Consider the following 288,358-nt stretch of genomic DNA (forward strand, 5'->3'; position numbering starts at 1 on the left):
CTACTGGAGGCCGTTCTTATTTAAACCAATACATTTAGCACCTGACCAGGCTACTTCATTGCCCTCAGTAAACACTCATACACATGCAGAAGCAGTGTCTGAACTGAGAAAACAAGTTACTGACTACACGCTTGTCACTAAACTAGTTACCATGCATTCTACAAATACGGACCAGGCCTCCAGACATGGTGGTTACATCTGTAACCCTGCAGGTGGGAAACTAAGACAGAAGAATCGCCACAGCTCATGACCATCCTATGCTAGAGAGTGCGTTCCAGGCCAGCTTGAGTTACAGTGGGAGACCCTCCTGTCTTTGAAAAAAACAGAAAAATGAACTCTTATAAAGCCCTACCATCATTACTATACCTAACATCTAACACTGATTCAGTTATCTTCTCTGTTGTTTGCAGCCCACTAAATTTCAGGCCCCTCTTACATATCCTGGCCTGAAGCTCACATTAGAGAAGCTGGGTTACTAAAGGCCAGCTCTCCTCCCCTGAAGATACTTAAAAGCTAGAGGGACGCCCATTCCTGAAGCCGGAGAGCACACAGGAAACTACGGAGTCCAATGCACATTTACAGGAGACTAACCAACACACCCTGCTCTCTTTTCCTCCAGTCCTCCCCACCACACAGAGCCCCCACCCCCACCCCTGGGTGGCACTGGGAACATACAAGCCAGCTTGCCCCACCCTTCAAGGATCCTAGCAGTTCCAGGCGCCAGAGAGCCCCTCTCTGTGTGTGCCCTGGCCTGTCTGTGAGGAGCTGGTGGGGCCCACAGACAGATCTGGGTGCACTGTGGCCTGACCACATCACAAGCCCAGGCCTGGGTGCAGGCTGTGGCAGGCTGCCCACCCTTCCCTGTTTTCCTTTCCTTACCTACACTGGCCCCAGCAAAGCAGTTACAAGTCGGTCCAGAAGCTGCCAACAGACTGGGGCCGAGAGACATGAAAGTCTATGAGTCAGCGGCTGCTTTGATTCCCCTGGCCTTATAAACCTGGCCTTTGAATCTTAGCAGCAGGATCCAAAGAACAGAGAAAGCTGGAACCAGAGCTACCAAAAATGAACAGGGAAGCTGGCCAACCCCACCTCACACCAGTGCCCTAGAAAGGGCAGTGAGGAGCAGGGTGGAGTGTGTGTGTGTGTGTGTGTGTGTGTGCCCGCGTGCCTTGTCTATATTGCTTGTTGTGCCCTTACTTTGGAGGACAACACCAACTACAGGTGAGGGGTGCTCACAGTCTGATCCAGGAGCAAAGAAACACAATGTCCTGGTCTGCTCAAACTGCATAACAAAGCAGCTTATACTGGGGTGGAGCCACTGTTGAGGTTTGCTCTGTTGCTATGGATTGTAATGAGAAATACTGGCCCCCAAGGTCTGGATGCCCCAGGGAGGAGGAAATGCCACAAGTACTCCAAGTACCTTAAACTTCAAGTTATCCTGCTTGGTCAATAAAGATGCCTACACCCTGCAGCTGGGCAGAAGAGAGGTAGGCGGGGCTTTGGTTCAAGGGCTTGGGGTCTGAGGCAGAACAGGAGGGGAGGGGAGGGGAGGGGAGGGGAGGGGAGGGGAGGGGAGGGAACACCATGTGGTAGGTGAATTATGAAAACTTGCCAGTTGGAGTAAGAGCAGCCCAGGCAGAACATAGCAAGTTCTATCACAGGGTTATTGACAGGGAAGTAGACAAAATAGCATAGAGGGTAGCCATCTGCCCAGCTCTACTGCTTTAAGGCTTATTATAAATATAAAGGTCTTGTGTCTTTTATCTGGGAACTGAATGATCCAAAGTGGGGTAGAAAACCCCAGCTAATAATTACCACAAGTGACAGTCCACAGCACATGACTTTTCCTCAGCTACAGACAGTCTGCTTCAATTCTCCTGACTTTACAGAAGGAAAGTCCAAGCTCATAACTCTAGTTTAATCTTAAGTGGCTCCCAGAGCCTCATGTGGCAAAGGATAGTGTTCCCAGGGTTCTCTTAAGAGAGGGAGACTTTGGGAAGCAGGGCCTAGTGGGAGAGTTGAGGTCACTGGAGGTGGGCCCTGGAAGGGGACTGTGGGACTCCGGTCCCTTCCCTTTGGCATCTCAGGTATTCTAAGAGTGGTTTTACAACTCCAGGGTTCCCAACATGATGTGCTGCTGCCTAGGCAACAACCTTCAAGCTACAGGACCAGACAGGGTTAAACTAGACTGGGACTGGCGAAGCAAAGCTCTTTCCAGGCTGGTTATCTGGGGACTTGTCTCTGAAGCGGGAAGTTGGCAATTCCAAGTGTCAAAAGCATCCCGTTAGGATATAATATGCCGGGGCTCACAATCAGAACACCCAACTCCCGTTTCTTCCCTACCTAAAGCTGTCTTCTATCACTTCTTTCCCTTGGGTCCCACCAAGGTTCAAAGGTCAGCTCTAGGCATGGTGGTTTTGCTTGCATTGGCTTTAATTCAACAAAGTCAACAGAAACGTTCTCAGTCTTTCTTAGGATTCCTCTCTATCCCTGGTCCCAATTTGTTTGCTGTGATGGGGTTTTGCTATGTAGCCCAGGGAGGTTTTATTTAAACTCTGATCCTCCTGCCTTAGCTTCCTGAGATCTAAAAATGTAGTTGTGCACCACCCCCCACGCCCCACAGCTGCGCCTCCCCTCACAGCTACACCTCCCCTCACAGCTGCACCTCCCCTCACAGCTGCACCTCCCCTCACAGCTGCACCTCCCCTCACAGCTGCACCTCCCCTCACAGCTGCACCTCCCCTCACAGCTGCACCTCCCCTCACAGCTGCACCTCCCCTCATAGCTGCACCTCCCCTCATAGCTGCACCTCCCTTTCACCTTTTTGACCCTTTAAAAAAAAAAAAGTCAGAGTCTCTCTGTGTAGCCCTGAATGTCTTGGAACTTGCTCTGTAGACCAGGCTGCCCTCACAGAGATCCATCTGCCTCTGCCTCTGCCTCCCAAGTGCCTATGCTAAAGGCATGTTCCACCACACCTGGCTGTTGTTGTTGTTGTTGTTGTTGTTGTTGTTGTTGTTGTTTTGCTTTTGGGGGTTTTCTTTGTTTTGTTTTATCTTTTTATTTTCTTTCTTTTTATTTTTTAAGAATGTAGTATGATCATATTATTTATCCTCATTTTCTTTCCTCCTCTAACCCTCTCATACACTCCTCCTTGCTCTCTTTCAAATTCATGACCTCTTTTTTCATTAACTGTTGGTGCGTGTATGTAAATCTGTTTCGTCTGTATAATGTTACTTGTATTTTCATTTTCAGGGCTGACTGTTCGGTGCTGGATAACCAGCTAGTGTGCTCTTCCTTGGGGAAGACTGTTCCTCCACTCTCAGGATTCCTTCGTCACCTTGCCCCTTTCTTTTAAAAGCACCTCAAATTGAGCTCCAGCCTGTTCGGAGTAGATTCACAGGTGTTTTCAGCATCCTTCCTCACCCACAGGGATGAGCCTTAAGCACCTAGGAATGCTGCAGGTACTTTTCCAGAAGCAATAGTATATTGCTACTCACCCTTTACACGTAGACTGTCAAGCTGGCTGCTTAAAGAGGGCCACAAGGAGCTTGGCCAGCTCTCTCCAAACTGATACCAGACAGACATTGCTTCTAGAGGGACTGCCTAGATTTGTTCAAAAAAAAAAAAAACATAAGATAAGAGGAAGGAACACGCGTCCCAGAGAGAGCCACAGACTCCACAGTGCTCCCTGAGAGAGAGCCAGAGACCCCCAAGTACTTCACAAGAGAGCTTCAGACCCCACAATGATCCAAGAGAGCTGCAGGGCTCAGAGTGCTTCACAAGAAGGCAGAGCCCAGGGTGCCCCAGGTACTCAGTTGATGTGTGAGAGTGGAGTCATTTGGAGTGCTTGAGAACAGACACCTTGCCAGTCTTATCTCCAGGGCTCCCTCTCAGCTATGGCTCCTCGGTTTGGCCTCACTCCCTCTCCAGTATGTATACAAGTGCTGATGTATCACCAAGACCCCAAGTCTCCAACAACACAGGAAGCTGGACAGACTTCCTCCTCCCAAAGTTACTAAACATCAGGTAAGCAAGCATGGGCACAAGCTAATGCATGTACACATACACACATTTCGTTCCCTCACCCACATACCTGCAGCCAACCCCAGCAGCTCCCCAAACTCAGCTTAGAAAGGTGGTAGCTGTAATGATATTTCCAAACAGGGGCTCTCTGAGGGTTTAGAGACACCCCCCACAAAGTAAATCTTGCCCTGCTCTAGCACACCCCATTCTAGATATGATGGAAAAGGGCACCCTGTGCTATGTCTATCTAGATGATAGATATAGATGGTACACAGACAGACAGACAGACAGACAGACAGACAGACAGGCAATAGCTGTAATCTCAGCCCTCAGGAGTCTGAGGCAGGATGATCATGAGTTCAAGACCAGTCTCAGTTATATAACAAGACCTTATCTTAAGAAGAAAGAGGAGGAGAAGGAAGAGAAAGAAAGAGAGGAAGAGAGACGTGATTAGGGCTAGTATCTTAAAATTCAGTGTGACCTGATAAGCATGTTCAGAGTTCAGAGTAGCTCAGGACCTGGAACTCTGATTAGGTTCATCAGGGGAATGAAGAAACAACAGGTACGCATACAGAAAAGCTGGAGTCAGGTGGGCTGTGCTTGCTCTGACAGCCAAACGAGCCATGCAGCAACTGAGAACCCAAGCAGCTTCTGATGGTCGGCACTGTAGGAAGCATTAGCCGGTCTTGGTGGGAGGTGTCTGTGGGTGAGCAGCCAGGCTCAGGCTGTAAACAGCCATGTGGAGGATGCTTTTGTGCATATGGGTCGGTTGTCCTTGCACACTGTCAGCCTTCACACTCAGACCAGAGGAGGCTCTGCCATCCTTCTGGACCTCACCCTGATGAAGGCTTTGCCAAATTCCCATGGGTCTAAGCTCTGAGCTCCTTGATGTGGCTGTGCCCACATTAACAATCGCATTCTCTCTGTACTACAGCCACTCTTTATACATCCTCTCAGGGCCTCCTTGGCTGCCCCACGGCATGTGTGGAGTGGGTTTGCCCATCCAATGCTTCACTTATTAACATAGAAACAAGCAGAGACAGAGCATGTGGCTTGCACCTGTAATCCCCAGCATTTCAGATGCTAAGGCAGGAGGATTGCTGTGAGTTCCAAGTCAATCTGGGCTACAAAGTCAGCAAGCAATAAACCAAAGCAGGTCAGTCATTGGCCCAGGGAACTCCTGACAGACCAAGATAGGTCCACACAGCAGGTTTTCATCTACCAAGTGGTCCCAGAGGCTCAAGGAGAGGCCTGGGGGTTGGTTGGTTTCTTTCTCTTGAAACATATCCAAGCCTGAGGCCAACCCCAGAATGCATGTGTAAGGTTACAGAGAGAGAGAGAGAGAGAGAGAGAGAGAGAGAGAGAGAGAGAGGAGTTGGTGCCTGAACCTGAACCCTGTGATGTCACGATCAGGTCGCACACTCTAACCTGCAGCTACTTTATTTGCTATGAGCCACCCACATCACAAAGACCCGAAGTGCCCAAAGCTCTATGATCAGCATTTCCCTGGGAGATCCAGGTGTGAAGCCAAATGGCAGCAGCTGGTGGCTTGGTGGCCAGGCCATAGGGGCAGAGGTGAGCCCTTCAGTCTGCGGACCTCAGTCTAAGAAGCACATGGGACAGGCATAGTAATGGAGACTGCCAGGCTTTCGCCTCCAGACTCAAGACCCAAGACCTTTCAAAGGTAAGAGGACTTACTGGAAGAGAGCTAAGTGAAGCACCTCTACCCTGTGCAATGCAGAGTAACGACGGTAGCACCCTTCTTTACGGATAACTGGTGCTGGCTTCCCAATGTATCCGTCCATTGTCCTGTTGCAGTCCAGGGAATCAGGAGCCAGGTGGCCCCTTGTCTCTTTTCCTTCTAACAGCTTGTTACCCTGTTCCCATCCATCTCATCCCTGAGGCAGTTTCCCTCTGTAACCCAGGCTGGCTTTGAACTCATGATCCTCCCTCACCTCCTTTCTGAGATAGGGTCTCATAGATCTCAGGCTGGCCTCAAACCTCATAGCCATGGGAGGATGATGTTGGATGTCTGACCCTCCTGCTTCTATCACCCCAGTACTGGATCACAGGCACGCACCTCCAGCTCATGATTGCTTTGTGCATGTTAGACAAGCATTCTTCCAGCCCAAGCCTAGGCTTTACCCCAGTTTTTTAATCTGCCATCCAAGGCTACACTATTGCCATCATGGAAAAGACACTTTCTTCACAAGGTGCCTGTCTGTGGATCGCAGAGAGCACACCTACCCAGACACAAGACTTAGGTTATTTATGGGCTATGGTGTGGGACAAGTGAGCAGAGGCGGCCAGCGGCTTTGGTGAGAGGAGTCTAGAGTATTTCCTTATGCCCTCCTCGAGTGCTTAGCTGTAGAAAATATTTCATTTCAATCTGGGGCTTCTACCTCACTTTTGATCATTTGGTTTCCAGATAAATGACACACACAACTTTATTATTTACAATAAGCCTTACTCAGCACTAGAGCTGGGCAGATATTACCTTCTATGCTATTAGAACCCACTTTCCTGTGATAACTCCAAGCTATTACTTACTACGTCTTATCTGGGCTGCTCTTACCTCCAATTGGCCAGTCCTTGGGGCCATGCTTTGTTGACCTAATCATGGCCTCTTTCTCCTCTCTCTCCTCCTGGTCTCCTCTGACCTCAAGGCCGGGAACTCCAGCCCTGCCTATCTCAATTCTGCCCAACTATAGGGTATAAGCATCTTTATTCACCAATCAGAAATAACTTGGGGACAAGGTCACATAGTGTCATTTGGGTCTACATGTGGACAACCAGCTCTTGGGGGCCCAATTAAAATTCAGAGCAACAGTTCTTAGGTCTGTGCCCAGTCTAAGACGTCTATAATAAGGCCCAAATCTGTCCTTGCCATAGGGTAAAGGTGGAGAAGTTCAGAATGTGTAGTGCCCCCTTCAAAGGTATGTTTTGGAGGACACACACACCATATCTACCATCCTGTTGGCCAGAAGCTATTTCTAGCCACAAGGCAGGTTGGCCTTATAGGAGATTTAGCGGGGTGGCATTGTGCTTCGGTAAAAAATCTATTTCTACATAAAAACAGAAGAGGCCAGACTTGATGGTACACTCCTGTAATCTCCAGCTACTTGAGAGGTTGAGGCAGTGGGATCATAAGTTTAAGATCTCTGTGGTCTATAGAACAAATTTACTGTCTCCCTAGGCCATTTCACTCCCAAAATACAAAAGTCACAAAGGGGAAATAGATACTCTCTCTGCACAAGTACTCTGCTTTCCCTATTTCCAGTATTGCTCAGTAACAAGACTGACTACAAACGTATTGACTTATTGCAGTCAAGATGCCAGTGAATTCAGTGAGCCCATACCAGCTACTGGGCAGGAAGTGGTGTGGTGGTGGGGAGCCGAGCTGAGAGGATCCCAGGTTCAGCATTAGCCTAGGTAACTTTAATGAGGCCCTGTCCCAAAACAGGGACAAAGTTTCAATGAGAAGCACTCACCCTGCAAGTTCAGGACCCTGGGTTCAAGCCTCAGTACCAGAACCAAAACACAAAGCAAGCCCAACGCTGTCACACAATCCCATTCTGAAGTTGAGTATGAGAATAATTCTCCAATCAATGCATGGGTTGGGGGTCCAGAGCAGTTTTGATTGAGCAGCTGTTCTATAAAGAAAGAGAGTAGGTTGGAAAGGAGATTGGGGTCTGTCTTAGTTAGGGTTTCCATTGCTGTGACGAGACACCATGACCAGGGCAACTCTTATAAGGACAACATTTAAATGGAGCTGGCTTACAGTTTCAGAGATTCAGTCCATTATCATCATGGTGGGAAGCATGGCATGCAGGCAGGCATGGCCCTGGAGGAGCTGAGAGTTCTACATCTTGATCTGAAGGCAGCTAGGAGGAGTTTGTCTTCCACAGTTAGCCAGGCTCTCATTCCACACTGGGCAGAGCATGAGCATAGGAGATCTCAAAGCTTGCCTCACAGTAACATACTTCCTTCAGCAAGGCCACACCTACATCAATAAGGCCACACTTCCTAATACTACCACTCGCTATGGCCAAACCTATTCAAACTACCACAGGGTCCCACTGGGGGAGCCCCAGATCCACAAAGAAAAGGACATTCTGTCTTTATGCTAGATTCCATATTTATTACACCTCCTGGTTTCTAGAAATTTCTGTGTATAGAAAAGACATTACCATAGGGAGGAGGTGAGTCAGGAGGAGGATCGCATCAGAAAGGCAGGGGATGAGGAACAAGAGAGCATAACGGAGGTAAATACGATCACAGCACATTATATAAACCAGCCATGTTTGTGCACATGTAAAATCCCAGCACTCAGGAAGCAGAGGCAGGGGGATCTCTGTGAGTTCAAGGCCAGCTGTACTGGCTGGTTTTATATGTCAACTTGACACAAGCTGGAGTTATCACAGGGAAAGGAGCTTCAGTTGAGGAAATGCCTCCATGAGATACAACTGTAAGGCATTTTCTCAATTAGTGATCAAGGCGGAAAAGCCCCTTGTGGGTGGGACTATCTCTGGGCTGGTAATCTTGGGTTCTATAAGAGAGCAGGCTGAGCAAGCCAGTAAAGAACATCCCTCCATGGCCTCTGCATCAGCTCCTGCTTCCTGACCTGCTTGAGTTCCAGTCCTGACTTCCTTGGTGATGAACAGCAGTCTGGAAAGTGTAAGCTGAATAAACCCTTTCCTCCCCAACTAGCTTCCTGGTCATGATGTTTTGTCCAGGAATAGAAACCCTGACTAAGACTCCAGCCTAGTCTACAAGCCAGCCAGGGACATGTAATAGGGAGACAAAACAAAACAAAACACATTATATACATATGTGAAAACATTAAAAAAAAAAAAAAAAAAACTTCTGGCAGGACGGTGGTGGTACAGAGCTTTAATCCTAGAAGTCAGGAGGCAGAGGCAGGTGGGTGTCTGCGTTGGGGCCAGCTAGGTCTGCAGAGCAAGCTCCAGGAGAGCCAGGGCTACCCAGAGAAACCCTGTCTCAAACCCCCTCCCTCCCCCCCCAAAAAAAAACCTTTATTGGGTATAAGTATTGTGCTAATAAAAACACTCAAAGAAGAGAAGAAAGTGTTGGGTTTCTCTGGACATAACTAGAGTTTCACAGATTGGCCTGTTGTTGTTGTTGTTGTTGTTGTTGTTGTTGTTGTTGTTGTTGCTGCCCTTTAGAGTCTTCTATGTTTCCTATGTTGTTTGAAACTCCTTATGTATTCAAGGATGATCCTCTTCCTCTTCTTCCTCCTCCTCCTCCTCCTCCTCCTCCTACCAGCGCCTCCCCAGTGCTGGGGTTTCCCAGTTAGGGTGATGTTGGCATTGAACCCAGGGCCTCACACATGCTAAGGGCACTGAGCCACATTCCCCACTCCCAGAACAAAACCTGCTAGGCAACATTTGTCTGCCCTGGGGTGGGTTCCAGGTGTCTGCCCTGTAACATTGCCCCGCTACCATCAGCTTCCCCACTCTCCCAGCATCCATGAAGCTCCCTGTACTGGATTCCCATCCCCCAAAGGAAAATCTCAGCTCTTCAAAACTAAATGAAATTAAAATAAGATATAATTACACCCAGTTGCAACAATAACCACAGGGTTGGTCGCTATAAATGTCGCAACACTTTATTGGTCCGCTTCTGATCTTCCACATGAAACATTTTTTTTCTTTTTTCAAGCCCTTTTCCTCAGTCCCACCAAAGACATAAGCGTTTCAACCACCATTTCTGATAGACAACAAAGGCCACTTTGCAGCAAGCAAATGCAAAGGGAGATTAGGTACTGTATTGTTATCTTTGGGGCATGGGAGAAACTACCTTTTGTTTATCTGAATGTTCATTTTAATTCATTTTCCTTGCCTAGAATAATTTAGCAATTAGCTAAGCTTTCTGTGCTTCATATGTGAACATGTCAGATTCCAAAACACAGAAAACAGAGCTTGCTGCAGGATTTCCTCAGTCTGGACAAATGGAATTCTCAAACTGTATTTCCTTGCCCCGATTGCACGCGTTTTCGTGAGTCCCTTCTCACTGCAGACTCTCCCAGTAAATATGTTTTACCAAAGCACAGTGGAAACTACCTCCAGCGGGAGAGACACAGAGACAGGAACAGAGAAAGAGAGAAAATGAGTGTGTTCCTCGACAAAAACCCAAACCGAAAGCCTGTGTTGGTGCAAGGGTCACCTCCTTCTAGAAACTTCTGAGAATGTTGTCTCCTCTTGCAGACTTAGCTATGCAGCTCCTATTTTGAGACTCCTTCCAGAGAAAGGAATATCACTTTCCTCAGTGATGTGGCCACTGGTAAGTTGCCCGTCACTGGCTCGCCACCCATGCTCATTGCAAGCAACCCTAGTTAAACTCAGTCCGAGGCAGAGGTGGGATGGCTCATCCGGCAGAGGTGCTTGCTGCCATGCCGGAAAAGCTGACTTCAAGACTTAGGACTTGAAAGACACAGAGAGCTGAGTCCTCTAAGTTGTCCTCTGACCTCTACATAAAGCGGTGGCCCATGTGGCCCCCACACACATGCTTGCACACAAAATAAACAAAAATTATTAAAAAGAAAAAGTCTCGGGGCTGGTGAGATGGCTCAGTGGGTAAGAGCACCCGACTGCTCTTCCAAAGGTCCGAAGTTCAAATCCCAGCAACCACATGGTGGCTCACAACCACCCGTAATGAGATCTGATGCCCTCTTCTGGTGCGTCTAAAGACAGCTACAGTGTACTTACATATAATAAATAAATAAATAAATAAATAAATAAGTAAATAAATAAATAAAAGAAAAAGTCTCAGGGGGTCACACACAGTCACCCAAAGATGAAAATAGGAGAGGGGTTTGTTGGAAGGAAGGAGGAGGTTCAGCGGGAGAAGGAGGGGTAAGAGAAGGGGGTAGATAGGAATGGATATGATCAAAACCCATTATATATGTGTGCCTGAAGCTCTCAAAGAGAACTATTTTAAAAAGAAAAGAGCCTTCCTGGTGGGCAGCTAGCTAGGGTGGGGCTCAGTGGTAGAGTGCTTCTGATAGTGAGGCCATGAGCCTGATACCCTACAACTACTAGGGGAGGGGAAGAAGGGGAGAGGAGAGAGGGGAGGAAGGGTAGGGGGAAGTGGGAGAGGGGAAGGAAGGGAGATGAGAAAATACGCATTCATGAAGAAACGTATGTGCCTGGACCTGGCCAATAGAAGAGATCCTTTCTGGGTTAGTCAGATCGTGTTGGACAACTGTGGTCTGAAAAGACCCTGGAATCTTGGGACTCTTCTGTCCCCAAGGAAGACCTAATCCAAGACAGGGATTCTTGCTCTTTGCCCTGTCAAAAGGCACACAGAAACCTTGGAGAGTATGGGGGTGGGTACAAAGAGCTCAAAAATCCATTTTTCTCTTCTCCTCAGACTTTTTTGAGTTACAAAGAAAACAAATAACTCTTCCTGCATTTTTTTAAAGCCTTAGACCTTTTCACGAGGACATATGAGGCTTTGAAGAGATATCCCTGCACACCCCTAGTCATAGCACTTAGAGGGCTAATTCAGGGGCTTCACAAGTTCAAGGCCAACTTGTGCTACATAGTGAGACTGTCTCAAAAAAAAATATATATATATATATAAATCACTTGTCTCTTTTGGTCTTTTTTTTTTCTCCATATTTTACATTTCCAGCTTCTCAAAACATTCAGATATGTAACATCACCTGCTCACGCAAAAAAAAAAAATTCATTTAATAAAATGCGATTTAATTCTTTCCATGTGCCAGTTACCATGCTAGAGCCTAGGGACAAGAGCCAATAGGTGTGGCCCTTCCCTCATGACCCGGATCCAAGGACCCTACCTGTTTCCAGTAGTGGTAAAAGCTTGTAATCTTACCAGTTAGGAGGTTGAGGCAGGGGAATCAACGTAAGTTGAGATCACTTTGGATTGCACGGTAGTTTCCAGGACAGCCTAAATATCAAGATCTTATCTCAAAAATAACCCATCCATCAGTCAATCTTAGAGTCAAGCAAAAGAGGATTTTTTTTGAGCAATAATATATTCAAAGAATTCTTTTTAAAAAAAAAAGATTTTATTTATTTTATGTATGTGAGCACACTGTAGCTATCTTCAGACACACCAGAAGAGGGCATCAGATCCCACCACAGATGTTTGTGAGCCACCATGTGGTTGCTAAGAATTGAACCTTTGGGAGAGCAGTCAGTGCTCTTAACCACTGAGCCATCTCTCCAGCTCCACCTTCAGTCAAGAACCCCAACCAAGAATGGCTGCCCACAGTTAAGGTGTCTTGCCCCGACAGCAGCCTCAGGCACTACCCTGCTCCCAGCTCCACAGGGTGGGCACCACTCAGCTTGCCTTGCACTTGCCCCACCATCGGTGCCCTTTGCTAAGTGCACCTTCCTGTGCCATGTGGAGTGATCAAAGCAGCTGTACCTCACATCCTGCTGCCTGCAGAGCAGACAAGCTGCCTTCTGTACCCTGAAGATGCCACTGGCCACGGTGGCTGGCCAGCTGCGGGGCAGAGCCACCCAGCGCAGAGGATGGCTTCAGGTACACAAGCAAGCTCCCTGGAATTGCAAGGTGAAGCACACAAGGAAGGCCGTCCGTCCCAGAGTGGGACTGTGGGTGCAGGTCCCACAGGGACCTCCTTGACGGAAGAAGTGCCATGTGCATGATGCTGATGCCTGACCATGGAGAAAGTCTCACCCTTGACACTTGTACTCCTTAGTCCTGGACTGTTGCTTAAAGTAAACAATACCCACCTTTTGAAGCACTGGAAAAAAAAAAAGTGTCTTACCAAACCCCCCACCCTAGATAATCCCTGATGGCCACACCCACATGTCTCCTAGGTGACTCTAGATCTTGTCAAGCTGACAATATTTACCATCACAAACAGCATCTGCAGTGATGCCTTGGCAGAATAGATTCCCAAATAAGGAACTAAAATTGCCTGTAGAGAGGCCAAGTCACTCTATAAATACAACTAGTTATCTATTCTGCTGAGGCAAGCTCAGACCCATCCCCAGACCCATAGACTGGTGGCTGCAAGACCCGGATCAGGCATGTCTTAGCTTGGCATCGCAGTGAAAAGCTCAAATGTAATCTGTTTCCAAAGCACCAGGAGTGAGACTTAGTCCGAAGCTGTATGCTGGAACTATTGGAAGAGACGTCCTTTCTGTCCTGGACTTGGAACTGATAATGACATGCACCCAGTATTGTTGGGAGGGCCACATGAAGAGAATGAAGCTGAGACTAGAAGGACCACCACCCTGACGGTTGGAACACCTGGACTGAGCAAGGCCTAAAGCAAGGCCTATTCTGGGAGTGATCAGCTAGTTAGAGCTATGAATAAGTTCCGCTTCTGACATCAGCTAGCTTTTCTGTCACTGAAAAATCCACAGATCATTGACTCTGGAATCCTAAAATCTGAGTTTACATTTAGGCTCCGTTACTGGCTACAGAATCCTGGCCCGTTACTTGCAGTGTTGGGACTTCAGTCTCCTCCCCTACAAAGCAGGATATAAGGTGGTGTAGGCCTACAGTTCCAGCCCTGAGGAGCAGAGGTAGAAGTTCAAGGTCATCCATAGCTACAAAGTGCATTCAAGGTCATCCATGGCTACAAAGTGCATTCAAGGTCATCCATGGCTAAAAAGTGCATTCAAGGTCATCCATGGCTACAAAGTGCATTCAAGGTCATTCATGGCTACAAAGTGCATTCAAGGTCAGCCTAGGCTACTCAAGACTATCTCAAACAAAACAAAACCCCACATATACAAACCCCAACCTTTGAAAAAGGGAATAATTAGCAAACCCTCCAGCCTCGGCAAAAGACCAATTCTTTAGCCTAAATTAACCCTTCTAAGACATATTTGCAAAATGTCTGGTGTGGGTCTATCAGAACCAGGAACTGGAGCCACCGGAACCATAAGCCACCAATCCAAAGATCACAATCATTTGTAAAACCCAGGACTGTACCTAAGTGATCATGGTTTTTTTTTTTTTCCCTTAAATTGTGGATTCACTCAAAAAGATTCCTCCAGAAGCACCAGCACAACTGGAAGTGAGCCAGAATTTTCTAAATGACAGAATTAAAGCATTAACACATTTCCTGGATCATGCCAATTTCTGTTTGTAACTCTTCTGGAAAAAAAAATCTTTAAATGGCATCTGTATTTTCATTGAGAATTGTATAAATAAAAATTTCAGAAAATAAAGTATTTCCATCAATTGTTAACTCTCGAATTCTGACAAACATGCTAATTATCTGCTAAATATCTATTCACCTATGTTTGTGTGTGTGCACATATGAGCATGTGAATGTATGTGTCCATGTGTGTGCGCATGTATATGTTATGAGGAGGCCAAAGGTCAACCTCAGGTGTCTTCTCAAGAGTAGACTCCTTCCTTGTTTTTCAAGACAGAGTCTGTTACTGGGATCTGGGGATCAGCCATTAGACTTAGACGAGGTTGGCTGACCACTGGAGCCGAAGGATTCACCTATCTCAAACCCCCTACACTGGGATTACAACCATGCATTACCACACACAGATTTTTACTTGGCTTCTGGGGACCAAACTCAGGTCCTCAGGCCTGTGCCCCATACACTCTACTGGCTGAGCCATCTTCCAGCCCCTTGATCCTATTTCTTCACCAGACCCAGACTTATCTAAGGAGAGGCTGTGTGTAACCTCTCTCTCCTCTGAGACAAGTGTCTGTATATGTGTCTTGTGCTCCAGACTAGAAGAGGGAAGTGGTAATCTGACAGAGTTTTCAGGCCACAGAGCCGTTCTTACATTCTCTCTGGCTGGGAGTCAGTGTGCGTCTGAGCTCCTGCACACAGATGCCTGTCAGGAGGAAGCCATGCAGGACAGAACCAAATGAGAGCGCTGTCAGCATCCCAAAGGCCTGTCCAGCTTCAAACTGCTTTCATAGGATAGGTAAATAACCCCTTATCACATGTGTCTTAATTAGGGTTTCCATTGCTATGAAGAGACACCATGACCAAGGCAACTTTTATAAGGACAACATTTAATTGAGGCTAGCTTACAGTTTCAGAGGTTCAGTCCATTATCATCATGGCAGGAAGCAGGCAGACAGGCATGGTGCTAGAGAAGGAGCTGAGAGTTCTACATCTTGATCTAAAGGCAGCCAGAAGGAGACTATCATCCCTGCTGGGTGGAGCATGAGCATAGGAGGAAAGCCCAAAGCTCACCCTCACCGGGGCACACTTACTTCAACAAAGCCACACCTCCTAATAGTGCTGCTCCCCATGGGCCAAGCATTCAAACACACGAATCTATGGGGGCCAAAACTTTTCAAACCACCACGTGTAATCATTATTTTGGGAATTTCAGACATATGTAAACAAATGTTTGCATCAATGAGAAAGAAAGCACAGGCTAGCAATAAAGCTGTGTTCTTGGGGGAGTCCCTTCTCTTCTCTGCCTCGGTTTCTGCTTGGGAAATGTCATAGGTGTGGTCAGTTCCAGCTCTCTTGCTGTAGGATCCTATTGGTTTCCAGAAAACAAACAAACAAACAAAAAAGACTATGCATCGAGACTGGTTCCATTTCTGACTTCTGGGACCAGTGATAGATATACCTACAGGTCTAGAGTAGAGCAGGAAAATTCAGAGGAAGGCAGAGTGTGGGCTACCTAGTGAGTTCCAGACCAGCGTGAGATACAGTGTAAGTCCCTATTTCATAGAGGAAAGGTGTTAACCTAGATATTGGGCTCCCAAGGGTGAATAAAAGTTCTGACAATGTATGGCCTCCTTCCTGCATAGCCACAGACCAAATGGGGCTGTCAGGAGAGAGTAGAAGGCCAGACCCACACCTTCCAGTTACCACCCACCAGTGTTCACTCACTCCATGTCCATTCCTCAGACCCCAGCATTCTTGTGGGCCATTGAGCTGTCAACCCTCTTCCTAATGTGTAGCTTCATGGAAGCTCTAATGTCAGGGTCCCAGTGTTTTCTTAGTTCCACTTTACTAACTCGCCTTAAATGTGCAGGAGATCCCAGAGTCAGCCATAAGAAGGCAACACAACATGGTGAAGGGCATCCTAAAGGCTCACACAGGCAGTGAGGGCTCCCTGTGGGAATCCTGACTAAGACAGGATGTCATAGCTCAGCTGGTAAAGTGCCAAGCCTGATGACATGAATTTGATTTCTAGCACAAACATGGTAGAACGAGAGATCCGACTCTTGCAAGTTGTACTTTGACCATCTCACAAAGTGCCATGACATGTATACACACACACACACACACACACACACACACACACACACACACACACACAGAGGACACAGGTTCCATTCCTAGTACCGTAAGGCAGAGCTTACAACCATCTGTAACTCCAGTCTCTGGAGACCTGACACCTCTCTAGTTTCTATAGTCATCAAGCACAGATGTGTATTGACACACATGCAGGCAAAACACTCACACACATAAAATAAAGTCAGCTCTAAAGAACTAAGTGTATGCATACACAGTCCCAGTACACTGTAGACTTGGTTATTTGAGACCCTGTTTCAAAAACAAACAAATAAACAAACAAAAGACAGAAAGAAGTCAATCTGGCTATGGTGGCACACATCTGGAAACTCAGATGTCTGGAGGCAATGGCAGGGGCAGAAGGCACAGGAGGTCAGGCTTGGCTATGTGAAACCATACTTCAGAATGGCTAGAAAACAGAGGAAAGAATAAGGCAAGGAAGAAAAGAAGGAAAAAATGGAAATCAAAAAATCCTGTGAGCCCCAGCTTACCTCACGCCTGCAATCCCTGTACTAAAGTAAAGAGCATCAGGAAAGACAGGCAGCGGTGGCACACACCCGTAATCCCTGCCCTTGGGCAGCCTAGCCTGGTTTACAGAGCAAGTTCCAGGACATCCAGAGCTACACAGAGAAACTCTATCTCAAAAACAAAAGAAAAAATGAAAGAGAGAGAGAGAGAGAAGAAAGAAAGGGGGAAAGGAAGGGAGAGAGGGAAAAAAGAAAAGGGAAGAGAGAGGGAGAGGGAGGGAGGAAGGAGAGAGAGAGAGATTACCAGGCAAAGTGGAGGCCCTGCAGCCTCAGTCTAGCAGGAGGCATCTAAGGCTAGCTTGGTAAAGAGGGGAGGGAGGGAAATTAACCAAGCATGGTTTGTTTATGGGGAAACCCAGGGGTGTCTGGAGTCCCCAACAGTTCCCCATCTTAACTGGGGGGCAAAATGTTGATGGTGCTCTGGCCCCAGGTTCCAGAATTAAACAGCCTATCCCCTCTCTGGCCTCCAGCTTAGAGTAGCAAGATGACTTCCTTAGGATCTTCTGAATTAAAAAGATCTGTGACTGTGGTTTAAGTTAATTTGTCAAGAAAGTGTGAATTACATGTCAGTCCTACAAACATGTTTATTTTCAGCCTTCCCTAAAAACTGTGAGGAGGAGAGAAGCTAAGTGAAGCAGCCTGCAGGACAAGCACAGAGCTCTGAGCCTCTCTCCACCTGCAGGTCCTCTGCCCCCGCCCCTCTCTTCCCCAGAATGAGCCTCCAGCCTGCAGAAATAAGAAATACCAGAGAAGGCAGGTGACAAGGGACCAATGGAGTGTGTGGAACGAGGCCCCTGCCAGTCCTCCTGGAGACCAGAGCTGGAAACACTGCTGATTGCAGGGAAACCCCACCCCATGCCCCTCAGATCCTAAGACCTATCCAAGGGGCCTCTGGCCTTGCTGTAAGGAGGCAGGACCCCTGCCTGCCACCACTCACAGAGCTCATGGCCATTTCCCCTTTTTCTGCTGATCCAGACCACAGCCCCCAGCTAACCTCAGTCTCTTTGTGTCTACCAAGAGCCTCCTCGAAGTCTGCTGTGAGGATGACTTTCTACAAATGCAAATAAATGTGCCCAAGCCATTCACTCTTCAGATTCTGTTTTCAGTCATAAACCTGGAGGAAGCGGGAGAATCTCAAGATTGAGGAGGCATTAGCTAGACCCTGTCTCAAACAAAACAAAACAAACAAAACAAAAACAAAAACAAAAACAAAAACAAAAACAAAACACGAAGGAAGAAAAAGAAAGATACTGCCTTGTGCTTCCATGGCTGTTGAAATAAACAGAGCCTTCAGAAGTCCCCTGGATAATCCCAGCCTGCCTCTTTTCTTCAGCTTTCCAGTCTCCTCTGATACCAAGCAGCAGGTCTCCTCAGGCTGTGAAGGACCGTAGGCATTAAGTCCTCCTGTCTGAACAAGCAGGGAACAGAACAAGGCTGGTGGGGAAGGAGGAGCCTTCCAGGCTTGTCCATCTGAGTCACCAATCAGAGCAATCTGGGCCACCCATGAGGTTAATGGACACTAGGGGTAAGGGAGCCATCAGAATGCAGATGGGGTCTCTGGCTCCTGGAAAGTGGCACTATTAGGAAGTGCAGCCTTGTTGGAATGGGTGTGGCCTTGTTGGAGGAAGTGTGTCACTGTGTGGGTGGGCTTTGAGGGCTCCTAGTGCTCAAGCTCTGCCCAGTGAGGAAGAGAATCTCCTTCTGACTGTCTTTGGATCAAGACGAGGAACTCTCAGCTCCTTCAGCACCACGTCTACCTCATGCTGCTCTGCTTCCTCACATGCTGACTCTGAAACTGTAAGCCAGACACAATTAAATGTTTCCCTTTATAAGACTTGTTTGGGTCATGGTATCCCTTTACAGTAGTAAAACCCTAACTAAGACAGGGTGGATCTAAGTTTGCTTTCCATTGTCATGATAGAACTATTTGGGGTAGAAAAGGTGTCCTGGTTGGTTTGTTGTCAATATGACACAACTTGGAGTCATTTGAGAACAGGGACTTTCAATTGAAAAAGTGCCCCCATCAGACTGGCCTGTGGGCAACTCTGTGGGACATTTTCTTGATTGATGCAGGAAAGCCAAGCTCACTGTGGAAGGTACCACCTCTGGGCAGTTGGACTCTTGAATCTCAGGCTGGCATGAGTTCATTGTGTAACTGAGGATGACCCAGCTCTTCTATTTCTCCCATCTCCACCTCAGTGCTGGATTACAGACACATGGCACCACATCTATGGCACCACATCTAGTTTATGTGGTTCTAGCTGTCAAATCTAGTGCTTTTCCATGCTAGGGAGCCCTGTACCAACTGAGCCACATCCCCAGTCCATACCTGACTTTTTATATTGCCCGAGGATAAGCAATAAACATTATTTCACACAATAATATTATTTATATAATATTAGATTCCTTTTGGAAAGCTGTTGGGCTTTGTTTGTATGCATTGCTCACACACAGTAGGCACTCAGTCACTATTTCTTTCTTCTTAATGATTTTATTAATTTTTATTTTATGTTTATATGAGTATTTTTACAATATACAGTGCCTACAGAGGGCAGAAGAGGGCATCAGATGCCCTGGAACTGGAGTTACAGGTGGTTGTGAGTTGCAATATGGGTGCTGGGAACTGAGCCCAGGTCCTCTGGAAGGACAGCATGTGCTGTTAACCTGAGCCATTTCTCCTGCCCTTCAATCACCATTTCTTAAAATACAAAATACTGCTCTTTGGCTGGGACCCTAATCAGAGTATGTAGTTGTGTGGTGGGAATGATATTTTGGGCTATTTTGGGCCTTATTTGTGAGTAAGCAGGAGACACAAGGCAGCTATGGTGCTGGCCATAGGCCGTCAACTCTGCAAGGCCATGGTGAAAGGTAGCGTGCAGGCCACCATATAAGGATACAGTGTTAGGCGGTGCCATGCCAAGTTCACTACCGCTGGGTCAGATGGAAATGCCGGAACCCGTTGCTGTTGAACAGTGGAAGAAGAGTTAAGGTACCATAATAGTGGTTGAGATCGTCTCTGGTCACCTTGCAGATTCTGGAATCTTCGCATCTAAATTTTGAAAATTGAGTATTTTATATTAAATAAAATATGTTTGGTGTGTAAAACAAAACAAAAAACAAAATACTTATATAGCATGTTAAGACAAGTTCTTAAAATATGTTGTGTTTGTTGTTTGTGAAAGGGGGTCTCACTCTGTAGCCCAATATTATATAGTTACCTTGAAACATTCTCTCCTGGAAGGAGGTGGGAATCTCCTAAGATCAGGAAATAAGCAAAACATACAAGACCAAGAAGTAAATGAAACTCAAAAGGCTCAGGAAACTCCTGAAAATTACAAGATTCACAAGACCCTTCCCAGGGTTATATAAGCAATAACAATTGCTGGGGAGAGGAGTCTCTGGCAGGCTGAGCTGCTTGCAAGTCTTTCAGTGAGCTGCCAGGAGACAGCGTTCAAGAATCATCTTCTGAGCGACTCCTGTGGTGGGTAGGCAGGTAACACAGCGCTCTCTGAGTCATCTACCCACCTAGAAGTACTCCTCATCACACTCCTGTAAGTCACAAACAACTCACGATTCACTAAGCTAGACTTGGATGAAATTGTTTCCGTAGTCTGTCGTCAGAGCCTTGCCTGGGACGAACAGACATTTGTTCTTAGCTCCCCAGCAAAAGCCATAGAACACCCAAGCTAGCCTAGAACTCGATAGGCTTGCCTCAGGCTCAAGACAGCCTCACTGTATCAGCCTCTCAGATGCTGGGATTATAGGCATGAGGCACCTTACTTGCAAAATACAATACTTGCAAAATACAATACTGCAAAGTAGTATTCTTACCCTCTTCATGACCTCTGTGTGTGTGTGTGTGTGTTTTTTTTTTTTTTTAATGTAGCACTGTTGCTCAAAAAATGCAAAATATCCATTAGTTCAAGGTCAACTCAGCCTACATGGAAGACTCTTGACTCAAAAAAAAAAAAAAAACCAAGCAAGCTCAGTGAAATGACTCACTCAGTGGGTAAAAGTGCCTGCCATCCATCCTGATGACTTGCAGTCCATCCCTGGGACCCACATTATGGAAGGAGAAAGCTGCTCTCTCCCTTACAGATACCACACACACACACACACACACACACACACACACACACACACACGGCATACCTGTGTGCCTTGCCCTGAACTTCTGACATCCTTTTACAGAGAATGAAGAACAGGGAGCTTTTTACCCCAGTCATGTCAACTCACACTGTTGCTCTTCCTCCCTGCACTGGTGAGGCACTGTCCCGCGGGTCTAGCTGGAAAAACCCAATCAGGACCCTGGATTCTTGGGAATTGGCTTCACTCCTAGGAAAACCTCTTGAGTCTGGCTGAACCTGGTTAGACTGAGAGTCTCCAGGACCCAGGCCTGTCCTATCTAGAATGGGGAAAGAGATTAAGAGATTAATGAGGGTAGCTCCTTTGAGATCCACAGGATGAGTCCCTTCCTCAGTACCACTTTGTCCTCCAGAGGCAGCTGTCCTGTGCCCTGGCATCCCTGACAGTTCCGATACCCTAATCCCCCATCGTGACAGTGGCCAGGATGGATAGAGCACGCTTCACAGTGATACAGACTCTGAGACGCTCCTTCATCAACTTTCATCCAGCCAACAGGATTTGACAAAAGTCTGCAGACAAAGCATGCGACACCCAGCCCTGCTGTCAAGCCACTCTTCATGCCCTAGAGCTATTGAAAAGAAATGCTGCAACTGGAGCTTGAAAAATAGAAACCCAGGAGCCGGTGAGATGACTAAGCGGCTAGAAGGACTTGCCAATAAGCCTGATGATCTGAGCTTTATCTCTGGAAGGAGAAGACAGACTCACCAAGTTGTCCTCTGACCTCAGCTCCAGCGTCATGGCACTGCACAGCCAAACACAACTATTCAATAAATCAAACTTTTGTTTTGTTTTGCTCTCTTTTCTTTTAAAATAGAAACTCGGGGCCAGTGAGGTAGCTCCTTGGGTAACAGAGCTTGCTGTCAAGCTTAACAATCTTTCTTTGACCCCAGGACCCACACAGTGAAAGGAGAGGACTAGTTCCTAAAAGCTGTCTTCTAACATGCTGGCACATGAGCAAGACACGGTGTGCACACATGGGTATACACACATACTACTACTACTGCACTAACTATGATGATGATGGTGATGGTGGTGATGATGATGATGGTGGTGGTGATGGGCATCATATAAGAAAAGACAAAATTCACTGCCCACCAAGCCAAAGGCAAAGTGCTGGTGGGCCCTACATCCTTGAAATCTTCTAGAAAGGTATCTTTCCTTGCTTCCTCCTAGAGTCTAATGGTACATGCTGCTGCATTAACTCTCTGCCCCTGCCCTCACCTTCTCCATGTGTCTGTGCCCCTGCTTTCAAGTCTCCACTACAACTTCTTCCTCCTCCTCCTGTTCTTCCTCTTCTTCTTCCTCCTCTTCTCCTCCTCCTCCTCCAGTTGTTTATTTGGGAGATCTCATTCTGTAGCCCAGGCTGGCCTGGAGCTCACTGTAAAGCCCAGGCTAGACCTAAATTTCAGGTGAACCTCCTGTGTCAACCTTCCAAGTACTAAGACAAAATGCCACCACATCCCCCAGCTTGTGTGTTTACCGCGGGACCATTGGCTTCTGCTATTTCAAGTTTAAAGAAGTGATGAAGAAGAGCTGGAGAGATGGCTCAGTGGTTAAGATCACTGACTGCTTTTTCAGAGGGCCCAAGTTCAGTTTCCAGGAACCATGTGGTAGCTCACAACCATCTGTGACTTCAGTTCCAGGCAATCTAACACCCTCTTCTGGCCTCTGAAGGCACCAGGCACACCCATGGTGCACATACATACATGCAGGGAAAACATTCATACACATAGAATTAAAAGAATAGGGTAAAATAAAATCTTTTTAAAAGTGGGACCGATTCAGGCATCAGCACTGTCCATTTCGAAGTCTTACAGCAAGGTAGCAGGCAGGGAACTCACTGTGAAGTGGTCAGGGTGAAGTCCTTCTCCCTGGAGCTCAGGCTGCAGTCCACATGGGAAGAACTGGCCCTCAGAAAGCTCGACCTGGAACAACCAATTTCTCAAGGCAGCAGCGTCGTTTTGAGAAGCAGGTGCCCCTTCGTTGGATTCTCCCTGAAACAACCTCAAGGGAGGCTGGTTTCTTTTCTTCAAGAAACATTACACGTGGTAGAGATAACTTCTAACAAGCATCTCCTTTGTGGTGTCCCCCACAGATTCTCAGAATCTGGAGGGCTGTGACCCTGACCCCGCATTTCTTTCTGCAAGAGTCTTTGCCTCTTGGCCTAGGCCCTTGCTTTGCCTACCTGTGGACAGCAGACTGGAAGCTCATGGGAGAAGCCTTCAGAGTAGCCCTCAAGAGGAGCAGGAAACGGGGAGAAACACCCCACTTTTATCATCCTCGGGGAAGGATGAAATCATGGCAACCTCAGCACTAGTTAAATGGATGCTGATTTTATCAGAGTGTCACTCAACCTAAGCTTCCTGAAGTCACCTTGTGACTAAATTACTTGTGTGTAGATAGATCTGTGTCTTCAGGAGAGCTCCCAGAGCCACCCAAGTTAAAGCAGTCTTGCTGAAGCACGAGTTGGTAGTGAGCTGCTCCCCATGGAGAGGCAGAAGTTGCCATCCTCTGATCGCTCATCATTCCATCTTCAACAAGGGTTCTCTATTTGCCTTTCTTCATCTCAGCCACAACTATCATCACACCCCAGTTTACAAATGGGGAGGAGCCAGGTGTGGTGGCTTATACCTGTAATCCCAGCATCAAGGAGACTCAAGCAAGCTAGGCCATCTTGTGCTCCACAGAGAATTCCAGGACAGCCTAAGCTACAGAGTACAAGGAAAGGGGCTGGAAGATCAGTGAGGGAGGCGGATCAGCAGATAAAACACCCACAGCACAAGGCTAACCTCTGACTTAAGGGCCAAGAAACCTGATTAAAAGAAGTTCCAGCATACTGATGGAAAGATGGGGGACAGAGAACTGCCCAGGAGATTATAGGGCAGAGAGGCCTTGCCTCAATAAGATGGAAGGAGAAACATCACGCGCGCACACACACACACACTATGATGAGGATATATTTTAAAGGCTAGAGCTAGAGCTCAGCTGTTATGTTGCTTGCCTGTCCTAACGGGATGTGCCTGACTCCCAGAACTCAGGGGGCAGAGGCAGGAAAATCAAGAGTTCAAGGTCATCCTCAGCTACGTACTGAGATCAAGGCCAACCTGGAATACATAAGGCCCTACCTCAAGAAAGATGGGGATATGCACTGGAGTGATGGCTCAGTAAGTGTGAAGACCCACATTCCATCTTCAACACCCTTGTTAAAAAGCCAGGCGTGTGCCCTGTAATCCTAGTGCTAAGGAGTCTGAGACGGGCACTGACCAGCCAGTGTAAACAAATCGGTGAGCTGTCCAGGTGAGCTGCGGACACACACACCCCACACCACACACACACAATACACACCACACTCACACATATACACTCACACATTCACACACATACACACTTACACATGTACGGACACACACACTCATACTCACACATTCACACAACATACTCACATGCATGAGCAGACACATACACAAACAGACGAGTACACACACAGCCCTGTACGCAAACACACACCAACATTTTTTTTAAAGGAAAGGAAGCAACCCGGGAAGGAAAAAGGAAGGCAAGAAGGAGGCAGCCAGATTGTATACTGCAGTGACCTCTCTGGAGTCTACACTATTAATGATTACAGATAGCAATAATATTCAATAACTCTGGGAGTGAACATTGGTACAGGATGTCCTTACTTGGATGTGGAAGTTAGAGCCCCACACCGTCCCACCTCCACACGAGTGTCTGATTTCTATTCAGTTATGTACTAAGAAATGTGTTCTTACCTTACTATATCTAAAATGCTAGATTAGGCCCCAAGAAAATGACAAAGAAGTCTAAATCAGCTCTGGGGTGGAGGTTGGTAGGTGAGGGGGCAACAGAGGAAACAATGTAAAACAGAAGAATCCGAAAATGTAAAAGCAAAATCAGGGCCATCTTCAGTTGGCCAGATGAGCTCACAGGGAGGAGGTGGCCCAGGGAACCAGAGTGGACAGCTGCCCCAGAGCTTAGAGAATCAGGAGAGAAACCTGGCATAGTGACACATACTCCTAATCCCAACACTGGAGAGGCTGAGGCAGAGGGATCTCTACAAGGCCAAGGCCAGTTACACACAACTATCCTCACTCATAAACAAAAGCAGGAACCAGTGAGCAAAGCCACAAAGCCACCTGGCTGCCTTGTCCTTTCTCTAGTCAAAACAGATCAAGGGTGAAAGAGGCGTGTAGCAGGACTGGCTCCGAGACCTGAGGCTTACAGCTAGGATTATAGACTGGTGACTCGAGACTGTGTTCAAGCTGCGACATGCACAGGACACACAAGCCATATGCTAAGCAGTTACCTCTTCCCCCAGGTCTAGGAGAACTGATTGAGTCAGAAGACATCCGTGACCACAGTGGCTCCAAGCTCTGCAAGCCCAGCCCTGTAGACACTTGTATTGCTGCCAGTCCTCAGGGATGCGCTAGGATCATACTGCCTGGACCCAGGAGCCCTGAATGGCTGACCTGAAGGCTTGGCAGTTGAGGCCTCATCTTCGGCTCCTGTACTGGGAGAGCCTCCTTGCTCGTGTCCCCTTTTCCCTGGGAAGGGAGTGGGCAGGCCAGACTGGCACACTCAAGAATTAGAAGAACCAGGCTGGCTGAATGCTTCGTAGAGCCTAGGCCAGTATAAGCAAGACCTCTCTTGGTGGCATTGTCAGAGCTAACAAACAGCACCTTGCTCCCATCATACTCCAGGACACAGCAATGTCTGGCCTGCAAACACTGCTTCAAAAGCTTTCCCTAAAGACAAAATCTGTGAGCATCCTTTTTTTTTTTTTTTCCCCCCTGTGGGCTGGATTTGAACCCACTATGAAACATGGGCTGGGCTCAAAGTCATAGATGTCCTCCTGCCTCTACAGGTTCCCCAGTCCTGAGATTATAGCAATGCACCATTGAGCCTGGTTCAGCACTCTTAGCAGTTGCACTGACCATGGAGGTAAGCGGCCTCAGCCTCTCCAGTGCTGGGATTAGAAGTAGGTGACACACACTTTAATCCCAGCACTTGGAGGCAGAGGCAGAGGCAGAGGCAGAGGCAGAGGCAGAGGCAGAGGCAGAGGCAGAGGCAGAGGCAGAGGCAGAGGCAGAGGCAGAGGCAGAGGCAGAGGCAGAGGCAGAGGCAGAGGCAGAGGCAGAGGCAGGCTGATTTCTGAGTTCGAGGCCAGCCTGGTCTACAGAGTGAGTTCCAGGATAGCCAGGGCCACACAGAGAAACCCTGTCTCAAAAAAAAAGAAAAAGAAAAAGAAAAAAAAAAAAGAAAAGAAGTAGGTGACACTATGCCAGGCGTCACTTCAATTCGCTAAGCTCCGATTCCTCTGGGGCAGCATCCATTCTGGCTCCCTGAAGTCACCTTTTCTAAAAACATGTCTCCTCTCTATCAGTTTAACTGTCCAACTGAAGACAGCTCTGACTTTGTGCTCTAGAATAGCGACAGGAACCACATCCCAGAAAGTTCCAAACAGTTTTGCCATTTGCTCAATAAGACACCACCATACGTTGTCGAGGTGACATACTATGCCGATAGGTCTCATTCTCTAAGGGTTGCCCACTGGTCTTCCCCATACCCAGCCATGGACTGGATGTAGGTGCATTGATGCCAGGGGACAACCTTGCCGAATCAGGGCTGGAGCAAAGAGTAAATGCTATCTCACTCCCCTCTGCCAACTTTGGGCTGAGCCTGAGATGCACTTCCCAGAACTTCTCAGAATGCCCTGTGCAGTTGTCCATCCTTCCACTGCACCCAATAGAAGTCAGGATGGAGACCTCCAAAGTAAGGCACCTAGCATCTAGGAGAACAGCGGGAGTGTGGTCAGAACCATAGAAGGTTCCGACCTCCCTGGAAGCAGGTCATAGTATAAGTGTTCTTTAAGAGTGACTAAGCTAGGGTGCCCCAGTATCAGCAGTCGCCAAAGTCTCCCTGAGTGTGGTGGCTTGGGAAATGTCCCCTATAGGCTCAGCCCCCAGTTGGGGGAGCCACTCTGGGAGAATTAGGAGGTGTGGCCTGGCTGGAGGTCACGTCGTCACGGAAGGGCTTTGAGAGTTCGTAGCCTTGCTCCACTTCCGGTTGCCTTGCCTGCTTTATGCTTGTGAGTAACGATGTGCTTGTGCGACTTTCTGCTCCTGCTGCCATGCCTGACGCTTGCAGCTGTGTCTCTGTCCTCTTACAATGAGCTCGAATCCCTCTGGATAATAACCACAGGCAACGGAACTCCCAGAAGTTGCCTTTGTTGTTGTATCACAGCAATGGAAAAGGAGCCAGCCCATTGAATCGGGGGATTTCAAATCCATCTTGTGCCCAAGCAGAATAAGAAAAAGCAGGACAAAGAGTGAGCAGAGCTGACGTGCCAATTCTTTCTCACACTCTTGACGTGTTGTAAGGAATGTGAGAAAGAACTTCTGTGCACAGGGAGTCCCAGGGAAGGAGTAGTGTGCTGCTCTGGGCACTGGCCTTTTATGGGTCATGTGATGGGAAATGGGCGGCCACCCCATAACCTACTATTGAGGGTTTGGTTTGGAATACATCACTAGCTGAGCCAGTAAAGACTTCACATGCTTTCATCCTCTGACCTCCACACTATTGATATGATACGTGTACACCTGCATACATACACTAAATATATACATACCCACATATATACATACACACATACACATACCTATATATACATATGTACACACACGTGCATACATGCATAAATACATACACATACATCATATATATGTAGATACACACAAACATATTTGTGCATGTATATACAAATATATGCCCAGGTACATATATACACACATACATATGTACTTATATGCACATACATGTATACATGTGCATATATATGTGCACGTATACATGTGCCTGCATGTATACACATATGTACTTATATATACATGTGTGTGCACATATCTATATACATGCTCACACGGGTGTGCATTTATACATACATATGTATAGATACACACACACATAAGTGCATACATGCATGCATATGTACATGCATACACATACATACATAAATGCACATATACCTATACACTAATATGTACGTACACACATAATACATATTTACATGCATATATGTATACATACATAAATACAAAAATAATCAAACAGAAATGCATCACTGACTATCCAGGGCTTATGGTGAACAAAAGGAAGACATTAATTACAAAAGGCTCTAAGGGAAGTTTTTAAGCTAATGGATCCGCTCTGCAACTGGACTGTAGTGAAAGCTAAACAACTGTACACATTGTTGATATGCACAGAGTTGTATACCACTGAGAGGGTGAGTTTTACTATAAAAGACATGTGCTGTGGAGATGGCAGCCTAGAGCAGAACCACACTCCATTTTCTTAGCTACAAAGCCTTGGGTAGGTTGAAGCTTTCTGCGCCTCATCTTTCTCATCTGTAAATGGAACAGAACAGCTCCTACTTCATAGGTTTGTTACAGATCTAGTGAGAGGCACGTGTAACCCAGCACCTGGCACCCACTCTGCACTAGAGGTCTAGTTATGACCATCCAGCAATGAGTCCTTCCCAAAGTCCTAAGATCTGACTGCCCTGACCTCCACTGTCCCAGGACCCCTCCACCAACCCTGCACCAAGATTGGATTCCTGGGGAGAAAATGAAGCTGTACCTTAAGCATGCCAGGAACCAGTCTGGCCTGGACTGGAGTTGGGTGTTGCTAAAACATGGCTTAGGATTCTAACTGTCAATGGGGAGCAGGGAGGTTCCAGGAGCAGGGAGGTTCCAGGAGCAGGGAGGGTTCCATCTATTCCCTGCCGCTGGCTGTGCCCTCCAGCTGAGCCAATAAACTCATGAATGTGTCATGAGGTAAAAGAGACACTCTCCTTCATTTCTGTCTCCTTTGTTTCTCTCACGGAGCCTTCTAATTTTCTAGAACAGAATAGGCATTCAGTAGATGAAGAGGATGTCCCGCCTCAGAGCAAATAGCTTTTTGGCATATTATAGGACATGCTAAACCTTGTTTGATTGCCCAATGCTTTGCTAGTTGTAGCTCGCAGAAATAGGTCATACCTCCTAGCAACCTTCTCTTGAAAATCTTCCTGCCCACCTGAACTGTTGAAACCCTTCTAAGGAATTCATGTGAGGCAGTCCAGTAATTCTACAGAACAAGATAAAGGAGATTTTTCACTGATTAAGATGAAAGTTCAGGGGGAAAAGAAACAAAGAAAAAAGAAAGTTCAGGACTAGTGTACTGGTCCATCCCCATAATCCCAGAACTCAGAAGGCCGGAGCAGGAGGATCATGAATTGGAGAGTAGCTAACTATACAAAGTGAGACCTTGTCTCAACAAACAAATAGCTGAGGGTTGGGGGGGGGCGTGCAGATTGGAGGGCATTGACCAGCTGCATGTGGTAGACAGCTTTCATGTGTGATTGTGGGCAGAGCTAGCAGTGCAGTGAGTAATTGCAGAGAAGAGTCTGCTACTTCTTAGCCCTAAGCTTGGGTCTATACAGTCTGATCACAGAGACCCTGTCACCTGGGGGCTCCCATGTCAGGACTGATGACCTGTGATCGGGGAACTCTGCCGTAGCTTGTCAGATCTTAGTACATTTTGTAGGAACCGCTGATGGCAAGGCAGGGATGATCCATCGAAGAGGAAGAAAAGAACATGCTGTTTTGTCATTTTAAAACAAGGTTTCACACCGTCAGTGATGCTGGATTCACATTGGTGTGACCTCCTGCCTCAATTCTGGAATACAGGTGTGAGTGAGCCAACACACCCAGCTAAAGGAGTATTTTTGATGGAAACAGCGTATTTACAAATATTATGCCCACTTCCTTTGCTGCTTTGAGACTGATTATGAGGGGTTATAAAGACAAACAGCCCGTGGGAGGAGGTGAGAGAGAACAAAAGACCAAGAGTTTACCTAATATGTGTGATACTATCCTAATTAAAAATAAATAAAGCCACTGTAACAGGGCTCCAGACCTGCTTTGGTATGACCGAATCATGTAAGTTTATCGTGTAGTAGCATGATAAAACTCAGCATGTTGACAGCATCACCTGCTAAAACAAAAGGAAAGATCTAATCCCTCAAAGTCCGTATAGTTCTAGGAAAGGTTCTAAATGTACTAGCCTTTGCTTTTTGGCTTCTGTAGTTCTGCATCCGGCTAACTGTTCTTGCTAACTGAGGTGTGTCAACCCAGGATGTGGCTTTTGTGCTTAAAAAAACCCCAAGAAAGGTTTGGGATTGCACTGGAATCCCAAACACCCAATGTAGTCACTAGCCAGCTAATAAAGACTTTCTATCCGCTTAAAGCCACATCGAGCTGTTGTCTCTGGTATATACTGAAGTGGAAACTTACGGTTTCTTTGGAAAGTCAGTTCTGTCAGATGGCGTTTTGCTAAGGCAGACACATGAAGGAATGTTTCACTGAAGCAGACACAGGTCAAAGGATGTTTTGCTAAAGCAAGCACGTGAAAGGATGTGTGCTAAAGGCTTCTTCACTAATGTCAAGCATGTATTGGTCTGCCTCACAATGCGTAGCTAAGCTCCACTTATTGTGACTCCATAGAGAGAAATGCACCAAAAAAAAAAAAAAAAAACCTTCTGGTGGTGTTCTAGTGGCTTCTTGCCGCTTCCTCGGACTCTGGTCAATTGGCAGAGTGATATCAGCTGATGCAGACTCACATGGAGTTTTGCTAAGCCAGACTCACATACTGAGGTAAGACATGTGGTGAGGCAAGACCCGTGGAGGACACATGATGTTTGGAGGGAGTATAAATAGGACTCAATGGACAGTGATCATCGATGATCTTCACTTTCCTGAGAGGCACAACTGAGAACTTCTGGCATCACTGTTGGTCCTAATTGTTCCCGTTTACTTGTAGCAATTCATCAGAGGCCTGTTTGTTTCTGCTGGCTCATGCCACCCACCATTGCTGATTCACGTTTGCTATCCTGACATTACTGAACTGGACTGCTGGTATATTCGTGAAGTATTTTTGCGAGTGGATCAAGCTACCTCTGCTGATTTCTGTAAACTGAACTGTCAATTTTCTGACAAAGCAGATGGGATTTGCTCCAAAGAACAATTTCTAAACAGGTTCATTTCCCCCATATCATAATAACCTTTCTTTTCCACCACTTCTGGTGGGTGATAGGCTAGAAGAGAGGTTAAAGCATTTAGGAACTGTTTTGAAAAGTCGGTTTTGAAAAAAAAAGATAACTACTGTGTACCACACAGCACAATGGAAAGGAGGAGTGATAGGTGTGATGCCACACACTTGCATTCTCAGGGAGGCTGTGATGTTTGAATACGCTTGGCCCAGGGAGTGACACTATTAGAAGGTGTGACCTTGTTGGAATAGGTGTGTCACTGTGGGCATGGGCTTTAAGACCCTCATCTTAGCTGCTTGAAAGCCAGTCTTCTCCTATCTACCTTCAGAAGATGTAGAACTCTCAGCTCCTCCTGCACCATGCCTGCCTGGATAATGCCATGTTCCTGCCTTGATGATAATGGACTGAACCTCTGTAAGATAGCCTCAATTAAATGTTGTCCTTTATAAGAGCTGCCTTGGAACAGAAAATACCATTTATGAAATGTAAGTATAAATTTCCATTATTGTTGTCTGGTTTTATTTATCTTTAAAATACTACAAAGTTAAGAAGGCCTTTATATATGTATGCTGAAAATGATTTATGTTTGACTGTACTTTGTACTATTTTAGGTAATTTCAAATGTTTAAACAGAATTGCTGTCTGTTGATTATCTAGCTTTCAAATTAATTTTTTGGTGCATTTTGACTCATAATACAGTACTCATAAGTTCTACAAAGGTAGCTCTCTTTTAACAGTAAACAAATCAATATTATCAATTAAATTTTATGTATCATCCTTAAAAAAAAAAAAAAAAAAAAGAGCTGCCTTGGTCATGGTGTGTATTCGCTGCAGTAAAGCCCTAAGACAGAAGTTGGTACCAGGAGCTGGGGTATTGCTGTGGTAAGCCTGATCATGCTTTTGTTTGGAAGAATGTGGATTTGGGGAGTTAGGATTTGGAAAGCAGGGGGATGCTTTAAGTGGGGCTTAGTGGGCTATCCAAGTAGGAGTGTGGAAGGCTTTGTTGCTGAGGGCGATTTGAACTGTGGAAGCTGGCTCTAGAGGTTTCAGAGGAGAAGAATTTTAATATGTGGTTGAGACTATTCTTCTGATATTTTGGTGAAGAACATGATTGCTTTTTCAGACAAGGGTCTGAAGAGTCTACCTGAAGCTAAAATAAAGAGGTTAATATTAATTGCATTGACAAAGGAAGTCTCAAAAGTGTCCAGCAGAGACTTTGTTCTTTGGTTAAGACTCATGAAGAGCATTTTAAACAAGCACAGCAAGCTTAAAAAGGAAAAATATAAAATATATGGTTCAAGTATTAAAGGGGGACCAGGAAGTGAAATGGAGGTGAATTCTGTGTTCAAGGATATTAAATTGAATTAAGGAAATAGTCACCTTGGACAAGATCTCACCCAGCTAAGTTTAGGTCCAGGCTTGGTGGCACACACCTTGAATCCCAGGAGACAGAGGCAAGCAAATCTCTTGAGATCAAGACCAGCCCGGTAAAGAGCAAGTGCCAAGGAGAGAAAAGTTTAAATCCAAGCATGGTGTTACATGCCTTTAATCCCAGCATTCGGGAGACACAGCCATGGAGAACTCTGAGTCCAAGGTCAATCTACAGAGCAAGTTCCAGGACAGCCAAGCTTAGGCAGTGAAGGAGCTGGAAAACAGCAAACTGGTGATAATGTAATAGAACAAGAGGACCATGTTCCAGGCCTAGCAAGCAGCAGAACTTGGCAGCTTTGGCCATTTGGCTCTGGCTTTATAGTCAAGAGAAGGAGATTACTGGGACATTGGATGCTAGTTAGCTGGAACTAAGAAATTAGTGGTGATTAAGAAGGGACCAGCATCACTGAGGTAATATCTTCTGGGAAGTGTTTTCTGAGAGCACAAAGAAGCTGTATTCCAGAGATAGTCAAGGTTGTACCTCGTGCTACAGCTGTACTTCGCAAGACCAGGTGGTACTGGTCTTGAAGGCATGAAGGGATCATGGACAACAGCTGAGGCTTGGTACTGTGAGAGGCCATGGAAGGCCATTGGTGAAGGTGCAACCTCAGTTTCAGTTGACAGCCCAGGACTAAAGGGGTCATGTAAAGAAGTTGAAGCTTGGCACCGTGAAGAGAGCCTATGAGAGGTTGTTGGTGAAGTCTAGTTGCAGCGGAAGACCCCAGCATATTGGAGATGCCAGTACCATGAGATAATCACCAAGAACCACAACAGCAGTGGAGTCAAGCAGAGCCTAGAGTGCTACAGAGGGTAGAGCTGGAGAAGTGATGCTAGCCCTTTGAAGATCGTGTGTGGATCCCAGACATTGGCACTATGAAGCTGAAGTTGACTTGGAATTCCCAAGATGATTGAGATACCAGAGCCCTGAGATATCTGCCAAGAAAGCTGCTAACAGAGAGTAGAACCATCCCAGGAAAAAGAAGTTTGCTGCAATCAACAAAGATGAAAAAGGAGCTGGAAGCCGGGCTGGTGGCGCACACCTTTAATCCCAGCACTCTGGAGGCAGAGGCAGGCAGATTTCTGAATTCAAGGCCAGCCTGGTCTACAAAGTGAGTTCCAGGACAGCCAGGGCTACACAGAGAAACCCTGTCTCGAAAAACCAAAAAGAAAAAAAAGAAAAGGAAAAAGAAAAAGGAGCTGGAGATCTGAAGACTGCTTTGACATCAGACATGGAGATGCAGAGTTTGGAGTTTGCGCAGCTGTTTTCCTGACTTGCTTTGGGGATTACAGTTAAGTGATTGGATGAATCTCAGAAGAGACTTTGAACTTTGGACTTTTAACATTGTTGAGACTGCTATAGACTATAGGGACTTTGGAAGTTGGACTAAATGTATTTTGCATTATGCTATGGTTAGGTATGCCCCCCCCCCCGCCCCAGACTCATATGTTTGAACAAGCCTATGAGGGCCAAGGAGTGGGATGTGATGGTTTGTATATGCTCAGCCCAGGGAGTAGCACTATTAAAATGTGTGGCCCTGTTAGAGTAGGTTTGTCACTGTGGGCCTGGGGTTTAAGACCCTCGTTTTAGCTGCCTGGGAGCCAGTCTTCTCTTGTCTGCCTTCAGAAGACATAGAACTCTCAGCTCTTCATGCACCATGCCTGCCTAGATGCTGCCATGTTCCCACCTTGATGATAATAGATTGAACCTCTGAACCGGTAAGCCAGCCCCAATTAAATGTTGTTGTTATAAGAGTTGCCTTGGTCATGGTGTCTGTTCACAGCAGTAAAACCCTAACTAAGACAGAGGCTGAGGCAAGTGGATCACTGTAATGGCTAATCTTGATGGTCAGCTTGATTGGATCTCAGACATCTAAGTGATAAACCTCTAGGCAGCTCTGTGAAGATGAAGATGTAGAACTCTCAGCTTCTCCTGCACCATGCCTGCCTGGATGCTGCCATGTTCCCACCTTGATGATAATGGACTGAACCTCTGAACCTGTAAGCCAGCCCCAATTAAATATTGTCCTTTATAAGACTTGCGTTAGTCATGTTGTCTGTGCACAGCAGTAAAACCCTAACTAAGACGATGTCTATATATCTATATAAGACTTTGGAAGCTTTTTCAATACACTGTGGGATAGATGATTTTGACTGTCAACTTGGTAGCATTTAGAATCACCATGGATACAAATCGTTAGGCATGTCTGTGAGAGTATCTAGTTTCAGTGCTAATTGAGATTGGAAGACCCACTGTAAACAAACCCTGGTGGTGTTGTGTTATCCCATGGATAAGGTCACACACTAAGTTGGGGGTGGGGAATGAGTACAAGTATTCATTTTCTTCTGCTTCCTACTGTGGACTCAGTATGACAGGCTGTCTTCAGCTTCTGATGCCATGATTTCCCATGATGCACTGTGCCTTAGAACTGTGAGCCAAGATAAGCCCTAGCTCCCTTCCATTGCTTTTGTCAGGATATTTTTTGTTACAGCGACAAGACAGTAACTAATACTGCTTAATGGGTTTCTGAGGGACCCTGGCTGCCTCTATCTCTTTCTCCCTTTTCACAAGATTATTCTATGGCTCTGCAGGTGCCTTGCATGAGAGAAAGAACTCAGATGAATGTTGTTAATTGTATTGCAATTCATTTGTTTGTTTGGATTTTGTTTTTGTTTTTTTCCAAGACAGTTTCTCTGTGTAGTCTTGGCTATCCTGGAACTCACTCTGTAGCCCAGGCTGTTGTCAAGCCCAAAGAGATGCCCCTGCCCCTGCCCCTGCCCCTGCCCCTGCCCCTGCCCCTGCCCCTGCCCCTGCCCCTGCCCCTGCCTCTGCCTCCCCCACTAGGATTAAAGGCATGTGCCACCCCTGCCTTGCTTGCATTGGAATTCTTGGTTCTCAGTTGGGAAGAGGCTTCAATCAGACTCTGGGGTAAGAGAGTCCTCTCCCTTCTCTTCTCCCCATAACTTTCCTTGCCTTCTATCCCGCTCTAGATAAGAATGCTAGGCAGGGAAAGTGGGAATTCAGCTGGGCACTCACAGGAAGCTGCTTCCTGAGTACTGCTTGGGAGACACCGCGCAGTGGCACCAGTTTCCCATGAGACTGACTGTAAGCATACAGTGTCCTCAGGCCACACTAAAAATCTAGAAGCCTCCAATACATTAGCCTACATACTTATCCTGAGGACCTATGGACAGCAGAATATGTCAAAAGTTACCTAAAGAGGTAACAGTGTAGTCTGTGCCCCATCATCCTAGGTTATTTGGGGTATTTTTAAACCATGAGTGCAATTAAGAAGAAAAATCAATGTTCCCAACAACTAAAAGGCAATCAAGTTACTTAAGCTCTCTCCCAACAAATGCAGCCATGGCTTCTGGAAATCTGTCTATATCATTTGGTCACTGCTTAGACAACCAAATCACTTAGCCAGCAGACAGGAAAGCAGAGAGCTCCAGTCACCCAAGCAAGAAGCTATTAAAATATAAGTCATGCGTCCCCAGTTCTGCCACAGTACATGGAGGGCATACCGGCAGCCTTTCGTCCTTGCCAGGAGGCAGATCTGAGGAGCTGAGGGGTCTAGGCACTGTTGCTTCTCCTCTCAGCTGCAGCCTGGGGTGGCCTTAGACATGCACCAGCAGAGGCCTTTTATTTTCTTATGCGAAAGAGACTTATTTGCCCCCAAGTGGCAGGTTTGGGGGGGGGTTGTTAATCCTCATTCTTAGCCTTAATTGTGAGTACTTCCCACTTCCAGGATCTCTGTGCTTCAGGCAGTAAGCGAGCAACCAAGCTCTCAATGAACTTGTCCTTTTCACCCTCTAGACCTGAGCAGCAGAGGACAGAGAAGAGTCTGACCTAGAATCTAAGCTCACTGAAGATCTGTCTCTAGCCAGGGTACCTGGAGTAAACTGAGTGGGAGAGAAGAGGGTCTTCTCAGGAGGTGTTGGCACAGAGCCTGAAGCACTCTGGGTCCCATCCGGGCAACACTAATAGTGTTGGCTTCAATGAAATGCCCTCCGCGCCCCCCCCCCCATAGTCTCCAGCATTTGAATGTTTTGTCCTCAGTTGGTGGCTTTGTTTGGGGAGGCTTAGGAGGTATGGTCTCGTTTGAGGAGGCTTGTCACTAGTGGTGGGCCTTTTGAGATTAAAGATTGGAGCCATTTGTAGTCACTCTCCAAACTCTGTGCTTGCAGCTCAAGACATGAGCCCTCAGCTTCCTGTTCCTGCTGCCACACCTTTGTTCCACCATCATGGACTCTAACCCGCTTGAACCATAAGCCCAAATAGGCTTTTCTTTTGTATGTCTCCTTGGTCCTGGTGTTTCGCCACCGCAGTAGAGAAATAACTAATACACTATTGCTGAAGTGATCAGTAGCTCAGTACAGAGCACCCACATTCACACACTAACTGGGAACTTCTGCATAGACTCTGCCCTTTAAGCAGCAGACTGCCTCACTTGCACAGAGGAAGAACAGTTGTCAACGTTGGGGTTTAGGAATTGCCACACAAACCAGATGAACACCAACCTCAGTTAAGTGAGAATAGTTTATTGAACACATACCTTAACATTGATCAGATCAGATCAGTAGCTCCCAATTTGGGGGCTGAGCCATGGTGTACTGGCTGGTTTTGTGTCAACTTGACACAAGCTGGAGTTATCACAGGGAAAGGAGCTTCAGTTGGGGGACGTGAGTCCAGCTGTAAGGCATTTTCTCAATTAGTGATCAAGTGGGAGAGGGCCATTGTGGGTGGTGCCATCCCTGGGCTGGTAGTCTTGGGTTCTATAAGAAAGCAATCTGAGCAAGCCAGGGGAAGCAAGCCAGTAAGGAACATCCCTCCATGGCCTCTGCATCAGCTCCTGCTTCCTGACCTGCTTGAGTTCCAGTCCTGACTTCCTTTAGTGATGAACAGCAGTATGGAAGTGTAAGCTGAATAAACCCTTTCCTCCCCAACTTGCTTCTTGGTCATGATGTTTGTGCAGGAATAGAAACCCTGACTAAAACACATGGTATTGAACATCTCTCTCTTTCAGCTTATAAAGGAAAAAACACACACACACACACACACACACACGCACACACACGCACACACGCACACAATGAGCTTATGTGCAGCTGCAGGAAATGCTGCCCAGTGGCCAGCTCTGACTTATTTTATACCTAACCGTTCACATTGACATTTTATTTGATGGGTTCTACATAAAGCTTTGTGGAATTTCTTAAGATTAACAAACCTCATGAAGAACATGTAGAATGTAACAGGGGATATGGTCAACATGACCCTGCTCTGAGTCAAATTATTTTTCTTTGTCAATGACTGGCAGGCATATTACAGCAACAATATGAAATAGCTGTCAGGCATGGAACAAAATGGCTACAGCTATGCTGTGAGGCACAGACCTCAACAGGCAACAAAATCCTTCACTTGAGAAAACTGTTAAATTATTTCTCCACCAGTGAAATGAGCTCATTCAAGCCAGATTAGATTATATAAAGGCAGGTTCATTTGGGAAGCTGCTCTCCTGTGGGTTCACTGGTCCCAAGAAACAAGGCCAGGGAAGTCACCAAGGGGAGAGAGGGAAGGGGGAAAGAAATAGAGAAAGAACATGCACACGCAGAAAGAGAGGAAATGGAGAGGGGGAGAGAGAAGAGGAGAAGAGAGACCAAAATGTCTGTGTTATACAGGAAAAATCCTCTGGGGGAGGGAAAGCCCAGACCCTGGGCCGGAAAGGTCAGGGTAGAAGGTGGGATTAAGCCAGGTCCTCTTTGGTGTGTTAAGCATGCCCCTCAGCTGTTCGTCCCAGGTCTGAATCCCCACAAACATAATTCTAACATCTGTTTAGAAGGTGGGGAGAGGCAACTCTTTCTACCCTTAAACTTTTCAAGTTTATCTTTTTGCCTATCAGCTTCATTTAAACGTTTCTTTGCTACATGATTTACTTACTTATTGTAAACATGTTTATTTAAAATATATATATATGGCTTTTCAACTTTTAAGAAGAATAAAAGTTATCCAATTCAAAAGTCAGGGAAGGAGGTGGGAAGCCAGACATGGTGGCACAAACTCGTAATCCCAGTATTAGAAGAACACAGAGGTGAAATGATCAGCAGTTCAGAGGTTATCCTTGTCTACACGAAGAGTTTAAGGCATGGACCTTGTCTCAAACAAATAAAAATACCAAAATGGGGGTGATATACAAGCTCAGTTGGTAGAGTTATTTGCCTAGCATACTCAAGGCTCTGGGATGGATCACATAAAACTGAGCGTAGCAGTACGGGCCTGTAATCCCAGTCCTGATGAGGCGGAGGCAGGAGGATCAAGATTTTAAGTCATTCCCATCTATATAGTGGACTCAAGGTCGGCCTCCCAAGTGCTGGAACTACAGACCTAAGCTAAATACTTGACTTACAAACTGGAACAGTGGTACGTAGTTATAATTTCAGTGCTCAAAATAATTCAATAGCAGGAGTTCAAAGTCACTCCTGGCTACATATTGAATTTAAAGCTACATGAGATCCCATCTCAAAGAACAACAAAATGCTTGAATTACATTTTGAGCATAGGTTTGAAAGAAAAACAATAGCATTGCATTTTCTTTGTTGTTACTGTTTTTCAACATGTGTCTATGCAGTGGAGGCTGGGAATAACCTTGGCTGTCAGACTCAGGATCACAGTCCACCTCCTTTGAGACAGGCGCTCTCTCTCTCTCTCTCTCTCTCTCTCTTTCTCTCTCTCTCTCTCTCTCTCTGATCTGAACTCACCAGAAGCTAGTTTTCTTGTCTCACCTCTGTTCCTGTGATAAAACACTGACTAAAAGCAATTTAGGAGATTAAGGGTTTTAATTCAGCTCAGAGGTTGCATTCAGCATTGTAGTCCATCACTGAAGGAAGTCAGGGAAGAAAGTCAAGCGGGGCTGGAAGATAGGAGGAGCTCTGTTTGCTCTCTTGCTTGCTCACTCAAGCTCATTCATGCTCAGCTAACTTTTCATTTATTTTCTCCCCCTCTCCTCCTAGTCAGGGTTTCTCTGGGTAGCTTTGGCTGTCCTGGAAATCACTCTGTAGACCAGGCTAGCCTCAAACTCGCAGATATCCTCCTGCCTTTACCTTTCAATTGCTGGGATTAAAGGCATGGATCACCACTGCTAGGCTCAGCTAGCTTTCTAAAACAGCCCAGGAATAAGTGTCCAGGGAAAAGCACGTTGGACAGAGAGTTGGGCCCTCCTGCATGAATTAACAATGAAGGCAGTTCTTTCAATCCCTATAGGCATGCCCACAGGCCAGTCTAATCTGAGTAATCCCTTCTGTGAGGTCCTTTCTCAGGTGACACTTGGCTACTCATGTTGACAATTAAGGCTAACTAGGACTCGAGCCCCAGAGCTCTTCCTGTACCGGGGATTGGAAACACATGCTACCATGCCATCGATCTCTGTGGTCCATTTGGGGACTGAGTTGAAATCCCCATTCTTGTAAGGCAAATGCTTCGCTGACTGGGTTATCCTGCCCCAGCCCTGCTTTCAGTTTTTGAGACAGGGTTTCTCTTCTTTTCTCTCTCTCTCTCTCTCTCTCTCTCTCTCTCTCTCTCTCTCTGTCTTAAAGACTTTTTATTTTATGTATATGTACATGAGTATGCTATTTTCATGCACACCTGACGAGGACATTGGATCCCATTACAGATGAATGTGAGTCACCATGTGGTTGCTGGGAATTGAACTCAGGACCTCTAAAAAACCAGCTAGTATGGCTGAGCCATCTCTCCAGCCCAGGGTCTCTCTTTCTATGATATTGTACTACATAGTATACTATACAGCTATACTATATACTATATACTATATAATATGATATATATTATATAGGTCTGATTTGCCTGGAACTTGCTGTAGTTCTCCTGTCTCTGGCTCCTGAAATTGGAATTACAGGTTTACCACCACAACAGTTTAAGCTTGCCTTCCTTCCTGCTTCCTTCCTCTCTTTCTTTCCCGCTCCTTCCTTCCCTGCTCCTTCCTTGCTTTCTTCTCTCCCACCCTCCCTTCCTCCCTCCCTTCATTTTTGACAGGGTTTCATGGCCCTGGACTTGCTATATAGCCACAAATGACCTTGAATTCTCAATCCTCCTGTCTCCATCTCTTGAGTTTATCACAGTGTTTGATTTAGAATATTTTTCTCGGAGGCAAGATGGCTCAGTGGGTAAAGCTCTTGCCTCAAAAGCCTAACAACCCAAGTTTGAGTTCTGGAACTCAGAACTCACCGAGGGGTAGAAAGACAGAACCAACTTCTGAAAGTTTTCCTCCGACCTCCATATGCACATGATGGCATGTGAACAATCCCACATATACATCGTATATGTGTAATAATAATAAGTATGAAAGTATTATAGATTGTCTTTTTATTATTTGATAATACATGAAAACAATGCACTGTGATCATATCTACTCAAATACATCTCCCGCCCACCTTCATGCTCTCTCCCTTTTTATCTTTTTTCTTGTAGCCCACTGTGTTATATTATTGCTGCCAATTGGAATGCTGAGTGACCTTGTGCAGATCTTATGCAGGACTGTATGAGCTCAGGAGTGCAGGTCCAGAATGCAGCATCCCACAGCACTGCTTCCTATCCTTCCTGGGTCTTGGGCAAGGTGTGTGTGTGTGTGTGTGTGTGTGTGTGTGTGTGTGTGTGTGTAGGGTTACATATGGATTTGTACAGGTGAATGCAGTGCCCACAGAGGCCAGAGCCTGCATCAGATCCCTTGGAGTTGGAATTACAGGCAGTTGTGAGCCACCTGATGTGGGAGCTAAGAGCTGAACTTGAGTCCTTTGGAAGGTCAGAAAATGTAGCCTCTGGTTTTGTTTTTTACAGAGACAGCACAGGCTGGCATGGAATTTTACTATATAGCCCAGGATGGGCTCATGGCACTCCTCCGATGCTCTGAGCCATACATGCCCACACAGTGAGCATTACATGCGTTCTGTTACTATATCTAACTATTTAAACATCTTCTTATGTGGCAAGGATGATTCGTTCATCCCTCAATGACAGGATGACAGCATGGTGAGAACGTGGAGAGGGGAAGGAAATCGGTTTGCCAGGCCCCATGCTCAGCTCATCTCCCCGGAGGAGACACTGACCTGCTGAGGATCCTATGGGACTGTCTGTTTGTTTGCTTATTTGTTTGTTTGTTTGTTTGAGAGTTTTGCTATGTAGGTAGCCCAGGTTGGCCTTAAACTCACAGTTCTCCTACCTCATGCTGAGGTTACAGACTGTGCCACATGCCCAAATAGGACACTTTTTAGTGATTCAGCAGGCTACATTCTGGTGTGGCACCTACACACACACAGACACACACACACAGAGGCATGCACACACACACACACACACACACACACACACACACACACACACACAGAGGCATGCACACACACACGCACACACACTCAAATCAGACCTGCAAATATAGCTTTAAACCTTGAGTTCCATGACTTGAAGCCATCAGCCCATCAGACTTTCAGGACGTTTTGTCACCTTTGGGTCATTTTTTCCTTATTTGTTTGTTTGTTTACATTATCCACCCCCAACTCCTAACATCCCCCCTTCCACAGCTCCTCCCCATGCCCCTTCCTTTCTCTGAGAAGGGGAAGTCCCCGCTGGGTATCACCCACTCACATCTATTGGCACGTCAAGTCTCTGCAGGACTAGCCACATCCTCTCCCACTGAGGGCAGACAAGACAGCCCAGTTAGGGGAACAGGCTCCACGGACAGGCAAAAGATTCAGGGACAGCTCCTGCTCCACTTGTTGGGAGCCCCACATGAAGAGCAAGCTTTATATCTGCTGCATATGTCAGGGGGCCCAGGTAACCCTTTAAAGATGAATGCTCCTTATCCCTAATGGAAAAGATGTGTTAGGCAATCCAGGACACAGTGACTTCCTGCCTTAGCTCTGAGGCTGTTTCAAAAAAAGCTATCCAAGGAAGTCACTTAAGCACTGTTTCCTTATATGTAGGGAGGAGAAAATCATCGGATGCCCTTTGCTCCTCATCTGCTGAGAGCTTTGAGCTGTCTGTGTGACTGCTGCCAGAAGATGTAAAGAGCTGCATTCAAAGCATCCAGTACTGTGGAGACTAGCAAATGCCTGGGGGGCTTGCCTCGGCTTCACTGATGTTTCAGAACTGTGGATGACTGACTGGTGTGATAGTAGATATTAGGTCTAGCCCTGCACTTCCTGTCCTAGGGTATCTTGGGGTTTAAAAAGGAGAGAAGCACAGGAAACTAAGGAGAAGCAAGTTCAAGGCTAACGTAGGCAACACAGTGAGTTTGGATCCAGCCTGAATGATTTATGGAGAGAGAGACAGCAAATCCTGAACTTATTTTCTCCATGTGGTTGTTTCTTGGAGTTTGTTATTATTGTTCAGGTACAGAAGCCCAAACTCAGAGCCTTAAGTATGTTAGGCAAGTGAGCAAACTGATGGTGGTCTCCTGCCTCAACCCCTCAGATGCTGGTCTTGTACAAGGGAGCAAGCACAGTCTTTCTAAACAACACTTTCCTTAACTGTTACTGTCTTCTTATCCAGGTGTATCAACACCTATAATCCAATACTAGGGAGCTCGAGGCAGGGGATTTGCAAACTTGAGGCAATCTTAAATTGTAAAGTTTAGCTCTAGGCCAACCTGGGCTATAGAGTGAAACACTATCTCAAAACGCCAGCCATTAAACCATTCAAATACAGACCATTTCTGGGTGTGCATAGCTTCCAGGTATGTATGTATTCCTCTTGATGGCTACATTGAATGAATTTTATTCAATGAGTTGTTTGTTTAGATATTTGTATCTTTATGTCACATCTACTTGCTGTGTAGCTCAGGCTGACCTCAAACTTGCAGCAATTCTCTTAGTGCTGGGATTATAGGCATGTGTCCCCATGCCTCATGTCTGGAATCACCTTGGTAATTATGGGTATATTTGCAAACCTCTTAGGAACTCAAAATATCCATCTGAATGACTGTCATCTTATCTATAAATGACTTAATGGTGTCTCAGAATGAGTACAAAGTAATTATTTGTGGTGGTTCTCAACACTGGCCTGCATGTGCATGTGTGTGCAGCATGGTTGCACATGAACCTGACGCTCACTATAGAGCCCAAGGTATATTTGTACTTTTAAGAACAGTTCCTGTCTCAGTCTCCCAAGCTCTGGGATACAGGCATGATCCCTATTTCTGTTTCTGTCTGGTGGTGAACTTCTTATGAAATTTCTTGTTTTCTGCTTAGTGTGTGTTTTCCCAATCTACAGGAAAGGGCTTAACAAGAGGCATTCAACACTTAGATCAAATGCAGGAAGTGAATAGCAAAGTGGGAGATGATCCGACATTTTATGTCATGGGGTTTTCGTTGTTGTTCTTTGAGACAGGGTCTTGCTACACACCCCAGACTGGCCTGAAGCTGGGGCTTCTCCTGCCTTGGCCTCCTGGGCACTGGGATTACACATGTGTGATTACATACATGCCTGGCCATATCATAGGCTTTAGATTATTTATTTTATGTATATGAGTACACTGTAACCATCTTCAGACACACCAGAAGAGGGCATCAGATCCCATTACAGATGGTTGTGAGCCACCATGTGGTTGTATGAAATTGAACTCAGGACCTCTGGAAGAGCAGTCAGTTCTCTTAACCACTGGGCAATCTCTCCAGCATATATATGTGTGTGTGTGTGTGTGTGTGTGTGTGTGTATACATATATATGTGTATATATATATATATATATACACACACACACACACATACATACACATTACATTGCATTTATTTTATTTTATGTGTGTCTGTGCACAATGTGTATACAGTACCAACAGAAACCAGCAGCAGGCACCATATTACTGGAACTGGGGTTACAGGCAGTTGTGGGTACTGGGAATTGAACCCAGATCCTCTGGAAGAGCAGTCAGTACTCTTGGCCACAGAGCCGTCTCTCCAGCCCTGACGGAGTTTAACATCTTTAACATCTTGTCCTTCCCCTTCAGAAAGCCGCTTTGCTATCCTAGGCACCCACAAGTGTTCCAAATCTCTTACAAAGACCAAACTTGGCTCTGGGAGCCACACTTTCTCCACATGTAAAACACTGTCATGTGATGAATACTATTCCTGGTGACGAGAACTAACTTCCACTTACTCAAAACAGGGAATCACAACAGACCAAAGTACAGATACCACCAAAGTCCAAGTTGGTGAACCAATGAGTTTTATTGGGATTACTTACAGGAATATGGGTGAAGGGTTACTTACAGGATCAGAAATGACTCAAAGACAGCTGTGTTATCAAAGCCCAACACAGCATGGGTGACGCTAAAAAAAGCTGCAAAGCTGATGCACATTTACACAGCTTTCTAGCTCAATGGTTTGGAAAATGCCCTTCTCAGGCAGCTTGGCTAGTCTCTCCTTCCAGGCAGCTCAACTTGTTTACGAGTGTCTCTCAGCAATCCTTCCCCATTATATATGCTTAGGGAGGGAGAAACCTAGTGAATCTAGTCAGTTTCAGGGACTTCCTGAAGCCAGTGAGTTGTTTAATTCCTGAGACACCCAACAGAATGGAATGTTTCACATGCCTTAGACTATCCTATTCTTTTACCTCCCCCTTTAATATCCTGTGTCTTAAGGAGCTTCCTTCCAAGATGGAAGGTTTTTTTTGTGTGTGTGTGTTGTTGTTGTTGTTTTTGTTTTTGTTTTTGTTTTGTTTTTTCCAAGACAGGGTTTCTCTGTATAGTCCTGGCTATCCTGGTACTCACTTTGTAGACCAGGCTGGCCTCCAACTCAGAAGTCTACCTGCCTCTGCCTCCCAAGTGCTGGGATCAAAGGCGTGCACCACCACCGCCCAGCTTAAGATGGATGGTTTTAATCTTGGAGAAAACCACTACACAACAGAGGTAGAGATTAATTCTTACTCTGAGGAGTCCTGAAGACAGCTCTATAAAACAACATGAGCAAACCTCTGAAGAGACATAGCATGGAAGCTGGTCTATCAGTGGGATGAAGAGGAAGTGGCTGGTGAAGGCACTGTTTCTGGAGGCTCCACTAGAGAGAATCAGTTGTATGGTTTCTGGCCAGGTAGGTGGTTAACAACTCAAAGCCCCAGTCACCCTGTGCTTGTCAGCCAGACCACTTGCATTTCAGAACAGCAAGAGACGGACCCTTCACCTGAACAGCCTATTCCAGGAAGGACAGCTGATGAAGCCAGAGAAGCTCTGATAAGCATGGTGGAATTCTGAAAGCTGCGTGCTGTTGCTTCACTAGTATGGTTCATCTGGATGTCATCCTGCACACCTGTGATCTCAGTTGAGAGGTAAAGGAAGGTTCAAGGCCAGCTAGCTACATGAGACCCTTCCTCAAAGAAACTGTTTTTGCTGGTTAACGTGAATGACTTCAAGACTGTCAGTGAAACCTGCACTATTTCAAGAGTGATGTTTTCCCACTAATGCTAGCTACTTCCAGGTCACTGGTTTGCCTACAGAGGGTTGGACCCAGACCTGTCCCAACAGCTTCACTGTAAACAAATCATTGTTTAGTGTGGATTTTTTTTCTCGTATCCTTAGATTTGTGGGTCAGTGTTCGCTAAAACACTAAATTAAAACACTAACAGACTAAATGCAGAGGCGTTAGGCTGCAAACATAACATAAGATAGCAACCCCAGCCTGGGTGAGAGATGAGGCAGGATAAGGCCAAGGAGGCAGGGGTTCCCAAATTCCTGGGCATTCAGTCGTGTAGTTGGGAACAAGGAGGCCATACTGGTCAGCATTGAGCCCCAGGCTGGGGAGACTTAGTCAGCTCTGTATATCGAAGGTTCCCCCCATGGTGGTTCTTGATGAGAAAGACAGCCTTTGCTTTTCACTATTCATCATGGGAAATGGGTATATACGATACTCAGGGTGGACCAGAGATTAAATACTTTTTCCAGGAAAGAATGCTGGGAAGGGAAGCTTATTGGCTAAACCCTCAGGGCAGCCTATCTAGATACCTCACTAGCATGGAGAACTCGGTGTTCCATGTTCTGTGCTATGTGACTAGTGGTCATGATCTTTCTGTGGGATGCTTTCATCATGTGATCCAGGACAGGAACTGGGTATGAGTAGATGAAATGCTTACCGATCTCAGATATGAGAGTGTTTCTTTTCTTTTCTTTTCTTTTCTTTTCTTTTCTTTTCTTTTCTTTTCTTTTCTTTCCTTCTTTTTTTTTTTGGTGTTTGTTTGTTTGTTTGTTTGTTTTTGTTTTGTTTTTCAAGACAGGGTTTCTCTGTGTAGCCCTGGCTGTCCTGGAACTCACTTTGTAGACCAGGCTGGCCTTGAACTCAGAAATCTCCCTGCCTCTGCCTCCCGAGTGCTGGGATTAAAGGCATGCGCCACCATGCCCGGTGCCAGACATGAGAATTTACGGAGGTTTCTGGGTCCACTCAGCCTTCCCAGTTTTTGTCTGGTGACACAGTCTGGTGACACAGTTCCACTTGCCCCACAAGACTGATGTTTACCTTTTACAGTGGACTTAGGTTATCTTGAAAATACCTTATCATAACGAGATTTGATGCAAATTGAAGGCTAGAAAATGGTTAGTTACTGTTGGCTGTGAGTTACATTTCTGAGTACTCATATTGGGAGAAGTGAGACTTGTTACATAGTTACTCAAATGTTTTTTAATTATTACTTTTATGTGTATGACAGTTTTACCTGACCCCTTGTATGTGGACCACGTGTGCAGCGCCTGTGGAGGCTAGAAAGGGCATCGATCCTCGAGAACTGTAGCTACAGATGGTTCTGAGTCACATATGAGTCCTAGGAATCTGAACTTGGGGCCTCTGCAAGAATCCTCACACTCTTACCCACTGAGCCAGCTCTCCAAGCAGTTATTAAAACATTTTTTAATTATTTCTTTTATTTTTGAGATTATATTGTAAATACATCATTTTCCCCTTTTCTTAAATCCCTCCTTGCTCTCTCTGTCAAATCCATGGCCTTTTTGTTGTTTCATGCATATATGTATATGTAGATACATATATATATTCCTAAATATAAACTCCTCAGTCTGTATAATGTTACTTGTATGCTTGTTTTCAGGGCTGACCATCTGGTATTGGATAAGCAATGGATGTGTTCTTCCCTGGGAAAGACTGTCTCTCCTGTGCTCAGCATCCCTTAGTTGCCTGTAGCTCTTTGTGTAGGGTTGAGGCCTTGTGGTCTTTTCCCCACCCACTTTGGCAGGTCCGTTGTTGTCCTTGCTCAGCTCTTGTTTAGGCAGTTGTGTTGCTGAGGCTTGTGGGTGCATTTGCTAACATGGCTCGGAGACACAATCATACAGTAAAGTCCCTGATCCTCTGGCTTCCACAATGTCCCCTGAGGCTTAGTGGTTTGTAGATGTATTTGTTGGGACTCAGTTCCACAACTCTGTGTTTTGATTGATTGTTGGTTTTTTTTTTTTAAATGGTCTCCACCTGTTGCAGAGAGAAGTTTTCTTTTTTTGTTGTTTTTTTTGTTTGTTTGTTTGTTTGGTTGGTTGGTTTTTTTGTTTTTTTTGTTTTTTTGTTTTTTTTCCCGAGACATGGTTTCTCTGTGTAGCCCTGGCTGTCCTGGAACTCACTCTGTAGACCAGGCTAGCCTCGAACTCAGAAATCTGCCTGCCTCTGCCTCCCAAGTGCTGGGATTAAAGGCGTGCACCACCATGCCCAGCTTGATTTTCCTCTTGTTGAACAAGTCTTCAAATAGTCCAATTAGAGAGCTGTTGGTTACCACCAAGGTATACCTGCCACTATTATACCCTTAGGGATATCATGCCATATACTGTATCTCAGGTAATTACTGTGTTTCGTAGGTGTCATTGCTCGGTAGAACTATACAGGTTGCTTCCCTCTTTTGGAATCTTGCATGGCAGCTTCTAATACCACAAAAGCCAGTCCTCAGGGAGGGGACATTCAAGTCAGTTCCTAATCAGGGGCCTCTGTACCCTGTGGCTGAAGTGCACGATGTCCTTGGCATAGGGGCTTACCTTCTATCTTGAGGGAGGGGGAACAACCAAGAGCAATAGCAGTAGTCTATAATGTTTTGGGGTCTCTTGAACAACTTGTATTCAGATTTATAAAAGTAAAAATTAGAAGACTTAATTTAAGAAAGATAAAGTATTTTTCCTAAGAATGAAAAACATGAATAATTTGGCTAAGTCTTAATTCTTATTGTTGTTGGACGTTGTTGTAGTTTTGAGATAGGATGTCATTTAGCCCATGCTGACCTCACACTCATGATACATCTGAATGGTCTTGAATGCCCCGTTCTTATGCCCAGTTCCTAAGTGTCAGGCTGTGGGCCTGTTTCACCATTCTTAGTTTACAAATTGCTGGGAATTCAACCCAAGGCTTTGTGTACATCAGGCAAGCATTCTCCCGACTCAGCTATGCCCCTAGCCCAACTTCATACCTCTTTACACGCCTCTATTTTGGTTGTGCATAGTCATCTGTGGGTTTGTTTTGTTGATATTCCTGAGACAGTGTCCCTTGTAACTCAGGCTGGCTTCCATGTGCTCTGTAGACCAGGTTGGCCTTCCCGGTCATCCTGCTGTAACCTGCCCTGCAGGATCTCAATCTGGGAGAAGAAAAAGATGAATCCTAGTAAACGTGGTTGGGGGAGGGGGGTCTACACAGCTCTGATAACTTGTCAGACCGTCTTGCAGGGGATATTGCACCTGAGACAGTGAAGGGTCAATTGTGGGCATAGCTATACCTTATCAGAGCCGCTTAGGTCTGCAGACCTCTTGCACTCTATTTAAACTGAAATCACATGTCTGGATCCCAAAGATAGACTTTGGCAGGGAATAGGACCTGCCCTCCTGTTCCTATTTCCAATGTGATGGCACCCTTTCTCTGCTTCTTCTTATTATTTATCTCAGCCTGTTGAGGCCCAGTGGTCAAACCTATCGTGCTAGGACTTTAAGGGTTCAGGCTCTGATCCTAACCACTGGGTGACACTGCCTCCTACTCCCAAGTACTGGAGTACCAATACCATCATGGCTGCCTTAGGTATTCCTTTCATATTCATCTGTAAAATGGGCATTTTTTAAAAGATTTTTTATTTATTATTATATGTAAGTACACTGTAGTTGTCTTTAGACACACCAGAAGAGAGTGTCATATCTCACTATGGATGATTGTGAGCCACCATGTGGTTGCTGGGATTTGAACTCAGGACCTTCAGAAGAGCAGTCAGTGCTCTTACCCACTGAGCCATCTCTCCAGCCCAAAATGGGCATTTTTATTTATGAGAGAGTTTATGTCTATGAAAAGCAAATAAAGTAATATAAGATAGCACAAGTCAGGCTCTAATTCATGCCCAGTGAATGATAAGTCCATGCAGGAAATGCTTCTTCCTCAATGTCAGACTTCCCAAGTCTGGATGACCTGCTGTCAGGTGTGCAGGAAGTCACCCAAGGGTCTCATTTACATAGCACTGTTGTGATGGTTTGTATATGCTCTGCCCAGGGAGTGGCACTATTAGAAGGTGTGGCCCTGTTGAAGTAGGTATGTCACTGTGGGTATGGGCTTTGAGACCCTCATCCTAGCTGCCTGAAAACCAGTATTCTGCTAGCAGACTTCAGATAAAGATATAGAACTCTCAGCTCCTCCTGCACCATACCTGCCTGCATGCTGCCATGCTCTCGCCTTGATGATAATGGACTGAACCTCTGAACCTGTAAGCCAGCCCCAATTAAATGTTGTCCTTATAATAGTTGCCTTGATCATGGTGTCTGTTCTCAGCAGTAAAACCCTAACTAAGACAACTGTGAATGACTCAAATAGATTTTCCTATCAGCTGCTCAATGTAGATAGCATAGGTGGCTATGTGTGAGCAAACACAGAGTGAAAAAGAGAGCAGAGAGAGAGGTAGAGACACAGAGAGATCCTCGGGGCTGTGTCTAAATACCAGGAACTTACATGTTGTGAGTCTCGTTCTGAGCCTCAGAGCAAGGGTGCCTGAGTTCAGACCCTGCTTTCACCCCTACTTAACACAGAGAGAAAGTAATTTAACCTCTTTGTTTGTTTCCTTTGGTTTGATGTTCTGAAGCAGGGTCTTACTATGTAGTACTGGCTGCTTGAGACTATGTAGACCAGGATGGCTCTGAAATACCAGCAGTCATCCTGCCTCTGCTTAAACTCAACAAAGCAATCATGCAATCATTCAGGTTCTCTCTCTCTCTCTCTCTCTCTCTCTCTCTCTCTCGTGTGTTTCTCTCTGTTTCTGTTTCTGTCTGTGCATGTCTCTCTCCTTGTGCTATGACTTGAACTCAAAGTCTCCTGTGAGATAGGCACATGCTCTACCACTGAACTATATCCTAAGCCAGTAATTAACCTTTCAGTGCCTAGTTTCTCCCGTCCCTAACGGTTTTGCTATTAATAGTCTTATGTCTCATGGTGAGTGAATTACTGTGATACATGTGATGCACTTAGAACAGGGCCTGGCACATAGTAAGTGCTCAATAAACATTAGTTATGATCACGGATGATGGCATTTTGAGCATAAGGTAGAATTCTTGGGTGGCTTGCTTCCTTCCCCAAGCCTGAGCCAAATGCCCCCTCACCAGATGGCTGCCTGCTTATGGGGAGGGAAAACCATCTGCTTTGCTTCGAGTGTCAGGAGCACAACTCTACACTGAATGAGAAGACTTCAGTGTAGAGAAACTCAGGGAAAGTAGATGTGAGAAGTGCATTTTCACGAGCAGTGTTGCACCAGAGGAAAAGGAAGGGGAGTCTAGGACCTTCTTAAGCCGAGAGTCCTCAAGACTGGCAGCAAGCCATGCTCCAAAGCTCTCCCATCCCCGGGCCCACCCTGTATAGAGGGATATTCCAGGCAGCTTTACCTGTGTGTGTGTGTGTGTGTGTGTGTGTGTGTGTGTGTGTGTGTGTGTGTCTGTCTGTCTGTCTGTCTGTCTTAATCTGCCATCAACTCTCATCACCAATCCATAGACAATCTGCCCAGTGGCTGAGGAGGACCAAGTGGGGTGACAAGGGGGTAAAGGGAAACTTGTTCTGAGGTTTGTGGAGTTTGTTTGTTTGCTTTGTTTGAGATGTGGTTTCACTCAACAGCCCAGGCTGGTCTAGAACTGCTCCCAACCAAACCTAACCTCTCTTGTGTTTTTAACTGCAGTTTATGTCGTTACTCAATAACATGGGCAGCCGCTATTCATTTTATTCACTTTATACATGGACCAATAAACGTCCTCAACTCACTTACTAAATCTCCTTTCTTCATTCATTATTCCATCCTCGCCTACGTGTTTACCTGATTCACGTCACATTGCTATCTGATATCCTTCAGTGTGTGTGTGTGTGTGTGTGTGTGTGTGTGTGTGTGTGTAGCTATGTGGGGAGAGAAAAATAGGAAGTTTGTTGTGTGAGTCTGTGTCTTGCAGGGGGTTGGGGCAGTGGAGAAGGAGAGAAAGAGCAAATAAGGGAGGGAGGGAAGGAGAGGAGAGGTATTAGGAGCCAGAGAAGGATGGTGGGTACCCTCCCTTTCAGGCTTACCTTCTAGAGACAAGTTTGTCACTGAACCTGGATAGGTTGCTGGCCTGCCGCAATGCTCCTCCTGTCTCTCTCCCCCATGGAACTGGATGACAGTCACTTATAGCCATGCCCTGCTTTTCCCACGGGTGTTAGGATCCAAACTCTGCACAGCAGGCGCTCTTTCCCACTGAGCTCTCTCTCCAGCCCATCTGCCTTAGTTTTTGAGGCAGAGTCTCTTGCTGAATCTGGGGCTCACTGATTTGGGTGGGCTGGCTGGCCAGTAAGCGTCAGGGATCTGCCTGCCTCTGATCCAATAGTGCTAGGATGGCAACACATGCTGCCTGGCCCAGCTTTTATTGTGGGCATTAGAGATTTGAACTCAGGTCTTCATGCGTGCAGAGCAAGCTCTTTACCCAGAGTCATTGCCAAAACCTCCACATCCCCTTTCTCAGTTAGCTTTATTGCTCAGAAACCACTATTCTATAGGAGTCCTTTCTCCTCTTTTAGTTTCCCACGGACAGCCCCGTATGCGGAATTTAGAGGGAAATACATAGGCAAGTACGGAATTGCTTTTTAGGATGAAACAAATTTGATGGCCAGCAGTGAACGGTGTGTGATAAAGGAAAAAGTTGAAGATAGAAAAAAGAAATGAAGTGGGGTGGGGGTGGGAAAGTGGCACATGCCACTTGAGAAAGCAAGACAGGAGGACTGTGTTCAAGGCCAGTCTGGGGCTACATAGTGAGTTTGAGGACAGCCTTAAATACAAGAGGAGAGAGGAGACCCTGACACAGAGGGAGTGGTTAGAGGGGGATGGCTTGAAACATTGAAAACCTGGAATGGGATTTTCCTGGCGATAGCAGGATTAGCGTTAAGCAGGAAATGAAGGAACATGAAGCTGATGGAGTGTGGACTAGAGAGTAAGTACGGATGCAAAGGCGGCTGCAGGATCTCCTGTGAGATGGCTGCACTGCAGACATTGGTGCCACAACGTAGGTGCTTGCGCTGGAATGCCTAGAGAACACAAGAACCATAGGGGTTGTTGCAGTCTCAGGTGTTCCTCTCTTACTCTGATTTGTTATGTTTAACTTAAGGAACAACACACCACTTCCTGCTCCCACTATGGTAGAAACTAACAGAAGCTTTTGCCCAAGAAGTCAGTCAAGTCCCTTCCAGAAACATTAGGAGGCAAGAAGCAACCATTAAGAACATAAGGAAAGACCTAGGGATTAGCTAGGTCAGCAGTGTGCTTTCCTAACATGATAGAGAGCTGTGCATTCAAGCATCCGTATCCTGTAAGACTGAGCTGGTGGTACAGACTATAATCCCAGCCTCCTCCCCCAGAATGGGGGGAGGGAAGGCAGTCGAAACCGAAGGCTGAGGGCACTCTCAGCCACATAGCCAGTTTGAGTCAAGGGGCTGGAGAGATGGCTCAGAGGTTAAGAGCACTGACTGCTCTTCGAGAGGTCCTGAGTTCAATCCCCAGCAACCATCAGTAACAAGATCTGACTCCCTCTTCTGGAGTGTCTGAAGACAGCTACAGTGTACTTACATATAATAAATAAATAATTCTTAAAAAAAGAAAGAAAGAAAGAAAAGACCATGAAGAGCTATATCTTGGGGTTGGAGAGATGGCTTAGCAGTTAAGAGCATTTGTTGCTCTTGCAGAGGCCCCAGGGTTGATTCTCAGCACCTCTTTAACTCCAGTCCTAGGGGTTCCAGTGCCTTCTTCTGGACTCCTCTGGCTCTGCACACACATAGTATGCAGACATACAGGCAAGTAGAAGATAAAATTAAAATAAAGGTTAAAACTATTTGGAAAGAAATATGTCACCTCTTTCCTTTTTTTGTTTCTTTATTTTAAATATTTATTTAAAATTTGGAGACAAAAAAAAAAAGAAAAAAAAAAAAAGATAGGGTCTTCCTATGTAGCCCTGGCTTGCCTGGAATTTGTTATGTTAACCAAGCTGACCTCAAACTTGCAACAATCTTCCTAACTCTGCCCCCCATGTATTAGTATTCCAGCATATACCAATAACCCCAGCTAAAATGGAGCCTTACTATATAGTTCTAAGTAGCTTGGTACTTGATATATAGCCCAAGGTTGTCTCAAACTTGTGTAATCCTCCTGTCTCAGCCTCCAGAGTGCTTTGATTACAAGTATAGGCTACCATATGGAGCTTCCTTCTTATTCCTGGTAACTTGTGTTGCTTATAAGAAATCATGCTTATCTTTGGAATAGAGTATGAAGTGTATGTAAGTCTGCATGTTCCAAAATTCCTGGATGGATGCTGTTGGGAAGTTGGTTACCCATGATCTAACTGTTGGGAAAAGTCAGCTCAGCTTAGAAAGGCCATAATTCCTACAATCCCATCTCTTCATCTTGAGTTCAAAAATAAGCTACAAAGAATGGAACATATGCCCTGTGGAATATGCCTCTGAGCATGTCTGTTAGGGATTATCTTGATTACAGTAACTGTGGTGAGAAAATTGCCCACTGTGGGTGGCACCATTCTTTAGGAAGTAGATCCTGAATTACATAAGGGTGAAGAAAGCAAGCTGAGCATTAGCATGCATACATTCATTGTTTCCTTCCTCTGATTGCAGACCTAGTGTGACCAGTTGCTTCAGGACCCTATGCTGTGATGCCCTGATAATGACAGACTGTAATTTGGAACTGCGAGCTAAATAAATGCTTTCTCCTGTAAGCTGATTGATGACCTTCAATTTCTGATCCTCCTGCCTCAATCTCCCAAATGTTGGGATTCTAGGCTTGTGCTGTAACACTTGGCAAAGTTTACCTTTCTAACTGAAAACAGCAAGTGTTCCAAGGGCAGGGGGATGATGATTGAAAGCCAACAGGAGGGCCAGGCAGAGTGGTGCACACCTTTAATGCCAGCAGTCAGGAAGCAGAGGCAGGGGGATCTCTGTGAGTTTGAGGCCCTCCTGGTCTACAGAGTGAGTTCCAGGACAAGTCAGAGTTACATAGTGAGACTTTGTCTCAAACAAAATTTTAAAAAATAAAAAATAAAAAGCTGGCAGGAGGGGGATCTTTCAGTTTTCAACGATTGTACAATGTGCATGGAACATCTCGTTTTAAAATAAAATATAATTTAAAAAATTGACCTAAAATGCAAATGTGGTCATTCTCTCTCATGCTCAAAAACACTTCAGTGGTCCATCTGCCACCAAGTTAAACTCCAAACGAGTGCATGTAATGAAAGGCTCCACACATCTTCAGCCTCGCGGACTGATGCTATGTGCAGGCCAGAGGAGATACTGGAGAGTGAGTGCATTCTCTAGGGAAGCTGCTTCCTCAACCACGTGGGCTCATGATGCCGTGCTGTAGCATCTGTTTCTCATGCCTAGTACCCATGGCCTCGAGTGCCAAGCTTCGCCCTTCTTATCTTCCAGTGAACTCTTCCTTTTCCAAGGTCCAGCTACAATACTCTCCCAGCTGTAGTGAGAATTTTGGCTTCTTTAAAAACCCAGATATGTTATGTGATTATGTTATTGTTTTAATCCCAGGTGTGGGATATGGGGCTCCTTCAGATTGTCTACAACTGCTAACTGTGATTGTTTTGTGCTGGGAGGGAAGGTGATTTTTGACGGTTGCAGATATTTCATTCTGGGGACTCAGGAGAGGGTATAAATGTAAGCCCCTCAGAGGGCCTGTGGCAGCGGCTGCATCCCTGCTGGGCTCCAGAGGCTGGTTCTTGCTGGCTTGCTGTTGCATTTTCTGGGTTGTTGGATATTCTGACTTGCCCTAGAAACCCAACGCTCCTAATCAGCAGGAAGTAGTCTAAGGACGTCTATACCCCCTGTTCCTTCTAACCTTCTTTCTCTCCAACCTAGTGTTAGGGGGTTGTAAGGAACTGGGGTGGAATAAGGGTTGGAAGGGTGATAGGAATAAGAACCCAATAAAATAGCCAAAAATGTACTCCTTCACCCTGCTCTCCTGAGACCAGCTGGCGCCCCTGTGTCAGGCCTGCATTACAGTGATTCAGAGTCCAGAGCTCTCATGCCAGACCATGTGGGCTTAGGTCTTGGATAGATCCATTACCGATGGTACTGTCTGCTCCTCAACATCTGAGCTTCAGCTTCCTTCTTGTAAAACTGAAATTCTAGTAGTTCCTTTTTTGAGTATTTTTATTATGAAAACAGACAAGTCTGGCTTGGTGGCTCATAGCTATAGTCTCAGCAGTCAGGAGTTATAGGTAGGAGGGCCAGGAGTTCAAGGTCTTTCTTGGTACATAGTGAGTTTGAGGCCAGCATGGAGTTCATGTGTCCTTATTTCAAAAGAACAAAAACTCAAATCATTGTGGTTCACAACTTGAGAGGCTGAGGCAGGAAGATCCCTAGAAGTTCAAGGCTACATTTTCCTTTTGTGTTTCTTTTTCTGTTTTAAGTGTCTTTCTGTTGCAGGACAACAGAGTGAGTTCCAGGTCAGCCTGGGCCAGAGTAAGACCATGCCTAACAAAAACAAAAACAAAAACAAAAACAAAACAGACAGCCGGCCTTTAATCCCAGCACTTGGAAGGCAGAGGCAGGCGAATTTCTGAGTTCGAGACCAGCCTGGTCTACAAAGTGAGTTCCAAGACAGACGGGGCTATACAGAGAAACCCTGTCTCGAAAAACAACAACAACAACAAAACAACAACAAAATCAGACTATAGCTCCTAGGCCAATTTAGCCACATAATTTATAAATAAAGTTTTATGGAAATACAGCCACAAATGTATTTAAATATTTCCTGTAGTCATTTTGGTTAAGCAGTTGAGACACAGACCATATGGCATGCAGGATGGAAAGTGTTGCCATCTTCTTCTTTAAGAAAGAGTTTGTTATTCAAGAGTGGCAGTGTTCACTTGTAATCCCAACACTCAGAAGACAAAGCAGGAGAGTCACAAGTTCAAGGCCAGCTTACCCTTACATTAATACCCTTTCTTAAGAAGGTAAGGGTTGAAAATGTGGCTCTGTGGCAGAGGGCTTACCTGGCATAGATAAAGCTCTAGCTTTGTTTCCAGCACTGCAAAAAAATAAAATGAAAACTTGGGTCAAACAGAAACCCAGAATAACTTCTGCAAGTCCTCAAATGTGGGAATCAGACAGCAGTGCTAAGGAACCGATCAGGGGTAGAGAAGGTCTGCGGATTGGGCAGTCACAGTGACCTGAACAAAGAGTACCTGTGTGCCTGCCCTTCTTCTCGGCTCCCTCCAGTTTGCCTGGTGATCTATTTTGTTTCCTTTTGTGTTTCTTTTTCTGTTTTGAGTGTCTTTCTTTGCAGGTTTCTGTAGCTGGAAGATCTAGCTCCCAGTGGCTCCAGTGTAAATTCCCCTTATCCTTGGGGAAATGCACTACTTTGTTTAGGGGAGTTTGGGGGTGTTTTTGTTTTGTTTTGTTTGTTTTGTTTCTTTACTCCCCCCCCCTTTTTATTGGAGGGAATGGGAGGAAGTGGGAACAGTGTGGTGGGGGTGGCTTTTGTTTATTTTTTTAAACTCATTTCCAGGGGATGGGATTTTTTTTTTAAAATAATGTATCGTGAATAAAGTTGTTTTATGGAAAAAAAAAAAAGTACCTATGAGAAGAGAAGCCAGGTGGTCTGGGATGCTTCAGGAGGGAAAAAAACGAGAAAGAAGAGGTTTTAGAAAGAAAGAAAGAAAGAAAGAAAGAAAGAAAGAAAGAAAGACCAGAGCTATACATTTAGGAGGCCAAGGAAGGATAAATGTCTCAAGTTCTGAGCCATCCTAGGCTACATAGTGAGTTCTAATCCAGCTAGAGTGAAATTATATAGCTAACATGATAGCAAGTATCAAGATCTGGCTCCCTACCTGAAATTTTAAAACCAGTTCACCAAAAATATCAGGTGGTGGTGGCAGCACACAACTTTAGTCTCCTAGCACTCAGGAGGCAGAGGCAGGTGGATCTCTATCAGTTTGAGGCCAGCCTGGTCTACAGAGCAAATTTCAGGAGAGCCAGGGCTATACAGAGAAACCTTGTCTTAGAAAGAAAGAGAGGGAGGGAGGGAGGGAGAAAGGGGATGGAGAGAGAGGGGGAGGGAGAGAGAAAGACAGACAGAGACATAGAGACACAGAGAGAGGGGGAGAGGGAGGGAGAGAAGGGCAAGGAAGGAGAGGAAGGGAGAGGGAAGGAGATGAGGGAGAAAGAGAAAGAAAGGACTGTCCAACTGAGGTATCCAAGGAATGTCCCATTTCTCTGCAAGCTATTTGCTATTGGATAAAAGTTAAAAATTAAAATTTAAGTACAGAAGTAGAAGGGCAATCTGGAAGTAGAACCTTCAATCTCAGAACCATTGAAAGGTTTATGTTATTTATTTTGAAATAGGGTTTCTTTCATGCAGCCGGCCCAGGCTGGCCTCAAACCCTGGGGCCTCCAGTCAAATGTCTAATGGTCTATCTACTTGGTATTTCTAATAAGGGTGCAGATATGAAGCAGCCCTAAAGCCCTTTGTGTCGTTTGTAATTTGTTTTTCAAACACAGCAATTTGCCTTTATTCCATTATGTGTCAACATTTTAACATCTAGTGGTCCTGAATGAGCCAGGAGGCCAGGCCCATGGATCTACAAGTGTGGTGACACTGAGCTCCTCTGAGTCCCTGTGGAGAAAGTCTGAGGATCAGACACTGAAACCTGCTGCTGAAGGTCAGAGCCTCATGTTTCAACTGTGAGACTCTACATCACACCTGATGGGTGGCCAGAGTGACATAAGAACACTGTTTAAACCTCTTTTTTTGTTGTTGTTGTCTTTTTGGGTTTTTTGTTTGTTTGTTTTTTGTTTTTTTGTTTTTTTCGAGACAGGGTTTCTTCTGTATAGCTCTGGCTCTCCTGGAACTCTCTTTGTAGACCAGGCTGGTCTCAAACTCAGAAATCTGCCTGCCTCTGCCTCCCGAGTGCTGGGATTTTTGTTGTTGTTGTTATTGTTGTTTTGTTTGCTTGTTTGTTTTGAGTCAGGTTTTCTCTATATAGCCTTGGCTGTCCTGGAACTCACTCTGTAGACCAGGCTGGTCTCGAACTCAGAAATCCACCTGCCTCTGCCTCCCAAGTGCTGGGATTAAAGGAGTGTGCTACCATGCCCAGCTTTGTTTAAACCTTTTTAATGTGTAAAAGCAAAGCAACTATGGGAAAAGGAACCAACTACAAACAATGTGCACTTAGGACTCTCAGCACAGCCTTGTTCTGTAACCACCAAGGACCCTGAGTGCTGGGAGTAGCCCTGTGTCTACTCTGTTCACCAGCAGACCTAGCTCAAAGTGCTGATGGTGGCAGCAGGATTGAAGACCTGGCACTTCTTCCAGGCTGGTGGCAGGTGAACAAGTGTGGTCTGGAGATAAGTGAGGGAGACCAGGTTCTCTGAACCTCATCTGATGGCTTCTGGCCACAGTGAGTGTGGGTGGTGATGGGGAATAAAGGAGCTGAGGATGAGAGGGGAAGCTACTCCCCTTGATAAAGGTGTGGAGTCAGAAAACTGAATTCCTCACCTATGTCCAATTCCAGAAGGAGGGGAGGGAGGGTTACAATCTAACGTTTGGCTAAGGGTATAGGTAGAGGGGTAGGGACTATGATTTGCACTGGGCATCACTTAAAAGTTGAGAAAGCAAGGGTACAGCCAAAAGGTCCTTAAGACCAGCAGCAGTCCTACAGCCACTACCTGAAGTCTTTCTATCTACTCTAGGGGCTACCATTCAGCTGTGACAGGAATGCAGGATGGTCAAAGGCCATGTGTCAGCCGCAGGTGATTGTGTGGCATGTCTATTCCCGGTTTTGTTAGCTGTGCCCACAGATTCCAAAGGAAACAGATTTCAACACAGCTTCTTGGTCTCGGAAATTCAATTAGACAGAGAGTGGTTGTACTCAATGGAAGATATCGCACAGCAGAAACAGAAGATTTTACACAGCAAAACTTGATTCTTTCCAATGAGCAAGGAGTTAGTATCAGAACAGTGTCTCGGGGTGAAGTCTGAGTGGGCTTCCTCTCCAGGACTTTGAGGTCTATAAGACATAGCTAGACAATTCAGTACTATGGAAAATGAAGACTTGGGTTGGATGAGGGAGGGGAGGTGGAACCTTGGTGACTAATTGCTGTTAACACTGCCCTTCTGGTGGCTGTGGCAGCTTCACGTTCTATTTTGACATCATCAAGCACCACAGTTCTTGCAGGCTGGCTTTGATGTTGTGGAGAGTCCATCACTTCCAGATCTACAGTGGCTCTTGGATCCACCACTCTGTTTAAGCTCCTCAGGCTGCTCAGACTGACTTTATAAATCTTACAGACTAGGTACTTCTGGGTATTCAGGCCCACATCGTATCATAAATTCTCAGAGCCTGTGGTGGCTGGCATCTTACATCACTGTCAATGGAAGTCCAGGCCCTTCTCCCTCTGTGATTTATTTTTTTTAAGATTTATTTATTTATTTATTTATTTATTTATTTATTTATTTATTTATTATATGAGTGCACTCTCTTCAGACACACCAGAAGAGGGCATTAGATCCCATTGCAGATGATTCTGAGCCACCATGTGGTTGCTGGGAATTGAACTCAGGACCTCAGGAAGAACAGTCAGTGCTCTTAACTACTGAGCCATCACTTCAGCCTCCTCCTTTGTGATCTTAATATCAGTGTGAACCTCATCAGTTTGGTGAGAGAATTTTTTCCATAGACAACAGTATCAATTTACCTACAGGCTGTGTGTTGTCATTACAACACAAAAACAATATAAGCCCATTTCTGGTTCATTCTATAAACATTTTTTGGAATACTCCATGTACATAGAGCATTCTGTCAGATATAAATATATAGGTATAAAACTTAATTTGAGCATTTCTTTCTCCACTCCAGGAATTTGATTTAATTGGGAAAGAAAACTAGTTAAGCAAAAAGTTCACCATTTGTTAGTGATGCCAAGGTGGAAGTTTCAAAGGGGGTGCAAATGAAACTATTTTGCTTTTTAAAAAATAGTTCTAGGGCTGGAGAGATGGCTCAGTGGTTAAGAGCACTGACTGCTCATCCAGAGGTCCTGAGTTCAATTCCCAGCAACCACATGGTGGCTCACAACCATCTGTGAAGAGATCTGATGCCCTCTTCTGGTGTCTGAAGACAGCAACAGTGTACTCAAATAAATAAAATAATCTTTTTTCTTTTTGTTTTTCGAGACAGGGTTTCTCTGTATAGCTCTGGCTGTCCTGGAACTCACTTTGTAGACCAGGCTGGCCTCGAACTCAGAAATCCGCCTGCCTCTGCCTCCCAAGGGCTGGGATTAAAGGCATGCGCCACCACGCCCGGCTAAGTCTTTTTTTAAAAAACAGTTCTATGCATGTGACAAGACCAGAAAAACAAAACACCCCCTCCGCCCATATGTGGTGGTACATACCTTCAATCCCAGAACTGGGGAGGCTAAAGCAGGATTGTTCAAAGTTTGAGACCAGCCTGGGCTACACAGTAAGTTTCAGCCCATCTTGGGCTACAAAGTCTCAACAAAAAAAAGGGGGGGGGGGGGCATCAAGTCCTAGGTTAGTCCATTAGTTAGGAACGTGCATAAGACGTCTAGGAATTTGAAGAAATGTGTATTTATATTTGGCTTTTAATATGTTTAATATAATCCCATCCTATTGTGATATCCTATATACTATTAAAATGTACTTTCTAGGGGTTGGAGAGATGGCGTAACAATTACGAGAGCAGGCTACTCTTCAGAGGACTCTGGATCAATTTCCAAAACCCACATAGTGTCTCACAACAGTCTGTAACTCCAAAGCCCTCTCCTGACCTTTGAACCAGGAACACAGACCTAATGCAGGCAAAACACACGTAAATATAAAAAATTTAAATATATGCACTATCTAAATAGAGTAAGTCCATAAAGCTAAATATGTGTATTACCAGTTACATCTGATGTTATTGATATTATTTTCTTTTTTAACCTTTTTTCTCTCTTTTTTTAAAAAAAGATTTATTTATTTTATATAAATGTATACACCGTTGCTGTCTTCAGACACATCAGAAGAGGGTATTGGATTCCCATTACAGATGGTTTTGAGCCACCATGTGGTTGCTGGGAATTGAACTCAGGACCTCTGGAAGAGTGCTTTTAACCACTGAACCACTTCTCCAGCTCAACCTTTCTTCTCTTAACCTTTCTTTTAACTGTTTATCCAATAGGAAAGACTGAATTTCATTTAATCTATTTGTTTGTTTATTGGGACTAGTAGCTGTGGCAGGCCTTACTATGTAGTCAAAAATGATGTTAAACTCCTGATCCTCTGCCACTACCTCCTTAGCACCAGAACTATAGGCATGTAGTTCAACAACCACCTTTTTGTCTACCTGTGTGTTTTGCTATATAGCTCAGGCTGCCCTTGATCGCAGGCTAATGGTCCTATATCACCCTCCAGAGTATGGGATTATAGAGGTACAGCAAAATTCTCTTTGCCTACAAATGTTAGCAGATAACTCCTCTATGGGGCTGGAAATATGGCTCGGTGCTTAAGAGCACTTGCTGTTCTTCCAGAGGTCTGGAATTGAGCTCCAGCGCCCATGTAGACAGCTCACAACAGCAGCCAGTGGTAACTCCAGCTCCCAGGGCTCTGAGGTGGTTTGAGTAAGAATGGCTCCCATAGGCTCATCTCTTTGAATGCTGAGTCACCAGGGAGTGGCACCATTTGAAAGAATTTAAATGATCAGGAGGTGGAGCATTTTGGGAAGAAGTATATCACTGAAGGCGGGCTTTGGAGTTTTCAAAGGCCCATGACAGACCCAGTTTCTCTCTCTCAACCTACAGATCAGGATGTAGCTCTCACCCACTTCTCCAGCACCATGGCTGCCATGCCTGTTGTCATACTCCCCACCATGATGATAATGGACTAAACCTCAAACTAAACCAGCACCTAATTAAGTGCTTGCTTTTGTAAGAGTTGTCATGGTCATGGTGTCTCTTCACAGAGATAAAACAGTGACTAAGATAGGACCCAACATCGTCTGGCTTCCTTGGGCACCTCCACACACATGCACACATACATGAAGACACACACACACACCTATAAATAACCATAAATAAAAAAAAATCTTTTAAAAAGAGGTGTGTCTAAACAAAGAGATAGCTGCTTGCTAGATTTCTTCTGCAAGTAGCAAATGGAGCCCTTGTAGCCTTTGTAACATGCAGACTAGTTACTGCAGGGCAGGGCTGACATGTTGTGTGTACAAAGAATTAAAATGTCTCCGTCACTTAGTTTAGCTGAAAATAACAAAGCTTAGACTAGTTTACAGATGACATCAGAGCCGGTACCTGTAATCCCAGCACTTGGGAAGCTGAGACAAGATTGGTTGGGAATGTAGCTCGTTTGCCTGACTCTGCCTCTTAAGTGCTGGGATTAACGATATTGTCCACCATTTGTTTTTGTTTGTTTGTTTTTGAGACAGCGTTGTCTTATGTAGTTTGGATTGTCCTGTAACTCAGCAAACCCCTCCTAGTTCAGGCTCTGGAGTATTGGGGTTACAGGTGTGAAGTACTACACCTGCTCATAGTCGGTCTCTGCAGAGGAAAGAGGAAGCCTTTGTTTACTCTTTTATGAATGAGTTACAACTTTGATAAGCAGCTCGGCGCAGCAGGAAGCCTGGCGCACACTGCCCTAGAGCAACAAAGGCACCTTGATTAGAGAATTTGTACTTTGAGTTCCCGATTTGACAGTTCTGGATTTGTCCCTTACCATCTGTGAGTGACTTACTAAGGTGAGTCACTTAGACTTATCTGGCTTCATTCTTTACCTTAAAACAGGTGGTTCCTTAGTGTCCTTTGTTTGTTTGTTTGTTTGTTTGTTTGTTTTTCGAGACAGGGTTTCTCTGTGTAGCCCTGGCTGTCCTGGAACCACTCTGTAGACCAGGCTGGCCTCGAACTCAGAAAGCCACCTGCCTCTGCCTCCCAAGTGCTGAGATTAAAGGCACGCACCACCACTGTCTTGAAACAAACAGACAAACAAATAAATAAGCAAAATGAAATATTTTTTTTTAATATTTTGTCTACATGTTATGTCTGTGCACCAGCTATATGCAGTACCCACTGAGGCCAGAAGATGGCATCGGATACTCTGAAACTGGAATTACAGATCGCTGTGAGCCGCCATGTGGGTGCTTGGAACCAATCCTGGGTGTCCTGAAAGGGCAACAAGTGCTCTTGACCACTGAGTCATTTTACCAGCTTCAAGAGCAACTTCAAACAATTAGATTTTGTTAATGTTTTCTTAAATGTGTCTTTGTTTACAAACATGCAAGTTGCCTGGATGTCTTTGGAAACACATCTCTTTAAGAACCAGGGCTGTGGAGACAGCGCAAGGGATGAAGGTGCTTGCGGCCAAGCCTGAGTTGAGTCCCTGGGACCAATGTGGTAGAAAGAACAATCTGACTTCTGTGAGCTGTGCTCTGGCCTCCAGAAGCATTTGAACATATGCGGACTCACATAATAGATAAATGTAATTTTTAAAAGAAATATGCAAATGAGCATAGAAAGTCATTGCCTCTTTTTTCTCTAAGTATTTATTTATTTAGTTAGTTAGTTTGTAGATAAAGTCTTGAGTGTTTTCTCTCTCCCCACCCTTCACCTGATCCCTCTTGTTCCCAGCTCCACCTGCCCCCAGTCTACCCATAAAATCTGTTCTATTTCCCCCTTCCCAGGGAGATCCTTACATCCCCTCGAGAGGAGATAAAGTCTCACATAGCTCACAGGCTGCTCTGGCTCTTGTTATAGAGCCAAGAATAACCCTTTAACTTCTGACCCTCCTGCTCCTACCTCCCAAGTAATGATTATAGACGTGTAGCACCAGGCTAGCTAAAATGCTCACTCTTGCTATAAAGCAGGTTGTAAAAACTGCTTACAGACTCCTCTTGTTCTATATATCTCTTGTTTTTATATGACTTACTTTCCTTCTTCAAGGAGAATTTACCTGACTCCAACTCTGGGTCGACCACATGACCTCTTTAGTTACTGGAGTATTAACAAATGTGATTTAAGCACAGTCAAAAAAAAAAAGAAAGAAAGAAAGAAAGAAAGAAAGAAAGAAAGAAAGAAAGAAAGAAAGAAAGAAAGAAAGAAAGCAAGCATCTACAATGGGTTTGGCCTTGTTGCTGATCTGGGAACCCTGCCACCACCATGTGATCCGCCTGGGCTGGCCTACTGGAAGCTAACTGATCACTCAGAGCACAGTGGTGCTTACCCAGCCTTGGCCAATCAGCCTGCCCATCACATCTGTGATCTCATAGGCTCACTAGCAGAGCCAATAAGCAGACAGATCACAGAGCCGTGCTTTAAGTCACTGCATTTGTGGCGGCTTGTGATAGAGCAGCGGTGAACTTACACAAGACCCAGCCTTACTGTATTGTTTTCATCTCATCTTTATTTAGTGCAAAGGAGTGTAGATGATGTTTCAGTTAGGGTGTGGATGAAATGCAGTAATAAAGCAATGTTGCGCATAGAAAAGGCCAGACGTTCTGTCCCCAGCATATATGTGAAAAACATGTCAGCATGCTTGTAAGCCCAGCAAAAGGAAAGCTACACAAGAGAGTGCTCACTGTGATTGCAGGGTAGCCTGGGCTACTGGAGACTTGTCTCAAAACAAGGGCAGGGTGTGGTAGCACACCCCTTTAGTCCCAGCACTTGAAAGGAAGAGACAGGTGAATCTGTGAGTTAAAAGCCACCTTGGTCTCCATAGTGAGTTCCATTCGGGTCAGCCAGGGCTACAGAGTGAGACCTGTCCCAAACAACACACACACACACACACACACACACACACACACACACAGAGGCAGAAACATACATGGACACACAAATACCAATGACAATTCAGAAAGAGCTTGCTTTGTTAAAACCATGGGTGCCATAAACACAGACTTTTTATCTTCCTTTAGTTCTAAGATTCTGATTCTCTGTCACCATTGCTCCTTGTCTCTGCTGATGTCTTCCTGGGAGGAGGACAATGGTGAGGATGAGGGGTAGAAGTCAGACATGATGGACAGAGAGGGAGCTGTAGTGAGTGGTATTGTGGGTCCCCACACTAACAGGCTGGACACCTCATGCTGACTGAGTCACCTTGTACCCAAGTCTCTATGGATCCTTGGTACTGGTCAGATGTACCTGTGTGAAACTGCTAACCCACATCCTAACATCTCTCTTAGGAGTCTCACCTATGGTGGTGTATGTCGGTTATCCCAGCACTCAGGAGGCTCAGGTAGGTGGATCACTGTGAATTCCAAGACAGCTTGGTCTATGTAGCAAGTAATTGACCAGACAGGGCTATTTAATGAAGCTCTGTCTCAGCACCCCTCCTACCCCATCCCTACTTCTACCATACCACACTCACCCACTGCTCTTGCGCACGCCGAACTGGCCAGCAGTAACAACGCTGCAACAGGATCCTTCTGCACACGTTTATTGGGAGAGCTTGATTGCAGAGGCGAAGAGACCCCGAGCCCAGAACTGGTGCTGCTTATATAGGCCTAGGAGAGGCGTGTCTCACACCCGGATTGGTTATGCACTACGCCTCATTTGCATGTTCCTCATCTGATTGGCTACTCTCTCTCTCTCTCTGTACCTCACAGAGCCTCATTATCATACCTCATTTGCATATCTCACATCTGACTGGTTATACTCTCAAAGCCTCATTATCATGCCCGGGCCAGGCAGTGTCTTTGCAAAAAACTTTACTGCATATGTACACATTGGTTGTTTGTCCAAACTTATGCGTGGTGGCCAGCAGTAGTCAGTGCCACTCTGCAATGGCACATGTGGCTTCCCACACACCGCTGCCAAAGAAGCTTCTGTCAAGGAGACTGAGCACCTTAGGCATGCACTAGGAAGTGCTCTACAAGCAACTTTATAGTGCTTCCAAAGACCATGCCTCCATCAGATGATGTGGCCCAGGCTTACAGGTCCCAGGCAGATTTAATGGCCAGTTTGAAGTCTGTGCTTACTGTGGGGCCTTCCACAGGATGGGTGAGTCAGAGGATCCATGCTGGCTGGCAAAGCCGGCTCTTCATCTAAAAGGACTTTTGACCAGAGGAAACCTACTCTTGCATGCTACCTAACCTTCACATGTGTCATATGTTCCCACATGCACACATACATGCACACACAGGCACACACACACACACACAGAGTAGAATTCACTGTTGCCAAGTTCTTCCTTTTTTTCCCAAGAAGAGACAAAAGTCATGAGTTTTATATAAAATATCCAATTTTAGACCTGGCCATGGTGGCTCATGCCTATTAGTCAGGTGGACCTCTGAGTTTGAGGCCAGCCTGATCTACAGGCTAAGTTCCAGAATAGCCAAGACTACACAGAGAAACTCTGTTTCAAACAAACAGCTTTATTTAGAAAAAAAATAAAAGCAATCAAAATCTTCTCTTAGGGTCTTCTCTGGCCCATGAGCCAGGTGTTATTAGTTAAAAATAAATAACAAAAGATAAATAAATAGCTAGGCCTGATGACCCATACCTTTAATCCTGGCAGAGGTAGGCAGATCTCTGTGAGTTGGAGGAAGTCTGTCAGTCTGGTCTATATAGTGAGTTTCAGGTGAGCCAAAGATATGTAGTCAGATCTTTTCTCATAAATAAACAAATAAATAAATAGAAAATAAATATTAAAAGAAAAATAAAATTGTGAACGTAGAATATTTTTTACAAATAAATGGTGAGAAACCAAAATAGCATTAATAATAAATAATATTCCATGTCTTACTTTCTTTTTTTTTTTTTGGTTTTTCGAGACAGGGTTTCTCTGTATAGCCCTGGCTGTCCTGGAACTCACTTTGTAGACCAGGCTGGCCTCGAACTCAGAAATCCGCCTGCCTCTGCCTCCCGAGTGCTGGGATTAAAGGTGTGCGCCACCACCGCCCGGCTTACTTTCTTTTTTTAAAGACTTATTTATTATTATATCTAAGTACACTGTAGCTGTCTTCAGATGCACCAGAAGAGGGCGTCAGATCTCATTACAGATGGTTGTGAGCCACCATGTAGTTGCTGGGATTTGAACTCAGGACCTTCGGAAGAGCAGTCGGTGCTTTTAACCACTGAGCCATCTCTCCAGACCCATGTCTTACTTTCTTTTGCCCTTCATGATTCAAAGAATGATTTTCTGCTTTCACGGACTTCTTTGGCGATTAGTGACAAAGGTTCAACTCAACCCAGCGCAAGCCAAAGGAACGATGCATTGGTGTTGACATCCTGAAAGTCAGGCTCCCCCAGGCACAGGGCAGGACTGAGTTCATGTGCTTTATCGTACCCCATTGAACAATGCTCCACCTCTGCTTCCCTCTGTCCTGGCCTACTGTGTGTTCCAGCTTAGTAGTAGCAATTATTTATTATTATATCACTCTGCCTCAAGTGGTCCAACCCTCCCTCATCCCTAATGACTATCCTCATCTTGTTAGGAAGACCAAGAGGCACAAGTCAGACATCGGGAATTACCCTAGACCTCCTCCTTAGTCCTGTCACTCACAGGTCAGGAAGACAAGCCATGGCTAAGGTACTTGCGTCTTGGGAATTCATTATCTGTCTCCGTGGTCATTGCCACTTGGAAGAAAATGCCTAACTAGTTTTGACTTCTTTCACTTCAAACCATCTACTGTGCTATGAGTAATCAAATCTCTCAGAATTGGAAACTCTGGGATCTGTGCTCCGTGCTCTGAAAATGTTAGGTACCGAGCAGGATCCAATTGGTGACTTTTTTCAGCTGGTCACTTGAACCCCCTACGGAGTGGCAGACAGCCAGGTTATCTTAGAAACAGCCTGAACAGGGATAGGCATTAGCTGTTATTTTAGGAGCCCCACTGTTCTTTGTCACTGGGCTGTGACCAAGCCTGCCTGAATGCACCCTGCTTGGCCTGCCCACCCATAACGCAGCCTTCTGGGAAGGGGGCTGGGGATCGGTTCCTTCCTTCCATGCAAACTGCTTTACTCAGTAACACCCTGCAGCTACCTGCACTCAGGAAGGGGAGCTAGGATCTAGTCACAAAATGTTCTTTCATTCCAACGGTCACCGGCTCAGATGCCCCCTGGGGCCAGCAGACTGTGCAGCTTCTACTCAACAAGCTACCAACCGGAGCTTGGTGCACAGACTGGCCAAAGCCTTTCTTCCTATTTTTTCCCTCTCCAGGAGGAACCAATGATCTCAAGTTTTATATAGAATATTCTGGTTTTAGGCTCAGTTTTCAGTTTTACTTAGGAAAAAGAAAGAAAGAAAGAAAGAAAGAAAGAAAGAAAGAAAGAAAGAAAGAAAGGAAGAAAGGCAGTCAAAACCAACCTTGTCTGAGAGTCTTCTTATGCTGCCCAAGGGCTGTCAGTTTGTGACTTTGGTTTGATTCACTAATCCCAGAACAATGGGTGCCACTTGCCCTACATTTGCATAACTAAAATCGACCTGGCAAGGATTTGGGACTGAACAAAGATTAGTTGTGACTTGGTTAAGGAAGGTTCATGACTTCAAAATAAAAAATCAAACCTTTGGCTTGGACCTTGTGGCTGCCCTGACCAGTTCCTGTCTCTAACCCCCGTGTGCACCTCAGAACTTTTATGCTCATCTGACTCTCTCTCCCTTTACCTCTTGTTCCAGTTATCTATCCACAACCGTGGCATCACACTATCTGCCAAGATTTGACTCAAACCTCCCAGCCTCTGGGGAGCCTTTCTCTGACCTTAGCTTACTCTGGTGCTTACCCCACTCATACAAACACCAGCCATTGGCCACAAATCCTAACCTGTTTAGATGCCTGACACACACAACCCAAACCCCAGAAGGCAGGAAGTTCGTGTGCCTTGGCATCCCCGTGGCTTCATAGAATACCCTGGACCTTAAGCAGCTATGAAAAATAATTGCCTTCACCATGGCCTCCCACCCACTAAAAACCCACGTGTGAAAGAAGCTGCAGCAAGGAATGATGGGAAACAGTGGCAGCCCAGCTACTCGGGAGGTTGAGAGAGAAGGGTGGTGAGGATCGGACCAGCCAGCTCTGCAAGCCAGGCTCCTCTCCTTGGCCTTCGTCTTTCCTTTGTTTAAGTCATAATGTGTGAAGAGAAACTACAGACGTGGCTAGGTGGTAGAATGCTGGCCCAGCAGCTGGACCTCGGTTCAGTCTTCACAAATATACTGGCTCATATGAGCAAAAAGGAAATCTAGTTGAGCTCAGAAGTGGTGGTGTGTGCGCGTAATTCCAGCATTCATGAGGCAGAACCACGACAGAGAGAGGGGGTAGGGGTTGGGGGGAGAGAAAGAAATGATGTCCTAAATTTTAGGACTAATTTTTCTAGGCCTATGTGGTGGTGCACGCCTTTAAGCCCAACACTCAGAAGGCAAAAGCAGACTGACTTGAAGGCCAACTAGGGCTATAGAGACTGCTAAAACGGGGGGTGGGGGGGTGGGGGTGGGGTGGGGGGGTGCGGCGGTGGCAAAGGATTCCTTCACATGCTTGTTAAATACACACACACACACAAGCAAGATTTAAAATTCATTTAACTACGGACATGGCTCCAGCTTCAGTTGCTGCAGTTTCTGAATTAATTAGTCTTCATTCATTTGTTTTGTCTCCTCTGAGAAAACCTTAAGGACTCCCGTGTCTCTCACCGTGTAGGTGAAGATGATCTTGAGGTTACAGGCCGGATTAATGAGGGGCTGCAGAGTCGAACCTAGGGCTTCATGCGCAATAAAAGCTACAATGCACCCTACTAACTGGGCCACGTACCCAGCCTGACTCAGAAATTCTGATCCTCCGCAAGATTAGGGGAGGACCCCTCTCTGTCTCCTCTCCTCCTCTCGGTCTGACTCTCTGCCAGGATCCAATTTGCAATCCACTTGCTTCCTGTTAAAGAGTTCAGGAGTGCACCCCAAGGTCAGCCTTCTCCATCTTTCCTGGAGTGGGTGGGGGAAGGGCTAGAATTGGGTAGTAACTTGCCAGAAACAGCTCTTCCCACCGAGCTGCGGCTAGCTAGAAGGTGAGCTGCCACAGACGAAAAGACCCTTTGCATAGCCCATTCTTAAACTGGCTGAGGCTTGTACAGTTGTAAACTGAAACTTGGGGCAAACCCTGGCGGTTACATTTTTTACACAAAGAATGCTTCCTTCTTCGCTCCGTCGATTACTTCCTGCATTCTGACTCTGCTGAGCAAATGCATACCCGAGCCTTTGGTGAGCTGCTGAGCACGGTCGAGCCACCCTCCTACCTGAAGTGGCGACCGCAGTAGCAGCGGGCTTGGCGTTTCATTCATAATACTTGCACCAGCGTGGAGGGAGGCGGGGCGGGGGCCTTTCGTCTGTTTAATAAAATCCCGGCCATGCAACCGAAAGGGAAAATGATCCCGGAGTATGCTGCCCGGGGGATGAGCCCTGCACCGCCGCCCTTGGCTAATTATACCGGAGATTGTGCAATGGGCCCGAGCCATTCACCCTGCAGGGCCGCGGCGCCTCTCACTACGTCTGCACAGTCCTCGGCTCCCTTGGCACAGCGGGTACCCGCGGCTGCTCGCCCGAGCATAGTGATGCAGGCGCTGCAGCGGCCCGGGCGCGGCCGGAAGGAACTGATAAACCGGCGCGCGAGTGGCACCCCTCCCCCGCGTCGGAAGTGTCCTCGAGCGCCGGTCATTGAGAAATACTGAAGGGGCAGAGTGGGGTGAGGCGAGGACAGCCCTGAGGCCGCGGCTCCTGGCCTGTGATCCCACGCGCAGCCGGCTGTCCGGCCGCCTAAGTGCGGGTTCCGCACTGCGCCCCACAGGGCCGCCGGCTCGAAAAGCAGGAGCTGCCCCGCTGCAGAGCCTGCAGATCCGGCCGCCGAGGGGCGCTCCGGGCTTTCCCACAGCCCCTGGGAAAGGAAAGAGCTACGGGGCCTCCCCTGCCCAGCCTGTGGAGTTAAGAGGCAGGCAACTGTGCTGGGTTTCCGTGAAGTTGTGAGCAGATCGATAGTACTTTTGAAGTTTTAAGATCTTACTGAGTAAACACTTTATTTTAAAAGACTCAAGTCTCAAGTAGTTCAAATTGGCCTGGAACTCAATGACCTTGAACTTCTGACCCTTCTGCCTCCTGAGATAAAAGATTGTGCCACCGTAGTCTTGTATCAAAAAACAAAACAAAATAAAACAAACAAACAAAAATCCCAAATTCTCTGGGTTTGTTGTTGTTTTGTGACTTGTGTTTTATTTTTTAGTCAGGGTCTCACTCTAGCCCACATTAGCCTGGAACTGTGTACTCCAACGGACAGTGATTATTTTGTCTCAGTCTCTCGAGTCTACCGTGCCCCGATTGATGGTTATAATGCTTCTGAATTGAAATCTAAATCTAAGATTGGGACAAACTAATATTTTTTTTTTTTTTTTTTTGGTTTTTCGAGACAGGGTTTCTCTGTGTAGCCCTGGCTGTCCTGGAACTCACTTTGTAGACCAGGCTGGCCTCAAACTCAGAAATCCACCTGCCTCTGCCTCCCAAGTACTGGGATTAAAGGCTTGCGCCACCACGCCCTGCTTACTTATTTTCGAATGTCTACGATTTTTTTTTTTTTGAGAAAGGACATGATTTTATTATAGTTTGTGGGGGTAACAGAATAAGAAAAAATAAGACATCAGTGGGACAAATCAAAACAAATAAATCCCGAGACGTTACAACAAACTCTAGAAATAGATCGGTGTGATCCAAGTAATTCATTAGACACTTCCGTTATTGTTCTTTGGGAGTCATCCACCTTGCTTTTCAATCTGAAAGTTGTCAGACCACAGAAGTGACTAGTAAGCCCTGTGGAATTTTCCTGTCTCCATCTCTTCAACAATGGGATTATAATTGCAGGCCATCAAATGTGGGTGCTAAAGAAGGAGCATAGGCCCTCGGATGACAAGTAAGCCTCATACTAACCTATCTCCTAGCTCTGAATGGGTCTGCTTTTTGTTTGTTTTATGTTTATTTTCTTTTATGTGTATGGGTATCTTGCCTGTATGTATAACTATGTATGCATTGCTTGGGTACCTCATGCTCTTGGAGTCCAGAAGACAATGTCAGATCTTTGGAACTAGAGTTATAGAAGGTTGTGAGCAGACATATGGGTGCTGCAAATCATACCTGGGTCCTCTGAAAGAACAACCAGTGCTCTTAACCACTAAGCAACTCTACAGCTTACCCAACCCCCAGTCTTTTTTTTTTTTTTTAAACCAAGGTCTCAATATTTAGCCCTAGCTGTCCTAGAACTCTTTCTGTAGACTAATATAGCTTTGAACTCAAGAGATCTACCTGCCTCTACCTTCAGACTGCCAAGATTAATGGTGTCTACCACCACACCCAGTATGTCTCACTTTCTTCACGGCCTACAAACAAACAAACAAACAAACAACAAAAAAAAACAAAACAGAAACAAGCAAACAAATAAAAATACCCCCCAAATCAAACAAACAAAAAATGAAGAAAGATAAGGTTTGCTTTGTTTATTCCTGTAAAAGTTGAAGAATTAACAGAGACCTCACTGTCAGGACCTCAGGTCTTCTAAGAGAAAACCAAAATGCAGGTCTCGAGGTTTGGCGTCCTTACCACTACTTGTCATGAGCACTCAGAATCCAGTGTTGAACCTCAATGTGTATCCACAAAGATCATGGTTGTGGAAAGCATGAAACCACTGGTTTCTACTTGACTCAAAGGTGAAACTCTTATTTTTCAAGCCCCCGTGGAACTCTCAATACACACAGACCTCTAAGAGGGCTACTTTTGTTTTGTGTATGGGTTTTGTTTTAGTTGTTGCTGATTATCATCATCATCATCACCACGACCACTACTTTGATTCAGGGTCTTAATCATGTAGTCTGGTTGGCATGGAACTCATTATATAGGCCAGACTGGCCTCAAACTCACAGAGATCCACCCACCTTTTTGCTTCTAGAATACTAGAATTACGGACATGATCCACTATGCCCGGCTGTTTTGTTTTTGTTTTGTTTGTTTTTTGTTTGTGGTTTTGTTTGAGACTGGATTTTGCTTACTAGCTATGTCTAGCCTAGGATTCTACTTGTAGACCAGGCTGGACTTGAACTACTATCAATCCTCCTACCCCAGCCTCCGTAGAATGGGATTATCCAGTCCAGCAATTTTCTATTTTTGAAGCAAATATTTCATCCCCCAGTTTGTTTCGTAGCTATTTAAAATCTAAGTGGAATGTCTCTAATGGCATATTCAGGAGAACAGAAATGTCTATTAGTCTTGAGGACATAATCCCTGTCCCTTATTCCATGGCAAGACCTCAGGAAATACCCAGTGACTCTGTAATTGGTGTCATCCATGTCAAGTGAAAACATGGTGCCCCCTTCAAAAATTGAAATGGATTTTAATATCGCAAATTCAGATTCCAGGCAAATCCACAAGTTGAGCCCTGGGTGCAATCCTGCTCGTTGTCTAGATGGTGCATAGGTCCTCTCAGAAAACCTCAGGCAGGTCCTAGGCCATGGTAGGAAAAATAATTTAAAGAGAGGTATGAAGAGATGGCTCGCAGTTAAGATCTTCCATAAGACTGTGGTTTAATTCCTAGGACCTACACAGAGGCTAGCAACCAGTTCCAGGAGATCCAACAGCCTCTCCTCTCTGCCCACAAATGGTGCTGACATGCATGGATGCATCCTCCTTCTGCCCCCGCACATTCAAAAAGAAAGAAGGAAGGAAAGAAAGAGAGAGAGAGGGGGGGGGAGGGAGGGAGGGAGGGAGGGAGGGAGAGAGAGAGGGAGAGAGAGAGAGAGAGAGAGAGAGAGAGAGAAAGAAAGAAAGAGAGAAAAAGGAAGGGAAGGGAAGGAAAGGGAAGGGAAGGGAAGGGAAGGGAAGGGAAGGGAAGGGAAGGGAAGGGAAGGGAAGGGAAGGGAAGGGAAGGGAAGGGAAGACGGGTCGGGGGTGGAGTAATGAGTTCCTGGGTCTCTCTTTGGCCAAACCCCATCAAAGGTAGTAATCTGTGACCCAGTAAACTAAGAGTAGACTTCTAAGAGCTGGAGACAAGAAACGTTATTCACAGACTGGATAATTTACTTTGGTGTTACCTTTAAACTTCATCTCTGCCTGCAATGCCAAAGTTTTATGGCTGTTTGCCTTTTGTTTTCTGCGTACATATTTTTAAAAATATGCCCGCTCTAGGTGGGCATGGTGTTGCATGACAGTAATCCCATCGTGTGGAGGCCAGCGGAGGCCACCTGCACTGCCCCCAACCCCCACCCCGCAGTGTTTCTCCAAACCCAAACTCTCTGGCAACATCTAAACTCCTCCCCATCTCCGCCCTCCGCCACCTCCCCCCTTGATTTTTAATCCGAAGGTTTGGAAGGAGGGAGGGACAAAACGGGAGCCAGATGTGCTCTTGTCTTCGGCTCCCGCCTCCTCCCTCTTGGGCTTCCTAAAACCCGGAGCACCGGAGACAAGGATTCGGATCCTGACAAACGCAGTGCCAACCATGCTGTTCCGAGGCTCCTCCCTGACTGGAAGCTAGCGGGAGGGGGAGTAGAAGAGGGGCACGCTCAGTAGGCGGGACAAAGTGTTTTGTGAGTGTGTTTTTTTCCTCTCTCTCTCCTCTCTCTCTTTTATTTTGGTCGCAAGTAGGAAGCTTTTTGCACTCCACCACCTCTGGCCGCTGGGAAGACGTCATCGCTTCCGCCCTACTTCCTCCTCCTGTTGGCGGCGCTGAGAATCCAATATGGAGTAAATCGGTGGAGTGGCGAGATGGGGCTCGGACGGGGCGCCCTGCACCGCCTCCCAGGCGCATCTCCCCCGGCCGCCGAGCACTACCCGGAACCCTGATTGGCCCGGTCCCCGGGGGCGACCCCGGCCCGGCCCCAGCGCAGCCGACTGCCCGCCCGCCGCCCGGAGCGTGCTTGTTTTTCTGCTGCTCTCCCCCTCCGGGTCCCCTTCCCAAATCTCGCCTCTGCACCCCCTCAGAGCCCCGGGGCCGTGCCCGGCCGGCCCACGGCGTCCGCTGCCTGGTGTGCCCCTTCCCAGACCTCGCCCTGATCTCGGGGCTCTCCATTTCCCCGCCTGCCTCGGCGCCCCCTTCATCTCTAGCTCCCCCCCTCCACCACCAAATCAGGAGATGTCGGAGATGTGAAGAAGGGGGGCGAGCGCACAGGAAGATGAAGGGAGCCAGGCTGCATGCCGCGGGACAGGCGTCTAGGTGAACAAGAAAATGACCGAAGAAACACACCCGGACGAGTAAGTTAGCCGCGGGTGGGACGCGGGTGCCCGGAGGGGTGGTGTGGGGGCCGCCGCCAAGGACGCAGGAGGGGACTCGTCGGAGGAACTTGGCCTGGGGTGCAGCCGCTGGCTGAGCTGTCGGGGCTATGCGCGAGGCTCTTGACTTGGCTGGGGGAGACGGCAGAAACCGCCTGGGGTCTGCAAGTCCAGGTCGCAGCCCGGGCCAAGGGCGCGCAAATGACCTCGGGGCGGTCCTCGGGCTGCGGGAGCGGAAGCTCTGACGCCCTCCACGCGGGGCATCCCGGGGTCGATGGGTCTGTGTGCATGGTGACTTTGTGACTCCTGGCACTGCTGCCCTCCCATAGCCCTCTCCGGAGCCCTCTGGGGCCCGGGCTCCGCCATTTCGTTTTCTTGAATCGCTCTCATTTGCATACCACATTTTCATTCATAAAAACACGGAGGAGTTGGGGGAGGGCCAGTCGGGCTCGGCACAGGGTCAGTGCGCCCGGGTCCTCGCAGCGGCCAGAGCGCGGGAGCAGCCTGCCGAGTCCCGGCGCGCGTGAGTGTGTGCACGCGCGTGTGGGCCGGCACACGCGCCCCGCGGTGTCGGGGCAGCACTGGGGGCGGATCCGAAGCGTGTGCAGCGAGGGCGGGAGAGCGTGCGGGGAAGCGCGCTCCTGGCATGTATGTGAGGGAGAGCGCGTGCCCGTGCGTGTGCCCGGCCCGCAGGCCCGAGGGGAACAAAGCTCTCGGTGCTTAGTCAGAGGTGCTTGTGCTCGCCCCTCGGGGAGACCCGGGCTTGTCACCGTCTCTGGGCCAAGTGGCAGCTGCTTCCCGCCTAAGTCGCACTTAGGTTTGGATCTCCGCTCTAGTAGTGTTCGAGGCGTTTCCCTCTCGGGGAGCTGGGGGCGGGGCTGCCCGTGGGCCCCAGCGGGTACTTAGCCAGGGGTCCTAGCCGTGCCCGGCTCTGAGACTGCTGTTCAGTGGCTGTATTCGCTCACCACTTTTTTTTTTTTTTTTTTTTTTTTTTTTGTGAATAAGACGTTCTCCTTTATTGTCACATGATATCCCTCCTCCCTTGCACATTCATAAATCCTGAGCCTGCCTCGGCTCCTTTCATTCAGTGCTGCCATTAGCCAAGGTAGCAGCGGCGCCTGCTTGGACTCCAGAATGGGTCCGCAGTCTCGGGGACGCTGAGGGGAGGGGGACCTGGAGAGGTGGAGCGGGAGTGGCTGGAGACTAGCTCCCAAACCCTGGGTCTTTTGCTTTTGTGTGTCCACCCCACCCCCTTCCCCCGTGAGCATTGACACTCTAGAGTGCAGAGAGGGGAAGTGACTCAGGACTGGGCCACTGGGCGGCTTAAAGAGCTCTTGTAGCAGGTGGCAAAATCCTGTGTACCACTCTAAGAAATCTCCCTTCTTTTCCTTTGTCTTCGGTCTGGAGTTCGCACCCAGGGCCTGCCACAGCCAGACAAGCAAGAGCTCCATTACTGAGCTGCGGCCCAGCCCTCGATTGTTTTTAAATGGCCTTTTATCCTGTGGCATTCATTGTCAGACTGAGTGGAAGGAAGCTGATGTTCTGCAAAGGGAATTTCCTTCGGTGTGTCCCCAGGGAACTTTGACAGCAGTAACCCTAATCTGTCAAGACACCTGTCCCTGGAGAGGTTCCCACCTGCTGTGCAAGTCTCACAGCATGCTTTGGGCTGTTTTAGACATCTTATTTTGCCTTACTATACCTGTCATTGAAATCATAAAATAGGGGAAGAAAGTTGAGAGTTTTAATGCTGAAATATAGAGGGAAGGATTATCTGCTAGGCCCTCCCCTTTTGAAACTTGGCCAATAAACAGTTCTTTTTCTGGGTCCTTGTCTGTACTTGCACTTAGGAGTAGCCTTGGGGGCAGTGAACAGTACCTGTGCTGATGGGGGTTCTTGGAGAGCTTTGCCCAGTGTGCATTAAGGTTCCTGGCTTCTTCCACTGGGGGTGCAGTCGGCTTGTGCTGTTTTCCAGTGGCCAGTCAGCCTTGTGCCTTCCCCCATTTGCTAGCCTAGACGAAAGGATTCCAGGTGAGGACACCAGTGTTAAGGGAATACTTCCTCATTCCAGTCCTGGGGAGAGAGATCAATTTGACTGTGATCAGAAGGCTTGTAGAAGCTGAAGTTGGTGGCTCACACCTGTTATCCCAGCAGCTGGAGACTGAGGCAGGAGGGATGTCATGAGTTTGAGCTCAGGTTGGGTAAAGAATTCCTTTAACCCCAGCACTTGGGAGGCAGAGGCAGGCCGATTTCTGAGTTCAAAGCCAGCCTTGTCTACAGAGTGAGTTCCAGGACAGCCAGAGCTACACAGAGAAACCCTGTTTCGAAAAAACAAAAAAACAAACAAACAACAACAACAACAAAAACCAAACAAAAAAACGAAAGAATTCTGTTGAGACAGTAGGTCTTAAAGATGGGTTCTAGTTTCAGAGGGTTAGAGAGCCCTGGTGTCTTTACCACTGTTGAATTGGCTTTTGGGGGAGTTATATTTTTGTTCTTGTCTAGATAGGGCCTCACCATAAATCCCCTGGCTAGCTTTTTTATGTAGACCAGGCTGGACTCTAACTTAGAGGGATCCTCCTGTCTCAGGTTCCTGAGTGCTGGAATGACAAGTGTGCTTTCTTCCACTGCCTTCTGGAGTGTCTTCATGGGATGCCTGTAGCAGTGGAATATGTAGAACTCACCATGTTATCTCCCTTTTGGGGAACCTGAGGAGAGTTTAAGTAGTTTGTCCGAGACTATCCCTTTAGTCTCCAACGTGGAGAATTCACTCAACAGCCCAGGTCAGGAAGAACCCTGTGCTCCTAGCTAGTATCTAAACGGTGGTGGCCAGTCTTGTGAGCCCGGTCTCACGAAGCTAGTCGGGCACCTTTCACTATGGCTGTAGCCCTCTGTGCCTCCTGGTTGTTTCTGTAAGTCATTCCTTGAACTCTGATTGTACTAAATTGATGAGTTTCTTGTTGCCGTGGTTTTTCTTCATTGTCATGAGGTATGAGGAGCATAGCAAATTAAAGTGAAGGTAAACAAACTTGGGCATGAGGATTCTGTATTTGCCCCCCTAGATTATGGATGGAGGTTCAAAGTAATATTACTGGATGTTGGACTTATTAAGGTGAAACGAGTATGGGACACCAAACCTAATATAATACAGGCAGTGCTGAGCCATATGACATTTTGTCTTTTTAAAGGTTTAACATTTGCATGTGTGTGTGTGTGTGTGTGTGTGTGTGTGTATACATGTGTGCCATGTCACTCCTGTCAGAGGACAGCTTTGTGAGGTTGTTACTCTTTCCTCCTTTGTGTGGATTCTGGGAACCAAACTCAGGTCATCGGGTTTGCATGGTAAGTACTTTACCCGCTGAGCCATCCACTCGCCCCAACAGAGCCCTGAGTTTTGTTTTCTCGAGACAGGGTGCCATGAGCTCAGGCTAGCCTCAGACTCCCATGTGCAGCCAAGGCTGGCTTCAAACATCTCCCTGATCTTCCTGTCTCTACCTTCTAAGCGCTGGGGTTACATTTATACAATACCACACCCGACAAAAATTATGTTTTTTGTTTGTTTGTTTGTTTTCTGAGACAGGGTTTCTCTGTGTAGCCGAACTCAGAGATCCGCCTGCCTCTACCTCCCGAGTGCTGGGATTAAAGGCATGCGCCACCACGCCCGGCTTATGATTAGGTTTTTTTTTTTTATGTACAGTTAGTGTGGGTGTGCATTTGTGCATGTGAGTGTAGTGCTTGTGAAGTCTAAAAGAGAGCATCTGCTCCTCTAGACTTGGACTTACAGGCAGGGCGAGCCCTAATGTGAATGCTGGACACAGCCCCAGTCTTGGATGAGCAGCAAATGCCCTTCATCGTTGAGCCAGCTTTCATCTTTCCAGACTCAGCTTTTTTGTTGTTGTTGTTCTGTTTAGCCTTGAACTCACTCTGTAGTTCAGGCAGGTTGATTTGAACTTTAAATCCTCCTGTCTCCGCCCCCTGAGTATTGAAGATCATGTACAGATATGTACAACCAAGCCCAGCTGACTGAATTAACATGTATGTGTTTGGGAGGCAGAGGCAGGTGGATTTCTGAGTTCGAGGCCAGCCTGGTCTACAAAGTGAGTTCCAGGACAGCCAGGGCTACACAGAGAGACCCTGTCTTGGGGGAAAAAAAAAAGAATGTAATAATTATAGTTGTGGCACCTGTTCAGCACAGGCTGTAGTTAGCCACCCTCTGAGCAACTTACCTGTTCTGAGCGTGCACACAGGGCTTGGTTTTGTGAAATTAATATAGAACTGTTAGAGTGGTACTCTGGCATGGGTGACTCAGCACCATTCTGACTGTAGTGGCTGAGGTTAGAATTGGGAAGCAGAAGTTGACTGTTGTGTGATTGGTCGGATTTTATAAATGGGGGTTAGGGAGTCTCGTTGTGTTGCTGGGCTGGTCTTCAGCTCTTAAACTCCGCATTCATTCTTCCTGCCTCTACATCCCAGAGCCTGGACTGTAGCATTGTGTCACCGGATCAGCACATTTCCAGCCCAGAAGTCCATCTCTGGCATAATAAGATGGGTCTGTGTTTCTACCCCTTCGAGAAGTCTGCAGAACTCACAGTATTAATAATTTGCAGTAGCTGCAGGGTTCCGGTGGAGTCTTCTCACTTGATGCTGGAGGCAGCTGTGCTGATGAACCCAGTACTGGCAGAGATCCGACACTACTGACTGGACTGCACACAAACACACACAAACAGCAGATTCTCAGCTAATGGAGGTAGAGCAGGAAGTTTTGATACGTACGGTTGTTTGTTTTGGCTCATGGTCTCTGAAGGAAGTTAGACCTTAAAGGTAAGACCTGAGCCATGTGGGGGCTCTTTCTGATTACATTTTCCATGGATGCACATAGTGCCCTGCGTGGCTGAGTGTGTGTGTTTTTGATTTATTCTTTCACAATCTCATGCCCACACATGTAATGTGCTCTGTTCATTAGACATTCCCTCCTGGCCCCCATCATCCTCAAGCCTTCCCCCCCCTTCCCCCCTCCCCCTCTCCCACTTGCTGTTCTGTTCCTGTGGACTAACGTGGTAATATTAACTGTGGCACTTGGCTAGTTAAGGGTATTTCTAAATTGTCTCTGAGCAACCCATTGTGCTTTGAGTTTGTGATTGGCCTGCTGCATTTCACTGTGGTTTGCATGCGTGCGGGTGGGGACAAGGAGTATTTTTCACATGTTTGCCCTGGGTAGGTGTGGACTTAAATGGAAAGGAAATAGGCTAGGATTAATAAAAGACTTGAGACTGACTGACATAAGAGCCACCCACCTAAAAGGCAGCTGTTTTACTACTACTCGGTTCCCTTTCTTTTTTTGTTTTGTTTTGTTTTGTTTTGTGTTTTGTTTGTCTTTTGAGACAGGGTTTCTCTTTTTTAGCTCCGGCTGGCCTGGAACTCGCTCTGTAGACTAGGCTGGCCCCGAATTCACTAGAGATCTGATTGCCTCTCTGCTGCACAATCACAAGCACACGTCAGTTCCCTTTCTTAGATGATCTTTATTAACAACACATTCACGTAGCCTTTTGTAAACATGACTGTCACTGTGGACTGAAAACAGTTTTCTTTATTTGTGCTTAGTGAAATCAGCTTGAATTTATCTTAGCTTTTAGTACTTTTGTTTTTGTTTTATATTTTAGACAAAGTATATTTTACCCTAAGTAGCCTGGCTAGCCTGGAACATATGTAGACTAGGCTGGTCTTGATTCACAGAGATCTAACTGCCTCTGACTCCTGAGTGCTGGGGTTAAAGATATGCACTGACACACTTGGCTGTATTAAGTACTTTTGATTGAAGATATTACAACAGACACAGGCAGCTTCTGAATTGTATGGCAGTGGCTTGTTCCCTCTGTCCTTGCAATAGTAATTCTTTTCAGATCTAGTTATATTGTTTGTAGTTATATTCCCGGCAGATCCATTCATAAATGCATAGGATGTGCCAGGCTAGATGTCAGTTGTCTTTCCCTGATGCATGTAATAATAAGTTTCTTTCTTTCTTTCTTTCCTTTTTTGTCTTTGTGGTTTATTCTGTTATTTCTTTCTGCTGTTGCATAGCCCTGGATCCCTCCTCTAGTCCTGATGGCTCAGATATCCTGGCTGGGCTGACATTTGTGTCCCATAGGGACTGCAGGTGCACAGGGAAACTGCCCATGATGTCTGACGAATTTATTGGCTCTTCCATCCATGGCCTGATAGTGCCTATCAATAGGTGTTCTGTAAACATCTGATGGAAGTTAATGTTTTCTTCATTAAAAAATCATTTCACCTACATAAACATTTAATGATAATTCACTTTCTTCTTGCATACAAAAAGTTTTGTTTTGTTTTGTTTTGTTTTTTTTCTTTTTGGCACAGGTTCTCAGTTTGGCCTAGAAGTCACCATATAGCCTAGGGTGACATTGAATTGCTACACACCCAGTTCTGGCACTTAAACCCAGGCCTTGGCATGCTAGGCAAGCACTCTACCACCCAAGCTCCATCTCCAAACCCATTTATATTGTTAGTTAGTTAGTTAGATTAGTTTTGTTTTGTTTTGTTTTGAGTCAAAGTCTCAATATGTAGCCCTGGCTGGCCTAGAACTTACTATGTAGAGTAGACTGACCTTGAACTCACAGAGATCCGACTGCCTCTGCCACTCAAGTGCTGGGACTAAAGTTGTGGGTCACCCCTTCTGTTCCCCATTTGATTTTTAAGACAGTTCTTATTCTATGTAGCTCAGGCTGGCCTAGAACTCACTGTAATCCAGACAAGCCTCAAAGTTGTACCTACTCGTCTCTGCTTTTTATGCTAGAATTACAGACATAAGCTGCCACCTCTAGCTTGGGACCACCAAAACCATGAGGGAGGCCACCATGAAGGAAGTGGAGTAAATGTGGCTTTGGACAGCCCCTACCTCTGTCCCTTTTCTGACTCAGGAGCTCTGGATCACAGAAACTCATGTGTTGGACTGGTCTAGACCTGACTCTTACTAAAAAGCCTGGGTAAGCTTCCGTTAGACGTCTCACATTGGCAGTTTACTGGACCCCCTTCCCATCTGCTCTGGCTCCTTGTGTGCCAAGATGTCTCGTCTTCAGAAGCCCATGTCAAGTATCCACGGCCTTGTCCCCACTTTAAGGTAGAGTACCTTGCTCAGCGTTTCCTTGGAGCTTCTGAAAGGAGAGCTAGGTCGTAAACGTCATGGTCTGCTGTCTCTTTTGCTTCTCTGATGTCCTGGGAGAATAAAACATTCTTTTTCTTTATTTCTGAAGTGTTGGTCATGACCAGCTGTCATTACCTCAGTAGGGCTGGAGGGGCTGGGGTGAACCTCCGGGCTCCCCAGATGATGTTGGCTTGGGATGTGTTTTGTCTACTTGCATGCCATGTTGGTATTTCACTTTATATTTCCTACCAAGAAAACAAGTGAGGTGCTGGGCAAGTTTAATTTAGTAGATATTCCAACAGTTTGGTTCCTATTGCAGATCTTTTGAAGTAAACAGTCTTATTTATTTATTTATTTATTTATTTATTTAATTTTATTATATGTATATGAGTACACTGTAGCTGTCTTCAGATGCACCAGGAGAGGGCGTCAGATCTCATTATGGATGGTTGTGAGCCACCATGTGGTTGCTGGGATTTGAACTCAGGACCTTCGTTCGGAAGAGCAGTCGGTGCTCTTAACCACTGAACCATCTCTCCAGCCCTGAAGTAAACAGTCTTAATATAGTTACTCATTGCTTACCCATCGAGTCAAGTCTGCTGTTCCCCAGGCCATGTGCACCAGGTTTCAGGATACAGAGCTTCTGTTGTTCACCGGTTTTGTGGGCCTTGCTGTCTTAGATTTATTTGTTTATTTATCTATCTATTTATTTATTTTGTTCCAGGGACGCTAGGAGCGCTAGAGGACAGGTGTTGATATTGTGAGTGGTACATTTAGATTCTGTAGCACGTGCTTAGGGCCCTAATTGCAAAACCACGTATGAATTATTGTATGGCTAGAAACAAGCAGCGCAGGGTGTAGCCGGAGAACTGAGTGCTACTACCTGCCACTGAATACTGAGCGCCTGAACACCTACCCTAATCCACATACTTGTCAGAGCGTGACTCAGGCAGGCCCTGCCCTTAAGGAACTTACGTTCTAGGATGTTAGACACTTTCTCGTGCCTTACGGGTATGAGGACAGTTTCGTCTTCTCATTCACTGATTGCTATACTTGCCCCTATTCTCACCTGCTAACTTCCCGGATCCTGGAAACTTCACGCTGAGTGTTGTCAGGATCTGTATGATGTCAGTCGTCCCTGACAAGCAAGGCCCTTGAGTGGCTTGTAAGGCACGCAGAGGTTGTGTTGTACTTAAGTACACGCAAGTGGTTGCCTGTGGGTGGAGCATGGCTGACCCTCCAACACCCCTGTGCTCTAGGTGAGGAGAAGATTTTGTTAAAGTTAACATCTTGCCCAACGACTGAGGATATAGGTCACTAGCATGCACAAAGTCACTCTGGTTTTCATATCTACCACCACACACACAAAATAATAATGCTAATAATCAATTAAAAGTTTTTATCTTATTTGATCACAGCAGGATTTATGCTTGTTTTGTTTTGTTTTATTTTTTATTTTTATTTATTTATTTTTTTAAAGATTTATTTATTTATTATATGTAAGTACACTGTAGCTGTCCTCAGACACTCCAGAAGAGAGAGTCAGATCTCGTTACGGATGGTTGAGAGCCACCATGTGGTTGCTGGGATTTGAACTCCTGACCTTCGGAAGAGTAGTCAGGTGCTCTTACCCACTGAGCCATCTCACCAGCCCTTGTTTTGTTTTAAATAAGGTCTCATTCTGTGGCCTAGGCTGGCCTGACGGTCATGGGGTTCATTTAGCCTTGGTACCCCCAGTGCTAGGATTATGGGTGTGATCCATCAGGCCTAGCAGGACTTTGGTTGTATTATTATTAATCTTGAAGGTATTATTGTTGTTTTTGTTGTTGTTTGAGACAGGGTTTCTCTGTGTAGCCCTGACTGTCCTAGAACTCACTCTGTAGACCAATCTGAGCCTGGCCTTGAACTCAGACCCACCTCCTCCGCTCCCTGAGTGCTGAACTGCAATACTGCCACCCAGCTTATTTTTGTAGTTATGAAACTTTTATTCTGTGTATTTAAGTGTTTTGCCTATGTGTCCACGTGTGCACCACACGAGTCCCTGGTGCTTGAGGAAGGCAGAGGAGAGCGCCAGATCTGGAACTGGAGTTACAGATGGCTGTGAGCCACCATGTGGGTGCTGGGAACTGAACTCCGCTCCTCTGCAAGAGCAGCCAATGCTCTTAACTGCTGAACCATTTCACCAGTCTCAGGATTTGCTTCTTTAACCAGGTACTTGACTTTAGATTTTATATCTATAGAAGACCGCTGTGTCTCTCAACTTCACAGAACCATGTGTCTTTGTATAAAGCATTGTAAATACATTGACTTGCTACTATTAAGAAAATGAATTTGAGGGGCTGGTGAGATGGCTCAGTGGGTAAGAGCACCCGACTGCTCTTCCGAAGGTCCAGAGTTCAAATCCCAGCAACCACATGGTGGCTCACAACCATCTGTAACAAGATCTGACACCCTCTTCTGGAGTGTCTGAAGACAGCTACAGTGTACTTACATATAATAAATAAATAAATCTTTAAAAAAAAAAAAAGAAAAAAGAAAATGAATTTGAACTCAATCTTTTTTTTTTCTTTTTTTTTGGAGACAGGATTTCTCTGTCCTAGAACTGAGTCTAGACCCGGCTGGCGGCCGATCCTCGGATCTCATAGGTCTGCCTGAGTCTCCCTTCTGAGTGTTGGGATTAAAGGTGTGCACACACTGCCCAGCTGAACCCTGAATCTTGTAAGCATTTAATGCTAGGTGAATCTCTTTGGCAGTCCTTCATCGTGGATTGAACCTAGGACCTCATGTAGGCTGGACGAGCGCTCTGTAGTGAGCTATCCTCAGCCATTAAGTTGGCTTCCTCTGCCTGCAATATGAACAGTGTAAGTTCTTACTTGGAGAGAGAACAAGCTGCCTGCCTTATCCCAGATGGAAAGTGTGTATGAGGAAAGTAGCCAGAAGGGCACACTATACCTGGGCCAGCCGGTAAGAAACAGTAGTTTTCAAAAGGACACCAGTACTGGGCTGGTATAGAGATGGGATCCTGACTGGGTGGGGCCTGAGATGTTCCTGTTTTCAGAAGGAATTAAGATTTTTTTTTTTAATTTCATGTATATGGGTGCAGATCTAAGATAATGAAACATACCTGGTATTGTTAGTACTTCATTTGTTGTGGCTCATGGGACAAAGTGGGAGATAGTAACTGGGAGATAGTACCAAGACTATCTTTTCTTGTCCCTAACAGAATTTCCTGTTTGACTTTAGATGGGAATGGGAATGAGTTGAGGAAAACTTTGTGTTTTCTTCTGGCAGTTGAAAATAAAAGTTGAAGCCAGGCATGGCGGTATACATCCTTAATTCCAGCACTTAGGATGGACAGGCAGGAGGGTCCCTTAGTTTGAGGCCGGTCTGTTCTACAAAGTAAGTTCCAGGACAGCCAGGGCTACACAGAGAGAGCAAAAATTGTGTGTGTGTGTATGTGTGTGTGAAAACCAACCCCTCCCTTCCAAAAACAAAACAAAAACCCCAGAAAACCAAAAAGTTGGTTATGCATGCCAGGAGCCCCCAAAAATCTGTCACTTAAGTACACAAGGGCCCCCAACTGCGGAATATCTCAACAGGCTGCTGGCAGTCTGCATCTTCTAGCGAAATCAGTCGTGTACGGAAAGCCTGCTGGCCCTGGGCAGCATGCAAGCTCAGCCCTAGAAGAAATCACAGGAAATAATTAAACAGAGAAGGTCAGAGAGAGAGGAAGTTCTTGTGTTGTTTCTGATGCGGATAGCATTGTTGTTAACAGGGATCAAGATGATGGTGTTTAAATCCCCTGGCATGCCACTGCTTGGGGCTTTGATTGTATTTAAATTGCGGCTCTTATAGTTTATTCTTTTAGACAGCAATCTTGTTAGGAAATGAATTGCTTTTAGGTCTTATCAGGAATCCCCGTGTGCCTAAGCAGAAATCTTAAGTAAGAGTTGCTTATAGCCTAGCATTTAAATGGGGTGACTGTCAAGACTATTGGAGGTTAATTTTAGGTGTCTGCAGCTCTCCCTAACCCTTCTGATTAAACACTTTAACATAATAGTTTCCTTAATTGGAATAATGATGGAATATTAGCATGCATATTAAACCATTTACCTAAGTCTGAATAGGGTTAAAATGTAAATGATCTGTCACTTGTCAGTTCTTACTCTTTGAGATAATTCCTGGTGAGGAATGAGAAGAGACTGGAATATGAATTGGAGGAGGGAGGGCTGTACTTGGGCCTGGCTGCTGGAGATCTAAGAATAGACCACAAGGCTAAAATAAGTGAGAGATTCTTTGTCTCCCCCCCCTGCCCCCCACAAAGAAGCACTAAAATACTGGTAGCTCTCCTGGGAGGAAGGGGACCCAGTGCTTTATTAGTCTGTCACAGTTTTCTTCCTGAGGATCCTGAGTAGGGCCTAAGGTCCATTCCCAGGAAGTCTCTTTTTAAGACTATTTTTAAAGATTTGTATTTTTTTTAACTGTATATATGGGTATGTGCCTGGGAGTGTGGGTTCATGGGGAGGCCAGAAGAGGAGGGTGTCAGATCCCCTTGAGCTGGAGATGTGAGTAGCCTGACTTGGGTGCTGGGTAATGATCTTGGGGCCTCTGTAAGAGCAGCTCTTCCTATTAACGGCTCTCTCCAGCTCTTGCGGGTCTTGCTACTTAGTTTTGGTTGTGTGTGGGCATGTTTGACCCACAGTGTGGGTGTAGAGGTCAGTGGACAGCTTTTCGGAGTTGATCTCTTGTATGACTATGCAGGGTCCATCAATCAGTCAAACCCAGGCTGTGAGAATTTACCCAGGGAGCCGTCTGACCAGTCCCAGTCTGCAAGTCTTGAATTGACTAACTGCCCACTAGCTCACAACAAGTAGTCGGGATCCTTTATGTAATCTTAAGTGTTGTTTGTGAACTGAATTCTGCAGTATCACCCACACAGTGTGTATCTTTTTCAGTGCACACAGTAGTGCTCTTACTGTAATAAAACAGAGCCTCATTAGGTATTGCTGAAATGATAGTGGATATTTGTTTTATATTTTTTCTCAACTCAAGATTCATTAGGAGATACAAATGTAGTCCCCGGAGCACGTGCTGGGGAAGCAGGGGGGCGGGGGGGGGGCGCGGGCAGAGAGGCTCTTCAGGAGAGGAAAGGTGGAGCCCAGGTGGTCTCGATGTTGACCATGAGTCAGTACTTGGTTTTCTGATTAAGGCAGGAGGTGTGGGGTGAATCTTGCCTCTTTCAGCTCCATCCATCTCCCCATCCCCACAGCAGTTGAACAAAAACACCCCTTCTCTGCAGTGCTTTCCTCTTTATAATGGAGGAGAGGCTGCCCCAACTCCATGGATTCCAAATAGGAAAGAAGAGACGTTGCGTGTGTGTGTGTGTGTGTGTGTGTGTGTGTGTGTGTGTGTGTGTGTGTGTGTGTAGCGAGCTCTAGGATTTGAGACACATTGATTCCTACCCCTTTGCCGCTCACCTGCTGTGTGGTCTTGGTCATGCTAGTGCATGTCTTTAGACAACAACATTCTAAGACTCTTCTAGAGGCAGATGTTATAAAGAAACCTCATTGCTTTAAAAAAAAAAAAAAGCTGAAGAGATAGCTCAGCAGTTAGTGCTCACTATTTGCAGAGAATCCAGGTTCGGTTCCCAGTACCCACGTGATGCCTGATCTTCCTGTAACTATAGTTCGTGGGGGATCTTATCCCCTTTTCTGGCCTCCTTGGACTCACACAGGCATAGAGTGCATTTAACTACATGCAGGGATTTATACACAAATAGTCTTTTAAAAGTACAAACATTAAGGTTGGGAATATAGCTCTGTGATAGAGCACTTACCTCGCATGCACAAAGCACTGGGTTTGATCCCTTGCTCATAATCAGTCAACAAAACTGTGTAGAGCCAAGCCTTGTAAGTGCAGAAGGTAGAGGCAGGAGGGTCCTAAGTTTGAGCTAGCCTGACTACATAGCAAGTTCTAGGATACTCAGAGCTACATAGTAGATCCCATCTCAAAAACAAAACAAAGAACAACAACAAAACCAAACCAGAAGTAATAAACAAAAAATAAGCACCCATGCCAACACAGATACTTTGATCCTGACACTGGGGAGGCAGAGGCAGGTGGCTGTCTGTGAGTCTCAGGTCATCCTGGATTACATAGTTCTAGAGTAGCCAAAGCTACATAATAATAACCTGTTTTACAAGTTGAAAAATAAATTTAAAAACACAACAAGCTTTGATTTTCTATGGTTTTCTCTTAAAGAGAAAAAGAAATAAATTGATTCTTAAAATGTATTTATTTATTTATTTATTTATTTATTTAATTTGGTGATTATACTAGCCAAACCAAAGCTTTGTGTTTTTGCAGGCTGGCAGAAGGGTGCTAGTGTATTTGCAGGGAGAGGCAGATCAGACAAGCTGGGGAAGGGCCAGCTCTTGTTCTGAGACTTCCTCTCCAAGCAGGACACCCCCATCTAGAACTTCATGCTTGGTGAGGCTGGAGAAAACCAGTATGGTCCCCTGAGGCTAACTTTGGAGATTGCTGAGTGCTAGGCCAGGAAGTAGGTGTTGGGACTTTTGTCTGAAGACCTGAGCAAGCAGATGAAGACGCTATAAGTTGGTAACAAAACTAGTTAGAGGGTGCGGGCTAGGTTGGCGACAGGGACAGTTGGCACTGTGTCTGTCGTGTCGGATAGGACTTTTCAGTTTGTCTTTGGCGCCGAGGGTGTTGCTGGAAAAGTTGCCTTCATGAGAGGTCATTGGTCTTAAGGTGTGACGTTCCGAATGGTAAAGCACCTTGCTGTGACACTGAAGGTCAGCCATCCTCCTTAGAACCCCTGGGAGGGTCTCTAGTGTGTTAGCTTCATATCGCTGCCTCTCCTCTCACCCTTTCTCAATAGGGTAAAGCATCTGCTACTTATTCACCACGGCATTGTAGAGCTAGAGATGTTGGGAAGTAACAAGCTTAGGTCCCTTCTTCAACACGTACATTGTAGTCTGGCAAGGCAATTTAAGGTCATACAGCCATGGTGTGGTTTGAGCTATGTCAGAGGTAGCATCTGGTCTTGGTCCCATCCCGTTTTTGGGTTTTATATTAAACATTTGTGACCTTCATTAGCTCTGAGTTGTCAGAGCCTCAGGAGACAAGGAGAAGATGGAGACAACATCCGTTCAGATCCATGTGGCCCACGTAGATATTGAAGCATCAACACGAACAGATTGCTAGCCTTGGTCACATGCTGTGCAAGGGTGAGGTAGAGGAGCTTCCAAATGCTCTTCCTGTGTGTGTCGCCTGTGGCTTGGCAGGGGTACAGGAAGTTTGGGAGTGGAGGCAAGGGGCCTCCAGATGGCCATCCTGCAAGAGAGATGAGCCCTCAAATAAAGTTCCCAGGATTTTGCTTCTGGGCTACAGAAGTAGCATTTCTGGGGCTACCTATGTTTTTCTCTTGCTGTCCACGCCACACTGTCAATGCCAGTGCTTTTGAGGTTTCCTGCCAAGGCCATGTGGTCATAGACAGCAGGAAGCAGGAAGGAGTATTCGGTATGCTGCTCTCCAGGGTGAAGGGCAGTGGTTGCCAGGCTGGGATGGGTAGTAGTTTAGGCACATGGCTGTGACAGTTCATGCTAACATACACTGTTAACAGCAAAGAGAAAGAAAGGCATGTTGCTCTGTTGGTCATGGGAGAACATTTTCCCTTACTGTTTTTTTAAATAGGCTTTTATTGTGTATCCCAGGCGGACCTAAAAGTCAGTAGCATTTCTCCAGCTTAAGCTTCCTGGGTGCTAGGATTACAGGCTGTGCCACCGTACCTTACCTGGATACCCCCGTCCCCCTTCTGTAGGGTTTCCATGTGATTCTCCTGTCTGTCTTGTAGGAGCGCTGGGTTTACACAGTGAGCTGTTGGCATCCAGCTCTGTGCCCGGTTTCCAGGGAGAGAACTCAGGCTGTCAGCTTGTGTGGCAAGTGCTTTGACGGACAGTGTCAACCAATAGCTCAGAACTCCGGAAACCCTTCTTTTCCACGAAATGAAACAATCATGGTTGACTTACACCTCTAATCCCAGTGCTTGGAAAGAGATAGCCTTCTCTGAAGGAGAATCGGGAGTTCAAGGCCAGACTCAGCTACAGAACAGGCTTGAGGCCAGCCCAGCTAGAGAGAGAGAGAGAGAGAGAGAGAGAGAGAGAGAGAGAGAGAGAGAGAGAGTAGAAGATGCAATCCTGAGTTGTTCACCTGTGCTCTCCTGGGGCTAAGCTTCCATTTTTAACCCCTGTTCACAGGTTTCTAGCTCTCAGTTCATCCTTGCCTTGTTACCGGGGCCCGGAAGTTTGCCAAGCTGTAAGTTTCTATCCTACAGCATTTTGACAAGGTCATCTTGATGGGGGCTTGGGCCTCTGAGGAAGTCCTGACAGCCTTACAACAGTGGCTTTCTGCCTTTGTTTCTCTCTCTTCTCTCCCCCTTGCCCCTTTTCCCTTCTCCCTCTTCTGTTAACAACTCCTCCCTCTTCCCAAACAGGGCTTTGCTGTTTAGCCCGGACTGTTCTGGAACTCACTCTGTAGACCAGGCTGCCTGTGAACTCAGAGATCCTCCTGCTTCTGCCTCCGAGTGCTGGAATTTAAGGTGTGAGCCGCCACCACCTGGCGGCCTCTCCTGTTTTTTGAGACATGAGTTTCTATGTGTAGCCCAGGCTAACCTTATGCTTACTGTGTGGTCCAGGGTAGGCTTTAACCTCAGTCCTTTTACTTCTGCTTTGGAGTACTGGGATTGTGTGTGTGCGCGCGCTGCAGTATGCTTTAGGGGTGTGTGTGTGTGTGTGTTCTTATATAGCCCAGGCTAGCTTCAGACTTGCTGCATAGCCAAGGCTAGCCTTGAACTCCTCCTGATCTCTCAGGCTTCACCTCCCCAATATGTACACCATGCCCAGTTTTATGTGGTGCTGGATGGAGCCCCAGGCTTTATGTTTGCCGAGGAACACTACCACCTAAGCTGTGTCCTCAGCCCTGATCTGCGTTTTGGTGTGGTCCCCAGGAGGTTCCTCTGCTTGCCTGCCAGTTTGAGATCCCCCCCACAAACTGAAACTATATCTGCATGTTCGATTTCCTAAATGTCTAACCACCGAGCACTCAGCAGTCTTAAAGGCCACCTTTGTGCCATACCCCAGCCACCCAGTGCCCTTAACAGTTCTTGAGGGCGTGTTTACACAGACTGCATTTTATGAAGTCCATAAAGACATATTTACCCACCAAGTCACCAGCCGCTCCAAAGGTCAGCTTCCCCAGGTTCATATGAAAGGTACTTAACTCCAAGCCAATTAACACTAAGATGGATGCCAATTAAGACAAGGAAGTGAGCTTTCAGCCACCATTCCACCCCTCACTTTGCCCTCTGCTGCAGCTTGGCTTTCCAGGCCCTTTGGAGACAGTGCCTTCTCAGAACCTGTACACGCTGGCGCAGTAAAGCGCACAGGCAGAAGTGCCACTTGCCTTGTCATCGCGTGGAGGCACTGCTTCAGAGAAGGTTGATGGCCAGAACGGTGATGCCCTGGTGGGCTCTTTCCCTAACCTGACCTCCACTATGAGCAGCAGGAGCATCGTTAGTGGTGGGGAAGTAGGGGAGAGCCAGGCTGCCTGGCAGCTGCTTTCGAAGCGTCTCCTGAATCCTCAAAGGATTACTGTAGCATTCAATGAAAGAATGTGCTTGGTTCATGGAAAATGAACATTTAAAGAGAGAAGGCAGCAGGTAATGGCAATAACAGGAAAGCCGAAAACGCGAGAACTAACCCATGAGATTAACGGGTGGGTTGTGTATTCTACAGTGAGTCACACCAGTGGAGGCCAGACGTCCTTAGGTCTGGCTAGGGACCCTCTGCCACCCAGGTGTCAGCTGTGCATTTCACACTGAGAGCCTTACCCAGAGAGAGTGGGCTCTGTCTAGATGGGATCTGAGGTAGCCTAGGTTGGCCTCTGTCTCTGAACTTGGCCAAGGGTGACTTTCAAGTGCTGGGATGATGGCTGTGAGCCACACACGTCAGACATACTCTTGCCTGAGCCTCCAGAGTGTTGGGAGTTCAGGTGTGAGCTGCCACGCCTGGCCTGTCTGCTGAGGATTTATGACTGTACAGGGTGCCAAGAGGACTCCAGGAAAGAATGGGGCAAGAGAATTTAAGAGAATATGGATTGATAAGACATCCAAGGATAACGTTGGACGTCCTTCATCACTGTCTTATGGTGACACAGTGTCCCACTGAACGTGGAGCTTGTGGCCGGCAAGCCCCATGATCCTCTTGTTCCTTCTGAGCTGCTCCTCACAGAAGTGCTCGTGGCTTGCCTGGTGTGGGTGCTCGGTGCTCTCAGTGTAGCAGGCGCTCTCACCCTCTAAGCCATCTATCTCCCCAGCCCCTTCTGGTCATTTTAACATTCTTTTTTTTGTTGCTCCCCCACCCCCAGACCTCCGCCCCCAGTCCTCTGTTTCTCATAGTTTTCCCTATACTGCTGTTTGTCCTGAAGTACCCAGAATGTCCTATTCTCTCATGGTGGGGACTCTCCGAGAGCCCAAGGGAGCGTTGTCCTCAAAGCCGAGCTCTGGGGGAGGCTGTCTGTTTGCCTTCCTGTGTTCTTCTCACTTGAGGTAAAGCAGGGACAGGCATCGTCTCCGTGTGTTACCCATCCAGTTGATTTGTCTGTTTGAGACAAGGTCTCATTTTGTAGCCCTAGTTGGCCTGGAACCCACATAGGTCTGCTACTGTCCCTTCGGTGCTGGTTTCAAAAGTGTGCAGCGCCCCGGCCTAAGCCAATACCGTTCTTTAATTTAGGGCTACTTACAGAAGCGCGAGTGACTTCTCAGAGCTATGTCACTCAGGAAAATGCCTCTCCTTTCCCCAGCAACTGTTAATCCTCAAGAATGGGTGGCGTGGTTTTGGACAGGATCTTAGGTGCAGCTCAGGCTTGCCTTGACATTGAGGCTGTCTTCCTGCCTCAGTTTGCCAAGTTCTAAAAAGTACACTTGGTTCTGATTGGTCTTTTTTTTTTAACATTTATTTTTTATTTATATGAGTACACTTCAGCTATCTTCACACACACACACACACACACACACACACACACACACACACACACACAAACACACACACACACTAGAAGAGTGAATCAGATGGTTGTGAGCCACCATGTGGTTGCTGGGAATTGAACTCAAGACCTCTGGCAGAGCAGTCAGTGCTCTTAACCACTGAGCCATCTCTCCAGCCCCTAATTGGTCTTATGATTGAAGCAACAAGAGAGCAAACTTTAGGTTTGCAAAGCAAGTGGACGGCTGGATGTATGATGCTTGCTGTGCGGACTCAGCCAAGCCTGGGTTCAGCTTGCTCAGCCCACACAGAGAGAGATGACATGCTGTGTGGCATCAGGGTCCCCTGCATCTCTCAAATCTGGCCGTGTAGCCATGGGTTAGAGCCTGGTCCCACCACACACCTAGTAGATAAGGACAATTTCCATGGCTTTGAAATTTGTCTGGTTGCGCTTTTGTTATTTATCTTATTAAATACAGTCATCAATATTCAACACACTCCACCCTACATTCACACTCCACATCCGAACACATACACAATCGCCTCAAGTTCCCAGTGAAGAAGTTACTCTGAGCCAGGTGTGATGACACAAACTACTATACCCAGGCCAGAAGAGTTCAAGGTCAGCCTCCTGTATTACAGATTGGAGGCTAGCCTGAGCTACATGAGACTCAGCTCCAAAACAACAACGACTACAACAACATGGCAAGTTATTGAGCCAAGCGTGAAGGAGCCAAATGTCCCATTTGAGGAAGTGGTTAGATTTTTCCATTGCTTCATGTAGCATCAAACTGTGGAACCAGAAGCTAGAGTGGCCCTGACCAACTGCCAAGCTTTCAGGACTGCCTCTAAAGGTATGCCCTTCTCTCTATCAGAGCATCCAGGTAGAGCAGGTTAGCTCCCAGCAATAGGAGAAGAAAAGCTTGCTATTAGTCATGACCTGTCCCCAATGCCTGCAAAGTGATCTACCAACCAGAAGGAAAGTGACCTGGTGTTATTATCTGTCACTAGCCCTTCACCCCCCCCTCCCCAGATATAAAATGTCAGGTGAACTCAGTAGTACAGTGAGATTTTGTCCCCGCTGTTCTAAGAGCTTTTTGCAGTCTTGGAGATAAAGCATTTGTGCATCAGCACGGCATGGGACAGGTGTGTTCATATCTAGCAAAACCAGGCTGTTGGTTGCAGGGGCAAAATGATGCTTAGCTGCTTGCTTTCTTGCTTGCTGGCTTTTCTAAGATCTGTTTGGTTTTATGCGTGCACACGCTTGTTTTGCTTGCGTGTATGTTTGTATAACCTGTATATATGTGTGGCCTGGTGCCTTAGGAGCCAGAAGAGGGTGCTGGATTCCTGAAACTGGAGTTAAAAATTGTTGTGAGCTATCATGTGGGTGCTGGGAACTGAACCTGGGTTCCTTGCAAGAGCATCAAAGTTCTCTTAACCTCTGAGCCATCTGTGGAGCCCTGATTTCTTTTCCTTTCTGTGTTTTAACAGTTCACTTCATTGCTCCTGCCCACTCTGAGTTGGGCTTCAAGGGGGCCTCTGAGTTACCAAGGGCACCTCGCACAAAGGGCCAGTCATTTCACAGAAGCCCCAGTTCTCAGGCAGGAGTGCTCCTGGTGGGAGGCAGAGGGTGGATCAGCCGGAGGACTTGTGGAGGAACTCAGATGTAGCTGCTTAAATTAGTTCAAAGTGAGAAATGTAATTACTATGCTTGCTCAAACCAAATGTCTGAACATTGTTATACAATGAGGTGTAATCACAGAAAAGGAGGTTGCATACGCAGCCTCAGCACTCCCACAAAATAGCCTTTGTGTTCCCGCAGCCCCGGAGCTGATTAATCTTCTGGGGGTGTTGAATCCCATTAAGTTCAGGTGTGTGTGCTGGACTTAATTGGCGGAGTTTGGACACTCATTTACAGTTTCTTTGCATTTGTAGCAAGTATCTGAAGAAAGAAGGAAGCAGTGTTCAGCGTCTTAGCTAAGAGTAAAAGATCCCCGAGGAGAAGCAAGAGGTGACTCGCCACTGACCCCGTTGTCTGCTGTGAAAGGCGGCCTTTTTGAAGGACATTGGCTGTGATTCTCTCCATCAAGCTGGAAAATAGCGTGAGAGGGCAGTTGGGGTTCTGATTCCACCATTTGTTAGTCATGTGACCCAGGACAGTTAGGCAGGCTATGAGCCTTCTGAAAAAATGGACTGATGTGTATGTGACTGTGTGATTTATGTACCGTTGGCACACAAGGGGATATTAGCAAGCTGTCTTTTAGCATAACCACATTCACGAAGATGTGTAACAGCAGACAGACATACCAGGTGTGGAGACAAGAGGGGAGTGTGGTGGGAAGCCGGAGCCTGGAGCCATGTGAGGCTGGTCCTCGAATGGGCGGCTGTGGCCTGCAGGAGAAAGAGAGGCAGATCTGTTTATATTGGAGCAAGTGGTGCCTGACATGTCAGAGCTGCGCCATTATTGGTAAGAATTGGGCTTGTGCTTGTTATTTTGAGATAAAGCCATCCTGTGCATCCACCGCCCACAGGCCTTGAAACCTGAGATCCTCCTGTCTCCTCAGTCTCAGGCTGCATCCCTACATCTTGTGTTTGTGTTTTTCCATGGCTTCTTCCTGACCTTGTGTCCCTAACTTCAGGATCTGTGGACTCCAGCTACCAGAGACCCTGCAGAGGGCCAAGCATCTGCCTGTTCGCTGTGTTGTATGCTTGCGGCACCCATGTTAAATCAAACATGTTCCTTGAGAAAACTCAAAAGAAACTTATTACAAAGAGTTAGGAGATTTAAAAACTTCAGTTTGATCATAGATCAATAGTAAACTTGTGTATATCTGGTTACCATGCATTTCGTTTTTATTTAATTTTACTTGTGTATATGTTTGTGTGGGGTATCTGCACATGAGTGCACTGCCAGCAGAGTCCAGAAGAGGGCGTCAGTCTGGAGCTTGAGTTAGGGGACAGTTGTGAGTGGCTGAGAACCAAGCTCAGGCCCTCTGCTAAAGCAGTCAGTGCTCTTAACTGCTGAGCCATCTCTCCAGCCCTAATAACACAGTTCATATATTTAGCTTGTGAGTGTATTTGATTACAGATTTTAATGCAACACATCTGGCTTGCCATCATACTTCTTAAAACAATTAAAAGTTGTGGTTCACATGTGCTTAAACAAAAGTCCTGGTTGGATCCCCAGGTCAAAAATAAAACAAATTAAGTCAAAGGGAACATTGTTGGCATGAACATCCCACGGATATTGGCTCTCTCAGGGTGTGTGCGCATGTGCGTGTATATCCAGTCATCCAGGAAGGGTCCTGTGTTCTTCCACTAGCAGACCAACCAGAAGCAACAGCTTCAGGAGTACAGTGACATATGGTGACCCATCTATTTGGTATAGTTGTGCCCATCAGTGACAGCCGTGACCTGAGTTCTAGGCCTTCCTCAGCTATGCTTCGAAGTCACAGGGGTCTTACTGTGTGACTGCTTCCTCTTCAGCACAGCTGTGTGGCTGGCCAAGATTCTGGTCTCACCAGAGGCCTTGCTTTGGGATTCCACCCTTGAGTTTGTCTTCAGTGTTCTGAGGTTCTCTTTGTGCTCTCAGGAACGCTAGTGCACTCAGTCCTTCTGAACTCACCCGTTTCTGGAAACAGTTGTTTGCTTTGGAAGGTTGTTCCGTTTGCCTATAGTCACTAAAACCCCACCCACCATGCTTTCTTGCAGCGCCTCCTAGAGCTCAGACTCAGGGCAGCCTGGAGCCCTGTCTGTTCGGGTCTGGGAGTACTTGTTGGCTCTGGGATGGTACTGAAGTTCTCAGGCAGAGCGGGAGATGCTCAGATGTGGGAGGATTCATTTCTACTTCTCTCTCTCTCTTTTTTTTTTTTTTTTTTTTTTTTTTTTAGTTTTTCGAGACAGGGTTTCTCTGTGTAGTCCTGGCTGTCCTGGAACTCACTTTGTAGACCAGGCTGGCCTCGAACTCAGAAATCCGCCTGTCTCTGCCTCCCGAGTGCTCCTGATTGTCTAACCCAGCTCCCCTTTGGCCTCTTGATGGTGCTCCCCCTCCAAGCTGCATGCCTAGCTTTCCCTCCTGCCTGCTTTTTATTTGTATTTTGGATACTGGCTCAAGTTTCATAGCCCAGGCTAGACATAGCCCAGGCTAGACTCAGACTTGGATTCTTCCTGCTGTCTTCACCTCTAGAGTCCCCACGTGTCAGGATTTCATGTTTTGCAGATCTCACTAATTGCCTTGAACTTGTAATTCTCCTGCATTGGCTTCAAGTGTGCCGCCATGCCCAGCTAACTCCTGTGGTTACATGGTGACACTGAGATTTTGTTTTGACTTATTACAATGTCAGTTCTGTAAGGACTGGAACATTCTACCGAGGCTTAGCCTGCCCCTTTCTCCCGGCTGGCCTGGGTGCTATCCTGCCCCTGTCTTTACTGACTGTGTGCGTGTACCCTTCAGTCTGACTTCTCCAGCTTGGCCTTTGCCAGGACTCAAGGTTTCTATGGTGACTCCACATGGGTGTGTGACAAGCACTTGGAGTGTTCCACCTAACTCCCAGCCTTGCCACATGGGTGTGTGACAAGCATCTGATGCGTTCCACCTAACTACCAGCCTTGGCAGATGGCACTACCATTCTTTACTGTCACCCAGGTCCCAAATGTGTGCTATCTTTGCCATCCCACCCCCACTCCGTGTTGCCATGGACACCCTAGGCACTGTCTGCTGAGCTACATCCCCATCCCTTTGGGCGTCCATCTTCCCTGTATGGCCTTTTCATGCATAGTCATCCAGCTGAGGTATCTTGTTCCTCCACAGCACACCCCAGACTTGCTTTCCTTGCCACTGGCCCTCTTGGCCAGGCTCCCAAAGTTTCTCATGTGAGCTTTGGCCGGAGGAGCACTGGGACGCCACGTCACTCTTGTCCTTGAGTACTTTTCTGCAGACTAGCCCCCAAGAATCCTTATGGAAATCACATCGCTCACCTCTCTTGTTGTTTAAAACTGGATAGGCATTTCCTGTGGGACTCAGCAGTGGCCGGAGTCATCACTAACTCCCAGTCTTCCTGGCTTGTGTTGCACAGGCTCTCCTGTCTTCTGTGTAAGTCTGTGCCTCTCTTGCCTCAGGATTTTCACAGTTATCGTTGCTTCAGAAAGGGATACCGTTTCTCTGTTTGCCCTGTCAACTCCTCTCAGGTACCTGTGCTGACCCTAGCCACCCTCTCTTATGTCACTAGACGTAAATATGTCTGGTCTGTTGGCTTATGTGTTCATGCTTGGTCTCTCTCTATATGAACAGGAGCATCTTTTGTGTATTTGTGCTCAGAAAGTGCCTGGATGTAGTTAGTAGGTTGGGAAGCGTTGGCGAGGTGAGCAACGTAAGGAAGTTCAGAGCTGTCACCCCTGCTCACTCTCCTTTCTGACTAAAGGTCAAACTGCCTGTTGCTCCCAAAGATTTTTGCATTCTAAGAAGCCATTTCCAGAGACCATGAGGAAACGAGGCCCTGCCAGGACAAGCTGAGTAAAAGCCCCTGGTCCTTTTTTGAGATGCCAGGTTCCTGTGAAAGCCTTTCCTCTGCCCATTCAGTCACCCCAGAACAAACACTGCTGATGCGCTTAAAGTGGAAGTGACAAAACTGCTCCCCCTGAGTCCCCACTGTTAGTCTTTACTGTACTGGGGGTGGGGGGTGACACAGCACTGACCTTGTGGTTCTTTGTAAACACTGACTCTGGCTTCTAGTTAAATGTAGTAAACTGGGCAGATGTGTGTATCTCTGCTGCTACGGCCCAACTCTAGCAAAATGGCAGAAAGGTGTAAAGTATGTAGCAACCAAAACCAAAGGACCAAAGGAGAAAGAGAATTCCCCAGAATAGTATCCCATACAGGAGGGAAGAAAGAGGCCCCAACTCCACAGCCACACATGGGAGCCCTGAGAGAGGACCAGTATTCCTAGAAGTATTAGCATGAACAGCAAAGGATGCTCTTGACCCAAATCACAGAATGTTCCAGCCAGCTCTGGTCCCCATTTGTGGCTTAAACAATAAATTCATCATAGGAAGCAGCAAAAATAACCAAGGTTTTGTTGGTTTTTCTCCATACTGAGGATCTAACCCAGGACCTCCCATGGGCTAGGTAAATACTTAATTACTGAGGTAAGACTGCAGGCCACCTGGGTTTTGTTGTTGTTGTTTTCGGAGAAGGGTGCTTGGGATGGTGATATGAGGCTGTCCTTGAACTCTTGATTCTCCTGCCTGTGCCTCCCACGTCCTGGGATCACAAGGATGTTGAGGTTTGGCTTTTGCTGTATATTGTAATGCTGAGTGTGGCTCCCAAAACCTGGTTGCCCCAGAGACGAAATAGCCTGCCTGCACTTAGACCCAAATGACTATGTGACCTTGCCACCAAATTATTTCTGATTAGTAAATAAAGTGCCAACAGCCAGTAGCCGGGGAGAAGAGATGTAGGTGGGTTTTAGGGTTCCTGAGCTTGGGGGTTGGAGAATGACCAGGGAGAAAAAGGTAAAAGAAAAAATGTCATCATAGGTCAGGAGTTAAAAAACATGGCCCCAAGGGCTGGCCAATCGAAGATTTTAATAACATAGAGGGTAGCTATCTGCCCAGCTCTAGTGCTGATCTAGAATGGGTTACCTTGTTGTAAATGAATGAATAGCCTCTCCCCAATTGCTGTCCAAAACACGCCACAGGAAGTTGGTGCAGAGACAGGCTGGTTCATCTTGGTTTAGGCAGCTGAAGAAAAACTTTCCATTAGAGCAGAGAACTGACTCTCACTATAGATACTTAGTGTAGGGTTTAGTCTAAAGGAGACGTGTTCCAGGTCACAACCCGCTCAAGTTGCTATGGAGAAGTCAGCATTGATTCCCTTATGTGGGCCGGAGTCATTACTTGTTGCTGTCTTGGCCAGTTTCTGATAGGCTTGGATCATTTTCAGGGTGTTCATGGGTAAATGCTTGAGGCTAGGGGCCGTGAGTCCCAGTACTATCACGGCCTGATGTCAAACCAAGGTGTTCTCATTCAAAACAAGGAGAGAGAAGTCACGTCTTTTTTTCCTCTTTCAGTTTTCTGAGGGCTGTGACTAAAACATCCTGGCCTGAACAGTTTCTTGCATTCTTACTTAAAAGAAGACTCTGGCGCACAGCAGACCTCTTCTAGCTATCTTTAGTGGGCTGTGGGGTGTATGTGACTAGGAATTCAGCTGTGCTTACTACCACGGCTGCATAGCATACACGCTTGGGTAGGACTTTAGAATAGCCTCCTGGGGCTCGGAGATCTAATTTTTCAAGTACATGGTATGTAAGAGTCTCTCCTCAGGTCCGTGCGCCTCCAGGACTTCTTGCACCAGAGGCCTGGAACTTCTTTGTTTAAAAGCCACCACCCTCGGCCCTGGAAAGACAGCCGTGCCTTGCTTGGAGCAGACAGAAGGCTGACTTCCTTTCAGTCTTGTGTAGTTTGGCCTTAGCGTGCCTTTGGATTCTTTACTTCTCGAGTGTGGCCCTGCACAGATCCATCTCTGTCTGGAGACTCAGCTGTGTGGTAGAACTGCCTCTTCCGTGTTTAAAACTTGGAGCTGCCTTTTGCCTTTGCTCAGAAAGTTGTGTTTTTTCCTCAGCTAATGTTTTTTAGGGTTTCTGTCATTTACGGGCCCATACGGAGCTCAAAGCTGCATCCGATTCGGGAATGTCCACAGCCGGCGGCAGCCAGGTATACAGACCCGTGCGCCAAAGTTTGTCTTTTAGATAAGAATGCAAGAACTGTTCTGGCAATACAAGTTTAGTCAAAGAAAGCCCTAGGGAAAGTGAAAGAAGAAAAAGATGTGACTTTCCTCTCCCTGTTTTGAACAGAAACACTAAGATGTGAGGAGGGCCAGCGGGTCCGGGAGCTACAGTGTCTCTAGGCCTCTAGGCGTTTCTTGGCAGGGAGGAGGTTAGTTAGGTGGGTAGAATTCTGGGAACTCCTGGTGGAGAAAGGGGCGCCTCCCTCATCTTAAAGGACAGCAGGTTTGGGTGTATGGGTATAGCATACACACCCATGTGGGCCAGGGGGAGAAACAGGAGTATTCACACTGCATGTTTTGTGTGTGCCTGTCACTTGCCCGAGGACTTGATCACATCATCCCATTCAATCCTCTTAGTAACTTTTTTCCTATTGGGAGGAAAACCAAGTTAAGCTCTAAAACGTACTGAACCCAGGGCAATCTGACTTCAAGGCTCTAGGCCTGAGTGGGCTTTTCCCTCCACTAGAGCAAATGGATACTTGAAGTGGGGAGGAGTAACGTGAAGAGGTAAAGTTTAGGGGGAAATGTGGCTTGGGACAGATGGGGAAAAGGATGCATCCGAGTGCTGAGCTAACTGCTCTGGACGCTTCAGGAAGCCATTGACAGTTTTTAATGGGGGGTGACATGACCACAGCAGGTCTTCCAGCTGTACCTGTAAAAACATCTGAGTTCATCACTCCGTGCCAGACACTGTCCCCTGAGCCTGGCACCCTCATTCTAGCCTGTGAGGTAGGTGCTGTGGATATCCGCTGTACCTGTTAATGAAAGTCAGTGGAAGTTTAGAGAGGGTAGAGGACAGAAGGAAACTGAGTATTGCTATGGGAGGTGAACTTGAGGTCAAAGGCAAAAAGGTCACTGGCGAAATCCCTGAGCAATAATGAAGGCGGGAGTAGGGGGCTAGCAGGATAAGTGAGAGGCTGGGGTGTAGCTGAGGAGGCTGGGAGAGTCCGATGGCAGAGGCTTCAGATCTCCACCCTGTAAGATGCTAGTATTGATAAAAGTGGAAGAAGGGACAATTTCCTCCTTGGTACCTTCTCAACAAAATTGAAGAATCAGGCTGGAATGTTTTGCTCAAAGGTCAGACCGACAACTTTGAGTTAAGGGCAGTTGTCAGAGAGATTTACTCAGGATTCAACTTTAGACAGAAAATGTATGTGATGGCCGGGCAAAGGCGGGATACCTGGGGACTACAGAGCACTCTAATTCAAGGCTGAATAGAGTTCTAGATGTTTCGGCTGGTGATAGGGTCTGGTTTTAATTAATTAATTAATTAATTTACTTATTTATTTTTCTAGCAATGATCAAAGAATAAATGTTTGCTTATTGACACTTCTAAAGGCCGAAAGGTTCAAGATCAGGTGGCGGAGTCCGGGAAGGATCTTACTGCTGCAAGTCAGTGCAGGGTACCACATGTCAAGACAGATGGCTAGCTCAGGTCTCTCCTGCTTTTATAAATCTCTAATGCACCCTGGGGTTCCTTTCCACTCCCTACCTTCAGATACCCTCGCTTGTGACTTTGGGAATTAAATGTCTAGTAGTTGATAATCTGGAGAACACGCCGAGATGGTAGCAGAGGGACAGCTGGATAGGTGGTGGGTGACCTGAATTCTTGAAAGAGCTGAATGACGGAGAGAAATTACTGGGTCCCTGGGCATCTCTGTACACTTAAGATTGTCACTCGGGCCAACCAGCTTCGGCCTGACAGCCTTCCATTTTCCCCATTCAGGAAACAATTCAAATCACTATGGTTTTGGCTCAGGATGTGGCTTAATTTTTGCCTAGCATCCATAAAACACTGAGTTTGACTTCCAGCAGTACATAAACCAGACACATAACTGGAATTGCAGTCCTTGGGAAGTGGAGGCAGAAATATGAGTTCAAGGTAATCTCTGGTTATGTGGTGAGTGAGTTTGGAGCCTGCCAGGCTGCATACTACCCTGTCTAAAAACCAACATCAAAGCCCATCATGTAGTTGCCACGGAGTTTCCTGAGAAAGCCAGAAGTAGAGCAAGGTGAAAATACAACACGTGTTTTAAGTTTCTCCCGGTTTTAGTTGGTGCCTGGATTCATCCACTCACTGCTTCGCAGCATCTTTGTGTCTCTGCGTCTTTGTGGCTCTGCGGGGTCCCAGGGTGATAGCCAAACTTAACAGTGGGAACCGTGGCACTCAGTAGGGCCAGGGCTGGCTGCCGGCAAGGGAGGTGTTTAACTTCCCCAGGGCTTAGGTAAAGGAAGCAGGCACTGATAAGAAAGCGTGTGAGTCTCAGCTTTAGCTTTTTATGGGGGTCACTGTGAGAGGGAAGGTCCATTCACAAGCCTCCAGCCTTCACTCTGACAGTGGCTTCCTGCAGGGCCCCAGCCATCCTCTAAAAGCTGTGACCCCAGCCTGAGGAAGATGCAGGCTGCAGCTCCTACACTCTCCTCTTAAGACTTGCTCAGTTACAGAGCTGTGTGGTTGGCGCTTGTTGGTCAGTTATTTGTTTGTTATTTTTTGTTGACAGAGGCTACCTGAGAGGAAATGAGAATTTTTAGGTGAGCTCTTTTTTTTTGTTGTTTTGTTTTTTCGAGACAGGATTTTCTCTGTATAGCCCCGGCTGTCCTGGAACTCACTCTGTAGACCAGGCTGGCCTCGAACTCAGAAATCTGCCTGCCTCTGCCTCCCGAGTGCTGGGATCAAAGGCGTGTGCCACCACGCCTGGCTAGGAAATGAGAATTTTAATTTTTTTTCTGCTTTTTTTGGTATTTTGAGACCTGGCCTTACTGTGTAAGTCCAGGCTGGCCTGAAACCTGCTCTACCTCCCAAGCCCTGGGATTAACCAGCCATGGCCATCATTTGATGCACGTTAGAAAACAAAACCAAGAAATGTTTCTGTGAGGGACACATCTCATCTTTAAGTTCATAAGACACGGGGAAAGCCTTTTCCCAGATGTAGCCTTATTTACTGTTTATTTTTTAAAATTAAGAAAATTGGGGGTATTTTTAAATTTGTGTCACATGGGTGTTTGCCTGCATGTATGCTTGTGCACCATGGAGTGCCCACAGAGGACGGAAGAGAGCGTTGGACTGTCTGGAACTGCAGTTACAGATGCTTGCCGTGTGGGTGCTAGGAATGGACCCTGGGTCTTACGTAAGAGCGGCCAGTGCCCTTGACCATTGAGCCATCTCTCCAGCTCCTTACTGATTTTTTTTTTTTTTTTTTTTTTTTTTTTAAGATCAGTCTCACTTAAAACATTCGCCTGTCTATGTTAGGGATGAGAAATACAGGCTCGGAGAGTGATGCCACACCTTCCTGCTTCTTGTCTGCAGTGGGCCAGGAGTGGACAAGAGGCATGAATGGATGAAGGGAGGTTTCGGAAAGAACAGTTCTGTACTGCATACTGTGTTTCTGTTGGCATGCCCATATGCAGCAGTGATCGATAAGATTATAGTGTAATTGAAAAAAAATCTCCATTACCAAGAAATGCTACCAGTCAGACCATACTTTGGGTAATGCTGGTGTAACCAAACCAACTCTAGTGCCAGTCACATAGAACTTTTAACACAGTATGCTGCATGTTACCAGGTGACCATGAAGACATGACTCATGGCGTCCTTTTGAGAAGAAAGTCTTCTCCCGGGACGCTTAGCTCTTGTTTCTGTTTGCTGACAAATGGCTATGCTTTGTATCTTCGCTTGTCTGAGAGATTATTTGGGATATTCTTCAATATGCTTGCAAAAGGGAACCATAGACCAGGAAGCACCAGTAACGTTTCCTTATTTCTGGTAAGTCTCTTTATTTATAATAACTATTAAGGTAAAGGTTAAATGATTAGTCAACAAATAGGTATTGGGTAAAATCACGCCTTTCAGCTTGGAGTTTGTGGGAAAGCGGTCAGGTGCAGGTGGACGGGGGAGCGGGACAGGCAGTTATAGTTCCCACCTCAGTTGTCCCTTTATCTATGTTAAGAGTTCTAAACGTGCTTGAGGGCTGGTGAGGTAGCTCAGCGAGCAGCTTAATGTCCTAGTGACCTGAGGGGGACCTCAGAGAAGGCTGGAAGGAGAGAAAGATCCCTGCAAGCGGTCCCTGACCTCCACATGCACTAAACAACCATATGGTTTAAAACACTTGCAATATAAAGGTGGTTGGTTCTGAGCAGGGTGGTGTTTATAACGTGCTCCTTCGTTTCCCTTGTTTCTGTGTCTGTTGCAATGACTTTCTACAAGAAAAGCTACTAGCTGCCTGACCTTTGCCTTCTGAAAAGGAGCCGGGAAGGATCCCGTTTGAACTTGTGACATCTTGCCTACTGCAGGTAGAGCTGGTAGAATGACAAGTGACTCCTCCCTGCTCCGAGCTGACCTGTGTTCACTTTCCTCCTCCTTTCCACTCCATGCCCGGCAGTCTACTAAACAACCCTCATGAGGATGAGAACTTGAGACTGTTCCTGGCTGGCTACTGAGCAGAGCTTGGTAATGAGTGGCTTCGTTCCGGAGAGTGGATCTCACGCAGACATCCAGTTTGTATCCTGGGGTTTGACTGTGATAGTTTTCCTCATTTCACCACACCACACTGGAGCCTACACTCAGGATTTCCTGCTAATGGAGAACCTCCCCTCACATCTTCAGAGTAAACTTACTATGGGTATTTTAACTCGGCTTGGAAGGAAGCAGAATTGTCTGCACCTCCGAGTACCAGGAAAAAACTCAACAGAGGAATTACTGAGTTTCCCCTAGCTTGACTGTATACAGCATCACAGAGAAGCTTAGCAAACAAGCAATGAAAAGGTGAATTTCGGGTATGATACATGAAGAGTTAATCTAAAACTATGAATTTGGGGACTTATAGAAGAGACATTAGACAGCCAATAGCAAAACAAACAGTTCCTTTTTTTGTTTGTGTGCGTGTGCATGCGGAAGTCAGGGCAGCTCTGAGCAGTTAGTTAGCTCATGCCTTCCACCTTGTCCAGGCAAGATCTCTCCTGTGGTTTCTGGTGCTGCTCTGTACTGTGCCGAGCCCTTCAGGCTCGCTCCTAGCCCCCAACCCATGCTCCAGGCAGTTCCGACTACCTTCCATCTTGCAGTAGCAGTACTAGGGTTGCTGCTGAACACCACTGCACCAGGCTTTATAAAGTGAGTTCCAGAAATAAAAGTCAGGCTTTTATAGCTACTGTCTTACCTGCTGAGCCATCTTCCAGGCCACCACTACCACGGCCTCTTCCTCCTCCTCCCCGCTTTAAATAGCATGCTAACTGATTAAAAGAGAAAATCATAGCTAGGACAAAATAGCTAACAACTGACTGGATCCAACTTTCTGTCCAATGGAAAAATATTGTAAGATTGTGGCTTGGGTAAGAAATATTTCTCATGCACAGTTGTTGGAAGCATCCTCTTTCTGGGAAGCAGTTTAGTTGTTTGTGTTCCTTACCCTCCCCTACTATGAGAATTTCTTCTGGAAAGGTAAAGATAAAATAATTCGGTTATATGAAGGACCCACGTACTGTGTAGCCATGGAAAAGGGGGCTGTCAGGGAACTGGTGTTGTGAGCTGTGATGTTGTGTTACGTTTTGCTTTGTTGTTTGAGACAAGGTCTCACTCTGTAGCCCAGGCTTGTCTTGAACTCACAGAGATATACATGCTGCCTCCTGAGTGCTAGGATTGAAGGTGTGTGCCACCATGCCCTGCTGGGGTGTTTGTTTTGTTTTAAGGATTTTGTTTTAATTATTTGTATGTCTCTGTGTGAGTTTGTGCTGCTGAGTATTTTGTATAGAGGTCAGAGAAGGGCATTAGGTCCCCTGAACCTAGAGTTACCAGCAGTTGTAAACCACTGAAAGTAGGTTCTGAGAACCAAACTTGGGTCCTTTCCAAAAACAGTGTGTGCCCTTAAGAGCTGCGTCATCTCACCAGCTCTTCAGGGAATTGTTGGTAATACAGAAATACAATATTGGGGTCAAAGAAAAGAAGATATGGAACTCTACCTGCGTGACAGGATCCAATGTGTATCACAAAATGTGTATCACAAAAACATATCTGGAATATGGTGTTAGCACTGGCCATTGTCATCTGAGTGTTGTGTTGGAGTGTGTGTGTGTGTGTGTGTGTGTGTGTGTGTGTTTGTGTGCACCTGTGTGAGTATGATTACATGCTTGTGTGTAAATAATTTAAAATGCTATTCTGGAAAATTTATCACTGCCATATGGTATGTATGTATGTATGTATGTATGTATGATATATATACTGAAATGAGGTTTTGTCACTTAGCAAGAAGGGCCACGCTACCAGAATTAACAAGGTCTAGTTGGGATGGTATATTGTATTAACTTGTGATGATAAAATTAATGCTTTCTTTTAGAAACCATAAAGGGGACCTATGCAAAACTTTAAGTAGTGCCCGTATAAGGACCATGCTGTCTTTGATGTGATCATGCCCCTGAAACTAGGCAGCTGAGACATCTCATTTGCAGGGTCATAAAGAGACTGGGCAGTTCATTCAGGATCAAAAAACTCACAGCAGAGGGTGGATTTGAACTCAAGCAGTCTGGATCTAGTGTCCAGGCTATTAAGCCCCAGCATTTGATTCTGTTCATTGTGTGAACAGCAGTATCATTTCTGACCCGACTCAGCTTTACCTGAGCCGCTCTGCTGTGTACAGGGAAGAGCTTTGACCCTGACAACAGGGAACCGGTCTCTGGGTATATAGAGCCGTTTTAGTTTTGTAAGATAGGCTTGTGGGAGGGTCCCGGGGAAGCCTTGCTATTTCTGAAAGCCCTTGCCTTTCCTGGATTTTGCTGAGACTGGCTCTTGTTCATTCTCCCTGAAACGTTTCTGCCCAGCCCACCAGGCATTTCTGTAGGTTTGTAATCTTGCATGAGGCTTCTAGACCTAAGGCCTTAGAGGGGAATCCAAGCATGGGAAGGCAGTGACAGGAACCTGGGTACCCCCCAGCTCAACTAAGATCCCCACAATAAATATATCATTACCCCAAATGCTTGTGACTGGAAATGCTTTACTGTCTGGAAAAAATTGTATACATTGTATAATGTGATCATGGGGATGCATTGAGCCTGGTGTGGCCTTGGTGGGGACAGAGGGACATGGTTTTGTCTCTGGAACAGGGCCCAGTGTGAGTATGAGTATTACTGGCTGTTATGGGAGTAGGCTTGTTTGTATAATAATAATTTTGAGGGATGTCTTTGTTAACATTAATGACTTTATGATAATTAGAAACAGTAAGAGTCTAGGAGTTGAGGGTATGGCTATGTCTTAGCAAAATGGTAAACATTGGGATGCCTAGGACTTCCCTTAAGGCTGTAGAAAGAACTCTTAACACGACGGGCAGTGGTGGTGCACGCCTTTAATTGGGACTTCAGAGTCCAAGGCCAGCCTGGTCTACAGAGTGAGACAAGGACTAGGACTATACAGAGAAACCGTGTGTGTGTGTGTGGGGGGGGCTCTTAACACATGAGTTTGAAAATATATAATTTTTAGTTATAAAAAAATAAAGATATATAAATTATATGAGGGGCTTTATAAATCTAAAAGAACAAAAATCGTCATTCTGTGAGTCATCTTGTTAGAAAATTCTTAAGGGAGGAGATAAAGAGATTTAGGGAGTGTAGATCATAGGTGATCTTATTTAGTTAAGTATTTTATTTATGTTTATAAAGAGGTGAATTTTTAAGTTTAGGGTCAGCCTAAGACAGACTAAGGTTAGACTTAGGCGTGATGAAATGATAATTTCAGGACAGGGCCTCACTTAACTAGTTTATTGTCTGTCTTAATAAAGGTAGACGGATCTTTAAATTTTTTTATAATGTTAAAAATGTATATTTGTTGTCATGGGTCATGGGATAGTGATTTATAAGATAATAAAAAAACTAGAGTAAATGACTAGATTGGTATGTAATGCTTAAAGAATTGACACAAGCAAGCAGGACATGCAGAGAGATCTCTTAGAATAACAAACAAAATATAGACAGAAAAATCTCCGGAGGGGGGGGGGGGACAACAGAGAGAGAAGCAGACTGGAAAAGCTGTATTAAATAGAACACAGGTCTTCAGCTTATACCCATGATTCGACTTGAAATCGTTCTTTTCTCTGCTCCCAGACACCCTTCTCTCAGAAGCCCTCTCTAAGCTGGGAGGCTGGTTGGTTCTTGGCAGGGATGGCTCTCAAATCTAAACTCAAGAGTTGTTTCATACACACCTTATACCCATAGCCTAAGGCTAGCTTATGTAACATTTAAAATACTTTTCTACATTAAGCAGGGCATGATGGCTCACACCTAAGATCCTAACACTCTGGAGTTGAAAGCAGGAGGATTGGAAATCCAAGGTCACCCTTGGCTACATAGCAGTTTGAGGCTAGCCTGTACCTGTTCTCAAACAGCAACAATAATAATTTTTTTTAGAACTTCCCACTTATGGTATGCCGTCAGTACTCAGAAGGTTTCTGATTTTGAAGTGTACTGAGTTTGGAGTTTTCTTTTTTAGGAAAGTAAAGAGTTTCAACCCAGGGATTCAAGTTCTATAGTGAGAGACATTTCCAGACCCTTGAGTCTTGTCATCAGCCCACCTATGCTTACTGGTTTTGTTTGCCCACCTGATTGGTTGGTTGGTTGGTTGGGCTTTTGTTGTTGTGTTAGTTTAGTTTGTTTTTTCTTTTAATTTGATCTTAGTAGTCCTGGGTCTCTGATCCAGGCCCGTATGAATGCTAAGCAAACTCTGTATCATTGACCCACACACTGTGGCCTCTAGCTTAACACATGGTTTCTTTAATAAACTTGCTTTGTTTAACAGGATTTAAAAGTGTACTTAATACAGTTTTACTCTATCTGTAGATTTGCTAGTTTCTTCAAAATCCATGTGTGGCAAAGACCTTCCAATGATTCAAGTTAGAGCAGTTCCATTTTTGTATCAAAAAGAAACACCGTCAGTGGCTGTCTGGACATGTACCTTGCTGGGGATGGTGCCAGAGCCTGGGTAACCGCCTGGACTTCAATGAAGGGGGGTGGGGGGGCGCATTGCATTCCTCAGTGGGGAGGTGGAGGCCTAGAATCAACTTTCTAACATTTTTAAATGGATGGGGGTTGGGACAAGGCAGAGCACAGGTACATACATGCCACAGGGTGTGTGTGGGTGGCAGGGGACAGCTTGTGAGAATCTGTTCTCTCCTTTCACCATGTGGGCCCAGGAGATCAAGCCCAGGCTGACAGGCTTGGAGTCAGCACCGAGCCATCTTGCTAGCTAGCGCCTCCATCTTTTCCTTAGGTATGAGAGAACCTTAGAAATCCATATTTGACAAGATTGACTCGTAGGCACTTTCTCATGGCTGCTGTTTCATTTAAAGCAAAGCTGACGTTGGGACCTTCTGTAAATTCTTCACAGATTAAAACAAAAAAAACAAAAGCAAATGTTTGTACAAGTGCACAAGAGGTGGGGTGGATTGGATATAGGATGCTTTTAGAATTAAGTCGGGTGTTTCAGAGGGTGCGGAGGAAAGAGGTGGGAAAGAGAAGAGATAGTGTAGTGCATCTTTTTATTGCTGTGTCTCAGGAAAGAGGATGAAGCAGCTCTTGGGTTGTTCTCCGGTCTGGCCAGGTAAATTTTCTTAGTTACAGCAGAGTTAAGTCCCCCCACCCCCACCCAAAAAAAAGCGGAGAACTGGGACATCACAAGCCAGAGCCATGTGGACAGGCTGGCCAAGCCAGAAGACCTAGAGCTTCAGTGGCCACTGGGCCTTCTACTAGGCCAGTAAACTGCAGAGTGAGCCCCCTCAGCCCATCTGCTGAGCCTGCTGAATGGTAGCAGCTGCTCCACTTTGCCTGTAGATGTTGGCTAAATTGGAGGCTTGTGTTGACTGGCCAGGAGGGCAAAATTTACCTCTAAGCCAAGGAGCACTGGGAATATTGGGGTAGTCTGAGAAGCAGGACTGTCTGCTAATGAATGGATTGTATACTCAGGAGAAGTTCGTGAGTCCAATGGGAACGTGTTGACACATGTGAGTGCATATGTTAGAGAAAAATCACTCCCATCTCTGTGTTGCTGTAGTTGTTGGAGATCAAGAGACATCCCACAGATAAGAGCCCATGCTATAAGCCGTCTGTGGACAGACCTCCCCATGCCTTCACAGAAATGCATGGTAGAGGTGCTTCCTGGCTCCTTTCTGGCTTAAGAAGTCACCAGACATGGGGCTGTAAGCCTGTGGACCTGGCCATTTTACAGGGCACCAGGCTGGGTGAAGAAACCTGGCCCACAGGGTCGTGTTGCCCCAACATCGTTTGTTGGACACAGATAATGTTTTTGTCCCCGCCCCAATGGGAGACACTCAATCTCTACCTCAAGGGCTTGGATTGAGTTTCGCAAGCTTTATATTAGTAGGTGATTGAAACACTTGGCTGGATCGCAGCAGCCGTAGTGTGGTAACCTGTGTGGCACAAGCCTCCTGGGTGAGTCATAGTTAATGGTGGTTAGAGACTTACTGTCCTAGCTTTTCAGTATTGGTGAAGCATATGTCTATATAGTTGTTTTTAGCTTGACAACCTAGATCTAAATAGGAGATATGGTGGTTTGGTTTGGTTTGGTTTTTTTCAAAACAGGGTTTCTCTGTATAGCCCTGGCCGTCCTGGAACTCACTCTGTAGACCAGGCTGGCCTCGAATTTAGAAATCCGCCTGCCTCTGCCTCCCAAGTGCTGGGATTAAAGGCGTGTGCCACCACCTCCCGGCTCTGAATTTGTTTTAATCAAGTACTGTAGTGACCCCCTCCATTCAATGTGCTCGCAAATGTCTTGCACTCCGTGAGATTTTGTTAGGTTCAGAAATAACTTAGAAGCATTTATGGTATATTTTACATTTTTCGTGTAAGTTTTCTTTTATAGGCCCCATATTGAGCATGTTTGCCTGTCGCTCTCTAGTATATAAACCGGGAACTGGGTGGACTTAACCATTTCTTTGTGCAAAAGCCAGCAATTCAGTCAGGCCTTCTTGTCATTAGCCGTGGAAAATGAGATACTTCTGGCAGGAGTCCATGCTGTGGAGGGATGGCCAACCCCACCAAAGAGAAAGCAACCACAGAAGCCGTGGTCTGGAGACGAAGCCTGCCCCTTCACCTGAAGGAGTCTCATCTGTAAAATGGGGACGATACTGTTTGGATAAGGCTGATGGACATTTGACAAGTGCCAGCTTACTCACACTGCCACGTGGGTCTCCATCTCAGTCACAAGCGACCTTGTTTTTTAAAGGGAGACTCTGAAGTACGGGTGGAAATGGAGAAACAAGGGGAGCATGGATTTCACAAGTGCCTTCGGAGAAGACAGAATAAGTCACCGACCCTGATCCAGTGTCTGTCCAACATCTCAGATGTCAGCTGCTGTTACAATGATGGTATGCCTGTTGAAGTCAAAGGGTCCTTCATTCAGTACGGTGAAGACCTGATACTAGAGGCACACTGCTTGCAGATATATAATACCACCCCGTGCCATCTGATATGGGGACAGACAGTCCACACTCATTGAATTACTGGAAAAATCAACTTTGCCTACATAGTTAGGAAGCTATTTGGAACCTCCAGTGTTTTTCTTTCTCTTAAACAAATAATGAAGCAAGCTTTGTATGGGGACCACACCTGTAATGCCAGCAGTCAGCAAAAAGACCACTGCAAGTTCAAGGCCAGCCAGTGCTTCGTATTGGGTTCAAGCTACACCTGTAGACTAGTGCTACTAGTGAGCAGACATCTGCCGTTTAGGGAGGTGATGCTCTTCTGACCCCCAAGCTTCCTCCCTCGCTGTCTCTGCTCAGAACAAGCGTTTTCCCAGTAAAGCTCACCCATTGCCGAGAAGACGAGAGCTCACTGCAGGCATCTCTCCTACTTTAATGGCTGAGGCAGAGAAATCCATCATTAACTCAAGCTCTTCCCCTGGGGTCAGCATGCTATCGTGGAGGAAGGGCAGAGAGCAACGCAGACTCCTCATCCCAGTCTCTCCACCCACTGTGCTGTGCTATGCTGTGCTGTGCTGTTCTGTGCACCCGTGAAACGGCTATCAGAGTCAACAGCACAGCTAGTGTCTGGCAGCTGGCTTCGTCTAGTGGCTGATGGGAGGAGTTTCCTTTCAAGACCTCTGCTGCTCTAGAGGACAGGCCCTTTCCTCCTAAGTAAAAGGAAAATGCCAGGTAGATTCTTATTTTCCCTTTGTGGGTTTACCTGCCAAGGTCATAGGAGACTCTACAGGTGAGAGGAGTGGAGAGCAAAATTCCTCCTGACTGTTGAGTAGAAGTCACAACAAGCCTACTGTGTGCCTGGTGGTTTCTTTGGCAGGTGGAGGAGAGAGCATAGTGATGGCTAAGCAGTGGGGCCCTGGGGCACTTGGTCTAATGAGGTGAGAGGCATGAGAGGTAAATAATAAAACAGCTCTAAACCAGTGCTCCCGACAGTAGCACCCCCTCAACCCCCACTCCCACCAAGAGGGAGCCATGGGCGAGGGCCCGGGTGTAAGCTGTGCTGTCACATTCGGCCTTGCACCTGGTGTAATGCTCTTTTGTGATCTTGAAATTCTTATTTGTGTGTGTGTGTGTGTGTGTGTGTGTGTGTGTGTGTGTGTGTGTGTGTTGGGGCTGAAACTCTTGAGTGTAAAACAGGATAGGTTACCAGTCTGCTGAGGGCAGCTGAGGCCATCACGCTGCAACACTGGGAGGATACCAACCATTAGCAATTCATTGACAGCCTTGCAGAGATAGTCTGTTTCGGCTAGCTGGGGCTGGGGTGGGTGAGGTTTTGCCTGAGCTAGAGATCTTGTAGGACTACGGGGCTGCTGGAGAGGAGTCCTGAGCCAGGGGCAGTGAGGCAGATATGCAGGAGTGAGGCAAGGCCCTCTGTGGAGCCACGGAGCGCAGCCGCTCAGCTGCAGCGGACGACCTGCGGATCAAGGTTCTTGTCAGCGTCGAGAGCGAGCGTCACTAGAACAAATATTCATCCAAAAATAAACTTCCTGCTCTTCCTGTTTTTATAACTTGCCTATTTCCTCTGAGTTTGAGGCTGGTCTCCTGTTCCGTGGGTGTTAATCTTCAGAGGATCAAGACCTCTATAGAAGCATTTCCTGTACATGTTTATCCACCCAGCCTGAAATTATTTTCTCCAAATGATAAGAGAATTTTTTTCCATCCTGGTATGTCAGCCTTTGAAAGGTTTTCAGTTGGGAATCCCAGGGATGAAGGCTCCAGCCAAGTCATAGGAGACCCAGACAGGTGAGAAATGACCTTCAGTGCTTGTGGTTTGTCCTTTTACAGGGGTGTGTATGTGTGTGTGTGTGTGTGTGTGTGTGTGTGTGTGTGTGTTATAAGTATGCACATAGAAGTCAGAGGAAAAGTGAAGAGTTGGGGATGAGGGGACGGGACAAATAGCCTTAGTGTTTTTAACTCCTTGGCCCTGGAACACCTACCCCTGAGAGTCTCCCTTGCTTTTTATGCTTAGAAATCCCAAGCCAGCATTCCAGTGAGTACTTTAAAATACAAATTTCCTTGACTGAGTCTGACAGACAGAGGCTGAGGTGACCTGACTGGTGCCACAGTGGAACCTGGAGGGAGGCCAGCTGCCTTTCTTTGAGGCCTTAGGTGGGCCTGGGGCAGCCACATTTTCTAAACGCTACCGCCACGTGCCACCACCTCTCCTATCAGAGACCCAGGTGACACCATTGGGAGTGACTGCCCCCAGACCACTGACCAAGTCTGTGGCCACTAGTCATTTGGGTTCTGAGCCCTTAAAACAAGCCATCGTGGGCTGAGAGGTGGTGTGATTTCATTACCTTATTACAATACATGCTAGACACCCTACTAGTAATTATTTTGATTGCTGTGGGAACAAAACTATTTTAGATATATTGAGTTATGACAACTCTAAGGAAAAAAATTCAAATTGTGGATATGGCTTGTTCCATTTCTGTGTGGTGTGGTGCATTCACAGGTACACAGTCTCTGGGCTGTCTCCCTATTGGCCTAGCTGAGTGGTGACCTATCCCTAAACCTAGACTTTCCTAGGACAGTGGTTGGGACAGCGATTCCTGTAGGCTGACAGTTAATTCTCACACACATACACACACACACACACACACACACACGCACACGCACAGAGTTGTTTTGGTTTTCCTTTGTCAGCCTTGCTGATCAGTCTCCTTCCTGGAAACCTTTTTTCAGAGCCTACGGTCTTCCTGCGCTCCTGCCCCCGGGTCAGACTCTACGGCTGGTTACCTTTGATCCGTTCACTGCAGGCTGGTTGTCTAGAAACTCAGTGCTCAGTTGAACCCTGAAACCACTGTTGCAGAGCAAATTGTGTGTGGTGGGTCCCCAGTCCTTTTGTGTCCCATTGTATGTTATTCCTGGTCCCCATCCTACTCCACCCCACCCTCATCTGCCCATACGTGCCGGCGCGCCTTTGGAGTGAATGAGCATGCGCTGGGGAAACACAGGGTAGACGTGAGGCCTGGGAAACTCCTGCTGTGGGAAGTACAGAAGTCCCTTCGCTGGGCTCACCCTCCTCAGTCTGCCGGCATTTCTGGAACAAGGGGAAGTTCAGCTGCTGGCTGAAGCCCCAGATAATTCCCTGCTGCAAATGAAGAGCTCCATATTGACCCAGAGTCCAGGAGAACGTGTTTACAGGGCAAACCCTGTTCTGCTGACCCGTACAGTACCCCTGTACCAACTACATTTTTGCCCCCACTTTGTGGTCTGTTTTATATTTAACCTTTTTTTTTTTAAATCTCAGCTAGATGGGAGCAGGCATGTGTTGAATGATTGGGGTATACAAGCATGGCACAAAGTTAATTAACAGAACAAACGCCAAGATACCCAAGTAGCCACTGTTATTTCCCTGTTTGTAGACAAAGCACCTACCCGCAAATGAGTTTCCCCACAATGAAGCAGGATGTGGGCACACAGTGTAGGGCTAACTCGAGTCCTGTATTTGAGCAAATCAAAGGTTGTACCTTCAGGTTCACTAGGGAAGGTAGAGTGGTCAAGCAACCTTTGGGTTCTTTCCTGTGAGTGGAAAGAGGTGCCATGTTCAGACCTTCCTGAAGGTTGGGTCTAAGGATTGGGCACATGGCTTTGGCGTTTGGTTGGATCTGGTTCAACCATTGTATTGATTCAGTCATAGTAAACTAACCCAAGGTTGCCTGGGCCTCACTCCTCTCTGTGAAAGGGGGACATTCGTCCACGTTCTGTGTTGTTTTCTGTGTTGTTGTAAAAGTTTTGTCTATATTAACATAGAAAGTACCTCAACAGACACATCTCTCCAAAGCCCCGAGGACGACACTAGATGTAACCACAAGAAAGTGGGCAGAGGCTCACAGCTGTCCATCAAAATATGATACCCACAGGAGCTCACAGTCCCTTGTGTTGTGAAGCTTGTTGACCCAAGGGAATTGCTTGCTCCTCTCTACCTGAATAAGGCCAGCTCTTAGGCTGCTATAGCTATTGGATGTTTATAGCCCTTCAGCCAGTTAAAACAGGACCTTATCTGTCCAGGCCTGGGCTGATCTCCACCAGACACACTTTGACACTTAATGCGCATGTAAGCAGGAGGGGTGTGGAGCCAGTGGAATGTGGATCTAGAGTAGGCCTGACTTCTGGCTTTATTCAGTCCACCAACTCCCTAGTTTGTACTGAGCTCTAGTGTTTATCCCTCCTGGCCTCAGTAATTCAAAGGAGCTGGCCCAGATCTCAGTCCCGGGGTCCTGGCCTCAGGAAGCCAGTGTCCAGCCACCAATGTCCTTTCAACATGCCCCCACTTCTTACTGAGTCCCAACAGGTTCTCACAGCACTGATACCTAACTACCGCAGTACATCGGCATTACCCAGGAGCTTTGAAAAGGCAGGGAGCCAGGCTGTACCCCAAACTATATACCACCTAAAAAAAAAACAAAACAAAACAAAAAAAACAACAGAAGCCTGCCATGCCACCACCATGTGTAGCTGAGACTAAGAACTAGCAGCTTTGTTGGTGGGAGAAAAAAGTTTAGTTGCTGAGGAAAGTGAATATGTGGTCTTGGGAGCATATAGCCATTTTAAAGTGCAGATGTCATATGTAAATACTTCTGTGTGTATCCCTAAGACCTAGGGTAAGAGCCGCTGTACCATCAATCCAAATAACAAATCCGTTCCGTTTCCTCCAGTTGGACTAAAGATACCTTTACAATATTGGGGTTTTTTTTTCTAACTAGAACCCCAGAAATATAACTAATTTCAATCATTTGACTTTGACTCTGGGGTCAGGGCATTGTAGTGATGCACATGTAGGTGATAATGGGTGTGCATTTCTGGAAAGTGGTGTCGTCTAAGGCACCTGGCCTGACTGATGCTTACAGGATGGTTCCCTGCCTTCCTGAGTCCTTCTGGAGGCAACCTCCCTAATGCTGCCACCCTTTAATATAGTTCCTCATGTTGTGATGACCCCCCCCCCAACCATAAAATGATTTTTGTTGCTGCTTCATAATTGCCATTTTGCTACAGTTATGAATTTTAATGTAAATATCTGATATGTAGAATGCCTGCTATGTGAAGCCTGTAAAAGAGTCTTTTGACCACCAAAGGGCTAGTAACCCACAGGTTGAGAACCACAGTTCTAGAGGAAAGCCTCATCTAGGCCCCAGATGTAGCATATATGCAGTGCTTAGGCCTGAAGGCAGGCTTCTTTTGTAAATTCCAGATGCTATAAGGATGCCAGAGTTTTGAAAAGACTGGGTTTCGAATGGGGATGTATATGTAGCTCAAAGAGAGAGTGTTTGCCTAAAATACAGGGATTTCTAGGTTCCTTTGATCCACAGCATTCCACAAACCAGGCATAATGGTGTACCCCTGTAGTCCCAGCATTTGGGAGGTAGAGACGGGAGAATCAGAAAAAGCTCAAGGCCAGCCTGAACCACACACACACAAAAGACAGTGGGGTCCATTCTGTATACAGTTTCCATGTTCTTTGCTGGAAGCTGTAGCTAACTAAGAAGGGATGGTCTCCTGGGCTCTAAGGAGTTCTCCTTTGAAAGTTCCCCAGGCACTGGCTGACACTTGTGCTCCTGTGGAGGGGAAGTCCAGCCTGGCTCCCCGGCAGTGGCCCTTGTGTTGACCTCCAACTATGTCTCTGGCTTCTGGTGGATGCTATGATGGACGATGGCACCAGACCGGTTGCAGTCTTTCTTTGTAAAGTTTACTTGTTTCGTTGTTCATTGCTGTGAGTCAGGGTCTTCCTGTGTAACCTAGACTCAGGAAGCTCCACACCAGGTGCTGAGGTACTGGTCTGTTTTTTTTTTTTTTTTTAAAGATTTATTTATTTATTTATTTATTTATTTATTTATTTATTTATTTATTTATTTATTATATGTAAGTACATTGTAGCTGTCTTCAGACACTCAGAAGAGGGGGTCAGATCTTGTTACGGATGGTTGTGAGCCACCATGTGGTTGCTGGGATTTGAACTCTGGACCTTCGGAAGAGCAGTCGGGTGCTCTAACCCACTGAGCCATCTCACCAGCCCGGTACTGGTCTGTTTCCTCACCACATCCAGACAGAACTTTTTAAAGTGACAGATATCAGGATAGCTCCCGATTGGATGGAGAGGTGGGGAGGGTAGTCAGCAGGAAGAGGGTACACATGGGGATGGAGGACAGACACCCCGCAATTGAACCCTCATTCCTTCCTCAAAAGTTCTGTTGAGCATCTTTGACACACTTTATAGCCCAGCAAATCAGACTTTCCCCAAGGGCTCTGTCTTGGGTCAGGATGGGTTTGCAGCTGCTGAGGTTTTTTTTTTCTTTCTCTTTCTGTATCACAGTCAGGTGGTTAACAGCAGTAAGCACACATCTTGGTATTTAAAGACATCTCTAATGTTATTCATCGCATGACTGATCTTGCAAAAAGGTTAGGAGGACGCAAATGCTCTTTGCTAATGTGGGAATGGGGTTGTAGCTCATAGGCAGTTCATTTGACCCTGCGTAGGCTCTGGGTCTCATGTGTCTAGCTCCACAAAGACAAATAGTCGCTAAACAAAATCATGGTGTGTCCTTATCGTAGTGGGCAGATGTGAAAAAATTGGCTGGGTGGTTTGTGTTCTAGTTTAGAAAGACCAAAGGGATAAAAATCAAGGTCCAGGAGCTAGAGAGGTGGCTCAGAGCTTAAGAGCATCATCGGCTTGTTCCAGGCGACCCAGGTTCAATTGCTAGCACATGAGTGGTAGGTCACAACCATCTGTGATTTTAGTTCCAGGAGACCCAATAACTTCTTTTGACCTCCTCACATGGTGCAAAGATATGCCAATGCACATAAAACAATCAACTTCTTAAAGTCAAGGTCCGAAGACTATGAAAGGTATGCTTTCTGTGTTTGTGCGTGTGTGTGTGTGTGTGTGTGTGCGCGCGCGTGCGTGTGTGGTTCACAAGCCCTCCCCTTTCCACTTCAGTGCTGGGACCACAGGCATGTGCCACCACACCTGGGCTTGTGTCACCCTGGGGAAGATTGTTCCCATGGCTTCTTGCTTGCTGCTCAGGTGTTCTACCAACTAAGCTATATCTCAGCCTACCAAAAAACATGTAAGATGGCTCCTGTAGTCTTGATGGTGAGAGAAGGGATACGATTATAGACTGTGATAGCATACACCTTCTTAAACGTTGACTTATGAATTGGAGAGCAATCAGCTAAAACAATCCATCTGTGTTTATGTTGCCAGATAAATTGGTGGCTTTATTATGTCCCAGTTAATCTGTGTTATAAGTTCTGACTGTTGCTTGTTAAAACACCTTAGGAATCTGCCCTCCTGTGACCCCAGCAAGGCTATGATCAGGATCAGCCAATGGAATGTGACTCCTGTTCTTCCCATAATGCCCGCCCCGGCCACAGATGATAAATTTCTGTCTGAAGCCCTGGAACATTTCCCTTCCTCACCCTGAAGCACAAATGGGGCCAAGAGCATCTGGACGTTAACGCTAGGGGACAGGGAAGGCACAGAGCTGAGCCCTGCAGTGTGGCTAGCTGAGGTTTTCAGGGGGCTGTGGCCTTTGCATGGGGACTGTCTGGCTGCTTATCTGGTTGGCATTCTGTCCACCAAATTGATAGTATGTTTGTGTTTGTTTCCAGCTTCTGAGTGGCAGGAAAATGGGACCCGGCCTGGTAGTTTGGAATGTTCAAATGTTGAGACTTGTCCTTCACACTGGGTTCATTCCTAAAGGCAGGGCTCACAGGAAGCAAACAGATGAAATCTGGGGAAGCGTTCCTCCCTCCCGAGCTGAGAAAGAAGAGCAGAGAGGAGCCTGGGGCATTAGAAACAAGAACCTTGGTCAGAAGTTTTCTGGAAGACAAACTCAAGTACACACAGCCCAGGCCCAAGAGCATATCTTGTAATGTCTCCATTCATGCTCTATCTTCCTAATCCTAGCTGGAGTGGGTGGCGTCCACATTAGTTCTCCATTCTCCCTTTCTTGCTTAGTACCTGATATTTTTGTGGAAGCGGGTGAGCTGCCTCTCCACCATAACCCCTTAAATAAGTGCCGCACCAGGTTCGTTCTGATTGCACACTGACCAGTTTTCTCAGCAACATCAGCCTCTTTTGTACAGAGTTGGACATGGGGTGGAACTCACCCTTGCTGGTGGCTCTTGAAGCCTGGTGGCAACAACTGAATACAATCCAAATAGGCCACACTCTGTCACATGTATGCAGTGCTGGGACAGGCCAGTACAGATGCGCAGCACGCTGACATTTAGGAGCTGTGCTGGATGAGCTTGCACTGTGCCTTTCTGTACAAAGTCAAGGTCACGTGAGCAGGTGTGGAAGACACTGGCATTTGACTATCTTCAGTCTCTTGTTCTCTTCTGAGTGTGTTGAATTTGCAAGTTGTGTGTGAGGCCCATCTTGACTGCCACACTGAACTCCCTCGCTCCCCTTCTCTTTATTCTTGTACTGGAAATCCATAGACCCTCACAAGAGCCATCCCAGCCGTCTACCACTGAGCTTCATCTCCATCCCCAACAAGGTTCTTTGTTTCTTACTTGTTTATAGGTAGGGAGCAAGGGTGAGCACATGTGGAGGTCAGAAGACACCTTTCAGGGAATTACTTTTCTTCCATTATATGTATGGGCCAGGTGGTTGGCTTGATTGACAGCAAAGGCCTGTACCTTGTGAGCCATTGTTTTGGTTCTTAAGGGGATGGATAGGGTTTGAACTCAGAGATCTGTGTACTTGCCTCTGCCTCTTGAGTACTGGCATTAAAGGCATGAACTACCACCTTACACCAGCCTATTTGTGTTTTTAAATAAACAGGCTCTCTAGTACAGGATGGTGGGAAACTCACTCTATTATCCAGGCTGCCTTCAAATTGGAAGCATTCCTCCGCAGCCTGGGGCTTGAAGGTGTGCACCACCTAATTTAAGATTATTGACTATTGGTTTTTTGTAAAGTTGGAACACAACTCTCACATGTATTGTGTGCCACCCCCACCCCCCATTCTCCAGTTGTTGTTGTTCTCCTCCTTCTTCTTCCTCCTCTGTCTCTGTCTCTGTCTCTCTCTCTCTCTCTCTCTCTCTGTCGCTCTCTCCTGTCAGTCTGTCTTCCTTACCTATACTCATATTACACATAGCTGATGCCAAAGCCCAGCCTGACCACTGCTCATAAGATGAACTTTCAGGCCTTTTAATCCCGTGAATTGTATGTTGCTTATACAGATAAATTATTAAGGTGCATTGCTGAGAATTCCCAGAAGAGACTGGCCGAATATCTGTCTAGCCATTTGACAAAGATGGCTTCCTCATGGAAGGTTCATTCCATGAGGAGGTCACCGGAGTATTGGATAATGTTTTATGGTGACTGGTCTCAAATAGGGCAGTAGATTTTTCTCCAGAAGAGGGTTTTTTTTTTTTTTTTTTTTAAATTCATTTGTTTTGAGACAGGATGTCACCTTGTAGCCCTGGCTGGCCTGGAACTTGCTGTGTAGACCAGGCTGGCCTCAAATTCAGAGACCTGCCTGCTTCTGCCTCCCTAGTGCTGGGATTAAAGTGTACACCACCATAACTTCCCCCTCCTTTTCAAGGAGGGGACATGTGTAGGAGGAGTCAGAGGACAGCCTTGAGGAGTCATTTCTCTCCTTCCATTATGTGAATCCTGGGGATGAAACTCTGGTCACGAGACTTGGCAGCAAGCATCTTTATTCAGTGAACCATTTCACCAGCCCTGTTCCTGGACTTGCGCAACTCATGAGCAGCTTCAGGTGTCTTTATGGCTTAGAGTGAAGACACTGAGCGCCTATACCCATATTACACATAGCTAGTGACAGAGCCCAACCTGACCGCTGCTCATAAGATGAACTTTCAGGGCTGGTCTGATTAGAATGGCATTTGGTACAGCACCAGTTTGTGATCCCTGGTGCCTCTATATGCCTTTCCAGGCTCTGAGCCTGCCCCACCCCTTTAACTTGATATTTCAGCCCTAGATACAGGTTTGGTTTGTCTTGAGTCCAGATCCCAGGAGGATTCAGGCTTGGCCCTGATTGGCCCTCTGCATGCCTACTCTAGACTTGAAGAGGAAGGAAATTGGTTCTCTCAGATATCTGACCCCCAAGCTGAGCCTAGAAGCAGCACTTTGAATACAGGCTTTTTTTCTTGCTAATTTAGCCCTTGGTTCCTCCTGTGGTTTTCCAGAGTGACTTGTCAAAGCCCTTATGTATAGTGCTCTGTGCCACAGACCCTGTAGAGGGCATCAGTGCACCAAGGCAGCCCATGTCTGCTCCATGCCAACTAGGAACCAAATTTATAAACAAAATGCTATAACCCTATAGAGTGGACATGGGATAAATGTGGGTTCCCTTTGCCTTTTCCTAGGGACAGCTGGGACACAGTCCTGTCTCGCATCTGTGTCATAGGGTCTCATGAAAGGGAAACAAATACAACCGTTCAGCGCAGTTAGCTCATATGCATCTGATCAGCACAGGCCTCAGATTGTGGCAAATCCAAACTCTGCGTGAGATGAACCACAGAGAGCCAGGTAGACAGAAGTCAGTACCACAGAATACTGAATTTGCCTGAAGTTGTTCATCACAGTGCCAACATATCTGACTCTTCTCTCAGGAGGTAACCATATAAATCTATACCTCTAAGCTGCCATCCCTGCCCCTGGGCTGTCCTGGCTATTCTCTGTTGGATTCACTTTGTTGGGAAAGCAGCACATGACCACCAGGAAGACAGCTATCCTCATATACCCCAGATTTCATCTGTGTCCTAGCAGCTGGCCAAGACTTTGTTTTCAAAAGAACATAAGTGAAGGCCAGAGAATGGTTTCTTTTGTTCAGATTTCCCCTCTCAGAGACTCGTCCCAGGGGTCCCTTCACCTGCATTATCCATTAATCCTGAGGATTCATTTTCCCCCAAATAAACAAGTTTTCTTGCCAAGGAAAATTTGTATGGTAAGTGGATGCAGTGCTTTCTCGGGGCCATCTTCTGAGGCATGCTTTTCATCTCCCTGGGTTGGCACCCAGCTCTCTGTTATGGGCAACAGTGTTGTGCAGCCCAAGTTTCCTAAGGCCCTTGGCAGCTTTCACATGGCCACCCAGCCTCCTAGAAAGCAGCACCCACTCCTGTTCGCTCAGTTTCCTGAGGGCTCCTTTCCGATCATCTTTCACCTCTTGCTTCACGCTCCTGGGACACATGCAGTTTCTGTAAACTGCACAGATGTGCTGGGGGAGGGAGGCATGGCTGTGACCTTATACACTACATCTGATGGACTATAAACTCCAAAGTAGGGAGGGGACTCTCTGAGCAAGCAAGTCAGGGTGCAAGAGCAACGGGCTTTCGTTTCCACCCTGTGGGAAGACAGAGTGGGCTGTTCCCGTTGAACTCTATAGCTCATGAGTTGCACAGGACCATAGATAACATTTGAGTATCTGATTCTAGATTGGAATGTTAAGCAATAAGGGACCAATAAATGACAGACACTTTGGGGTGGGGAGTATGAGACAGTGTTTCTCTGTGTAGCCCAGGCTGTCCTGGAGCTTGCTCAGCAGACCAGGCTGTCCTACCTCTGGCTAAAGGCTTAAAGGCTTAAAGGTGTGCAACACCACTGCTTGGTATTTTTTTTTTTTTTTGTATTTGTATGTTTTGCTGACAGACACAGGCGCGCACACACACAAAGGAGTCATCAGACTGGATCTTAGTGAGGGGGTCACTTAATCTGTCACAGCTGCTCAACTCTTAAGTTTGCACCTCTGGAGCACAGAGGAGTGTGGTGGCTCAGCTGGCCCACCCCGGAGAGTGGAATTCACACACACTGTGAACATCCTCATCACTGTGTGTGTGTGAGCTGAAGAGCCAGATCCCGTGCTAAGCCCTAATGGAAGCGGGCACACTTACCCATTCAGTCCAGCACTGCATGAGGAAGTCAGGGTCAGCCGCTACTGCTTATTATGACAGGAGAAACCTGTTCTTGTTTTCTGATCCCTACTCTGAGTTTGTCCCCTAAGCACCTGGCTTGCTCCTATAACATTTTATGCAGGCAGTCTGTTAAACACTGGTTTTAATGTGCGGTAACTATTAGAATGGGCCATTGACAGCTATGCCCAAGTCCTCCCCTCCCATGTGTTTTTTTCTATGTAGTTCTTTCCTTAATAATATATACATTTGAGCAAAATTTTGTTTCATATATTTGAGAACTACAGGATAAAGTGAACATTTTATGGAGTTTGTATTTTTCATACTCAAGATGAAAATAAGGTTTGGGGCTGGAGAGATGGCTCAGCAGTTAAGAGCACTGACTGCTCTTCCAGAGGTCCTGAGTTCAAATCCCAGCACCCACATCGTGGCTCACAACCATCTGTAATGAGATCTGACGCCCTCTTCTGGTGTGTCTGAAGACAGCTACAGTGTACTTACATATAATAAATAAATCTTGAAAGAAAATAAGATTTGGTTTTCTTTAGTTTTTGATTAGTCCATTCTCCCAGCCTCCACCTCTACCCCACCTCCCAGCCCCCTTGAGGCATTCCTGTAACCAGGCTGGCCAAGGCTGAGCTTCAACTCCTGATCCTCCTGCCCCAGCCTCCAGAGTGCTGGGATTAAGCATGTGGTACTACACTCAGCGAGGAATTAAGTTTTAAATAAACATACCATTTTACCTGAGAAAGGATAGCTTTATGAGTTATCCATAATATAAACTCACTTTACAGTAAGGAGAAAGGTTTTGAGAAGACAACATAAGCCTGGGTTTTGAGCCAAGACACCTGGGTTCTGAGTGCATTTTGTTTTTACCTTAGAGTATTTATTACAGTGCCTTGTTACCCATGATAACTTTCAGATCTTGACATTGGCTTGTATTTGTTTTTAAAAAACAGAATACAATATAACGACTTAGAAGAAGAAAAAACTTGACAAATTCAAACATGGCAAGAGCCTTAAACTAAGGCTTTGTGGGGCTGGAGAGTTGACGGCAGCCAAGAACATCTCGTGAAGGACCCAGGTTAAGTCCCAGCACCAACATGGTGGCCCAGAGCCACTTGTAACTCCAGTTCCAAGGGATGTGATGACCTCCACTGGCACTGCACAGAGACAGGGCACAAACACTCAGCAGGCAGAGGCAGGAGGATCTTTGTAAGTTAAGGCCAGCTTGGTCTACAGATTGAGGTATAGGATAGCCAAAGCTACACAGAAAAACCCTGTCTCAAAACAAACAATAAACAAACAAAAAGAAGTCTATTAGGAAAATCAAAGAAACCAGGGGCCAGGGGCTGGAGAGATGGCTCAGCAGTTAAAAGCACTGGCTGCTCTTCCAGAGGATCCAGGTTCAATTCCCAACATCTCCATAGCAGTGCACAACTGTTTGTAACTCCTGTTCCAGGGGATCTGACACTCTCACTCAGATATACATGCAGTCAAAACACCAATGTGCATAGAATAAAAATAAATCTGAAAAGAAACCAGAGGCCAATTTGCTGTGTTTTTCCTGGCTGGTTTGACTTCCATGCTAGAAAATGAACATGTGAAGGTATGGGAGCCCAGAGGCCAAAAATACCTACTGATCTCTGTGGTCCCAGATCCAGTGTTCCTGCACCATAAATGGCCACTTCAGGGCCAGTTCACTTGTCAGAATGTCAGCATTGACTTGGACTTCTGCATTATTCTATATTAGTTACTTTTTGTTGCTGTGATAAAATTCTATAACCAAAAGCAACTTACAGGAGAGTTGATTATGCTCTGGTTCCAGGGGTGAGCCAACAAGGTAGGCATGGCAACAGGCATCCATCCGGGTGGAAGTTGGCTTCACATTTCTGTTCATATGATCTTCCTACACAGCACCATCAGCTAGGGACCAAATGCTCAAATAACCAAACCAGTGGAGAATATTTCCCATACAAACCTCTCCAGCTGCCAACCCATCCTCCTCCTCCTCACAGCTTTTGGTGGTGGCATGGACCACTCTAGACCGTCAGGTGAGAATGGATAATTGCTAAGTTAGAGGTGGATGGTGAGGGTGTGGGGTGGGGTTGCTGAAGGTCCAGGTTCTGTAGCCGTATACACTTAGGGGGTGCGTTTAGTGTGTGTGTGTGTGTGTGTGTGTGTGTGTGTGTGTGATTGTTACCCATGGAGATCAGAAGAGGGCATAGTATCCTATATAGCTGGAGTTACAGGGTATTGTGCACTACCTGAAGTGGTTGCTGGGAATTGAACTCATGACCTCTGGGAGAGCAGTTGGTGCTCTTAACCACTGAGCCATCTCTCCAGCCCCTATTGTGATTATTATATCCATAGTTTTGTTAGATATTTTCTTTTGTGTGTTTAATTTTATTTTGAAGTATTTCATACTTGTAGGAAAATGGCCAGAGTGATGTAAACACTCCCTCTTCCTGTGCCCAATGACTACAGTTCTGATTTACCCTGTATTCTTTCTCTCTGTGGACACACACATTTACTGCTGGGTTTGTTTATTTTTATTTTGGTTTTCCTGGGTGTGTGTGCCTGTATGTGGGCATGTAGGTACTAGTGTTTATGTATGTTGGGGCTGGAGGGCAACCTCCTGTGTGTTCCACGACTCTGTCCAGCTTATTTTTAATGATTTTGAGATGGGGCTTTTCACCTGGGGCTCACCTGTGGGCCAGGTGGCAGCCTCTGCGATGTCACAGTTCCTGAGCTTGCTTCCCTTGCCCCCTGCCCTGGGGTTACTAGCACACACTGCAGTACCTGGCTTCCCCCCCAGCCCCCAAGCCCCACACAGGGTTTCTCTGTGTATCAGAGCTGGCTGTTCTGGAACTCCCCTTGTAGACCAGGCTATCCTCAAACTCACAGAGATCCTCCTGCCTCCTCTGCCTCTGCCTCTATTTCTGTTGTTTCAATTACTGAATTCTGACTTACAAAAGCCCCACCCCACCCCCCTTCTCCACTAGTGTCTCATAGAGCCCAGGCTAGCCTCAGTATGTAACTGAAGGTGATCTTGAACTTCCTGCCTCCTTCCCCGGTGCTGAGCTTATAAGTGTGCTACATTCTATTATTATAATAGTGTTATATTCCTGGGGGTGGAATCCAGGGTTTATGTGTGCCAGGCAAACACTCTTCCAGCTAAGCTGCATTCCTAGCCCCTAATTTATAAAACTCCTTAAAGAGCTATAGGTTTGTTTCTTTAAAATGCATAATAGACTCCTTTTATTAGAGAGGTATGGGCCTCCATCTTGCATTAGAGCTACTGTATCCAAAGTCAGGTACTGTGAGGAAGGGTCTGGCCAAGCTTAAGTGTCCTTAAGTCCCACACTCCATCCTAATCATTCTGGGTTAGTGAGGTTTGGTGTGGCATGGGGCTGCCCTACCTCTGGTGGCCAGTTTGCAGTCCATTAGACAACATCCTTTGAAACCTGGAGTTGGTGATTGGCTGAGGTGGCTGTCAGTTTCAGGACTTGAGGGAGGGATCTGGGACTTAGTAGAGCATCTGTTTCCTAGAGTGACTTTGCCCACTTTCACAGTTGGTCCACATGGAGAGGATTTGAAACGAAGGTTGGTTTCCGTCTAGTTTTGTTTAGCATGCAAACAAAACCACTAGACTTTTTTTTCTCAGCTATGAGATCAAAAGCCTTCTTTTCCAGATGACTAGAGCATGAAGTAAGTTGAGCCAACACTGCCACCTTACATAGGGCTTTGTTGGTATAAGGAACTCGGGATGTGACTTACATACATTCTCAGGGAACATTGCCAAAGCCATGTAAGGAATCTGGGAATGGACGCCTCTCCCTCATAGTGTTACAGCTGAGCTCATGAACATGGCTTCAGAGCACAAGGAAGCTCTCATCATCCAGAGAGGAATACCAACCGCTCATTCCAGGGATTGATGGAGCCTTCACAGTGGCCTAAGGGCATGTGGTTCCTCCCAGCTGGAAGACTTACTGAGCCTCAGCCTCAGCTCCCACACCCACAAGGTATCAGGCTGCAGGTATCTCTCCCCACCCCCGTTTCCATGCACGGCAGCTCCATGCCCAAGTAAAAACGGACCTTGTTCTGGTTCACACGGCATCCTAGGAGGTGAAGAAAACATGCGTGTAAAGATTACAAACTTTTCAAGATACCCAGAAGACAAAAATAAAGTCTCAGATGCAGCAGTTTATCCAAGTTTTGCTGTTTCTTTACCTCCTGCCTTTATACTACTTATTGTGTGTGGGGGGGGGGGGAGCATAAAATATTTATAACAAATCTCATATCATTTCATATCACCCCTGACATACTTTAGTAATTGTAACTTTTGAGACAGGTCTGACCTGGCGCTCTCTGGGGCTGTGGTTGACCTTGAACTCCTATACTCTACCTACCTTCCTAGTGCTGAGGAATGGGCCACCACACCTGGGTTTTTGCAGTGTGGAGAACTGAACTGGGGGCTTAGGCATGCTTTGTAAGCACTCTCCCAACAGAGCGCATTCCCAGCTCCCTGTGTGGTCATTACTGATTTATTTTGGAGAAAAGGTCTCACTGTGTAACCCAGGCCTCTCGCTCTTGTCCTGTGTCAGCAGCTTCCTGAGGGCTAGAGGGCCACAGGAGTGTGTTACTATGCCCACCTCCAAAATCATTTTTATGTATAGGTTTTTATAATTCCTGTAATTGGTAATCCTACAACCCAAGAATCAAGCTGAACATGGTCACATCCACTTGTAATACCAGCATTAGGGAAGCTGAGGCAGGAGAATGGTGATTTTGAGGTCAGGCCGGATTGGACATGAAAGCAACACAGGAATCAACAAAGCCCCAACCAGACGCTTTAGAGAGACAGATCTGAACAAAGTTCCGTGGCTTGGCAGGGCAACAATCGGCTCACACTTGTGGGTCTACAGACTGGAATCGCAGCACGCTGTGTGTGTGAGCTCGCAGCTCGTTGTGTGTGAGCTCGGCTTCCTGTGCATTTCGGACGTCTGTCAATGACTGATCATTGTAACTTACAGGAATTTTTTAAACAATTTTTTAATTGAAAAATCCCAGCCTCTGTCAGCTGCCAGCCTCCCAGCTTCTACTTCTGAGGAGCAGGAAGTGGGTGGGTAATGACAACGGGCCTGTAAACTGCGGACTCTAACCCGCCGATGACTCATCCGGTACAATGCAGTATATTTGTCAAGGAGACTGAATCATATATGGGGGAAACTACTGCTCAGCAGCCAGCTGGTTCGCAGGTCAGCCTGAGAGGATCCATTTTTATCGGAAGCTTTATCGTAGCGATGATGCTAACGGGCAGCCCTTGGACTCCACAATGTAGAGGAAATGGCATCTCCGGGCAGGTACGTGCCGGCTCTTTGCTTGGGTTGTAGTTTCTCCTTGTTCTCCTCTCTGCTGAACCTGTCCAGTGTTTGCGTGTAACATTCTTTTGGGAGAAACATTATCCTCAGGACCTGTGTGGGGTGTGTGTGTGTGTGTGTGTATGTGTGTATGTGTGTGTGTTTGTGTGTTCACCCACATGCAAAGACAGGTAACCACTGATCTTCTATCGAATAGGTTTTCTTCACTCATCGCCCTCTCTGAATCTCCCTAGAGATTCACATCAAAATGGCTTTAACCCATTATTTTATATTAATAAGTTTTAAGGATGCTGCTTGGAAACAGAAGGACAACAGACCTTCTAGGGGGGTAGCTAAGGGTGTTATCTGGTGTCAACAGTCTAATATGAATATCTTTCAGTATCCGTACCGTCTACCCAGCCCCCCCCCCCTTTGTGTGGCTTAATCCAAGAAAGCTTTATTCCCCTCCTCAGCTGATATGTTTATTTTTTGCCGATCACAATTTGCTTGAATCAGAGCATCAACTTTTCCAAGGTAGAAGAAAAGGGAGTGGGGACTTGATAGCAACATTTAATTATAGCTTCCACATGACCTGAAGGATCATTCCACATAATTGGGAGGCTGTGGCTGCCTGTCTAACCTTCTCTCTTTTCTTCACTCACTAAATTTAAACAATGCCTGGCTAGTGGAGGCACATGCCTTGTTTATTTGAGTATATTAAACATTCCTATGTGTGTTGACAGACTGTTCAGCGTCTCCTCATATTTTTAAAGGACACTTTTTAAATCCTTCTTGTCCGGGACAGATGCTCTAGTTAAGTTTATATCTGTGCTATGTCTGCCTTGCTGGACGGGCTCTCCGCCTGGGGTCAGGACCTGTACTACCGCTGGCTGCCCATACATTTGCCTGAGATGAAACACTGACTACACAGTCCCCTCTGTGGTGTAAATCCTGCGGTCCCTTAGAGAGAACATCTACAGATCTGGAATTACCAAGCTAGCGAGCAAGGCGGGCTTCGTTCCTGTTTATTTATCATAGAGCCTATAGTAAAGCCTTGGTTTTCTTCAGGTGTATGAATTTTAAACTCCTGGTAAACAGATTTATTTCATTTATTGGTTTCAGCACATTTAGAAAACTTGGAAGGAGTTTGCTCAGTATGTTCTGTTTGTAGATTATAGTGTGCTTTTTTTTTCTTTTCTTTCTTTAAAAAAAAAAAAAAAAAAGAATGGCCAGCTTGTTTTTCAAGACAAACCACCTTTAAATTTCATTAATTTTACATTCTATAAATGAAAGCCACCTGTTATGCCGTAACTTGCTAATTTTGGTCAAGGATGATAATGAGGAAGAATAGTGTTTGGAGTATGTTGGGGTCTGGCTAAGAATTCCCTGCCCACATCTGTAGCGTTTATTTTTGTGTGCATATGTGCATATATGTATATATAGTACACATTCAATAACAGCACTTGCTGATATTAAAAATATTTCAGATCCAAAATGAGAGCCTTTTTCCTTCTCATTAAGATTGTGTTTCAAGGTCAGGAAAGCTTTGAGCATGTTGACTTGACTAGAATACATAGTTTTGGATATATGTATGTATATGAGCTCCCCCAGAGTTTTGGTTAAAAACACTCAGTTTGTGGTTCACTTTGTCAAAACTTCATCAAGCATAATGGCTCATGCCTGTAATTTCAGCACTCAGGAAGCCGAAGTAGGATTATTGTAAATTCTAGGCCAGCCTGGACTACAGTATAAGATCTTGTCTCTTAGAAAACATAAAAACAGGGCTGGAGAGATGGCCCAGTGGTTAAGAGCACTGGCTGCTCTTCCAGAGGCTCTGAGTTCAATTCCCAGCAACCACATAGTGGCTGACAACCATCTGCAGTGGGATCCAATGCACTCTTCTGGTGTGTCTGAAGACAGCTACAGTGTAATCATAATAAATAAATCTTAAAAAAAAAAAAAAAAGAGCCGGGCGTGGTGGTACACGCCTTTAATCCCGGCACTCAGGAGGCAGAGGCAGGCGGATTTCTGAGTTCGAGGCCAGCCTGGTCTACAAAGTGAGTTCCAGGACAGCCAGGGCTATACAGAGAAACCCTGTCTCGAAAAACCAAAACAAACAAACAAACAAACAAACAAAACAAAACCAGAAAAGACAGAGTTAGGCAGATCTCTGTGAATTCATGGTCAGCCTGGTCTACCTAGCAAGTTCCAGGCCACCAAGGCTAAATCTCTTGATTGGTTGGTATTTTCTATGAAAATATCCTGTTTTCCCGATCTTTGTCTCCTTAGGACTAGCCCAGGTGAGGACCAGTTCTTCCAGATCTCGGAGCTTTGTACATGAGCTGTGGCTGCTGCTCCCAGGGTGACCGTTGATGATGAACACCGTGAACCGTCAGCCCAGGGTGACCATAGATAGTCTTTAGAGTTCTTTCTCTTCTACCACTGCTACTAAAGGTCTTATTCTTCAGCTTAGAAGTAGTCAGTGGATATTGATTGAACTTGAGGCCTTTGATGTGCGAGGCATGGGCTAGGCACTCACATGTGTATGCACTTGGACCCAGGCCCAGCCCTCTTTTAACTTTGGTTGCTGAAAGAATGCTCTACTCCAAAATCCAGCTGATGGTGGTTTTGATAACCACGCTTTCTGAACCCAGCCAAGTGACGTAACCGTAGACAAAAGACGTGCTTTTCCGCTCTGTGTCTTGGGAGGTGTCAGTCATGGAGTTCATTCATCCTAAGAGACCATAGTGTCCATGGTATCTTAGTGGAACAGACAGCTTCCCAGTTTTTAGCTGTTTGGAAGACTCCTCTTTTTAGGATCTATTACAGCTATATGAATTCAGTAACTATTTCATAAAAACAAGCTAATTTAAAATCACTATAGACCAGCTGCCAACATTTAAAAATACTCACGTGCTTTTGAGAGTCCTGTTTCTGGAGTCTGCAGCCTGCTCCTGCTGTTCACATGTATGAGAGTGTGTGCTGAGAACATGGCTGGCTCCCACCAGAGGCTTTACCCGTGCATTGCCTGTGTCACACTTGTCCAATGTCTGGAGCACACACGAATTTTTGTCATTATTTGGAAATTGTAGGTTTTCTGTTTAGCTCAGAGAAGCCAGAGACAAGCATAGAGTAAATTTCTTAAGCCACAAGCCTCCCTCTGAAGTATAAACGGATACGTGCCCTCTCTTATCTAGCTACTGTGGACTGTTCCTTTTGCTGGGCATTAGCTTGCTGGCAGTTCAGTGCGTTAACACCTAGAGTGCCTTGGCGTTGAAAGTGGGGCAGCCAGGGGAGCCATGCACATGAGTTGAGTTGTAAGTACCATTTCCTTGTGGCTCATGAGAACCATAGAGAAAGCCAATACTTCAGAAGGAGGCTGGCACCTCAGTTCTCTTTTGAAAGCTTTTGACTTGGATTGTAAGTGGACCCTTCCTCGCTATGCCTTCTGGGAGTGGTGCTGGGATTCGGCTGTTCTTGCTGTCTTCTGAGGTCATTATGGGAGAAATCTCAGTGAGATGCTGTATTTAGATTCCAATCAAGAGGTAAATCATGCAATTGTAAAGAATGGAAACACTCTCTCTGCCCCTCTCTGTGCTTCCTACCACCCCCCTGCTCTTGTCCTCCTCTCCCTCCTCCCCTTTTCTCTCCCTCCCTTTCTTCCCCTCTTCCTCTCCTCATTTATAAACACTTGCTTCCTCGGTTGCCTGCCTGCCATTGCTCTGGCCCCCTGGGCCCTGCTGCTTGACTGGGGCTCTTGAATTCCATCCGCTGAGCACAGCAGCATGTGTCACAGGCTGCTCAGGGAGGGTGAGGAGCAAAGTTAGTGTCTGTGGGTGGGCATGTGTTCTCATCACATCGCCGGAGAGCTGCAGTGTGCAGAATCTGGCAGGAACTTGTTCCAAAGGGGGGGGGAAATCAAGCCAGTCCCTTTTTTTCCTGCCTTGAGTAATATTAAAAACATGGCTAACTCCCATGGAGAAGAAATGGAAGTGTTAGAAAACTCTTGTAATTGTTTTTAGTAATCTTCAAAACTGAGATCAGAAGAAATAAAAAGGGTCTAATCATAAAAATATCCCGGTGTGTGTGTGTGTGTGTGTGTGTGTGTGTGTGTGTGTGTGTTGCATTGTATATAGACTGTTCAGTGTTCAGAGGCTCAGTATTTAAGAGCACCACCTGCTTTTGCTGATGACCCAGGTTTGGTTCCCAGCACCCACATGGAGACTCACAACCTTCAGTAACTCCAGTGCCAGGGAATTTGTGGACACACATGTGATATGCATGCGATTTACCCATAAAGATAAGTTAGCCTTCCTTTTTTTTCTTTTTAGAATGTTGTCTCAGAGTTTGGGGGTACACTGTTCTATTTAACTCGTCTGATGTTTTGAGATGATATTATAAGAAACGCCATTTTCTGTCAGTAAAGCCAGTACTTAAGAGGTTTGAGCTGTGTGTGACCTGCCTTGCACGCAGAAGAGCAGAGTAACGGGCCTTAAGCATTGGAAGCAGCGCCTGGAGAGGGTCCTGCGCATGCGCCGACTGTTACCTTTTGTCAGTGGTGATGCTCACTCCTTCAGGCTTTGGGAGTGTTCCTGCATGCAACCCAGACTTCCTGAACCCAGTTCAAGTGGCTCCCTTACTTCTCAAGGTACCCCCTTCTCATGTGGCAGAAACCAGGATACAGGGCCAGTGAGAGGGCTCAGCAAATCAAGACGCTTGTCATTAAGCCTGAGGATGGATTCGTGGGGGTTGCCCTTTGACCTCCACATCTGCACTGTGACATAACACCCCTCCCCCATGCACACAAATCAGTGGTTTTTTTCACCCCAATATTTTTTAGCAACTGCTTAGTGTATGCTAAAGTGACACTGATTCTGTGCATTCTAGATCTCTAGAACATTTCACCTTGCAAAACCGAAACTCCAGGCACGGTGGTTGACTCTCTTCCCCGGCCCAGGACAGCCACCATACTACTCTGTTTCCATGGCTTTTAGATAATAATATAAATAGAATGGATGGTGCAATGACTTCTCCTCCTCCTCCTCCTTCTTTTTTAAGACACAGGGTTTCCCTGTGTAGCCCTGGAACTCACTGTAGACCAGGCTGGCTTCGAACTCAGAGTCTACCTGCCTCTGCCTCCCGAGTGCTGGGATTAAAGGCTTGTGCCAACACTTCCACACAGCTTGTCCCCCCCCCCTTTTTTTTTGGACTGGGTTCTTTTGCTTAGCTTTCTCAAAACTCATCCCATTGTCGACTCCACTGTTTATTAAGGCTGAGCGATGACCCATTGTGTATTGTTTAACCAGTCCTCTCTGGATGAATGAATTTAGATTATTGCCACCTTTTGGCTTATTGTGAATACTGAAGTGAAAATATGTTTGAAAGTCTTTTGAGGTGGAATTGCCTTTTAATAAAGGCTAAGGTTGATTGTATGCAAAGGCAAGGAGATGTGCCTCTGAGCATCCTGTTATGTTTAATCTAGTCTTTGCTTAGGCTTAAAGAACTCCCTTCCAGACCTGCTCACTGGAGGAAGTTGCCAGAGGCGAGGTGGTTTATTTGTGGTGCCTTGGGAATTGCAACTGTCCCAGAGAACCAGGATGAAGGCCAGAGTAGATGGCTCTTAATAAGTTAGTAACTCATGGCCTGAGTTTGTGTCTGCAGCCCAAATGGTAGAAAGGAAGAGCTAACTACCGGCAGCCCCGACCTCTGTACGTCCTCACAGTCACACCCACAGGTAGATTTGAATAGCCAAATTTAATCTTTAGAAAGGGGAAGGGTGAGAAGGAGGCAGATGTCGACACTGCCATAGAATACAGAGCTGGGTGTTGACTGGCCTTATGTTAGAGACCTTTTATTCTTTCCTTGGTACTAGTGTTGCTCACAATGATGGCTTTATTATGTTGACTTCAGGTCAATCTCTGTGAGTTCAAGGTTAGCCTGGTGTACATATGGGAGTCTCAAGCCAACCCAGAATATACAGTGAAACTGCCTTTAAAAAAAAAAAAAAAAGAAGACTGAAGAGATGATGGCTCAGCGGTTAAGAGCACTGACTTCTCTTCCAGAGACCCTGAGTTCAATTCCCAGCAACCACATGGTGGCTCACAACCATCTGTAATGGGATCTGATACCCTCTTATGGCTTGTCTGAAGATAGCTACAGTGTACTCATATACATAAAATAAAAAATAAATCTAAAAAAAAACGAGGGGAGGCTGAATAGGTGGCTCGGTGCTTCCAGAGAACCTAGTTTCAATTCCCAGTACCCATGTGACAGCTCACAACTGTATGCAACTCCAAGATCTGATACCTTCATACAAATACATGTAGGCAAAACACCAGTGCACATTAAAAACAAGAAAAAACTCCTCCTATGCTAGTTACAGCCTTTTATCAGCACATGTAGCGTATTCAGTTTATTCTAAAAACATTCCATGCTCTGCGTGTGTGTGTGTGTGTGTGTGTGTGTGTGTGTGTGTGTGTGTGTGTACTCGCATGTGCGGCGCATGCACATTCTAGGCAAACACCCTGCCACTGAGCCCATTTTCTTCCATTTTCAAAAGACTTCAATAGGACTCCCTTACCCTGGGAGTTTTATGATTGCGTAGTAACTCCATGCTGAGTGAAGGAGCTGGGCCTGTGGTGTTGTCATGGGTCTTGGTGGCTTCTGGTCTTTTTCTATTAAATGTATTCTGTTGGATTTTTACTACTACAAGTTTTCTGCTTCTGCAAGATGTTTCAGTAGCGTGTGTTTGCTAAAGCCCTTGGCAACACTAAGGGACTGTAAAGCCAATTAAAAAAAAAAATAATACAGAAGTTGTAAAGAGACCTCAAAAGCCCTTTGACTCCCCCCCCCCCTGCTGCATATGAAGAGGCTGTGGCTCAGTAGTAGATTCAAAGAGTCACACCCAGTTGTGAGAAGAGGATGTGTTACCAGGTCTAGTTAGACTAATAAATGCCAAATGGAATGACCTCTGTTGAGGAGGAACAGCCCAGATGGCCCCTCACCCCCCTCCAGCTGTTGCTCTCTCCTGGAGTTGGGCTGTTAGTAATTCCTCTTCACTTAAAATTCCTTCACAGTTGTTACCTAAGCCAGTAAATCTTAAAATCCCAACAGCACCGATCCAGGGACTTTTCCCACAACATGGAGCCCTTGTTTGTAAACTGTGGACAGCGGTGGGGAACCGCCCTTCCTCGGTCCTGGGGGGTCAGTAACCTTGAACGGTCCCTTTTCTCCCGGAATGAGGAGTCCCACTCAGTCCTGTTCTTTCTAGCGTAAAAGGAGCGTGGAACTAAGTTGCCTAATGTCCCGTCACCACATGATTGGATAACTACCAACTTGGCTGCCTCCTAGCCAGTGTCTGCTGAGGAGTGGAGATTTAGCCCCCACTGCAGAGCAGATACCTTGAAAATAGGACATTATTGCTTATCTTTCCCTCTGTAGTAAAGGAGATGACAGAACTCAGAACCAAGGTGAAAGAGCACAAAATGAAACACTAACTCTTGCCGCCTGAAAGGACACTCTACGGGTGGCTCTGACTAGAATATAAAGTGAGGCTCGTAAAAACCCTGCCTGTGGCCTGTGGGCCCTGGCTCTCCTTCCTTCCTGTGGGCTACGTTATCACCTTTTGTTTGGGAGAGATCTTAAGCTGGGCTGGCCTGTAAAAGAGTTTGTAGGTTTTGAATTTGGTAAAGTCATTTCCTGACCTTTTGACCTTGGAGGAGGGCGGGGTAGCAGGAGAAAGAAATCCATCTGTGGACTGGGCAGAAGTAGTCAGACTGTTCGGGGCATTATTGATGAAGTATAAACCTAGATTTCACACTCCCTGGCCACCGTCAGCTGGTTTCTTGCTGACACTCCACTTCCTTTGCTTTCTCCAATAATGAGGGCAAAAGCAAAAAAACAAAAAATAGTCAAGAGAAGAAGGTGGCTGTGGGTCGGAGCCCTGGGTTGGAGATTATTAACTTTAAGCAACTCCCTTTGCTGTTTGTGTTTTAAAGAACTGATTTTGTTTTATTGCTGATGCGCTTAATGGGGGTGGGAACCATTCTGGTCGGTGGCCTTGAGGTTTAAACAGGACCAGGAATATGGTTTGTGCAAGAGTGAAGGGAAAACCCGAGAGCTTGATTGATTACTTTCAGGTAAAAACAGGAGGGAGAGTTTTCTCAGGGCGGGGTCGGTTTGTCTTCAGCCGGAAATCCCTTAGATCTTGGTTAATTATGAACGCTGACCCCAGGCTCCGCCGAGCAGACCGACAATAAAGGCAGAGTCCTAAACAAACCTCCGTTCAGGTTTGACCCTTTGACCTCCCAGGGCTCTCTTGTCCCCAAAATTTTCAAAGTAGTCACCCTGACACTCACCCCTTTAGGGCACATACTTAGTCTATAAGAGTTAGATACATTCTCCCCCCCCCCCAAAAAAAAAACTAAATAAAGCTTATTTCCAAAACTACTGATGTCAAAATTGTTATGTTTTAGTGGTTTTTGGACAAAAAGTCTGAGCTACCTCCAATTGGTGTTTTGAATGTTAACAAACTATTACAATAAAATGTTTATGTGGTTTCCCAAAAGTGCCCGTGTTAGCATTTTAAAAGGTCGTGAATAATGCTGTACACTTAACAACATGGCAGACACAGCAGAGGCCTGGTGTCTTGTGGGCCTGGAGTAACTGCGGCCAGTGGCCTGGAAATCACAGTACAGAGGGGTGCTGAGGAGGAAGGAGCAGCATCCAGGGTGGAGCACTGTGCTGGCTGGGAGGAAGCCTGACATGGCCTCGTCATGCGCCCACCTAGGGTGGGGCCAAGGGTTATTTGGTGCTTGGTTCTAAAGAGAATTTTTTCTCTTTTCTTTTCCTTTTCTTTCATTTTCTTTTTTTAACCTTTTCTTTTAAAAAGGATTCTTGATTTTTTTTTTAAAATAATTCTTGAATTCCATTGAATTTTTGTTTGTTTGTTTGTTTTTTAAAAACTGTGGTTTGCATGTGCTTTTGGATCTGGATCTGTTGTTGCCAGAGCGGCTCACAAGCTTAACTTCCTGGAGCAAGTGTTTCCGACTCAGTAGTGATTACAGGTGCAGTCAGCGGCCCACAGCTGAGATAGAGGTGAGGCCGGTCCAGGCAGGATGGGGGTCCAGGCAGGATGGGGGTGGGGGCCTGGGCTATACTTATGCTCTCTGCTTTCTGGGGCCCCAGGGTGGAGGGGTGAGCTTTCCAGCTGTAAAGATTAAAGCAGAGAGTCTCTTCAGATTTTCCAGAGAAGGCCTCCCTTCCCTGATGTCTGCATGCAGCATATTCACGAATGCACTGGGCATTCCAGAAGAAAGCAGGAGAAACCGAAAGAAACCATGAAAAATCACTTGAACGGGGCTTTTACACCCTGGTTACTCACCTCCAGGGGTGCTCAGGAAAGGCACACTGACCCAGAGGGTGACCCAAGAGCATTTTATTTTAGGTCACCTGCCTTAGACAACACTTCTAACATTGCCCTTTCAGAAGTACCAAGAGGTACCTCCCCCATCCCCAGAACAGGATTTTTCTGGGTAGCCCTGGCTGGCTGTCATGGAACTCTTGTCTGTAGACAGGCTGACCACAGAGCATCCTGCCTTTGCCTCAAGTGCTGGGGTTAAAGGCTTGTGGGCCGCCGCCACCACCCAGTGTACCTTTGATGACCCTTCCCCTCCAGACCAGGCTCTTCGCTGTTGGTTTTTTATTGGCCAGGGTGTGCTGTGATCTGAGGAAGGATGGTAGAACAGGATACAGGCAGAACATACTCAGGTGTGGAAATTTCATGTTAAATGCAGTACTGACAGTAAGAACGTGGCTCGGTAAGCTGCTGCAAAGTAGCCCAGACTAGCACTATAAGGGAGGCGCAGCATGAGTTCCATGCTCCGTGCTTGTCGCACCCTGGAACTGGCACTCTGACTAAGTCTATTGGGAGCCATGAAAACTCCATAGATCTTCTAGCTCACTAGGAGCCGCGTCGGCGCTTACAGGGAGCCCAGGTTGTGTGCCACCCATCTAGGGCCCCTCACTCTGAGGCTCCCTGGGTTCACTTCCTGCTCTTTTTTGTTCCTCTGCCTTAGCTGCCTCTTAGCTGCTAGGGGCCACAGCACATAGCAGCAAAGAGAAAGGAAAGACCAGACGGGTTGGTGGCACACTATCTGGTACCCCAACCTTGGGCTAGCCCTATAAGTCTGTAGTGCCAGGGCAGTAGGCCCCACACAAGAGAATGTGCTGGCACACACAGCGCCCCAGGAACAGTGGCTTCTCTGTGCCCTGGAAGTGAAAGGTCAGATTGGAAAACACATTTACAGCAAATCTTGATGTATAATGTAAAGGATAACAGGTGAACATGTTCAGCAGCCCTGCGAGTTAAGGGGTGGGTGAGTCTAAGTCTCTCAGCAGAATTACTAGTCTGTAACAAAGTGTCTGTTTTTTTTTAACACTGGCTTTGTATTAAAACTTCAATAGGGGGCTGGATTAAGAGCACTGACTGCTCTTAAGAGGGTCCTGAGTTCAAATCCCAGCAACCACATGGTGGCTCACAACCATTGTAATGAGTTCTGATGCCCTTTTCTGGGGTGTTATTTTATTTTATTTTATTTTATGTAAGTACAATGTAGCTGTCTAAAGACACACCAGAAGAGGGCATCAGATCTCATTAAGGATGGTTGTGAGCCACCATGTGGTTGCTGGGATTTGAACTCAGACCTCTGGAAGAGCATTCACTGCTCTTAACCACTGAGCCTTCTCACCAGCCTGCTGGGGTGTCTTTTTTTTTTTTTTGTTTTTCGAGACAAGGTTTCTCTGTATAGCCCTGGCTGTCCTGGAACTTACTTTGTAGACCAGGCTGACCTCGAACTCAGAAATCCGCCTGCCTCTGCCTCCCGAGTGCTGGGATCAAAGGCGTGCGACACCACGCCCGGCTCCGCTGGGGTGTCTTAAGACAGAAACAGTGTACTTAAATAAATCTTTAAAAAAAAACAGAAAACAAACAAAAAAACAAAAATAAGAGGCTTTACTGAATATCCAGTTGTGTGTGGTTGTTGTTGTTGTTTAAAACTTCAATAGGAAAATAAAAGCCTTTACAGCCTAGTGATCTAACAAACTTTGACTTGCTAGGAGTCATTCTGAAGAATGATTCATAATTCAGTTTGATTGCCAAATAATTCTGTTTGCTCAAATCTTGAATATGCTGTCTTTGATACCAGATAGACAGGAGCCCCAGGAGTACACTAGAATATGCCGTGCAGCGGGTGTGTCTGTGCCAAGGTGAACAGGCTCTGACCTCACCTTCCAAGTATAAATTGTAAACACCACTTCTGGGTCATTGGTTCAAGGCTATAATGGAATTTCATTAAATGTATTCTGTGGTTTAGATTTAAAGATTCTTGGCCAATTCAGGGAAAAGGATGAAACTCTGCACCCCCAGAGGGGAGAGAGCCCCTACAATGTAAACAGGACCCCCAGAGGGGAGAGAGCTCCTACAATGTAAACAGGGCTCCCAGAGGGGAGAGGGCCCCTACAATATAAACAGGGCCTCTTGACCTAATAGCTGGGTGAAAGTTGGAGTTCTTGGTATTTTAGATACCATTTTCTATTTGGGGGCTCCAGTTTTGAAAACTTAACCCTGTACAATTAAATAAAAAGATACAGAAGATAAAAGCGGTCAGCTCTGTGTTAGGACCCCTTGGGTGGTAAGTCAGAAGCTCTGCGTGGCACAGTTACCAGCAGGGGTTTAGAGACGTAGGGATGGGCATGGTGAAGTAGGCACGGAGCCTGCTGTTTCTCAGAATGGCTCTGTGCCTGGGCACCGAGTTCCAGCTGACGGATTGGGCCTGTTCAAATACACAGACCTTTTACTCCCAGATACTGGGGACGGGCAATTTCATAGGTGGCTCCTGGGTTCCTTTTTGTGATTGGCCTCACTGGTCAGAAATATCTCCAGGCCAGCGTTTTTCTGAAGTGATTTTAGCCCACTTTTCAGCTTCCCTTACCGACATTAGGGACATAGTTTCTCTTATGACGCAAAGGATTAATGTTGACAAAGGGACCCAAATGTTTCACATCAGTGCCTGAGAGGAGAGTTGACTGCCCTCCCAGACAGGCCCCATGCCAGAAATGGCGTCTTTGCAACTAAATCTTCTATCCAACAGGAGGTTTTTCTTAAAACTGTTTTCCATAATGAGCTACTAACCAGACATGTAGTAACCACTTAAGTAATGGAGCTAGAGGCCTTATTTCCTATGCATATAAGCGTGCAGAGCAAATGTTTTCTCCCTTGGATGCCTTGTACAGAGCAAAATACCCTGTAACTACCATTCAGAAAACCACATGGATAACTTTTCTAGCCCATCGAGTTTGATTTATGATTATGAAAATCAAATATATGATTTATTTTTAAACCAGGGCGGTCATTTTTTTTATGACATTTTAGGTAATTGACACTTAGGAACACTTGAAAAAGCGACAGGAGTGGACTGTGACCAGCGCCTTCGGCTTCTCACCGTGTTTGACTTTGCCATAGCGTCTCGATGATTGGTTTTACAGAGCTCACTAGGTAGGCATAGAGCATAATAAACACACACATATATGGGCAATTTGGCAAAATCTACATGCCTTTATAAACCTGTAGGCACCAAGAGGCCTGGGGCATGGGGGTGTGATTGAAATAAAGTAAGTGTGCCTAGCTCCAGGTGAAGCTGGGTTTTGGCTTGGGAAGCATCTGGGATTTGGGCAGGAGGAGCTGGGACCTGACCAGTCCCTCCCTAGGTCTGCTGGAACAGTGAAGGGCCTGGAAGGAAGTGAGCCCAGAGTTTAGCATGATGGAGAGATAAGGAAGCCAAGTGATTCGATAAGGGCCGGCCTGGCTGGCTGGCTGGTGTGTGCCATGGGGTGGGGTGTGCTGTGGGCTGTGCTGGGAAGGATTTATGGTATGAAATTGGCTCTACCCCTGAAGGAGACAGGAGCGGGGTTGCGGGGAGGCGGGGGGGGGGGGAGCAGAAGATCACAGATGGCAGACAGAACCCTCTTCTCTGCAGGTGTGCCCGCCGTAACATCCATCCTGGGTTTTAGGACCCTGTCCGCTGCTGAGGCTGGGCTCATATGCTGTTCCCTCAGGTGCCTGGCAGCTGGCATAGCTTTCACTCTGCAGACTAATTCTTCAGTGGGCAGGAGTGCTGTGGATTAGAGACACACCTTTGTGATTAAAGATTAAAGCCACCATGACTCTGACAAGTGACCTTCATCTCTGCCTGACTGCAGGGTAGACTCTGCCTTCCTTTTGTAAAGAAAATGAAAACCACAAAGACGTGTCATCAGCCGCCAAGGCGGCGGGCCAGTGCTGAGCAGCTCCGTCAGGAGCACACATCCTCCACAGGACAAGACTGTGGAGCTCATCATGATTTCCTGCAGCTCCTCTGTTTACTTCTGTAATGTGGCCTGCTTTGAGTCCAAATAGAAGTGTCACAGCAGTTTCGAAATTGCTTTCTGTGCAATTACATCTTCATGTGTAACCTGTGACCCTTCCCTCTGGTTACCTATTAATGGAAGGAAAGCCCGCATTCTGATCTTGCCATAGGACCTTGCCTTCCTCCTCTTCATTTAGAGTGGTTGTGGGACAAATTAGTCAGCATGTCGGAACCAGAAAGGGCTTGTCCTTAACGAAAGCACATTTAAATGGAAAGGTCCCCAGTCTAGCCTGTTTGGCTCAAGTGGTCATCACCTAATGTCATTGGTAATAACATTGGCTGTTCCATTTCTAGCCTCCGTTCTGACCTGACCTGGGCTTCATTCAGTTGATGTTGGGGCCACACCCAAAGTTTGCCAGTTTGGGAGGTTGGTTTTTTGTTTGTTTGTTTTTGTTTTGACAGTAGTAGCATGATTTGAAATGTTTTAAGATATACCAGTATAGTGTGTGAGTGCGTGTGTGTGTGTGTGTGTGTGTGTGTGTGTGTGTGTGTGTGTGTGTTTGTGTGTGTGTAATTTTTAAGTGGACCTGTCCTTTGCCTTCCTGCTGTACAGCCCTGAATAAACCCCCCATGTCTGTTGAATTCATTTTACAAAGCAGGGAAGGAGAAAGGCAGGGAGTTTTCCCTCTATACTGTTTGATTTCAAGCAGGTATTTGACTGTAGAGTCCTGCTCAGGCAGTGTGTGGAGTAGCTGAGGAACTTTGGTGGGCCACAGATAGGAAGTGGTTGTCTCCTGGTATTACAACTGAATATCTAGACATCAGACATGCCCACGTCTGGTTGTAAGCTCCTCCCTCCCTCCTCTCCTGTGAAGGAAGGCCCTTGTTAGGAGTAATCTGCTTGGAAGGCCAGAGGCCTGTACTGAGGTACAGTCAGCCCTTGTACCCTGGGAGCAAAGGGCTGGGTTAATCTCTAATAAATTTATACTTATGTGGCACACTTGATGTAGGTCTCTACCCTTTTCATGCCTACTTCATCCCCTCAGATGAAGGAGGCACAGCTGAAACTTCAGAAAGTAAAAAGCATGCTTTTAGCCATGGTGTGGAGAGCCTCAGTTCCTATGTCAGCCATTGCCTGTGGCGTTGGTGCCCTTGTGGAATGTTTGACGAAGTATAGTGTATACCAATAATTACTAATCTTAGGGATTCTTATTGTGGAATTGGTGTCATATAGGGAGAAAATGTGGGGTTCTCCAGAATTGCTTACATATATATAATCTAAACACATGGCACCCAGTAGGTTTTATTATTGTTGATGTTGTACATGGCACCCAGTAGGTTTACTGTTGTTATCACTACTACTGCTATATTTGGGGGCATGTGTCATGGCACATGTGTGGAGACCAGGAGGACATCTTAAGGGAATCGGCTGTCTCCTTTATCACATAGATCCCAGAGATGATTGGTTGGTGACATGTGCCTCTGCTTGCCGCGTCATCTCTTATCCAGTGTTCTCAGTCCTCTCTAGGTTCTGAAGAACAGGCTCATTAAATCTTGAGGTGAGCGTAGAGCAGAGGTACGGGTGTGATCTGTGCCATCTGCATGAATATCTTCGTGTATAGCCTGTGACACTCCATTTGGGCACCCTATTAATGGAAAGGCAGTCCCAGCCTGTTAGAACTAGAAACTCATGCCTGTGATCCCAGCCAGCGGTGAGGGGCCTAGATGTTGTTACCCTGTGCAGCTGGATTTCCCTGGGAAGGCTTGAGTTTCTCTGTGATGTGACACTTGATCGCCTTTAGGCTGGAGGGTCACAGGTTTGAGACCAGCCTCTGCAACCTTGTAAGACCCTGTCTTAAAACAAAAACAATACAAAGGAATGGCTGGGTCATGGAGGTGGTAAAACCTGACTGAGTTTGATCCCCAGGACCCACGTGGTGGAAGGAGAGAACCAATTCCCACAAATTGTCCTCTGACTTTTACACGTGCAGTGTGGCACACACATAAATAAATGTAATTAAACACAAAATTTACATAGAATTTTAAAAAGTGGACTCCAGTTCAGTAGCCAAGCAGTTGCCTGGCTTGCACAAGAGCATTCAATTCCCAACACCACCCCCTACAAAAACCTATTATCATGTCTCCGTTACGCTATTGTGGTTTGTAAGCAAGTGATTATTGATACAGAGACTTTGCTAGCTTCAATTTTTAAAAGCCTATTCATATTACAGTTTCAGTCCATTGATCCTACAACCTATCGGTGGGCTAGATACCATCGTAGGTTCTGTCGTGGTGAACAGAAGTGGCCAGCTGATGGGCCTGATGGACAAATAGGTTCCAGGGCCAACAGTGTGAGGCTGGGGGCAGGGTGCCACTTACAGAAGATGTCACGAAAGAACTCTCTAATGGAGTACGTTGTGTAGAGACCAAAGTGAGGCAGAGTGTGCCTCATTGCTGTGTGCTGAGAAAGGTGAGAAATGAGAGGAGAAGAAATGGCGAGGGTGAGGTCCTGGAGCAGGAGTGTGGAGGGCCATCCTGGAAGCCATCGGAATGGGAGTGACATTTGGGAGATAAGATTTGGGCTGCTAGGACACAGGAATCAATCAGACTAACCTCTCCGATTTTGGGGAAATTAGACAGATGTGAACAGAAGATGCCAGTCATGGTACCAGTAGAGTAGCCTCAGGACAAGGTAGGGTCAGCATAGAGACCATGGGGTAATAAAAAGGGTGCCATAGAAGGGAGACCCCCCCCCCAAAGGGTGGAAAGGCCCTAGGAAGGAAGAGTTTCATCTGACATGTGCTGCTAGAAATGGCTTAGACAACTAAGCAGAGAGAGACATGTCACCATCCTGTGTTGTCTGGGTCTGGGTAGGTAGGAGGCCAGCTAGAAATGTGAAGGTGGGTGTTGTTGCCTGAGTCGGAGGGATGGGGAGTGGCTAAGCCAGTGTGACCAGAAGGTGTGATGGGGAGAGGGGAGGGGGAGGCAAGATGGGTGTGATGGGCGCGGGCAGGTCTCAACCAACCAACTGTTGGTTTTCTCAATGAAACTAAAGAACACCATCACCTTAGAGACTAACTGAAGCCATCTTGGGCAGAGGGCAATGTCACAGACTACACATGGGGCTTTGAATAAGTCCTGTGGCCATGGTGCTGAATGCAGCCGCCCCTGGAGAGGTGGGGAGTTTGGAAAGCAGGTGGGAAGAGAGTGAGCAGTAGACTCCTGGTCCTAGAGGGAAGAAGCGAGCTAGAGCCTGGAGGCCAGAACCGTGGAAGCGGGAGGTGCTGGTGTGCTTACCACTGTGTTAATGACGGCTCACACCAGAACTAGGGGAGGGAGAGTATGGAGGCAAGAGAATGAGCCTCGTCTATGAAGTAAGTTTGAGACCAACCTAAGTATCATAAGACTATCTAGAAGAAGGGGAGGAAATGAGATTTGGAGGTAATGCCCATATTGGTATTAAGGTCAGGGGTTGACCTGGTGCCCTGGGGACTGATAGCTATGGTGTGTGCATTGGAAGAGTCCCAGAACTCCTTGGGCTGAGGTGTCAGCAAAATCCACAGGGGCATTGGTAATGTAAATAGCATACATGCAGAGCACTGGCTGTTTCGCCTGACTGGTAAAGTTTAGTAACACATACCTATAGTGTCATCACTCTGAGACTGAGGCAGAAGGATCTCGAGTTCAAAGCCAGGCTAGGCTGCAGGGCAAAACCTAATTCCAGAGTAAAAGAAGGAGCTGAGGAAAGCAGGTACCCTGCTCCAAGAGTCCATGTCCCCATCTCAGATGAGGGCAAGGATGTGTTTGCCTGAGAGTGGCCACAAGGGCACCGTCCACCGAGTCTAGGTGAAGAAAGTAAATAGGACTTTTGTGAGGGACAAGATGTTGCCTGGGCGTGGGAAAGCAGTGACGTCACAGTAGCGGGTCACAGAACGTCTGGGTAATGCTGCCTTTGTGATGGGTGAGGGACAGACATGCAGGGGACAGAACGTCGCTTCTCAGGTTGTGGAGCCTGACCCGAGAGCCGAGGTGGGAAACGGTAAAGGGTGCTTCCTGTTCTTGCTTTTTTCAGCTCTTGCGTATAGCGCCTGGCATACAGAAGATGGGACTGTTTTTAATTAGGGGGAAAAAGGAGAATTACGTGCAAAGGAGACCATCGGGCTGGAGAGATGGCTCAGTGGTTAGGAGCACTGACTGCTCTGCCAGAGGTCCTGAGTTCAAATCCCAGCAACCACATGGTGGCTCACAACCATCTGTAATGGGATCCGATGTCCTCTTCTGGTGTTTCTGAAGACAGCTACAGTGTACTCATATAAAATAAAATAAATAAATGTTTTTAAAAAGTGAGAATGTGATTAATTTTGTCTTAAGCCAACAAAGAATGAAAAGAAGCTAAAGTTGGTCTTTGAGGAGGGGAAAAGTTTTTTGTTTTTTGTTTTTTTGGCAGTGGCACAGGAGAGCTTAGGGCAAAAATCATACATTTAGACTGGAAAAGAGAGCCATAAACAAAGGCCACAGATGTGTAGAGTTGAATTGAAGCCTTTCCCACCCGTGTGAGTGGTACGTGGGGACTCATGCTTTAGAAGTGGATTTTGTTTGCTAAATAGGATTCTTAGCTTCATAAAACGTTAAAGCTTGGTCAATGATTGTAAACTAGGTTTGAAAGATTTAAGTTGTAACATCCTTTTAAGTAATGGGCTTGACTTTCCGACTCCAGTGTCAGATTGTAGAGATGAATTTATTCGTTCAGTTAATACCTAACACCCAGAAGCTGGAGAATGTCAAGCCTGTGTATACATTCAAAGGCTCACAAATAAAAAAATGTATCTTTTTGAAGATGGACTTGTATACTGCATTACATGTTTTTCCTAATGTCAGGGTGGGCTCCCAGTCCGGGTTATTGTCAGGTCTATTTCTGCAGACAAGTCAAAAGAAGTGTCAGCTGGTGGCTGTCTTGCCCTGGGACACACGTTCTGCAGCTGCTAGACCGTTGTCATGCCCTTTCTTGTCGTTTTAGTGACAGCTATATTGTGCGTGTCAAGGCTGTGGTTATGACCAGAGATGACTCCAGCGGGGGATGGTTCCCACAGGAAGGAGGCGGGATCAGTCGCGTCGGCGTGTGTAAGGTCATGCACCCTGAAGGCAACGGACGAAGCGGCTTTCTCATCCATGGCGAGCGACAGAAAGACAAACTGGTAATGACAAGCACACATCGTGGTGGTTAAAATAGTGACGACTGATTCTGTACATAAGCTACAGCCCGCTTCCCTTTCCAGTACAGTCGCTTGGCATGCACCTTAGAGAGTGCATGTGGACCAGGGTATTTGACCATCTTGCTTGTGTCTCTGATTAATCAAGGTTATAACAGGTATTTAAAGCAAAAGTATGTTCTTTATTATTACAAGTCATATAATGACAAACTGTAGAGTCAGGGTTTTCCTTGTGAGATTTGGATGGTAGAAGAAAACAAGTGAGAGAGCATCGTCACCTAACCTTGGTTCCTTCTAAATAAACGTTTGTCTGCAAGATGCTGGGGCTGGGAGGTGGCCCAGAGCATAAGAGTGTTCGATGTGCAAACATGAAGAACTGAGTCAGATCCCAGTACCCACATAAGAGCATGGTGGCTGTGGCCTTTTAACCCCAGCACTGTGATTGACAGGAGCGTCCCTGGGGCTTAACAACCCACCTTAGCTCCAGGTTCAGTGAGACACTCTGAGGAGAAAGGTGAAGGGGGTGATAAAGCAGGGTACTTGATGTCGCCCTCTGATCTCCACTCACAGAAGCACACATACATGGCACACACACACAGCTTTCACGTCATAAGTAGTAAGTGGAGTGTCTTTGGTAAAGGAATATAAAAAACAGTAGCAGGACACTTCCATCAGTAACTGTGTGTGCTTATAGACAAATGTATAGGAAGTGATTCTTAGCCCAAGGGTGGCTACCATAGACTGACGGAGGAACTTAGACGGCCAGTTACATAGGTTTATGATAGGGAGGAAGGCAGACCATCCAAGTCCATAAGCATGCACTTGACCCTGAACTGCACCCCTAGTGTAAGTTAGCCTATCTCCCCTTCTTGCTTACTCTCTTGCTCAGGACTGAACCCAGGGCCTTCGTGTGGTAGGCAAGCACTTTCTCTGTAGATTGCTGTGTGTTCAAAGCCCTAAGTCTCCTTGAGATTGATTATTCTCTAAACATAGTCTTTGGAAGTATATAACAGAAATCTACAGTGACTAAAAATGTGATTGATGATATAGGCTCTCCCAAAGGAAATGCAGATGTCTCCACACTACGTTGCTATTACATTTGAGAACCTGGAATGTGCAAAGTGTGTGTAGATACGTCTTTTTTTTTTTTTTTTAACCAGCCACTTCTTAGGATTGAAGATCAAGATAAACAGATAAAGACAGAGGGGTTTGTAAATAATCACAAATCGAGTAACTGAAATGCTATTTCACACTTGGTTTGTTTCTAAGAATTCTCTCAGTATAAGCAGTGTGACCATACTATAAAGAAAATGAAGTGGCCAGGTACCTTGGTGCATGCACACCTTTAAATACCAGCTGTGGGAGGCTGAGGCAGGCAGATCTCTTTTTTTTTTTTTTTAAAGATCTATTTACTATCATATGTAAGTACACTGTAGCTGTCTTCAGACACACCAGAAGAGGGAGTCAGATCTTGTTACAGATGGTTGTGAGCCACCATGTGGTTGCTGGGATTTGAACTCTGGACCTTCGGAAGAGCAGTCGGGTGCTCTTACCCACTGAGCCATCTCACCAGCCCCCATAAATTTCTTTTTTTTTTTTTTTTTTTTTTAAGATTTATTTATTTATTATATGTAAGTACACTGTTGCTGACTTCAGACACTCCAGAAGAGGGAGTCAGATCTTGTTACGGATGGTTGTGAGCCACCATGTGGTTGCTGGGATTTGAACTCTGGACCATCGGAAGAGCAGTCGGGTGCTCTAACCCACTGAGCCATCTCACCAGCCCGGCAGATCTCTTAAGTTCAAGGCCAGCCCAGTCTGATCTACACGTGCATGTTACACACACACTCAAGTGTTTGCTCTTTTCATTATGACTGAATTATCCGTCAGTGTCCTTTGCATATTTATCTACTGGTACTATACTCTTGGTATGTGTTTTAATAATTTGTCTTTCACTGGCATTCTTCTGCAGAATTTCTGTAGAAATTGTTTCTCTTGCATCCTCCTTTGTAGTCTGAGTTAGCATGTTATTGTTACATGAAGGGTTCTGTATCCTTAGAGCCATTTTTCCTGATATTCCTCTGGCTTGTTGTAGAAAAATGTCATCTTATAGTAGTGCCCATTTCTGGCTTTTTGAGATAGTCTCTCCTGTAGCCCTAACTGGCTTTATAGCCAAGGATAACTTTGAACTCCTAATCCTCCTGACTGCACCTCCCAAAGTCTGGGATTACAGATATGTGCCACAACACCCAATTTTAAAACAGCCTTGAGACTGTCTAACCCAGCCTCTTCCTTTTAAAACTACATTTATGAACTTGTGTCTTGCCGGTGACATATACATAGTAAGTGCAAATCTCCCTTTTTATCCAAGGAGCTGACATGAAAAACGTCGGTTATATTCATGCCAGGAAGGGGGGGGGGGGGGGAGAGACTCCAAGTGGCAGACAGCATGGGCCACCTTCTCTATGTCCCTATGTCCACCTCCTGTGGCACTGTGGACCAGCCTTTGTTTCCGAGGGACATCTTCTCCCACCTTTTGGCCCACCTTCAGATTTCTCCGTCTCTCCCTCCATCCCTCTTCCTGTTCCCTTTGTAAGTATGTGACTCTGCTTCCATGCCCAGTGTACTTGAGTCACACACCTGTACCCTGCTTGTGCTTCATCTTTCTAACCCCCACTTTTTGTGTTTTGCTTCAGGAAGTTCTGATTCCTGTCCCTGCTCCCACACCATCTTCAGAAACAGTGGCATCTCTTTGGTCTCCCAGCTTCTGTAAGGCAGTAAGCCTCTGTAGAAGCTCTGAAAGAGCGCAGGTGGTTGAAGGAAGCCCTTTTAAGGGGTGGGGAGAGTATGAAGTGAGGGGACTATGGTGGATTTTGGACTAAAGCTTTGGATGGAGACTAAGTTCCCCTTAGTTCACGCAGCTGGGGTGTGCGTGAAATGCTCTTTTTCATAGGAGTGTATGAGGAGGTGATCCAAGGTACTGTGTATGTTTGTTTTAGTTATGTGTTGGAGCCTGTGAGCTACTACTGATGTGGCTTCTACATATATTCTACATACATACATATATTGGCTCACAAGTTATTAGTTGTAGAATTTATGGCAGTAGAGAAAATCGGCTTGTTCGGAGAAATCTGTAAACTAAAATTCTGTAGCCCTGTCTAGCCTGGGCTAGCCAGGCTGACCTCAGACTCGTGGTTAATTGGCCTTCCTCTGCCTTCTGGGATTAAGAAGAACCTGCGTTGGGATCATGAGTCTGTGCCACCAGACCTGGCCCCTTTTCTTATAATTGTAGATATTCTTTCTGGATTGTAGGAATCAACTCAACTAGTAGCACTTTCCCTTTTTTTTAAGACAGGGACTCGGGTAGTCCAGGCTGGCCCGAACTCTTAGGTGAGGGTGACCTTGATATTTTGATCCTCCTGCTTCCATCTCCCAAGATTACAAGCTTGCACCACTGTGCCCACTTTATTTGATGCTGGAGACCCAGGGCTTGTTGGTAAGGCATCCTTCAACTAAGCTACATCCGCAGCCCACGCACTAGGCTCCTTTCCATGAAAGCCTGCTATTTAGTCCTTCACCTTGAGTGAACGTCTTCCTCATACCTGACTGTAGCATCATGAGTTGGTTGCCTGGAGAAGAGAACATGGGGTTTTCCGGGGTTAGTCCGGTCTTCCGGATGATGACACATTTTATCCTATGGTATAAAAGAAAGATATTTCTTTTAGTTTTATTTTCTTTGTGAGTAGAAAGGTACAGTGATTGAGTTGCAGCCCCAGCCCTTTCTCCTTTGACACAAGCTCTCTTTACATAGCCATTACTGTCTTCAGACACCAACCTCCACAGTGCTAGATTACAGTCATGTGCTACCATAGCTGGTCCACACCCCCAGGACACATGTGCACACGCTCGCATCCTCCCTCCTCCCCCCCACACACACATTAAATGGCATTGTGTGTATACTCTCTCACACACATGCATGATGCCTGCACACATGACACAATGCATATTTGAAAGTCAGAGGACACGTGGCTCAGCAGAGAAGACTGGGTTCAATTTCCAACACTCACGTGGCAGTTTGTAATTCTAGTCCCAGAGGATCTAACGTGTGTGGTACACAGACATACATGCAGACAAGACACCCATACATATGAAGTGAAACAATAATAAAAACAAATTCAAAAAAGCATTTAACTATTGGCAAACTGTCAAGTTCTGATTTTTGTTTTAACTTGGAAGTTCAGATCTTATTATTAAAGGTGTGAGACTGCAGTTATTTTCTTGGAGGTGGCAAAGTTATTTTCTTTGCTCAAGAAAATCTCTACAGAATAGTCAGTCATCCTCAGTCCTTTGGCTGATCTTCTAATAAGAATGGTGACTCACAGAGAACAGATTCAGCCTGCCTCTAATCACCTAAGACACGGAGGCTGGGAGTTTGAGGTCAGCCTTAGTTATTATGGAATCCAAGGCTAACCTGGGCTACATGAGGGACCCTGTCCCAAAAGGGGGAATGGGATTATTTGTGCCTATGAAGGAGTTCAGATCACAGCTAGACATCACACTAGCCAGTTGATGGTTAGCCATCCCACGTTGACAGTTATCCTGCTTCCCAGGTCAGAAGAGGGAAGACTTAGCATCCCCAGCCTGTGAGAGCTATGCATCTGTGCAGGCCAGGGTTTCTACATTGCTGCTACCAGAGCACTATGTTACAGAAGGCTGAATATACAGAAGCTGATGTCCTGCGTATTTCCCATCATGCCATGAAATAGAGGATAAAGGGCATTCCTGAGTAAATAAAACCAGCATTGTGCTCCGTGGTGACCTTAAGCAGCACCGAGCCACCAGGCTGCCATGTTTATACTGCTGTGTGGTGGTTACACCCCCATCCCTCACCTGCAGAAATCTCCACACAAAAGGTGGCAAAAATGTTTGTATGATACTCTCTTGTCTGACTCCCAGAAAGGGAGGAGTCCAGGGTGCCACGGGCCAAACCTGGGGAACTATTTATGTGTAACAGTGTAGATGGTAGTGCTGTTTGTGAAAGGGGCCATTTGTATGAACCATGGTTGGATAAATTCACCTCTGAATAGAGGAACATCACACAGCCATTGAACCTCCTAATATGTCTGGGTTCTTTGTTTGGCTCTCTCTCTCTCTCTCTCTCTCTCTCTCTCTCTCTCTCTCTCTCTCTGGAAATCAAATATAGGACCTCTGGCATAGTAAATGTATGTTTTTCCACTGAGCTGCATAGGTGCACACATGCACAAAATCCCTGAGACATGATTTTTTAAAAATATTTCCCGTTTATGAGTGTTTTGCCATTTGCATGTGTGCCTGGTACCCATGGAGGTTAGAAGGGGGTGTCCGGTCCCCTGGGATGGGAGTTGTGAGCCACCACGAAGATGCTGGGAAACATCTCTCCAGCGCCACTCCCCCCTAGCCCCCAAGACATACATTTAAGAGAAACAGAGGACAAGTTGCAGAAGCACTTTATAGGGATGGCTGAACTGAAATTCAAACTTCTGTGTATATGTAAAGCAGGCACAAGAGGCTGGGGCTCTGCTCACGGTGACAAGTTTGAGGAGACACTGGGTAAGGAGTGAGAGAAGCAAAAGCCTGGGCTCTCTGGCATTTATCTTCATTAGCCAGCTCTAAGGCTGGGGCTGGGACGGTGTTCTCCTAGCATATGCAAAGCTATGGGTTCCATTCCTAGCCTGGCATGAGCCAGCACGGTGACACAAGCTGAAATCCCAGCATGCAGGAAGTTGTGGAAAGTCGTATTCAACTACATGGAGAGTTCAAAGCTAGTCTGGACAACCTGGGGTGGGGGTGCGGGGGGAGAAAGAAATAATAGGTTAGACAGTGATAAAGACTTTTATTTCTTTTGGTTTTTTTTTATTGGCTTTTTTTTAAAGGTTTATTTATTTATTATATGTAAGTACACTGTAGCTGTCTTCAGACACTCCAGAAGAGGGCATCAGATTTCATTACAGATGGTTGTGAGCCACCACGTGGTTGCTGGGATTTGAACTCAGGACCTTCGGAAGAGTAGTCAGCACTCTTAACCACTGAGCCGTCTTGCCAGCCCCTCTTTTGGTTTTTTTGAGACAGGGTAAGACTTTTTTTTTCCCCCGTTCAGAAAACGGGAAAATGGGAAAACTGAGTCTGTGTTGGAAAAAAAAAAAAAGTGAGGTAAAATAGTAATGATAATAACTTGAGACTTTGAATTGATTGAACCTTGTATTTAGTTTCTAAACTGGATGGCATTTGTTAATTAAAGCCTGGATTATTTGGACTTGCTCAGTTTGGAATGAGCCTGGGCTGGCATTTAGTGCTTGTGCTATTCTTAGGGAAAATGACCACAATACGCAGTTTAATCATAAATAGAACTGTGAGGGGCTGTCCCCTTTCAATACTGTGTTATAAATTTAAATTTAGTGCTGCTGTTGATAAGCCAATTGAATATTGTTATTCAAAGAATATTTAGTAGGCAGTATCATTTCTTTTTGCTTTGATTTATTCTTGAAATTTACACTGTTCTTTAATCTAGACTTACCCAAGTTTATATAAACCTTTATCCTTGCCCAGCAAAATCCCTTTGGTGTTTGTAACAGAGCTATGGGAGTAAATATGTTTGAGATTGTTACTAATGAGAACATTAAGCTGATATTTGCCTAATTGCAAAGCTTCTCTCTTCTATGATATGATATAAACTTTGGTGTCTGTCAACAAGAGTTCTGAATTAGATGGACAATTCTGTTACAATCTATGTTGCCATCTAATTATAGGATCAAGAGTAATACTCAAGAAACTATTAGAGAATATTAAAACAAGTCCTGAGTTATTGTGAGTATGGGAGAACTGTGTAGATGGCCTTGAGACGTTCTGGGGAGTGAATGTGAGCTGTTGACTTTCTTACTTAGTGGTCTTCTCGCTGTTGTTCCCGTCCTAGGTAAACAGCACTAGGTTTAATAGAAAGATCGAGTCATTCCTCAGACTCAGTTGTTAGGAACATGGAGTTGTGCTGACAATCCTAATGTTCAGTTAGTAATAATACCACCAGAGGAGAGCTGCAGGGACTAAACACTTTGCAAGACACAGGGAATGGGCTTGGTGACTAATGGTGCAGGGGACAGAGAAGCAGGAGGCGAATATAACCACAGGAGTTCTGAGCCAGGGAGAATGAGCAGACAAGGGCTGGTGTTGCCAGATAGGAGAAAATCGGGAGAGATGAACTCTTCCCGGCTTGTTGTATTGATTGACGCGGGGAGACAGACACCCATGGGGACAGACCTCCCAGCACTGTGGGGGCAGGAGGAAGAGGAGTGGTGTCCCTGGGGATGAGTCCAGGTGGAGAGGTGCACACATGGAGACCAGGGTCTGTTGCCATCAGTGTTGGTTCCCCATTGGGTTCACAACCGGCACCATTACAGCTGTCACATGAGTAACCAGCCTGTGTTTCAATCCTTTAGGTGGTATTGGAATGCTATGTCAGAAAGGACTTGGTCTACACCAAAGCCAATCCGACGTTTCATCATTGGAAGGTTGATAACAGGAAGTTTGGACTTACTTTCCAAAGTCCTGCAGATGCACGAGCCTTTGACAGGGGCGTGAGAAAAGCCATTGAAGACCTTATAGAAGGTACTGAATTTGCTGTCACTTAGTGGGACTGTGGATTGTTCCAGATTACTTTCCATTCAACAGTCTGCCATCTTGTATCTGTGGCTTGTTTGAAGGAGGGTTTGGGGTCATTAGAAGGTCATCAGATGACAACACTTTCCAAGCGCACCAAGTGAGCAGTTGTGGGGTAGCCTCGCTGGCTGAGAGTGTACTAAGCAGCTCTGGGTCTCCACATGGATGGGCTTCACCCATTTCACCTGTGGCGTGGAACACAGGGCTATAGCTGCTTTGGGATATTTACTGTGTCATGTAAGTAGCTAGTCTGTAACATGAAGGGCTCCATTAGAAGAATGTTATCCAGAGCTGGATAAAGTACTGGGTGTTAAGGCACACATCTTTAGTTCCAGCTTTCAGTGAGCAGAGACAGGAAAATCTATCGCTTGAGTTTGAGGCCAGTCTAGTATACATAGTAAGTTCCAGGGCAGCCAGGGCTACATAGAGAAACCCTGTCTTAAAAAAAGCAAACGGGAAAGTGTGAAGTGAAACCCGGAGATGGTTCACCTGGTCAAAGCATGATGTGCAGGTCTGACGATTGAATTCCATCCCTGGAGTCTGCAGAGGAGCGTCTCCCATAACTCGTCTCCTCACCTCCACACACAGGCACTGTAGAGACATGATAATAGTAAATAAGGTAGAAGTTAAGAAAAGTAAAACAGAAAGTGCTTTTAAAATAGACTTAGAGTTCAATAGCAGCCTCCAGCCATTACTAACAATAAAGAATTATTTCATACAGGAGAAGTACTTTTTAAGAGGGAAAGCATCTTATTAGTGAATTTCTAATGGTGATTAGATGATAATGAAACAGGGCTGGAGAGAAGGCTCAGTAGGGAAAAGCACTTGCTCTTCATCCGGAGTACCCAGGTTCGAGTCCCGGCACTGATGGTTCATGACCATCTGTTACTCTAGTTTTGGGGGATTGTCTTCTGGCTTCTGGGGTCACCAAACACACAGTTAGTAGTTAGTGCACAAACATAGACATACGCAAAGCCCTTTATCCATAACCACACACAAGCTTTAAGGAAAGAAAAAAGTGAAACCCTGATATCATGAAATGGTAATTCCGTCTCTTTTCAGCTGAGACCACAGGTCACGCTGCTAAAAGGAGAAAGGGCTGTTTATGCCTGGAGCGAAGGCTCCGTGCAGGCTGTGCTCCAGGGCCCCAGGCGGGGAGGGCCTTAGGCCACAAGCATTCAGATTTTTCTGCACAAATCTGGATTCAAGGTGCAGGGACCCCGAGGCATGGGGACACCAGAGTCAGAATTGGAAGAAATGATCTCCAAAGCTGTTGCCTTTGCTTAGGAAATGAGATGTGAGCTAGGGAGATGGCTTAGTGGGTGAAGGTGCTTGCCGCCAAGCCTGACAACCTGAGGTTGACTCCTGGGATCCGTGTAGGAGAAAGAAAGGACCGACCCCACAAACTGTCCTCTAACCACAAGGTGCCATGGCCTTTTTGTTCTCATGTGCTAGTTTGTACACACACACACAATTTTATACTTTTTATAAAGACTAAGTTTCTCTTTAGGTGTAGATGTATCTATTGAACAGACCCCCACATTATCATCTCCGGCTAGTGGGAGAAGGGGATAGGTATAGCTATTAGATTGACACCCTCCCCCCCCCACATTATTGGCTCCTGTCAGTGGGAGAAGGGGGGCAGGGAAGTTGCTGTACTGATTTGCATTCTAGATAAAGAGATGATCGAGAAAGTTGAATTTGAATCAGCAGATCATTTCATGATGTGATTAGCTGGGTTTTCTAGCAGAAACCTTAATTTTGACCTGGAAAAGCAAAGCTGGGTGGCGGGAAGCACAACCCGGTTCCCACGATGTGGCCAGCGACAGAGCAGTGTCTGAATCCAGAACCAGGGTGAGCTGGTCGGTCAGGATGTCCTTATCAGTAGGAATTTCCTCATCAAGGAAACAAAGCCCTGCTTTGCCTAGGCAGTCAGGACTAAGTGAGAGGTCTTTAGCCTTTCCCCTGCTCTGCTGGGACTTGGTCTTCAGTGGAGTGGACAGGCTCTCCTCACCTACTCCGTTGTGTTTCTTCTCCAGCCTCTGTGCTGGGAACCACAGCAGGCAAAGTTAGTTTAGGGAGCATCATGGCTAGAGCCAAGAGGAACAAATCACAGCCTTACGTTCCCATGGATTATACATTGTGGCCCATAGACTGAAAAGTAAGCTGGGGACAGCTCAGTGGTAGGAAGGGAGTACATGAGGCTCTGGGGTCCATCGCTGCTACTGCCATCTTTTAAAAGGCTGTGGATGTGACTCTGATAGATGCCCTACCTAGCATGCATGGGTTGGGCTCGGTCCTCAGCACTAAAGGACAGGAAAACCTGCCTGCCACCACACTTACCGCTTTTTAAATGATCGAGGTCAAGTATCCACAGCTTGATTGATTTCATTACGTTCCTGTCTTTTCAGGTTCAACGACCTCCTCTTCCACTCTCCATAACGAAGCTGAGCTCGGAGACGATGACGTTTTCACGGTGAGTTTCCTCCGCCCTTTGGTTCTCATTAGGTGATGACTATCGGAGAAGTTTTGCGTTGTGGCATTTGCAGTTGCTGTGTGGCTGCTGTTACAGACCACTCTGTCATTCCACCTTTTCATGTTCTGGTCTTGACCCCCTCGCTCATACTTGCAGTTATGTGGTCTACCATGCTCCCGGCACTCTCGGGGCATCTCCTCGGGTTTGCCCAGGACAGCCCAGGCAGACCAGGATAGTTGGCCTCTCTCCGTGCAGTCTTCTGCAAACACACTTGCTGAAAGGAAAGCCAGGGGGGTGCGGGGGGGGGGGGGTGCGGGGGGGGCACACATGTACTAGCAGGTGAGTCCGCGTACTGACATGGAAAGCCTGATGTAGCTAACGACCAGGACAGAATAATTACTCCCCTTCCTTTTCCATGGAAGTCCTGTGCTCTGAAGATGGTTGTTTGCTCGTCCCCTGTGCTTGCAGTGGATGCTAAGCATCTCCTTGGCCCACAGTGAGATGGGCATTGTTGTGACCCAGCAGGCGGACACATCCATGGATCCAGAGGGCTCACCTACATGCTATACTTTCTGGTCTCGTCCTATTTCATTTCCTGTTTGGGTGTTTGTTTGTTTTTGGTGAAAAATCTAAAGCATGGAATAGTGCCTCCTTGCACACAGCACCTAGATTCAGCAGGCCTGTCACCCGGCACACTGGCTCCATCTGTACCTGTTAGCTCTACTCCTGTGTGTGACTCTGCCTAAGTAAAGTGTCCTAACAAAGGCAGCTCATGGACAGCGGGTCACTCTGACTCACAGGTTATGGGTGGTACAGGCCACTGTAGCAGGAAAGTCATGTGACAGGCTTGAGGCAGGGGTCACATTGCATCTGAGAGAGAAACAGAGGCAGAACCATGGATGCTGCTGCTCAGCTGACTTCAGACTGGGAAGGATGCTTCCCACGTGTAGGGTGGATCGTCCTATTCGTTAACATAGTGAATAACGCCTCACACACACAGCCAGGTACAGTCATTCTCTTAGCCTGTTAGGGTGACATTCAGTATGTTACTTTTAAATTGTATTTGTTACTGTGTTTCTATCTGTAAGGTGGGCATGGGTGCCAAAGTGTCTGTGTGGATCCTGTTTTTTCCCTCTACCTTAGGTGGGGTCTGAGGGATCAAACCTGGATCTCTAGATTTGCATGTCAAGCACTTCTCTGGCAGACTGTCATCTCACAGGCCAACAATGAGTCTTAATCACAAGAGTGCCAAACATGCATCTACACAGGGCCCATGTACACACAGAAATTTTTTACTGATCCAGTTAAATGTAAACTCTCCTATTCTCTGACTTACTTGGTTGATTTTTATGTATGTATATTTGTCTGTGTATATGTGTGTGCATGGACTCTACATGTATTTGCGTGCCCTTGAATGCCAGAAGAAGAGACCCTGCCTCCTGGAGCTATAGTTATAATGGTTGGTAGCCATCCGATGTGGATGCAGGGAACCAAACTCCCACCCTCTGGAAGAGCGTACTTACCCACTGAACCATCCCTCTAGCCTATCTTTATCTCGCATCCTTTTAAAAAATGATATTAAAGAACATCCACAGAGGTCAATGTTAGGGTGACCAGTCTATTCTGATAGTAGTCATTAGACATCTGTCTAAACCAACAGAATATATATAACAGCCATTCTGGGCCATAAGGAAAACTGAGATCAAGGGGATAACATGCTGGTGTGGTTCACTGACTTTGTAGTGGGGATTTTGTTTTTGTATTTTGGGTTGGTTGGTGGTTGGTTGGTTGGTTGGTTGGTGGTTGGTTGGTTGGTTGGTTGGTGGTTGGTTGGTTGGTGGTTGGTTGGTTGGTTGGTTGGTTGGTTGGTGGTTGGTTGGTTGGTGGTTGGTTGGTGGGTGGGTGGGTGGGTGGTTGGTTGGTTGGTGGTTGGTTGGTTGGTGGGTGGGTGGGTGGTTGGTTGGTGGGTGGGTGGTTGGTTGGTTGGTTGGTGGTTGGTTGGTTGGTTGGTTGGTTGGTTTTGAGAAAGGGTTTTACTGTGTAGCCCTGGCTGACCTGGAACTTGCTTTGTAGTCTAGGCTGGCCTTAAACTCATAGAGATCCAGCTGTCTCTCCTCTGCCTCCTAGTGCTGGGATTAATTGAGGACACCAGCACACCTGGACAGTTTACTGATGTTGAACAACACAGTCTGGTGGGCTAATAGAAGAAGCTGCATAGTTTGGGGCAGAGAATATATAGGGAATCCAAGTACCTGTAAGTCAGTTTTGTCCATAAACCTAAAAGAAAAAGTTGGATGATAGTATTTAAATGTAACAAGGCCTCATCTACACTACACAAGGACAGCACTGGTTTCCTAATGGTGTCTGTCTCCTTTATAATTACCCAATTGTTCTAAGACTCCCTTTTATAAGGTGTTCTTTGTTTTAACTTCACATTTTAAAATATTGGGAGTCGTTGGTTAAATTTGTTTCTCCACATTTATGCTTTATGGCCATCAGTGGGAGAGACATTGCTTTGGGACTATATAGATGTGTGAGGGAAGGCACCAGTGGTCACAGCCAACATCAGGGTGTACAGAATTGAGTTTGTCCTACAAGAAGCCTAAGATGGGCAGAGGGAAGACTGCAGAAAGTAGTCCAGTCTACACAGAAGGCAAGGGCTCAAAAAACTCCTCACCATGACTGGTGGCTGGACAGGACGTCAGTGACGGTTACACAGCATTCTGGTAAAGGACCTAGTCTAGGGAGCTCTGGGTCCAAAGACTGAGGCAGGAGTGTGTGCTGTGGAGCATCATGTGGAGCAGGGCTGGTGGCTGTGGCGCTACACAGCTTCCTCTAGTGCTCCAAGCAGAACCTCTCACAGTTGGCAGCTTGCTTACATCTGTTCTTTTGTCACGTTTGGGGAGACAGACAACAGCAGGCAGGTTAAAGGTGGTTTCCTGTGCTCTAGAGCAAAATTGTAATTCGCAGCTGCTTCCCAGCTACCTGCCAGAAGTGATTTATAGGCGAAGGCGAGGGTGGGAAGGGAAGGGTGACAGATGCCAGAATCGGCTCCATTTGTCCTTTAAGCTGCAGGGATTCACACACTGCTCTGGGGAAAGACTAACTCCAGAGAAGGGCACCCGTGACAGATTGCATTCCGTGTAGACCTGGTTTATGGGGTCACTTGCCTATTTGCAAACATGGGCCTATTTATAACAGGCCCATCTTTATGCCAAGGCTGTTGACTGTAGAAAGATGGGAGAGTGGTAGAGCTAACATGCTAGAGTCCCGTTTACTGCCGAGCTCACTGTAGCTACACATTCTGTCCCAAGGCAGTAATGGCATCTGAAGTGTGAGCCAGGGAAACGAGCGTCGCTTTACAGCCCTAGTAGTCGGCTGCTTGCCAAGGAGGTGTATTGTTCTGGAACACTTTTTGGAAGACAAATGGGGTTCTTATCAGAACGGGTGTAAATACTGCTAAGCATCCCCGCTCTTCTGATTGCTGAGAGTTAGGCCTTTTTTTCAGAGGTGACCATATTCATTTGGGAACCCCTCGCAGTTACAACTGGAAAGTTCAAGCATGCATGTTTTCTGTCTCTGCCACTGGGGCCAGAGGCTTCCTTGGTTCTCAGCGTTCCTTGGGACTTGGGGGACACAAGCAGCTATGGACACTGTGGGTACACATTGCTTACCTTACACACCGGAGACACCAGTTGGAGTGTGTCTCCCACCCCGCCAAGTATTCACATGTTACTGCTTACGATGGAAGTGTTGGGAGTTGGTGGAATGTTTGGGAAATACGGCCTGGTAGGAGGCTGAGGCTGCCCTCAGAAGACACTGGTGCTGTTCTTGTGAGACCATGGTTGGTCTCTACCATTATAATCTTCAAAGGTGGGGGCCTCACCAGAGCCCACCCAGCGTGATTTTGAACTATGAGTTAAAGATTGCTTTATAAAACAGCCAGCCTCAGGTACTCTGTTTTAGCAACAGAAGATAGTCAAAGACATGGAATAGACCTAGACAAAGGAGCACACACCTAGCTGCCCTTCCTGTGGAGGGGTCATGTGGCCTTGTGGGCTCACAGCGCATTGACCTGACTGCCCAAACACTTTGCCGACTGTCAGACGTATCCTTGGAACCAGCCTGTCCTTTTCACTCCTCAAAATGAGAACCATGTTGTCTTCCCACAGGAGGATAACTGCTTGTGCGTATTGTTGACGATTGCCAACGTTGTTGTCTGCTCTCCCTGCCCTCCCAGTCTCCCCTCTGTTTTAAGCCTGTATTCAAACCTGTGCCTGTCCATGGCTTTCCCGTCAGAGGCCTCACCAAAAACTCTTGACTAACTGCTGCTGCTGTCTATGGAGTTCTGTCATTTGTTCTAATTCTTGGATTTTTTTTTTTAACTTTGTGTGTGTGTATACACACATATGCGTGCATATGAATGTGCACTCGCAGATGGCGGGAATCAGAGACAACTTGTGCGACTCAGTTCTCTACCACCATATGTGTTCCAGGGATCCAACTATGGCAGCAAGCACCTTTATGTACTGAGCCATATAAAGAATTGAAAACAACAGCTCCCTGGCCGAGTACTCACTCCCTAGTTTGTGTGAGGGCCTGACTTCTTTCTCCAGCCATGCCAAACAGCAAAAAGGCTAGCTATAGCTAACATTTGGTGATAGCATTGCTAAAAGTCAACTTTTCTTTTTGTCCCTTCGGAGGGTGTATCCTTTGTCACTTCCCATCTGAGAAACTTGTATTCAGCCGGCTCTGCTGAAGTCACTTTTGTGGCATTGTGGCAACTGGCCAGTCTTGAGGAAGCCGGTCTAAGCTTGGGCTACCAACTTGAACACATTCATTGGGTTTGTCTCCAGCTGATTTCCTCCTGGACCCCTGTAGCTCAGGGCTCAGAGACAAAGGGGTTTGGAGCCATCGAAGAAGAGATGGGTGATAAGAGAAAATCTGGGAGTTTTTATAAGCTGTTGGTCATAGCGTTTACCACAGCTGAAGGACAATAGTTAATACCAAAGTCGGCACATGGGCCTGAGTGTGCAGTGTTTTGGAGGAATGTGGAAGACTTTGGGACTTTGGACTAGAGAAGTTGGTTGGTTGCTCTAGGCAAAGCTGTTGGGCCATCCCAGTAGGAGCTTGAAAGACAGCAGTGCTGAGAGCAGTGGAGGTGGTGGAACTTTGGAAGTTGAACTAAATGCATTTTACATTATGATATGGCCATGAGTTATGGGGGAGGGGGAGAGGGGTTGTGGAATGGATTGGTTTGAATGAGATGTCCCCCATAAGTCTGGGTCCCCAGTTGCTGGGAATTTTGTCTTAGGAGGTGTGGCTTTGCCAGGAAACACGTCACTGGAAGTTGGCCTCCGAGGCTTGAGAGACCCTCAGACTTGCTCTGTTTCCTGCTTTTCAGTTGAAAGATGAACTCTAAAGTGTTCTTGTTTTTTTATGTTACCTGATCTTGGTGTAGTGTCACAGCTGTAGAAAAGTAGCTAATTCAGACATTTTATACCTTGCTTCATTTTTTTTTTTATTAAAGTAACCTTGCCGCTGGGTGTGGTGGCCCTTAATCCAGGCACTCCACAGGCAGAGGCAGGCTGATTTCTGAGTTCGAGGCCAGCTGGTCTACAAAGTTACAAAGTGAGCTCCAGGACAGCCAGGGCTACACAGAGAAACCCTGTCTTGAAAAAACCAAAAAAAAAAAAAAAGTAACCTCAAAGATTTTACCCACATTTTATAGATGTGAAAACTGGAGTTAAGAGACCACCTTGACTAAGATCTTAAACCTTCTAATTTGCAGAGAGAGCATCACACCAGCCCAGTCTACCCGAGCAGAAAAGACCCTACTACCCTTTACTACCCTTAACAGAGCCCTCCACTGTGTTTCTGCTGGCCAGTGTCTCATGTTAGGCACACACTTCCTGTTGTTTTGTCTTTTGTAGGCTCTACAAGTCCTTTTTTTTGAGACAGGGTTTCTCTGTATAGCCCTGGCTGTCCTGGAACTCACTGTGTAGACCAGGCTGGCCTCGAACTCAGAAATCCGCCTGCCTCTGCCTCCCAAGTGCTGGGATTAAAGGCGTGCGCCACCACGCCCAGCTTACAAGTCTTGATTAGACATCCTTTTACTAAACGGTATTGTCATTGTGTCAGTGGCTGGCACACGGGGGTAAGATTGTTTCTGAAGTTACACGTGCAGGTCACTAGGGCTGTGTGCCTGCTCCGTTGAGGATTCTGCTATGCCTAGTCCCCAGCCAGGGGCATTAATGAATTAGCTCTAACCCTGCTGCTGTCTCTGCCGGCTGGGAAACCTGCTGCTAAAGCTGCCTCGGGTCCCAGGCTCAGAGTAATTAGAGCTTCACTTTTGGTCTTCTTAGGTACAGAGCATCTATGTTAGTTCACCCAAGAGCAAGGCAGATGAGAAACAATCTTGATTGGGGCTGGAGAGATGACTCATCGGTTAAGAGCAGTGACTGCTTTTCCAGAGGTCCTGAGTTCAGTTCCCAGCAACCACATGGTGGCTCACAACCATCTGATGCCCTCTTCTGGTGTGTCTAAAGACAGCTATGGTATACTCCCATGTAGAAAATAAATAATTCTTTTAGAAGGAAGGAAGGAAGCAAGCAAGAAAGAAAGAAACAAAGCCAGCCAGCCAGCCTTGATTCTTGATTGATGGTCAGGTCTTGAAGTTAACAGTAGCACGAGTCACTGAAATACTTTAGGGTCTTGCCCTCTTAGGTGTGTGTGAATGCTTTGTATGGTACTTTCTCTTTATTCCAGCAACCACAGGGTAATAGGTGACGCTGTTCAGAGGTATATGCCCGTCACATTGCCACTTTACAAGATCCATCTAATAGGATAGACTGGAAGTAATTTGTGCCTTCATCATCTCTCTTGCCCTGCGTCTGCTCTAGTTTCCGTCCTCCTGTTGTGGTAAACGCCATGTGTATAAACTCTGTGTGTAAACACCATGAACAGAAAGCGGCTGAGAGGATCCAGAGATCACAGCCCATCACTGAGGGAAATCGGGGGAGTGCAAGCAAGAATTTGAACCCGAAACCACAGAGAAATACATACTGTCTGCTGGCTTGCTCACAGGCTCACCTGCCCAGGGAACATGGTCACCCACAGTGGGTTGAGCCCTCCTGTGCCAGTTAACAATCCCCGAAATTCCTGGCCATTAAAGCTGACTGGAACACTCCACCCTTGTCAACCTGACACACAAACCTGTTGCTCTAAACTGTCACTTTGTCTTAAGATCTTCTTGTGTTAGTATCAAAATATAACATCTCTTAACTCAAGCCGGGGCGTGGTGGCGCACGCCTTTAATCCCAGCACTTGGGAGGCAGAGGCAGGCGGATTTCTGAGTTCGAGGCCAGCTTGGTCTACAAAGTGAGTTCCAGGACAGCCAAGGCTACAGGTTCCGAGAGACCCTGTCTCGGGGGAAAAAAAAATTTGAGTTAGGAAAAAAAAAAATCTCTTAACTCCTGTAAAACTGAAAATAAGTTTCTTACTTATTCCAGAAGGGAAGAACCAGGGCATAAAAATAATTAGTTTTAAAAATAAAAACAACCAGCAGTGTAAGTCAGAAATCCTGTAGCTTGCCTCTAGCATCAGGAACTTAGCCATTGTGTAGTCTTCTGGCTCCAGCAGACTTAGGGAGTGCTGTTTCTCCAGCTCTGCTATGGGACAAGCACAGCTTCAACCAGTACTACCTAGACAACGCTCATATACTGTTTGTCAAGTCCTGTTCCAAGTGCAGAATACAGCCTGCCTCCCGTGACCAGCTCTGGGGGCACTTGTTCTGAAGAAGTAGGGTTTGGGGTGGGGGTGGGGGTTGTTGTTTTGAGACAGGGTTTTTCTGTGCGGCCTTGGCTGTCCTGGAACTCAATCAGAAGGACCATGCTAGCCTTGAACTCACTGAGATCTGCTGGGACTAAATGCATGCACCAGCAGCACCCAGCTAACAAATAGTTTTCTCTCAGTCATCAGGCTGCCTTCTCGGCCCCAGCTTGACCGGCACCCCGGTGAGCACAGGCTCACCTCAGTAGTGTTGATCTCTTGTTAGTCAGTTGACTCTTGAGCCCTGATGATTAGCATACACACATTTTTAGCCAAAGTATTACAATAACATCCCTTACTCCAAGTCTAGAGAGTGTCTTTGGTACCCTCTGAAACCCAGAGGACCAGGCCTCCATTGTCCATGTTTCTCTCAGAATTCTTAGCTTCCAAGATCTCTCGAGAATGACCCATTAAGTTTTCAGTCCTCACCAGGAAAAAGCCAATCCCTGAGAGTAAAGGACAGCCAGGGCTGCAGAGACAAACCCTGCTGTCTCAGAAGGGAGTGGGGACGGGCTTTTAGTTCTACTTGTCATAGTGTCTGGAAGCCAAGGTCAGGAATGGATCAACTATGCCCAGTCACAGGAGAGTGGCTGGTAGGAGCCAAGTATCTATCTTCCACCATGGCCCAGTACTGTTTTTACATTTAGAAAACCAGCTTGTCTTTCCAAGGCCTTGCTGCTGGGCCTCTCCAACCATTGAGGTAACTACTTCATTCACATTGAGACATTCTGTTCATTCTCATGTCTAAGACAACTCAAGACTGGAAAGCCAGGAGTGATGGTTCATATTCTATAATCCCAGCACTTGAAATGTAAAGTCTAAAAACCAAGCCAGTGTGTGGGGGTGTGGTGGGGGCAGAGACAGAGAGATGAGATATGGCTCAAAGGTTAAAAGCACCTACTACTACTACTAGCACCCAGCTAAGATGGCTCACAACCACCCACCTATAAGCTCCAAGGGATCCAGTGCCCTCTGCTGCCTCCATGGGCACCTACACTCAAATGCACATTATTAAAAATGAAATAAACTAGGCCCATGGAGGCCAGAAAAGAGCATCAGCTCCCCCCAGACCTGGAGTTATAGGCAGTCGAAGCTGTCTGTAGGTGGTGAGAATCTGGGCATTCAAGTCTGCTCACCCCGGGGCCCCTTCCCGCCCATACCTTTAATCCTGCACTGGGGAGGCAGAGACAGGGCTGGGCGGTATAATGAGTTCCAGGCCTGCCCGGGCTGTGCAGCCAGACCCTGTCTCAAAGATAAATAGATCTTAAAAATAGCCGGGCATGGTGGCACACGCCTTTAATCCTGGCACTCGGGAGGCAGAGGCAGGTGGATTTCTGAGCTCGAGGCCAGCCTGGTCTACAAAGTGAGTTCCAGGACAGCCAGGGCTACACAGAGAAACCCTGTCTTGAAAAACCGGGAAAAAAAAATTACGGGGATTTGAAGGTCCAGAGAGATGTCACGACCAGGAAACAGATAGCATTTGCATTAGTGCATGTTAGAGCTTGCGTGTTTTGTAATTGTTTTATTTGTGTGTGTGTGTGTTTGGAGGGAAGGGTTTCGTTGCGCGTGTGCTCACGTGTGTCATGGCAGACGAGGTCAGAGGACAACTTCTGGGAATCGTTTCGCATGCTGTAGGTTCCAGGAAGTGGCATCTCACGCGTGGTCCGGGTACTTTTCACTACCGAGCAGGGCTTTTGTTGTTTTTTGTTTTTTTAATGAATGTTTATTGCTTCTCTCCAAACAGACAGCTACGGACAGTTCTTCTAATTCCTCGCAGAAGAGGGAGCCGACTACGAGGACAATCTCCTCCCCCACGTCCTGTGAGCACCGGAAGATTTATACCCTTGACCCATACCCCATGGACCATTACCACCCTGACCAGGTGAGCCGGGCACGTCATCCCTCTGGAAACATAAGCATAGCTCTGGGCTGGACTTCCCTCCCTTCCCCCCAGCCCAAGCTACTTCTGCCCACCCACTTTCCCATTCCCCTCGGTGGAAGTGCTGCTGGTGTTAGCAGCTTAGCCTCACACAACACCTTGCCTCACCCTGTGTGTGCTCTGTCTGGCTTAATCCAAATCACCCCACAAGGGCAGGGTATGAGCACCCGTAGTTTATCAATGGGAACCTGATGATGTGTGGAGTGCCCGTCCTAGGTAAGGGGAAGGGGTCCTAGGCAAGACTTCTGCTCGGCTCCCTCTGTATTCCCTCCAAGGGGCCTCCTAGCTGTGAAGGTGTAGGGCCCTAGTCAAAGCGAAAGAATGGTACACTCCAGCTTGCCCCCTGGCCTGCGGGCTCCAGGCCCAGGCTTGCTCAGGGAGATATAGCTGCAGTCTGAATTCAATAATTCAACAAATATTTGCTGAGTGGCTCTTTTGTAGAACAAGTTCCCAAATAAATCCTGGGGTATGGATCAATGCCCGTGTGGGTTACATGGCCCCTGGGCTAATTTGAAAGGAAAAGAAACAAGCACCAGGCAGGGAGATTTTGTTTTGTTTTTTTTTGTTGCTGTTTTAAGATGGTTTTACTATGTGCTTCTAGTATTTTGACATTAAAATGTCTTTTATTAGCTGGGCATGGTGGCATACGCCTGTAATCCTGATTTGGGGATGCTGAGGTAGGCCAGCCTGGGCTACATGATAAGCTCCAAGCCAGGTTGAGCTAGAAGTAGGAGACCCTGTCTTAACAAACAAAATATTCATTTTAAAACTAGGTGTGGTGGCATATGCCTGCAGTCCCAGCACTTGGAGGTTGTTGCTGTGTGATACAAATAAATACCTTAAAAAAAAAAAAAAAAAAAAAAAAAAAAAGCAAGAGGGGAAGAGAGCTGACTGTGGTGGGAAAAGCAGCAGGCTTAAGGCCCCTGGCCATGTTGTATCTACAGCCTAAAGAATAATTGTACTCAGGTCACCTTCACTCTTTTATACAGTCCCTAGCGAATTCCTGCCTAGAGAATCGAATTCCTGCCTAGGGAATTGTGCTGCCTACAGTGGGTGTGGTGCATCTTCCTACTTAATCAAGATAACCCCCTACGAGGCTATCTCTAGTAATTCTCATCAAACTGACCCTTGAGATTAACCGTCAAGGATGCTTAGAGGAGTCAAATCTGATCAGCCTCTGGAACCTGCTTATCTCTCTTGCATTTGTGCGTCTGTCCTTTCAATCAGATTACAATATCAGCCCCAGCTAGTGAACCTTGTATGCTGCTTTCTTTAAAAAGTATTTTTCTTTTGTAAAGGGCCAGTGAGGTGTCCCTTACAGCAAAGATGCTAGAGACCTGAATTTGACCCCCAGAACCCTCAAAAGGATAGAACCAACTCCATAGAATGGCTCTCTGATCTCTACACGTGTGCTGTGGAATGCATACCAACTAAATAAATAAACCGAGATAAGGTCTCACTATGTGGCCCTGGCTGTCCTAGAACTCACAGAGATCTGCCTGCCTGTACCTCCCAAGTGCTAGGATCAAACCATACCACCACATCTGCCTATAATTTTGCTTTTAGGCATCAGTGAGGGCTGGGCAGATAGAAGTCTCCGTGGTTAAGAACCTGATGTCCTTGCAAAAGATCCCGATTCACATCCTATCACCCACCACTGGTGGCTCACAACTATGTACAACTCCAGTTCTAAGATATCCAACTCCCTCTTCTGTCCTCCTTGGACATCTCCACACAGGGATACACACATACATGCAGGCACACAAACCCGTGAAACAAATTTTTCAAAAAAAAAAAAAAAAAAAAAGAAGAAGAAAGTCTTGAGGCATTCGGTTCATGCCTATAATCCCAACACTTACGAGACAGATCTCTGTGAGTTCCAAGACAGCTGCACTTCACAGCAAGACCCTGACTCTAAATAAATAAGCAACTGGCATTTGTACGGATGAGTACACACAATATAAAAGTGAGTACAGAACTGCTGTCCCCTTTTAGAGATTGGATCCGCACAGGATCTGGGAGCAGCTGACCCGAGAGAGACGGGACGTAGAAATTAAAAGTAAGACAGGACTATTTTTCCTCTTCCGGCGGAAATGTCACTCCTTTGTGAGACAGGGGTCTCCTTGTAGCCCAGGCTGGCAGAGAACTCACTGAGTATCAGATGACCCTGAATGCAGCGATTTCCCTCCACCCACATCCTGGGATTACAGGCGTGGTCTCACGCTGGGTTTATAGGCTTCTGAGGCCTGATTGACTTCAGGGCTCATTCTTGCTGGGTAAGAATTAGCAGCTGGGCTCAAAACTGCCCCCAAGGTGGGCGACCATCCTATGTACATGGTCTCTCCCACGGGAAGGGCAAATCTGCCAGGTTCCGCTCACAACTAAGGCAATCTTGTGAATCTGACAAGCTTGATTCGGTTTCCGCCTTTTCCTAAAATGCCCGGAAGAAATGTCCAGGAATCTTTCTTCACCGCGGTCTTTGGCAGCCAGCCGGCTGTCAGTGGCGCCCCGGGCTGTAACACTGTCTGGTTTTTCCCTGAACAGCGGTTGCCGCGGTCCTACCCCCAGGTCACCTTCCCAGAAGATGATGAAGAAATTGTACGCATCAACCCCCGAGAGAAGATCTGGATGACCGGTTATGAAGACTACCGGCACGCGCCGGTTCGCGGCAAATACTTAGACACCACAGAAGACGCGGACTCCTACGTGCGCTTCGCCAAGGGCGAAGTCCCCAAACACGAATATACCTATCCCTATGTTGATTCTTCGGACTTCGGCTTCGGGGAGGATCCCAAAGGTAGTGTGATCAAGACACAGCCGCCCAGGGCCAAGTCCCGTCGGCGGAAGGAGAACGGCGAACGGTCGCGGTGTGTGTACTGCAGGGATATGTTTAATCACGAAGAGAACCGAAGGGGCCACTGCCAAGACGCGCCCGACGCCGTGAGAACTTGCATTCGCCGGGTGAGCTGTATGTGGTGCGCGGACAGCATGCTGTACCACTGTATGTCCGACCCCGAGGGAGACTACACTGACCCTTGTTCGTGTGACACAAGCGATGAGAAGTTTTGCCTCCGGTGGATGGCTCTAATTGCCTTGTCTTTCCTGGCCCCTTGTATGTGCTGTTACCTGCCCCTCCGGGCCTGCCACCGCTGTGGAGTGATGTGCAGGTGCTGTGGTGGGAAGCACAAAGCCGCCGCGTGACTCGGTTCCCCTACTTTCTGCTTCTCCATCCACGGCCACGGGCAACTTGTCTCTTGCGCACTCCCCCATCCTCTCCCTGGTTCCCTTCCAACTCCAAAAGGCTAGGCCAATAAGAGGAGGCCAGGCTCTGTGGTCCCTTGGTGACATCATTCCAAACCTGGGGTAGCTGCCGCCCCCTGTGTCAGCCACATACCCCCTCTCGCAGTGTTCTGAGGAAAGGAGCCTTCGGCATAGACTCGTGTATTTTACCAGCCTATAATCGTGCTGAGTGTTGGTTTCCTGCCCCTCCTTCCCACCTTTCTGGTTCTGCAGACTTGGAGGGGTTTATTGACTCTCCCCCCCCCTCCCCCGCTCTGTGACTTTTTTTTTTTTCTTCTCCCCATTGGGTTTGCCTGTCGCTAACTAGCATAGGTCCCACAGAGATGTGACAGAATGATGAAGCCGGCACCACAGCATGTTGTTATGTGAGGAGGCAATCTGGATAGCAAGCATGTACCACAAAACAGTAGTACTTTAACCCCTAATGCCACGTCTCCCCATCAGCTGCCGGTTTTGTCTTTAACCTGCTATCATCTCTTCTCCTGCCCCTCCCTCCCCATGAATTAATTCACTAATGCAAAACAATCACTTTTTAAATGACTTTTTGAGCCTTAAATCCATATTCACTTGTGAGAATCAGGAAAGAATTCCTCGAGTTGCTTTGCATCCTCTTGGACCAGGGCTTGCAAGGCGATTTGGGTTTCTGTGAGCTTGCCCAGTTGACCCGAAAAATAGGACTTTTTAGAATTGCATTGCCACTTCTAAAATCCTAGCAATACTTAGAATAACACATCAGTGAGATAAATTTTACTCAATTATTTTACAAACCAAATTGAGTTATTCAAACACAAGCCAGTATTCTGTGAACAAGTTCCAGATGAAAAACACAGAAGTTGTGAATGAAGTTGTAGCCATTCCCTGCCCTGCACTATATTTTTCAGGGTGCATTTTAAATACTATTGATTCAAACAGTGGTGGCTTGCGTTTTTTTAGGTATATATTTTTGGTTAGTTTTTTGGGGGGGGTTGTTTTGTTTTTTTAATTTGAGGCTCAATTCTTCATTTATACTTGAAAAAAACAAGGCCATATGTAAAGAAAAAAAAAAACCCTCTTTCAATGCCTAAGTGTCTTCTTCTATCACTCCACACCCACAGTTGCCACTTGGGGTGCACAGATAAGGGTAGGTCACCAACTGATTATGCCTGTCTCTGAGCCATGCAAGAGGCTCCTAATGTGCTGGGGGGGGGAGCACATATGCATATATATATATGAGAATAGCCAACTTCTACAGAAAAAAGACAAGTGGAAGTGGTTTACCAATACCTAGCATGGTACAATCAGAGCTCCGTGGGGACTGTAGGGAGCAGGGTGTTACTACTGGCCGTTCTTCCCACAGTGATTAACGGTAGAGATCAAGCTCAGTCCCCTTTATCCCCCCCCCCCCCCAAGCTCAGTCCCCTTTAGTCCTTCTTCCCCTCCCCCCTCCCCCATTGCACACAGACATCCGTCTTTAAAGGAAAAGGCCTTTTTTCCAGTCAATCAGTCAGTCAGTCAGTCAGTCAGTCATACTGGGAGAAGCTAGCCTTGCATCCCTAGCACTGTCTCTTCCTGGCAGTGCTTTCTGCTCGCCCGACAGACAGCCTGTCGTGTCTCTTTGGACAGACGGACCATCAGTGTAGATAATCAGCATGCTTGTGCATTACGTGGAGGTTGGAGGTGTCATCTTTGTTGGGATGACTGATTGGGGCTATCTGTTGTCAACAAGCGTCGTCTCCACCATTGTGGATGGAGGGGGTCTCTGTGCTAGGAGACTCTATAGACTGCCTCCAGCCGCCCTCCAGTGCTGTGGAGAGACTGTCCCCAGCCTGAGGGACTCTCCTCGGGCCCTCGCCTCTCTACCAAGCACAACACTAATCCTGTTTCCTTAAACCTCCGTTCAAGTGCCCCTATTTATTTCAGTGAGAATGCGTGTCCGGTTGCCTCTGTCCCTGTTTGTGCGTCCTTCCTCCCAGCCGGTTCCCACCCTCCTAAGGGTTATGCCAGTGGATCTCACGCCTCTGTGCATCACCTATCTTTGGTTTGTGAAGGCAGCAGTTAAGGGCACAAAGACAGCCATGGGGACATTTATGTAAATATGTTTAATTGCCACACTGCAGCTGAACGGTGTGTAGTATTTTCCCAGTCAGCTTTGCCATACTGACGTCAATCATTTGAGAGAAATTATTCAGATTTTATTTTTATATCCATGGTAACAGAACCTAACCAAAAGGTTTCCCGTTCAGAAGTTTCCTTAGCTCTCGTCCCAAGCTATTCGCTCACATTAACAAGTCAAAGTGCCTGAAGCATAACTCATTTACCTGTATACTAAAACCCCTGTTGTACTGATTTTTTTTTATAATAAGCCTTTTTACCTCTGTAAAAATATATATATATACAAGTGTATGATGTACATTTTAGTTCTTAACTTTTTTATGGTTTCTAATATGTATGACCAATGTAGCCATTGCTTTGAAATGTAAATATAAACACGTCCTATCCGACTATTGGCTTTGGGGTATTTGTCGGGCTGGAGTCCTCACACACAGAATGGGATGGGGTTTCCTTCAAAGAAAAACATGAGACGTGGGTCTTTTTTTGTGAGGCCCTTCCCACCTGTGGTTATATTCCGGGGGGCGGGGGGGTGAATAACATATCCCCTTCCTCCACAGGGAGAACCCCATTCCTTCCTAGCCAGTCTTGCCTCAAGCCCTCCTCAGAGAGAAAGGCTGTACTTCCTTTGAGCTGTTTTCTCCTCATCCCTGCTGAAGCCCAGAGTGGGGTTGGAGGTGGGAGGCCGTTCGAAGACTGCACCAGCCCATGGTCTTGGGCAGCTCTCGGCTCACTTTCCAGCTCTTCTGGATACCAGAAAGCTACAGCATTCCCCAGGCGAAAATAAAATAGTTATTTTGAGGATTCCAGAAGAGAAGTGGTTTCTCCATAGTTCTTCCCATCTTAGTTTTCACTTTCCCCAGAAAGGAGGGTGTTTCTAAGCCACTGGCAGATATCAAATACAAGATGGGTGCTTAAAGTTAGGATAAGATTTAAGGCTCCCCCAAGAGCTGGTATGGGGGTGGGGGGCAACATCCTGAACCCTCACTTGACGTACACCCTTCCCAGTGTTCTACAGCCCTGACACCAAAGCTAAGAATGGGAATCGAGGTGATCTAAAATCAACGAGGCACAGGGCCTGTGTGGGCCGGCTAGTGACAAGCTTCCAGGTCCCTCCCCACATGAAAAGTGGGCCACTTGTTCCAACTGCTTCAGGAATGAACAGAGACTTCAATATCAGGAACCAGGCTGGCTCTGGCTGTGACTCTCATTTTTATTCCTCCAAAAAGTGAAGTGTTCGTATTCAGTTCACACTTAGGGGGGCCCGTAAAGAGGTGATGTCGCTGGATCAAGGCCCTGTGGAGAGTCTGCTGTCCGATGCCTACCTTTCTCGGTTTCCTCTTGTATAAATGTTACAGGACCCAAATCCAGCTACCTGTCCTTCCTTTCCCCCTTGCTAAGGGGGATGAAATCTTACCAGAAGCAAGAGTTGGTCTGTCAAGGAGGTTGAGCTGGAGCAATCTGGTATCACAAAACATACCACCTTAATTTTTTTTAAGTTTTATTTTTATTTATGCTTGAAGGATTTTTGGGGGGTTTTTGTTTGTTTTCGTTTTTTATTTATATGTTGGTATAAATATATGCAAGTGTCCGTGGAGGCCAGAAGAGAGTATCAGACCTCTGGAGCTGGAATTGTAAGTAGTTGTAAGCTACCCGGGATGGATGCTGGGAATTGAACCCTGGTCCTACAGACAGGCATGGACCGCCCAACCTCCACATCTGGTGAATTTATTCAGTGATACAAACCATCTACTTTTAAAGTGACTTCGAAGTATTGAGCTTTGAGACAAATGTGTTGAGGCAAAGATGACTCCAGAGCCACTCAGCAGGAAAGAGGACTTGACACACCATCAGAGGACTCACCTGCACCCACATGACAACTCATAATCTGCAGTTCCAGGCCATCTGTGGGCACCAGGTACATATTAAGTACACACACACACACACTTACACAAACACACACACACTCACACAAACACAGAGAGAGAGAGAGAGAGAGAGAGAGAGAGAGAGAGAGAGAAGCAAAACACTCCTACACAAAAAATAAAACTTTAAACAAAACAACAACAAAAAACTAACCACCTTAAGTCCAGACATACCTTTAATCCCAAGGCAGGAGGATCTTGAAACCTCCTCTACAGAGAAACCTTGTCTCAGAAATAAACAAAACAACAAAGCCCATCTAAAGCAAGATTGGTGACAAAAACCGGGGGATTGCTTTGACTTCAGTGTTGGCTTGTGCTCTATAATGAATTCCAGGAGCCCGAGCTAGCGAGCTAGCGTGTCCAAAGGCCATCTTTCCAGGAAGCCAATAGAGATTTACATAGGATTAGCACTAGCTATCAGGTGCCTTCTCACAGAGGGGGGCCTGCACAAAGAGAACACATCTCAGAGCGCATCACTTCTTTCTAGGGCCACTCCACACTGATGAGGTTCATCTGTTCTGCTCGGGGACATCACATGTGGAGAGGCTGCCCAAAGAAAACAGATCCCCCCCTCGTGGTGGAAAAGGGTCAGGTGAGGTGAGATAGGATGTGAAGGCTGGCCTGGACAAGTACAGCCCTCAGAGGTTCCGTAACGCGATCCGCAGGACCCAATCACTTCCTCGGTTCCTTGTTTGTTCTGGCCCTGAGGAAAGATGGGTTGCTGAAGAAGACAGCCTGCTCACTGCACAGTAGGCCGAAGCACATGGCAGACAGTTTGTTAATGAATCCACAATTCACTCCATACTTCTTTTTCTAACTGCACATTTCGGTTTGGTTGTGCTTTCTTCCTGACACTTATGAATATCTTAAGTCAATGATGCCTGCAGAGGCACACAGCTCGCTGGACTCTGGGCAGACAGAATGTACAACGTGGAGAAAAGCCAGTGACCTGTCAAAGCAGTTCTGTGGACAGAGCTGGTACCAGCTCAGAGGAACTTGCCCAAGATAGAGACACAGTATATTCAGGGGACTGTCTGAACTCGAGACACGTTCCCCTGGATGGTGGACATCCATCCCCAAAATTAGGCCACTCACTTCCAAGGGGAAAGCATGGGCTCTGAAGGACCTGCAGGACAGTTGCAGTTTGTCATGGAACACAGGCAGGCTTGTAAACGGACACCCGAGCTCGTGCCAGCAGCCAGAGCTACAGGTGACCTTACTGCAGGCCTCTGGGCTTTGTGGTAGTGAAATAAGACGGCTATCTACCCCACACCTGTTGGATCTGTTTTCTCTCTTAGCAGTGCTGGGAATCAAACCTAGGGCCTTGTACAAGCTGAGCCCCCACAGCTCCCACCCTAGCCGCATGGGGTCGGCCTAAGCCAGACCCTTGAAGGGCAGAGAACCCACCCTGCAACAGTGCCGGCCTCAGCCTCTCTCCCTGACCTCTCAATCTTGCATCTTTCATATCTTGCAAGCCAACACCAATGGACAATACTGCCAAACTCTGCATCCAACTTGGGATGGAACCCAACCCTGCATCTCACCCCTGCACCCCACCCCTCACCCCTGTACCCCACCCCAAACCACACAGCCTCTGTATGCTGACCCTGGAGAAATACCTTCCTAGACACCTGCTTTTGAGGACCAAGGAACCTCTTCCGCTTATTCTTTTCTTTAAATGAACTTGAATAGTCAGTGGGTATGGTTTTTGCCTTCAAGGCACATGGTCCCAGCAGAAGCCAGGCCTCTCTCCTTGCAGTGGGTGCTAATCTCTTCAATAGTTAAGCTGAGTTGCTTGTGAGTTGCTCACACCTTTCCTCCAGGAACAACAGATGCTCTGTCCCAGGCTGTGGATGGTGTGGACTGGGTGGTTTCTAAAGGGCTTTCTTCCCTTCAGCTCGTACTCAAAGTTACAGGAACTACTGAAAGGGGCGCTGAGTGCGAGCCCACTCCTGTGCTTTGGGGCTTAGCTCAGAGGTAGAACTTTGCTCGTATGCATGCGGAAGGAACTAGGTTCTTTTCTCAGCACAAAACAGACCACTGGATGATTTATAGTATCTATCTGTGCACCCACCTTTAATCCCAACACTTGGGAGTCAGAGGTTTTCTGTGGATTTGAGGTCTCACTACATAAGAGACTTGTCTCTAAAAGAAAAAAAAAAGTTTAAACATTTTTTTAAGAAAATGAGAAAAACGAGTCTAATAATTCAAGGAAGACAGCTGCCAGTGTGTGCTGCCATGGTAAACTCAGGCACTCAAACACATATCTGAGTTTTGAAAAAACGTGTTTGACCAGTTGCCCAGTAGATTTTCCTCCTCGTGAATAACGACCTGCAGTTAATGACCATGCTCCTGTCCTTGAGGCCCATGACCTCACCTTTGGTCTGAGACCTGCCGCCACTTTGCATATTACTGTAAGGCCGCCAGGGAAACTGCCAGGGCGGTGCACGGGAGTGTCGGCTGAGTGACAGGAAGAAATGAGAATCAGTTGGGCATGATGACACCTCTGCCCATACTGTATAATGCTTGCTGGAATCTCTGCATGGAGGAGGCAGAGGCTCAAGGTCAAGGTCGTTTGAGGCCAGCCTGGGCTATATGAGATCCCGTCTTTTAAAAAAAAGCGGGGGTAGAGGTATAGTTCAGTGGTAGACGAACACTTGTGTGATTTCACTCCTCAGCGCCACTTGGGTAGGGGGCAAGGTGTATGTGTCTCTATGTGTAATATATAAAATAATGGGAATGAAGTGGGCCAACTCTCAGAATAACTACTATTCATTGTACTTTTGCTTCCAGATGGTCAAAGTATGCAGCTATAAAGTTATACCTGGGCAAAAGATCCACTCAGAACAGAGATTGGATGTGACAAAATAGTACATTCTCAGATTCCACAGAGCAGCTAACCTTTAAGAAATTGCCAGTTGCGAGAGTTACCACTGAAGGCCAGGTGGATGTGGAGATCTGAGCTGCTGCCCGAAGCCACGTTGGTGACAGTGAGCTGTGCTGCCCCTGGGGTTGATGCTCATGGTCCTTGTTACCACCAAAGGCCTTGGGAATGTCCATGGTCTGTCTGCGGCCCGTGCTGTAGCCAGAAACCATGTGGACGTCCATGATCCTTGCTGCTGCTGACTGTAAAGGGCAAGCATGCTTCTTTTGCAGTGGTATTGATGATTGCAGACTCACAGTTGAGAATGAGAGACATAGAAGACCTCTGTGACTGCTTCTCTCCCCCACCCCCACTTCCCATCCTCCAATCCCCTAAAAAGAAAGTCTGGACAGAAAGTCATTGGAAAAAAAAAAAACTCTAAAAAGGGAGCTGGGAGGCGGTGGCACATGGGTGGAAGCAAAAGTACAATGAATAGGAGAGTTATTCTGGAGGGGTTGGCCCACTTCATTCCCGTTATTTTGTATATTACACACACACCTTGCCCCCTACCCAAGTGAAATCACACACTCGCAATCCCAGCACTCCGGAGGCAGACAAATCTCTGAGTTCACTGCCAGCCTGGTCTACAGAGTGAGTTCCAGGACAGCCAGGGCTATAGTGAGACCCTGTCTCAAAAATTAACAACAACAAAAAAAGTTATGATATGGAGTGGGGAGTCAGGGAAAGATCGCTCAGTGGTTAAGAGCATTGGCTGCTCTTTCAGAGAATTTGGGTTCAATTCTGGGAACCCACATGGCAGCTCACAACTGCCGATAACTCCAGTTCTAGGATATCTGGAACCCTCACACAGACATACATAAAAGGCAAAACACAGATGCACATAAAATAAATGAATCTTAAAAAAAACCAGGTTGTGATAGGGATGCTGAAGTGTAGCTCTTCCAGCTGATGGCTTCTGGCAGGAGTCGGGGACGGAAGGACACCGTTTTCTTAAAGGGGCCGACCACTGGGAGTTTGACCGTGCTGTGGTGAGAATATGGGCAACACAAATTGCACTTGGTATTTTCTTTTTCTTTTTCTTTTCTTCTTTGTTTTAGAGAAAGTCACGAGAGAGAGTGGACCGGGGAGGACTGGGAAATAAGTGGTCAGGATGCATAATGGGAATTTTCCAAATAATCAAAAAGTACATGTTTAAAAAAGAAAAGAAAGCCGGGCGTGGTGGCGCACGCCTTTAATCCCAGCACTCGGGAGGCAGAGGCAGGCGGATTTCTGAGTTCGAGGCCAGCCTGGTCTACAAAGTGAGCTCCAGGACAGCCAGGGCTATACAGAGAAACCCTGTCTCGAAAAACCGAAAAAAAAAAAAAAATAAAAAAAAATAAAAAAAAAAAATAAAAAAGAAAAGAAAAAGCTGTAGTTGTGAATTTGGCTTAGTACCAAAGAACTAGTCACAAGATTTCAAGAAGTTATTAAAATCCTCTTACCAGCCAGGTGTTTACCTTTAATCCTAGCACCCAGAAGGCAGAGGCAGGTAAATTTCTATGAGTTCAAGGGCTGCTTGATCTATATAATGAAACCCTGTCTAAAGGGGAAAAAAAAAAGAGATTAAAACAGACATGTGCACAAATCCTCTTTTCCCTCCCATAACAGACCAGTCTGAAGTCAGATTTTCTCCATATATATTTTTCATCACCAAAATAACACCGTGGAGCTGGGGAGCTGGAAGGACAGATCAACGGCTAAGAACACTTATTCCTCTCGTAGATGACCCAGGCTGGGTTCCCTGTCCCTTCTGATGGTTCACATCCACCTGTAACTGCACACACACACGCACACAGAGACACACACATGCACACACACACACACACAGACACACACACACACAGACACACACACATGCACACACACACACACACACGTGCACATAAATAAAATAAGATAAATAGATATATTTTAAAAAACATATCCACAACAGATTGAGTTCACAAGCAGTTATGAGAATCCAGCTCTATTCCATTACAAATATTTGCAAAGTAAAAGTCTTTTCATTTGGGGCTGGAGAGATGGCTCAGTGGTTAAGACCACTGACTACTCTTCCAGAGGTCCTGAGTTGGATTCCCAGCAACCACATGGTGGCTCACAACCATCCAGAGATCTGATACCCCTTTCTGCTCTATCTGAAGACAGTGACAATGTACTCAAATACATAAAATAAAAGTCTTTTCATTTATATGGAATGGAGAGATGGCTCAGGGGTTGAGAGTACCAGCTGTTCTTCCAGAAGTCCTGGGTTCAATTCCCAGCAACCACATTGCAGCTCAACTGTTTATAATTCCAGGGGATCTAACGCCTTCACATAGACATACAAGCAAAATAACAATGTGCATAAAATACAAATAAAATCATTTTAAAGTTTTTTTTAAGATTTATTTTTGTTGTTGTTGGTTTGATTTGGGGAGTTAGGGATGGTTGGATGGTTCTTTTACTCTGGAGTATCTTTTTTTTTTTTTTTTTTTTTTTGAGACAGGATCTCACTATGGAGCCTTGGTTGGCCTGGCACTTACTATGTAAACCATGCCCAGCCACATTTAATTTATGTTGTATTTATTTATTTTTGTTTACTTTTTGTGCATTGGTGTTTAGCCTGCATGTTCATCTATGTGAGAGTGTATATCTCGGAGTTACAGTGAGCTGCCACGTGCTAGAATTTGAACCTGAGTCCTCTAGAAGTGCACCTAGTGTTTTCAACCTCTGAGCCATCTCTCCAACCCTCAGTTTTAATTTCTTTTTTCTTTCTTTCTTTTTTTTTTTTTTTTTTTTTTTTTTTTTTTTTTTGGTTATTCGAGACAGGGTTTCTCTGTAGCCCTGGCTGTCCTGGAACTCACTTTGTAGCCCAGGCTGGCCTCGAACTCAGAAATCCGCCTGCTTCTGCCTCCCAAGTGCTGGGATTAAAGGCGTGCGCCACCATGCTCTGCTCAGTTTTAATTTCTAATGCAGTCATATTAATAAGCATAACCAGGGAAAGCTGGGTGTGGTGGTGAATGCCTTTAATTCTAGCCTTCCCAAGGCAGAGGCAGATAGATCATGTTGAGTCTCTCTTGGTCTTCTCTATACAGCGTTCCATAGTGAGACCTTTTCTCAAAATCAAAACAAAACAAGAACGGATTTGTAAGGATCTTTGGGGCTGGAAAGTTGGGTCACCAGTTAATCGTACTGGCTGCTCTTCCATAGGATCTAGGTTTAAACCCCGGCACTCACGGTGACTCTCAATTGGCTGTAACGCCAATTCCAGGGAATCTGGTGCCCTCTTCTGGATTGCTTTGGCACTGCATACACGTGGTGTCCATTCATACATGTAAGCAAACCACCCCACACATAAAATAATAAAATTTGAATTATAAAACATCTATGTGTACCTACACAAGAGTCTTTGGAATTCTCAATAACCTTTAGGTATATAAAAATATATTGAAAACAGAAAACGTTTGCCCTCTTCCTATTTCTGGTCAACAGAATATTTTGTGGTTATTTCCAGCCCTTTTCTCTTTTTCTTGGTGTGTGTATGGTGTGTGTGTGTGTGTGTGTGTGTGTGTGTGTGTGTGTGTGTGTGTGTGTGTGTGTTGTGTGTGTGTGTGTGTGTGTGTGTGTGTGTGTGTGTTGTGTGTGTGTGTGTGTGTGTGGTGTGTGTGTGTGTGTGTGTGTGTGTGTGGTGTGTGTGTGTGTGGTGTGTGTGTGTGTGTGTGTGTGTGTGTGTGTGTGTGCGTGTGTGTGGTGTGTGTATGGGGTGTGTGTGTGTGTGGTGTGTGTGTGTGTGCATGTGTGTGTGTGTGTGTGTGTGTGTGTGTGTGTGTGTGCTTGCTTAGAATCTGACATTGGGTGTCAGTTTCTCTCTACCACCCCCTTTTTGAGAAGTTCTTTTACTGAACCTGGAACCCACCAATGAGCTTCAGCTCCCACCTGTCCCCAATGTCCCCAGCCCCTAACCTCCTGCTCCCACCTGTCCCCAATGTTCCCAGCCCCTAACCTCCTGCTCCCACCTGTCCCCAATGTCCCCAGTCCCTAACCTCCTGCTCCCACCTGTCCCCAATGTCCCCAGCCCCTAACCTCCTGCTCCCACCTGTCCCCAATGTCCCCAGCCCCTAACCTCCTGCTCCCACCTGTCCCCAATGTCCCCAGTCCCTAACCTCCTGCTCCCACCTGTCCCCAATGTCCCCAGTCCCTAACCTCCTGCTCCCACCTGTCCCCAATGTCCCCAGCCCCTAACCTCCTGCTCCCACCTGTCCCCAATGTCCCCAGCCCCTAACCTCCTGCTCCCACCTGTCCCCAATGTCCCCAGTCCCTAACCTCCTGCTCCCACCTGTCCCCAATGTCCCCAGTCCCTAACCTCCTGCTCCCACCTGTCCCCAATGTCCCCAGCCCCTAACCTCCTGTTCCCACCTGTCCCCAATGTCCCCAGCCCCTAACCTCCTGCTCCCACCTGTCCCCAATGTCCCCAGCCCCTAACCTCCTGTTCCCACCTGTCCCCAATGTCCCCAGCCCCTAACCTCCTGTTCTCACCTGTCCCCAATGTCCCCAGCCCCTAACCTCCTGCTCCCACCTGTCCCCAATGTCCCCAGCCCCTAACCTCCTGCTCCCACCTGTCCCCAATGTCCCCAGCCCCTAACCTCCTGCTCCCACCTGTCCCCAATGTCCCCAGCCCCTAACCTCCTGCTCCCACCTGTCCCCAATGTCCCCAGCCCCTAACCTCCTGTTCCCACCTGTCCCCAATGTCCCCAGCCCCTAACCTCCTGCTCCCACCTGTCCCCAATGTCCCCAGCCCCTAACCTCCTGCTCCCACCTGTCCCCAATGTCCCCAGCCCCTAACCTCCTGCTCCCACCTGTCCCCAATGTCCCCAGCCCCAACCTCCTGCTCCCAAGGCTTCTCATGTGGGTTCTGGGGCTCTGAATTCAGGACATCCTGCTTGCATGGCAAGCACTTTACTTCCACAAAGCAATCCCCTCCACCACCACCACCACCACCTCCTCCTCCTCCTCCTCCTCCTCCTTCTTCTTCTTGTAGGAGACAGGGTCACATGTAGCCCAGATTAGCCTTGAATTCATTATGTAGCCAAAAAATAGGTTTGAGCACCTAATCCTCCTGCCTCAGTCTCCTGAGTGCTGGGATTACAGAGAGATGCTTCTGCGCCCAGCCTGTCAATCCTGCCCTTCACTCCCTTGGCCTAGAGTGGCTCTGTCTCCTCTGGCTTTGGTTACTTTGTATCCCTATTCTGCTCTTTGTATCTTATCTTAGACCTTTGGTTCTTTTGTTCTAAGTCCAGTGAGTTCCGGCCCAGCATCATGCAGCTGTCACGACCGGGTTATCTGAACCCAGCATCTAGTTCACTCAGGACAGTAACATTCAGGGAGATGTGTGACTTCCGGGGCTTGAGGACAGCTCTGCTATCTTTCTGTTGGCCCTCTGTTGGTGTTTTTCCATTGCATAGGGAGCCATATGGCTCAGCCCTGGTCATCAGACAAGGCAAATGTGAATGGGTGCCCTAAGCTCCTTTGTGTAGATTTATGCCTGCTTAGTTTTGATGTTCATGCCTGGCGACTGTTACCAGGATATTTCTGAGCCAGCCAACAGTTGGATCTGCTGCCCACCTCTTGGGATCCTTAAGGGAGAGAATTCAGTATAGCTCCTATCCTGTCTGAGCAGCTGCACTCCACACCCTAACCTCTCTTCCATGTCTTTCTAAACATCTTGAGGAGTTGACACATGCTCAAAGCTTGCTCTCTGAGGGAGGGCCAGGGGACTTGGTGTAGGGCTCAGTTGGTAGTTACTAAAGTGTTTGCTTAACGCTGGGTTTGATCCTCAGCACCACAGCCAACAAGAGAAAACACTGGGAGAAGATAGTTTCTACCCTAGTGGAAGATGGTCATCAACCAAGAGGTTGGATGAAATAAAACTGGTCCTTTCAGCCCTAGGCCTGTCTGGCTCAGAGCTGCTAACGGGAATGGCAGGAAATCTGAGAACGCTCTCCTGCTCGAATCCCGGGACGATCCACTAAGTGAATGTCCTGCCAGGACACTGGCTCCTGACCTGTCTTTGCTCGAGGGCTGATGCCAGGTTTCTGGTTCCTGTGAGCTGCCTGGCAGTCTAATAGGAATACCTTAAGCCGTATCAGGTGCATCTTGCCCTGCATCCACATTCATCTGGGAGTCCTTGGGATTGATATTTGTGGCTTGATGCGAAAATCAACCCACGTAGTTTCCCTCTTTGTCAGGCTTGGATAATAACCACCTCCAACTCACGCTTTGCCGTGCTCCTTCAGTAACTATGGTTGCCTTTTGGGTAGCTTCCAAAAAAACCCTTCTCCCTTCCAAAAGAAAGAAAATCGATCCTGTCTGCCCAACCTTAAAAGCTGACAATTACAGCATCATAAAACCGTCCTGTTCAGTGCAGTGACAGAGAGAGAACTGATAGGACGCTGGGGTCACTGGTACTTCTGAGTCTCCCCATTTGGGCGCAGGAAATGTGGTGTGGCCCCTACATGACGCCTTTTGGTGACTGTCTTTGCTTCCTTACCAGCCTAGTGGTCCTTTAAAAGTGCATCACTGCCGGGCATGGTGGCGCACGCCTTTATTCCCAGCATTCTGGAGGCAGAGGCAGGCGGATTTCTGAGTTCGAGGCCAGCCTGGGCTACAAAGTGAGTTCCAGGACAGCCAGGGCTATACAGAGAAACCCTGTCTCAAAAACAACAAACAAACAAACAAACAACAACAAACAAAAGTTCATCACTGCAGCAGCCAAAGCCCAAAGAGTCCTATAGTGGGGTCTTCCATCCTTGCAAACCTGAGGTGCACCTGTACCGCCTTGGATGCATGCATGCCCCGAAGACCCGTTCATCTGCTTCTAAGTTCCTTTTGCAGAAAGCAGGCAACCTGGAAGGAGGTCTGAGTCAGAGCCCGGGGCCTCGCTATCGGCTGCCACACCACGGCAGGCTTGCAGACAGGGAGGGAAATAGTGGGCTTTCAGCTGGTGTTTTTGTTTTGAAGGAAGGGAGAAGGTGGAGGGCGGGAGAGATCTAAGGTGCACTCAATGTGAGTACATTTGCAGTATGGGGGTGGGGTGGGGCTAGGAGATCACGTGATCTGCATGACTCATCCCTCTCCAGAAGACAGAATGCTTTGCACTCGTCCCTCATCTTCTGGTATTTTGGAAGTCTTCTTCCTCCCTCAAATGCTGGGAAGAGACAAGGCCGGTGCTTCTCACCCCCTCCTAGGAGAGCTATGTCTGAACTTTCAAGTATCTCTGCATTTGCTTCATCTCCTCTCATCTGACTAGGGTTATTTCCCACCTCTCTACAAAGAACTGGGTCAGCTGCACCGTGGGCACAAAGGCCAGGGCGGGGAAAGGGAGGCAGCCCATACTCTCTGGAGTCTGACCTGACGCTAGTAACTGGATTGGCAGTGCTCACTGAGGGTGCCTGGGGCAGCCCCAGGCAGAGTTTGCATCAGCAAAGATGGTGGTCAGGCCGGGAAGAGGAGCCTTTCTCAGATGCAGCATCTCTACACTCCCTGTGCTGAGCTGAGGTAGATGCACACTCTGGCTGGGACCACAGGGCAGCTGCCCAGAGCTGGGAGTCTCCAATAGCTGACTGACCCTTAGGCTGTAGTGTGGCCCACAGTTAGAGGACACAGCAAGTTGCACAGTCTCTCGGGGCGTCTCATTCCCTTGCTGCTCGAGCCATGAGGAGGCTGGTCTGTTACCTAGGGAACGCTCACATTTCATTTGTTCTAGGAGATGGAGGACAGCCTCATTTCCTATGCTCATGGACACACTGCGTGTTCACTGCCTCCTGTTGAAAAACAGAGCTCTGAGGCTTTGAAGATAACTCTGTGGATAAGAACAGTTGCGCGGCAAGCCTGAGGACTTGGGTTCAAATCCCAAGAACCCACATTAAAAAGGCAGGCATGGCTGCATATACCCAGTATAGCAACAGGTTCAGTGAGAAATTCAGTCTCAAAAGAATAGGTCAGAGAGTGGTACAGCCATACACCTAGGGTCTTCCTGTGTGTGCATGTATGAGTGGGTGCAGGTGCGCGTGTGTGTGCACGAGCACATTGTATGCGTGCACATGTTCACACAAGTGTTCGTGCACACACACACACACACACACTTTTTTTTTTTTTTTTTTTTGGATTTTCGAGACAGGGTTTCTCTGTGTAGCCCTGGCTGTCCTGGAACTCACTTTGTGGACCAGGCTGGCCTCGAACTCAGAAATCCGCCTGCCTCTGCCTCCCAAGTGCTGGGATGAAAGGCGTGCGCCACCACACCCGGCTTCAACACACACATGCTTTTTAAAGAGAGTTCTGTACACCATGTGGTGGAGGCTCAGGAGGTTGAAAAAGGAGGATGGCTTAAGTCCTAGGTCTGTCTGGACTACACAGTAAGACCTTGGCTCAAAAAGACATAAGAAACAAAAGGAAAAAGATATAAATCTACGTCTGCAAAGCCAGAACTTTCAGAAGCCGGGTTTAGTGTTGCAGAACCACTGCAGCTAACAACTGAAATTCCCAGGTCTGCTGTGGCCTGTGCTTCCTGCTTTGGGGAGCTGTTGTTGGAATATGTGCCTGCTGATAATTTATGGTACTTAAGCGCAGCTTGTGTCTTGGAGGTTTTTGTGACTTATTTTATAAGATAGTTAGGAAAGAAAAGAGAAGAAAAGAAGAGAAGAGAAAAAGAAAAGGAAAGAAACATATTTTACAGATAAATCTGCCCAGCAACCCCTAAATGTTATTTTGGTCCCCAAAGCTATTAACAGTTTCCAACAATCCTGCATTCACTCCATGCTTGATGCACCCCTCCCCTGGGTCCACCAGCCTCAGCACATAGCAAACAGGCTCGATGTTCATCCCCCGGCCTCTTACAGTTGGTATGGTCATTTGACCAACTGTGGCCAGTAGCAAGACATTGTGGTATCAGGGTATGATTTATCCAGGCTCTTCCAAGTCACTCAAGATGAAAGCAGACTGGCTCACTTGGTATTGCAGGGTGACAGACAGCTGCTGATATGCGAGGACTATGACTCCCTAAAGGAGTGTAGTTACAACTGCTACAAGCCAGGCTTGGTGACACACACCTTTAATCCCAGTACTTGGGAGGCAGAGACAGGCAGATCTCTGAGTTTAAGGCCAGCCTGGGCTACAAAGTGAGTTCCAGGACAGGCAGGGCTGCACAGAGAAACCTTGTTGGGGTGCAGAATGGGGTAGGGAGGCACTTGTCTACTTGTTGGCTTATACCCTCTCTCTGAGCCCGGGAGCAGCTCAAGACCTCCTGGAGCCATGGGACCTGCTAGAGAACATGCAAGCTACTGCTGAGCATGTGTGCACGCCCACCTGTCCAGGGAGGAACAGAGCACAATGGGGAAGATCCAGCTCTGCCAGGCTACTTAGTTGCACTGGGTTTCATCAGTGCCTCCTTTAGTGACCGTGCTGAGTCAGCAGGCATGACTGTGTCCTTTCTAGTTCCTGGATGATGTCATGATGTAATGGCACAGCTGGGTGAGGGACCCTGCTACCTATGTCCTTGCTTCTACTCAGACCTGTCCCTAGGGCGCTGGGTAGCACTACCTCCTTTACTGCCAAGTGTGGGAGTGTATTATAGTATGTTGCTCAACTACTTGATTGATTAATTAATTAATTAATTAACTATGTACATTAGTGTTCTGCCTCCATGCATGCCTGTGTACGGTTGTCAGATCCCTTGGAAATGGAGTTGCAGACAGTTGTGTGTTGCTGCGTATTGAACCCAGGTCCTCTGGAAGAGCAGCCATTTCTCTTAACTGCTGAGCCATCTCTCCAGCCCTCCTCAACGATTTTGTAATGCCATCTTGTTTTTGTTATCAAAAGGCAGCATTCAGCCTGGTGTGCTGCTGCATGCTGTAGTCCCTAGAGGCCGGAGAATCAGGAGTTCAAGGTTATTCGCAACTTTGAGGCCAGCCTGGACCACATAAGAAACTGTCTCAAAACAAAAAGACGATGTGGCTCCCAGATCTGTGTAGGGGCATTTCCCTGAAGATGCTCCATACAACACTGTTACTAGCAGCAACAGAAAGTCCTAAAGGCACCTAAGATGTGATGGGCTGAGGCACTTGTGATGGTTCACACTTAAAATCCCAGCACTCCAGAAATTGAGCACTCCGGCAATCCATTCGTAGCACCCACTGAGCAATTTTTGATTGAGCCCAAAACTCACTGCACACTTGACCCCCTGCCCAGATATCTGATGACATCATTAGGCACACTCCCTCAACAGTCAGGAGCAGCATTAATATTTCATCACCTGGCCACATCTCAGGGAAGGCAGGCACTCTTTACAGCCTCTTCCTGTATCCCGCTCAGCCTTCTATTAACAGTCCCCAAAGCCTCCTTAAAACCTGTGCTGCTCCACGTGATTTCCCAAAACTGCTCCGTGTGGGGGTGGCGGTGGGGGTGGATGGGGTGAGCTTCATTATCTCCGGGAGCTTCCATGGAGGATGCTAAGGAAGAGGCTCCTCCTACCCATGGGAAGAACAGACTCTGAAAGCATTATGAGTCTGGCAGGGATTCAGCCACTCCCGCTCTTCCCCGCTAAGCACTTCCTTCCACACAGCAAAGCTGCCAGCCAACCGACTCTGGACCCTCTGCAGGATGCCACACACCCAGAGGGCAAAGCTTTAGTGCAGCGGTCACTGTGGCATTCCTGGGGGTGGCCTAGGTTCTCCTGCAGGGCTGAGTGGAAGAGGATCTAGCCTGGTTCTTATTACCTAGTTTCAAGTTTATTTCTTCAAAAAAAAAAAATTTTTTTTAATATATGGTATACATAGAGCATTACGTGTGAGCCTGGTGCTCTAGGGCAGAAGGAGAGGGCAGCAGAGCCTACAGAACTGGCGTTGCACATGGTCGAGCCACCACGTGGGTGCTGGGAATTGAACCCAGGTCATAGGTAAGAGCAGCAAGGGTTCTGAACCACGGAACCATCTCTCTACCCCCTTCTTTTTATTCCCACAGCCACACACACTGGCTCCCTTGGTCTTCAGACACGTTCCTGCCTCAGAACCTTCACATTTACTGTTCCCTCATCTGAAGTACACTGCCCTCGGTGTCTGTGTGGCTTCCTCCCTCACTTTCTCCAGGTTACTTTTGATCAGTTTTTGTCGTGTGTGTGTGTGTGTGTGTGTGTGTGTGTGTGTGTGTGTGTATGTGTGTGTGTGTGTGTGTGTGTTGGCCTGGAACTCATGGAAATCCGCTTGCCTCTGCCCCCTGAGGCCTGAAATGAAGGTCCAGTGCTATCATGTCTGGCAACTACTGTCCCCTCCCTCCAAGTATTGTGAGGTCACCTGTAATCCCGGAACTGAGGAAGCAGAGGCAGAAGGATTGCTGCAAGTTTCCATTATGAGGCCAGCCAGAGATCCCAGTAAGAAAGAAAGAAAAACAAACCAGGGCTAAGAGCTTGCCTCGCATGTGTGGGGCCCTGGGCTGAATTCCATCCTCCCTCCCCCTCACGCCTTATACTGGGTCAACCATACTCACTCCCCTGAAATCTTTAGTTACATGTTTCAGCTATTCTCCGGATTTTTTCTTTCTCTTCTTTGTCCAGTGTCCCGGAAGAGCACCTGGCATATAACAGAACACCAGAGAGACTTGAGTCAGTGGACTTATTTGGGAAATCCAAATTTCAGGCCTCTTTGTCTCCTGGGTGTGATGGCCACACTTCTCAGAAACAGAAACAGAATGCTGGGGCTGGAGGGGACCTTGGGACCGTTGCCTTCTGCCGCCCAGAGCCCACGAGCCTCTCCACTCATGGAAGGATGCTGCCTTGGTGAGGGGCATGGGAACCCGAGGTCCTGTGGTGTCTTCTCCAGCAGCACAGAGGCGTGAGTCGTACGTGAAACATGCCCGCCTCCCCCTTTTAGAACATATCTGTGTGCGCATGCGCATGCACGGCAGTGCTCTTGAGCAGCATTTTCCACGCTGCTTTGTTGTTTGTTTGTCTTAAGATTTTCAAGATTTATATATTTATTTTATTTATATGAGTACACTATTGTTCTCTTTAGAATCCCATTCTTTCTTCATATCCCATCATAGAATCTTTCTTTATGAATCTTTCTTCATATCCCATTACAGATGGTTGTGAGCCACCTGTGGTTGCTGGGATTTGAACTCAGGACCTCTAGAAGAGCAGCCAGTTCTCTTAACTGATGAGCCATCTCTCCAGCCCTCAGTAGTTCTCTAGCCTTGGCCTCCGGAGAACTGAGCTTACAAACTGCTTTTGTCCTTGTGACCCAGGAGGAAGGAAGAAAGAAAGGAGGGAGGGAGGGAGAGAGGGAGGAAAAGAGGGAGAGAAGGGAGGAAGACAGGGAAGAAGGGAGGGAGAGGCCAGGTAGTGGTGGCACATGCCTTTAATCCCAGCACTTGGGAGGCAGAGACAGGCAGATTTCTGAGTTCGAGGCCAGCCTGGTCTACAGAGTGAGTTCCAGGACAGCCAGCGCTACACAAAGAAACCCTGTCTCGGAAAGAAAGAGAGAGAGAGAGAGAGAGAGAGAGAGAGAGAGAGAGAGAGAGAGAGAGAGAGAGAGAGAGAGAGAGAGAGAGAGGAGGGAGAGAAGGGAGGGAGAGAAGGGAGGGAAGGAGGAAGAGAGAGAGCTAGACAGTGTGTCAGCCCAGAAGCAGTAGTTCCAGCTGAGTAACTTGCTAGCTGTGCCACTTTACAAAAAAACAAAACAAAACAAAACACCCTCTCGGTTGGACATAAGGGCTCATGCCTGTTGTCCAGCACTTAGGAGACTGAGGTAATTGAATCAGCACCGTGGGGCACACAGTTGGACAAGAAGACAGGGAGCCATTCAAAGTCCAGTCTGCTTTCTGAGGGACTAGCAGGACCTCTCTGCCCCACAGGAGGCCAGACTGCAGGCATGGGGGTGGGGCTGAGCGAGGGCCAGTCCCCTTGCCTGCGGCCCTGGGACTGTTTTTATTGCTGAAGGTACTAACTAGACCCTGGGTGACTGACTGACCTTGGAGACCTATCTATTTATCCTTGTTGAAAGTCTAATTCTACAAGACTGAGAAGGAGCCTCAGGCTCTGAGGGTGCCAGAAGCTGCTATTTGGGACCCACCCATTTCTCCACCAAGCAGATGTGGTTGTTGAAAGCCAAGGCTTGGGGGCCCACAGCAGGAAAGAGATTGAGCTGGGGAGCTGGGGTCCTGAAGAGGGGGATGAGGGGCCTGGCTGACTGCACAGAGCCTGCCCTGCCCTGCAGGTGTGGAGGAAATTGGCTCTAAGGATGGTTGCACTACAGAGCAAAGGATGGGGCCCCAATCAGGCAGAAAGTGGGCAGACGCTGTGTCTGTGCAATATTGCTTTTGGAGCCTGGGTGGGCGGCTGCCCTGCTCTACCCTTGACTTAGCTGCTGCAGTAGTCCCTCCACTCTGCCTCATGGGGGGAATGAGAATTTAATCTGCACCTAGGTGCTCTCAAAATGCAGCAAGGATCCCAGACCTATGGCAGTCACCCCCAGGCAGTCCCCAGAGGACCCCTCTCCAGTCAGGTTCCCATTCTGACATAATGGAGGCCATCTGTGGATTTATTCATGGAAAAAAAAAGTGGGAGTATAGCTCATGTGGGGACGCCTGCAAGGCACATCACATCCCTCATGTTTGTTTTTTACCAGAAGGGGACATTCAGCAACTCACAGAGCCGATATGGTTGTGCCCTCAACCACACAGCAGGATCAATGATGGAACCCCCATGCTAAAGCTCGCCTCCACCTGTCTGCTTCTTCCGTTTTCATTTGCACTCTGGAATTTTCCATTCCATTTGTTGAATGCCACTTGTAAGGAGGCTGCCTGATACATCTTGAGCAGGAATGTGCTAAATGGCACTATATGCAAGCTGGCTTCTCCCACATTTTGGTCACATCAAATGCCATGCCTTCTTGTAATTATGAGACATTCTTCTCTGGATATTTGTGGCAGGGAAGGAAGCCTTCCCTGCAGCTGTGGTCCGTAGGTTAGGAAATCTGGTGCAGTGAGACTCAGGGCTGGTGCTGTGGAAGGGTGTCATACACAGACCCTGTGGAAGCCTCGGACCCTCTCACATACCTGAAAAACTTACATGAACACACCAACCAGGTGCTGAGCAAATATCACCAAATGCCGCTAGAATGCACACAGCAATTCCGAAACCCTGGATGGGGCTTCCCCAGGGAACCAAGGGGTAGAACTTGTTTCCAAGGACAGTTTCTTTCTTTCTTTTTTTTTTTTTTTTTAAAGATGTATTTATTATATGTAAGTACACTTAGCTGTCTTCAGACACTCCAGAAGAGGGCGTCAGATCTTGTTACAGATTCCGGACCTTCGGAAGAGCAGTCGGGTGCTCTTACCCACTGAGCCATCTCACCAGCCCCCCCAAGGACAGTTTCTATTCACATGTATGTTCTGTGGCTATGGCAGAAGTGGGAAGTCCAAAATATACCCCAACCGTGTCCTTTTATTTTGACACCCCAAACACTGAGGATGGAAACCCCGTCTCTCCAGGCAAGCATCACTGAGCTGTTTCCAGCATCTCATTTTGTCATTTCAGTGGCTTAAAGCCTTTTACAATAAATACTTGGTAAACTCCCTTTATCATCTCACAGGAAACGCATAGATTATATGACCTATATATAGACATCTAAAAATTCTTGTGTGTGTTGGGGGGATGGGTGGGAGTGGTGGTACATGCAGGTGGACCTCTGAGTTTGAGGCCAGCCTGCTCTACATACAGAGTAAGTTGCAGGGCAGCCAGGACTACACAGAGAAACACTGTGTTGAAAAACAAAACCAAAGTTTCATGATTCTTAAGCAGAGCTTCTCAGGCCTGGTATGGGTGTTTGGGGACTATGCTATGAATCACTGTGCTCATTAGCATCCCAGGCTCTCAAGATGCCAGCAACATCTGCCTCTAGGCGTGGCAACAAAGAATGTCTCCAGAGACTGCCAAATGTCCAAGGGGGGGGGGCAGTGAGACAAGACACCCCTACTTGGGAACCAGTCTTCTGACACAAAGGCTAAGAGAAGGTAGCAGATAATAAAGTAGCATGTGTTTCAAAATAAAAGCCCCCACGCACAGCTGCGCAGGCAGTGATAATGTGGCCACCTGCCCTGTGACGATGACTGATTCAGATAGAAGGGATGAAGATCAGGAGCTACTTGTGCAAGAACAGAAAAGTGGCAGAGCCAAAGGTATGCATGGGCATGCCAAGTAGCAACAAGACAGCATTTGAACAGAAGTTCCCCTAACCGTGGCAGACACGCTCCAGGACCCTGGTGAATGCCTTTAAGTATAGGAAGCAGCACCTAACAGGTACACAGTGGCTTCCTATACACACATAGCCATGATGCAGCAGAATTCAGGTCTTGGAGAGATGGCTCAGTGGTCAAGAGCACTTGCTCTTGCAGAGACCTTGGGTTCAGTTCCCAGCACCGACATAATGGCCTGCAACCATCTGTAACTCCAGTTCCAGGTATCCAACTCCCTCTTCTGACCTCAGCACTCACATGCATGCAGGCAAAACATTCATAGACATAAAATAATAAAATAAAAAAATAATTTATAAGGTAGGCACAGTAAGAGATCAACAGTAATAACTAATAATAAAATTAAATACTATACTAAAGAAGTTATTTAAAGCCTGTGGAATGTTTTACACTTGTTATTATTATTAATTTATTAGAATGACTTTATTTAGATACACTTGGCCCCAGCAGGCTACAGTGGCTTTGCTAGGCTGTGACCTATTTTAAGCGCACTGCAGTCCATGGCTGCCACACTGATCCACACACACCAGCTTCGCCTCACATCTGGCAGGGGCATAAGATGGTGGGGAAAGAATACAGTCTGGAATCTGGAACTGAGGTGAGACTTGGAATCATTGGGGTGGGGGTGGGGTGCCAGTGAAGACCGTTTCACCCTAGCCTTGTACTGGGTACAAAGGCCCTTGGACCACTTCTGAGGACAAGGCTGGAGCCATTAGATCTTGGCACTTTGGTCTGGCTCCTTCTCTCCAATCTGACCAACCCAGAAGGGGTCTCCCTGCCACTTTGACTTAGTCTCCTGGTCAATTAGAGTGGCTAAAGGCAAGGGGTAACTGCAGCTTTCTTAATTTTAAAGGGTCTAGATCTCTAACACACCTCCCTCGCAAGGGGGCCTCTGCCACAGAGATGCTGCTTCTGTCTTAGAAAATCCAACCACAACCAGCCTGTTGGTTCCAGGGCAGTGGGCAAGTGGGGTTAGGAGAAAGGAAGAGGCTGGCTGGGGTGCCTTCGTGTGCAGCCTCCAATCACAGGGTCCTGAGGCCCATGAATACTGTCAGTTCTCCATCAGCAGGGAATGACAGAGGCCTAGATGCTACGGGAAGCCTAGGTGCTGTAAACATTAGTGTAAGCAAAGTGACCGGGTGGGCAGGAGACAGCGAGCACTCTCTGTAGTCCCTTTACTGAACAAATGCGTCCATAAATTAAACTGCCAATGGTATGGAAACCAGGACATAGGAGAAGCCAACAGCAGGACCTGCAGCCCACAGTCCTTACAGTGTCTCTGGGCCCTTGGATGTGGCTGGGGCTTGTAAATTAACCCTGAAGCTATCCCCTGTCCTCAATGCCCAGTGCGCTCCTAATTCCTACCTGGTTTCCAGGTGGACATGAGTGTACCCTGTTCTCTCCTGAACCCAGTCTCTAACCATGGCTAGACTGCTTTTTCAGTCTCTCAAACCCAAACTGAAGCAAAACCAGACAGAACTTAACCCCAGCCCAGTTCTCAGGCTGATCCAGAGGCATGGACAGCACAGAATGGTGAGCAGGGGAGACAGTCTTTGGCGATGCCCTGTTCCATGGGGTTGTGGATGACAACAGTGATTCTCAGCTTTGGAGCCACCTTTCAGGGCTCCTGCCATGACAAACATTTGGATCTGCCCACACAGTTTGGAAAGCCATATTTGAGGATCTGGTCACCAGTGAAACCAGCTTTAACTATATCCATTGTCAATCATAAAAGGCTGGTTTGTCGATCACATTGCAGGACTCCATGGCAGAGGAATCTTTCCTTCTTAAGAGGGAACTGCCAGCCTAGGCTGCTCTCCACTTATTTTACACCACAGATGATCACAGGAAACTGAAGCCATGAGTACAGAAGGACTACCATATTAGAGACATAAGAAACCACTTTAAAAGAGAAAGCAGGGTCTGGTGAGATGGCCCAGCGGTTAAGAGCACTGGCTGCTCTTCCAGAGGTCCTGAGTTCAATTCTCAGCAATATGGCTCACAATCATCTATAGGGGGATATGATGCCCTCTTCAGGCAGGCGGATGTATATGCAGCAGAACACTTGTACATTAAATAAAATAAAGTTAAAAAGAGAGAGAGAGAGAGACAGAGAGAGACACACAGAGAGAGAACAGGCTGGAGAGGTGACTCAGTGGTTATGAGCACTAACTGTTCTTCCAGAGGTCCTGAGTTCAATTCCCAGGGCGGCTCACAACCATTTATACTGGAATCTGACCACATCATACCCATGACCAACCACATTGTCTGTCTTTTGGGGGCACAGAATTTAGTGACCTCCTCAGAGAGTAGTACTGACAGCTATTGAGTTCCCAGTGTGTCAGCCCCTGGGGGATAGGACTATTGTTTCCCTCAGACTTGACAGTTACCCAGTGAGGCAGAAACTATAGGCCCACATAGATATGAGCAAACTGGGCTGCATCTGGGGATGTCACCTAGAGCAGTTGGTGGCCTAGCATAGGGATGGCCTAGCATGGGGATGGCCTAGGGTTCCACCCTCAGCACTTGCCTATCATGCACAGGCTGTTAGGCAAGTGGTCTAACACTAAGATACTCTGCCCCTAGCATAAAATCTCAATCTCTCTCTCTCTCTCTCTCTCTCTCTCCCTCCATTTTCCCCGCCCTTTCCTCTCCCCACCCCCACTGTGTGTGTGTGTTTGCTCTTTCTAGAAAAAAAAAAAAACTTGAGATGGTCCCATATTATGAATTTATTGGAAGTTCAAGTTATATACTTAAAAGGAGATTTTCAAGCTGGGCATGGTGGCACACGCCTTTAATTTCAGCACTTGGAAGGCAGAGGCAGGTGGATTTCTGAGTTCGAGGCCAGCCTGGTCTACAGAGTGAGTTCCAGGACAACCAGGGCTACACAGAGAAACCCTGTCTCAAAAAAACCAAAAAAAAAAAAAAAAAAAAAAAAAGGAGATTTTCAAAGTGGAAATAAAAGAAGAATGAAGTTCTCAGTGGTGCTGAGTGGTGCTCATAGACAGCTAATACACGCCATGATCCCAGCGCTGGGGAGACTGAGAGGGGAGAAGCTGGAGTTCAGGGTTATCCTCAGCTACACAGTGAGGTGGAGGGCAGCCTGGGCTGGACAAGACCCAGTCATTCACAAAGACAGACAGCGGGGATGGGAACAAAGCCAGCCAGGGAGATGGTTCAGCGGGTAAGAGCACTGACTGCTCTTCCAGAGGTCCTGAGTTCAATTCCCAGCAACCACATGGTGGCTCACAACCATCTGTAGTGGGATCTTACGCCCTCTTCTGGTGTATCTGAGGACAGCTGCAGTGTACTCATATATATAAAATAAGCGGATTGTAAAAACTAAAAAACCAAACCAAACAAACAAAAACCAGCAATGCAACCAGTCTGAGTCCTACATTTACAGAAAACTCACCTCGGAAAAACCCTCTCCCTGACCACAGAATCTGAGCTGGGAAGGACTTGCGTGTGTTCACGTTAGAAAAGATGGGAACGGAAACAAAAAGGAATTCCTGGCGGTGAATTCTAAACTCCCCAGAAAAGCCAGTTCTTCCGAATATTCCATTCTCAGACTCCTAGGAACCCAGATGGACATTTAAATCATTCGGGCTGTGGCTTTCACATTTGGCTTGCAGAAGAATCACCAGGGAACTTTAGAAAATTCCGAATGTCACTGTCTGCATTCTGATTCAAGCGATCTGGGGTATCCTAGAAACTGCGGTGCTGTGCTCCTCCCCAACTCCCCCATGGACTCTGACACATAGATTACATTGAGAGCTACAGATTTGGTCAACGCATGTCATTTAACAGATTAAAAAAATGAAGGCTTAGAGCAGATGGGTTTTTCCCCAGAGACATAGTGACTTGGCATGCTCTGTCTCACACGGGGCGATGCCAAACCCCTATATCCATGGAAGTGGCAGCGCTAGAGTCCTGGCCCCACTTAGGTAGTCTCAGTTCTGACCCTGTGGCCTTATCTTGATATGGCCATTTTGCTGCTTCTCCACCCTGGCATTTCCAGAGGGCCCTGAATGACATTTTGGGGGGCCACTAAGTCATTACATGTCATGAGGTACATGCTTTAAGATGTGCTTGTCTTCAATGGCCCTCCATGGCACTGCCAGTGACAGTGAGAGATTAACAACTAACTGTGTCTTCAGTCAGCTGTAAAGCAACCTGACAAAGGAGGAGGAGAATGTGAAGCTCTTGCTTGGGGAATGCTATGCACTGTCCTCTCAGCAAGTAGAAGTCCAGCTTACCTCATTCACAGATGGGGACAAGTGCCCTGGGAAGTTGGTATCGTGCCTTAGGCCCTGCACGTAGGTAATGGTCATATGAGGAAAGTTCAAGCCAGTTCTTTTTTTTTTTTTAAACGTTTATTTATATCACGTATGTGAGTACGCTGTCGCTGTCTTCAGATACACCAGAAGAGGGCATCAGACCCCATTACAGATGGTTGTGAGCCACTATGTAGTTGCAGGGAATTGAACTCAGGACCTCTGGAAGAGGTCTTAACCACTGAGCCATCTCTCCAGCCTTCAAGCCAGTTCTTGTCCCTGTCCTCTGCAGCAATTCCATTAAGGTGTCACGCTCAGTCTCTTAAAGGATAAGCCAGTCACACAGATGTCTGGCTAGTAGCCAGGAAAAAGCAGCGGGGACACCTGAGGTCACCCTGAACATCACCGGATACCTGTCCAGATCTCTGGTGTGGTCTTCCGGTCAGGGATGCTAACCCAATTCTATGCACTGAGAAACCTGAGGCATCCCAATAGAGGACAGTGCCTTGTTCTCCAAGGAATAATGTCACTCTGTGGGAGTGCACATGTCACAGGTCACCATGCTTGAGGCACGTGATCCAGGCCCAGTGCAAAAAAGCTGTGGCACTTGTATGTACAGGTACATACACAAACATAAGATAATGATTTTGTTGTTTGGTTTTTGAGTCAGGGTTTCTCTGTGTAAAAGCCCTGGCCTCAAACCATCTGCCCTTGTCTCCTGGGTGCTGGGATTAAAGGCTTGCACTGCCATGCCCAGCTGTTTTTGGTTTTATGGACTGGGTCACACTATGTAGAGTTGACAGGACATGGCATCTTGATGAGACTCACAGGGAACCCTGTGCAGTCGAAGCTGCCTAATCCCCTTAGAGTCCGGCAGGGCACTTCTCCGCACGTAACGTCTGTGTAAAAGCAGACTTTAAGTGTCGCTGGCTGAGAGCACTGCTGAGGGAAGAAGACAGTGCTCCAGCTCTTCCAGGCTCTCTGAGAACGATGCCTTACATCTCTACCACTGCATCTGCCCTAGGAAGCGCAGTTCGAGAGCTTTAAGCTTCTAGACAAGCTATAGCTCCTGAAAACTACCACAGGGCAATATAAAGTACCTAGTAGGAAAAGAAAAACAAAAACAAACAAAAAACTGCCTTTTCTTCCTAAGACTATTTAGCTAACATACATAAAATTTCAAATGTGTTTACTTTGTAGGAAATGAAACTAACTGTACTGGCTAGTGTTGTGTCAACTTGACACAGCTGGAGTTATGACAGAGAAAGGAGCTTCAGGTGAGGAAATGCCTCCATGAGATCCAGCTGCAAGGCATTTTCTCAGTGATCAAAAGGGGAAGGGCCCATTATGGGTGGTGCCATTACTGGGCTGGTAGTCTTGAGCTCTATAAGAAAGCAGGCTACAAGAGAAACCCTGTCTCGAAACAAACAAACAAAAAAGAAAAGAAAAGAAAAGAAAGAAAGAAAGCTAAGCAAGCCAGGGGAAGCAAACCAGCAAGTAACATCCCTCCATGGCCTCTGCATCAGCTCCTGCTTCCTGACCTGCTTGAGTTCCAGTCCTGCATCCTTTGGTGAACAACAGCAATGTGGAAAGTGTAAGCTGAATAAACCCTTCCCTCCCCAACTTGCTTCTTGGTGTTTTGTGCAGGAATAGAAACCCTGACTAAGACAATTGGTACCAGGAGTGGGGTATTACTGTGACAGGCCTGACCATGCTTTTATTTGAAAGAATTTTAGATTTCGGGACTTTGGATTTGGAAAAACAGTGGAATGCTTTAAATGGGGCTTAATGGGTCATCCTAGTAGGAATATAGAAGACTTTGTTGCTGGGAGTAATTTTAACTGTGTTGACCTGGCCCAAGAGATTTCAAAGGAGAAGAATTTCAGAATGTGACATAAAGACTGTTTTTGTGGTATTTTGGTGAAGAATGTGGCTACTTTTTGCCCTTGTCTGAAAAGTCTGCCTGAGGCTAAGGTGAAGAGACTCAGTTTAATTGCATTGACAACAGAAGTTTCAAAAAAGCCCAGCAAAGACTTTGTTCTCTGGTTAAGTCTTATGAAGAGAAGTTTGAACAAGCATAGCAAGCTTAGAAAGGAAAAATATAAAATGTATGTTTCAAGTATTACAAGGGGTACCAGGAAGTGAAATGGAGCAAAATCCTGTGTTCTAGAAGATTACAGGAGTGGGACTTTGGGGCAAAATCTTACCCAGCTAAATTTAGATCCAGGTATGGTGGCCCACACCTCAGGAGACAGGCATGCTGATCTCTGTGTTCAAGATCAATCTATAGAGCAAGATCCAGGACAGCCGAGCTTAGGCAGTGAAGGATTTGGAAAACATAAAGCTAGTGATAATGTAATAGTCATGTTCTAGTTCCTGCAAGCAGCAGAATTCAGCAACTTCAGCCATGTCACTCTGGCTCTAGAGTTAAGAATGGAAGGAACTAGCCGGACTTGGTGGCACACGCCTTTCATCCCAGCACTTGGGAGGCAGAGGCAGGTGCATTTCTGTGTTTGAGGCCAGCCTGGTCTACAGAGTGAGTTCCAGGACAGCCAGGGCTACACAGAGAAACCCTGCCTCGAAAAACAAAACAAAACAAACAAAGAAAGAACGGAAGGAACTACTGGGACAATTAATGCTGGTTAGCTGGAGCTAAGAAATTAGCAATGAATTAAGAAGAGACCAGCATCACTGAGGTGAAATCTGGGAATTGTTTTCTGGAAGCACAAAGAAGCTGTGTTCCAGAGATAGCCAAGGTTGTACCTCATGTTGTGGCTGGACTTGGTAATGTGTAAGAGTCACCCAGGTGGTACTGGTTTTGAAGGCATGAAGGTGTCATGAAGAACAGCTGTGTCTCAAACAAATATAGAGGTGGTGATAAGGCGCAGCAAGATAAAGCATCTGTCACACAAGCCTGTTCAAAGGACCCAAGTTCAATTCCCAGACTCACACATAGGTGAAAAGAGAAAACCAACTTCACAAAGCTGTTCTCTAACTTCCATATGCACACAGTGACACAAGTGTGTTACCAACCCTACATCACAGATGCACAAAATAATGCTTTTAGATGCTGGAAAAGTTCATCTTCTTAAAATTTTTATTTATTGAAACAAGGTCTTATTATGTAGCCCCACTGGACTCAGTGTTACAGGGCTCTACCTGCCTCTGCCTAAGTGCTGTGAAGCAACTGTCTTTTGAGTTTGGCAATGCAAGCCCTAGTGAATGTTACATTACCAAAGCAAATGCCAAGTATGGTTTCACAAACCTGTGATACCCACATCCAGGGACCAAGGCAGGAGAAAATGGAGACATGGAGACAGACAGACAGACAGACAGACACAAGGGCTATAGCTCAAATAGTAGAAGACTAGAAAGCCCTGGGTTCAATCTCCAGAACCAGAAAAATAAATACTAGGGCCAAGGAGATGGCTCAGTGGGAAAAGGCACCTGTTGCCTAGTCTAAGGACCAGAGTTTGATCCCAGGGATCTACATGGTGGAAGAAGAGAAGCAACTTATCCTCAGCCAGGTGCATCATGGAGTCTATACATATTCAAAATGAGTAAGAAAGTGTAACAAATGCTTTAAAAAAAAAAAAGAGTTGAAATGAGAAAGTCCCCGTGTGGTAACTAGTACAGTTACTCTTATTTTAAAGATTTATTTATTTATTACATGTAAGTACATTGTAGCTGTCTTCAGACACTCCAGAAGAGGGAGTCAGATCTCATTACAGATGGTTGTGAGCCACCATGTGGTTGCTGGGATTTGAACTTCGGACCTTCGGAAGAGCAGTCGGGTGCTCTTACCCACTGAGCCATCTCACCAGCCCAGTACAGTTACTCTTAACGAGTGCCTTGCTCAAGAGATTGCACCTTTGCACTTTTCAAAAATCAGTATGTTCACTAGTTTAGACATAACAGTTCATCACACACATTAGAGCTGGCATTTTACAGATGGGAAACGGGGACTCTTCTCCTACCCCACCCAGACAGTCTCTGGGGCTCTCCTCTTTCCAAGTCTGCATCAGTCCTGGAGCCTACCTTGAGCCTGCCTTTCATCAGGGACCCCAGGAACGGCTCTTTCCTTCTGTCTACCTTAACCTGATGCAGTGTTTAGTGAGCTCAGGCCTCAAGTGGCTCGTGCTCCTATGGCCAGCTGAAGGCACTTTGGTGTGAAACACTTCACAAGCGTTTGCTCTTTCGTTTTTAGTAAGCCCAGTCCATGGAGAACGTGACGTGGATTCCCTGAGAACAAGCGAGGGACCTCCTGGCCACAGGCATCGAGAGCCTGGAGGCCACGTTCAGAGTCCTTAGAATTTGTGGCCTTGTCTTGGGAGTTGTTCAACCTTGTCTGAGGCCCTAGATTTAGATCAGAACATGACAAATGAGTTCCAGGTTTCTGTAAACTCTTTACTCAAAACAGGAAGGTAAGTTAGAGAAAGCATGGTAGCTAAGTTAGCAGTGGCCACTGGAATCCCGATGGGCCCTGAGAAGAACCCGTGAGGAGAAACATTTGAATTGCCTGAACCAAGAACTTGCCTGTGTCTGTGGAACTAACTCCCTGAGGTTGAGGTTATTAAGGTTACTGTTGCTGTGATGAAAGATCATGATCAAAAGCAACTTGGGGAGGAAAGGGTTATTTCACCCACAGTTCCACTTCAAAAGCAGTGAGGGCAGGAACTCACACAGGGCAGGAACCAGGAGGCAGGAGTTGATGCAGAAGCCATGGAGGGGTGCTGCTAACTGGCTTGCTCAGCTTGCTGCTTTCTTCTTTATCTTTCTGTTGTTGTTGTTTGTTTGTTTTGTTTTGTTTTTGAGACAAGGTTTCTTTATGTAACAGAGCCCTGACTATCCTAGACTCACTTTATAGACCAAGCCGGCCTTGAACTTACAGGCCTCTGCCTCCTGACTGCTGGGATTAGAGACATGTACCACATCCGGCTTCAGTTTGCTTTCTATAGAACCCAGAACTACAAGCCCAGGGACGGCTCCACCCAGAATGGGTTGGCCCCTCCTCCATTGATCAGTGATTAAGAAAATGCCTTAAGCCGCGTCTAAGGGGAGCATTTCCTCCACTGAGGCTCCCTCTTCTCTGATGACTAGTTTGTGTCCAGCTGGCCTAGCAGTAAGCAAGCTCTCCATGTTGCCTTCGTGGGAACATCCCATTAGAAGGTATCCACAGAGGCCTAACTGTGCAAGAGAACACGGCCCCGTGGGAACCGTAACTGCTTCTGTGACGAGTGGCTGTGTTACTTACTGCACAGCTGATTTCAAGCTCCAGGACATTTTCCCTCGTCTCCATGCTGCGAGGAGAGATACTGTTTTAAATAGCTGTGTTACTTACAGGAGCCCAGATATGGGTCTGCTGTCCCTGCAGCAGAAGGACATGATTAGTGGTTGGCCTATCTCTAAAAGCCCCGAGGAGCAGAGGGCAGGCAGGCAGGAAGGAAGGATGTGTAGGATAAACAGAATAAACCCAAACCAAAAATAAGCAGCAAGAGAGTGCTTCAGAGGTGCAGGAGTCTGTAAGGCCACAGCTCCTGGGAGAGCTGGGGTTACCACCTGCATTAAATGCTTTCCCATGCGATGGGAATACCAAACAAAAGCAGCTGCGGATGGGGAAAGGGCTTGGTTTAAGTCCCAGAAACAGATTTCTCTTAGGTTTTTCAATATTCAGACATTGTTTTAAAAATGTATATATAAAGTAAGATCTGGGTATGGTGGCACATGCCTTCAGTTCCAGGCAGAAGAATCACTGAATTCAAAGCCAGCCTGGTCTACATTGTGAGTTCCAGACCACCCAAGGCTACATACTGAGGCACTCTCTGAAACAAACAAACAAAACCAAGAACAAACAAAACCAATGTAAGTACTTAGTACTCAGTAAACGTGACCACCACGACTGTCTATCACATCCCCATTGTTCTTAGCTACCTCCAGTATGCTGACCTCTGGTGGGTCTCCTAAAAATTCAAGATGCATTTTTACCTCCAAAAGGCAATAAATCTAGAAAGGAGAATCCTTCCTCCAAAAGAATTTGAAACAAAAGCGCTTTAAACAGATTAGTCTAGAAGTGCAGAACTATACAATTCTATGATTCTGGCAATGCTGTGTTCCCAAGCGCACAGTAGGCTCTCTGGGGAGCACATGGGGAGTCGTCTGAGTCTCTGCTGAGCAAGTATTAGGAGGAAAGCCTTTGCCTTCATTCTTTTATAAAACTCCCAATTAAGCAAAGCCACTGGCTGGTTTCAATAAACCAAAATGTTCTCAAGGGGTCAGCAGCTAAATTCTTACAAAATTGCCCCCATGGTCTTCTAACTATAAATACCCCTTCTGAGGCTGCTGTCTCTGTTTCTGAAAGTGAAGACAGTTGCTTGTGTTATAATGAACACCCCAAGAGATTCTCAGGCACTCTGAATGAGGGGTGTGCTGGCCTGAATCTGACTGGAAGTGTGGGAGAGGATGGTGTCTGGGAGAGACCTTTGTCTAACTGGAAATCCTTTATGGCGACACCATCAGAAATCCCTGATAGCTGGGGTAGATGGTTTCCTCATTTTTCTTTCATAAATCAGTGGGTATCCTTGGCAGGTTCTGCTCCTCTGCAGGGGCAGGGGTGCAGCTGTGAATCCAGGGGAGGCCTTCTCTCTCTCTCTCTCTCTCTCTCTCTCTCTCTCTCTCTCTCTCTCTCTCTCTCTCTCTCTCTCTCTCTCTCTCTCCCTTCTCCCATCCTGCCTGCTTTCCCGCCTTGCACAGATGTAGCTCATCCCTGTGGGCCTCACAGCTAATCCTTTCAGCAGACAGCTCCTGATCTGAAGGAACTGGTATATCCTGGAGAACAGTAATAACGAAAGGTGGTAGGGAAAAGCCTTCCTCCTGATGTAAAGTCACGCTGTGCGGCTTTGAGATGCTGCTCAGTGCTGCATTTTAACCCCAACGGTCCAGGAACTGGAGAATGGCTGAAGCTTTGCCATCTGGGCCACATTTAAATTTTTCAGTCACTGACTCAGTAATGGCCAGGAAAGCACATGAATTCAAACGTCTCTGGACTCTTCAAACGTGGGGATTTTTTTTTTTTTTTTTTTTTTTTTTTTGGTTTTTCGAGACAGGGTTTCTCTATGTAACCCTGGCTGTCCTGGAACTCACTTTGTAGACCAGGCTGGCCTGGAACTCAGAACTCCACCTGCCTCTGCCTCCCGAGCGCTGGGATTAAAGGCGTGCGCCACTACTCCCGGCTGACTTGGGGAGTTCATTGCATGAACCACTCCTTTCAGTTATTCCAAAGCCACGATGCAAGGACGCAAAGAAAACTTCCAATTCCAAGGCCTTTTCACTGGCTCACACCACAAACCTGACCTTTGTTTGAATGGTATGAATAAAAATACTAAAGGCATAAAGAAGCGCTACATATATTAAACAGGAGAGGGGTATTAAGAAAAAAATCAACTCCTCTGAGAGATAGTAGTGTTAATCAAAACTAAACATGGTATTGTCACACCCTTGGATGGATAGTAACAGTCAGACATGTGACCGACCATATGTAATCCCAGGATTCAGGAGCTGAGGCAGGAGGATCACCATGAGTCAGAGGCCAACCTAGGCTAAATAGAGACATGCTGTCTCAAAAGAAAAAGAGAAAGAAGAGAGGGTTGTAGAGACATCTCGGTAGTTAAGGGTGCTTGCTGCTCTTCTAAAGGACCCAAGTTCAGTTCCCAGCACTTATAATGGGCAGTTACAACTATCTGTAACTCCAGCTCCAGGAGACACAATGCCCTCTTCTGGCTTCCGAGGTCACCCACACATGTGGCATAAACATGAGTGCGTGCCTTTAGTCATTAATATGTATGAAAAGTAACCGGCTGCAGCTACACACATGGACAAGGTGTCTATTTGCAATGTGGGACTCCTCTGAAGGACAGTTTAATGGCTTCTCTGGGTAAGAAGTAATTTTCTCCTTCTAAACCTATTCATACGGCCCACACAAATGAACTGAGTCTGTAAAGATAGTGTGTATTTCATGTTAGGTATACCTTAGGGGTTTCGTTTGTCAGTAGTGTTGGGTCTCACTATTAGCCCAGGCTGCCTTCCACTGCCCCACCTTTTGCCTTGCCTTCCCAAGTGCTGGGACAGTCACTGTCTGCTGCTGCCCTTGTTAGAGCTTCTTGTAAAGACACACACACACCATCAAGCCTCTTAAACACCAGTTTACCTGACATGCTTACCTGCTCTTCAGAAGTTCCAATGTGGGGCTGGAGAGATGGCTCAGAGGTCCTGAGTTCAATTCCTACCACCACATGGTGGCCCACAACCGCCTCTACTGGGACCTGTGCCCTCTTCTGGCATGCAGGTGTACATGCAGGCAAAGCACTGTGTACATAAGTAAATGGAAAAACAGTTCTTATGTCCTGAATGCTGCCCAAAGTGAGTGTTGTTCCTAACAGTAGTTCAAGTGTTGATTTTGTTTAGTTATACAATGCTAGAGATCAGACCTAAGGTGTTATGCATTTAGTGACAGCTACAAAGTCAAGTAAACAACATAGATCATAACGCACATTTGGGTGGCAGTGTTCACTCATAATTTTGAAATACTCAAAGTACAGGTGTTTTTACATGTGATAGTATATATAGTCCTCCGTGAGAGTGTGTGTGTGTATAAAATACAGTAAATACATGTTTTTTTACTGTGGTAGTTTGAAAACACTTGGCCCAGGGTGTGGCACCTATATTAGGAGATAGTTACTCCTTGTTGGAGTAACTATCACTGTGGGGGTGGGCTTTAAGACTCTCCTCCTAGCTGCCTGAAGTCAGTCTTCTCCTGTTTGCCTTCGGAACAAGATGTAGAACTCTCAGCTCTTCCAGTACCATGCATGCGTGCAGGCTGCCATGCTTCCCGCCTTCAAACCTCTGAACTGTTAAGCCAGCCCCAATTAAATGTCCTTTATGATGTTGCCTTGGTCATGGTGTCTCTTCACAGCAATGAAAACCCTAAGACAGAATCCCAGCAGTTATTTACACTTCTGTATGTCTAGCTCTCTGTAGCTGAGGTGAGGAGTCAACTAACCAGGACTCCCCCCACCACACACACAAACAAAAAGTTTACTGACATAGAGGTTTTTCTTTTTAAAAAAAGATATATGTGTGTGTGTGCTCTATCTGCATGTACAACTGCATGCCAGAAGAGGACATCAGAACTCATTATAAATGGTTAAAAGTTACCATGTGGTTGCTGGGAATTGGACTCAGGACCTCTGGAAGAGCAGCTGGTACTCTTAATCACTGAGCCATCATTCCAGCCCCATAAGGAGGTTTTTCTTATTATTCCCTTAACAATGCACTAGGATTTTCAAAGGATTTTCAGCACATTTGTGCAGTTATGTGGGTGCAGATACTACAATATTTATGTAACAGGTTGAGCATCAGCAGGTATGGAGCTAACTACTGACATATGGGCAACCCATTAGTGACTAGGGGGAACACCCCTGAAGAAAACTGACCCTCCCTCTTCCAGCAGCCATCAATTTCAACAGTTCTTCAGCTAGGGGTGGGGCCTTCTGAGCCCCGCCCCATCCATGCTGGAATGCTGGCAGGCCTGATCTTGTGCAGGTTAGCACACACACACTGCCAGGGCTGTGCACGTAATGAAGGTGCTCCACCACTGCACTGGCTGCACCTCCACCCACTTTGAATACTAAGCTGTGTGGGCATGATGCTAACTGGTTTTTTTATTTTTTATATTTTTTTTGAGATAGAGCCTAACATTGTGGTCCCAGCTAGCCTTGCCCTCACATCAATCCTCCTGCCTCAACGTTCTCAGTGTTAGGATTACAGGTGGGAGTCACCACAGCTGGCCAACATGGAATGGAACTTTTACTTTTGAGGACTGGGGACTGAACTCAGGGCTTCGTGGTTCCTAAGCAAGACTCTGTCGGTAGGCTACAGATCAGTCCAAGCATGAAAATTTAACTTGAGAAGTATCTGCCTCAATTCCAACTCAACTGCCAAAATAATATCACAAGTGAGGCAGGAAAGCACAGAAAATAGTTTAGCAACTGGGGCTCCACTTGGCTTGGGCTATGCACATACCATTCTTCTAACAATGCACGTGACAGAGTGAACCTCTATCTGCACGTACTATGTTCACTCATCCCATTCCAATGTATCAACCTCTTAGCAAACTAAGACCTCCACACACCTACATCAAGCTCTACATTCCCCCACTGAGCTTAGATACATTACATCTAAGCATATACCCAATATATTTGGGTCTGAGGGCCAATCTGACCTGAGTTGGCTTGGACAGTAAGGCAGGCTGTGAATGTTCAGGGAGAATCTCATTTACCATTAGACACCGTTGTGTAATTGGGCACTCAGGGTTTAAATTAGGTACATTATGGGAAGGGACAAGCATAATAAAGTCATGACTTAATCTGTTAAGGTAGAAAGCCATCCTAACTATGTCGTGACAACCAAACTTTTCTTGAGCCCAGAGAAGGAAGCCCCAAATACTTGGGGAGCAAAGTACTTTGTCATGTATGTGCATTGTGATCTATACTTTGCTTTAAATAAAGTAGGTGGGGCTTAAAGAGCATCCTAGTAGGACCTAGGGAGTCAGTACAGCCAAGGGAACATAAACTATGTAGGTCCAGCTCAAGAGGTTTCAGAGGAAAAGAAATATATATATATATATATATATATATAAGGATTTTTTATATATATATTAAATATTAAAATATATATATTAGGTTTTCTGAGACGGGGTCTTTCTGTGTAGCCCGGGCTGTCCTTGAACTCAGAGATCTGCCTGCCTTTGCCTCCTAAGTGCTAGGACTAAAGACATGAGCTACAATCACCTTTAGGAAGCAATATTATTATTAGCAGCTTGGCCACAAACCATCCTTGTGATGTTTGATAAAGAATGAGTCTGTCTGAGGCCCAAGTGACAAGTGTTGGATTACTATCACTGGCGGAGGAACATTTAGGGCAGCCTAGTAACACTCCCTGTGTCCCATGGTTACTAGCGATCACTCCTCTGCTCCTCTGCAGTTCCACGTGGAGTCCGACGAGAAAACAGGAGAACTGGAATACGGATTGAGAGTGGTGACCTCAGGGCAAGACCCCATCCAGCTAGGCTTCCAAACTGTGGGAAGTGAAGCTTACGCAGCAAAGGGAACTACCAACACATCAGAGCTTATGCGAACCCGAGTCTCAGAGGGGGCCATGCTCCACGCATGCAGCAGAACTTGGCAGCTTTGGCCACACTGTTTCTGGATTTAAGAATACAGGAGGAAAGTTGTGGAATCTTACTTTGTGGTTGAAAGACACTGAAGCCAGGCATGTGGCAGGGGAGCTCCTTTATGGAGGGAGGGACTTCACTGCGTGAAGATGTGAAGATGAAGCTATTGTGTTGGATTGTGTTGGAAGCTCAGGATGCTGAGAGATGCCAGAGTTGTGGGATACCTGCAAAGGAGAGCTGCAGACAGGGTGTGGAACCAACCAACCCAAGAGAAGTATGTTATACACCATCAGGAAAGCTGGAAGGGAAAAGCCATCTAATAAGCACCTTAACACCAGATATGGGGTTAATGAATTGGCATTTGCTTGACTGGGCTTTGTTCTTGCTTTGCCCAATTATTTCCTCACTATGTTCCCTTTCCTCCCTCTTGGAATGATAATGTATATTCTGTGTGTATGCTGGAAGTATGTAATCTGCTTTCTGAGTCTGATTTTACAGGGGGTTATAATTAGAAGGAAGATTGCCTTGTTGAGGCTGTGACAGACTATGGGGACTTGAAGTTGGACTGAATGCATTTTGCATTGACACAGCCACAGGCAAGCCTATGGAGGCCAGGGAGTGGAATGTGGTGATCTGAATGAGAATGGGCCCCAGAGACTCATAGAGCTGAAGAAATCACCAATTAGTGGTACTGTTTGGGAAGGATTAGGAAGCATGGCCTTACTGGAGATGGTGTGTTACTTGGGGAGGGCTTTGAGGTTTCAGAAACCCAGACCAGGACGTTTTCCTCCACCTGCCTGTAGCTCAGGATATAAGCTCTCAGCCCCATGCCTGCCTGCTCCAACACTTCCTCCTACCACGATGTTACGGACTAACCTCCTGAAACCAGGCAAACTCCCAATTAAATGCCTTCCTTTGTAAGCATTGCTTTGGTCGTATTGTCTCTGTACAGCAACAGAACCTAAGACCTTGTGTTGCAGGATTTTCCCTGTCCAATTACATTAGTGCAGAGGAGACCTGTGATTGGATAGGGAAAAGGAGGCAGAGCTACGAGTGGAGGACAGAGTGCATCTCGGGGAAGGGGGAAAAGGAAGATGGTGGAAGAATCAGCATGGCTATGACCAGCCACAGGTTGTTATGCTATCATAAAGGTTAGAATATTGGGATAATTTGTCTTGTCTAGGTGGGCAGCTTTTATCATTATCAATTGGGCCTGAGATTATTATATTGGCATCTTGTGTATTGAGAATTTACTGATATATAAATCTGACTGGTTAACTATAAGCATTGAGTCTTGTTTTTACCGGGTTACTGGGTATTGTGTTATCAAACCATGAGAATGGTGGATCTATTTGGTTATTGGCATGTGGGGCAAAACCAGCGGGTTTCCTCCAGGACTTAAGTGTTCACTAGAGTGGGAACATGGCTTGGAGGGGCCGGAGAGTTGGCAGGTTCATCTTTTAATATTTCCCACAACAACCTTGTCTTAAAAATAAATTAAAATTAGCAAGATTTAGTGAACTCAGTTTTACAGCAAAGTTTATGGGTGGAGGAAAAAACAAAAAACAAAAAAACGGAGTAGAGCAACACTACAAACATGCAGGACTGTGCTATCGCCTAGGGACCATACAGACCACCCAGTGTTTTGGCAACAAAGAGACTATGTAGTGCACCAGATGCAACCTTCAGGATGTCCTGAGGGACTCTGCCCATGGAAGGACACTGAAACTTGAGCAAACAATTTATAAAAAGACAAACCCATTCTCTAGCTCTCATTCTCAAGGCCAATGGAAACACAAGAAAAGGCCTCTTAACTAACTTTTTCTCTTGCTTTGATTACTTTGCCAAAAACCAAAAAACAAAACTCATGTACCCACGCAAGAGACAATTTAGTAGCTGAGAGCACTGACTGCTCTTTCCGAGGACCAGGGCTCAATTCCCAGCACCTATGTGTATGTGGTGGCTCACAACTACTTGTAACTCCAGTCTCAAGGAGATCTGTTATCCTCTTCTGGTCTCCGAATGCACTGTACACACATAGTGCACAGACAAACATGCAGCCAAAATTCCCATAGAAAATAAAGAAGGAAAATTAAAAACAAAACAATATGCCTAAGATCTTTGTGCAGACCAGTCCCAATGTCCATAAAGAGTCATGTTACATAGAAGTCTATCTAGAATTGATTTTGTAAAAGTACCTGTAATCTCTTAGGAAATAAACAATCTCTTAGAAGAAAATAAAATTCTAATGTAGCTCTAGTTCACTTTCTTTTCTTTCTCTTTCTTTCTTTCTTTCCTTCCTTCCTTCCTTCCTTCCTTCCTTCCTTTCTTTCTTTCTTTCTTTCTTTCTTTCTTTCTTTCTTTCTTTCTTTCTTTTTCCTAGACAGTGTTTCTCTGTATAGCCCTGGCTGTCCTGGAACTCACTTTGTAGACCAGGCTGACCTCGAACTCAGAAATCCGCCTGCCTCTGCCTCCCATGTGCTGGGATTAAAGGCGTGTGCCACCACGCCCGGCTTCTAGTTCACTTTCTTGTATCTAAAAACTCTACTAGAAGGGATGGGTATGGTGGTGTAAACCTTTAATCCCAGAGTGGCAGAGGCAGAGGGGCAGAGGCAGGTAGATCTCTGTTTGAGGCTAGCCAGGACTAGACAGAGAGAGCCTGTTTCACAAAAATGCCAAAAATAAATGGCTAGGTTATAATAGTAAGTAAACCTCAGTAGAAATAGTTTTGTCACAACAAACACTAAACCAGAGCTCGGCACTGGTGTGCACACCTCACCCCAGCATTTTGGAAGGCAGAGGCAGGAGAATCAGGAGTTCAAGTCCTCCTTGGCTACACAGCTACAGTTCCAGATCAACCTGGCTATGACACCTGTTTCTTCTGTCTACTCCACATAAGATAAACAACAGCAAAAGAACCTTGAATGACCTTGAACTAACTGGGTTCAAAACACATCTTGCAGAGCAAAACTGAAAGTACAAATAAAAATATCAAAATTAAAGAGAAAAACTACTAAAAGAAAAAGACAAAATTCAAATTATGTTGAAAAATCTTATTTATTTTCTTAATTAAAAAGAAGTATATTTGTGTTAAATTTAGAATATTTAGCTTTCCATTGATCTTCCCAATACTTGTCAGATAGATACTAATAGTGCTCAGAACTATGAAAGTTAATATCCAATACCATATTTTCTAAGAAGACCCTCAAGGCATTGGTGATTTTAATTTAAAAATAAAAGAATTTTAATTAGCATTGGAAATCTAAGTGACGATGGGTTTCAAAGAGCTAAAAATCAGATCTTTTAAAAAACAGATTTTTTAAATTTTTTTTATTTTTGAAGGACTCAAACCTGGCACCTCCAATAGAATACAGTATGTCCGAACTCCCAAATTACTAAATTCATTATTTCACCTTAGGATAGGAAACTATAAAATGGAATTTCTAAATTATTACATATATAAATACATCATTTTAACAGTCATGTTTGCTAGCAGAATTATGAAATAAAAACAAATTCTACATTCAAGGTACAAAGAACAATGCTCTTTCACTGTTTTATTCCAGATTCCATCCTATTCTTTCTTGTTTTCACCCCTTTGTTTAAAGCCATGGTCAAAGCCAAGAGTTGATCGTTTGTCTACACTCAATAGTCCTTGGTACCAGTCCTATGCACAGCAGGTAATGGGCCCAGAACTCCCGAGACTGGAGAATTTGACAACATGATTTAGGAACGCTTAGGGATTCCACTGTGACTGAGTCACGCACCCAACACCGAGCAGCTGACACCGCACTGCACCGGCGGGCTGTCGTGTGTACTGAGCATGTCCAGCATGCACACAGACTTCTCCTATTTGTTCAAATTGAGGTAAAACAGGCAAAAATACTTAACATCACAGAAGCTGCATTATTAAGACAAACTTCCTTTTGCTGCTGATTTCATATAAACTAATTAAAGTTATCTTAAAAAATCCATTAAAAATTCTGATTTTAAGCATCCAAAAAAAAAAAAAAGAAAAAAAAAAGAAAAAAGGAAAAAAGCCATTCTTTCAAATTCATCATTAGTAAAGAACATTTGAAATGAAGGAAAATATTTCTCTCAGAATCATCATTTTGTATTTTCTGTGATACAGCTTCTCGTTTCATTTTTCAACGTTAGGAAGACCCCGCACTTGGGTACCACCTGATTCTTTCTGAGCTGACAAACAATACCAACAGGACAGGCCTGCAAACACTCTTCCTGCAAGAACCAAAGAGGGCTGGGAAGTAGCCTCCATAACTGTACAGACATGGTTGACTACTGGTAAATTTTCTATTGTGGTTGTTGTTGCTAAAATTTTAGTCCCAAGTCTCATGAAAAAACAAAACAAAACAACTGGCACCAAGTCCCAATGTGAATGTTACTACAACAATTATAATTAACCCACAGCCATGAATTACTTCTCTGTACAGTAGCTCTTGTCGAGAAGCACTGATCAGGAACATAAAAGTACAACTTTCAAGAGTGGAACTTGGTTGGTTCATTTCCTTAGTGCTTCCAGGAAAAACAACAGCATTAGAAAATGCTGGCCCTTGAGCAATTTTCTATCTGTAATTTGACCTAGAAAAAGCATTTCCTTTAAAATGTTACTTTTTCACTGATAGAGTATAGGAAATATACTCCCAGCTGACAGATGGTAATAAAACACTGGGCTTGCTTTTTTCCTGTCATATGGGAACAGTTCCAGGCAGACGGAAAGAAGAAAACTACCAAGTCAGAGTATTGTAAATGAGGTTCATGCATCTTTTGTACCCAGAGCAGAAGACCTCAAAAGCCACAACAGAAAGGTCACCCATTTGTTCCATCACATAAAACTCTAGCCCAAACACCTTAGTTGTGAGCTTAATATTTCCCTAAGATGTTACTAGGAGACACTTCAGGGGACTTCAAAAGTAGCAGCAGTGACCTGCTGAAAGCTAACACTACAGAGGAAAGGCCCTCCCGCTCGGGCTGCCCACCCACCCCTTACCACCCCCACCCAGCATATGTAAAAGCTCCTGTGAAAGTTTTTCTTATGCTAATAAAGACATACCACCTACTGTGCTAAAACTAAAGCTAGCAGCATTAGAGCAAGAAAGCAAAAATTGGAAGCCTACAAGCAGTTCTAAATGCCTACAAAGAAAGAAACAGAGCAGCAGCAACCCCTTGCCCTGGTAATGTCTGCAAAGATTTGGTAGCCTTAAACAACCAGATTTACCCATATTAACAAGAATTTAGCAATGCTTCCCCAAGACAGAGAAAAACTTGACCTTTCTGTCAAAAGGGACAGAGAGCCTCTTTCAGTCCTGGGTTGAATGACTTCAAAGATTGGCAATAAAGAAAAATTTTTTTAAAAAGGGAAAAAGAAAAAGCATTAGAGGCGTGATGGGGACAAGCCTGCTATTTTATCGAACAGTTACACCAAGTTTCTCCAGCACACGGACACCCTTTTCTTGGTACTCTTGTCTGGTCATCCAAAAGTTGTCTTTGTCTTTCATGATGTCTGCTAGGACTGCGCCACCCAAGAACACCATGTGCTTCCTGCGGGGTGGGTCTTCAATTCGGATCTTAAATTTCTAAAGAAGAAAGAGCAATGAGATCATATTCGTATAATGCTCTGTTTCAGAAAGACTTCGCATATGTATTGTTGAATCTCTCCACAGTCTGCAATCTCTACAGGATGTCAACAGGTGATTCCACTGGCAACCAGCAACTGCTCAAGCCATAACCTGAGACAGGTGTGAGCTGTGTATAAGAGGACTTGTCTGCCAACCCAGCTCTCTTTGTTCTCAGCATCCCTCTATCTACTCTGTGGGTGCCCCCTTCCCCATCTCCTCTCCCTGCCCTCATGGCTCTGCTTCCATCTGTCAGCCTGTCTACAAGTCCACCTGCCTGCTATATATAGTCTATCCCTTCCCAGGTCCTCAGTTTTCTGTCTTCTTTACACCGGGTCTGTTGCATGGTGTTATTTCCCAGGAGCTCACCTTGGCACGAACCCACCAAAGGTACCCCTCAGACACAGAAACATTCAGTATTTCCTCTTAAGCTCATGATCAGGAGACAAGAATCTTACTTCATACCTGTTATCTAGATTTGAAAAGCTGCACAACCAATCACTGTGTTAATCACCCAAGAACCAGAGCAAGGTTTTCTGTAGTTCCTGAGCAGTGTTCTTCAAGACCTAATACCAACTTGACTCTAGCTTAGTGCAACACAATAAAACTGAGATGATTTTTCTGGATCTGGAATTGGCAAATGTCTTGGTTAGGTTTTATGTCAACTTGACACAAGCTAAGGTTATTGGAGGTGGGGTGAGAAAACGCCTCCGTAACCTGGCTGCAGGGAAGCCTGGGGACCAGTTTCTAATTAATGACTGATAGGGCTGGGGCACAAGCAAGCGGGGGGCAGTCTAGTATGTGTGTGGGGGCACCCCTGGCTACTGGTCCTGTGTTCTATAAAAAAACAAAAACAAACAAACAAAGCATTATGAGCAAACCGGTAAGCAACAGTCCTCCACAGCATCTGTATCAGCTCCATGTATCTGACCCATTTGAATGCCTGCCTTGGCTTTATGAGAGCTAAAGTTAGGTTTTAAGTTTTAATTACTGTGCCTAAGAGAGCCATAAAACAAAAGTGCTCCTCACCTGTAAGCCACTTGCCTGAGGAGAGATACTTTCTGAAATGCTGGAGGTTACTGTATAAGTAGGATAAGAAGCCCCTGTTCTTACTGCCTAACCAAGTTTGTTTGACTTAACTGCATTGATGTGCTTGATGGCATGCAGAGGGGGAGATACACAGGCAACAAATACAACAAGATGTATGTCTGCCCCTAGTTGGATGTAGGCAGAAGGCACACAGGCAGGAATTACATCATTCATATATATAATATATATGAGGTATGTTGCATACAAGATACAATATGCTTGTCTGATTGGACCTGGTGAGAAATACTTGGCTTTATGGGCTTGCCTTGTAAGCCTCTGCAAACTGTGATTCATTGCCATTTTCTGGCAACCCAGGAATGGCCCTGGCTAGAGTCCATCATCCTGGCCAGTATTTAATTAAGCTTGTTTCAAATATGGCTCAAAATTGTGGTGGTAGCCATACTCTCACCTGGTAGGATTAACAGTTTCCCTCAATAGACTGATTCAGGGCATGTTAACCAAATACTCTTTCCTCCCCAAGTGCTTTGGTCATGTGTTTATCGTAGCAATGGTAACCCTGAATTCACATCTATTCACGTGGCTTACAACTGAGCTCCACCCAGACCTCCAGTTCCTTTCTTATACACAAAACTCAAGTTCTATGGTCTTAAATTCAAACAGAAACGTACTCAAAACAAGTAAGCCAGATTACTAAAGTCCACCCACTGCCCCCCCCCCCCCCCGTTTGTTTTTGCAACAGAAGCTCACTTTATAGCTCTGCTCTCCTGGAATTCATTATGTAGACCAGGTTGGCCTTGAACTCAGAGAGATCCACCTAACTCTACCACATGAGTGCTGAGATTGAAGGAGTGAACCGAACTACTACACCCACCCAGCTGCTGTGGTCCATTTTCAATATGAGGTCTATATATTATCAGAGTTACAGATAAGTGAAAAAAAGAAATAAAGGAAAGGATATAATTGGTCCTGGGTTTCAGCACCAGATGAGTTAAAAAAGAAATAAAAAAGGAAGTACATGACTACTCTTAGGTATGGTGGATGAGGTTTACTGTAGACATGAGGAGCCAGAGCCAGGGATACCTGGGAGAGTCCAAAGCGGACATGATCCTGAGCAAAGGGAGGCAAAGGGAGAGGGGAGAGCCAAACCAAGAGGCTAGGAAGGTAAGGGCAGACAAAGGAGTATGGAGTGGGGATGTTGGGTAGGACTGATGTACAGGGTACCCAACCCTTAGAGAATCTTTGTGCTGTAACTATACCATTCAACATTAGCCAGACAAACCCACATATTGTCTTTATTACTTGGTACCATCAGGAAGTTGCAGCTTCCTAGTCTTTAATAAACGTGGGATGATTTGTAAGACTATAGGGCAAAAACCAAGCTCTCTCTGGAGCCCCTGGAAGAGAAAACTCTTGCCACTTCTGTTTTTCATTTATTATTAACTCATTGTGTACTGATAATAATGATTGGCAGGCTGGGCGTGGTGGCGCACGCCTTTAATCCCAGCACTCGAGAGGCAGAGGCAGGCGGATTTCTGAGTTCGAGGCCAGCCTGGTCTACAAAGTGAGCTCCAGGACAGCCAGGGCTATACAGAGAAACCCTGTCTCAAAACAAAACAAAAAACAAACAAACAAACAAAAGATTGGCATGCCTTTAAAAAATGTCTGAGTGGGCTGGAGAGATGGCTCAGCAGTTTAGAGCACTGACTGATCTTCCAAAAGTCCTGAGTTCAATTTCCAGCAACCACATGGTGGCTCACAAACATCTGTAATAGGATCTGATGCCCTCTACTGGTATGTCTAAAAACAGCTACAGTACTCATATAATAAATAGATCTTTAAAAAAAAATACGAGTGTTTGAATGAGTGTTTAGGGTCATCTGGACTACATAAAGGCAATTGCTTTTATCTCTATTTTCTTAAAACTAAAATTTAAGAAATTTGAGAAAATTTAAATTTAAGAAAAAAAGGAACTAATTTTTTGTATTTTACCTCTGGCAGGATTATTTAAAATATCAATTGAAAATGTTAATTTTAAGCTTACTCTTTAAAATGACTTGGCTCTGAGGGAGTAGAGATTCTTCGGTTGTTAAGAGAACATTTGCTAGGGAACTGAGTTCAATTCCCAGCAACTCCTGGCCACTCACAATGGCCTGTAACCCCAGTTCCACAGGCTATGATATCTCTTCTGGCCTCCATGTACTCCTACACACATGTATACCCAGGCACACACACATAAAAATAAAATAAATATTAAAAAGGGATTTGGCTGTGGTGTTTTCAAATGCTAACTATGGAAACTAAGATTGAGAGAAACTTTGATTGCAAAATTTAGGAGAAATAACCTAAAGATAAAACATCTTTTTATTAAGTGCTTGAAAAGTATCTCAACTGCTTGGCTAAGCAAACTTAAATGTAATATTAAAAGATTAGTCTTAGAGCTGACCTTTGTATTCATATACTTTTGCCTTGGCCCATTCAAACTGCATCCAATCAACAATGTTATGATGCTGCTTTTGCTCTGGAGCCACTGCTGTTCTCAGGAAAGACTTCTTCCCCAGTAGTGCTCTCAGTGGCTACTCCCCTTTCACACTTCCCTTTTCACCAGGAGGTCCTAGAGCAGCTTTCTTTCTGAACTGCAACTTCTATCCTCTTCTTCTCCTAAACCTCCACAGCTGCTCTACAGCTTCTTCTCTCTACCCACCTCCCCTCCTTCATCATCTATCCTTCCCCAGACATCTACAGCTGCTCCTTCCCATACCCACTCCTGACTAACAGATGCATAATATGCATGCTCTCTTTCTCTTGTATTTGTTATTATGTATTATCTGTAAGCATGGCCTCTGTGTGTGTGTGTGTGTGTGCGTGCGCGCGCGTGTGCAAGCACGTGCAGAGCTTGCCATTTTTTTTTTTTTTTGGTTTTCTCTGTGTAGCCCTGGCTGTCCTGCAACTCACTGGACCAGGCTGGCCTCAAACTAAGAGATCTATGTGCTCTGTCTCTCAAGTTCTGGGATTAAAGGAATGCATGTGCCACCACCACCCAGCACCTCCATTAAGAAAACAGAGAGGGGAGGGAGGTACAGAGACAAAGTTTGGCCACTGCCACCCAGCACCTCCATTAAGAAAAGAGAGAGAGGAGGGAGTTACAGAGACAAAGTTCGGAGCTGAGACGGAAGGAAGGACCATCCAGAGACTGCCCCACCCGGGGATCCATCCCATATACAACCACCAAAGGAAGACACTATTGCATATGCCAGCAAGATTTTGCTGTCAGGACCCTGTTACAGCTGTCTCATATGAGGCTATGCCAGTGCCTAGCAAATACAGAAGTGGATGCTCACAGTCATCTATTGGATGGAACACAAGGAGGAGCTAGAGAAAGCACCCAAGGAGCTGAAGGGGTCTGCAACCCTATAGGAGGAACAACAATATGAACTAACCAGTACCCCCAGAGCTCATGTCTCTAGCTGTATATGTAGCAGAGGTTGGCCTAATCGGCCATCATTGGGAGGAGAGGCCCTTGGTCTTGCAAAGATTTTTATGTCCCAGTACAGGGGAATGGCAGGGACAAGAAGGAGGAGTGGGTGGGTAGGGGAGCAGGGCGGGGGGAGAGTATAGGAGACTTTCGGGATAGCATTTGAAATGTAAATGAAGAAAATATCTAATAAAAAAAGAAAAAAGAAAAGAGAGTTAGGTAGTTAGTTAGCTATGTGTCTGAGTTTTGGCTGCATGTATTTATGTGTACCGTGTATACGCCTGGTGCTCAAGGCAGTCACAAGAGGGCACTGGGTTGCCTGGAACTTGAGCTACGGATGGTTGTGACCTGAACCCGGCTTTTCTACAAGAGCAGCAGGTGCTCTTAACCACTGAGCCAGTTCTCCAGACCTCTCCCCTCCATTTTTTTTTTTTACATCACCCTTGTTGACTTTTTTTCTCTCCTTACATTCATCCACTCAGGTAATCAGGTCTGAACCTGCTTTCAAGCAGCTCAGCACACAGTACAGAAGCTCTATATTATTTTGCTATAATGTGTCACCAACTTTGCCCGGGTCCTTCACGCTGTCTGGCCGTCTAGGATATTTTCCCACTCTCCATTCACTCTCTTAGAGGACCGTTTGTTTCACCCTACTCCATGTTCAACCTCTGCCAGTTCTTCCTCTCATAACTTCCTGGCTTTCTTTCTTGGCTCCTCCTCCAACACACTGGGCTTACAGATTCTTTTAAGGGGTAAAAGTCTGACTACATCATAGAAGCCTAACTGACCTGTCTGCCCGCTAGTTTTCTTACCTCATTTTCTACCCTCTCTTGCTTACTCTGTTCCAGCCACACTGGGACATTTCTGCCAACTCATGCTTTTGCACTATTCCTGACTAGAAATGCTCAATCCCTAACTTGACACAGGCATCTGGCCCAAGACCTGTCTAATCAATCAGGATAATATTATCTGATTAGACAGGTATCTGACCCAAGACCTGTCTAATCAATCAGGAGTGAGGGAGCATACCGACTTGTCACCAACAACAACCTTTTTCTACCTTGTAGTCTTCCTTTCTTTTTCCCACACCATTTATTATTACTACTGGTAAACAACTTAAACTCACAGCATGGCCTAAATCAGTTTTGGCACAGGGATGGAGTTTCAAGAAATGTTTTCTGGGCATAGGGTATGCTAGAGTGCTTGCTTAGGCCCTGCGTCCCAACCCTAGAACTGCAAAATTGACAAGGAAAGGGAGATCAGTGTGTAAAAGTCATATTTTCAGTAGGGTTTACCAAAAGATAGTGCTACAGAGCATACGCCCCTCAAAAAAGTCTACAGGGTAAAGAATGATCACCAGAGGGCTGGTGAGATGGCTCAGTGGGTAAGAGCACCCGACTGCTCTTCCGAAGGTCCGAAGTTCAAATCCCAGCAACCACATGGTGGCTCACAACCACCCGCAATGAGATCTGATGCCCTCTTCTGGTGCGTCTGAAGACAGCTACAGTGTACTTACATTAAATAAATAAATAAATAAATAAATAATTAAAAAAAAAAAAAAAAGAAAGAAAAAGTAAAATTATAAAAAAAAAAAAGAATGATCACCAGAGATGGATTTTAAATTCCCTAAATAGCTCAATGAAATGAGAACTGTGAGTGAGCTATTAGAAAGCACTGTAACATTGGTGTCTCTACACAGAATACTCTGAAAAGTGGAATATTATCATCTAAAGCAAAGAGCAAATCCAGAGAATAAAAAGCATGATTCTTGGCTGAGGCTGGGATTGGTGGTATCCACCTTTCATCCTAGAGGCAGGCGAGCTTGAGTCAGTGTCACTGAGGTAGTTACAGCTAGGGCTACCGCACAGAATGCCTCACACAGTCTAGAGCTGAGAAGACAGGGCATGCCAAAGAACTACCAGCAATTATATTCTAGTCCATGGTGACAACGACCAATAAAGTCCATTTTAAGAGCTGTGAGAATTTCTGAGAACACAAACATGACTGAGGAGATAAGACATACAACAAATAGAAAAGTAACCTAAAACCAGAATTCTAACAAGCTAAGAGTAAAGGCTGGTTACATATTCACAAAATTAAAAACCAAGATAGCTGTGATGGTGTATAGGATATATATGAATTATATATTATAATATTATAATTATATATATTAAGAGCACTGACTGCTCTTTTGGTAAACCCTACTGAAAATGTGACTTTTATACACTGATCTCCCTTTCCTTCTCAGTTTTGCAGTTCTAGGGTTTGTACGCAGGGCCTAGGCAAGCACTCTAGCATACCCTATGCCCAGAAAACATATAGGTATAGAATCTACAATCCTATCACCTGGGACACAGAGGTAAGCTCCTTCAAGGCCTATATGGTCAACATAGTAAGTTCCAAGGTAGGCAAGACTACATAGGAAGACTGTTTCCAGAAAAGAAAGGAAGAAAAGAGAGGAGGGGAGAGGGAGAGGGAGAGGGAGAGGGAGAGAGGGAGAGGGGGAGAGGGAGAGAGAAAACAAGCAAGCCAGGACATTTCCTCTCCCTTCTCTCCACAGCAAAAGCAGGCTCTTCCCAAACACTTGCACACTGCATACCAGTCCAGGCTGGAGAGATGGCTCAGTGGTTAAGAGCACTGACTGCTCTTCCAGAGGTCCTGAGTTCAATTCCCAGTAACCACATGGTGGCTCACAATCTTCTGTAATGGAACCCAAGGCTCTCTTCTGTGATGTGTCTGAAGACAGCTACAGTGTACTCATAAACATGAAATAAATAAATCTTTTTTTAAAAAAAAGAATGCTACAGACTACCAAGGACACTGGACTCAGTCACCTGTGTTTTCTCACCAGAGTGTAACCTAGTAGGTAGAAGCACTACCCCCAAGACAATTTCCAGTGAGCCCTGCAAGGCTTCAAGAGGCTAACTGCACCAAAATCTGCTGTAAGACTTCTTGCTCCCTCTGGTGGTTGTCAAGATCCACAAGCTACTTTACAGGGTTGTAAAACAAAGGTAACAGCTGATATAGATACTTACTGAAAGTTTTTCCACATCTCCTTTCAGAACTCGTTCTAAGTAAAGCTGTTTAAGCTCTCGTTCCAACCTCGATGGCAGGCCAGGATACATGGTAGAACCTCCAGAAAGCACAATGTGCTTGTAAAATTCAGATCTAGGAAGACACAGTGGATAATTACAGTTTTAGATATGAGAACGGTAGGTGGTTTTTTGGTTTGTTTTGTTTAATTTGGATGAGGCTCAGAAGAGCACTGGCCTAGCATGAAACCCTGGGCTCCATCCCAGCACCACAGAAGCCAGGGGACTATGAAGTAGAGGGAGGAAGATCAGAAGCTCAAGCCTCTGCTAGATTAGGACTGTAACATGACAGCAATAAGATGCATCATGACATGGAAGGAGGGAAAACAGCTCAACATCACCTATCACCAATGAGCTATCACTGTACAACGGATAACAACTACAAGCCACAGCTCTAAACTGAGCTGCGTCACATAACTGAATGTGGGGGCTGTGAATGACATGGTAACAGAAAAGGTTCTCTAAGGTGCAACAGGCAAAACAGTCAAAAGCAAACATGCAATAAGTCTGCGGTGTTCACTGGCTGCCCTCTGAGCACATCTACTGTGTGTGCAGTGTCCATGTAGCCATGCCATGCAGCACCTGAGCTCACCCAAGACTATGGCATGTTAGAAAACGGCTACTGTACGTACAGCTTCCCATCCTTACAAAAACATTACAGTAAACAAAGACATTATTGGTCTACATTAGTATATTTTTAACCAGCACTTGGGAGACAGAGGCAGGTAGACTATGTTCAAGGCAAGCCTGGCCTCCATAGTGAGTTTCAGGACAGCCAAGGCTACACAGAGAAACCCTGTCTAAAATAAAAACTAATATTTGAATTTCTAACTTTTGAGTTTCATTTAAAACAAAAATTGTTAAGTGAATTCTGACTCGAGATTAGCCCAGAATCTCCAATAATTTCTGAAATGGCCTTAAACATATTTGTGCCATTTTGTTCTGTTGTTTTTTACAGTACTGAGGTCTGAAGCTAGTGGCTCACACAAGCTAGCCAAGTTTCTGCCTGAGATATAGCCTCATCTCTGTTGTGTTTTTGAGACAGGATCTTACTATGTAGCCTTAGTTGGCCTGAAACTTGCTATGTAGGCTGTGCTGGTCTCAAATGCAGATCTGTCCCCCAAGTGCTAAGATTAAAGACATTTGCCACCATGCAGTCCAGGATGGACTATATAGCTATGGCTGGTCTTAAACAAGTGTGGACCACCATACCCAGTTTAAGATTTAATTATTTAAAAAAAGATTTATTTTTATTTAATGTGGTTTTTTCTGCATTATTGTATGTGTACTTCATGTGTGCCTGGTGCCTGATGAGGTCAGAAGAGTGTTCCAGATACTCTGGTACTGGAGTTACAGATTGTGGTGAGCCACCATGTGGGTATAGGAATCAAATCTGGGTCCTCTGCAAGAGCAGCAAACACTCTTAACCACTGAGTCATCTCTCTAACCCCAAGACTTAATTCTCCTTTTTGTTTTTTTGAGACAGGGTTTCTCTGTAGAGCCCTGGCTGTACTGGAGCTCACTCTGTAGACCAGGCTGGCCTCGAACTTAGAAATCCACCTGCCTCTGCCTCCCGAGTGCAGGGATTAAAGGCGTGGGCCACCATGCCCGGCTCAAGACTTAATTCTTTATGTAAAACCAAATAAACCCATTCATTTCATTAGTATGGAATTTGTTTTCATTTTTGATGCAAGATAAATTATATGTGTGTGTGTATGTATGTATGTGTGTGTATATATATATATACACATATACTTCAAGATTAATTATCAGTAAATATTTGCCTATATAACTCTTATATACCTACATACTAAGAATTATGTAAAAATTTCTCAGCCAAAAAGGGGTCATAGCACATATCATAGCACATATACTGTCACATAGTGGTATGTGACTTTAATCTCAGCACTTGGAAGACAAAGGCAGGTGGATCTCTTAAGAGTTTGAGTCCAAGGCCAGCCTAGTCTACATAGTGAGTTTCAGGCCGTCCTAGGCTTTGTAGTGAAGTAGACTCCTTCCTTCAAAGGGTGAACGTGATAGCTATTCTTGGTTGTCAACTTGACTACATCTGGAACTAACTAAAACCCAAAAACAGTGGAGTACATCTATGAGGGATCTTCTTAATTTGAAATTGGAAGACCTATTTCCAATCCCGATCTTTTAGATGGGAAGATCCACCTTTAGTGTGGGCTACACCCTGTCTGCTGGAAGCCTATATAAAAGCACGGAAGAAGAAGGCTTCCCTCCTTGCCGAATTGCTCTCCCCTCACTAACAAGCCTTTCACTGGCATTAGAACCAAGTCTTTGAGATTCCAGCTTATACTGAAGACCAGCCAAGATATCCAACCTCATGAACTGGATTCTTGAACTGGAAGACAGTTATTGTTAGATTAGCTAGACCACAGTTTATAAGTCACTCTAATAAATCTTGTGTGTGTGTGTGTGAGAGAGAGAGAGAGAGAGAATACACACACACACACACACACACACACACACACACAAAAACACATTTTATTCTGTAAGTTTTGTTACTCTAGGAAACCCTAACATAGGGGGTATCATAAGTGAAAAGTTTAAGAAGCCCAGACATAAACTATGATCACCATTACAGATAACAGAATAGAAACGTTCCCCAAAACTAAAGACGGAACTAACAAACAATTCAGCAATCCACCACTAAATACATATCTCAAAGAATAAAAAAGAGCCGGGCGTGGTGGCGCACGCCTTTAATCCCAGCACTTGGGAGGCAGAGGCAGGTGGATTTCTGAGTTCGAGGCCAGCCTGGTCTACAAAGTGAGTTCCAAGACAGCCAGGGCTATACAGAGAAACCCTGTCTCGAAAAACCAAAAAAAAAAAAAAAAAAAAAAGAATAAAAAAGAAATTGGAATACACAATAGAATGTAATTCTCCCTTAAAAAAAGAAACCTTGTAATTTGTAGCAATGAAGACAGACATGGAAGAAATTATGTTAGATGAAGCCAGGCAGAGAAAGGCAAATACTGCATGGCCCTATTTACATGGAATCTGATGCTGAATCCAGTAGCAGAGGAGAGTAAGATGGTTACCAAGGACAACGAGCTGGTGACTCAACAGAGGAGCTGCTAATCAAAAGCTATACAAATTCAGTTAGATAGGAGGCCTATCACCAAACACAGATTCTGTTTCTAAAATATATCTGAAAAGCACTGGGATTTTAAGAGTGCTCATCAAAAAAGTTGTATGTACAGTAATGTATACTCAATTAAAATTCAAGACATCATGTTATATATCATAAACAGAACTTTTTTTGTTTTTTTTTGTTTTTTTGGTTTTTTGGAGACAGGGTTTCTCTGTATAGCCCTGGCTGTCCTGGAGCTCACTTTGTAGACCAGGCTGGCCTCGGAACTCAGAAATCCACCTGCCTCTGCCTCCCGAGTGCTGGGATTAAAGGCGTGTGCCACCATGCCCGGCTCATAAACAGAACTTTTGTCAATTAAAAAAAAAAAAAAAAAAAAAACTTAAGCTGGGCTTGGTGGCACATGCCTTTAACTCCAGCAGAGGCAGGAGGATCTCTGAATTCAAGGCCAGCCTATTCTTAGGACTACACAGTGAGACCCTGTTTAAAAAAAGAAAAAATTAACTAGCTACATTTAAAGATCTGGTGAGATGGTTCAGTGGGGAAAGATACCTCCTGCCAATCCTGATGACTTCAGGTTGATCCCTGGAATCCAAATGGAGGAAGGAAATAAAGCCAACTCCTGACTTTCCACAAGTGTGCCATGGAACCCACCATCACCATCAAAACATACACACCAGATAACTAACTAGCTAGCTAGCTAACTGAAATAGAATTAAAACACGTGCAGTGCTGTAAATCAAACCCAGTGTTTCATGTACTCTAACTGAATTTGTTAGCATTCTTTCTAGTCTCTGCCGAACAGTTACCTAGCAACAGCCAGGTAGGTCTGGCTTGCTACAAAAGGGACTGTTTGGCTTCCCTTCTCTCTCTGACACCCCCTCCCCCATGTTCCTGGCCAGCCTCTTCTCTTCTCTTTCTCTCTCTCCTTTCCTTTTTCCTCTGCCTCTACTCCCTTCTCAACCCCCCATCCCATGCACCCAAATAAACCCTATTCTATACTGGCTGCTACCTCAGTGGGGATTCCTCCCATTTAACCACACCATGCTCTACAAAACATATCCTTGGTTTTACAAAACATCAGATTATACCTCTATCCAAAAAGGAGATACAAGTTAAGGAGAAAATATCATACACCTTTAATCCCAGCATTTGGCAGAGAAGCAGAGAGGCAGAGAGGGAGAGACAGACAGACCTCTGAGTTTGAGGCCAGCCTGGTCTACAGAGCAAGCCAGGGCAGCCAGGGCTATATACAGAGAAACCCTGCCTTAAAACTCAAACAAACCAAAAACAAAACTAAAACCATTTTGTTCTTATTGTTTTAAACCATGTCTAGATGTGTTGTGCATCTGCACGGCAATGCTGTGTGCATAAATGCAGGCTCCCACAAGAGGCCAGTGCTGCTGAGTCACAGGCTCAGAGATGTGAGCTGTCTGATATGGGTGCTAGGAATGGAACTCAGGTCCTCTAGACAAACAGCAAATGCTCTTAACTGCTGAGCCATCTCTGTGGCCTATCCGTGTCTTATAAATGACTTGGAAATGCTGTCTACTGTACCTGGTATCAATGTCGGCTGCCTGGATTGTGTTAAAAAGCAGTTCAGCAACACCAACCCCCTCGACATTGATCAAATGAGGCTGAAATAAAGCCTCTGGTGCTTCAAATCGTTCTCCTCCAACCTTAATGATACGTCCATCTGGAAGCTAGAAAGAAATAACCAGGTGTCAGCAAAACCACAACTTCTCTGCATTCTCTGCACAATGAGTGTTTTAAATACATCTGGCCTGCAATCAAAATTATGTAAAAGCAGTAAGACTTCCTAAAGTATTCTTAGGTGAAACAAAATAACTCAAATGATAATGCTAGCATCATACATACTCTATTGATCGTTTTTCTTAGTAGCTAGCAATGTACTCAAGAAGAGGCAGCATCTCAACAAGGCAGAGAGCAAAAACTGACCCCCAAAAGCTATCCTTTGATTTACACATGTGCACACACACATTTTCTTTCTTAAAAACCAACCAACCGGGCTGGTGAGATGGCTCAGTGGGTAAGAGCACCCGACTGCTCTTCCGAAGGTCCGAAGTTCAAATCCCAGCAACCACATGGTGGCTCACAACCATCTGTAATGAGATCTGACTCCCTCTTCTGGAGTGTCTGAAGACAGCTACAATGTACTTACATGTAATAAATAAATAAATCTTTAAAAAAAAAAAAAAAAAAAAAAAACCAACCAACCAGCCAAGCCAACCAACCACAGCCGCAGCTGGGCATGATGCATAACCTGCAATGCCAATGCTCTTGAGGCAAGAGGATCATGGATTCAAGGCCGGCTTGGGCTGTTACCTATTGAGACATTATCTCAAAACAAAACAAAAATTTAAGGAACACTGATTTAGAAAATTTTTTATGCTACTGCATCTTAAATAACTTTATCTAAGTGGTAACTATAACCTTAACTTAAGCCAGTAAGATTTAGACAGTCCAACACTTTAACATGACTTACGCAGAAATCCCTTACCTGCTGAACTCTGGTCTGTATGGCTGGTTTGTCTGCCTCAGGCTTACAGAGAGAGATTCTCCTGTGCCTGGCTCCCAAGTGCTGAGATTACAGGTGGGCACACTGTGCCTGGCAGTCATTCAGAGTCTGAGGCTGACCTATATACACAGGTGGGCCTCAAACTCAGTAACGTTTCAGCCCCATATCAAATTTACTGAAGTTACAGGTGGGCACCACCATGTCTCAGGTTTTGTTTTTGTGGGGGTGTTGGAAAGGGGAAAGCGGGGTTAAGATGGCCTGGCTATTAGTCCAGGCTGAGCTTGAGCTAATTCAATGACTCTCCTGTCATAACCAGTGTCCAACACAAATCAATCAAGTCTTACACTGTTAGTTCTCTCATGGTTTGCTTTATGCCATTTCCTTCAAAACAAGATTGAAAATTGGGATCGTAAGCCACCAGAACAAACCTGGAGGTTAAGAGACATTATAAAATACATTTTTATTGTGCCCTTAAAGTGGCATCTTTTTGTTTTTTGGCTTTTTTTTTTTTTTTTTGGAGGGCAGGGGTTGAGACAGGGGGTCTCTTTATTCTTGGCCTGCTTGGGACTTACTATATAGACTCAAGCTTAGGAATCCTCCTGCCTCTGCCTCTAAGTACTGGAATTAAAGGCATGTTCTACCACAACTAGTCTCTGACAATATTTTCTTCCCTTTTTTTTGACTTTTGAGACTGGGTCTTACTATGTACCCTTGGCTAGCCTAGACTTCATGGAAATCACCATGTCAAGCTATTTTGGTTGGTTTTGGAGGCCTCATGAGGTTGGTCTCACTACTTATATGGCACTCTTGCCTCAGTATTCTGAGTGTTTTTATTACAGCATGTGCTACCATGCCCAGCACAAGTGTTCTTAAGCCGGCGGTGGTGGCACACGCCTTTAATCCCAGCATTTGGGAGGCAGAGCCAGGCGGATTTCTGAGTTTGAGGCCAGCCTGGTCTGCAGAATGAGTGCCAGGATAGCCAGGGCTGTACAGAGAAACCCTGTCTCAAAAAACAAAAACAAAAAAACAAAAAAAACAAAAAAAAAAAACAAGTGTTCTTAAGCCCAGGGATCACAAATGTGTGCAACATAATGGATTTTAAAATAAATCTGAAACTAGCCTGGGTTCTAACCCAGCCTGGGCTACAATGAGACTCTGTCTGAGGGAAAAAAAAAAATCAAAGCATGAATACTTCCTAAAATACATTTCTTAGATGATTAGCTCCATGACACACTACAAAAATTTGAGGTCCATGCAATCCCAGCATTCAGGAGGCCGAGGCAGGAGGACTGTGTAGTACATATATAGCGAGACTCTCAGGATGGTCCGACAGGCTGAGACACAGGCACACGACATTTTCACATCAAAGAGCTTACAAGTCAGACAACAAAGCAGCATCCATTGTCTCCACAGTGTGTGACAGTTATAACTGTGCTCTATTTTCATAACTCCTAAGCAGCCCCAGAGAAATGACACTGTACAAAACATGTTGAGCGATACTCTCAAGATGCTCGAATCTCAAATATGACCTCCATTTTTAATTATATTCTAATTTAATTCTTGCCTTAATTTGCAATATATGGAATCCCTAATAACTAATCACAGAAACTAAACATAGCAGGAAATCCTGAGAAATCATATGTAAACATATTACAATAACTAATACCCATGTTAAGGCCTAATCTGCTGGGCACACATAAGACCCTAGGTATGATATTCAGCAATGTGTGTGTGTGTGTGTGTGTGTGTGTGTGTGTGTGTGACCAAACAAACCAAGACTCTGGAGTCGAGGTGACACTAATAAACACAGATGCCCCTTTACACCCATAATGTATTTTACATAGGATACTTACTGTATATGACTCAACTAACACTGTGGTCTCTAAGGCCAGCTTCTGCTCCTGCTCAATATTGTAACCCACATAACAAAGTTTTTCCTTAATCATGCGAACTGTCTCAAAATCAGCAGAATGGTTGAAGGCATATCCTCGCAACAGCAGCAGCTGGTATAAAAAGAATGGCAGTAAATTAATAATCTATGAGAACGAGTTCCACTGAACAAAAGTTAATCTCCTAGAGGATAAAATGGCTCGGAAGGTCAAAGGCACTTGCTGTCTATGCCCGACAACCTAAACTCAATCCCGGGAACCAATAGCAAAGCCAATAATGCTATCCTGGGGTGAGGCTACAACTCTTGTATAGTGAGTTTTCTAAGTTATTTTATCATTTTAAATTATGTGTATTGTGTGTCTTTGTGTGGATATGTGCCTGAGAGGTCCAGAAGAAGGCATTAGACTTCATGGGAACCAGAGTTACAGGCAATGGTGAGCGGGCCAAGATGGGAACCAAGATGTTTCTCTGCAAGGCAGTATGTGCGCCTGATCACCGAGCCAGCTCTCTAGCCTCTGTCTTTGTATAAGTCAATAAACAAACTTAAAAAAAAAAAAAAAAAAAAAAAAGACTACCTTTTATTATATTTTCCTCTCACTTACCTTGATAAGATACCTGGTAATATCCCTCCCAGCAATATCCAGCCTCCTTGTAAGGTGAGGGAGAGAAAAGCCTTCATATACTGGGCAAATGTGAGTGACGCCATCTCCAGAGTCCACTACTACACCAGTCAGTAAACCTGCACAAGAACCAGAAGGTTCTGAGTTAATTCAGAAAATCAAAGCGAGAACGTTTCAAATGTAGTAGAGATGCCACCCACAAAAAGGTGGCTAGTGAGGCTTAGAGCCAGCATTTCCTTTCCTTGTTTTCTTAAAGATTTATTTTATTTTATGAGTATGGGTATTTTGCTTCCATGCATATAGGTGTGCACTAGAGGCATGTCCTGTGCCACGGATACCCTGGAACTGAACTGGAGTTACAGACAGTTGTGGGCTGCCATGTAGGTGCTGGGAATTGAACGCAGGTCCTCTGGAAGAGCATTCAATGCTCCTAACTGCTGAGCCTTCTCTCCAGCCCCCATTTCTTCTCGTTTTGTTTTTCTCAAGACAGGTCTTTTTATGTATTCCTGGCTATCCTGGAACTTGCTATATAGACCAGACTGGCCTCATATTCACAGAGATCTTCCTGCTTCTGCCTCTGCCTCTTCCTCTGCCTCTGAGCACTGGGACTAACGGTGTGTGCCCCTAGGCTCAACTTCAGCACTTAATTTCTAATCACAGATGGCAGGCAGCATTTGCTCCCTGAAGACTTTCTTTCTTTGTATTTGACTTACATGTGGCGTGGAGGGGAAGGGAGGGGAACATGCATGCCATATGGTGCGTGTGAAGTCAGAAGACAACATGGGGCAAGTGCAGGGGCTGGTTCTCTCCTGCCGCCAAGTGTGGCCAAGGATGGAACTCAGGTTTCAGACTTGGTGCTAAGTGGCATTACCCAAACTCATCTTGCCCTGGTGTTAAGGGCCCTTAACACATACCTTTAATCTAACAATAAAGGTAAAGTTAGTTTGTAGAAGAAAGCTCCTGTGTTTGAAAGTGATGCCTAACTAAGTAACAACATGACGAATTAGAGAAAAATTTGGCAGAATAGGGTATGCCCAACTCTCACAAGAGGGAGGTAATTTGACTTGTCTAGTTATAGAGAGACAGGTTGCAGAGAGAACAAGGCAGACACAGGAAAGACAGAGCGAGCCAGAGAATGAGAAGAAGCCTGAAGACTAGAACTGACTGCCAAAGTTAGTATGAGGCCACGCAGAACCTGCCAGGCAGAGCTCAGAAAGAACTATAAAGGGCGAGCTTACCCAGCAGTAAGTCTCTGAGGCTGAGGGCGAGCTTACCCAGCAGTAAGTCTCTGAGGCTGAGGGCGAGCTTACCCAGCAGTAAGTCTCTGAGGCTGAAAGCTTCCAGGACCAGGCCTAGGTCAGCAGAGGGCGGTAAGCCTCAGCGACAGTAACTACTACAGGAGAATAAAAATTACATTTACAGGAAACAACTGGGAAAAGTGACTATTAACCCAGTTACAAGACAGTAAGTGAATCTGCTAAGATCACCTGGTCAGCGCTGGTGCTCATACCAGAAACCAGCTTTCAGAAGGCTTGTGATTGAAGAACCAGAAACTCTACGTTACCTATCTCAAAAAAAACCCAAAACAAGGCCTCTAGCAGAGAAAAACTCCACCCCTCACTCTTCTATTTAAAGGATGACTAGAGTTCCTAGACAGCCAGAGCTAGAGTCAGGCACCATCTCAAAACAAAAGAAAAACACAGAAGTGGATGCTCACAGTCATCTGTAAGATGGAACACAGGGCCCCCAATGGAGAAGCCAGAGAAAGCACCCAAGGAGCTGAAGGGGTCTGCAACCCTATAGGTAGAACAACTATATGAACTAACCAGTACCCCCAGAGCTTGTGTCTCTAGCTGCATATGTAGCAGAAGATGGCCTAGTCGGCCATTACTGGGAAGAGAGGGCCCTTGGTCTTGCAAACTTTATATGCCCCAGTACAGGGGAATGTCAGGGCCAAGAAGTGGGAGTGGGTGGGTAGGGGAGCAGGGCGGAGGGAGGGTATAGGGAACCTTTGGGATAGCATTTGAAATGTATATAAAGAAAATATCTAATAAAAAAGAAATGTTGTTTATTTAAAAAAAAAAGAAAGAAAAAGAAAAAGAAAAATACCATCAACAACAACAAAAGCCTGTGATGGCCGGCGAGGTAATGTGTGAGCCTATCCTATGTAAGGCCTAGGAGGGATCCCCAGCCAAAACCCTATAAGCAACAACAGTGACAATGAGACAAGCTGCCGTAGTTCCTGTTTGCCACTGAAAAGATTTATTTTTTGTTGTTACTTAAGGCAGTCTCAGCCTAGCCAAGAAATCGTAATCATACTGCCTCAGCAGCCTGAGCCATGGGGCTACAGACTGGAATCACAGGTGTGCAGTGTGGGGCATACTCTGTACAGCAAGCCTGGTGAAGTGAGCTAGCTCTGGAACTCATGTTACAGTGGGAGGAGAGAACCAACCCACAGGGTTGCCCTGACCTCTAAATGTACACGTGGCATTAGTATCACTCCCCACCCACAAATACTGCTACTGTTAACAACTGTAATATAGTTATTTTAAATATATATAGTTTTCTTGTGTGTGTGTGCGTGCGTGTGTGTACTTGTGTGTATGTACAGCTGCCATAGTCACAAAAGGGCATGCGGTTACAGGCAATTGTGAGCCACCCAACATGGGTAACTAGGAATTGAACTCAGGATCTCAGGAAGAATAGCAAGTGCTCTTAAGCACTGAGTCATCTCCAACCTACAGCAGTAATAAGTAATAATAATAATAATGTCATTAAAAGACTTCCACTACTAATATATCAACATCATTTTAAAGATTTATTTATTTTATGTTTTTGAGTACACTTTAACTGTATAGATAGATGGTTGTGAGCCTTCATGTGGTTGTTGGGAATTGATTAGTACCTCTGCTTTGCTCTGGTTGGCCCCGCTCAGGTCCAAAGATTTATTTATTATTATAAATAAGTACACTGTAGCTGTCTTCAGACACACCAGAAGAGGGCATCAGATCTCATTATGGATGGTTGTGAGCTACCATGTGATTGCTGGGATTTGAACTCAGGACCTTCGGAAGAGCAGTCAGTGCTCTTACCCCCTGAGCCATCTCGCCAGCCCTATCATCATCATTATTATTGATGTTTTGGTTTTGAAAAAGGGTTTCTCTGTGTATCCCTAGTTTTGCCTCCTGAGTGCTGTAATTAAAGGTGTGGGCCATCATGGCTAACATTAAAAAAAAAAAAAAAAAGAAAAGAAAAGAAAAAGGTTGAAAAAAGCCAAGAGTCAATTCTAAGGGGAAACGCCCTTTCTAGCTGGCATAGTGGAAAGAGCCTGTAATCCCAGCACTTGGAAGACAAAAATGACAAGTTTTAGGTCAGGTTGGCACACACCTCTAATCCAGCATTTTGGAGACAGAGGCAAGCAGGACTACCGTGGTCTACACAGCAAGGTCCAGGACAGCCATGGCTACACACAGTGAAACCCTGACTAAAAAAAAAATAGTAGTTTTAAGTCTTCCTGAGTTATATGGGGAGTTGAAGGCCAGCCAGGGCTACATGAAACATTATTTCAAAAAAAATGGGAAAAACAGAACTTCTAAGAACTCACAGTAAGAACTCAGCACACATGTAGCAAGCAGAGGACAATTTTGTAGAGTCAGATCTCTCCTTCCACCCTTATGTAGAAACCAGAGAATTAAACTTCTTTACCTGGTGAGCCATTTGGCAAGTCTGTTTTAACTCACATTTTAAAACTATAATATATATTTTATTACTTTCTCATCTCTCTCCCTTTCATTTTCTTATTATATAAATTTGCCTATGGTATGACATATCACCATAAATATGCTTACTCTCATTTTCTTAAATAAGTTTGCATATTTATCTTTGACAAACATAAATTCATAAACATCCCTATTTTAAATTGAAACAATCTGTTCACCCCCCACAGATTAATGCCTCATAACACTACTATTTTTCAATCCTGATCTTCCAAAGAAGATACTGTCTGGTCAGTTGTGTGTCCTCGGTACCTGCAGGGGACTGAGGGTTGGCACTGTCTGTCTTCCTCAAGTGCTCGCCACCTTACTATGTTTTGAAGGATTTATTTGCTTGTTTATTTCTGTATGTCTATGTACCTGGACGCATCAGATAGGTATCCTCTTGTATCTCTCTCTTTGGAAGCCAGCAAGCCCCAGCAATCCTCCTGACTTCACATCTATCAGAGCTGTGGTTAGAAGGATACGTGGCTTTACATGGGTGCTGGTGTCTGATATCATGTTCTTGTGAGTTTAACCACTAAGCTAATTCTCCAGCACTCACTTTTTTTTACTGAACCTGAAGCCACCAATCAAGACAGACTGCCTGGCCAACAAGGACTCAATCTTGACCTCTCCAGTACTAGGATTACAGGCCGGTATGGTTGTGGCTTTTATGTGGGTGCTGGTGATCTCAACTAAGGGCCTCAAGCTTTAGAGGCTAGCATATAGCCACTGTCCTATCTCTCCAGCCCTGAAGACTTCCTATTGGAAAAAAGAGAAACAGGAGTCTTTAGTCATCATTTCTAGTGCCATACCCTTTTGTCACTGGGTTGTGTCTTTTAAATTCCTACTCTTTCCTGTGTCAGAGACCATTCAAACCTCTGAGATTTCCCAATTCCAATTAATCTCTTCTATCCACCCAAACTAGACCATGCAGATAGAAACCCCTTCCTAAAACACCAGGTCACTTCTTATTCAAAAAAAAATTTCTACAGGTTGGAATGGTAACAACGGTGGTTGTTGTTAAAATTTCTCTTTATCATGTATTTCTGTGAGCATGTGTGTGCACATGAGTACAGTGCCTATGGAGACCAGAAAAGAGCACCCACCCAGTCTCCTGGAGCTAGAGTTGTATATGCTCGTAAGCTGTCTGACCTAGGAGCTGGGAACTGAAATCAAGTCCTTTGCAAGAACAGCAAGTGCTCTTAACCATAAAGATATCTCTCTTCTTTTTCTCTGAAAACATTAGCCACAAGTTAGAAAAAAGCATGGCTTGTAGTTATTTCATTAATTTTACTGGGCTACTGCTTCTCAAAGTTAAGGTGTTAATAGTTACATAAAAATGTCCAAATACAGCCTGGTGGTGGCGGCGCACATCTTAATCCTAGCATTTGAGAGACAGAGACAGGTGGGTCTCTGAGTTTGAGGCCAGCAGATCTACAGATTGAATTCCAGGACAGCCAGGTTTACACAGAAAAACCATCTTGAACCCCCTGCCCCCCACCAAAAGAAGCAGCAGCAGCAAAATATAAGTAATTAAGATAGGCTATCTCCTCACTTGTCAGAGATTAATTTATAAATGTTACTAGGAAAACATATTAACATCAGTTTTCCTAAAAATTACTTTAGGGTAGCTAGAGAGATGGCTCCATATTTACTGCTCTTGTAGGACCCACATAGGGTCCCAACATCTACAGTGTAACTCACAACTGTCAGTAACTCTAGTTACAGATCTGGTGCTGGCTTCTGTACACCAGGCATGTACACAGAGCACATACATACATGCAAACAAAACACTGACATATATAAAATAACTCATCCTTTCCCAACATGGATCTCTCATTACAGGTTCAAGCTTAGACCTTTTAAACTTCCCAAAATTGATGATTATAAAAGTATTTATACAAGTTATTAAATTCTTTAACTTTAGTTTTATGTGCATGGATCTTTTGTTTGCATGTTCACTAGTTGTGTGCCTAGTGCCTGTGTAGGACATGAGTGGACATCAGATCCTGAAACTAGAGTTACATAAGGCTGTGTGTCACCACATAAATGCTAGGAATTTAACTCAAACCCTCTGGGAAATCAGCCAGTAAATCCCTCTGCAAGTTCTATTTTAAAATGAAGAATGGGTGGAAGAAGGGAAGAAGGGAAAATGAAGCTTATGGTGTGGTTCAGGGGTGTAAGTGCTTCCTGCCCAACCTGAGGACCTGAGTTTGAGCTCTGAATCTGCCATGGCACAGAGAACTGACTCCTCCTGTTGTCCACCTATCCACATGAAATGCTATGGCACATATATGCATGTGCTCATACACAAATATACAAATTTCAAGTAGTAAAATTATCCAGATGTGGACTTATCTAGACAAACATTTTTCCCTCTCTTGACAGAACATGTGATTTTTTCCCCTTCAAATGAAAAATTACAGCTAGGGGGCTGGTGAGATGGCTCAGTGGGTAAGAGCACCCGACTGCTCTTCCGAAGGTCCAGAGTTCAAATCCCAGCAACCACATGGTGGCTCACAACCATCTGTAACAAGATCTGACTCCCTCTTCTGGTGTGTCTGAAGACAGCTACAGTGTACTTACATATAATAATAAATAAATCTTTAAAAAAAAAAAAAAAAAAAAGAAAAATTACAGCTAGACTATTATCACCTTAAGAGCAAAGAAACTGTGTCTATCTCATTTAGAAACATTTTCTATATCAAATAGAATATAAGACATATTATAGTTAGTAACTAAATATAGCTTTAAAAATTAATTTCCACCAGAAATGGTGGCACATAATGTTCCAGGACTCAGGAGGCAAAAGCAGGTGGATGTCTGTGAGTTCAAGCCAGCCTGGTTTATACAGCAAGTTTCTGGATAGCCAGGGTTTTATAGTGAGACCCTGGACCGTGTTTCAAACAACAACAACTCCCATCCAAAAAGAAAACCCAAAAATTAATTTCCTGTTAAGAGCACTACAGAGGAACTACATGCATCTGTTCCCCAGAACCACATGGCAGTTTTCAATAATCTCTAACTCCAGTTCCAGAGGATCTGACACCTCTTCTGACCTTTGCAGACTTGTGAATGTTGACATGGTATGTTTGCCCGCGTGCACACACATACACACAAAACCAAGTAAACATTTTTTTAAAAATGTCCTTGAGTGCCTTCTAAATAAATACCTATATTTAATACTATAATTTAAAACAAAGACAGAGCCGGGCATGGTGGTGCACGCCTTTAATCCCAGCTCTCGGGAGGCAGAGGCAGGCAGATTTCTGAGTTCAAGGCCAGCCTGGTCTACAAAGTGAGCTCCAGGACAGCCAGAGCTATACAGAGAAACCCTGTCTCCAAAAACCAAAAAACCAAAAACCAAAAACCAACAAAACAAAACAAAACCAAAGGCAGGAACAGTTCATCCAGGCGTGTTGATGCACACCCTCATGAGGCTGAGGCAGGATAGCAGCTAGGAGTTTAAGACTAGCCTGGTTTACACAGTGAGTTCAGATAGCCAAGGGTATACAGGGAGACTCTTGTCTCAAAAAAGTAAATAAAGTGTGCATTTTTACTAACCTACATGTAGAATTATGGAGCTCAAAATAAAATTGATCTCTTAAAGTTACAAAAGAACCACTTGAAACAAAAGAATACAATCCTTACCAGTATGTGCCCCACACTGAGAATTCAGGTAACTCCTCCTTCAGGAAGACTCTTTGATATGCTAAATCAAAATTATGTTCCTGAATCTTTCCAGTTAAGAACTTTCTTGAGGTACCTTTATACTTCAAATGCCAAAGATTCCTTTGAACATATTGAAAACCCTATAAATTCTCAGCTATGTTTTGGTGAATTAAGACCATCAAAATCCAAAGAGCTCTTCCCATGTGGGAAATGTTTTGTGCTAAATAGACAGGGAGAGAGACTGGCAAGATGGGCTCACCACATAAAGATGCATGCCACCTGGATCTATGTAGCATAAGAAAAGAAATCTATTCCTTCAAGTTGTCCTCTATCCTACATATGGATGCAGATGTCCGCTCACATGAGCACACATACAAATAAACTAGAGGCTGGAGAAATGGTCCAGTAGTTGACAGCACTTGATACTCTTGCAAAGAACCCAAAGTCTGGTTTCTAATACCCACATCAGGTGACTCACAACTGCCTATATTTTCCAGCTCCAGAAGATCCAAAGCTCTCTTTGACCTCTGCAGACACTGGCACAAACATGCGAATATACACAAATACATAAAACAAAGGACAGTGAGGGCAGTTGCTAATAACATTATCAAAAGAACCCATGCAGACCCATGAAGTGTCATCAATACGGCTGCAGATGCCTAAACATGACCGGGACAAGGATGACACCAAGAGACATAGTAATGTGGAAAGGGGAAAATGTATGAGGCTTCAATTCTAGACAAAGAATTACAGGAAACTAAGGAATGATGCACCACTGAAATGGTCCTTCCCAAAGAACACACCAACTGGTTATACAATACCAAATAAAAACATGTATACAAGTAACAAATACAGACTGAGCAAGCTGTATTTATATATTAAGGAACACACACAACAACAACAACAACAAAGAAAAAAGAACAACAACAAAGAAAATCGTGGGGCAGTGGTGGCACATGCCTCTGATCCCAGCACTTAGGAAGCAGAACTCTATAGGCCAGGTTGATCTATAGAGTGAGTTCCAGGATAAGCCAGGGCTACACAGAGAAATGTTGTTTTGAAAAACAAGGGAGGGAGGAAAGAAAGGAGAAAGGGAGGGAGGAAGGAAAAGAAGGAGGGAGGGATGGAGGGAGGGGGAAAGAGAAGAAGCCATGGATCTGAGAAACAAAACAGAATACACAAGAAGTGTTAGAGGAGGAAAGGGAAGGGGGAAATGATATAACTATTTCAAAAACTGAATGAGAGAGAGAGAGAGAGAGAGAGAGAGAGAGAGAGAGAGAGAGAGAGAGAATGAGAACAGTTTCTCTCATTAAAACTGACTCATTAGGAATGTGTTCCAAAATGTTTCCTCCCCAACTTACTGTGCAGTTGACTAGTACATGTGCTTTTGCTTTCTATATAGATATAGGGTTTCACTAGGGAGCACTAGCTGGTCTACAACTCACTGTACAGATAAGCTTCACCTGGAACTCACAGCCATCTATATGCCTTTGCCTCCCTCCCAGCTGCTGGATGACCAGTAAGATTTGTGTGTGGTGTCTTGGTTACTGTTGCTGTGATAGAACACCATGACCAAAGACAACTTGGCTCACTGCTCATCATCAAAGAAAGTAAGGGCAGGAACTCATGGCAGGAACCTGGAGGCAGGAACCCATCCAGAGGCCATGAAAGAATGCTGTTTACTGACTTGCTCCCCCAACCCTCTCTCCTTCTTATTCTGTATAGTCGTGGCTGTTTTAGAACTCACTCTGTAGACCAGGCTAGCCTCAAACTCAAGAGATCCACCAACATCTGCGCAGAGTGCTGGGACTGAAGGCGAGCGCCACCCAGCTTCAGCTTTTCTTAGAGAACCCAGGACCCCCAGCCCAGGGTTGGCACCACACACAGTGAGCTGCTACCCTAACCCCAATCAATCACTAATTAAAAAAATTCCCTATAGGCTTTGCCTCTAGCCCCATCTTATAGAAGCATTATTATTTTTTTCCAGACAGGATTTCTCTTTGGAGCCCTGGCTATCCTAGAACTCTCTCTGTAGACCAGGCTGGCCTTGATCTCAAAGATCCACCTGCCTCTGCCTCCCAAATTCTGAGATTAAAGGGGTGGGTCACCATTTTCTTAACTGAGGTTCCCTCAAGATGACATAAAGCTACCCAGCACACTAATTCTTTAAAAATTTTTAAGCAAGCAAGCAAGCAAACAAACAAACAAAATCAAGCCAATTCTGAGGACAAATTCTGTTTATTTTCAATAAAGGTTTTACTTTAATTTATTCTTATTTTGTGTATGGAGGTGTTGCCTACATGTGTGTCTATGTACTACATGCCTGCAAGTGCCCAAGGAGGCCAGAAAAGGACATCAGAACTGAAATTACAGTTGTGAGCCACTTCAAGGTGCTGGGAATTAAACCTGGGTCGTCTGGAAGAAAAGCCAGTGCTCTTAATTGATGAGGCATCTGTAGTCTCTCTTGGTGTATAAAATGTTGAAATAGTTTAAAAGAAAAAAATACACTATTTTTTAAAAACCTGATGTCACTTTCAGCCTAGGTTCTTATTTAATGAAGTGCATGTAATGGCACTGTTGTGACAAATGACAAAGATTGTAGCTGTGGGCTGGGCAAGAGGCTCAGGAGGTACAGTGCTTGCTACACAAGCATGAAGACCTGGGTGTGGATCCCCATCATCTACCTAACAACCAGGGATAACAACAACTGAATGTGTGTCTGTGTACCAGGTGCATTAAGTGCCCCTGGAGGGCAGAAAAGGCCACTGGAACCTCTGGAACCAGAGTCACAGACAGAGGGCTGTGAGCCTCCATGGATCCACACAGAGGAACCTGAGGCCTTCACAAGAACTCACTTAACCACTGAGTCAACTCTCCAGCTCCCTAGTAATGGACTTTGGTGACAAATTAAATTTCTGTGGCGGGGGCTGGTGAGATGGCTCAGTGGGTAAGAGCACCCGACTGCTCTTCTGAAGGTCCAGAGTTCAAATCCCAGCAACCACATGGTGGCTCACAACCATCCGTAACAAGATCTGACTCCCTCTTCTGGTGTGTCTGAAGACAGCTACAGTGTACTTACATATAATAATAAATAAAAATTAAAAAAAAAAAAAGAAAAAAAAATTTCTGTGGCATATAGTATTTGCTGAATTAATTTTCCTAACAGTTAAGCTTACTTTACTTACCTTGAGCATACAAAGTCAGAACTGCCTGGATGGCTACATACACACCAGAAAACTGGTAAGTTTCAAACATTACCTGAAAATGGAAAGAGAAGGAAAAGAGGGAGGTGGTTTATAGAGAAAACTCTATACACATTTATTTATTTCCTTCATGCTCGAAATACAGATCAGTTGATTTAGGTGCCACCAAAGGACCCTGAGCATCCATTCTAACCAGTTCTTCTTGCCCTTATAAAGCCTACCTCTACCTCAGTTATTAGGGCAGAGTTCTGGATACTAATATGTCTGCATGCAAGCACATATAAACATCTGAGTTGAGTCTTGTAAGTGCTACAAAACAAAGACTTCTGAATATATTATAGTCAGTGGCTAACCAGTATGAAAGAAAGCATCACACAAAATGTAGTAAACTGGGGGCTGGTGAGATGGCTCAGTGGGTAAGAGCACCCGACTGCTCTTCCGAAGGTCTGAAGTTCAAATCCCAGCAACCACATGGTGGCTCACAACCATCTGTAACAAGATCTGACGCCCTCTTCTGGAGTGTCTGAAGACAGCTACAGTGTACTTACATATAATAAATAAATAAATCTTTAAAAAAAAATGTAGTAAACTGACACTGCAAACAAACACACACCTGCCTGGGACCAGCAAGATTACTCAGCCAGTACAGGCGCTTAGGACCCACACGGGAAAGAGAAAGCTGATTCTCACAGGTGTCCTTTCACCTGCAGACACACAAGGTGGTGCTCATTGTGCCTGTGCACTCTCACATATACACACAGACAAAAGCATTAATGTAAAAAGAAATCAGATTAAAGAAATAAAAAGACATATCTTAGGACTAGAGAAATGGCTCAGCAGCTAAAGTTCAATCTCCAGAACCCACATGGTAGAGGGAAAAACCTCCCCACAAATTGTCCATCCATGGATACCCAAGTGTGCACATGCACCTACACATAAACACACACCAAATAAATGAAGAAAAGAAAAAGAAAAAGAAAAAAACATCTGCTTATTTCCCCCAAGCAAGGTCAAAACTGGCTCTAGCTCCCCCTCCCCAACCCCTGGCAATTAAAAACAAGTAATAAAAGAAACAGGACTGGGGATGTATGTAATTCAGTAGAAGAGCTCTTTCTAGCTTGAATGAAACTCTGGGTGTGATTCCCTAGCAGTGGGCTGGCTGGCTGGCCGGACGGCTGAATGGATGGCTGGAAAAATGAGGTGAAGACAAACATTAAAATACTAACTTGTCAGATGCAGAGGTGGCTCAGCTGCCCAGCCCACTGCCTCTATTTGAGTCCAGATTGTAACCCCCTTCACAATGAACTACACTGGAGGGAGGCAGCATTTTCTTGGGCTCTCTCTGGTCACACCTGTGCTCATTCTCTGCATCCAAATCAATTGAGTAAACCTTGGATGATGTGTTTTGTTCACCCACTTAAGCACTCTTTGACTGGTAGGGCAATCACTGAATATCTAGATATCAATAACTGATTGCAATGATAACTATACAGAACTTCAGTCTTACAACTTTGGAATACATCTTCATCAATTAACATTCTATTCCAGCATCTATTTAATAAGGAAGTTGCTGCTGCTGTGTAGGCATATATCAAGTCCTCCAAAGTCTGTTATTAAATGAAGACTGCAGCTCTCCTGCCTGCCCTTACCTCAATAGCTTTCGATCTCTTTTACAGGTCCTGCCTTCTTACCACTTTCTCCTCACTGCTTTGTGAAAAGTACCCTCTAGATTCCAAAGACTTTTAAGCTTTTATCTTGAATTCCACTCTATTTTCCTGAACTCTTTGTTTATACACACGTGTACACACACACACACACACACACACACACACACACACACACACACACACATACATACACGTATTGTCACTTCTATGCAGATGTTTAATAAGGACCTCAAACTTGAACATATCTAAAATAAACTCTTCCTGATCACTGCCTTAAATCCCATTCTGCTATTCTCAGCTTTTCCTCATTCCTTCTAATTACTCAAATGGAAACTTTCTCCAAGTGCCCCCTGTATTTAAACCATAAGAAAATCCTTTAGGCCTACCTCCTTCAAAGTACACTAACAATTTGGTATTTCTCACATTTCTACTACCACTCCTGATCCTACCCATCATGATCTTTCATGTACATACTGTCAAAGTCTCTAAGTTGGTGTCTCTTCTGCTGTCTCTCTGTGGCATACTCACGGCAAACTCTAAACCTTAGCTACAGCAGCCCCCTCCTGCCCGCACTGCCCCAGGCCAGCTCCTACAGAAACCAGCAAGGTACTACTACTTACTCTAGCTTGTTTCTTCAGCCATCCCCTTCCTAGGCCCTCCAGCCATAGCAGCCGCTTGCCTGCTCTCAAGTATACAGATGCCAAGCTAGCTCTTCTCTCTGCCTTGGGATGCCCTTTCCCTGCTACCCAGCAGCTTCCTTAGCTTGTCTTTATTAAACAGCACTGTCACAATGAAAGGCTTATCACCACAACTTCTCACTCTCCTAACTTCACTATTTTTCCACTAGATCAACTGCTTTCTAATAAACTACTTAACTCAATCACCTAACTTAGGGAGAGAAGAGCAGTCTCATCTACTAGCACATACATGTTCACTGTCCCTTATCCAAAATGCTGGGGGCCAGAGAGAGACTTCTGCTTTTAGATTTTGTAATATTTGCCCATTTACATTTACCAGTTGAGTTCCCTTACTCCAAAACTCCAAAATCTACAATGCTCCAAAATTCAGTTTCATGTGCATCGCTAACATGGTCTTCAGATTTCAGATGAGTACATGCAAAATAATCGGGATCTAGGGCAAAACAGTTGTTTTACTTATCCTTTGCAGCAGAAGCAGCAAGAAGAAAAAAAACCGATTTAACATTCTTTCAGAGATACACATGGATATTATGCTAGCCAATCAAAACTTACCTCTACAATCTTCTCTCTGTTTTTGGTTGGATTCATGGGAGGTTCTGTAAGTAAAATCTTGCAGTTTCTGGTGTCTATATTGAGTTTCTCTGGTCCAAATGTGTAGTCCCACAGGTGCTTCATGTCATCCCAATTCCGCACGATGCCATTCTCCATGGGGTAGTTCACTTCCAACATGGAACGCAGCTCACTTGCCTCATCACCAACCATAAGGTCCTACAAGATGAGATATCAAAGCTTTAAAACTTTACATAAAGAAGTTTTAGAAAATGATATTCCTGCAGCTCAGAAAACTCAGGAATGATTCAATTTTAAACTTTCTGGAACTTGCAGATCAAGTTTTTTTACTTAAAAGTTAAAAATCTTTTCTTTCAAGACCAGCTTACAGAGTTAAATCAATATTTTATATACTATGTGTTTAAATCAATAAATTGACCTTACCTTTAATACATGTTTCCAAAAGAAGAGCATTAGCACAAATAAAACCCATATTTTCATATTTTGAAGGGTTTGTATGAGGTTTCATCTGTTTCTTTTGCTCAAATGTTCAAAAAATTAAGTCCTGTGACATGTGAAATAGCACATCAGGGGGAAACTTGAGAAATGCTCAATGCACACAAGCACAGTTCTTTCCTATCAAAATGATTTATAGAAATGTAGATGCAAAAACCATGATTCTTCATTCCTCTATAACAATGCATCATACACATACATATACACCCAATTAACAAACTTCACAAAAGTCTATATGTGTATGAATTAAAACAGCTCTTTTAGAGTTATCTCATGGGCAACATTTTTAATCTTGAAGTATAATATTGAAAATCAATGCTATCTTTCATGAAGCCCAATACTCACAATCTGTCTCCAATGAGAGCATATTTAAAGTGACCCACATTTAAATAAAAAAAAAACTTTGTATGCATAACAAGGCAAGCAATATTCTAATATTTAAACATTTTAGAAATAGACCTCTGTTGATGAATCCAATTAGAAATTAGTACCAGAAATAGCTACTATTTGGTGTATAAAAACAAGTTCAAATTATGGGGAAATAAAGGAAAAAATGACAAAGCCAACATGAGAAGATGTAAACAAAACTTCAAACAAATATGAACTTTAAGGGTGGGGATATATCTCTAGTGGTAGGAGTGCTTGCTTAGCATGTGTAAGGCCCTGGGTTCAATCTGTAGCACTGGGAAAAAGAAAAAATCTGAACTAGAAATGTTTCAGAAAAGTAATTTTAGCCTTGAAAGCCAGGATGCAGAGCCTATTGAAGACAGATTTTTGGAAAATACACTAATGGCAAAAGAAAAAAAAGCAGAGTTCACTACAGCCTTCTGTTGCAACCAATTCCTTATAAAGTCAATTCCCCCAAGCCAACACTCAAGTTTCTTGACTCTCAGCCGTTCAGACTGGAAAGACAAAGCTGGAAAGTTCTATACTGTGGACTCTGGGTACAGGCATGCATGGGGAAGTTTACTACTATCTGTAACTTATAACACAGCAAAACAAATAAAACCAAGGCATTTTGATGGAAGACTAGGTATGTAATTACCCAGAATGATAAATATTTTTGAGACAGGGTCCATCTACGGTAGCCCTGGCTGTCCTGGAACTCTCCATGTAGACCAGGCTAGCCTCAAACACACAGAGATCTGCCTGCCTCTGCCTCCCAAGTGTTAGGATTAAAGTGGGATTAAAGGTGTGGCTTAGAATAATAAATATTAATACTGGAATCTAGGTGAGAGGTATATGGAGGGGTCTGTAAAACCTGTTTAACATAAATGTATGTGCTGAACATTTAATATAAAATAGGGAAGAAATCTATATGCTACTTTGGCTATTAACAAGTATACTTTCATACCAATTTTTTATTTGCTCCTATGATAATATTTCTCATTGTATTATACAAGACAATTGACTTAGATAATTGATTAGTAATCACCATTATTTCAATCAATTTCGATTAAGTATGATCCAATGTCAATAGAATGCTTAGTTTTTAATTCTTTGTAAGAAAAGGGTTATAGATGCTTATTTTATAACAAATCAAAATTAAAGCCTCGTGAATCTTCTCCTAGGACCACACATATTACGAAATATTAACTGTAAGGGACACCTGACGCTGAGTACCCTTAGTTCCCTCTAAACAAAAAGGACATTTAAAAAATGGAAGAGTGGGGACTGGAGAGATTGCTCAGCGGTTAAGAGCACTGATTGCTCTTCTGAAGTTCCTGAGTTCAAATCCCAGAAACCACATGATGGCTCACAACCATCCGTAACAAGATCTGACGCCCTCTTCTGGAGTGTCTGAAGACAGCTATAGTGTACTTACATTAATAAGTAAACCTTTAAAAAAAATGAAGAGTATAACTTCAAGGGACTTTATGAAAATCTGTTGCTAAAATTAATTTTAAACCCATGGTTCTCAACCTGTGGGTCAAGACCCCTTGGGGGGGGGATAATCCACATATCAGATATTTTACTTATCAGATATTTACATTATGATTCATAACAGTATAAAAATTACAGCTATGAAGTAGTAAAATAATTTTATAGTTGGGAATCACTAAAAATGTGGAAGTGTATTAAAGGGTCATGGTGTTAGGAAGGTTGAGAACCATTGCTTTAAACTCTCCAACAGGCCAGTGGTGTTGCACATTTGGTATAGTGCTTGCTTAGCATGCAGGAAAGCCCTGGGTTCCACCTTGGCATGACCTAAAATCAGGCGAGCGTGATGGCACACGGTCTGTACTCTTACAGAGGTAGACTGGGAGGTAGAGGCAAGAGGATCAAAAGTAGAAGGCCGGCTTGAGATACATGGAATTTTGTCAAAAACCAAAAACAAAAGAAAAGGCAATGACTAACAGGTATGGTGTAGCAGGCACACAAGGCCTAGGGTAGGAAAATGAAGACTGCCTGAGAGTTCAAGCTCAGCCTGGGTTACATAGGGAGACCACAGATCAAAACACTAAACAGCCAAGAGTTGGCACAAGCTTGTAATCCCAGCACTCTTGATCGAGGCAGGAAAATCAGAAGCTCAACACTATCTCTATCCTAGGTTCCACGAGAAGACTGACGCCAGCCTAAGCTATATAAAAACCTGTCTGCAGAAAAAACAAAAACAAAAGACCAACCAACCAATCAAACAAAACCTAGAACATCTAAACTCTTCCCTAGAATCTTTCAGCTTTCAAATGTCCCTCCTCTCGTCAGAACCAAGCAGGACATGTTCACTCAGAGAACTCTTGAGTCTTCACTGTTTCCCACCACTGGAGGTCAGGACTAAACCTCACCCACTACTTGAAAACTCAGTGACCGAGTCACTGCTTTTAAGCCATTTATACAGTTAGATTATGTTTGCCAAAAATGATTTTGAACAATGTCACTCTGAACTAAAAGACAGAAAAAAAAAATTAAAGCTCTAAACCACAATTCCATTCCTACAAGGAAACTATGAAACCAGGAAAAAGCAGGCAAGAGTACAGGTTATAGAGTGAGGTTGTCTCAAAAGACGTTCTTTCTCTCCACCCAGAATATTGAGAAATTTATTTTTATACTGAAGGAACAAATATATTTATAATACCAATGAGACATTTCTATTTCTATATCTATTTCTGATTTTAAAAAAAACTTTAAAATTATGACCATACTATTCTCTACAACTACACCTTTTCTAAAAAACTCTTTAGTATCTAAGATAAATGCATGCTCTTTATGCAGAAAAAAAAGTAAGAATTTTAAACACTACCACAGAAAAATGCAATAACACATTAATGTCTGAGACAGGCCCAGCAAGCCTCTAGTTTGTTTGTTTGTTTGTTTGTTTGTTTTTAAAAGGGGAGGGTCCACACAATAGTATCTGTGTGTGTGCCCTTTATTTGTATGAAAGCCTGATTGGTATGTTTTGGGTTTTTTTTGTTTTTTGTTTTTTTTTTTAATTCTCAGATAATATCAAATCTATTCATCAGTAAGGATGACATGGGAACCGGTTTTCTGTTGTTATTTTTTTTTTTCATTTACGTTTCATTTGCACATTAAATTTTTACTCAGCTTACCAAATACATATATGATTTTGTACTGACTACAAATATAGCCCTCAGTATGATAGGCAATATATAACATCAATCAATAAACTGAGTCTCCAAATATAACAAATAACCCCCATTTTCTGTCTCTATCACATAGCTACTTCATTTCTGTATTATGCACACCACATTCCATTTTAATTATAACATTCATCTACAAAAAAAAATAAGGAAAACAATTCAAAACTATGTTAGTAATTAGTTCTTGTTTGGTTCATTGTATGCAATCAGGAAAGTATAAGACTTTATTAGTTGCTACCAAATTGAAGAAATAAAAAGGGCTAGAAATTAAAGCACTCAAACAAAAATAAGGATTTTCCTCCCCCTCCCCATACTAAAGGGACACAAACCAACAACTACTGTCCCACCAAGCAAAGTGGAAAACAAACAGAGAGCATGTGTGTAACCTCACTTACCATCTTTTTGTTATTCTACTTCAACAGGTCAAGAAAGGTGAAGAAAGAGAAGGTAGAAGCAAGAGTCAGAAAAGGCCTACATAAAATCCTCACTGAAATGTTTAAACACACAAGCAACAGAGACAAATTAGGCTGAGGTCAGATGCAGTACCACTATAACTTATGGAGTTAATTATCAGGGCCAAATGAACATGGACAGTAATTACTTCTAACTGAAAATTAACTACATAAATGATTTAAATTTCCATAGTTTTTAGTCTACTATCATATTTTAGCTAACAGACATACAAATATAAGTCAATTTTCTATGCACAGGAATTCCAAAATGTCAAACGTAGTTCATTATTGAATTTAATAACTTCAATTAAGGAAAATACATGGTAACAGCAAAGGCCTAGGTCTGTAAGAGTTAGTTCAGGAGTGTTTATCTAAACCCTAGTATTCATGTGAAAGGAAAGCCATTTAACTTGAAAGGCTTAAAAGAGCAAAGTGAAAAGATCTAAAGTAACAAAACACAGACTGAAGCACTGTATCAGCAAGGCCACTGGGTAGTCCCTGGGAAAAGTCTCCCAAGAAAACTGCTCATTTCTATCACTTGGCCTTAAATTAAAAACCAAGAAAGCAGGTGTGAAGAAATGTGTTGTTTCTCTCATGCTGGGAAATATATAAATAATGGTTATATTTCTCTGAACCTCAAAAATGTTATCATCCATAAAAATGTTTAAAGCCAGCTACTAAATTACAAAATGAAAGGTACTGCTGTCACTCAGTTCCCTGCATCACACTACTAGCTAAGTTTCAAGCTGAAGTTCTTCCAAGACAGAATGTGACAGATGTCCTGATACATGCCTTTAATCCTACACTTGGAGGCAGAGGCAGCTCTCTGAGTTCAGGCCAGCCTAGACTACATAGTGAGACCTTGTCTCCAAGAAAAGAAAAGATAAAATTCAATCAGAATAAAAATTTATGAAAAGAGAAAAAAGAATCCAGCAAAATTTCCCTTAAGGCCTTTTCTTAACTATCTTACACTGAACGAACCACTTAAGTTTTTGAAACCTACCAAAGGGCAGAATTCACTTTTAGGTTTTTAAAAACAAACACAGAACCTCAGTTTCCATGTTAATTTTTATCCATCATGTAACTCATTCTCTAACTCCCTACTAGAGACCTAGAACACAGAAGCCTACATCAGCAATTAACAGCAATTAACACCAGCTATCACCTTTCTCAGCCCCTCAAATGTCTCAAAGATGTACACCCTACTAAGTCTTGCCAAAGACTGTCCCAACAGGACCAACAATGTTAACTACCCACAAAACAAATGGAAAAAAAAATCCCATTTTTAAAAAGTCCCTAAACTCTAAAAGTATGTTTTGTAACTTGAACCCTGGCCACATTCAGAATTTAAAGTCAATTGGTGATCTCTCAATTACTCTATTTCTTAGAAAATAACGTGATTTCTGCTTGAATTCTAGTTCTGTGGGAGAAAAATGTGTTGAGTCTCTCATGTAAAGTACTTTGGCTAATGACAATTTGCCCTTGTCTTCCATATGGTAAGACCTATAGTGTAAGACCAAATAAAGAATGGCTTCCTCCAGCATATTATGAAAAATGAACTGTAAGGGTGAGAAGAGCCAGTCTAGACCTCTGTGTTTTCCTGTCTCACTCTATAGAAAGAGGAGGAGGGCCAGCCTATGACAACACGGAGAATAAAGCCTCAAGTCTCAGAGGCACTAAGACACTAACAACTGCAAAACATAAGACTGCCAGGCTCGTTTGTGTTTTTTGTTTTTTGTTTTTTCAAATTAAACTATGCAAGAAGACTTTACGGCACTAATATGTATCAATTTTGTACCTAATTTTAAAAACTTACATTTTATACTCCATATAATAATGGTATACCATGCTATACATAAACGAAGAAGATAAAAATTAACCTTAGGGATCTTTTTTGCCTTTGTTTACATTAAAATTATGAGAGGTTCTGACCCTCCCTTTGCTTTTCTTGACCTTGTACTTTACATTACTTAGTTCAAAGATCACCTCAAACATCCTCACGGACATTTAACAATGAATAAAAGATTACCTTGATTTCAATGTTTCCCACTTTGGTGGTTGATCTGATAATAGGTCTTCCAACCAAAGCTGGGAAGATGTGTTCTGGAAAATTAGAGCCTGCATATCCACACTTCACAAACTGGAAGGAAACAGAAAAAGCAGGTTAGTATCCAAGCATTTACTACAGTTATTTAAAAACAGTATCAAAGCCGGGAGTGGTGGCGCATGCCTTTGATCCCAGCACTTGGGAGGCAGAGGCAGGCGGATTTCTGAGTTCGAGGCCAGCCTGGAGGACTGTCAGAACACTTGAGATTTTGATAGTTCTGGAGGAAGGAGGCAAGGGCCCCCTACAGGACTCCTATTGAGATCATTTCTTCTCTTGCCATGATGCCAGTGCCTTACCCAGCAGTGCCCAGGAAGCTTCCAGAGAATGGATGAGCTTTTGCCTTCATCCCTATCTCAGTCAGGACCATCGTCTTTCCATCCCATCCATTAGAATTTTGGGGAGGCCAAAGCTGATACATTTGTGCCTGCTGGATCGCCTCCCAGAATGCCTTGCTTACCCTGGCTTTTAGTAGGTGTTAGAAGTGAGTTCCAGGACAGCCAGGACTACACAGAGAAATCGTGTCTCAGAAAAAAAAAAAAAAAAAAAAAAAAAAAAACCAACAGTATCAGAAAACATCACTATGCTATCACACCATCCGAAGTAGTCACCCATTCTATTCCTAGTATCATCTCTTTAAGTTCTCCTAGGTACCAAGTACTTTCAGAGCTTATGTTAGTTAGGGTTTCTATTGCTGAGATGGAACATCATAAACAAAGCAACTTTGGGAGAAAAGGGTTTATTCGGCTTACTCTTCTACATCATAGTTTATCACTTAAGGAAGTCAGGGCAGAAACTCAAACAGGACTGGATTCCTTAAGGCATGAGCTGATACAGAGGCCATGGAGTGTGCTGCTTACTGGCTTGCTCCTCACAGCTTGCTCCTCCACCTGCTTTCTTATAGAACCCAGGACCATCATTGTGGGTGGTGCCATCCTAGGACTGGACTGGAGCCTCCACCATCAATCACTAATTAAGAAAATACCCTACAGCCTTACCTACAACCTCATCTTACAGACTCATTTTCTCAATTGAGGTTCCCTTCTCTCAAATAAGCCAAAATAAGCTCTTCGTCTTCTAAGCTTGTGTCAAGTTGACATAAAACTAGCCAGCACAGAGTTCAGGTTTAGTTTCAGGGTAACTGCTTCCTTCATGGTGAAGTATTCCCAGAAGGAAAGTTGTTCAAGCAGGGAGCTAAGCTGAGTGGTTCATGCCCTTGCTCTTCTAAGTTACTTCAATGAGAAACTGATCCAATGATCAGAAAATAGCTAATACACAGGAAGATACTGTATCAACAAAGAAAACCCTGTCAAAGTCTCCACAACATTAATAAAATAAAGTCTTTGTCCACTGCATGTTAAATTATGATTTTTGTGTTTAATGAAAATGCCTACATCAGAGTTTGACATATAAGAGGAGCATATTAAATAACTATTGGTAGTATTAAAAAGAATTGTTAATTTACAAGCATGAGATTATGATAATTTTAAAATACAAATAGAGCTGGTGAGTTTCCTATCCATGGGCTCGACTAAACATGGGCCAATATGATGTCTTAGGAGGTAAAGGCATTTGCTGCCTGTAGTGGCTATTCCTGGCTGTCAACTTGACTATATTTGGAATGAACGCCAATCCAGAATTGGAAGGCTCACCAGTGACCCTTATCTAGAGGCTGAGAGATAAAAGTTTCTGATCTGGATCTTGGTATGGAGATCTTGAGACATAGTGGCTATGGATTCCAGAAGGTTAAGACAGGGAGACCTGAGTTCAAGATCATTTGGGATTAAAGGTGTGGTGGAACATACCTTTAATCTGAGCTACACCTTCTGCTGGAGACCATATAAGGACATTGGAAGAAGGGAGTCTCGCTCTTGCTCCCTCACCTGCTTGCCGTGTGAGACTGAGCAACTGCTAGATCCTTGGACTTCCATTCACAGCTACTACTGAACCATTGTTGGGAATTGGACTGCAGACTGTAAGTCATCAATAAATTCCTTTACTATATAGAGACTATCCATAAGTTCTGTGACTCTAGAGAACCCTGACTAATACACTGCCCAACCTGAGAAGCTGAGTTCAATCTTAAAAGACTCACACCCTGGAAGCAGAGAATCAATTTCCACAAAATTGTCCTTTGTCCTCTACATATGGTTGTGGTCTGCTGGCCGGACACAACACATATAAACTGTAGCATGTGCATGGCTATCCATTCACAAATAAGTGGAGTAAAAAATATTTAAATCATATCTGAAAATACCTTTCACCTTACCGTTATTCCCTAAACACTACAAAATAACTATTCATATGACATTTACATTGTATTAGGACTGCGAATGATGGTATATTCCCATAATTCTAGCACTCTGGAGGTGGTTGGTAGAATAAATAGTTCAAGGCCAGCCTTAGCCGCCCAAACTTAACATACGGAACTTTGAGGCCAGCCTGGACTACATGAGATCCTGTCTCAAAATCATAAATAACTACAACAGTATTGAGTTAGGTAATTACTGAAGTAATATACAGATATTATGCTACCTTATGAACAACTACAAGCACACATGTGCGTGGGTGCACAGGGGAATGGAATGAATCAATTCTCTATAGGAAACATCTACTGTTCTGTGGCACCAGGTACCATACACTTTTAGAAGAACTAAAGTGAAGAACAGTACTGGAGATACACACATTGGGAATAATGCAAAGGGACAGAAAGCCAAGTTGGTGCCATACAGTTTAACCTGGAAAGCTGAGGGAAGAGGATTGTTTACAAGTCCAAGGGCAACCTGTGCTATATCATGAGACTTTTGACTCAAGCAAACCAAAGAAACTAAACAGAAACAGAAAATATTACACTGATGTTCGATGTGTATTCATGTAAGTATACTGTGTACTTTAACCAGCCTCCTTCCATAGCCTCCCCGTTCCCTTCCTTCTGCTAATGCCTTCTGTTGGCTCAGAGTTTCACTTCTTTCATGAAATGTAAAAAAGTGATTCTGTACATCTATAAAAAACTTATGATCCACAAACGAAAGCATGGCGTCTGTCTTTAGTCTGACCTTTTCACTTAATATCATCTCTAGCTGCACCTATCTTCCTGAAAATGACATTTCATTTTTTTATGGCTGAAATTCTACTATGACTATGCAGAATATTTTGTCAATTCATCTGTTGGCTATTAGAAACAGTACAGGAGTAATTTGACACAGGGCAATATAACTGTGTCATTTGATTGTTTACTTCTATTTTTTATCTTTTGAAAACAAGTGTTTGCAAGTGCCCATGTGCATACATGCAGACACTACAGGGTAACTTCTGGTGTCACCCTCAGACCTCCTTTAAGATAGGTCATCGGCTGTGACTTACCGACTAGACTGGACTGGACTGGCTGGCCAGGGGATGCCCTGTCTCTCCCTCTGCAGGACTGAGATTACAATCACAAGCTATCATGGTTCCATAGGTTCTAGGGATGGAACTCACGTCCTCAGGATTGTCGGAAATGTACTTTACCAATAAATCTCTCTCTTCAGCTGTTATGTACTTGCAGTCTTCTGAGGAATCTCATCAATTTCAGCAGTAAGTCAACAGGTTTACATTCCCACCAGCAGAATATAAAGGTTCTCTTCCTCAAATGTGGGTATTATTAATGTCCTAGTCAGTAAGATGGCTCAGAGGGTGAGGGCACTTGCTAATAGTCTGCCTGAGTGCCTCAGTTCTTTTAATTCCACAAGGTGGAAGGAGAGAACCAAGTCTTGCATGTTGTCCTCTGACCTCCACAAACCTATGTAATGTGAGCTTAAATCAATCCTGCCAAAATACCAACATCTTCACTGTCTCTACATCAGCCCTTTTGGAAATCATGATGAATCACTTTTAATTATAAATTCCCTCTCTAGAACATTCTGCTATCCAGAATTCTGTCTTTTTGAACAGAACTTCAAAAATGTTAAAATTGTATATAAAAGTAATTATGAAAAAAATGCCTGAAACTCAAATTTTTGAAATGCTTTGTTCCAAACTCACAAAGCTTAATCCTAGTTAGTTCACTGTCTCGCTACCAAAGCTGGGGCATTTTCAGATAAAGCTACACATTTCTAAAAGCATATTATATAGGTTGATATGATGGAACATGTTTATAATCCCAGCACTTAAAAGGACCAGCTTGAGCTACACACAACTGCCAAGCCAACCAAAATTTCATGCACAGTGAGATTTTTGTCTTAAATAAAAGTGCAATATAATCTTTCTTGGGCTCCCTCCTAAAGCCCAAGTCAGTATGGTCTTAGGGTATATGTAGTCAGATACCCTACTTGTTCAGTTGACAGTGTTTCAGAAGAGAAACCAAGAGTATAGACACAACCCCAAAGGAATGTTTAACAGAACTCAGTTCATAGTCCCACAATGTCTTCTTGAATAATTGATTGTGATCTAAAAAGACTTAGGAAAACAATTACCACAGAAGAAAGGAATAGCACCTTGCTGGGTGGGGCAGCTCAGGACTAGTTCTCCCACTCTGGAGGAGTCCAGGGCAGAAAGATTGCAGGTTCAAGGCCAACTCAGGCTATCAAAACCCAAAACAAATATATAAAATTTCTCACCCTTCTCCTAAATTATAACATTTCTGTTTCTCATGTCAAAACCCAGCTTAGTTGATAATGAGCTGAAATAATACAAAAATAAGAGGAAATATTCCCATCATATCTCTACCATAGACATATCTTATTACAAAATCTGCCATCACCAGCCTGTCATAATTTCCATATACATTCTGAATATATAAAGCTAAAATATTATTTAAATACAGAAAGTCAGAGGCTGGAGGCATGGCTCAGCAGTTAAGAGCACTGGTTCCTCTTCCAGAGGTTCTGAGTTCAATTCCCAGCAACCACATGGTGGCTCACAACCATCATTGTAATGAGATATAATGCCCTATTTTGGTATGTCTGAAGTAAATTAAAAAATAAAATAAAAGAACAGATATAGACATTAGGCAAGTCAAAAGTACCCATTTATCAGGATAAAATGTTCACTTATGTGGATATAACTGATCTCAAAAAAAAAATTAGAAATGTTTTAGCTCAGTGGTACAGTGCTTGCTTACCATACACAGGACAGTGGGTTGGAATAACAGCACTTCCAAAAGGAAACCAAAACCCAGGAAGAGAATGAATGAAAGACTACTCTACAGTTTATAACAAACATTTTCTGTGTAACAAATGTAAATGAATAAGTTTGTTACATGAGAAATCAGAAGTTTAAGAAGAGAGAGGGTACTGGGCAGTGGTGACAAACGCCTTTAATCCCAGCACTTGGGAGGCAGAGGCAGGCGGATTTCTGAGTTTGAGGCCAGCCTGGTCTACAGAGTGAGTTCCAGGACAGCCAGGGCTACAAAGAGAAACCCTGTCTCAAAAAAAAAAAAAAAAATAGGAGAGAGGGGTTTTGCTAAGGGTAATCGAAGTGAGGGAAGGAGACAGCTAAGGTTGATAGGTCTGTCATTTACACAACAGCAAAGGGTCACACCAATGTCTTTTGACTACAACTGTGCAGATGGGTAGTTCCTATCTTAAAACTCTTTTTTTCTTTTTAAGATTTATTTATTTATTATATGTAAGTACACTGTAGCTGTCTTCAGACACTCCAGAAGAGGGCATCAGATTTCATTACGGATGGTTGTGAGCCACCATGTGGTTGCTGGGATTTGAACTCGGGACCTTCGGAAGAGCAGTCGACGCTCTTAACCACTGAGCCATCTCGCCAGCCCCCTTAAAACTCTTAATTGGCTGGAGTTAAGAGCACTGGCTGCTTTTCCAGAGGACCCAGGTTCAATCCCCAGCACACACATGGCAGCTCATACCTGTTGGTAACTCTAGTTCTAGGAGATCTAATGCCCTCTTCTGGCCTCCACTACACAAGGCATGCAGGAGTCACCCATAAACATAATTTTTAAATATACATATTTTGAATTTAATGTACATTTTTAGAAACCGTGTTTGCAGGCACACACACTTGAGCTCTCTAGCACATTGTCCCCCTCCACTCCATGGGTCTCAGTAATCAAACTCAAGTTGTCAGGATTGGTGACAAGCACCTTAACCTGCTGATCAGCTCAAGGGCCTTTAACATTCTTGAGCATATTTTAAGTGGAAAAAAAAAATGTTTTCCAAGTACCTCAGAAGACAAAAATTGCGATCCCTGAAACCACAGGAATGAACAATTATAAACCACTATCACTGCTTTACCAAAACCAAAACCAAAACCGGACGGGGGAATTAGACTTTTCAATGAAAGTGACTCTAAGTAGGAAAAGGAAGATTCTAATAAACTACTCCTGGGGCTGGAAATGTAGCTCAGAGAGCAGAGCACTCATCTACTATGCACTAAGCCTGGGGTTTGCTCTCCAACACCTATAAACCAAACATGATGGCACACAAGAGGTGGAGGCTGGAGGATCAGAAGTTCAAGGATGGCTTTTTCCTTCTCTTCTTCCCTCTGACCCTTTCAGAGTTCAAGGTTATCCTTGGCTATGTGGCAAATTGGATGCTAGCCCAGACTCCAGACCCTTGTTTCAAAAGCCAACATCAAAACACCTATTGACTTCTACTCCGCCTAAGCAGCAGCTTGGTAGAAGCAGATGCTGCCTTAGAATCCAATGCCAACATTTCTCTAAGGAATCAGACATTCCACCAGAACAGTATAAACCAAGCTATCTCACACTATTACAAATCTGAATGCATTAAGATCCAATAATATTAAAATAACCAAATTCAATAATGTAAAATTAATTGACAAGCTATTCCTTCAAAAAAACTCAAAAAAGTGTTAAGTCATAACAAAATACAAAGAAGATATTCTTTTCTAGGCTACTCTGTGGTATCATTGTAATCACTGAAATCCGTCCTGCACGTCAATCATCTTAAGGCTGGTGACTGAGCTCCCTCACTGAGTGTAACAGGCAGTGTTCAAGAAACAGATTTTACCATATATAGCTTCTTCCTTGTAGCACTGTGGTTTGAGCAGGCTCTCTACTTCCTACTGAGTCATCAAACAGTAAGAGGTATAATGTTCCTTAAGACAAAAAGGAACAAACGACCTGTCTATATTCAATATCAATGCAACATTTTCCTTAAATAAGACTCAAAAACTTTCATTTTTAAAATATTTTATTAGTTTTTTGAGAATTTCGCATGTTTTGATCACATTCACCTTCCTGCCCCAACTCTTCCCCAGATCCACCACCCCACCCCGTCCCTTCCCACTCAACTGTCTTTTCCATCCAGGCTAGTTTGTCCAAAACTTCTTGAGTATGCAGTGCTCCGTGGGAATATGGGAAGCTGACTTATCAGGGGCTATATTGGTAGGGAAGATGTCCGTATCTCTCCCTCCACTCCCAGCAGCTAAATTCCCCATAGCTCCTTGCCTGGGGTGGAACTTCTTGCCTAACTCCCCTCCATGCCGGAACTTGCTCTGGCTTAGGTTTGCACGGTCTTGTACACGTTGTCACTGTTGAGTTCCTGTGCGACCAGCAGCACTGTTTCCTCGAGGCTCTAACCACTGCCTTGGGCTCTACCATTCTTTCTACTACCTTGTGTGCAATGATCACTGAACCTCTGGAGACAGAATGTCACTCTGTAGACCAGGCTACCCTTGAATTTGTGGTGATCCCATATGCTGGAAGTAGCACCAAGCAGGATTTTCTTGTCTTTTGAGACAAGGAGTCACACCGCCCAGACTAGAGAGATTAAATTCCTGATGCTTCTGCCTCTCCACCCCAAGCACTGGCATGACAGGCAGGCTCTACCAGACTGATATATACATATATAGAATTTTAGCCGGGCGGTGGTGGTGCATGCTTTTAATCCAGCACTCGGGAGGCAGAGGCAGGCAGATTTCTGAGTTTGAGGCCAGCCTGGTCTACAAAGTGAGTTCCAGGACAGCCAGGGATATACAGAGAAACCCTGTCTCGGAAAAAAAATTTTTTTAAAGATTTATTTATTTTATGCATGAGTACTCTATCTGCATGTACATCTTCCTGTCAGAGAGAGCATCAAATGGTTGTGAGCCCCCATGCAGTTGATGGGATAGGGGACAGTGGGACAGTGCTCTTAACTGCTAGGCTATCTCTCCACTTCCTTGCTGAGATTTTTAAACTCCCATTTGAGCTTCCTTGCTTTGTATTCTTTCCCTTAATAATTGGTGGTGCTTGTATTTCAACTTCATAGTGACCGTTCTTATTTGAGGCCAATGGTTGTTCTATTAGACCAAAGTCTTCCACATGGTGAAACTCAAGTTGTTTTGTTTTTACTTAAAATACTCCTAAATTTAACACATATGTTAGTAGAAGCATGATAAAACAACCACAAATGTGAATTTTAGCATTATAAATGTCTATGGACAATCATTAAACTTTATTAAGCATCGCGTCATCAACATGGTAGTCACTTGGGAAATCTGGTCAATGAAGTCACTGTTGAAGTCTGGTAATTCTGTATGTTAACACCAAGAATCTGGACTCAATTTGAAAGGAATCAAAATTCAGTTAAGAGGTATCCAGATGGACTGGGCAGTGGTGGCTCATGCCTTTAGTCCCAGCACTTGGGAAGCAGAGGCAGGAGGATTTCTGAGTTCAAGGCCAGCCTGGTCTACAGAGTGAGTTCCAGGATAGCCCTGGCTATACAGAGAAACCCTGTCTCAAAAAACAATAAATAAATAAATAAACAAACAAACAAACAAACAAATAAATAAAAGAGGTATGCAGACTTTTTACCTAAATGCCCACTTTCAAAGCCCTATTCTAAAAAGCAGGTTTCCTTCTCTGGGCTACTGAGACAAGAGTCTAGTTATGGATAATAGGAAAAGAGAGTGGATCAAGCATCTAGGTCATCAAAAGAACATTTAAAACCTTAATTTCTTGGGGCTGAAGAGATGTGGTTAAGAGCATTTGCTTTTGCAAAGGATCCAGCATCCAGTCCCAGTACCCACGTGGTACCTCAAAATCATCTCTAAGTTCAGTACCAGAGGATTAACCTCCCTTGGGCCACCAGGCACGCATGTGGTATACATACATATATGCAGGCAAAACACCTATACATATAAAAATATAACAAATCTTTACCTTTTTTCTTTAATTTTAACTTTTCAGGGCTGGGGGTACACCTCAGAAAGAACGTTTATCTTCCAAATCCTTGGATATAATCCTTAGCATCATAAAAAACAAACCAATCTACCTTCTTAAATAGCTCACATTTTAAAATCTAAAGTATACAAAAGGTAAATGAAACCACCATTTAATTAAGGATTTAAGATGCTTCTGTATCTACCTCCCATGAAATTACAAGTACGTACATTTGATAGTACAGTGCTGGGGATGGACCCTCCAGTTCCTCAAGCATCAGGCAAGCACTCTACTAACTGAGCTCCACTCCAGCCCCCATGAGTGTGTGACTAGATGGTAAGTATATTCATATGTCAGAGTGGGGGAGACTGTATGCTATGGTGCACATCTGGAAATCAGAGGACAACTTCAAGTGCTGGTCCTCATCTTTCACCTGTCCTTTGCTGTCCACTGCTGCATACAGCTCTAGCTTGCCCAAAAACTTCCTGGGGTTCTCCTTTCTCTGTCTCCCACCTTGTGGTGGAAGCACTGGTGTTACAGTGCCAGCTCCACTCCACGTGGGTCCTGGAGATTCAGTCAGGTGCTTATCCACTGAGCCATCTCCCCAACCCCTTTTCTATTACTGTTTTAAAAAATCAAGTCTTAATGTCTTCTCTAATATTTAATTGTAAAGGCATCATTATAACTTCAGGTACCTAAGTAAAACTAAGATGAACAAAGAAGAATAAATAGTTAAGAAACAACCCAAAATCTAAGTAGCTATTAGTCGTCAAGTTTTCTTAAAAGACATCACAATATTCCTAACTGCGTTACGATTTAAATCAGAACTAGCTGATGTATATGAGGATCCGACTATTTCATTCACAGTCAAACATATCTACAAAAAAAGTGAATAAAGTTTATAAATAATTACAAAAATAGATATAAAACTTTTTTCTCTGTGTATCCTTGGCTGTCCTGGAACTCACTTTGTAGATCAGGCTGGCCTCGAACTCAGAAATCCGCCTGCCTCTGCCTCCCAAGTGCTGGAATTAAAGGGGCGCGCCACCACACCTGGCATAAAACTTTTTTTAAAATCATCTCCTTTCACTTATGCCATAGTAGCTGATCTTTTTATCCTAAGAAACAGATTTAAAAAAAAAAAAATAAAAATGGATGGAGTCTCCCTATGTAGCCATGGGGATTTGCCGGTTTCTGCCTCCCAAGTGTTGGCATAAAAGATGTATGCCATCACTTCAGCCCTTTTTAAAACACTTTTAAGACACTGTTACTTTAAGTGTTATGTCTGTTTACTTGAGTGTTTGTATATGTATCACATGTATGCCTAGTACCCACAGAGGCCAGAAAAGAGCACTGAATACACTTGAACTAGAATTACAGAATAGCTGTGAGCTGCCACACAGATGTTAGGCATCAAACTTGGGTTCTCAGCAAGAACAACCAGTGCTCCTAACTGCTGAGACGTCTCTTTGGTAGTAAGATACTTTTTTTTTTTAATAAGTACTTTTATAAGAATTTCTGAAAAGTTTAGCATTTATAATTTAGCTTAAATATAGTGTAACAATACAGGCTTTGCTTTAAAAACCTTTTTCCTGATAATTTAGAAGCTTTATAAAATTGTACCATTTCCCTCACTGCTTTATCCTTTATCTCAAAAAATGAGATGCATTTTATGTATCCCTTCATGAAGTCTGCAAATATAAATATCTCTAATGAGCACATAAATGGGGTTGCTTAAAAACCTTTAAGTTACTGAATCTTAGGGCTGTTACCACAGCAGTGGTATGGATGTCCCTTTGTATTGTTACCTATCCTATTCTAGCCCAGATTTAGCTTAAATGAAGCTAGTACAATAATTGTCAAAGTTTGTAACAAATTCAACCAAGGGCACTATAATGGCAGTGAATACCAGCTCCTTCCCCTTTCAACAATCTGGCTTCAAAGGTGTAATTCAAGTAAAATCTATTTTAATTTGTGTGTCGTCTCTGTGGCAGAGAGGAGAAAAGTCACAAAATGTTGCAAATCGCTAAAGGAGTCAGAAACAGTTGCATCTTCAAAACTGGAACTTTGATGCTCCACCCTTTTAACTGGGGATAGAAAGAAACCAGTTGCAACGAGTTTTCTGAATCAGAACTTTAGGCTTATTTTGACATTTTTAGCATCTTCAAGACTAACGTGTCTATCCTGTACTTAACAGAAAAAAAAAATGAAGCAGAGGAGGAACCAGAAATGATCCAACTTCCCACTAGAATTTACTTGAGAGGTCCTAGGTCTATAATAGGGCGGCATGCAAAGCAAGAGGTGAAGCAGGAGCTGCTGACCATCCCCCTCTCTCAAAACCACAGACGACAAGGACAGCCCACACGCTCTCCCGGGGCAGACTCCAGCCGCGGCCCGGGGCCTGACAGCACTTCCTCTTTTCTCTGCGGAACCCGTTTCCTGCCTCGCATTCGGCATCTTTCGCTACACAGGAAGAGGAAGGCCGCTAGGTCTTGTATGGACGAACACAGGCGAGCCTCGGAAATGGAGACCTCCTCGCCACCGAGGGACAGGGCCTCTCACCGTCTAGACCCATCTCTCGGCACGCCGGCGGATGCTTGCGAGCGCGCGGGGACAGGTTCCGCCGCCTTCGGGTGCAGCGCGGGTAGCCTAGCTCCGGGCCACCGGCTCCGGGCCGGCCGGCGCCCCCCGAGAGCTCGCCCGCCCGCGCGCCTGCCCGCGCCCCCGAAGCCCAGCCGCGCAGCCGAGGGGCCCGCGCGCACCCCGCACACACACGCGGCCGCCCCGCCGGGCCTTACCCCAGTGCCGTTGTCGCACACCACCACCTTCCTGCCCTGGCTGTCCATGGTTCGTCCTGGTGAGCCGCCGCCCGGCCTGGCCTGCTTCCTCCTCCACACGGCCCCGCCCTCGGCCCGCCGCTCCGCCCAAACCGGAAGTCCCCGCCCGGCAGCCGTTCCAAGAGGGCGGTGCAGAGAGAGAAAAGAAGAGCGGGGACTGGCAGCCGAGAAGGCCAATGAGAGCTGTCCGGCGCGGACCCGGGCGCGCCCTCTCGCCTCGTTCTGCTTCCGGGGCTGCGCTTGGCTGGTGGGGCGGCGGCTCTGACCAAGTTGTCTCGGGACCTAGGGCGCGGCCGGGCCGGCTGTACAGGAGGCAGGCAGGTGAAGGCCGGAGGGTGTGTGGCGGGACGGCAGTGGAGAAGGGTGGAGCAGCCGGCTAGGAAGACCGAAAGCCACCTGGAGGTCCCGAGGCATGATGTGTCATTGCTCCTAGGCCTGGGTGGATACACCTACAAGTTTCAAACCTCCGGTTTATTCCACACCTCCAGTTGCATGCAGCCCTAGGAGCCTGGCGGGATGCTTTCGTTTCTTTCTGCTTCACCACTTCCCTCTTTGATTTTCTCAAACAGGAACTCACCATGTTGCCAAATGCAGACTTTAAAATTGAGGTCCTCTGTAACCTCCCTTGGAAACAGGGACAAGTGTTACACGCACCTCTTTAAGAAATTGAATATGCACCCGGGCACTGTTGGCGTTCGCCTTTAATCCCAGCACTTGGGAGGCAGAAGCAGACGGATTTCTAAGTTGGAGGCCAGCCTGGTCTACATAGCAAGTTTCAGGTCAGCCAGAGCTATAAAGTGAAACCCTGTCAAAAAAGAAAGATAATGCTTTCACTTAGCGCATAGTGGTGAACTTGCTTTCAATCCCAGCACACAAGTAGAGGCAGTTGGATTTCTGTGAATTCCTGGCCAGCCTGGTCTATTTACAGAGCTAGTTCTAAGACAGCCAAGGCTACAACAAAGAAACCCTTTCTCGAAAACAAAGAACAAAACTCTTTCCTTTAATTTTAGTTTAGTTTTGTTTTCTGAGACAGGGTCGCATTGTCTATCCTTGTGTTAAAACTAAGAATATTAAGTTAAAAAGACCAAATCCATGATTGTCCAATTGGAGCAATTTTGGGGTACACCAGGACTGGCCAACCACCTGTCTCACCGCTGCCGGTCGCTTGAGGTCCGTTTTATGGGCGAGATGTGAGCGAATTGTTAGATACAGTGAAAGGGAAGAGTCAAGGGTCAGAGTATATGTCATGTGAATCCCAAGTTTAGCTAGGCTGAAAACTTGTTTTGCAGTTTACATCAGACCTAAGAAACAGAAACTTATTCTTTTTTGTTTGTTTGCTTTTGTTTGTTTGGTTGGTTTTTTTTTGTTTTTCGAGACAGGGTTTCTCTGTATAGCCCTGGCTGTCCTGGAACTCACTTTGTAGACCAGGCTGGCCTCGAACTCAGAAATCCGCCTGCCTCTGCCTCCCAAGTGCTGGGATTAAAGGCGTGCGCTACCACGCCCGGCTTCGAGTGTATTTGCTTTTATTGTACATTTTTTTTCTAAACTCTTTGGCACAGTTTTCTGGGGGCATTCCGACTGCCACAATACAAGTCAGGAGAGAGCTTGTTTATGATGCCAATTTCAAGCATTTAAATTTTGGTTTGGGTTGTGGCTTTTTCTGTCTTTGAAGTCTGCATTTACTTTGTAACAACTGTACTTTTATATTTCTATATCCTCTAACTCCAGAACTTCAGTTAGTTTATGAAATGCAACATCAAACCCCTTTGTTTTCTGGGAAAAAGAAACTGCAATGACTTGAAGTTGAGAATGTGGGTACCGCCTCACTCACACACACTCATTCTCAGACTGTGAAATCCCCCACGCGCCTTCTCAAGGGCACATAGACAGTACCAAGTGCTACGGTACAGTGAAGGTGGGCTCAAGACCCGGGCTCCATCTTTCTCCTCAGTAGCAGGGGCCAGGCTGCCTTTCACAACACAGCCCCACAGGTGAACCCAGGTCCTCCTCTCCCAAATCAGTCACCCATTCGGCACCGGCCAAGACAGGAAAGCTAGTTCTAGCCTTCCCTGGGAAGAGACAGCTTTTTTGTTTTTCATAAGTAAGTAAATCCATTGTTTCTCTATTCCAAGATGGCTGATGTTATGTTTTCTACAAACTCAGTGCTTACTTAGCTCATGTCTAACAGGGCTGCTGCTGTTGGCTGTGGCAGGATTTTCAGTGTGGTGTTTTCAAGCCTCACTCATCCTCCCATTCCCAAACATTCAGCATTCGTGCACACTCCTCACTTCCGGGTTTTTTCAAAAGATTGGAGATTTCCAGTGGGGGTCTCAGGTCATCATCTCAGTGGTACCAAATCAAGCCTGGTTCTTCAGAGAAACTTATTCTTAATTACAAATAGAAACCTTAACTTGCAAAGACTTTAACACAGGAGAAACAACTTATCCTTAACTGTCTTACTGTAAACAGAAACTTTAACTTGGAAGGTATAGTGTCAAAAGTTAACTTCCAAGTGTTCTAACACTTGGCTGACTAGGAACTCAATATGTAGATCAGGCTATTCTCTGGCTCTGACCCAGCTTGTTACATCTCCCTGATGATTTTGCACACAGTCAAGCAGATAGTGGTACTCTGTACTAAATGAATTACAAGATGGTAGTGTATCCTATTTAATTAAATTTTAGGCCTAGCACTCCCTTAGACTTCTAGGTAAAGTATGAACCGATACCTTACTTAATCTTACTGGCAACACTTTGCAAATTTCAGTTTTGTTACATATGTTACTATTTAAACTCAAGTACTGGTTGTTGATGCTTGGTGTTTCTAAGTTTAATATTTTGTCATTGGGCCAGCAAGATGACTCAGCAGGTAAAGGTGCCTGCTTGACCCAAGGTCAATCCAGTGCACTCACATAATATGTAACATATAATATATAATATAATATGTATATATACATATATATTGTATTAATATATAATATATAGTCTATATATTGTTCTTGAGGTTCTAATCACCAAAAACGAAGGCCCTGACCAGAGCAACAAGAATGTGTTCAAATTCAAGAATCCTTCCGATTGCTCAAGTGACACTCAATACATCTGCTTACAGTCACAAGTGTCTTTAGCCTAAATACAGAACGCTACAGCTCCAACTTGGTGATTGGAATCTGGATATTAAGAATAACTTTGCTATTGAAAAGAGAAGAAATAAGCCAGGGTTTTGGCTCCCATGTGAAATGTTTGCCTACTATGCACCAAGCCCTGCTTCCATTCCCAGCCATAAAACCATTCAGCTATCTCAGCAGGGAGTTAGAGGCAGAGGGAGAGAGAACAAACATAAGCCTGTGGGGGCAGAAATAAATTTAAATCTAGTGGGAAATTTAAAAAGAGACTTTTGCGTGGCTAAGCCTCCCACAACAGTGTGTGAGACAACGTTTTCACAAGCTGCTTCAGGCCTTGAAAGCTAGCAAACAATTCGATGTGAGCCTGGGCTGATAACACTGTGCTCAGACTTGCTCTGCTGTGAGAGAGGCCTAAGGCCTTTTCTATCTACTTTTCCCTAAGAGTCCTCTTCTCATCTCTTCTTTTTTCCTGAGATAACTCTCATTCATATCTCAGCCTGACCTCTATATACAGCGAAGGCTGAACTCTCAGCCTCACATTCTTTTTTTTTTTCTTTCCGAGACAGGGTTTCTCTGTGTAGGCCTGGCTGTCCTGGAACTCACTCTGTAGACCAGGCTGGCCTCAAACTCAGAAATTCACCTGCCTCTGCCTCCCAAGTGCTGGGATCAAAGGCGTGCGCCACCACGCCCAGCTAGGCTACAGCCTTATCCTGGTAGTGACAGAGCAGAAGTCAGCTTCCACCGAGGTCCAGATCCAGGGCTTTGAGTTGGCCCACCTCAGAATCTACCTCATCTATGAACTGTTGAAGCATATGAAAGGGCCAGTTCTACAGATCCAAAGCTGCAGGACTCCATGACAGTGGGCAAAAACAGACTATCAGAGAAGAGTCCTGGTGAGGATTCAGTATTGACGCGGTAGCAGAAGTCAGAGACCTTGAACCACAGCAATGACTCATGGCAATGAACATTTGCAAGTAAATAAGGTGGACAAAAGGGTGTCCAGTGTGACGCACTGTGACACACTACAGCTTCTAGGACAAGATGTTTTCTATGCTTTGTTTTGTTTATTGTTTGTTTTTATTTTCTTTTGTGGGGTGGTTGCAAGGACAGGGCTGATACAAAGAGGTGAGATGAGTGGGGTCGGGGTGCATGATGTGAAACTCACAAAGAATCAATAAAGTTAAAAAAAAAAAAAAGGCATCATTCTCTGTTGCCTGACTTGGGATGCAGCGTCTCCACCATAATGCACTGGACACTTGAACTAAGAGCCAGCACCCAGTTAAGCTGCAGTTGTCACAGTATTTTATCACAGCAACAGGGAAAGTAAGCAAGACAATGGGTCGCATGGGTCAGTGGCGATTCCTAACTATGACAACCCTCCAAAAATATTTGCATTACGAGTCATAAAAACAGTTATGAAGTGGGAAAAAATAATTTTATAGTTGGGAAATCACCACAACATGAGGAACTGAATTAAAGAGTCTCTGCATTAGGGAGGTTGAGAACCACTGCTAGAAAGCAACATTTCCGTTCAGCCCAGAAGTGTTGGTAGTGCACTTTGCTACTAAAACTCCTGACAGGAAGAGCACACTCCCTGTGTGTTCATGTGGAGATGACCTCTGATATGAGCCTTCAGCACCTGAATGACAAATGACTTTGTCATAGGTGCTCTGACTGACTTCCTTCCAAGTTGTTATAACACAAACATTACTGCTCTTTGTGATGCTGAGGAATCAAACCAGGCAAGTCTCCACTACTGCATCTCAACTTTCTCATTTTATATTCTAAGCTATTTTATTTCTAATTCTGTGTGTGGTGGGGGAGTGCAAGGGTGAGTACAGTGCCCTTGGAGTGCAGAAGGAGGCAGTACAATCTCCAACATCCCTTAACTTCCTTATTTTATAGATGAATACATTGACACTACTGAAATGGAACCATGGGGGTTCTTTGGAAAGTCACTTGTCTTGGGTGGTGTGGACAGTGTTTTGTTGGGACAAACACGTGAAGAAACATTTTGAAGCAGACACAGGTGAAAGTCTAAAGGAGACTCATGAAACATCTCACTGCCGCAGACACTGATGAAAGGATGCTCTGCTAAAGCAAGCACATGAAAAAGACATGTGATGGAGGATTCTTCACTAACAAACACATGTATTGGTCCACGTTACACTGCCAGCCTCCTGGCATCTTTATTTACCAATCAGAACCAACTGGGGGCAGGACCCCTCAGAGCAGACTCTTGTACAAATAATATGGGGACACAAATTAACACAAGAATGCAAGCAGCCACAATCATCATCATACTTAAAACATTAATGTTTTTTAAAATGCTGAGTGATTTAGTCTTTTTTTTTTTTTTTTTTTGGTTTTGGTTTTGGTTTTTTGAGATCCAGACAGGGTTTCTCTGTGCAGTCCTAGCTGTCCTGGAACTCACTCTGTAGACTAGGCTGGCCTCAAACTCAGAAATCTGCCTGCCTCTGCCTCCCAAGTGCTGGAATTAAAGGCGTGTGCCACCACTGCCTGGCGAGTGATTTACTCTTTGGTTAATATTATTTATTGCTATTACACTAATAGATAAAAATTATTTGTGAAGCATTACATCTTGAGGACTTTAAAGACAAGAGTTTTCTAGAAATCTTCTGGTGCTGACTGTAGAGCCCCTACACTTGTTTCTGTGCCTTTGGGTTTTGTGCACATTTACAAATTTTGCTAGTATTGTGTTTCCTGTACTTAGAGGTAGTTCAAATAGTTTGTCCATTGTCTTAGTTTCTTATCCTGCTGCTGTGATAAAATATTCTGGGGGATGGGAGCTGCTTTAGGGGAAAGGGCTTACTCTAATTGTAGGTGTCAGTCATCACGGTGGGGAAAGGTGTCAAGAGCTTGAAGCAGTTGGTTGTACCGGGTCTTGCTTCAGCATGGGTTAATGTATTCATACTATTGCTAAGCTCACACTCTCATTCTTGTGTAACCTGGCATGTCTGCTCAAGGAATGGTTCTGCTCAGAGGGGGCCATTTCTTCCCACTATTGGAGGTAATCACCCAGGGACATTCTCACCGTCAGCCTAAACTAGACAATCATCCATTGAGATGACCTTCCCAGGTGATTCTAAACTGCTTTGAGTTGTCAGAACCCAACAGAACAGCCTCCGTATCTTCAGATCCCACATGCACAGATCCACCAACTGCACAGATGACATTTGCTTTTCTTGAGGATTCTCAGTTCTCAGTTCTCAGCACCCACATGATGGCTCACGACTGTCTGTAACTCCAGTTCTGGGCAATCAGATGCCCTCTTCTGACCTGTGTGGGCACCAGTCATGCACATACATACAGGCAGAACACTCATAAAGGAAAACACGAATACACATAAAGGGAAATAATAACTCAAAAAGTTTATTAAAAATAGTGTAAAATAGCCACGAGTGGTGGTGCACATCTTTAATCCCAGCACTCGGGAGGCAGAGGCAGGTAGATTTCTGAGTTCGAGGCCAGCCTGGTCAACAAAGTGAGTTCAGGACAGCCAGGGCTATACAGAGAAACCCTGTCTCGAAAAACCAAAAAAAAAAAAAAAAAAAAAAAAAGTGTAAAAAAAGTGTATCTATATTGAAAATGGATGACTTTATAGCCGTGATTCTCTCACAGAGTAATGACTACTAATACTTACAATGTATTTAGTATTAAATGTTAAATAGAGATGATTTTTTAAAAAAGATTTATTTATTATTATATGTAAGTACACTGTAGCTGTCTTCAGACACACCAGAAGAGGGAGTCAGATCTTGTTACGGATGGTTGTGAGCCACCATGTGGTTGCTGGGATTTGAACTCTGGACCTTCGGAAGAGCAATCGGGTGCTCTCACCCACTGAGCCATCTCACCAGCCCTAGAGATGATTTTCATTGGATATTTTATTTCTTTACATTTCAAATGTTATCCCCTTTCCCAGTTTCCCCTCTGCAAACCCCTTATCCCATCCCCCCCCCCTTACCCTGCTTCTATGAGGGTGCTCCCTCACCCACTTACCCACTCCCATCTCATCCCCCTAGCATTCCTCTACACTGGGGTATCAAGCCTTTACAGGACCAAGGGCCTCTCCTCCCATTGATGCCAGATAAGGCCCCTTTAGCTCCTTCAGTCCTTCCTCTAACTTCTCCATTGGGGTCCCTGTGCTCAGTCCGATGGTTGGCTGTGAGCATCCACATCTGTATTGGTCAGGATCTGGCAGAGCCTCTCAGCAGACAGCTGTATCAGGCTTCTGTCAGCAAGCACTTCTTGGCATCCACAATACTGTCTGGGTTTGGTATCTGCATGTGGGATGGATCCCCAGGTGGGGCCGTCTCTGGATGGCCTTTCCTTCAGTCTCTGTTCTACTCTTTGTTCCTGTATTTCCTTTAGACAGGAGCAATTCTGCGTTAAAATTTTGGCGATGTGTGGGTGGCTCCACCCCTCAATTGGGGCGTTGGGAGCATACCTAACCCCTGGATATGGTTAAATAGAGATGATTTAAAGTATGTGGGGTTATATTCCAGATGGCAGCATAGCATGGATGAAGCCCTGGGTTAGATCCTTCCTTGGGGCTTCTATTGCTGTGAAGAGACACAATGACCACAGCAACTCTTTTCTTTCTTTCTTTCTTTCTTTCTTTCTTTCTTTCTTTCTTTCTTTCTTTCTTTTAAGATTTATTTCATGTATACGAGTACACTGTTGATGTTGCTGTCTTCAGACACACCAGAAGAGGGCATCAGATCCCATTACAGATGGTTGTGAGCCATCATGTGGTTGTTGGGAATTCAAGTCAAGACCTCTGGAAGAACAGTCAGTGCTCTTAACTGCTGAGCCATCTCTCCAGCCCCCACAGCAACTCTTTAAAAAATAAAAACATTTAATTGGGGCTGGCTTACAGTTTCAGAGGTTAGTCCATTGTTATCATGGTGGAGACATGGTAGTATGCAGGCACACATGGTGCAAAAGAGGGAGCTGAGAGTTCTACATCTTGATCCAAAGGCAGCAGAAGGAGACTATGTACCACACTGAGTGTAGCTTGATCATATGAGACCTCAAAGCCTACCTCCACAGTGACACACTTTCTCCAACAAGGCCATACCTCCTAATAGTATCATTCCCTATAGGCCAAGCATTTAAACATATGAGTTTATGTGGGTCATACCTATCCTAACCACCACAGATCCCTAATATTAGCATAAACTAGGTATGATGGCGCACATCTGTTATACCATCTATTGAGGGTGGAGGCAGGGGGACCAAAAGGTCCAAGGGTCCAAGTCATTTACCTCTACATGTCTAAGGCCTACCTAGGCTGTAAACCCTGACACACACACACACACACACACACACACACACACACACACATACACACACACACCATACCTGGGAGTATATGGGTAAGCTATATGCAAATATGATCCCATTTTATCTAAACTTAAGCAACTGTGCATTTAGTGTTTGTGATGGTTTGAATGAAAATTTGAATGCTTGTTCCCAGTTGGTGGACTATTGAGGAAGGATTAGGAGGTTATGGCCTTGTTGTAGGAGAAGTGTTATTGTGGGTGGCCTCTGAGGTTTCAAAAGCCTTTGCAGGGCCTAAACACTCTTTCTTTGCCTCCAATTAAATGCTTTCTTTTATAAGAATTGTCTTAGTCATAGTGTATCTTCACAGCATTAGAACAATAACTAAGTCAGGGCCCATGTGAGGATATTTTAACAAAAGAAGCTTAATGAAAACACTTAAAATCCAGTCTTTTACCATATTATAGCATTGATTATTTTTAACTACAGTTACCACATTTCTCAATAGATCCTTGGCTGTATCTCTCCTACCTAACCGAGATGGTATATCTCTTGTGATTAATATTTCCCTGGTTCCTCTTTCACTCCTGGAAAAGACTATTCTGTTCTCTACGGTCAAGTTGGAATTCAATTTTTTGTTTTGTTTTGTTTTTTCGAGACAGGGTTTCTCTGTATAGCCCTGGCTGTCCCGGAACTCACTCTGTAGACCAGGCTGGCCTCGAACTCAGAAATCCGCCTGCCTCTGCCTCCCGAGTGCTGGGATTAAAGGCGTGTGCCACCACAGTCCAGCTACACCTAGGTTCTTATTTGGTTTCTAGGAGTTTCCAGGTAGATCTAGAACCCAATTCAGAGTAGACATTTTTGCATGGCCTAGATTTAGCTATGCCTAAAATTAATTTTTCTGGATCTTCAGTTGTGGGAGTGAATGAAATCTTTTCTTTAGTATATAAAAACTTTTTTTAAAAATGTTATAAAAAGTCTTAAAGAATACCCAGTGACTGCACTATGGTAGCTTCCTGCATCTCCCCACCTTGAGGTAAACCTGCTAGGTCTGCAGCAGTCCATATCCAGAAATGAGCTCAAGCTGGGCTCCAGAAGGATTTCTGGCTGTTAGATAAAAGCCACTGTTTCTTGGAACTCATGAAATGGGTTCCCCATCCCCAAAAGGAGTGATTTTCCTTGCCTCTGGCAGAAGGGACATGGCTCTCCAGGGGACATGTACATGGGGTTTCATACCAAAGCCCATGCTGGCCTCCAGGCTCCTCAGTCCTATTCACAAACACTTGCTGTATCTTTCAAAGCCCTCACCCTAGTCTCCTCACTCCCTCCAGCTCATGGGCTTATATTCCAACTGTTCTCTCTGTTGCTTCCCCTTGCGCTCTTGCTAGAATCTGTTTCTTGCTGTCTCCACTGTTCTCTCATGTGGGGCCATGAAAGGCAGCCTGTTTTCTGGTTGAGCTGGTTTAAACCCTGGAGACCCAGCAGGTGTTCCTGCAAGGGATGGAAGGTGTTTGCCATGCCCCCAGACACCAGGCTCCTGACCCAAGGCCTCAGCTCCATAATTCCGTGGCCTTTAGTCACATAGGGCAACCAAGCCCCTGGGATTCTTTCTGAACTCCACCTCCAAAAGTCACCTGGCAACAGCCAGGTATGCTCCTCCCCGCAGTTTCCTGGCAACAGCCAAGTAGGCCTGGCCCACTATAAAAGGGGCTGCTTGCCCCCTCCTTCCTCTTACTCTCTTACTCTTACCCTCTTGCTCCCCCTCTCTCCACATTCTCTTCCCCCCTCTCTCCATGTGGCCATGGCCAGTCTCTACTTCTCTACTCTCTCCCTCTCTCTGCCTTACTACCCTCTTAGCTCGCCTTCCAGCCATGACAATAAACACCTTAAAACCAAGGACTGCCTCTTCCCATCAGGACCCACCGTGCTGGAGCAGGTTATCACCAAGCCAAGCAAGACTGCCTGAACAAGCATAGGACACTCTCCTCCCCACCCAAGCCCCCTCGGGCCCACACTCTGTTCTCAGCTCTTCTGTAGCATCCAGTAGTGTCTTTGGTGCCTAAGAGTGAGAACCTGCGGTCCTCAGCCCCTGTGCAGGCCCAGGGACCTCAGAGCCAGCTCTTCTGTGGCACCCAGTGACATCTGTGTTGCTTAAGAGTCCCAGCCAACTCCAGCAGTCCGCAGGGACCTCAGACTGCGTGTGCCTCCCCACTCCCAGAGCAGGGTCCTTCGGCTTCTCAGCCCAATACCCGCCTGGCAGCTGTGTGGAGTTGCATGCAGTCAAACTTCCCGTGTCTGCTTGGCCCAGCAGCCGGAGCCCTGGTCCAGACATGGGACACGGTGTTACCCCCAAATTACTGATATTAGAGAGACTTCGGTGTTGTGTACAGTTTGCCTCTGCATTCCCCACCAGATGCTCATCCTACCTCCCACCACCCTCCCACCCTCCCCCGCAAGCACAGCTGGTTTCTGTGCTGCATCTCCTGCAGCAGCCCAGGCTCCCTCCACCTCTCCTAGAGACATTCTCCCTGCCTCTGTGTCTCCAAAAAACACCTAACACTCCTCCTGATAACTCTCCAGGTGCCTGTCCTTGAGACCTTAGAGAAATAACAAGCAAGTTCGAACTGGAAACAATAAAAGACTTTTGCGAGTTGCAGCAGACTTCAAAATTCTTGGGCTCGTCTGGGTTTCCCATGGACTCGGCACAATACCACCATTTTAACCCATACTCTCACATTCTCCCAGCCCTAGCCATATCCAGTTTTCTTCCTCTGGATATTTTCTCTCTTACCCACAATGAAAACCTTTCCCCTCCCTCCCACCCCTCATATCCCCACAGTCATGATGCCACATGCCTAGGCAGAGGCAGGCAGGTCTCTGACTCAAAAGACTAAACCAATCCAAACCAAACCAAACTTTCCCCTCCACTAGAGCAGCCATTTCAGTGGTTCCCTTACTCTGCCTCCTCATACAGAAGAAGCTAGCCTGGAACTCCTAAGAGACCCCACCTCCCCACCCCCCACCCCCCTCACCCCTGGCGTCTTCACACCAAGAGCTGACATTCAAGATGTGTGCCACTGTGTTGGTTAATTTCATCTCAACTGGACACAAGCTCAAGTCATTTGGAAAGAGAGACCCTCAACTGAGAAAATTTGCCTGTAGACATCTCCATAGTGCATTTTCCTGATGTTTGATATGGGAGGGCAAGCTCACCGGGGCAGGTGATCCTGGATAATTCAAACAACAACAACAACAGCAACAACAACAAACCAGAAGGAGAAAGTCACAGCAAGTCAGTAAACAGCATTCCCCGCTGGGTCATGGCTTCTGCGTTAGCTCCTGCCTACTAGTTCCTGCCCTGACTTCTCTCCATGATGGAGTGTGACCTGAGAGTTAGAAGCTGAAATAAACCTGTCTTCCCTAAGTTGCATTGATTGGTTTTATTGTTGTTGTTTAGTTTTTGGTGTTTGTTTGTTTTGAGACAAGATTTCTCTGTGTAACAAACCTTGGCTGTCCTGTACTCATTCTGTACACCAGGCTGGTCTCAAATTCAGAACTCTACTTGCCTCTGCCTCTCCAGTACTGGGATTAAAGGCACGAGTTCCCAGTTCTCTAAACTTCCCAAGAAAAGGGGATTAGACAATATATAAGGTGAAATTGTCTCATGCCTTCTTCAAGGCACCTTGTATTTCTTTGCTACACTTGAGTAGTGTAACCTCTCACCTGGTTTTCTTAGCTCCTGGAAAGATACTTTGTATGTGGGTAATTGTTTAAATGGACATTGTCCTGGGGAAGAAGCTCTGGAAAGGCAGATTCTGCTCCTCTGATGATCTTGGATTCTACTTCTTCTTTATGGGGAGGATATTTGGGCAGCTAGGGGAAGAGATAGGCAGGGGACTTGTCCATAAGCCCATGTAGATGTTCTCATGATTCCATGGGTTAACAACGTAGGGCATGATGAATTAGCAATTACAGCCGTTTCACTTTTATGAGGTAATAGTTCTCTCCTCATCTCTCTATTGCTATTTGGAGGTTTTAGCCTTTAGCAGCACGAGCATACAGAAGGAGAGACAGAACATTTCTTTGTAAACTAAAACCTAAAATCTGTCAGGCATGGTGTTGTGTGACAAGAGTCTTCCTAGGGAGACACAACACTTACAAATCTACTCACCCCAAATAAGAAGCCCACAACTGACCAAAGTATAGATACCATCAAAGTCCGACTTGGTGAACCAACTGGGGTTACTTACTGGAATACAGATGAAGGGTCACTTACAGGAGCAGAAATGACTCAATGACAGCTGCACCACCAAAGCCCAGCATAGGTGGCAGCCTACACAGTCTGGAAACCTGCAGCACACTGCACAGCTTGCAGGCAGCTCAACAGGCTGGAGAGTCTGTCCAAGTGTCTCAGTTGGTCTAAACCTTTTTCAGGCAACTCTGCTGGTTTCTGCTTCTTCTGAAAAGCCACTCTGGTCTCAGAGTCTTTGCAGCTTGGCTCCTCTGAGATTCTTCTTTGTGGCTTGTCTTGTCTGAGAGTGACTCCCAGCAGTCTTTATTGCTTACTCTTGGGAAGGAGGGACCTAGTGATTCTGGTCAGTGTCAGGGACTTCCGGAAGCCATTTGGAGTAGTTTATAGTCTGTCTTAAAGAGCTTTCCTGACTGATGGAATGTTTAAATCTGGTAGGAAACTGCTACACAGCATATGGTAGCATACATCTGTCACCAGAATACTCAACTAGCAAAGACAAAGAGCTGCAAGTTCAAGGCCAGCCCAGGCTACACAATGAGTTCCAAGCCATCTAGGGCTACATAAGAAAACCTGGTCTTAGAGGGAATATACTGCTAGTATTTGGGAGATCGGGGCAGGAGGGTCATGACTGCAAGGCCATCCTTGGTACATGGCAAGTTTGGAGCCATCCTGAGCTCTAGGTGAGCTTGTCTCAGAAAACGAAACAGCTGGTGTTCTGGCCCATGCGTGTAACCCTAGCACTTGAGCATAGGGGCTGGAAGATCAGAAGTTTGAGGACAGAAAAAGTGAATGGAATGATTCCTAATGATATTCTGCTATACTCATGGATTGGTGCCTAGCCTAATTGTCATCAGAGAGGCTTCACCCAGCAACCAATGGACACAGATTCAGAGACCCACAGCCAAACATTCTGCGGAACTCAGGGAATCCCAGGGAAGAGGAGAGAGAAGTCCAAGAACACCTTTGTTTACATAAAAAGGTTTTTGTTTTTGTTTTGTTTTTGTTTTTCGAGACAGGGTTTCTCTGTGTAGTCCTGACATCCTAGAACTCACTCTGTAGATCAGGCTGGCTTTGAACTCAGAAATCCACCTGTCTCTGCCTCCCAAGTGCTGGGATTAAAGGTGTGTGCCACCACTGCCCAGCTTTACATAAAGAGTTTTGAGGTCAGCCTTTAGCTACAGGAGAATATGTCTCAAAAATTAAAAAGAGTAAAAGCCAAAATACTCCTTCAAAGTCTAATGATTCCTACTTTTCTCATAGCGGAGTCCTAGATACAGAACCCCCAAACAATACTGGATTATTCTTTTATCTCAAGCCACAGAGGCTGTAATGTAGAGATAGCTCATTGGTACAAAGTGGGGTGAAGGAGATGGTCTGGGCTTGAGCAACCGGAAGGATGGAGCTCCAGACAGCGAAAGTAAGCATGTCTCTAGGAGGAACAGTTTCAGGGTGAGGCTTATTGAAAACATTTTAGTAATTAAAACGTGAAGATGGCTGATTCAGTCATAACTCCACACTGTTGCCTAACTTGAACCTTCATCTCCCTGTTCAGGCAGACCTGTTTGAGGGCTGAGAACTCACCAGGCAAGGTGAGGGTGGGGTCAGCTCTCTGGTTCTGTCTGCTCTCATTCTCTTCCTGTTCCCTACCCCATTTTAGGCTCCTCTTCCAGGACGGGATGGGAAGGACTTAGGATCTGGCACCTGCAGTTGCCCTCTCTGGTGCTGGCCTGTGTAATCTCAGACTTTCCCGTGCTGGGCTCCGTGGAGACAGCTCTACTGACTGTGGACCACTCCCTCTATGGAATGTTGTTTTGCCTGTTCCTTGTCATTCTTTTTTTCATGCCACTCAGAATTCCAAAGCCTCTTTGGGGATGGGTCAAAGAAGAGTCTAGGAGCCACATTGGTCTATAAGAAGCCCGTGTGGTCCTGCCCTTGGAGGACGTGGAGTCCTGTCTAGTGTACCCTGCTCACTCCATCTTACCGGCCACTTTAGCCTGGAGAATATTTCAAACCTGGGGTCACACTCATCTCTGTGGTACTGAAGTTTCAAGAGTCTCTGAGTAACTCTATTGAAACCCTTTCTGTTTATTTGGCTAACACCAGATGATGTAAACACCAGAATATAAAACAAAACAAAAGCTGCCTAACAATAGAAAGTATTACAAATACGAATGAATCAATGTTCCCATAGGGCTGGTGGGAAGCCTTGCTGGAAAACATTGGGCAGTTCTCACTAAATATCATCCTCTTTCTCCCCCTCCTCCTCCTCTCCTCCTCCTCCTCATCGTCATCATCATCAACAACAACAATAACAACAACATTTTCTTCCTCCACCCCCTTTGCTTTCTTCCCCTCCACTGTGCCAGAAGGACAGGACGGCATTCTGTGTAGTTTGGCTTCTATTGTTTGATTGAAAAAACATGGCCAAAATCAATTAGAGAGGAAACTGTTTATTTGCTTACACTTCTATTCAGCAGACAGTCCATCTCTGAGGGAAGTTAGTGCAGGAACTCAGGAACCTGGAGGTAGGAACTGAGGCCGTGGAGGGGTGCTGGTTATTGACACTGCTCACCATGCCTTGCTCGGCCTGCTTTCTTATACAACTCAGGACTGTAGCGTTTAGTTTTTGTTACCCCATTTTTAGTTCTGGGCAGACCACACTATCAACCCCACCTAGGTTTCCTCAGATCTGAAGATGAAAGACACACTAGCTCATCTTTGATATACTTTAGCTCATGGCCGGACTCTTCTAAGCCTTCCTTGGCTATCGCACTCTTCTGTTCACTCCCAGCTCAGACCCCTAAATCTGCCCTCAGCTTAGTTATGTTTCTAATATCCTGCCTGCTACCCCAGGCCCAACTGGGGAAGCAGCCAATGGCCACTCCACCTGAGATCTCACTTGGCTGATGCTCTTTCTCCCTCCCAAGCATAGTGAGGCTTTTCTCCTCTCCTGCATCTGTTAGCCTGCCTGCAGGAAAACTGGAAGTTCTGCCTATTCTGCCCAGCTCATTGGCTGCTAGCATCTTTACTGATTGATCAAGAACCAGTTGGGAAACAGAGCCTTCAGTGTTTACATATAGATTCTCAATCAAACAATTTTATACCACCACCACCACCACCATCGCACACAACAGAACCACCAGCCCTGGGATGATAGGTAACTCCCATAGTGGACTGGGCCCTCCCCCATCATCATTAATCAAGAAAATGCTGTGTAGACTTACCTACAGGCCAAGCATTTTTTTTCAGTTAAGATTCCCGTTTCCAAAATGACTCTAGCTTGTGTCAAGCTGGCATTAAAAAACTAGCCAGCCTATTGTCTAAAAGCCATTGGTAGTGAAAGACCCACATGAGGACTCCCCCACGTTCTGACTCAGGAGAGGCGACACCCCAAATCACTCACAAGAAACAGTCTTGATGCAAACCTCAAGAGGACTTTTATTCCAGGCACACTCTGGAGCCCACAGTCTTACACCACACAGGGGTAGAGGACCGTGTGGACACTGAGTAGCTGGAGAGGGGGTATTTAAAGGAAAAAAACCACAACCCAAGGGGTTAGGGAGGGCGTTATTGGAAAATACCGAGAATATCAGTGAAAAATCACAAGGGGGTACTAAAAATCACAAGTGGAGACTCCCTGCTTCTCAAGATTGTTCTCAAAATTTTAATCTAACTTTTGTGGTGGGCTAGTTCCTGGGACAGGGTCACTGAACCGGCTTGTGTAATTACCTGTTCTGTGGTCAGCCAGTTCTCGGAACAGTCTGTTTCAGGGACCAACTATTTTTCTTTCTTGGCTCCAACGTGGTCTAAGGGGCCAAACTTAAATTTTCTACCTTACAGTAGGTCTCAGGCACTCTATATATTCAGAAATGAACTCATGTTGGATTATAGAAGGATTTCTGGTAGTTAGATAACAGCCAGCATTCCTTATGAACTTTTGAAATAGGTGGCCCATCCCCAAAAGGAATTGTTTTCCTTGCCCCTGCACAAGATACTTGGTTCTTGCAGTGGTTTAAATAAGAATGGCCCCCATAGACTCACAGACTTAAATGCTTAGGGGTGGCATTATTTGAAAGGATTAAGGGGTGTGGCCTTGTTGGGGTAGGTGTGGCCTTGTCAGGGTAGGTATGGCCTTGTTGGAAGAAGTGTGTCACTGGAGCTGGGCTTTGAGGTTCCAAAAGATGAATCCTAGTCCAGTCTATCTCTTCCTGCTGCCTACAGATCCAGATGTAGAACTCTCAGCTACTTCTCCAGTAACACGTCTGCCTGCATGCTACCATGCTTTCCACCCTAATAACAGTGAACCTGTAAGCCAGCCCCAGTTAAATATTTTCCTTTATAAAAGTTGCCATGGTCATGGTGTCTGCTCACAGCAATTGAACACTAACACATTGGCACACACCTGAGGTTACGTATCAAAGCTGGTTGTTCTCCAGGCTCCTTCAGTCCCTACACACAAGGACTTGTTATACATCTGGAAACCTACATGTTAGTAGCATCCTAGCCTCTTTCACCTTCCCAGGGTTCCCGCCTTCCAGATACAGTTTTGTTTTCTATATAATGACAAGGTTTCCCCGGCTGCAGCCATCCCCTACTGTCTCTTGCTATTCACTGTTCTACGGTTTCTCACTTCTTTGCAGCTAACACTGATCATGTCCATTCTACTTCTTTCTCTGTGCTCTGGACTCTTCCAGATGCCTCTGGATATCTTCTCTCTCTTATTCACAACAGAAACCTCCTTAACCACACTATTAGGATGGCTCACTAAGCCCCACTTAAAGTATTTCATAGCTTTCCAAATCCAAACTCCCCAAATCCTCATTCTTCCAAACAAAAGCATGATCAGGCTTACCACAGCAATACCCCAGAACCTGGTACCAACTTCTGTCTTAGTTAGGGTTTTACTGCTGTGAACACACACCCTGACCAAGGCAACTTTTTTAAATTTTCTTTTTCTTTTTTATTTATTTATTTATTTATTTATTTTTGGTTTTTCAAGACAGGGTCTCTCTGTATAGTCCTGGCTATCCTGGAACTCACTTTGTAGACCAGGCTGGCCTCAAACTCAGAAATCCACCTGCCTCTGCCTCCCAAGTGCTGGGATTAAAGGCGTGCTCCACCACCATCTGGCTAAGGCAACTCTTATAAGGACAACATTTAATTGGGTCTGGCTAACAGGTTCAGAGGTTCACTCCATTATCATCAAGGTGGGAGCATGGCAGGGTCCAGGAAGGCATGGTACAGGAAGAGCTGAGAGTTCTACGTGTTCATCTGGAGGCTGCTAGGAAAAGACTGGCTTCCAGGTAGCTAGGACAAGGGTCTTAAAGGCCACACCTACAGTGACACACCTAGTCCAACAAGGCTACATTTCCTAATATTGCCACTCCCTGGGCCAAGCATACACAAACCATCGCCCGCAGGGTGTCTATTTCAGTGGTTTTTTTTACTGTGCCTCCTCACAGTCATGGACTTGAAATAATTCAAATTCCCATCAGCTACAGAGAAAATAAAATCACTTGATTTTTTTTTTCCTTTTTGTAGTTCAGCTTGGCTAGAAACTCGCTATGTAACTCAGGCTGTCCTTCAACATTTGGGAATCCTCCTGCCTTAGCCTCTCAAATGATGGAATTATAGGTATGAGCCACCATGTCTCACAGTGCTGGTGCATTTTAAAATAGAATTACTTTAAAAAGTATGTCTTGCTGGGCGTGGTGGCACACGCCTTTAATCCCAGCACCAGGGAGGCAGAGGCAGGCAGATTTCTGAGTTCGAGGCCAGCATGGTCTACAAAGTGAGTTCCAGGATAGCCAGGGCTATACAGAGAAACCCTGTCTTAAAAAAAAAAATGTCTTTTTTACTTATGTGCATCTGTGTGTGTGCACAGGCATATGGGTACCCGTAGAGGTCAAAAGATGGTTTGGAGTCCCCGGAGCTGGAGTACCAGGCAGGTGTGTGCCCTACTCAGTGTGGGTTGCTGAGAACCAGACTCGGGTCCTTTGCAAGAATTCCTGTTTTAAAGTATAGACTGCTGGGCTAAGAGGTAGCTGAGAGAGATTGTTGCTCTTGTAGAGAAACAGAGTTTGGTCCTGAGGACTTGTGTTGGGACACCTACTGATGGCAATTCCCCTAGGCTCTGCCAACAGCTACCTAGCGTCGGCTTGCATAGCCGCCTGACAGGTGTGAGCCAACCTGGTGAAAAGAAGGTCTGCTTGGTCTGTGTGTCTGTCTCTTTGTGTGTGTGTGTGTCTCTCTCTCCTCTCTTTCCCATGTGTTCCTGGCCAGTCTCTTCCTCTCTCTTTCAGTCCTTCTCTGTCCCCCTCCTTCCTCTGCCTCTATCTCTTTTCTAGGTCTCCTCCCCTTCCCACCAATAACTGCTCTTCATGCTAGGTCTGTCACATGGCTTGGTTGTTCATGGTGACACCATAGCCAGGTCTGCTAAGGTGCTCTCTCCAGCCACATTATACTGTGTTTTATAAAACATGATACCTACAATGGCTTGTAACTCCAACTCCTGGGATCTAAGTTCTTTGGCCTCCAAAGGCATCCATTTATACATCGTGTAAATCTTAAACAAACAAACAAAAAGCTGGAAGATTTTAAAGGAATTTATTATAATATACAATTTGGGAAATGGTACAGGTATATGTTAAGTCAAAAAGGTATAATACAAGAGCACATAGTGTTGACTTCCTTGATATGCTGGTCAAGAACAGGGTAAGCTCATCTCTGCTGTTAAAAGTCAGGATGGTGGCAGCTGGCTGTGGTGACATGCTGTGGTGACATGCTCCTCTAATTCCAGTGATCGAGAGGCTGAGACGCAAGAGTTCAGGTCAAGGTCAGCCTGGGCTGGTTAATGAACGCAAGGCCAACCTGGGGATACTCATCGGGAATTTGTCTCGGGCTGGTGAGATGGCTCAGCGGTTAGGAGCACGGACTGCTCTTCCAAAGGTCCTGAGTTCAAATCCCAGCAACCACATGGTGGCTCGCAACCATCCGTAATGAGATCTGATGCCCTCTTCTGGAGTGTCTGAAGACAGCTACAGTGTATATAAGAAAGAAAGAAAGAAAGAAAGAAAGAAAGAAAGAAAGAAAGAAAGAAAGAAAGAAAGAAAGAAAGAAAGAAAGAAAGAAAGAAAGAGAGAGAAAGAAAGAACTTGTCTCAAACAAATCCAAACAGTAGTCAGAACAGTGAGTAAGCAGGGAAGTAAGGGAGAACTCTCAAGGCTGCTGGAACATCCTGTATTTTAATCTGGATGAATTTGTTTATAACTTGTAATGTTTATACCTTTCCAAAGTGTCATTTAGAGAGCTAGTTAAAGCTTCAATTTTTTTTTTTTTTTTTCCGAGACAGGGTTTCTCTGTGCAGCCCTGGCTATCCTGGAACTCACTCTATAGACCAGGCTGACCTCGAACCCAGAAATCTGCCTGCCTCTGCCTCCCGAGTGCTGGGATTAAAGGCGCAAGCCACCACGCCCGGCAAAAGTTTCTATATTTTGTTACATAATCACGTATTATAATCATTTCACTAAGAAAGTGAGAACATGAGCCGGGCAGCTTAGTTTCTTGGGTGTCTACCAGAATTTACCAGCAGAGGGCAGGGCTGGACAGCACCTGAAAGTGGAGACTTGGGGGAATCCAGACTTTCGGTTTCCATCTGCTTCTGCAAATGCGAAGTGACCAACCACAGTACTTGAACCACAGGGCGTCCTTCCAGGTTAAGGTGGCAGAGTCAAAGGGCAAAATGCTTTCAATCCATGTGTAGGGTCCCAGTCGCTACTCTCCCCATGTGAGGACCATTGCCCTCTGCCCTGTCATAACTGTTCACTTTGATGGTCACAACATAAAATAAAACCTTCTCTACTGTCTTCCACCTCCCATGACACAGTACCCCTCCATCACATTGCTTTCACCTTCCAGTCCCTCCTTCCGCCTAGAACATGCTGCCCTCTCTGCCCTGCCAGGCTCTTTTTTTTTTTTTTTTTTTTTCGAGACAGGGTTTCTCTGTGTAGCTCTGGCTGTCCTGGAACTCACTTTGTAGACCAGACTGGCCTGGAACTCGGAAATCTGCCTGCCTCTGCCTCCCAAGTGCTGGGATTAAAGGCGTGCGCCACCATGCCCGGCCACTGCTGTCTCCTAATGCAGCCCAGAAACCAATGTGTCCTTCATGAAATTACTTTTGCAAGGGCCGTCCTTGAACCCTTTTCCAGACCAGGTGTCACTTGTACTCTGTTAATAATTTCCTACTGTCCTTACTGTCCTTGGGATGAAGTTCAAAGCCCACTGCAGAGCCCCTAAGGCTCTAAGTAATCTAGTTGTTGGCTAGGATCTCACCTGTCTCCATTCTATACTGTTGTTGAGGCAGGGTATCAGGTAGCCAGTGCTGGCCTTGAACTTGCCTTGTAGCCACGAATGACCTTGAACTCCTGATCCTCTGACCTCTGTCTCCCAGGTGCTGTGGTAATAAGCATGCCCACACCTAACACTCCATTCTTTTGACTGTGCCCTCCTCCAGTAAGTCATTCCCAACCATAAAATTGTATCATTGCTACTTTCATAACTGTAATATTTCTACTGTTATGAGTTACAATGTAATTATTTTTGGAGATAGAGGTTTACCAAAGAGGTCGTGACCTACAGGTTGAGAGCCACTGCTCTAAGTCTATGCACACTACCCCCTTCCCTAACAGGACTTCTTTCCTTCCATGTATAATTTAAAGCATTACCCACATCTGCCTACTTGCTTATTTAATATGTGTCTCCTACTTGAGACTGTGCATTTTAATTAACACCAGCTGAGACTGTATCTGATTATTCATTCTTCTTTTAAGCAAGTAGGACCAAGCATTTGCTAGATTTGGAGTAGATGCTCATGTTTGAGCTAGCCTCTTAAATATAGACCTTGATCCCATCAAGGCAAGAGGTGGATGGTCTTTCTTGCCGCAGACCCTCTGGGTCCCTTTGTCTGCGCGGAACGGGTCTCTGGGTGCAGATGGGCAAGGAGTTGGCGGGTGACAGACAGACCAACACACGAGATTGTGTAGAATCTGAATGTATTGTCACAAAGTGAACACCAGTCTTATATAGTACAGAAAATAAAAGGGGTAGGAAGTCACAGCAGGCAAAGTACATTGAAGTTGCCTGACACAAAACAAAGGAATGACTTCAAAAAGATTTACAGGAACCAGGTAAATGTTTACAGTAAAGATAAAGCAGTCCTGCCTAGGGTCAACTTAATGACAGGTAAGGATTTCACACTCTAGTGCTATACCTTTGAACCTTGTGAAGGCTAGCACCAGGGGGTTCTGCTCTTAGCAGACCTCATGAATAATGCAATACCACAACCCCTCTATTTCCTAGGCCTTGCTAAATTCTTATATGAGTGTAACTTTTAAGTATCTGGAGAATCTCCATTTGTCAGAAGAATTCACCAACTTGCTTCCAATATGTAATGTAGCCTGTACTGAAGATTTCTATTTCAGTGGGATTCCCTGGCTTTCATGGTAAACACTCTGTAGACCAGCTTTGAGATGCTTTGGCTCCATCTCTTGTAATGCTTAATTAGCTACTGAATGGGTAACTTCCTAATTGCATTCCTACCAGATTCCAAGATCAACGGCTTCTGGAACCTTGGAACACTGGCGAAGGCTCTGGCTATGTCAGAATTCAATCTTAAAAGGCACTTATAATAAGATAATACTAAAAGAGAGCATGTGGATCCATACAGCAGACTAATGCGGGGATAGGGTATGAGTATACAGGTTAATGAGAACACCAAAACTCCAGGAGGTGAGTTTCTGTGAAACTCTGCCTCATGAGTGCTTCTAGGCTTCGCAGCCTGTCAAGCAGACTTCACTCGAGTGAGTGGCACTTTCTGTTACTTTAGTTTAAAAAAAAAATCAAATGGGGGCTAGAGAGATGGTTCAGTGGTTAAATGCACCGACTGCTCTTACAGAGTTCCTGAGTTCAACTCCCACCAACCACATGGTGGCTCACAACCATCTATAATGGGATCTGATGCCCTCTTCTGGTGTGTCCAAGAGAGTGACAGTGTACTCATATACATAAAATAAATCTTTTTTAAAAATACTAAAAAAATTAAAAATCCAGTGAACTGAATGGACCGAACGGACTGCAGCCTGAATCTCTGACCTTCTCATTGCATCTCTCACTAGGATATGTCCATGTTCTGTGCCTTCTCAAACTTGCAGCGGGTCCACTGATGCAGCTCTGGCTCTGGCTGCAGGCGTTCAGGACCAGAAACCAACTCTGGTAGCTGACTCAGTGTGTGACCCTGTGCAAGGCACTTCATTTCTCAACTTTACCCTTTCTACCTCTAAAATGTGAGACTAATATTATATTAACTAATACTACATACAAGATTTCAAAGATATGTGTGTGCACATTTATATACACTTGCACGTCTTTAAATACTCTAAAGCTATATCCTTAAAACTTCACGGCAGTTGCTGGGCCAATCAGGGTTATATAGAAAGATTCTATCCCAAACAACAACAACAACAACAACAACAAAATTGAAAACAGATTCCCAAATTGATAAAAACCTTTGTCCTCAGGTCCCCTCTGTTCTGGGTGGGCTGCATTCGGTAGCTATGGCAGTGACTGTGAACTGCCCTGAAGTAGTTGGCATCAAGCTGTGTGCTAATATCCACTCCCACAGGGTAGCACTGGAGAGTAGAGAGTAGGTAGCTCAATTGTCTTTATGACAGTCCTTATTAGAATAAAAATAAATCGATGTCACTTGAAAACCTCTACTGCAGGATGAAGTGATGACTTAAAAATAAGCCCTGGAGAGAGAAGTCAAGGCCAGGCCAGGCCATTCAATTTGCTTATCCCTTTAGAACATATGCTGTGATGTCTCTCTATCCTGCAGTTAGTCAATAAATATACAGGAATGAAACTTCTTAAACACAGGAGTGCAGATTTGAATGGTTGCCCTGGGTCACTAATGTAAATGATTAACGGGTCACAGTTGGTTAGAACAAACTAAAACCCTTGGTTTTACTCTGTGTGGTGTGGCTTCTCTGTCTTTGCTGTCATTCTTTAACATTCGTTAGTGGCTGCACCTGTAGGATCGTGTTATTATTTTACTGTATACATCAGATTACGAATCTGCGGGAAACGTGTTAGAAGTACAAAAGGAGAACTCTATTTTGTTACACTTATTTTAGGTTGTATGTATGATGTTTTTCCTGCCTGTATGTCTGACCACAAGCATGTAGTCTCTATGAAGGCAAGAAGAGGTGACGGATCCCCTGGAACTGGAGTTACAATTGCTGTGGAGCTGTCTAACAGCCCTTAACCACTGGACCACCTTTCCATCCCTAGTCTACTTACTTTACGAAGTCCAGTTAACTAGTGTCTGCATGGAACAGAATGGTTTCCTCTCTAATGCACAAGGATCCAATGCAATGAAGCCAAGCCTCCCAGTTGTAGCCCAGAAACAGCCAAGCTACTACTTTCAATGAGTGGATGGCTGACTTTGGCAACAGTACTAATAAGGGGCAGTGACATGGTTCAAGCCTGAAAGCCTGCTGACCTGAGTCCATCACTAGGATCTTCAGGCTACAG

General features: G+C 45.4%; 2 protein-coding genes and 2 long non-coding RNA genes across 12 annotated transcripts; 2 read left to right on the top strand and 2 right to left on the bottom strand.

The window, feature by feature from the left end:
- The first annotated feature begins 75,687 nt into the window (after nucleotides 1-75,687).
- Spred2 (sprouty-related EVH1 domain containing 2) lies at nucleotides 75,688-175,272 on the top strand. 4 transcript variants are annotated; one of them, NM_033523.4, is made up of 6 exons: nucleotides 75,688-76,202; nucleotides 149,366-149,543; nucleotides 157,028-157,196; nucleotides 159,659-159,723; nucleotides 169,298-169,435; nucleotides 172,037-173,843. In NM_033523.4, exons 1-6 carry the CDS (start codon nucleotides 76,177-76,179, stop codon nucleotides 172,691-172,693), a joined length of 1,233 nt encoding a protein of 410 aa, NP_277058.1. In that variant the 5' UTR covers nucleotides 75,688-76,176; the 3' UTR covers nucleotides 172,694-173,843. The 4 variants fall into 4 exon arrangements, with proteins under 4 accessions (NP_277058.1, XP_006514519.1, XP_006514521.1 ...); XM_006514456.4 differs by lacking the exon at nucleotides 75,688-76,202 and adding an exon at nucleotides 98,291-115,436 and having other exon boundaries at nucleotides 172,037-175,272; XM_006514458.4 differs by lacking the exon at nucleotides 75,688-76,202 and adding an exon at nucleotides 119,481-130,948 and having other exon boundaries at nucleotides 172,037-175,272.
- An 803-nt stretch (nucleotides 175,273-176,075) lies between these two features.
- Nucleotides 176,076-187,858, bottom strand: Gm39603. 5 transcript variants are annotated; one of them, XR_872273.2, is made up of 5 exons: nucleotides 186,522-187,858; nucleotides 181,186-181,193; nucleotides 179,707-179,931; nucleotides 178,880-178,950; nucleotides 176,076-177,508 (listed from the first exon to the last, which is right to left on the bottom strand). It is a non-coding gene; the product is annotated as a predicted gene, 39603 (long non-coding RNA). The 5 variants fall into 5 exon arrangements; XR_872272.2 differs by lacking the exon at nucleotides 186,522-187,858 and having other exon boundaries at nucleotides 181,186-181,230; XR_872274.2 differs by lacking the exons at nucleotides 181,186-181,193; nucleotides 186,522-187,858 and adding an exon at nucleotides 180,597-180,940.
- Nucleotides 187,859-190,921: 3,063 nt separating this feature from the next.
- Nucleotides 190,922-191,723, top strand: Gm32080. The gene is made up of 2 exons (XR_381074.4): nucleotides 190,922-191,126; nucleotides 191,310-191,723. It is a non-coding gene; the product is annotated as a predicted gene, 32080 (long non-coding RNA).
- Nucleotides 191,724-213,549: 21,826 nt separating this feature from the next.
- Actr2 (ARP2 actin-related protein 2) lies at nucleotides 213,550-264,197 on the bottom strand. Of its 2 annotated transcripts, NM_001362899.1 has the most exons (10): nucleotides 264,051-264,197; nucleotides 252,069-252,179; nucleotides 249,983-249,997; nucleotides 245,476-245,691; nucleotides 242,541-242,613; nucleotides 231,908-232,044; nucleotides 231,269-231,418; nucleotides 228,434-228,579; nucleotides 223,702-223,834; nucleotides 213,550-216,105 (listed from the first exon to the last, which is right to left on the bottom strand). In NM_001362899.1, exons 1-10 carry the CDS (start codon nucleotides 264,096-264,098, stop codon nucleotides 215,935-215,937), a joined length of 1,200 nt encoding a protein of 399 aa, NP_001349828.1. In that variant the 5' UTR covers nucleotides 264,099-264,197; the 3' UTR covers nucleotides 213,550-215,934. The 2 variants fall into 2 exon arrangements, with proteins under 2 accessions (NP_001349828.1, NP_666355.1); NM_146243.2 differs by lacking the exon at nucleotides 249,983-249,997.
- Nucleotides 264,198-288,358: the final 24,161 nt, after the last annotated feature.

The sequence above is a fragment of the Mus musculus genome, chromosome 11, assembly GCF_000001635.26.
Source record: "Mus musculus strain C57BL/6J chromosome 11, GRCm38.p6 C57BL/6J".
Classification (NCBI taxonomy): Eukaryota; Metazoa; Chordata; class Mammalia; order Rodentia; family Muridae; genus Mus; species Mus musculus.

What these genes read in the sequence shown, in the direction of transcription:
- Spred2 (XM_006514456.4), top strand. Translation starts at nt 115,360, where the DNA reads ATGTCAGCCTTTGAAAGGTTTTCAGTTGGGAATCCCAGGGATGAAGGC. An exon ending in AGCGACAGAAAGACAAACTG is followed by an intron (nt 149,544 to 157,027) that starts GTAATGACAAGC and finishes TCAATCCTTTAG; the next exon opens with GTGGTATTGGAATGCTATGT. An exon ending in GAGACGATGACGTTTTCACG is followed by an intron (nt 159,724 to 169,297) that starts GTGAGTTTCCTC and finishes CTCTCCAAACAG; the next exon opens with ACAGCTACGGACAGTTCTTC.
- Actr2 (NM_001362899.1), bottom strand. Translation starts at nt 264,098, where the DNA reads ATGGACAGCCAGGGCAGGAAGGTGGTGGTGTGCGACAACGGCACTGGG. An exon ending in TGTGCGACAACGGCACTGGG is followed by an intron (nt 252,180 to 264,050) that starts GTAAGGCCCGGC and finishes GTTTCCTTCCAG; the next exon opens with TTTGTGAAGTGTGGATATGC. An exon ending in TTACCAGGTATCTTATCAAG is followed by an intron (nt 231,419 to 231,907) that starts GTAAGTGAGAGG and finishes TTTTTATACCAG; the next exon opens with CTGCTGCTGTTGCGAGGATA.